Here is a 247,030-nt window from a genome sequence, read left to right as displayed (position 1 = left end):
CTGAAAGGGGGAGACAGAGAACAAACCCAAACATACTAACAAAATAAATAGAATAGATATGTACAAGTAAAATAAATAGAGTAATAAATATGTACAAACATATATACATGTAACATATTTATTGAGCGCTTACTGTGCGCAGAGCACTGTACTAAGCGCTTGGAAAGTACAATTCGGCAACGTATAGAGACAGTCCCTACTCAACAACGGGCTCACAGTCTAGAAGCAGCGTGACTCATTGGGAAGAGCCCGGGCTTTGGAGTCAGAGGTCATGGGTTCAAATCCCAGCTCTGCCACTTGTCAGCCCCGTGACTTTGGGCAAGTCACTTCAATCAATCAATCAATCGCATTTATTGAGCACTTACTGTGTGCAGAGCACTGTACTACGCGCTTGGGAAGTACAAGTTGACAACATATAGAGACGGTCCCTACCCAACAGTGGGCTCACAGTCTAGAAGGGGGAGACAGAGAACAAAACCAAACATACTAACAAAATAAATAGAATAGATATGTACAAGTAAAATAAATAAATAAATAGAGTAATAAATATGTACACACATATATACATATAACATATTTATTGAGCGCTTACTGTGTGCAGAGCACTGTACTAAGCGCTTGGAAAGTACAATTTGGCAACATATAGAGACAGTCCCTACTCAACAACGGGCTCACAGTCTAGAAGCAGCGTGACTCATCGGGAAGAGCCCGGGCTTTGGAGTCAGAGGTCATGGGTTCAAATCCCAGTTCCGCCAACTGTCAGCTGTGTGACTTTGGGCAAGTCACTTCACTTCTCTGGGCCTCAGTTACCTCATCTGTAAAATGGGGATTAAGACTGTGAGCCCCACGTGGGACAACCTGATCACCTGTATCCCTCCAGCACTTAGAACAGTGCTTCGCACATAGTAAGTGCCATCATCATTATTATTATTAGAAGGGGGAGACAGACAGCAAAACAGAACAAGTAGACAGGTGTCAATACCATCAAAATAAATAGAATTATAGATATATACACATCACTCAGGAGAACTGGGTTCTAATCCCAGCTCTGCCTTGGCTCTGTCTTTACCTTGGGGCCTCACTTTTCTCATCTGTAAAGTGGGGATAAGACATCTGCTCTCCCCACTTCCTTGATGGTGAGTGCCAGGTGGTCGGTCAGTCAGTCAATCGTATTTATTGAGCGCTTACTGGGTGCAGAGCACTGTACTAAGCGCTTGGAAGAATACAACACAATGCGACAATAAGCAGACACGTTCCCTGCCCACAGTGAGTTTACAGTCTAGAGGGGGAGGATGTTACAGTCTAGAGGAGGAGGTGGGACAGAGCCTGGGTCCTTGGATTCATTCATTCATTCAATCATATTTATTGAGTGCTTACTGTGTGCAGAGCACTGTACTAAGCACTTGGGAAGTACAAGTCGGCAACATACAGAGACGGTCCCTGCCCAACAACGGGTTCACAGTCTAGAAGGGGGAGACAGACAACAAAACAAAACATGTAGACAGGATCTACTGCAGCACTTAGCACAGTGCTTGTTGTATTGTCAGCGCTCCTTTCCGCTTCTCCCACTCCCTTCTGCATCACCATGACTTGCTCCCTTTATTCATTCCCCCTCCCAGCCCCACATCACTATTATCCATAGCTTTAATTTATTTATATTAATGTCCATCTCCCCTTCTAAACTGTAAGCTCATTGTGGGCAGGGAATATATTCTTTTAGACTGTGAGCCCACTGTTGGGTAGGGACTGTCTCTATATGTTGCCAACTTGTACTTCCCAAGCGCTTAGTACAGTGCTCTGCACACAGTAAGCGCTCAATAAATACGACTGATGATGATGATGATTCAATCGTATTACAATATCGTATAAACAATATATCTGTTTATTGTTGTACTGTACTGTCCCAAGTGCTTAGTACAGTGTCTGCACAAAGTGCTCAATAAATATGAATGAATGAATACCATAATTAAAGAGCCCTGTTTTACAGTGAAGAGGCAGCAGTTATAATAATGATGGCATTTGTTAAGCACTTACTATGTGCCAAGCACTGTTCTAAGCACTGGGAGGGGGATACAAGGTGATCAGGTTGTCCCACGTGGGGCTCACAATCTTAATCCCCATGTTACAGATGAGGGAACTGAGGCTCAGAGAAGTTAAGTGGCTTGCCCAAGGTCACACAGCAGACACGTGGCGGAGCTGGGATTCGAACCCATGACCCCTTGACTCCCAAGCCCGGGCTCTTTCCACTGAGCCACACTGCTTCTATTTATCTTAACCCCATTTGTCAGCTGAGGCTACGGCAGCTCAGGGGAGTAAATGTTGTCAGCTTATTGTGGGCAGGGAACACTTCTGTCAACTCGGTTGTACTGTACTCTCCCAAGCGCTTAGTACAGTGCTCTGCACATAGCAAGTGCTCAATAAATGCCATTGATTGATTGATACAGTGCACACTGTAAATAATAAATACAATTGCTACTATTCCTACTGCTATAACTTAGTACCTTGGGCAATGGGTTGGGAGGGAGAGTTTCTTGCATTTTTTTCATTTTTTTCACGATGATGATGATGGCATTTATTAAGCGCTTACTGTGTGCAAAGCACTGTTCTAAGCGTTGGGGAGGTTACAAGGTAATCAAGTTGTCCCACTGGGGGCTCACAGTTTTAATCCCCATTTTACAGATGAGGTAACCGAGGCACAGAGAAGTGAGGTGACTTGCCCAAGGTCACACAGTTGACAAGTGGTGGAGCCGGAATTTGAACCCATGACCTCTGACTCCAAAGCCCGGGCTCTTTCCACTCAGCCACGCTGCTTCTGTGGCTCAGAAGCCATGGTATTTGATAAGCACTTACTATGTGCTTACAAGCAGTGTGGCTTAGTGGAAAGAGCCTGAGCTTGGGAGTCGGAGGTTGTGGGTTCTAATCCTGACTCTGCCACTTGTCTGCTGTGTGACCTTGAGCAAGTCATTTAACTTCTCTGTGCCTCAGTTCCCTCATCTGTAAAATGGGGATTAAGACTGCGAACCCCACATGGGACAACCTGATTACCTTGTATCTACCCCAGCACTTAGAACAGTATTCTATTTATTTTGTACATGATATGCCTATAGCTATAATTCTATTTGTTCTGGAGATTTTGACACCTGTCTCCAAGTTTTGTTTTGTTGTCTAGACTGTGAGCCCGTTGTTGGGGTGGGACCGTCTCTATATGTTGCCGACTTGTACTTCCCAAGCGCTTAGTCCAGTGCTCTGCACACAGTAAGCGCTCAATAAATATGAATGAATGAATGAACAGTGCCTGGCACATAGTAAGCACTTAACAAATACCATCATTATTATTAGTATCATTATTATCACGTGCTGAGCACTGTACTGAGCTCTGGGGGTAGATACAAGATAATTAGATCAGACACAGTCCCTGTCCCACTTGCGTCTCACAGACATAGGGGGAGGGAGAATGGGTATAGAAACTGATTTGAAACTGAATGTGTATATATGTTTGTACGTATTTATTACTGTATTTATTTTACTTGTACATATTTATTCTATTTATTTTATTTTGTTAATATGTTTTGTTTTGTTGTCTGTCTCCCCCTACTAGACTGTGAGCCCGCTGTTGGGTAGGGACTGTCTCTATATGTTGCCAATTTGTACTTCCCAAGCGCTTAGTACAGTGCTCTGCACATAGTAAGTGCTCAATAAATACGATTGATGATGATGATGATGATGACTGTCTCTATATGTTGCCAACGTGTACTTCCCAAGTGCTTAGTACAGTGCTCTGCACGCAGTAAGCACTCAATAAATATGAATGACTGGTGACCTCCTCCCAAAATCAACTTGGGCTGCTGGACCCCTGGGCACTCTCTAGTCATGTGATCTGTTGTTGTCCCCTCTTCCTGCTCTGCTAACAATAATAATAATAATAATAATAATAATAATGATGATAATAATGATACTAGTAATAATAATTATATTTGTTAAACACTTACTATGTGTCACGCACTGTTCTAAGCAGTGGGGTAGATAGACGCTAATAAGATTGGACATCATCCCTGTCCTACAAGGAAGCACCCTGGCAGAGAAGCAGCGTGGCTCAGTGGAAAGAGCCCGGGCTTTGGAGTCAGAGGTCATGGGTTCAAATCCCGGCTCCGCCACTTGTTTGCTGTGTGACTTTGGGCAAGTCACTTCACTTCTCTGGGCTTCAGTTCTCTCATCTGTAAAATGGGGATGAAGACTGTGAGCCCCCAGTGGGACAACCTGATCACCTTGTAACCTCCCCAGCATTTAGAACAGTGCTTTGCACACAGTAAGTGCTTAATAAATGCAATTATTATTATTATTATTAGTGGATAGAGCCCGGGCCTGGGAGTTAGAAGGTCATAGGTTCTAATCCCAGCTCCACCATTTAAATGCTGTATGACTTTGGGCAAGTCACTTTACTTCTCCGTGCCTCAGTTCCCTCTTCTGTAAAATGGGGATTGGGACTGTGAGCCCCGTGCGGGACAGGGACTGTGTCCAACCCGATTTGATTGTATAAATAATAATAATAATTTTGGTATTTGTTAAGCGCTTACTATGTGCAAAGCACTGTTCTAAGCGCTGGGGAGGATACAGAGTGATCAGGTTGTCCCATGTGGAGCTCACAATCTTAATCCCCATTTTCCAGATGAGGTAACTGAGGCCCAGAGAAGTGAAGTGACTTGCCCAAAGTCACACAGCAGACAAGTGGCAGAGCTGGGATTTGAACCCATGACCTCTGACTCCCAAGCCCATGCTCTTTCCACTGAGCCACGCTGCTCCTCATTCTACCCCAGCACTTAGTCCAGTGCACTTAGTACAGTGCAATCTACCCCAGCACTTAGTACATAGTACATAGTAAGTAGTACATAGTACATATGTACTATGTACATAGTATATACTATGTACATAGTACATAGTAAGTGCTTAACAAATACCATAATTACTATTCTTCTTATTATTAATAATGGTATTAAGTAAGCACCTAACAAACACCATAATTACTGTTGTTATTATTATTAATAATGACGGTATTTGTTAAGAGCTTACTATGTGCCAAGCACTGTTACATGGGTCTCACCGTTTAAGTAGGAAGGAGAACGGATACTTTGTCCCCATTTTACAGATGAGAGGCCCGGAGAAGTTAAGCGATTTGCCCAACTGACTTAGGCAGCAGGCAATTAGCGGAGCCGGGATGAGAATCCAGGCCTGCTTCCTTTTCCAAGGCCCTACCCGCCTCTCTCCCTCCCTCCATTCCCAAAGGAGCTTCCATCTGACTGGGGCCGGGAGCCAAAGAGCTCTGGAGGCCCGTTTACATGAGTGAGCATTTCCATTGCGATGCTCAGTTTCTCCTCTCCGCGGAGAAGCACAGTTCAACTGTGAAAAATCCCTTATTCTCCTTCAGTCTGGGGCATGTTGCTGAGCTGACTCATTGGTAGGTGACTCGAAATAAATATGTCTTTGTTTACCCATCACAGGAAGCAGAGCTTCCTTGGCTTAGGCAGCGAGAGAAGGCCAAGCCAAACAAGGAGGAGGAAGCCCAGAACCCCTTGAGGCTGGAGTGGATGCATTTCTCTCTCCAATCCAGCGCTTAGAACAGTGATTTGCACATAGAAAGCGCTTAACAAGTACTATTATTATTATTATTATTAATAATAATTATTATTATTGGAGCCGTGGGAGAAATTCCCTTTGGATCCCCGAGAGTGGGTCTGGAGCGCCCTCTGGTGGCGACCTTTGACCTCTACGGTTCAGTTAGTCAATCGTATTTATTGAGCGCCTACAGTGTGCAGAGCACTGTACTAAACGCTTGGGAGAGTACAATATAATAATAATAATGATAATAGTAATAATGGCATTTATTCATTCATTTATTCAATCGTATTTATTGAGCGCTTAATGTGTGCAGAGCACTGTATATAATAATAATGATAATAGTAATAATGACATTTATTCATTCATTCATTCAGTCGTATTTATTGAGCCCTTAATGTGTGCAGAGCACTGTATATAATAATAATAATGATAATAGTAATAATGACATTTATTCATTCATTCATTTAATCGTATTTATTGAGCGCTTACTGTGTGCAGAGCACTGTACTAAGCGCTTACGATGTGCAAAGCACTGTTCTAAGAGCTGGGGAGGATACAAGGTCATCAGGTTGTCCCATGGGGGGCTCACAGTCTTCATCCTCATTTTCCAGATGAGGTCACTGAGGCCCAGAGAAGTTGTGACTTGCCCAAAGTCACACAGCAGACAATTGGAGGAGCCGGAATTTGAACCCATGACCTCTGACTCCAAAGCCCGGGCTCTTTCCACTGAGCCACGCTGACATGTATTCTCTGTCCACCATGAGCTTACAGTCTAAAGGGGGAGACAGATCAATCAATCAATCAATCATATTTATTGAGCACTTACTGTGTGCAGACCACTGTACTAAGCACTTGGGAAGTACAAGTTGGCAACATATATTACAGATATTAATATAAATAAAAAAAATACAGGTATGTATGTAAGTCAGAGAAGCAGCATAGCGTAGTGGCTAGAGCTCGGGCCTGGGAGTTGGAAGTTCATGGGTTCTAATCCCGGCTCTGCGTCTTTTCTGCTGTGTGACCTTGGGCAAATTACTTCACCTCTCTGGGTCTCAGTTCCCTCCTCTGTAAAATGGGGATTGAGGGTGTGAGCCCCACATGGGACAGGGACTGTGTCCAACCCAATCTGTTTGTATCCACTCCAGCGCTTAGTACAGTGCCTGGCACATAGTTAAGCGTTTAACAAATACCATTATTATTATAGAGGGGTGTTCCTCTGAATCCACTTAGTCTCTGACTTCTATTGTTAAGTGCTTACTGTGTGCCAAGCACTGCACTAAATGTGGCGGTAGATACAACTCAATCAGATAATAATAACAATAATAATAATTATAATTATGGTATTTGTTTAAGCACTTACTATGTGCCAAGCACTGTTCTAAGCATGGCTTAGTGGAAAAAACACAGGCTTAGGAGTCAGAGGACGTGGGTTCTAATCCCGGCTTCACCACTTGTCTCTGTGACCTTGGTCAAGTCACTTCACTTCTCTGTGCCTCAGTTACCTCATCTGAAAATGGGGATTAAGACTCTGAGTTCCACATGGGACAACCTGATTACCTTGGATCTACCCCAGCTCTTAGAACAGTGCCTGATACATAGTAAGTGCTTAAACAAATACCATCATCATCAGTCACAGTCCCTGTCCCACATGGGGTTCACATTCTAAGAGGAAGGGAGGACAGGTATTTAATCCCCATTTTGCAGTTGAGGAAACTGAGGCACCAAAAAGTTTAGTAACTTGTGCAAGGTCTGTGTATATATGTGCATATTTATAATTATAATTCTATTTATTTTCATTAATGATGTGTATATATCTATAATTCTATTTATTTATAATGACACTACTGATGCCTGTTTACTTGTTTTGATGTCTGTCTCCCCAGTTGTAGACTGTGAGTTGTGGGCAGGGATTGTCTCTATTTGTTGCTGAATTGTACTTCCCAAGTATTTAGTACAGCGCTCTGCACACAGTAAATTCTCAATAAATACGATTAAATAAATGAATGAAAGATCTCATAGCAGGCCTTTGGAGAAGTTGGGATTAAATCCCAGGTCTCCCGATTTTCAGGTCCTTGCTGTTTCCACTTAGACCATGCTCTGAGCTACCCAGGTTTTCTATTCTTCCACTAGATCATTTAATCAGTAGTATTTATGGAGCACTTATCGAATGCAAGTCAATCAATCATATTTTTGAGCATTTGCTATGTGCAGAGCACTAAGTGCTTGGAAGAGTACAGTCCAGAAGAGGTAATAATAATAATAATAATAATAATGATAATAATAATAATAATAATAATAATAATAATAATGGCATTTGTTAAGCGCTTACTATGTGCAGAGCACTGTTCTAAGCGCTGGGAGTGGATACAAGGTGATCAGGTTGTCCCACGTGGGGCTCACAGTCTTCATCCCCATTTGACAGATGAGGTCACTGAGGCTCAGAGAAGTTAAGTGACTTGCCCAAAGTCACACAGCTGACAATTGGAGGAGCCGGAATTTGAACCCATGACCTCTGACTCCAAAGCCCGTGCTCTTTCCACTGAGCCATGCTGCTTCTCACTATCCGTCTAGTGGAGGTGATAGATTTTAAAACGAATTACAGATAGGAGAAGCAGTAGAGGAGAGGTACAGGTATATAATCAATCAATCAATCAATCGTATTTATTGAGCGCTTACTGTGTGCAGAGCACTGTACTAAGCGCTTGGGAAGTACAAGTTGGCAACATATAGAGACGGTCCCTACCCAACAGTGGGCTCACAGTCTAGAAGGAGGAGACAGAGGACAAAACAAAACATATTAACAAAATGAAATAAATAAATATAAGTACTGTAGGGCTGGGGATGGAGTAAGCATCAGAGTGCTTAGAGAAGTGAGCCCACTGTTGGGTAGGGACTGTCTCTATATGTTGCCAATTTGTACTTCCCAAGCGCTTAGTACAGTGCTCTGCACATAGTAAGCGCTCAATAAATACGATTGATGATGATGATGATGATGATAGAGCATGGGTTTAGAAGTCAGAAGAACCTGGGATCTAATTCTGGCTCTCTCACCTCTCTACTGAGTGAACTTGGATGTCACTTAACTTCTCTGTGCCTCATCGGTAAAACAGGATTAAGACCGTGAACCCCATGCAGGACAGAGACTGAGTCCAACCTGATTTGCTTGTGTCCACCCCAGAGCTTAATATAGTGCCGGGCTCATAGTAAGTGTTTAGCAAATACCACTATTATTATTATTAAGGGGTGTACACCCAATCACACCTGGAGCGTTTCAAGTCCTCTACCAGTCTCGACTAAGGGAGGGAGAGTCAAGCAGAGGCCTTTCCACTCCATTCCTAGCTTGGGCAGTGGCTAGCGAGTGGCAGGCAATCTGCTACAAGTCAAAACTCCCCTGTGCTGGGCAGCGGCAGCAAGGGAGAGGGTCGAGGGCGGAGACTCGAGTTGACTGTGTGGAAGGCAGCCATGGCAAACCACTTCGGGATTTTGACCAAAAAAACTCTATGGATCCACTACGAGAACGATTGCAGATGGAAGTAGGGCGTTCTGGGAGAGATGTGTCCGTGGCATCTCTAGGGGTCGGAGACGACTCGACGGCATTAAACAAGACACCCAAGTGAAACTCCTCACCCTCGGCTTCAAGGCTGTCCATCCCCTTGTCCCCTCCTACCTCACCTCCCTTCTCTCCTTCTCCAGCCCAGCCCGCACCCTCCGCTCCTCTGCAACTGCTAACCTCCTCACTGTACCTCATTCTCGCCTGTCCCACCGTCGACCCCCGGCCCATGTCCTTCTCCTGGCCTGGAATGCCCTCCCTCCACACATCTGCCAAGCTAGCTCTCTTCCTCCCTTCAAAGCCCTACCGAGAGCTCACCTCCTCCAAGAAGCCTTCCCAGATTGAGCCCCCTTTTTCCTCTCCTCCTCCCCATCCCCCCCACCCTACCTCCTTCCCCTCCCCACAGCACTTGTATATATATTTGTACAGATTTATTACTTTATTTTACTTGTACATATTTACTATTCTATTTTGTTAATGATGTACATATAGCTTTAATTCTATTTGTTCTGATGATTTTGACACCTGTCTACATGTTTTGTTTTGTTGTCTGTCTCCCCCTTCTAGACTGTGAGCCCGTTGTTGGGTAGGGACCGCCTCTGTATTTTGCCGACTTGTACTTCCCAAGCGCTAAGTACAGTGCTCTGCACATAGTAAGTGCTCAATAAATACGATTGAATGAATGACAGAGAGGGCAAATAAGGTGGGGGAATGAGAGTCAGAGAAGGTTTCATGGAGGAGTTATGATTTAAGGAGGTCTTTGAAGGTATTGAGAGTGCTGGGAAGCGACTCTGGATTGGGCTGGGAAAATGCAGTTTACGCGGGGCTTCATTCATTTATTCAATCGTATTCATTGAGCACTTACTGCGTGCAGGGCACTGTACTAGGCACTTGGGAAAGTACAACACAACAATAAGGCTTTACCGTGAGCCTCTCTGACTCCTCTTACTCAGACTGTTCTGGCCCCTCTGGGCCTGATCCCTTGACACCGTTGGGTAGGGACCGTCTCTCTATGTTGCCAACTTGTCCTTCCCAAGCGCTTAGTACAGTGCTCTGCACACAGTAAGTGCTCAATAAATACGATGGAATGAATGAATGAATGACTAGGCCATCTTACCTCAGCCACCATCAGTCTTTCAGCGGCGGAGGCATCAGGTTCACAGGATTCAATCTACCCAGAAAATCTCTGGCATATAAAACCGAGGAAGCCCTAGGAGGGAGGCGTTTGCCTTTCCTGGGGTATTTGGTCCACTAACCCCAAAGTCAACCCATGCTTAGAGTGACATAATCATAATAGTGGTTTTGGGTGAGCATGCACTATGTGCTGAACACTGCACTGAGCGTTGGGATAGGTACAAGATAATCAGATCAGACACACTCAGAGGACCTGGGTGCTAATCCCATTCATTCAATCGTATTTATTGAGCACTTACTGTGTGCAGAGCACTAGACTAAGAGCTTGGAAAGTACAATTTGGCAACAGGTAGCGACAATCGGGCTCACAGTCTAGAAGGGGAAGACAGACAACAAAACAAAACAAGTAGACTGTGTGCCCGTTGTTGGGTAGGGGCCGTCTCTATATGTTGCCAACTTGTACTTCCCAAGTGCTTAGTACAGTGCTCTGCACGCAGTAAGCGCTCAATAAATACGATTGAATGAATGAAGTAGACAGACATCAATAGCGTCAATAGAAATACATAAAATTATAGACATATACACATTATTAATAAAATTAATAGAATAATAACTATGTACATATATACACAGGTGCTGTGGGGCGGTGAGGGGGTAGAGCAGAGGGAGGAAGTCGGGGTGATGGGGAGGGGAGGAGGAGCAGTGGAAAAGGAGGGCTCAGTCTGAGAAGGCCTCCTGGAGGAGGTGAGTTTTCAGTAGGGCTTTGAAGGGGGGAAGTGTGATTGTTTGGATGTGTGGAGGGAGGGCATTCCAGGCCAGAGGTAGGATGTGGGCCAGGGGTCGATGGCGGGACAGGTGAGAACGAGGCCCAGTGAGGAGGTTAGCAGCAGCAGAGGAGCGGAGGGTGCGGGATGGGCTGTAGAAAGAGAGAAGGGAAGTGAGGTGGGAGGGGGTGAGGTGATGGAGAGCTCTAAAGCCAATAGTGAGGACTTTTTGTTTCAGGAGAAGGTTGATAGGCAACCACTGCAGATTTTTGAGGAGGGGGGTGACATGCCCAAAACGTTTCTTTAGAAAGATAATCTGAGCAGCAGAGTGAAGTGTAGACTGACGTGGGGAGAGACAGGAGTTGGGAGATCAGAAAGGAGGCTGATGCAGTAATCCAGTCTGGATAATATGAGTGATTGTACTAACAAGGTAGCGGTTTCGATGGAGAGGAAAGGGCGGATCTTGGCAATGTTGTGAAGGTGAGACCGGCAGATTTTGGTGACGGATTGGATGCGTGGGGTGAATGAGAGAGCAGATGACACCAAGGTTGTGGGCTTGTGAGATGGGAAGGATGGTAGTGCTGTCCACAGTGACGGGAAAGTCAGGGAGAAGACAAGGTTTGGGAGGGAAGGTAAGGTGCTCAGTCTTGGACATGTTGAGTTTTAGGTGGTGGGGAAACATGCAGGTGGAGATGTCTTGAAGGCAGGAGGAGATGCGAGCCTGGAGGGAGAGAGGGAGAACAGGGGAGGAGATGTAGATTTGGGTAATCTCAACTCTGTCACTTGCCTGCTGTGTGATCTTGGGCAAATCACAACTTCTTTCCTTGTCAGTCTCCTCATCCGAATCTGCATCTGTATCTGCGCCAAACAGAAACTCCTTACTATTGGCTTTAAAACACTCAATCATCTTACCCCTCCTCCCTCACCTTGAAGTTCTCCTACTACAGCCCAGCCTCTACACAGCCTGAAGCACAATGGTCTGCATACAGTAAGCGCTCAGCAAATAGGATTGAATGAATGCACACTTCACCCCGCGAATGCCAACTGTATCTCGATCTCATCTACCTCATTGCCAACCTCTCATTTATGTCCTTCCTCTGGCCTGGAATGCCCCCCTTCTTCATACCTGACAGACAATTACCCTCCCCAACTCCAAAACCCTATCGAAGGCACATCCCCTTCAAGAGGCCTTCCCTGTCTAAACCCTCATTTCTTCTTCTCCTACTCCCTTCGGTCACCCTGATTTGCTCCCTTTATTCACCCCTCTCTCAGCCCCACAGCACTTATGTACATATCCGTTATTTACTTAGTTATATTAATGTCTGTCTCCCCCTCTAGACTGGAAGATTGTTGTAGGCAGGGACTGTGTCTACCAACTCTATTATTTTGCTATATTGTACTCTGTATTGAGAAGGAATGTGACAGTGGCTTGGGAATCAGAGGTCGTGGGTTCTAATCCTATCTCCGCAACTTGTTTGCTGCATGACCTTGGGAAAGTCACTTAACTCCTCTGTACCTCAGTTGCCTCATCTGTAAAATGGGGATTAAGACTGTGAGCCACACGTGGGACAACCTGATTATTTTGTATCTACCCCAGCATCAGTGCTTGGCACATAACAAATACCATCGTTATTATTATTATCATTATTATTACTCTCCCAAGTGCTTAGTACAGTCAGTCAGTCGTATTTATTGAGCGTTTACTGTATGCAGAGCACTGTACTAAGCTCTTCGGAGAGTACAATATAGCAATAAAACAGACACATTTCCTGCCCACAACAAGTTTACAGTACTCTGCACTTGGTAAACTCCCAATAAATATGATTGATTGATTGGTTGATCTGTTAAAAATGGGATTTAATACCTGTTTTTCCACCTACTTGGACTGTAAACCCAAAATACAATGAGCTTACAGTGCTCCACACGTGGTAAACTCTCAATAAATATGACCGATTGGTTGATCTGTAAAAATGGGATTTAATATCTGTTTTCCCACCTACTTGGACTGTAAGCCCCCAAATAACAATCACAGTTGTGGTATTTGTTAAGCACTTACCAAGTACCAAGCACTGTACTGAGCACTGGGGTAGGTAGATACAAGCTAGGGAGGGATGACAAGCATTAAATCCCCATTTTACAAGCAAGGAAACTGAGGCCCAGAAGAGTGAAATAACAATAAAAATAATAGTAATGGTACTTGTTAAGTGCTTACTATGTGGCAAGCGCTGTTCTAAGTCGGGTAGATAGAAGCTAATCAGGTTGGGCACAGTCCCTGTCCCACATGGGGCTCACAATCTTCTCCTCACTTTACAGAAGAGGTAACTGAGGCCCAGAGAAGCGAAGTGACCTGTCCAAGATCACACAGCAGGCAAGTTTAGTGCTTAGAACGGAGCTTGGCACATAGTAAGCGCTTAATAAATGCCATTAAAAAAAAAAAAGTGGTAGGCTCCCAGGCCTGGGCTGTTTCCACGAAGCCTGGCCACAGTGGAGGTCCGGATGGTGGGAGATGCAGGGGGGCTTCCAAGTCGTGGCTCCACCCCAAAAGCGCCAGGGGAAGCCTGGGGCCAGGAACGAACAATAATAATAATAATAATAATAATAATAATGATGGCATTTGTTAAGCGCTTACTATGTACAAAGCACTGTTCTAAGCGCTGGGGGGATATAACATGATCAGGTTGTCCCATGTGGGGCTCACAGTCAATCCCCATTTACAGATGAGGTAACTGAGGCTCAGAGAAGTTAAGTGACTTGCCCACGGTCACACAGCAGACATGTGGCAGAGCTGGGATTCGAACCCATGACCTCTGACTCCAAAGCCCGGGCTCTTCCCACTGAGCCACGCTGCAATGCCCTCTCTGTTGGCATGACCTCCGTCCTCGGGCACGCAGAAGCCAGAGCCGCTAGCCTGGCTAATTAACGAGCCCGGTCCACTTCTCTGCTGCATCGGCAGGCTTCGTCAGGATAAACACCCATTGTAAATAATATTCTCCTGGGGCAGTTCTGTCTTTTCAGTTACAAGATGCCCCTATAAATATCTGATGAACTGTGCCAGCTGAAAGGGATAAACACGTTAACTTGAAAGCTTTAGAACTTGATCAAAGTACATAATATTCCCCACGACCATACTTCAAACGCTGCTTAACTCCAGGGTGGCCAGACGTAAATATCCGCTGAGAAGCCTCCGTTTCCACTCTTCGGTGCATTCAAATTTTTTTATTTATTCATCTCTTGCTTTTCACAGGGGTTCTGCCTCTTTCTTTCCCCTACAAAAATGCTGCAATTCTTTAGAGGGATCCGCTGGGTGACTGAAATCAGGCCGGGGAAAGGAGGAGAATCTAGACTGTAAACTCTTTGGGATTAGATGATTTGTCTATCAGTGAGATTATACTGAACTCTCCCAAGAGCTCATTATAGTGCTCTGCACACAGTAAGAGCTCAATAAATACAACCGCTTTAAGCCACTCATTTTGTCTCCGCCCAAGACAAGATGAGAAGGATTCATCCCAAGGGTGAGGTTTTGCCTACTCCTAAAATTGTGTTTACTAATCAATCAATCGTATTTATTGAGCGCTTACTGTGTGCAGAGCACTGTACTAAGCACTTAAGTGTTTACTAAGTGTCAAGCAGACAGGTGGTGGAGGTGGGATTAGAACCCAGGTCCTCTGACTGCCAGGCTCGGGATCTATCCACTAGTTCACGCTACTTCTCATGGATTTTGGAGCGCTTTTATATAGCAGTAGCTTAGCTCTCGCTACGAGTTGAACACTGTAGTAAACGCTGATGTAGATAGATTATCAGGTAGGACGTAGTTTGTGATGTCCTTTCTGCTTCTTTCCTTCATTATTCCTCAGTGAGGTGGGCTGAGCGGGGGTCACCCCATCCCCCTCTAGATTTAGAACAGTGCTTTGCACATAGTAAGTGCTTAATAAATGCTATTATTATTATTAGACTGTAAGCTAGTCCATTCATTCATTCAGCCGTATTGAGCGCTTACTGTGTGCAGAGCACTGTACTAAACGCTTGGGAAGTACAAGTTGGTTGTGGGCAGGGAATGTGTTTGCTGTATTGTGTTCATTCATTCATTCAATCATATTTATTGAGCACTTACTGTGTGCAGAGCATTGTACTAAGCGCTTGGAAAGTACAATTCGGCAACAAATAAAGACAATCCCTACCCAACACGGGCTCACAGTCAAGAAGGGTGGAGATAGACAACAAAACAAGTAGACAGGCATCAGTAGCATCAATATAAATAAACAGAATTACAGATAGATATATATACTCCTAAGCGCTTAGTACAGTACCCTGCACACCATAAGTGCTCAATAAATACGATTGAATGACCGACCAGCCTTCTGGGTTGCACCATCATGGCAGGTGTGAGGCCTTTAGTTTGGCAGGTGACAGTGACCTAGACGGATTTGGGTCGGAGTCCTACCAACTCTTTTATAGCATACTCTCCCAGGCGCTCGGCCCAGGGCTCTGCACTCAGTAAGCGCTCAGTAAATACCACTGATCCACTGGCTGGGGAAGCCATCATCATCATCAATCGTATTTATTGAGCGCTTACTGTGTGCTCACTGTATTAAGCGCTTGGGAAGTACAAGTTGGCAACATATAGAGACAGGCCCAGACTCTGGCAATGAGAAATCCATCTTGGTCTGTGCTTTGGGAGCTGAGCCCCTGTGCTATCAGCAAGCTATTTCTTCCCCCTTCCCAGCCCCACAGCACATATGTCCACATCTGTAATTTATTTCTTTGTATCGAGGTCTGTCTCCCCCCGTCTAAACTGTAAGCTTGTGGAGTGCAAGGAATGTGTCTGTTTAGCATTGTATTGTATTCTCCCAAGTGCTTAGTACAATGCTTTGCACACAGTAAGCACTCAGTAGAGAAACAGCGTGGCTTAGTGGCAAGAACACGGGCTTAGTAGTCAGGGGGCATGGGTTCTAATCCTGGCTCCATCGCTTGTCAGCTGTGTGACCTTGGGCAAGTCACTTAACTTCTCTGGGCCTCAGTTACCTCATCTGTAAAATGGGAATTAAGACTGTGAGCCCCCCGTGGGACAGCCTGATCACCTTGTAACCTCCCCAGCGCTTAGAACAGTGCTTTGCACATAGTAAGCGCTTAATAAGTGCCATTATTGTTATTATTATTATTCTCTGTGCCTCAGTTACCTCATCTGTAAACTGGGGATGAAGGCTGTGAGCCCCAAGAGGGGCAACCTGTTTACCTTGTATAATAATAATAACAATAATGACATGTGTTTAAACGCTTACTATGTGCGAAGCACTGTTCTAAGTACTGGGGGAGATACAAGGTGATCAGGTTGTCCCATGGGGGGGCTCACAGTCTTTAATCCCCATTTTACAGATGAGGAAACTGAGGCTCAGAGAAGTTAAGTGACTTGCCCAAAGTCGCACAGCTGACAAGTGGCAGAGCCGGCATTAGAACCCATGACCTCTGGCTCCCAAGCTCGTGCTCTTTCCACTGAGCAACACTGTTTCTGTTGTATCTACCTCAGTACTTAGAACAGTGCTTGGCACATGGTAAGTGCTTAACAAACACCACCATTATTATTATTATTCTTATGATTGATTGAATGGATGACGGAGTGCCCATTTCCGGGTCTCATTCACAAAGCAAATGAGATCGTCCACCTCCTTAATAATAATAATGGTATTTGTTAAGTGCTTACTATGTGTAAAGCACTGTTCTAAGCGCTGGGGGAAACAAGGTGATCAGGTTATCTCACATGAGGCTCACAGTCTTAATCCCCATTTTCCAGAAGAGGTAACTGAGGCACAGAGAAGTTAAGTGGCTTGTCCAAGGTCACACAGCTAAGTGGCAGAGCCGGGATTCGAACCCATGACCTCTGACTCCCAAGCCTATGCTCTTTCCACGGAGCCACGCTGCAGCTGAAGAGGGCCGAGCTGGGCTCTGGGCACCGGGCACTGGACGTTGGGAGCCGTGATGGATAGCTTGCCCCCCTGCCTGGAGACGACATCCTACTTTTGATTCAGTAACTCACTTTCCACTCACGGCCGCTAGCTCCAAGCGATCCCTGTGCCAGTCGTGCCAACTCGCAGCTTATGGGGGACACAGAAACCCAGATGAGTCACTAAGCCAGCCACCAAACCAGCAACTACAACAGCCACCAAATAATAATGATAATAATAGTGATGGCATTTAAATGCTTATTATGTGCAAAGCACTGTTCTAAGCGCTGGGGAGGATACAAGGTGATCAGGTTATCCCTCGGGGGGCTCACAGTCTTCATCCCCGTTTTACAGATGAGGGCACTGAGGCACAAAGAAGTTAAGTGACTTGCCCAAAGTCACACAGCTGACAAGTGGCAGAGCCCGGATTAGAACCCATGACCTCTTTCCACTGAGCCACGCTGCTTCGCCTCAAAAATCTCCAGTGGCTACCAATCAATCTACGCATCAGGCAGAAACTCCTCACCCTGGGCTTCAAGGCTGTCCATCCCCTCGCCCCCTCCTACCTCACCTCCCTTCTCTCCTTCTACTGCCCAGCCCGCAACCTCCGCTCCTCCACCGCTAATCTCCTCACTGTACCTCGTTCACGCCTGTCTGACCCCCGGCCCACGTCATCCCCCGGGCCTGGAATGCCCTCCCTCTGCCCCTCCGCCAAGCTAGCTCTCTTCCTCCCTTCAAGGCCCTGCTGAGAGCTCACCTCCTCCAGGAGGCCTTCCCAGACTGAGCCCCTTCCTTTCTCTCCCCCTCGTCCCCCTCTCCATCCCCCCATCTTACCTCCTTCCCTTCCCCACAGCACCTGTATATATGTATATATGGTTGTACATATTTATTACTCTGTTTATTTATTTATTTATTTATTTTACTTGTACATTTCTATCCTATTTATTTTATTTTGTTGGTATGTTTGGTTCTGTTCTCTGTCTCCCCCTTTTAGACTGTGAGCCCACTGTTGGGTAGGGACTGTCTCTATGTGTTGCCAATTTGTACTTCCCAAGCGCTTAGTACAGTGCTCTGCACATAGTAAGCGCTCAATAAATACGATTGATTGATTGATTCTCATCGGACAGAAAACCAGCCATCAAACCCACCGCTAAACCAGTCACCGAGCCAGCCAGCAAACCAGGCACCAAACTAGTGACCAAACCAGACGGCAAAGCCGGTCACTACGGCAGCCGCCAAATCGGACACAAAACCAGTTACGGAAACAGCTGCCCAACGGGGCAAGAAACCAGTGACCAAAGCAGACGGCAAGCCACCCTCTCTGGCAGCCACCAGATCGGACAGAAAAACAGCCACACCAAATCAGACACCAAACTAGCCGCTTCTCCCCCTTTTAGACTGTGAGCCCACTGTTGGGTAGGGACTGTCTCTATATGTTGCCAATTGGTACTTCCCAAGCGCTTAGTACAGTGCTCTGCACATAGTAAGCGCTCAATAAATACGATTGATGATGATGATGATGACTTGGGGCCTTGTTGCTGACAGGCTGGAACTGTCCCTTTGTTTGCTTCTCTGTGGTCACGGTGGGGTGGGAGGGGATTCTGTCCCCCAGCAGAGGGAATATTTAGGAGGGCCAAGGAGGGAGGGTGGAGGTTTTACGCAGCCCCCATTCCCTTCTTTCCCTCCCATCTTCAGCAGCTCGGCTGCCCCTTCTGCCTCCCCGCATCTCAGTCAATCAATCAGTGGTATTGATTGAGCTCTTACAATTCAGTTCAATTTAGTCGTAGTTATTGAGTGCTTCCTCTGTGCAGAGCACTGTACTAAGTGCTGAGGCAGTGCAATTCAGCAACAGAGACAATCCCGGCCCACAGTGGGCTCACAGTCTAGAATGGGGGAGACAGGCATCAAAACAAGTAAACAGGCATCAGTAGCATCATTATAAATAGAATTATAGATATATACACACCATTAATCAAAATATATGGCATTATAATTATCAATATATATACATAGTCACAGGTGCTGTGGGGCAGGAGGGTAGAACAAAGGAAATGGGTTGGGGTGATGGGGAAGGGGGCAGAGGCATCAATATAAATAAATAGAATTATAGGTATATGCACATCAATGCAAGCAAAAAGACATCAATATAAATACATAGAATTATAAATATATACTCGTGCTGTGGGGCGGGGAAATGGAGGGAAATGTTGCGGGGGGAGGGCAAAAAGAGCTAGTCGAGGGGACATGGAAGGGAGGGGGAGCTGAGGAAAAATGGAGCTTAGTTTAGGAAGGCCTCTGGGAGGAGGTGAGCCTTCAATAAGGCTCTGAAGGGGAGAAGAATGAGGGTTTGGTGGATTTGAGGAGGGAGGGTGATCCCTGTCAGAGGTGGGCCAGGGGTCGACGGTGGGACAGGAGAATTTGATAGTGTGCAGGTTAAGCGGCTGGAAGAGTCCAACCTAACAATATACCAGACACATTCTCTGCCCACAGTGAGTTTACATTAATCCATTCAATCAATCGTATTTATTGAGCATTTGCTGTGTGCAGAGCACTGTACTAAGCTCTTGGGAAGTATAGAGATGGTCCCTACCCAACAATGGGCTCACAGTCTAGAAGGGGGGAGACAGGCAACCAAACAAAACATGTGGAAAGGTGTCAAGTCATCAGAACAAATAGAATTAAAGCTAAATGCACATCATTTTTTCTACTTCCCAAGCTCTTATTACAGTGGTCTGCACGCAGTAAGCACTCAATAAATACGATTGAATGAATCATTAACAAAATAAGTAGAATAGTAAATATGTAAAGTAAAATAGAGTAATAAATCTGTACCTCCACCTCCCAAGCTGGGTCACACTGGATCCAAATTCCTAACTGGGACATCTCCCACCTATGCTTGGAGCCAAGGAGTCGGGCAGGTGCTTTGAGGTGGGGAAACTCCTTCTAGCTGCCCTTCATCCTAACTGAGAACCCCCGCCCCTCTCCAAACTGTCTCTCAGGGGCCCGCTCAGGCTGGTAGAAAGCTTCACTCGATTGGGTTTGGCAACTCACCCGGTTTCCCTGAAGCCCCCATTTCAGGGCTTTCGGTCTGGGCCATCACCTGTGAGCCTGTTGTTGGGTAGGGACTGTCTGTATATGTTGCCAACTTGTACTTCCCAAGCGCTTAGTACAGTGCTCTGCACACAGTAAGTGCTCAATAAATACGATTGAATGAATGAATGACTGAAGAGACAGCCTGGACTAGTGGAACCAGCACAGGATTGGCAGTTAGGAGACCTGGATTCTAATCCCACCTCCTCCACTCTCCAGTCAAGCGACCCAGGGCAAGTCACTTGACTTCTCCGGGCCTCAGTTTCCTCCTGTCTCTAATGGGGATTAAAAACTGCTCTCCCTCCCCTTGGGCTGTGAATCGCCTCTGGGACAGGGGCCAATGTCTGAAGGCATTGTATGGACCTCAGCCCTCAGCACAGTGCTTGTTGCCCAGTAAGCCCCTAGCAGATACTCCAATTCATGCTATTATTTAATCCTCACAGAAGGTGACTCCGTTGGCTTGAACTTGGGGGAATGGGACAAGGAACAACAATCTCAACTGTGATGGCTTCCCAAGCGCTTAGTACAGTGCTCTGCACACAGTAAGTGCTCAATAAATATGATTGATTGATTGATTGATGGAGGCTGTGGACAGGATTCATTCATTCATTCAATCATATTTACTGAGTGCTTACTGTGTGCAGAGCACTGTACTGATCGCTTGGGTGGGAAGCAGCATGGCTCAGTGGAAAGAGCCCGGGCTTTGGAGTCAGAGGTCATGGGTTCAAATCCCCATTCAGCCAATTGTCAGCTGTGTGACTTTGGGCAAATCACTTAACTTCTCTGTGCCTCAGTTGCCTCATCTGTAAAATGGGCATGAAGACTGCGAGCCCCCCGCGGGACAACCTGATCACCTTGTAACCTCCCCAGTGCTTAGAACAGTGCTTCACACATATTCATTCATTCATTCATTCATTCATTCGTATTTATTGAGTGCTTACTGTGTGCAGAGCACTGTCCTAAGCGCTTACAAGTTGGCAACATATAGAGACGGTGCCACCCAACAACGGGCTCACAGTCTAGAGAGGGGAGACAGACAACAAAACAAAACATGTGGACGGGTGTCAAGTCGTCGGAACAAATAGAATTAAAGCTAAATGCACATCATTAACAAAATAAATAGAATAGTAAATATGTACAGGTAAAATAGAGTAATAAATCTGTGCAAACATATATACAGATGCTGTGGGGAGGGGAAGGAGGCATTGTATGGACATTGTAAGCGCTTAATAAATGCCATTATTATTATTATTATTGTTATAGTAAGGACTTGGGGGAGTATATTTGCCTGCTAAGTGTGTGGGGGGTGGGTTGGGGGGGATCTTCATTGATAATGTGGGTGGGTGCTCATGGTTTAATGCTCTCGCTGCTTCACGCTTCAGACAGGGGAGCTGTCAGGCAGCTGAAGCTGAGGCAGGATTTAAAGGGACCCAATCCTCCCTCCTGCTCAGCTCTCGGATTCTTCCCACGGGGCTGGCACCCGTCACCTAGGTAACCAGCTGCAGCCAGCCAGCCGGCCCTGCTTCTCTTCACACAGATCCCATCTCCTCAGCCTGCATCCTTCCCAACAGCCGACTCGGCCAGAGCGTAAGTCATTCCCGAATTTCTCCCCTCGCAGGGAGGTGGGCTGTTTGATTGAAGAGAGTGTGGTGGGTGAGGGGCCGCTGGGTGGATCGGGATGGTCGAAGGGATGAGGGAGTCCCTTTCCATGAGGAATCGAGGACGATGGAGAGATGCAGTTGCTTCCTGCACCCTCTCCCTATGCTCCACCTTTCCCTGCGTGTTCAGTCAGAGGTCGGGAGAGAGCGGTTGGGGAGTCCCCACCGCTGCAGTTGGGATTGGGGTCCCCGCATCCCACTCCTAAGGCTCGGGTTCTCAATTGCTCCATGCTGGAGAGGGGATCCTCTCTCCCAGAAATGCTGTGGGAATGGCCAGTTTAGGCTTCTGGAGAGGGAGGAAGCATGCAGGATGGAGACTCAGTGCATTGCTGTGATCTCAGGGCTCCATCAAAATACATTCTCATAGTCCCGAGGGAGGTCATAGGGTGACTTTGCTTCACAGCGACTCCCTATATGAGAGAGATGTGAATGCCTAAAATGATGAACCCATTCAACTTCCTGAGGTGTGTGTGTGTGTATGTGTGTTTCTGAGCCTCCGCCCATGCAGATCTTGGAGACAAAGAGCTAGGGAGGATTGGAAGCTGGCACAGTGTGGGTGAATTTGAGTTCTGCCCAGTGGTATTTCTTGCAATGCAGGTACCCTGTGGGTCTGTTCGGAGAGACAGCTGAGCTTCCATGGCTGTGGGTGCCCCCTGCCTCAGGACAAGGAACAGGGTCTTAGATTCTCCCAATTTTAGCATTAAGATCACATCCCCCTCCCCATTCTTTTTTCGACGGCTCTGGTTCCCAAGACTGCAGAGCACAGGGCAGTGTGGGTCTTCCTCATTGTGTCCGTCCCTCTGGGTGGACGTCAGTCTTCTCTTATGAGGTGTCCAGACAGTGGACTCGGGGTAGGGGCAGGGAGCTTGGGGGGGGGTGTTGGGATGAGGGTTAGGGTCAATCCCATGTGGCCGACGAACTTGCTCAGCTTTATCCGCTCTGAAAAATGAGGAAATGGGTCTCGGCTGTAAAGATGTCAGGTAGTTTCATGGGCTAATGGATTTGCCACCCAGTCTTCCTCGGGCTGTACTGGGGAAATAGCTAAATGAAGTGGAAAAAATCAAAGCACCCTCCGGCTGGCCCAGATCGCTCGCCTCGGTTGCCACTCATTGAGTGAAGTTGGTTCGCTCTCGAGATAAACAAGCTTCCAGTTCTGGAGTGGGGGGAGATGGGAAGAGAGAGGATGGCCAGGTTGGTTTGCGGGGGGGGGGGGGGGGGGGTCTTTGAAGAGCCAGGGAAAAGAAAGGCATTGACAGACTCTTTCTCTCCAGACAGTTCTGCAGGAATTCCGTTGAGCTGTGGTGCGGTATTTTCTGAATATGAATTGTAACCAGCCAAATCTGTCAGCTCCCCGCTGAATTCAACATTCCCTTGCTGCAGTTCTGCCTGTGTTTCTCGGGTGTGTGTGTGTGTGTGTGTGAGAGAGACAGAGAGAGACAGATTCTTACTATATCTGCAATCCACACCCACTTTTCCCCACGGACCATTTGATTTGCACTGGTCTAAACTGGTATGTATATATGGATTCTGCAGGTATGGACTTAGTGTGTCTTTCTCTGCCACGACAGCGGTAAAACTGTCACCACGTTTGGGTTCAGAATCACCTCCCACTTGCCTGCCCCGGTCCAGGGCACAGTAGCTCATCTCTTGACCTTGTAGATCTCGTCTCTCCCTTTTCATGTTCGCAGGGCCCCTTGGAGTAGCCTCCCGGTGCTCGCATGATGCCGTCATCTCTTTGAAAACCCAGCAACTGGAATGATTTCAATGGAAGTCCAGTAGAGCTGAGTTGTCCCTGTTCCCCAGCATGAGCAGAGTCATCTAGCAGATAGAGCCCAGGGTTGGAAGTCAGAAGGACCTGGGTTCTATTCCCAGCTCCGCCACTTGCCTGCTTCATGCCCTTGGGCAGGTCACTTCACTTCCCCGGGCCTCAGTTATCTGGAAAATGGGGATTAAAACTGTGAGCCCCATGTGGGACTTGGACTGTTTCCAACCTGATTAGCTTGCATCTACCCCAGCACTTAGTACAGTACCTGGCATGTAGAAAGCATTTAACAAATACTATATATAAAAAAAAAAATTATGCCATTTCAGAGGCATTGTAATCAAAGTGGTGTTTGTTCCAGAGAAGCAGCGTGGTCTAGTGGATAGAGCAGAGGCCCGGGAACCAGAGGACCTGGGTTTTAATCTCACCTCCACCATTTATCTGCTGTGTGACCTTAGGAAAGTCACATAACTTAGCTTCCTTCATATGCAAAATGGGGGTTCAATACCTGTTCTCTCTCCTAATTAGGCTATGAGTCCCATGTGGGACCTGATTATCTTCAATATACCCTCTAAACTGTGAGCTCATTGTGGGCAGGCAAAGTGTCTGTTGTTGTCATATTGTACTCTCCCAAGCACTTAATACAGTACTCTGCGCACAGTAAGTGCTCAATAAATACAACTGAATGAATGAATACTCCAGGGCTTAATACAGTGCTTAACACATAGTAAATGCTTAACAAATACCACAATCATTATTAAGAAGTTGCTCCCAATAGATGATTTTCCTTCCGGGCTGCATAATCAATCAATCAATCTATCAATGGTATTTATTCAATCACTTATATTTACTGAGTGCTTACTATTTGCAGAGCACTGTATTAAGTGCTTGGGAGACTACAACACAATAGAATTAGCAGACATGTTCCCTGCCTGTAATGAGCTTACAGTCTAGAAGAGGAGACAGACATTAATATGAATAAGTAATTTATAATATATAATTTAAAGATTTGTACATAAGTGCTGTGGGGTTGGGGGTGGGGTGAATATCAAATGTCCAAAGGTCACAGATCCAAGTGCATAGCTGACACAGAAGGGAGAGGGAGACAAGGAAAAGGCCTCTTGGAGAAGATGTGACCTTCATAATGCTTTGGAGGAGAGAGTGGTGGCCCGGCATGTATTGAAGGGGATGGAGTTCTAGGGTGGGAGGAGGGCTTGAGAAAGGGGTCGGCAGTGAGATGGGTGAGATTGGGGCAAAGTGAGTAAGCTGGCACTAGAGGAGCGGAGTAGGAGATTAGTGAGGTGAGGTAGAATGGTGAGAGCTGATTGAGTGCTTTAAAGCCAACGGTAAGGAGTTTCTATTTGATTCAGAGGTGGATGGGCAGTCCTTGGAGGTTCTTGAGAAGTGGGGAAACATGGACTGAACGTTTTTGTTGATAAATGATCCGTGCTGCAAAGTGAAGTGTAGATTGGAATCGGGAGATACAGGAGGCCGGAAGGTCAACTAGGAGCAGGTATGATAGTTAAGACAGAATAGGGTAAGTGCTTGGATCCACATTGTAGCAGTTTGGATGGAGAGGAAAGGGTGGATTTTTAGCAAGGTTATGAAGGTAGAACCAACAAGTGACATTGAATATGTGGATGGAATGAGAGGGATGAGTTGAGGATAACACCCAGGTAATGGGCTTATGAGATACGGAGGATAGTAGTGTTGTCTAGAGTGATGGGAAAGACAGGGGGAGGACAGGGTTTGAGTGGGAAGATGAGGGGTTCAGTTTTGAACTTGTTTAATTTGAGGTGTCTTGCTGACACGCAGGTAGATAAGTCTTGAAGACAGGAGGAAATGTGAGATAGCAGGGAAAGAGAGAGGTCAGGACTAGAGGTGTAAATTTGGGAATTATCTGCATAGAGAAGGTAATCAAAGCCGTGGGAACAGATGAGTTCTTCAAGGGGAGTGGGTGTAGAGGGAGATTAGGAGGGGGCCTAGGACTGAGCTTTGAAGGGCCCTACTTTTAGAGGGTGGGACACAGAGGAGCCAGCAGAAGAGACTGAGAAGGAGGAGAAGAAAGAGAGGAGAACTAAGAGAGGACACTGTCAATGAATCCAAAGTTGTGAGCCCATTGTTGGGTAAGGACTGTCTCTATATATTGCTGATTTGTACTTCTGAAGAGCTTAGTACATAGTAAATGCTCAATAAATACGATTGAATGAATGAAGAAGGAGGTGGCCTGCAGTGTCAAAGGCTACTGAGAGGTCTACGAGGATTAGGATGCACACAGTAAGAGCTCAATAAATGCGATTGAATGAATGAATTAGGATGGAGTAGAGGTCATCGGTTACCTTAAAGAGGACTGTCTCTGTGAAGTGAAGGGGATGGAAGCCAGATTAGAGGAGACTTAGGAGAGAATTGGAGGGTAGGAAGTGAAGACAGGGAGTATAAACAGCTCTCTCAAGATATTTGGAGAGAATTGGTAGGAGTGATAACTGGAGGGAGCTGTGGATTCAGAGGAGGTTTTTTTTAGGTTAGGGGATACATACATATCTTTGAAAGCAGTGGGAAAGAAGCTGTTGGAAAGAGAGCTGCTGAAGATGGCCAGTCAGGTAGGGGAGAAGGGAGGTGGTAAGGGATGGTGTCATTTGGGCAGATGGTGGAGGGGGATTCTGAGAGAAGGTAGGAGATCTCTTTCTGGGAAGGATAGGAGAATTGAAGAAGGGGCAGGAGTTGATGAAGTATGTAGCCAGATCATTAGGGGAAAGAGATGGTGGCATGTGGGGGAAGGTTTTAGGAGGGAGCTAAGTGTCCGGAACAGCTGGTGGAGGCAGTGGGTATTGGAGTGAATAAAGAAGAAGTATTGTTGTCAGGCAGCGGTGAGGGCCAAATTGAAGCAGATAAGAATGAATCTAAGGTGGACGAAGTCAGAGAGATGTCTGGATTTCTTCCAACAGCGCTCCACAGCTCGGGCACAGGAGCGGAGGAAGCAGACCATGGAGGTGATCCAGAGTGGCGGGTTAGTGGTACGAGATCAGCATAGGGATGGAGGAGCAAGGGAGTTCAGTTCAGTGGAGAGGGTGGTGTTGAATGTGTCGATTTGTGTGTCAGGAAAAGGTAGTTTATGTAAGGAGGACGAATGGGATAGGATAGCTGTAGAATTCTGGAGGGGGTAAGAAGAATGGAGGTCTCTGTGAGGGAAAAGAACAGATTGCTGTGTGACCTTGGGCAAGTCACTTAACTTCTCTGAGCCTCAGTTACCTCATGTGTAAAATGAGGATTAAGACTGTGAGCCCCACATGGGACAACTTGATCCCATTGTATCCCCCCAGTGCTTAGAACAGTGCTTTGCACATAGTAAGCGCTTAACAAATGCAATCATTATTATTATTATTATTATTTGTGGGGGGTGGGTGTATGGGAAAGAGAGCAGGAGAGGAGGCTCATTCCTTCTTTCAATTGTACTTATTGAGCACTTACTGTGTGCCAAACACTGTACTGATTGGAAAGTACAATTCAGCAATAAAGAGAGACAATCCCTGCCCACACTGGGCTTACAGTCTAGAAGGGGGAAGACAGACATCAAAAGAAGTACACAGACATTAACATAAATAAAGAGGATTATAGATATATACACATCAAAACAAGTAAACAGACAAAAATATAAATAAATAGAACTATAGTTATATACATATATACATATATACATGTAGACTGATAGGGGAATTTTAGAATTGGTGAGGGTAGAGATTATACAGTTACTGGAGACTGTACGATCAAGTGTGTGCCCAAGTTGGTGAATGTGTGAGGTAGGGGGGACCAGGAGGTCATTCGAAAAGAGAAATGAGAGGAGGTGGACAGTGGAAGGATGATCGGGGACATCCATGTGAATATTGAAGTCCCCGAGGATCAATGTAGGATGGAGAGTGGGAGAAGGAATGTGAGAAAGGGATCAAAATGTTCAGAAAGTTGGAGGTGGGACTTGGGGGTGATGGATAATAATAAGAATAATAATCATGGTATTTGTTAAGTGCTTACTATGTGCCAGGCACAGTACTAAGCCCTGGGGTGGTTACATGGTTACATGCAGTCCCTGTCCCACACAGGGCTCACAGTCTCAATCCCCATTTTCTAAATGAGGTAACTGAGGCCCAGAGAAGTGAAGTGACTTGCCCAAGGTCATACAGCAGACAAGTGGCAGTGTCAAGGATTAGAACCTGTGACCTTCCTACTCCCAGGCCCACGCTCTATCCACCATTCATGCCATGCTGCTCCTCGTTGTAGATGACCGTGACTAGTAAGTGGATTGGGTGATAAAAGTGGAGGATATGGGCTTCAAAGGAAGGGAAAGATTGAGCCCTTACTCTATGCAGAGTAGTATGCTAAATTCATTCATTCAATCAATCATATTCATCGAGCGTTTACTGTGTGCAGACCACTGTACTAAGCACTTGGGATAGTACAATATAACAATAAACAGACACATTCTCTGCCCACGATGAGCTTACAGTCTGGAGGAAGATTGAGGAATAACCCCTAGGTTTCCAAGACATTTCTCAGACTCATGGATTTCATTCCCTTCTTAATAATAACAATAATGATGGCATTTATTAAGCACTTACTATGTGCAAAGCACTGTTCTAAGTGCTGGGGAGGTTACCAGGCGATCAGGTTGTCCCACAGGGGTTCACAGTCTTAATCCCCATTTTACAGATGAGGGAACTGAGGCACAGAGGAGTGAAGTGACTTGCCCAAAGTCACACAGCTGACAATTGGCGGAGCCGGGATTTGAACCCATGACCTCTGACTCCAAAGCCCGGGCTCTTTCCACTGAGCCACGCTGCTTCTCTTAGGGAATCGGGGAAGAGAATGGGTATGTGGCAGCTTTAGTCTTTCCATTCTAGTCCCATATCTTAGGGAAGTTTGAAAATGCAGAATGTGTGTGGCTATCGGTCCTCAGCCCAAGAAAAGCGGTTTGAGACCATCAGTCTCATGTCTTTCTCCCAATCTAGATTTTATTCCTTCATGTGAACTGAATCTGAGTCTTCCCATGGAAACATTGGAGTCGAAGTGATTGTCTTAAGCAGGGTGTCTAGGCCTTGCTGGGGATAAACACACCTGGGAGAGCAACTATAGTGCAATTCTCATCATCGTTAGTATCCTCACTCAGTTTCCTTAATGGTATTTGTTTTTTAATGGTATCTGTAATGTGTGTACTATGTTCCAGGCACAGTATCCAGGGTAGATACTTTGGACACAATCCATGTCCATTTGGGCTCACAGTCTTAATTCCCATTTTACAGCTGAAGCAGCACAGCATAGCGGATAGACCCCGGGCCTGGGAGTTAGAAGGTCATGGATTTTAATCCCGGCTCCCCGACTTGTCTGCTGTGCAACCTTGGGCAACTCACTTCACTTCTCTGGGCCTCAGTTACCTCATTTTACAGATGTGGAGACCGTGATCTCCACGTGGGACAGGGACTGTATCTAACCCGATTTACTTGTGTGCCCCCCGGTGCTTAGTACAGTGCCTGGCACATAGTAAGTGCTTAACAAATATTTATTATTATAATATTATTGTTTATTATATTATTATCATTATTTTACAGATGAGGTAACTGAGGCCCAGGGAAGTGAAGTGACTTGCCCAAGGTCACACTCTTTCCACTGAGCCATTTTGCTTCTCCTGAAGTCGCAGTGCTCAGTACAATCCTTGGCATGCAGCAAGTACTTAACAAATACCGCAGTTTTTATTATAAAGTAGGTTTCCTTCAGTTTATACTTGTGACCATTTTTCAGTGATCAGTTGATTGATGGCTTCATTTTCAGTGCTGATCATCCCATTTTGAATCTCCCTGCATGAACTAGGCACAGTTTTTGGCATCCAAATCTGAATTCAGTATCAATCATTATGATACATGTTAAAGTAATACTATGTGCCCAAGTGCTGGGATAGATACAATATAGGCAGATCAGATACAGTCCCTGTGTTACATGGGGGCTCCCAATCGAAGTAGGAGAGAGAAGAGAAATCTTCTCCCCATTTTACAGATGAAGACACTGAGGCCCACAGAAATTAAGTAACTTGCCCAAAGTCACCCAGCAGGCCAGTGGACAGAGATGGGATTAGAACCCAGGTCTACTGACGCCCAGGCTCTTTCCACTAGACCACACTGCCTCTCCAATTTCATATTCATTTAAATTTTGTAGCTGCGTTGCCTGGCCATAATCCCGGTACGAAATCTATCTAAATCGATTTGAATACCAATGTGACCTACTTGGAAATCATCCCTCCTTTTGGCAAGATGGGAGTAATATGTATTCAAAATGTTAATGACTCTTTTTCCCACCTTCACACGACAGCTAGCTCAATCTGTTCAATGCTACTCTAGGGTGATAAAGACAATGTCTTGTCATTACCACTCTGATGATACGGGTGATGATCACTGGATTTGTATTGGCCTCGTTTATAATAGCAAACGAACAGATGAGAACCAGTGCTGTAAATGCATTTAGTGCCTCAGTTTTATCACTCGCCTCCATGTCAGCTTTTTCAGTTTTCTTCCCACATAAACCAAACGCCTCCTTTAGATTTCTTTAATTGCCATATGGCAAATCCTTCTCAGTCATGGAAAGCGCTTGATATTTACAGACTTCGAACTGCGTTAAGCCTTCAGTCATTTGGTCTGAAGGGGAGCGGGGAGGAGGGGGAGAGGAAGGAGGGGGCTCAGTCTGGGAAGGCCTCCAAATAAATAAATAAATGAATAATAAATAAATAAATAATAAATGAATAAATAGGATTGACTGACAGGATTATAGTGCCTTGGATTTTTCCATTCCAACCATGTCTGGCCTGAAGTTTCTAGGTGATATTTCTCCCTTCAAGGCCCTACTGAGAGCTCACCTCCTCCAGGAGGCCTTCCCAGACTGAGCCCCTTCCTTTCTCTCCCCCTCCTCCCCCTCTCCATCCCCACATCTTACCTCCTTCCCTTCCCCACAGCACCTGTATATATGTATATATGTTTGTACATATTTATTACTCTATTTATTTATCTTACTTGTACATATCTATTCTATTAATTTTATTTTGTTAGTATGTTTGGTTTTGTTCTCTGTCTCCCCCTTCTAGACTGTGAGCCCGCTGTTGGGTAGGGACTGTCTCTATGTGTTGCCGACTTGTACTTCCCAAACGCTTAGTACAGTGCTCTGCACACAGTAAGCGCTCAATAAATATGATTGATTGATTGATTGATATTTAGTAGCAGTGAAACTGGACTTTAGGGTAGGCCTGAAACTTCACAATCAGATTGTTCTTAGAGTGGAAATGGCTGATGGAGAGGTAGTCCCTCTCCTCGTCCCTCCTTAAGAAGCAGCACGGCGTAGTGTAAAGAGCACGGGCCTGACAGTCTGAAGGTCAAGGGTTCTCATCCCGGCTCCGCCACTCATCTGCTGTGTGACCTTGGGCAAGTCACTTCACTTTTCTGGGCCTCAGTTACTTCATCTGTAAAATGGGGATGGTGACTGTGATCCCCACGTGGGACAGGGACTGTGTCTAACCCGATTTGCTCGTATGCCCCCCGGTGCTTAGTACAGTGCCTGGCACATAGTGAGTGCTTAGCAAACGCCATAATGGTCATTATTATTATTATTTAAGTCTTGGGATTATTTAGGTGTCTCCTTAGAGGATTCAGTCCCAAACAGGACCATGGTGAATTAATAAGAAGCACTGTGGCTTAGTGGATAGAGCCTGAGCCTGGGAATCCTGGGTCCTAATCCCAGCTCTGCCACTTGTCTGTTGTGTGACCTTAGGCAAAGCACTCAATAAATACGACTGTTTGATTGATTGATTGATTCCTTGTACCTCAGTTATCTCTTCTGTAGCCTGTTGTTGGGTAGGGACTGTCTCTAAATGTTGCCGATTTGTACTTCCCAAGTGCTTAGTACGGTGCTCTGCACACTGTAAGCGCTCAGTAAATACAACTGAATGACTGAATGAATGAATGTGAAATGGAGATAAAGACTGGGAATCCCACGTGGAACAGGGACTATGTCCAACTTGAAAACTTGTATCTACCCCAGCACTTAATATAGTGCCTGTGGCATAGTAAGCACCTAACAAATACCATGAAAAATATGTATGCCTGATAAAAACTATTCCCTTTTTCTATAAATCAACTTGACTTAAAAGATGTAACACGGTATTATTGCTCGTACGTATCCATCTTCAAAATTTTTATCATGCAGGGCATTGTCACAGTAGGAGTATTTAGACTTTTTATGATTGTCAGAGTAGGCAATCAATATAGCTCATATTTATTTATTCTGCCAGAATGTGAGATCCTAGAGGATAGGGATCGTGTTTACTCTCTCACTTATATTCTGCTAAGTGCTTAGTATAATGTTCTACAGTCCTCTAGACTGTAAGCTAGTTGTGGGCAGGGAATATGTCTGTTATATTGTTATACTAAGCCACCCTTTTCCTCAGCTTCCCCTCCCCTCCCCATTGCCCCAACTCTCTCCCTTTGTTCTCCTCCCCTCCCCGCCCCACAGCACTTGTGTATATATGTCTTGTCTTATGCTGTCGAGTCATTTCCAAACCATAGCGACACCACGGACACATCTCTCCCTGAACGTCCCGCTCTCCATCTGCAATTGTTCTGGTAGTGTAATCATAGAGTCTTCTTGGTAAAAATCCAGAAGTGGTTTAGCATTTCCGCCTTCCGCACAGTAAACTTGAGTCGCCGCCCTCGATTCTCTCCCAGGCCACTGCTGCCCAGTACGGGTGAGTTTTGACTTGTGGCAGATTGCCTTCCACTCGCTAGCCACTGCCCAAGCTAGGAATGGCATGGTTAGGCCTCTGCTTGACTCTCCCTCACGTAGTCGAGACTGGTAGAGGACTGGAAACCCTCCAGGTGTGACCCTGAGAGGGGGTGTTTATAAGTACACATCTATAATTCTATTTATTTATATTGATGCCTGTTTACTTATTTTGATGTGTCTATAATTCCATTTATATTGATACCTGTTTACTTGTTTTGATGCCTACAATTCTATTTATTTATATTTATATTTATTTATATTATATGAATGATTGTCTCCCCTTCTAGACTGTAAGCCTGGTGTGGACAGGGATTGTCTCTATTGCTGAATTGTACTTTCCAAGCACATAGTACAATGTTCTGCACACAGTAAGTGCTCAATGAATGTGATTGATTGAATGAATGAATGAATATACTGAATCAATCAATCAATCAATCATATTTATTGAACGCTTACTGTGTGCAGAGCACTGTACTAAGCGCTTGGGAAGTACAAGTTGGCAACATATAGAGACAGTCTCTACCCAACAGTGGGCTCACAGTCTAAAAGGGGGAGACAGAGAACAAAACCAAACATAGTAACAAAATAAAATAAATAGAATAGATATGTACGAGTAAAATAAATAAATAAATAAATAGAGCAGTGCTCTGCATACAGTAAACGCTCAATAAATACAATTGACTGACTGTTCTGCACACACAGTTCAATGTGCTCAAAAAATATCATGGGCCAATCACTTCATTCATTCAATTGTATTTATTGAGCACTTTACTGTGTGCAGAGCACTGTACCTTAATCAATAGTATGAACTGAACACTTACTTTGTGCCGACACTACTAAAAGCTTGGGAGAGAGCAATAATGCAAAGGAATTGGTAGATATGATCCCTGCTCTCAAGGACCTTACCGTCTAAAGCAGGAGATAAATATCCCAATAATCACTCAATCAGTCAATGGTATTTAGTGAGCACTTACTGTGTGCAGAGCATTGTACTAAGCTCTTGGGAGAGTACAATACCACAGACGTGGTAGACGTTCTCTGCCCACCAAGAGCTTACAGTCTAGAGGGGGAGACAGACATTCATATAAATAATTTTTGGATATGTAAGTGCTGTGGGGCTAAGGTTGGGGTGAACGTTTAGGATTGAGGAAATGACAGAGTGTGAGGACATGTATGTAAGTGCTGTGGGTCTGGGAATAGCGTGTTACAGTGCTTAAAAATGTATAGACAATGCAGAAGGAATAATAATAAAATAATTGTGGTATCTGCTAAGTGCTTACTCTGTGTGCCAAGCACTGTACTAAACTCTGGGATGGATACAAGCAAACTGAGTTGGGCACAATCCCTTTCCCACATGGGACTTACTTTCTTAATACCCATTGTACAGTTGAGGGAACTGAGGTCCAGAGAAGTGAGTGACTTGCCCAAGATCACACAGCAGACAAGTGGCGGAGCCGGCATTAGAACCCAGGTCCTTCTAGACTGTGAGCCCACTGTTGGGTAGGGACTGTCTCTATATGTTGCCAACTTGTACTTCCCAAGCACTTAGTAGAGTGCTCTGCACACAGTAAGTGCTCAATAAATACGATTGATTGATTGATTGACCCCAAGACCCATGCTCTATCCATTAGGCCATGCTGCTTCTCAAAGGAACGGAGATTAGGGTGGGGAAATCAGTATAACGACTTTGTGATTCAAAAACAACATCCATCCTTAGTCGCAATAAGTGTCTTTGATTTCAAGTTTGGCATTGATGCCAATGAGACTGTATCCATGACAATGGCCAACAAGACCCATGGGTCATCAGCCTGGGAGGATCAAAACCTAGCTAGTTCCTGGCTGCCCTAATGCATTTTCAGTCTATTGGTCAATGCTATTTACTGAGCATTTAAACATGAGCTGAGTTCAACAATCAGTGCTATTTCCTGAGCACTTACTGTGTGCTGAGTACTGTACTTAAGCACTTCAGAAAGTCCAGTGTAATAGAATTGGTAGACATGATCCCTGCCCACATGAAGTTTACAGTCTAGAGCGGGAGACAGATGTTCAGATGAGTTACATTTGAAATAGGTATATGCAAACCCACTGTGGGGCTGGGGGTGAATATTTATTCAGTCAATCATATTTATTGAGTGCTTATCATGTACAGAGCACTGTACTAAGCTCTTGGGAGTGTACAGGATAACAACAAGAATATCAAGTGCTGTGTGACCTTGGGCAAGTCACTTAACTTCTCTGTGCCTCAGTTCCCTCATCTGTAAAATGGGGATTAAGACTGTGAGCCCCCCCCATGGGACAACCTGATCACCTTGTAACCTCCCCAGCGCTTAGAACAGTGCTTGGCACATAGTAAGTGCTTAACAAATTCCATTATTATTATTATTATTATTATTAAGTGCTTAAGAGGCACAGATCCAAGTGGGTAGGCGAATAGGGGAAATAAAGGGAAAATGAAAAGTAATGAATTTTTCCCTCCTGTCTCTGTTTCTGAACCTCTCTTAGTATCCTGATCTCCGTGAAACCTTTGCTCAAAGAGAGAGCCATCCTGCACCTGAGACATTAGCTACTAAATGTTAGGCAAACACGTTTTCTATTTATACTCTCCTGGGCTGGCAGTATAGTTATCTTTGGGTCAAAGAAAGCTGTTTTCAGATGTCACTTCTTTTGGCTTCCTCAGCCTGAGTGTTTAGTGAAACATGCAGAAATAGCTCTGTATGCTGCCACGGGCTTCGTGAGCCTCGAGTTTTGAGACAATTTCAGGGCTGATACCTTCCTACGATTAGCCATTTTGTTTGAGGAGCCATCCTCGGTAGAGTGTAAGGCCCTTGTGCGTGGGGAAAACGGTAGTTCTCGATTTTGAACTCTCCCTAGGGTTTAGCTTAGTGCGTTGCACTTTGTAGGTGTTATCTGTTTAATGCTTACTATCTGGCAATCACTGTTTTAAGCACAGGCGGATGATATGAGATAATCAGGTGGGGCACAGAGCTCCCAGTCTAAGTAGGAGGGAGAACACATATTTAATCATCCATTCTTTCATTCATTCAACTGTATTTATTGAGCGCTGTGTGCAGAGCACTGTACTAAGCGCTTGGGAAGTACAAGTTGGCAACATATGGAGACGGTCCCTACCCAACAATGGGCTCACAGTCTAGAAGGGGGAGACAGAGAACAAAACAAAACATGTGGACAGGTGTCAAGTTGTCAGAACAAATAGAATTAAAGTTAAATGCACATCATTAACAAAACAAATAGTAAATATGTACAAGTAAAATAGAATAATAAATCTGTACAAACATATATACAGGTGCTGTGGGGAGGGGAAGGAGGTAGGGCGGGGGGGATGGGGAGGAGGAGAGGAAAAAGGGGGCTCAGTCTGGGAAGGCTTCTTGGAGGAGGTGAGCTCTGAGTAGGGCTTTGAAGGGAGGAAGAGAGCAAGCTTGGCGGATGTGTGGAGGGAGGGCATTCCAGGCCAGGGGGAGGATGTGATCCAGGGGTCAATCATCATCATCAATCGTACTTATTGAGCGCTTACTGTGTGCAGAGCACTGTACTAAGTGCTTGGCGGGACAGGCGAGAACAAGGTACAGTGAGGAGGTTAGAGGCGGCAGAGGAGCGTAGGGTGCAGGCTGGGCTGGAGAAGGACAGAAGGGAGGTGAGGGAGGATGGGGAGAGGGGATGGACAGCCTTGAAGCCCAGGGTGAGAAGTTTTTGCTTGATGTGTAGGTTGACTGGCAGCCACTGGAGATTTTTGAGGAGGGGAGTAACATTCCCAGAGTTCTTTCGGCACAAAGGTGATCTGGACAGCAGCGTGAAGTATAGACTGAAGTGGGGAGAGACAGGAGGATGGAAGATCAGAGAGGAGGCTGATGCAGTAATCCAGTTGGGATAAAATGAGAGATTGAACCAGCAAGGTAGCGGTAATCCCTATTTTACAGATGAGGAAACTAAGGCTCAGAGAAGTTCAATTACTTGCCCAAGGTCACAGAGGCAGAGACAGGATTAGAATTCAAGTCCTCCAACTCCCAGGCCATGCTGCTTCTCTTAGGCCACACGTGCTCAATAAATACTCTTATTACTAGTAATACTAACGCTTTGACTACAACTTCCTGTTTATGTATATTTTCCATCTGTAATTACGTACATATCCATCTGTCTCCCCTTCTAGCTTGTAAACTCCTTGTGAGCAGGGAACGTGTCTCCCAACTCTTGTGTATTGTCCTCTCCCAAGCATTTAGAACAGTGCTCCATACACAGTAAGAGCTCAATAAATGCCAATGATTGATTGATTCAATTGATCGATGGATTGATTCTTATAAGAGACCCAGACTTTCTCTTCGGCTAAATCCACTCCTTCTGTGCTATGGCTTATAGGAGTTTTCTCTCAGAATTCCAGCACATCATCAATCATTGGCACATCCTATTAATAAAAATAAAAATGTACATACATAAATATATACAAATAAATAGAATTATAGATGTATAATGATGTGTATATATCTATAATTCAATTTGTTGATATTGATGCTATTGATGCCTGTCTACTTGTTTTGTGTTGTTTGGTTGTCTGTCTTCCCACTTCTAGACTGTGAACCCGTTGCTGGGTAGGGATTGTCTCTATCTGTTGCCAGATTGTACTTTCCAAGTGATTAGTACAGTGCTCTGCACACAGTAATTGCTCAATAAATGTGATTGATTGATTGATTGAGTGGCAGAACTGGGACTCGAACCTGGATTTTCTAACTCCTGGTTCTGTGCTCTTTTCTCTTGGCCACAGTTTGGAGTTAATTTGCTTATAAATTATTTATGATATTTTTTAAGTGCTTACTATGTGTCAAGCACTGCTTTAAGCACTGGGGTAGATACAGGGTAACCAGGTTGGATGCAGTCCCTGTCCCTTATCGAGCTCAAGGTTTTAATCCCCATTATACTGATGAGGTAACTGAGGCAAAGAGAAGTGAAATGACTTGCCCAAGGTCACACAGCAGATGAGTGGAGGAGCTGGGATTAGAACTCAGCTCCTCTGATTCCTAGGCCTGTGCTCTATCCACTAGGGCATATTCCCGATCCAATTGGTCTCTGTTCATTCATTCAATTGTATTTATTGAGCGCCTATTGTGTGCAGAGCACTGTACTAATCACTTGGGAAGTACAAGTCGGCAACATATAGAGACGGTCCCTGCCCAACAATGGGCTCACAGTCTAGAAGGGGGAGACAGAAAACAAAACAAAACATGTAGACAGGTGTCAAAACCTTCAGAACAAATAGAATTAAAGCTATATGCTCATCGTTAACATAATAAATAGAATAGTAAATATGTACAAGTAAAATAAATAGAGTAATAAATCTGTACAAATATATATACAAGTGCTGTGGGGAGGGGAAGGAGGTAGGGTGGGTGGGCTGGGTTGGAGGAGAGGAAAATGGAGGCTCAGTCTGGGAAGGCCTCTTGGAGGAGGTGAGCTCTCAGTAGAGCTTTGAAGGGAGGAAGAGAGTTAACTTGGTGGATGTGTGGAGGGAGGGCATTCCAGGCCAGGGGGAGGACGTGGGCCGGGGGTCGACGGTGGGACAGGCGAGAACGAGGGACAGTGAGGAGATTAGCGGCAGAGGAGCGGAGAGTGTGGGCTGGGCTGTAGAAGGAGAGAAGGGAGGTGAGGTAGGAGGGGGCGAGGTGATGGACAGCCTTGAAGCCGAGAGTGAGGAGTTTTTGCTTGATTCATAGGTTGACAGGCAGCCACTGGAGATTTTTGAGGAGGGGGGAACATGTCCAGAGCGTTTCTGCACAAAGATGATCCAGGCAGCAGAGTGAAGTATATAGACTGAAGCCGGGAGAGACAGGAGGATGGGAGATCAGACAGGAGGCTGATGCAGTAATCCAGTCAGGATAAGATGAGAGATTGAACCAGCCAAGTAGCAGTTGGGATGGAGAGGAAAGGGTGGATCTTGGCGATGTTGTGGAGGTGAGACCGGCAGGTTTTGGTGACAGATTGGATGCCTGGGGTGAACAAGAGAGCAAAGTCGAGGATGACAACAGGTTTACGGGCTTGTGAGACTGGAAGGATGGTAGTGCCGTCTACAGTGACGGGAAAGTCAGGGAGAGGCCAGGGTTTGGGAGGGAAGATAAGGAGTTTGGTCTTGGACATATTGAATCTTAGATGGCGGGCAGACATCCAGATGGTGTCTCTGTTGGATCGTTTACCGTCATTGAGGAATTGTTTAAGAACCACTGTTCTTGTGGATGAGGCATTTGAGTAGTAAATTGTGTAATGGATGTATTCCAAATGGTGACTCACAATGGCGTTTTAAGGTAAAGTCGGTTATTTAGATAAGACCATTGCAAAAGTCATCATTTTAAAGCTGTGAGTTTTGGGGAATACCATCATTCTGGTGAGTAATAATAATAATAATGATGACATCTGTTAAGCGCTTACTATGTGCAAAGCATTGCTCTAAGCACTGGGGGGGATACAAGGTGATCAAGTTGTCCACGTGGGGCTCACGGTCTTAATCCCCATTTTACAGATGAGGTAACTGAGGCACAGAGAACTGAAGGACTTGCCCAAAGTCACACAGCTGACAAGTGGCGGAGGCAGGATTAGAACCCGTGACCTCTGACTCCCAAGCCCGTGCTCTTTCCACTGAGTAGTTCTGGTGGGTTTTTTACCACCAAACCCAATCATGCCTGCATTAAGCTCTGAAACAACTGCTGATTCTTCTGATTTTCATTCACAATTACAGCTGCTTCTTCCTTTATGTACACTGAGTCCTCACTCAAGGGCATGCATTCATTTCTGCCGCATTAGTCACAGCGGCCTCCTCATCTGCTTTTCTGTTGATTCCTCACCGATATGAGGCCTCTCGCCTCATATTTTGGTTTGAATAAGCAGATTTCTGATGAGTGTGGTCCACCTCCGAACTGCTGCATCTCTTACGGACGTGCTGGCTTTTCCTTCAGGGTCTGGGCCTAGGAGAGTGGTATTCTACCGGCGGTCAGTTCTCTTTCTCCCCAGGCTGTGAAATGAGAATATATTTGACTCTCATTCAATTCTGAAGCCGTTCTGATGGACTTGTCGGTCTTACTGCTCAATTGCTCAACTTCCACGCGACAGTAACGAGATGTTAATCTTTGGAGTGGCCTCTTTTCCAGTGATTCCAGAAAACTGGGTTGGGCTACTTGCTTCACTCGTTCTCCTTTTCCTTGAAGGAATGATTCCAAGCTTCCAGCGCTGAGCATCCCGTGTATTTGAGGGTTTTCAGAACCCCATTAACTGGAGATAGGACCGTTCTTAAGGACGGTGGCTTCTATTTCCCTGAGGACACATGCTCATGGGTTGGGGGAGTAGAGGGGGCAGCCTGATACTGTGAGCTTATAATGATAATAATGATGATGATGGCATTTATTAATCGCTTACTATGTGCAAAGCACTGTTCTAAGCGCTGGGGAGGTTACCAGGTGATCAGGTTGTTCCTCGTGGGACTCACAGTCTTCATCCCCATTTTACAGATGAGGGAACTGAGGCCCAGAGAAGTTAAGTGACTTGCCCAAAGTCACACAGCGGACAAGTGGCAGAGCCGGGATTTGAACCTATGACCTCTGACTCCAAAGCCCGGGCCCTTTCTTACTGAGCCACGCTGCTTCTCTAAGCTTCTCAAGCTTATGGGGGATAAGGGGAAAGATAAGCACTTAGTACAGTGCTCTGCACACAGTAAGCGCTCAGTAAATACGATTGAATGAATGAACGAACGTGTGTGTGTGTGTGTGTGTGTGTGTTTACCTGCCCAGTGCCCATTCTTGTATTATATGACTCGGCCACAGAGACACAGTGTAGTTTAGGGTCATGTACTCAGATGTGGGGCTGAGAATTCAGCTATTATGAAATTTATTCATTCATTCAATCGTATTTATTAAGCACTTACTGCGTGCAGAGCACTTGTGCAGGACACTGTGCTAAGCACTTGGAAGAGTACAGGGAAGCAGCATAGCTAGAGAAGCAGCGTGGCTTAATGGATGGAGCCTAGGCCTGGGAATCAGAAGCACCTGGGTTATAATCCTGGCTCCGCCACGTGTCTGCTGTGTGACCTTGGCCAAGTTACTTCACTTCTCTGGACCTCGGTTCTCTCATCTGTAGAATGAGGGTTAAGAGTGTGAGTCCCACGGGGTACACTGTCTGTGTTCAACCTGATTAACTTCAGCGCTTAGTGCAGTGCCTGCACATAGTAAGCACTTAACAAATGCCATCATTATTACTATTTACTATTACTATTATTACTATTTACTAATTATTACATTATTACTATTACAATATAACAATAAAACATACATATTCCCTGCCCATGGGAGCTGACAGTCTAGAGGGGGAGATAGGCATTACTATAAATAAATAAATGACAGACAGGGACATAAGTGCTGTGCGGCTGGGAGGGGCGATGAAGAAAGCTCTGAACGATTATTATTATTATTATCATTAATAAGAAAAAGGTAGGGATTAGTCATCTAGAATAATAATAATAATAATGATAGCATTTATTAAGCACTTACTATGTGCAAAGCACTGTTCTAAGCGCTGGGGAGGTTACAAGGTGATCAGGTTGTCCCTCAGGGGGCTCACAGTCTTCATCCCCATTTTGCAGATGAGGGAACTAAGGCACAGAGAAGTTAAGTGACTTGCCCAAAGTCACACAGTTGACACTTGGCAGAGCCGGGATTTGAACCCATGACCTCTGACTCCCAAGCCCGAGCTCTTTCCACTGAGCCACACTGCTTCAGAAGGCACGGCATTGGTGCAGAAAATAGGAATAGCACTTAGATTTTCCTAATTTTAAACTTAAGTAGCTGGGCGGTTTGGTCACTTCACTCTTCCTCTCTCTTCTCCTCTAGACTGTAAGCTCACTGTGGGCAGGGAATGTGTCAGTTGTTATATTGTACTCTCCCGAGCAGTTAGTACAGTGCCTGGCACACAGTAAGTGACCAATAAATGTGATCAACTGACTTTTCTGGCAATTCAACTTTTCAATCCTTAAAATGCCCCTCTATCTTGGAGCAAGACTGCAGGAAAGAATAACGTGACCCTGAGAATGCTGTCTGGGCATTTTGAAAGACAGATATTGGATTTCCCCTTTGATGCCCAATTAAATACAAGGTGGCTTTAAATGGAACTGATTTTAATTGGGTCAACTTGTCTCAAATACTTATTGTATTTGGGTCTTTTTTTGCCTTGGAGGTGATTAAGTTAATGCCAGGCTCCAGGTGGAGAGGTGGATGGTTGAAGGGTCAGTTTATTTATATTAATATTAAAATGACCTGTGCTGTCCTTTTGTAGGCAGTCTGTCTTATAGGTGTTGCTCAACTGCTTTGTGGTCACATATAATAATAAGACTAATATAAGTCTAATATAATAATTAGACTGTGAGCCCACTGTTGGGTAGGGACTGTCTCTATATGTTGCCAACTTGTACTTCCCAAGAGCTTAGTACAGTGCTCTGCACACAGTAAGTGCTCAATAAATACGATTGATTGATTGATTGATTAATAATAATGGTATTTATTAAGTGCTTACTATGGGCCAAGCACTGTTCTAAGCGCTGGGGTAGATACAAAGTTATCAGGTTGTCCCTCATGGGGCTCACGGTCTTAATCCCCATTTTACAGGTGAGGTAACTGAGGCCCAGAGAAGTGAAGTGACTTGCCCAAAGTCACACAGCTGATAAGTGGCGGAGCAGGGGTTAGAACCCATGACCTCTGACTCCCAAGCCCGGGTTCTCTCCGCTAAACCACGCTGCTTCTCGTAATTGTTCAGGATTGTAATATGTCACCCTGAGATCTGATTGCCTGCTCCAGTGATGCGAAGTGCAGAACTGGAAACTCCATGGTTAGTTGGTCAGTCCAGCCAATTTATTGAGCACTTACTGTGTGCAGAGCACTGTACTAAGGCTTGGGAGAGTGTAAATATAACTCAGTTGGTAGACACATCAATCATATTAATTGAGCGCTTACTATATGCAGAGCACTGTCCTGAGGCTTGGGACAGCACAAAAGTAACCCAGTCGGTAGACACATCAATCAATCATATTTATTGAGCACTTACTGTATGCAGAGCATTGTCCTAAGCAAATGGGAGAGTATAATACAAGAGAGTTGCTAGACACATTCCCTGCCCACAAGGGGCTTACAGTCTAGAGGGGAGGCAGACATAAATAGAAATGAGTATTATGGATATGGACAGAAATGGTGTGGGGGGTGAGGGGGGACGGGAGTGCCAAATGCCCAGTGTGTGGTAGGATGCATTTCCAAGATGAGGGGGCGTCTGCCAAGCAGGCAGCAGACCCTCAGAAGATCCCAGGCCGCTTGAACTGCGCTAGGCCCGCCCAACTCCCTCACAGCATCCCAGAAACATAAGGGCTGGTAAGGGGGGACTGTGAGACGTCTTTCGACCACACACCTCCCCGCAGAAGGCGGGTTCATCCATTCTTTCCATCATATTTATTGAGCACTTACTGTGTGCAGAGTACTGTGCTACTACTACTACTAATGATAATGGCATTTATTAAGTGCTTACTACGTGCAAAGCACTGTTCTAAGAGCTGGGGAGGATACAAGGTAATCAGGTTGTCCCAGAGGGGACTCACAGTCTTAATCCCCATTTTACAGATGAGGTAACTGAGGCACAGAGAAGGGAAATGACTTGCCCAAACCCTTGGGAAAGTACAATCTCCAGTGGCTACCAATCAATCTGTGCATCAAGCAGAAACTCCTCACCCTCGGCTTCAAGGCTGTCCACCCCCTCGCCCCTCCTACCTCACCTCCCTTCTCTCCTTCTCCAGCCCACCGCGCACCCTCCGCTCCTCTGCCGCTAATCTCCTCACCGTGCCTCGTTCTCGCCTGTCCCACCGTCGACCCCCGGCCCACGTCCTCCCCCTGGCCTGGAATGCCCTCCCTCTGCTCACCTGCCAAACTAGCTCTCGTCCTCCCTTCAAGGCCCTACTGAGTGCTCACCTCCTCCAGGAGGCCTTCCCACACTGAGCCCCTTCCTTCCTCTCCCCCTCGTCCCCCTCTCCATCCCCCCATCTTACCTCCTTCCCTTCCCCACAGCACCTGTATATATGTTTGTACATATTTATTACTCTATTTATTTACTGATTTATTTTACTTGTACGTATCTATTCTATTTATTTTATTTTGTTAGTATGTTTGGTCTTGTTCTGTCTCCCCCTTCTAGACTGTGAGCCACTGTTGGGTAGGGACTGTCTCTATATGTTGCCAACTTGTACTTCCCAAGTGCTTAGTACAGTGCTCTGCACACAGTAAGTGTTCAATATATATGATTGATTGATTGATACAATGCAATAATAAACTGACACATAGAGAAGCAGCATGGAGTAGTGGATAGAGCACAGGCCTGTGAGTTAGAAGGTCATGGGTTCTGATCCCAGCCTTACCACTTGTCTTCTGTGTGACCTTGAGTAAGTCACTTCACTTCTCTGGGCCTCAGTTACGTCATCTGGAAAACGGGGATTGAGATTGTGAGCCCCATTGTTTTGTTTGGTTGTCTGTCTCTCCCTTCTAGACTGTCATCTTGTTGTTGGGTAGGAACCATCTCTATATGTTGCCAACTTGTACTTTCCAAGCGCTTAATACAGTGCTCTGCACACAGTAAGCACTCAATAAATACGATTGAATGAATGTGGGACAGGGACTGTGTCTGGCTAACCCAATTTGCTTGTGTCCACCCCAGTGTTTAGTACAGTACCTGGTACATAGTTAAGTGCTTAACAAATACAATAATAATAATAATAATAATAATAATAATAATAATAATAATAATAATAATTGTTCCCTGCCCACAACAAGCTTAATAATAATAATGTTGGTATTTGTTAAGTGCTTACTACGAGCCAAGCACTGTTCTATGCACTGGGGTAGATCCAAGGTAATCAGGTTGTTCCACGTGGGGCTCAGTCTTCATCCTCACTGTACAGAGGAAATAACTGAGGCACAGAGAAGGTAAGTGACTTCCCCAAGGTCACCCAGCTGACAAGTGGCAGAGCCAGAGTTAGAACCCACAACCTCTGACTCCCAAGCCCGTGCTCTTTCCACTAAGCCACACTGCTTCTCCCTCCTTCTTTAGACAATGAGCCCCATGTGAGGCATGGACCATGTCTGATCTGCACTGAGTACAGTTCCTGGCACATAGCACTGAACAAATACCATTATTGTTATTATTATTATTATTATTATGATTCAATCCCTGCTCTCCCTCCTCTTTAGACAGTGAGCCCTATGTGGCACAGGGACTGTGTCCAATCTGATGATCTCGTATCTCCCGCAGTGTCTGGCACAGAGTAAATGCTTAACAAATAGGATACTAGTAATTCATTCATTCATTCAATTTTATTTATTGAGCGCTTACTGTGTGCAGAGCACTGTACTAAGCACTTGGGAAGTACAAGTTGGCAACATATAGAGACGGTCACTACCCAACAGTGGGCTCACAGTCTAGAAGATAAATATGATAATAGAAGTAGCAGGAGGCAGCAAACTTTGACGTGTGTGTGTGTGTGTGTATGTGTGTGCGTGCACACGTGTAAGCTCATCCTCTCAACTGTAAGCTCATTGTGGACAGGGACTGTGTCTGCTTATTATTGTATTGTACTCTCCCAAGTGCTTAGTACAATGCTGTGCACACAGTAAGTGCTCAATAAGTACCACTGAAGAAACAAAAGTGTGCTGCGTGCCTTCACCTATGCTTGTGAGCATGTATAATAATAATAATGATGGCATTTGTTAAGCGCTTACTACATGTGAAGCACTGTTCTAAGCGCTAAGGGGGATACAAGGTGATCAGGTTGTCCCACTTGGGGCTCACAGTCTTCATCCCCATTTTACAGATGAGGTCACTGAGGCTCAGAGAAGCTAAGTGACTTGCCCAAAGTCACCCAGCTGACAAGTGGCAGAGCCGGGATTAGAACCCATGACCTCTGACTCCTAAGCCGGTGCTATTTCCACTGAGCCACGTTATGTGTATGTACGTATGTGAGCAGGCCTGAATGTGTCTGTGATTAATTCTCAGGGTGGGCGAGAGCCTTCAGGTCTCTGTGTGAACACTATAATGTCAGTATGTCTGTGTGCACACACATGCACACACATGTGCACACACGTGCACACTTGCTCTAGGTGTGCCCACTCACATGTGTGCAAGGTGAATGGGCACTGGAGGGTTGTAAGTGTGGAAGGTCAAACTGACTTTCCACTCAGAAGCAAGATCCTACCATACAAGGACCTGAAGAGGATTTTTGTGTTGTTGCTGTTCCTTCAGTCGTATTAATTGAGGGCTTACTGTTTGTGAAGTGCTGTAATAATAATAATAATAATGGCATTTGTTAAGTGCTTACTATGTGCAAAGCACTGTTCTAAGCACTGGGGGGGATACAAGGTGATCTGGTTGTCCCACGGGGGGCTCACAGTCTTAATCCCCATTTTACAGATGAGGGAACTGAGGCCCAGAGAAGTTAAGTGACTTGCCCAAAGTCACACAGCTGACAAGTGGCGGAGCCGGGATTTGAACCCATGACCTCTGACTCCCAAGCCCTGGCTCTTTCCACTGAGCCATGCTGCTTCTCTACTGAGCACTTGGGAGGCTTTGATATAACAATAAACAGACAAATTCCCTGCCCAAAATGAGTTTATTTCATTTGGATAAGATACTTGGACTCTGAGCCCCCTATGAGACAGGGACTGTGTCTGACCTAATTCATTTTTTTAAATGGTATTTGTTAAGCAATCAATCGTACTTGTTGAGTGCTTACTATGTGCAGGGCACTGTCCTGTGTGGGAGAATACAATATAATAATATAACAGACACATTTCCTGCCCGCGACAAGCTTACAGTCTAGAGGACGAGCTTACAAGCGCTTATTATGTTCCCAGTACTGAATAAAATAATCAGGTAGGCACATAGTCAGCGCTTAACAAATACCATAATTATTAGTTATATCCCTGACCCACATGCAGCTCAGAGTCTCAATCCCCATTTTACCAATGAGGTTAATGAGGCACAGAGAAGTTAAGTGACTTGCCTGAGGTCACATTGCAGACAAAGGGTGGAGCCATGATTAGAATCAATCAATCAATCAATCGTAGTTATTGAGCGCTTACTGTGTGCAGAGGTTCTCGTTTTCTCAGGCCTGTGATCTATCCATTTGCCCATTCTGCTTCTCATATCTAACCCAGTGTTTAGAACAGTGTTTGACACAAAAAAAGCTCAAAACAAATATCATCTTAATCATTATTATTATTACTGTTATAAGAAGCTATTCTTTTTTCCCTGGCAATCATTTGCCTTCCCTGATTTTGTACAGCTTGGTGATCACCTTAAATCCACCGATCTCACATTGGAGATGCCTGTGTTGCTTCTGAGCAGAGGAAGCAGCCTTGGAAAACACTTTTTTTATGGTATTTTTTAAGTGCTCACTATGTGCCAGGCACTGTTCTAAGCGCTGGGGTAATTACAAGGCAATCAGGTTGGACACTCAGGGCTCACAGTCTTCACCCCCATTTTACAGATGAGGTAACTGAGGCACGGAGAAGTTAAGTGACTTGCCCAAGGTCACACAACAGACAAGTGGCGGAGCAGGGATTAGAACTCAGGTTCTTCTGACTCCCAAACCCGGGCTCTAACCACTAGACCATGTAGGTGCTCCGTCTGCAATTGTTATGGCATTTATTAAGCGCTTACTATGTGCAAAGCACTGTTCTAAGCACTGGGGAGGTTGCAAGGTGATCAGGTTGTCCCACGGGGGGCTCACAGTCTTCATCCCCATTTTACAGATGAGGGAACTGAGGCCCAGAGAAGTTAAGTGACTTGCCCAAAGTCACACAGCTGACAAGTGGCGGAGCCGGGATTTGAACCCATGACCTCTGACTCCAAAGCCCGGGCTCTTTTCCACTGAGCCACGTTGCTTCTCAAATTGTTTCCATTTGGCCTTGTAGAGAGAGCGGGGGATTGGGAGTTGGGAGACCTGGATTCTAATCCCAGCTGTGTGACCTTGGACAAGTCACTTAACTTCTCTGGACCTCAAGTTCCTCATCTGTCAAATGGGGATTCAAAGCCTGTTCACAGCGTGGCTTAGGGGAAAGAGCACGGGCTTGGAAGTCAGAGCTTGTGGGCTCTCATCCCGGCTCCGTCATTTCTCAGCTGTGTAACTTTGGGCGACTCACTTAACGTTTCTGTGCCTCAGTAACCTCATCTGTAAAATAGGGATTAAGACTGTGAGCCCCATGTGGGACAACCCAATTATCTTGTATATACCCCAAAGTTTAGAACAGTGCTTGGCACATAGTAAATGCTTAATAAATGCTATTATTATTATTAACAATAATAAGGGAAGCAGCGTGGCTCAGTGGAAAGAGCCCGGGCTTTGGAGTCAGAGGTCATGGGTTCAAATCCCGGCTCCACCAAATGTCAGCTGTGTGACTTTGGGCAGGTCACTTCACTTCTCTGTGCCTCAGTTTCCTTAGCTGTAAAATTGGGATTAAGATTGGGAGCCCCCTGTGGGACAACCTGATTACCTTGTAACCTCCACAGCGCTTAGAACAGTGCTTTGCACATAGTAAACACTTAATAAATGCTATTATTATTATTATTATTATTATTATTATTCTTCCCCCTTTCCCTCTGGGACAGGGAGTCTGGCCACTCTGACTCTCCTGTATCTCACCCAGCGCTTGGCCCCAAGAAGGTACTTAACATATACCAAATTATAATCATTATTATTCCCAGTTAGAAGGCCATGTCTATCAATACATACGATTGAATGAATGAATGAATTGGGTCATCTTCGCATCCCAAGTATGGGGTGGGCAATAAAGACCACTGATGAAGGCCCCCCCGGAACCACGGTCAGTCGTGACACCTTTGAACCCAGGCTGGAGGGGTAGGGAGGTTGGTGGGGGCTACATATCGATACCAATAGGCCTGATTATGGGAGAAGGTTAGACCAAAAATGCAGACAAGAGTTTCATCCATTTTCCCTGGGGAAAACTAAATCAGGGCAGAGAGGGGATTAAGAGCTGGGAATTTACCCAAGGAAAGGCCTCATTTACAGAAGCAATAATACTTACTGACAGGATTTAATAAATGCACATTATGTACAGTGCCCTGGAAAAAAGGTCCCTAAATGAGATATAGACAAGGTTCCTAGCCCCCGAGGGGCTCATAATCAGAGAGAGAGAGAGGATACATAAGGGTCGGTGGCCGAAACGGAGGGAAAAATACAGAAGACGAAGGTGCAGACAAACCTGAAAGGAACAGCAGGATTTGCGGCTCCTCACAGCTCAGAGCAGCGGTCCCAGCAGGCCCAGGGTCATTCATTCAATCGTATTTATTGAGCGCTTACTGTGTGCACAGCACTGTACTAAGCACTTGGGAAGTACGAGTTGGCAACATATAGGGACGGTCCCTACCCAACAACGGGCTCAGCGTACAAGTGGCAGGATTAGAATTCAAGTCTTTGGACTCTCATGCCCTTTGGTTCCACATAGCTTTACAGAAGAGGTGTTCAATCAGTATAATTGATTTATTGATTGATTGCTTGATCAATCACCACTGTTACTTTGCACTTCTCTGTGCAAAGCACTGTCTGGGGGCTTGACAGTATATAATAAATAGAGAAGACACAGACCCAGCCTTTGAGGAGCATACTGTTGAATGGCAGGCTCCCAGTAGAAAGGCTGGATTGCTTTCCAATCTGAACTGGGTTTCTTTGGATCTCTCTTTTTGGTTTTATAGTTTCAAAATTTCATTTTGGAAATATTTTGGGATGTTCCTGAGTTACAGGTCTACGTATTTCTACTTGCTTGCCGGGCTGATTTCTTTTCTGTAACTTCTCTAAAACTGGAACTTTCCAAGTGAGTCAAGGGGGTCCATGGGGCCATGATAACTTCTCCCTTTTGATCTGAAACTAATTTCTGTCTTCTTCCTGAAATATTCCATTCTGTTCTCTCTCTGGAAATAGAGGGACGCAGGGCCAGGAGCGTCAGTTAGTCTAGGAAGCAATAATTGTATTGATTGAGAGTTTACTGCATGGCCTAGTGGATAGAGAATGGGCTTGGGAGTCAGAAGGACCTGGGTTCTAATCCCTCCTCCACCACCTATCTGCTGCGGGACCTTGGGCAAATCACTTCGCTGTGCCTCAGTTACCTCATCTGTAAAATAGGGATTATGACTGTGTGCCCACGTGGGGCAGGGACTGTGTCCAACCTGATTAACTTATATCTACCCCAGCACTTAGTACAGTGTCTGACACATAGTAAGTGCTTAATAAATTCCACAAAAAACCCAGCATGTGGATTGAGCATGGACCTGCGAGTCGAGGGACCTGGGTTCTAACTTTGGATCCGTCACTTTGCTGTGTGACCTTTCAGCAAGTCACTTAACTTCTCTATGACTCAGTTTCCTCATCAATAAAATGGGGATTCAATATCTGTTTTCCCACTTCCTTATCAATCAATCAATCAATCAATCGTATTTATTGAGCACTTACTGTGTGCAGAGCACTGTACTAAGCGCTTGGGAAGTACAAGTTGGCAACATATAGAGACAGTCCCTACCCAACAGTGGGCTCACAGTCTAAAAGGGGGAGACAGAAAAAACCAAACATACTAACAAAATAAAATAAATAGAATCACATCCCATGTTTAGAATTACTTTCCATTCACTCAACAGAAAAGAAAATTTCACCAACACAGTCTTTCTGCTTGACTGGTAAAGCAAAGGCAGAAGCAGCATTGCCTAGTGGGTGGACCTGGGTTCTAATCTCAGCACTGCCCCGTGCCTGCTGGGTGACCTTGGTAAAGTCACTCACCTTCTCCATGCCTCAGTTTCCTCATCTGCAAAATGGGGATTCAATACCAGGTCTCCCTCCCCGTTAAATTGTAAATCCCACATGGGGTAGGGATTGTGTCCAATAGGGTGATCTTGTACCTATGTGGTACAAGATGTGTCCTTATGTGGGACAGGGACTGTGTTTGGACTGATTATCTACTATATACCGCAGTGTTCAGTGCACAGTAAGAGCTTAAAATAATAATTAGTATCATTATTATTATTACAACAATCAATAAATCAATGGCACTTATAGAGTATTTACTATGTGCAGAGCACTGAACTAAGTGCCCACAAGGAGCTTAGGGGAGGTAAGAAGCAGCATGGCCTGGAAACAGCACAGGCCTTGAGTCAGAGGACCAGGGTCCTAATCCTGACTCCTCCACTTACTTGCAGTGTGACCTTAGGCAAGTCACTTAACTTCTCTATAGCTCAGTTTCCTCAGCTGTAAAATGGGAAGTCAGTACCTGTTCATTCATTCAATCGTATTTATTGAGCGCTTACTGTGTGCAGAGCACTGTACTAAGCTCTTGGGAAGTACAAATTCTCCTTCCTGCTTTGACTGTGAGCCCGTATGAGACAGGGACTGTGTCTGAATTGATTAACTTGAATCTACCCCAGCACTGACAACAGTAGAGAAGCAGTGTGGCTCGGTGGAAAGAGCCTGGGCTTTGGAGTCAGAGGTCATGGGTTCAAATCCTGGCAGAGTCACTTGTCAGCTGTGTGACTTAGGGCAAGTCACTTCACTTCTCTGGGCCTCAGTTCCCTCATCTGTAAAATGGGGTTGAAGACTGGGAGCCCCACGTGGGACAACCAGATCACCTTGTAACCTCCCCAATACTTAGAATAGTGCTTGGCACATAGTAAGTGCTTAATAAATGCCATCATTATTATTATTTGACACATAATGCTACTAGCACTTAGTACAGTGCCTGGTTCATAGTAAGCGCTTAACAAATACCATTACTATTATTATTACTAAGAATAATAATGATGATGATGATGGTATCTGTTACTCCCTATGTGTCAAGCACACATAGTAACTGAGGCCCAAAGAAGTGAAGTGACTTACCCAAGGTCACACAGCAGGCAAATGTGAGCTTGACCTCTAGACTGTGAGCTCATTGTAAGCGGGGAATGCAACTGCTTATTTTTGTACTGTACTTTCCCAAGCATTTAGCACAGAGCTCGGCGCCCAGTAAATGCTTAGTAAATATGATTGAACGAATGAATGAAAAGTGGCAGAGCTGGGATTAGAATCTATGTCCTTCTGACTCCCGGGTCTGTGCTCCATCTACTAGACCAGCACTTAACAAATATCATATTTACTCATTTTAGAGTTACTCTGAAATAGATTGTTCTGACTCTTAGAGGTTTGGCTACGTAGCATTACATTGGACAAATGATTAGCTCAGAAAACTGGCTCAGTAGCACCAACTGAAGCAAAATGATGGCAAATCTATCCTCAAAGAGCACCTCCGATGTAGGTCATTTGGGGTTGGATTTCCTCTTCCCAATCATGAGGCCACTATCCTGTGGGGTAAGCTCCAAGGGCAAAACATTTAAGGACTGGTGATATTACCTGACACTCTTCTGGGGCAAATTTAGGAATGTGGATAGCCGGGAGGCATCCTAAAATAGTGGTTCTGGGGCTCTGGAGAACCCTTAGGATTCCAGTTTTAGACCAGAGTGGGGGTGGCGATAGGAACTCTCCCCTCAGCTCTGGTTGCCATGGAAGCTCCTTGGGGGCAGGGAATGTGTCCACCAACTCTGTTATACTGTAATCTCCCAAACGCTCAGTACAGCTTTCAGTAGACAGTAAGCACTTGATAAATATCACTGATTGATTGACTGCTAGAAGCATTGGGACCAGTTGGCTGCTCTTGTCTGCCCTGAAGAAAAGGATGAGCTTCCGAGCAGGCCAGAAGGGTCTTGCGGTGTGGCACGGACAGCTCTGAAATTTGTGACTGAGGTTGTGACAGTTACGGCTTGAGGTTGTGGCCGTTATGGCGGTTGTGGCAGTTGTGACGGTTGTGGGCAGGAGTGGAAGATGCTGAGGTGTCATGGTGAAGGCTGCAGTTGTAAGGCTTGAAGATAATTAAAGCATGGCAATAACAGCCGTGGTGACCGAGGAAGAGATGGTAAGTCTCCCCCTTCACCCCATAAACACCCACTGCCTCCTTGGGTCTTTAATAATAATAATGATGATGATGGCATTTATTAAGCACTTACTATGTGCAATACACTGTTCTAATAATAATAATAATAATAATGGCATTTATTAAGCACTTACTATGTGCAAAGCACTGTTCTAAGCACCGGGGAGGTTACAAGGTGATCAGATTGTCCCACGGGGGGCTCACAGTCTTAATCGCCATTTTACAGATGAGGGAACTGAGGCACACACAAGGTAAGTGACTTGCCCAAAGTCACACAGCTGACAAAGGGCGGAGCCGAGATTTGAACCCATGACCTCTGACTCCACAGCCTGGGCTCTTTCCACTGAACCACGCTGCTTCTCTTGCTGCTTCTCACACTGCTTTCCTGATAACTGAGGTATTAAGTGCTTACTATGAGCCAAGCACTGTTCTAACACTGGGGTAGGTACAAGGTAATCAGGTTGGATGTAGTCCCTGAACAACATGGGGCTCACAGACTTAATCCCCATTTTGCCGATGAGGTAACTGAGGCACAGAGAAGTTAAGTGACTTGCCCAAGGTCATCGTGGCAGAGCTGGGATTAGAACCCATGACCTCTGATTCCCAGGCCCGTGCTCCTTTCACTAGGCCCCTAATGCCTCCCCTTCCTCTTTCTCTGTAGTTGTCCCCTCTCTCCTCTCTTTTTCCCTTTTTTCACCTTGACTACTGCATCAGTTTCCTCACTGAGCTGCCTGCCTCCTGCCTCCCCTCTGCACTCCTTACTTCACTCTGCTGCCCGGATCATTCATTCATTCATTCAATCATACTTATTGAGCACTTACTGTGTGCAGAACACTGTACTAAGCGCTTGGGAAGTACAAGTCGGTAACATATAGAGGAGCAGCGTGGCTCAGTGGAAAAAGCCTGGGCTTTGGAGTCAGAGGTCATGGGTTCAAGTCTCGGCTTCGCCAATTGTCAGCTGGGTGACTTTGGGCAAGTCACTTCACTTCTCTAGGCCTCAGTTCCCTCATCTGTAAAATGGGGATTAAGACTGTGAGCCCACCCATGGGACAACCTGATCACCTTGTAACCTCCCCAGTGCTTAGAACAGTGGTTTGCACATAGTAAGTGCTTAATAAATGCCATCATTATCATTATTATTATATAGAGACGGTCCCTACCGAACAGTGGGCTCATAGTCTAGAAGGGGGAGACAGACAACAGAACAAAACATGATCATGTTTCTAAAAAAGCTCAGTCCATGTCTCCCACTACTCAAGAACCTCCAGGAGATGCCCATCCATCAGTGGATCAAACAGAAACTCCTTACTGCCTGCTTTAAATCACTCGGTCATATCTCCCCCTCCTAGCTTATCTTCCTGGTGTACCTATTACAACGCAGCCTTCACGCTTCACTCCTTCAGTGCTAAACCTACTCACTGCACCTCGATCTCACCTCTCTCTTCACCGTTCCCTTGCCCTCATCCTCCCTCTGGCCTAGGACTCCCTACCCCTTCTGACGGGAAGACCACTCTCCCAATCGTCGAAGTCTTATTGAAATCATATCTCCTCTAAAAGTCCTCCCCCTACTAAGCCCTCATTTCCTCTACTCCCTCTACCTTCTGCAGCCACTTGTCTGCTATGTGACCTTGGGCAAGTCATTTCACTTCTGTGGGCCTCAGTGACCTCATCTGTAAAATCAATCAATCAATCAATTGTATTTATTGAGTGCTTTCTGTGTACGGTAAAATGGGGATTGAGACTGTAAGCCCCACCTGGGACAGAGACTGTGTCCAACCTGATTTGCTTGTATCCACCCCAGTGCTCAGTAGAGTGCCTGGCACAAAGTAAGCGCTTAATAAAAACCATAATAATAATAATAATTATTATTACTTGGATCTGTCCCTTTTAAGAACCTGATATTCACCCCACCCTCAAGCCCCTCAGCTTGAGGGGCATAGCTGTACTTTATTTTAATGTCTGTCTTCCCCTCTAAACTATGACTCCTTGTGAGCAGGGAAGGTGTCTGCTAACTCGAATTTATTGTACTCTCCCAAGTGCTTACTACAGTGCTCTGCACACAGTAAGTGCTAAGTAAATAAAATTATTTGATTGTTATCCCCTTCCCCTATTTCTTTCCCTATTTTCCCTCTCCTCTTTTCCCCCTTCCCCTTTCCTCCGTCTTTCTCTCCCAGACCTCCTCTGTCTTTCAGTCCCAAGGAGAAACTGGTGTGTCTGGGTGGAGGGAGCTACTGAAGTAGCCATTTTTCCATTTATTATGCCAGGGTACTACCTTAAGAAGCCCAGAAGTCCAGTTCCTATTATTTCAGAGCAGGAGTGTTTTCTGTAGTTTTAAGTTTTACTGCATGTCCACTGAGTGCCAAACACTGCCCTCATTTCTTGGGAAGAACAGATGTGACACATTCCCTGCCCACGGGGAGCTGACACTCTGGCTTTAAGAGCGGAACAGAGCTGATGGAAAGAGAGGATTTGAGGATTTGAGGAGAGGATTTGTGAGTCCTCTGGGTCTCCTTTCTGTCCCCTTCTCTGGACTCTGTCATTTCTGTCTCTAAACGAGGCCTTAGATCTCTTACTGTGCCAGGACAGAAATTCCCTGGGAGCCAAATAATGATATGATCATTCCCAGCGTGATTGGGGAAGAGGCGAAATCTGAACAAACAGCATCATGGAATTTGTCCCAACCATTGCCCTTAAATCACTTCCGATCCCAGCCCGTGGCAGCTTTCTAACTAGAAGAGGCCTGAGTTTTCCCTGAGGAGCCGGCTGGTGTGATGCTTTGCGTCCTGGGAGATTGCCGTGACTACTTGCTGCTGGGGTTGGGGACACGGCTGAGAGAAGAGTTGTGGCCTACGGTGGCAAATTAATCCGACATTTCGATTTTTTAAACTGCTGGCCAGCTCACCCAAGCACGGTGCCCAAGGGAGGGGCAGCAGGAGGGACCTGCCTCCATTAAGAAATAATTAAGCCCCCAACTTGGCAAGCAAATGAAGAATTTTCAGACCGTGCCGCGGCCCAGATAAGGACTCTGAATCATTCCCGAGTGGGTCCGCTGGGAGATGATAATTAGGAACAATAAAGATTTTGCATTGCAAATGAGATTGTAAATCCCACTCCCATCCCACTCCCATCCTGCTGCTGCCATCCACCCTTCTGAGGAAGGGAAGGTGGGCATACATTAACCCGGGAGTGGGGGTTGGGAAAGGGGGACTCCAACAATGAGCAGGGGCAGTCCTGAATGGTTGGGAGACGTCCATCATTGGTTGAGTCCTTGGCAATAAATTTTAGGTCTGTGCAGTGCTGAGGCAGATCTCTCAGGCTACCAGGATTCACTGAGCTATTGATCTGAATGATTTCTCAGGCTGTGCTGGACTGGGATTCTCTCCCTCACTGCCTTCTGTTGTTCCGAGGGATACGCCCGGGATCGGTCAACGTCGCGCCGGGAGGAGTGGGGTGAACTGGGGACACAGGTGGATCCCTCGGCCTGGAACGGACAGGTTAGCCCAACTGCAAAACCCCAGGTTCCGCTTGGTTTTGGGCTGTGTGGATGCAGGCAGAGGGAGAACTGTGGGGGCAGCATGAGGAATTTCATGGATGATCGGATCCCAGAGGGTAGGCCTTTTGTGTGGGAGCAGAGACAATCAGAGACGATCGGAGACAAGACTGTATTTTTTCCATCCCTTCTTCGCAGAGCTCTCTGCACTGGTCGCAACACGAACAAACATCGCATTCACTCATTCATTCGATCGTATTTATCGAGCGTTTACTGTGTGCAGAGCATTCATTCAATCGTATTTATTGAGCGCTTACTGTGTGCAGAGCACTGTACTAAGCGCTTGGGAAGTACAAGTTGGCAACATATAGAGACGGTCCCTACCCAACAACGGGCTCACAGTCTAAAAGGGGGAGACGGACAACAAAACAAAACATGTGGACAGGTGTCAAGTCGTCAGAATAAATAGAAATAAAGCTAGATGCACATCATTAACAAAATGAATAGAATAATAGAATAATAATAGATAGAATAACAGAATAGAATAGTATTCTATTTATTCTCACATCTGAAGAGACGGTCCCTGTTTATCTTTGACTCCTAATCAATCGATCGATGGTATTTCTTGAGCACTCCTGCATGCAGAACATTAGAGTTTAGAAGCAGCATATGGCCTAGTGCTGCTTTTAAATCTAGTTGAACACAGTCCCTGTCCCATATGGGGCTCTTGATCTTAATCCCCATTTTACAGGCGAGGGAACTGAGGCACAGAGATGTGAAGTGACTTGCCCAAGGTTACACAGTGGCAGAGGCGGAATTAGAACCCAGTCCCTCTGCCACCCAGTCCCATGTGCTTTCTACCATATCACGCTGCTGAATTTCTTGTCAGTTAGGGACAGTTGTCCCCTATTGTGGGCACAGACCGTAATGACTAACTATGTCCCAAGCACTTAGTACAGTGCTCTATGCTCAGTAAGGGCTTGATAAATGCCACTGATTAATTGATAGTTGTGGGGATAAATGTCAAAGCTGTTTAGAAGCAGAGCTGCACTGGGTCCTTCTCGGCTGTAACCTCCAAGCTCCCTTACTATGCCAGGTGAGCAGCATAAATAGGATGGCAACCCTGGCAAGCATTTTATGGGATGCATTATTTCCGCTTAAGCAATCAGTCAAAACATTGATATTTATTGAGAGTTTACAAAGTGCAGAGCACTATAGTAAGCTATTGGGAGAATAATAATAATAATAATAATAACAATATTGGCTTTTATTAAGTGCTTACTATGTGCAAAACACTGTTCTAAGCACTGGGGGAGGTTACAAAGTGATCAGGTTGTTCCACGGGGGGCTCACAGCCTTAATCTCCATTTTACAGATGAGGGAACTGAGGCCCAGAGAAGTGAAGTGACGTGCCCAAAGTCACACAGCTAATTGGCGGAGTACAATGCAACACAGTTGGTAGGCATATTCCCTGCCCACAAGAAGTTTACATTCTAGAGGGGGAGATGGACATCATTATTATTATAATAGAATCATTATAATATTATAATTATAATCATTATGGTACTTGTTAAGTGCTTACTTTGTGCCAAGCACTATTCTAAGCTCTGGGATTGGTACATTTAATCAGGTTGGACACAGTCTCTGTCCCACATGGGGCTCGCACTCTTAATCCCCATTTTGCAGATGAGGTAACTGAGGCCCAGAGAAGTGAAGTGACTTGCCCAAGGTCACATAGCAGACATGTGGCAGAGCCAGAATGAGAAACCATGACCTTCTGCCTTCCATGCCCATGTTCTATCCATGACACCATGCTGCATTAATACAAATAAATACATTTTGGATATAATAATAATAATGATGATGGCATTTATAAAGCACTTACAATGTGCAAAGCACTGTTCTAAGCACTGAGGAGGTTACAAGGTGATCAGGTTGTCCCACAGGGGGCTCACAGTCTTAATCCCCATTTTACAGATGAGGTAACTGAGGCACAGAGAAGTGAAGTGACTTGCCCAAAGTCACACAGCTGACAATTGGCGGAGCCGGGATTTGAACCCTTGACCTCTGACTCCAAAGCCCGGTCTCTTTCCACTGAGCCACGCTGCTTCTGTACAGCACTGTGCAGAAGTGCTGCGGAGCTGAGGCAGCGGGGTGAATAAAGGGAGCAAATTCAAGTGCAAGGGTGAAGCAGAAGGAAGTGGGAGAAGAGGAAATGAGAGCTTAGTCAGGGAAGACTTCTTGGAGGTGATGTGCCCTCAATAAGGCTTTGAAGGGGGGAGAGTGATTGTCGGATATGAAGAGGGTGGGCGTTCCAGGCCAGAGGCAGGATGAGGGCAAGAGGTTGACAGCAAGATGGACAAGATTGAGGTACAGTGAGTAGTTTGGCATTAGAAGAGTGAAGTGTGCGGCCTGGACCGTAGTAGGAGATCAGTGAGGTGAGGTAGGAGGGGGCCAGGGGATTGAGTGCTCTACTCCTGATGCTCTCACATGCACCTGAGCTTTGTGTTCCTCTCCCAGGCCCTGTGAATATCAGTAAAAACCCAGCATAGCCCTGAACTGCCTGGAATAAACCTGAATTACCCAGTGTGAATCCAGCTTGCCCGGAATAAAACCAGAACAACGTTCCCCCTTCCCTCCATTCTAGCTTGCTGCATTTTAGCCGACAAAATGCCATCCCTGCCCCAGGTGTCTATCGGGGAAATTGGACCAGGGACTAGCTGACACCTCCGAGCCATCTGTATTTCAAAGGCGAAAGCCAGTTTCCAGGAACGTGCTGGCGTGTTTAGTTCAAGTTAATTGAAAAGCGTTCTGGCCCAGGGCTTCCTCTCTCCTTCAGCTGTAGTCAGTTTCCCAGGTAGCCAGCCTTCAGCTCCGACGAGCCCCCGCTCCCCTTTGATGAGGAGGAGGACTGGGAGGTGAGCAGAAAGCCAATGTGCAAGCCATTACCCAGGACCAGAGCCCCTCATGGTTAGAGAGGGCCACCTCCCTCCTCCTTCCCCCACAGGACCATCCCTAATTGGATTTCACCTTTTAATTCCCTCCCCTTTCTTGGTTATTTTCCCCACCTGCAGGCCCAGGGCTGGACAATCAGACCTGGGGTTCCCAGTGCCCAGGTTTCTCCCTGGGCTCCTGGCTGAGACATAGCCAAGCTCAGCCCCATAGCAGGGCACTCAGTACAGTGACAGCTGGCTTAGTGGAAAGAGCATGGGCTTTGGAGTCAGGGGTCGTGGGTTCAAATTCCGACTGTCCATTGTCAGCTGTGTGACTTTGGGCCAGTCACTTAATTTCTCTGTGCCTCAGTTCCCTCATCTGTAAAATGGGGATTAAGACTGTGAGCCCCCAGGGGGACAACCTGATCTCCTTGTAACCTCCCCAGTGCTTAGAACAGTGCTTTGCACATAGTAAGTGCTTAATAAATGCCATCATTATTTATTTATTTATTTTACTTGTACATATCTATTCTATTTATTTTATTTTGTTAGTATGTTTGGTTTTGTTCTCTGTCTCCCCCTTTTAGACTGTGAGCCCACTGTTGGGTAGGGACTGTCTCTATATGTTTCCAATTTGTACTTCCCAAGCGCTTAGTACAGTGCTCTGCACATAGTAAGCGCTCAATAAATACGATTGATGATGATGATTATTATTATTACAGTGCTCTGCACACAGTAAGCACTTAATATGATTGAATGAATGAATGAATGAATGAATGAATGAATGAATGACCCAATTTGGGGCATCCTCCTACAGAGGGGCTCCTCTAGACTCTAAGCTCCTTGTGGGCAGGGAATGTGTCTGTTAGATTGTTCTGTTGTACTCTCCCAACTGCTTAGTACAGTACTCTGTACTGTAGACTAGACTGTGAGCCCATTGTTGGGTAGGGACTGTCTCTATATGTTGCCAACTTGTACTTCCCAAGCGCTTAGTACAGTGCTCTGCACACAATAAGTGCTCAATAAATACGATTGAATGAATGAATACTCTGCACACTGTAAATGCTCGATAAATACGAATGGCCAGCTGACTGAATGGAGGCTGGGTGTGCTCACCGCCAGGCTGTGGGAGGGAACAGAGGGTCGGGAATAATAATGATGCTATTCGTTAAGCGCTTATTATGTACAAAGCACTGGACAGATAATAATGATGGTATTTGTTAAGCACTTACTATGTGCCAAGCACTGTTCTAAGCACTGGGATAGATACAAGGTGATCAGGTTGTCCCCCGTGGGGCTCACAGTCTTAATCCCCATTTTACAGATGAGGTCACTGAGCTACAGAGAAATGAAGTGACTTGCCTAAAGTCACACAGCTGACAAGCGGTGGAGCCGGGATTAGAACCCACAACCTCCGACTCCCAAGCCCGGACTCTTTCCACTAAGCCATGCTGCTTCTCCCTCCTTCCCTTTCATCTGCAGTTGCTTCAGGGTATCCATTACATTGGAAGGCGTGTTTGTGTGTAGGCTTTGTTGGCTGTCAACTTTTTTTGTTTTGTTGTTTGCCTCTCCCTTCTAGACTGTGAGCCCATTGTTGGGTAGGGATTGTCTCTGTCTGTTGCCAAATTATACCTTCCAAGCACTTAGTACAGTGCTCTGCACACAGTAAGCGCTCAGTAAATGCGATTGAATGAATGAATGAATGAATAGGGAATATGTCTGTTATATTGTTCTATCATACTCTCCCAGTAATAATAATAATTATGGTACTTCATTCATTCAATTGTATTTATTGAGCACTTGTGTGCAGAGCACTGTACTAAGTGCTTAGAAAGTACAATACAGCAATAAAGAGAGACAATCCCTGCCCACAATGGGCTTACGGTCTAGAGCCCATGTGTTGCCAACTTGTACTTCCCAAGCGCTTAGTACAGTGCTCTGCACACAGTAAGCACTCAATAAATGTGATTGATTGATTGATAGAGCTGGGGAGACAGACATCAAAAAAAGTAAACAGGCCTCAATATAAATAAATAGAATTGCAGATATATACATATATACATAAGTGCCGTGGGGTGGGGAGACGTAGGGAAGAGCAAAGGGAGCGAGTTGAGGTGATGCGGAAGGGAGGGGGAGCTGAGGAAAATAGAGGCCTTAGTCTGGGAAGGCCCCTTGGAGGAGGTGTGCCTTCAGTAGGGATTTGAAGGGGGGAAGAGTGATTGGCAGATGTGAGGAAGGAGGGCATTCCAGGCCAGAGGTAGACTGTGAGCCCACTTGGGTAGGGACTGTCTCTATATGTTGCCAACTTGTACTTCCCAAGTCCTTAGTACAGTGCTCTGCACACAGTAAGTGCTCAATAAATACGATTGATGACCTGGGCCAGGGATCGACGGCGGAACAGGCGAGAACGAGGCCCAGTGAGGAGGTTAGCGGCGGCAGAGGAGTGGAGGGTGCGGACTGGGCTGGAGAGGGAGAGAAGGGACGTGAGGTAGGAGGGGGTGAGGTGATGGAGAACTTTAAAGCCAATAGTGAGGAGTTTTTGCTTGATACACACTTACTATGTGCCAAGCACTATTCTAAGTGCTTGGGTAGATACAAGTTAGGTTGGACACAGTCCCTGTCCCACATGGGGCTCACACTCTTAACCCCCATTTTTTACAGATGAGCTAACCGGAGGCGAAGAGAAGTTAAGTGACTTGCCCAAGGTCACACAGCAGTCGAGTGGTGGAGCTGGAATTGGAACCCATGACCTTCTGAGTCCCAGGCCCGGGTTCTATCCACTCCACCATGTGGTCAGCATTCATTCATATTTATTGAGTGCTTACTGTGTGCAGAACACAGTACTAAGCGCTTGGGAGAATACACTATAACAATAAACAGACACATTCCCTGCCCACAGCAAGCTTATAGTCTAGAGCGTCTAGAGCGTTGAGCCTACAGTCTAGACTGTGAGCCCGTTGTTGGGTAGGGACTGCCTCTATATGTTGCCAACTTGTACTTCCCAAGCGCTTAGTACAGTGCTCTGCACACAGTAAGCGCTCAATAAATACAATTGAATGAATGAATGAATAGTAAGCGCTCAATAAATACAGTTTATTAAGTGGCTTGGTTATGCTGGGCAACAGCATGGAGAAGCAGCATGGCTAAGCAGATAGAGCATGGGTCTGGGAGCAAGAGGGGCCTGGGTTAATAATAATAATAGCATTTATTAAGCGCTTACTACGTGCAAAGCACTGTTCTAAGCACCGGGGAGGTTACACGGTGATCAGGTTGTCTCACAGGGGGCTCACAGTCTTAATCCCCATTTTACAGATGAAGTAACTGAGGCCCAGAGAAGTTAAGTGACTTGCCCACAGTCACACAGCTGGCAATTGGCAGAGCCGGGATTTGAACCCATGCCCTCTGAATCCAAAGCCCGGGCTCTTTCCACTGAGCCACGCTGGTTCTCTAATGCCGCCTCCACCTCTTGTCTGCTGTGTGACCTTAGGCAAGTTATTTCACTTCTCTGTGCTTTGGTTTCCTCATCTGAAAATGGGGATTAAGACTGTGAGCCCCACGTGGGTCATGGATTGCGTCCAACCTGATTACTTTGCATTCATTCATTCATTCAATCGTACTTATTGAGTGCTTACTGTGTGCAGAGCACGGTACTAAGCGCTTGGGAAGCCCAAGTTGGCAACATATGGAGACGGTCCCTACCCAACAACGGACTCACAGTCTAGAAGGGGGAGACAGACAAGAAAACAAAACATGTGCATCGATGCCAGTGCTTAGAGCAGTGTCTAGCACAGGTAAATGCTTAACCAGTATCACAGGGGGGGGAAAAAGCAGCATGCACAAAGAGCTCTTTCAATGATGTCACCCCGAAGCCAAAGGATGACATCAGAGTCACATTTGTACCTTCCCCCATCTCGTGGAGAAACAGCCAAGAGAGGCCCAAGAGAATGACTGTAGTCCTGAAGACTGGATGGCATTATCATTCTACAGCATTTATAAGTAAATGCTACAATTTATAATTTATAAGTATAATTTATTAATAACACTCCCCTTCACTAGGGTCTTTGTAACTGCTTTTATTTCCTGCTTCTCCCAATGCTTGAGAGGGTTGATGGTAACCTCAGTGGTTCTGAGTAAGTAACCACCGCCAGCAATCATTCACTACCTATAGATATATTCGTATGTATTGATTACTTAAGCGCTATGTGCAAAAAACACTGTCCTAAGCACTAGGGAGGATCCCACCTCCAGCAATCATCTTTTAGACTGTGAGCCCACCGTTGGGTAGGGATTGTCTCTATATGTTGCCAACTTGTACTTCCCAAGCGCTTAGTACAGTGCTCTGCACACAGTAAGCGCTCAGTAAATGCGGTTGATGATGATGATGATGATTCACTACCTGTAGATATGTTTGTACGTATTGATTACTTAAGTGCTATGTGCAAAAAGCACTGCTCTAAGCACTGGGGAGGATCCCCTCCCCATCCCCCGTGCCTTAGCTCCTTCCCCTCCCCACAGCACCTGTATATATGTATATTTGTTTGTATGTATTTATTACTCTATTTTATTTGTACACATTTATTCTATTTATTTTGTTTCATTAATATGTTTTGTTTCGTTGTCTGTCTCTATTCTATCTAGAATCTATTCTATTTATTTTATTTTGTTAGTATGTTTGGTTTTGTTCTCTGTCTCCCCGTTTTAGACTGTGAGCCCACTGTTGGGTAGGATCTGTCTCTATATGTTGCCAACTTGTACTTCCCAAGCGCTTAGTACAGTGCTCTGCACACAGTAAGTGCTCAATAAATAAGATTGATGATGATGATTCACTACCTGGAGATATATTTGTACGTATTGATTACTTAAGCGCTATGTGCAAAAAACACTGTTCTAAGCACTGGGGAGGATCCCACCTCCAGCAATCATCTTTTAGACTGTGAGCCCACTGCTGGGCACCTGTATATATGTATATATGTTTGTACATATTTATTACTCTATTTATTTATTTTACTTGTACATATCTATCCTATTTATTTTATTTTGTTAGTATGTTTGGTTTTGTCTCCCCCTTTTAGACTGTGAGCCCACTGTTGGGTAGGGACTGTCTCTATATGTTGCCAATTTGTACTTCCCAAGCGCTTAGTACAGTGCTGTGCACACAGTAAGCGCTCAATAAATACGATTGATGATGATGATGACTGTCTCTATAACTTGTACTTCCCAAGCGCTTAGTACAGTGCTCTGCACACAGTAAGCGCTCAATAAATACGATTGATGATGGTTCTGGATTACCCATCTATGAACTGGGTCCCAAAGCAGCACGGCCCAGTGGAGTCAGAAGGACCTGGGTTCCAATCCTCACTCCGCCACTTGTCTGCTACGTGACCTCGGGCAAATCACGTCACTTCTCTGGGCTTCAGTAACCACATCTGTAAAATGGGGATTAAGACATGAGTCCTAGCAAGACCGGGACCGTGTCCAACCTGAATAGCTTGTATATACGCCTGTACACTTGTATATATGCTTGTATATATGCTTGTATATGAAAAGCAGCATGGCTCAGTGGAAAGAGCAGGGGCTTTGGAGTCAGAGGTCATGGGTTCAAGTTCCAGCTCCGCCACTTGTCAGCTGTGTGACTTTTTGGGCAAGTCGCTTCACTTCTCTGTGCCTCAGTTACCTCATCTGTAAAATGGGGATTAAGACTGTGAGCCCCCCGTGGGACAACCTGATCAGCTTGTAACCTCCCCAGTGTTTACAACAGTGCTTTGCACATAGTAAATGCTTAATAAATGCCATCATTATTATTATACGCCAGCGCCTCATACGGAGCCTGGCACATAGTAAGCAGCTAACAAATGCCATTTAATAAAAATGTGTCTAAGTTTGGGAAGGATTCAAGCCTGGAACTCTAAATTCCTTGAATTCTTGTTGATCAATCTCCAATCCCGGCCCGCTCTGAGCATCTAGCAGCTACTGCTGGCTAACTTCGGGGAAAGGGAGGTAGTGTGGTCTAGAGGAAAGAGTCCGGGTCTGGGAGTTAGAATTACCTGGGTTCTCATCCGGGCTCCTCCACTTGTCTGCTGGGTGACCTTGGACAGGTAACTTCACTTCTCTGGGCCTCCGTTCCCTCATCTGGAAAATTGGAGATTAAGACTATGAGCTACATGTGGGACAGTGACTGTGTCCAACCCGATTAGCTTGTATCTACCCCAGTGCTTAGAACAGTGCTTGACACATAGTAAGCACGTAACAAATACCATCATTGTAACTATTTGATTTGCTTTTTCCATTGGAGAAATCCAACCTTGCTGTAAGGAGTGTGAGCCCACTGTTGGGTAGGGACCGTCTCTATATGTTGCCAACTTGTACTTCCCAAGCGCTTAGTACAGTGCTCAGCACACAGTAAGCGCTCAATAAATACAATTGAATGAATGAATGAATGAGTGTCCCCACTGGCTCCCCACCCCAGGGCATTCCCTGTTTCCCCTAAGCCCTTTTGCTATGCAATAATAATAATAATATGGATTTTTGTTAAGCACTTACTATGTACCAAGCACCGTATTAAGTGCTGGGGTGCATAAAGAGAAGCAGAGAAGCCACGTGGCTCAGTGGAAAGAGCCCATGCTTTGTAGTCAGAGGTCATGGGTACGAATCCCGATTCTGCCACACGTCTGCAGTGTGACATTGGGCAAGTCACTTAACTTCTCTGAGCCTCAGCTACCTCATCTGTAAAATGGGGATTAAGATTGTGAGCCTCACGTGGGACAACCTAATCACCTTGTATCCCCCCAGCGCTTAGAACAGTACTTTGCACATAGTAAGCACTTAACCAATGCCATTATTATTATTATTACTATAAAAGTTAATCAGGTTGGACACAGTCCCCGTCCCACTTGGAGCTCACAGTCTCAATCCCCATTTTACAGATGAGGTAATTGAGGCACAGAGAAGTGAAGTGACTTGCCCAAGATCATACAGCAGATATTTTATTTTCTTGGTATGTTTGGTTTTGCTCTCTGTCTCCCCCTTTTAGACTGTGAGCCCACTACTGGGTAGGGACTGTCTCTATATGTTGCCAACTTGTACTTCCCAAGCACTTAGTACAGTGCTCTGCACACAGTAGGCGCTCAATAAATACGATTGATGATGATGTGGCAGAGCCAGGATTAAAACCCAGGACGTTCTGCTTCCCTGTTCTGTGCCCTCTCCACTCTGCCATGCTCCGATCACTGTTCGGGCACATTTGAGGGCCTGTATTTCCAAACAAACCAAGCCTCGCCAGAGAGCAGGGCCAAGCTTTCCAGAGGAGTCCAAAAAAGCGGTCCCGCCTCCAGCTGATGACCCGACCCCTGGGGCCGACCTGAAGCTTGGTGCCCTTGGGCGGTCGGGCCAGAAAGCCTGGCTCGGATCCCGTTCCGTTTGTCGCCTACGGGGCCCAGACCTGAAAAATCAAAGTAATATGCTTTTGGACTGGTGGGCCTTTCTCCGTGCGCTGTGCTAAACACCTTCTGCTTGGCATTTCCAGCTAATCTACTGAGGTAATTGGTCAATGAAGTCAAGGCGTGAGCCCCTTTCCCAGGTTGGCTGAGAAAGGCGGCAGTGCGGGAGGGTCCGTCAGGATCCACGCGTCGGGGAGGAAGCTTGTACGGTAGGAAGAAAAACCTCTTTTTCTGGTTTCGCTTCCCTCGCTTACGTACAGATCCGTGTGTCTATTAATGTCTGTCTCCCCCTCTAGACTGTAAACTCACTGTGGGCTCATTGCGTACTAACCTCAGTGCTTAGTACAGTGCTTGGTTTACGCGATAAGCACTTAACAAGTACCAAAGTATTATCCCACTTTCCAAGGAAAAGTCAAAAATAAAGAACTGGCAAAGTAAACAAATAGTAGAAACTGCTACTTAAAAAAAGAAGTACACACCACATGATAAAGATGATGATGATAATAGAACTGCCCAATAGATTGGACTTGACAATTTTTTTTTAATCAGTGGAGCTTATAGATTCATTCGTTCATTCATTCATTCATTCAGTAGTATTTATTGAGTGCTTACTGTGTGCAGAGCACTGAACTAAGCGCTTGGGAAAGGACAAGCCGGCTGTTTATAGAGATGCTCCCTACCCAACAACGGGCTAAAACTTCTCCCAAGAAGAAATAGCCCAGGGACATATGCAGGGAAGACAAAAAATTGGTAGAGGAATGGAAAAAATAGTGGAAGGAGCACAGTCTTTGGAGTCAGAGGTCATGAGTTCAAATCCCGGCTCCTCCAACTGTCAGCTGTGTGACTTTGGGTAGTCACTTCACTTCTCTGTGCCTCAGTTACCTCATCTGTAAAATGGGGATGAAGACTGTGAGCGCCCTGTGGGACAACCTGATCACCTTGTAACCTCCCCAGCACTTAGAACAGTGCTTTGCACATAGTAAGCACTTAAAAAATGCCATCATTATTATTATTATTATAATTATGGTATTGCTAAGCACTTACTATGTGCCAGACACTGTACCAAGCACTGGGGTGGATACAGGCAAATCAGGTTGGACACAGTCCATGTCCCACATAGGGCTCACAGTCTAAATCCCCATTTTACAGATGACATAACTGAGGCACAGGGAAGTGAAATGACTTGCCCAAGGCCATACAGCAGACAAGTGAAAGAGCCAGGATTAGAACCCATGACCTTATGACTCCCAGGGCCGTGATCTATCAACTACACCGTACTGCTTCCCAACAACTGTAGTGACTCCCAAGCGCTTAGTACAGTGCTCTGCACATAGTAAGCGCTCAATAAATACAATTGATGATGATGATGTACTTCCCAAGCGCTTAGTACAGTGCTCTGCACATAGTAAGCGCTCAATAAATACGATTGATGATGATGATAGCAAATTACTTTTTTCATTTTTGAAAGTATTTATTAAATGCTTACCATGTGTCAGGCACTGTACTAAGCACTGGGGTAGATACAAGCAAATCAGGTTAGACACAGTCCATGTCCCACATGGGACTCACAGTCTTAATCCCCATTTTATAGATGAGGAAACTAAGGCACAGAGAAGTTAAGTGTCTGGCCCAAGGTCACACAGCAGACAAGTGGCGGAGCCAGGATTAGAAATCAGGTACTTTTGTCTCCCAGGCCGGTGCTCTATCCATCAGGCCATGCTCTTTCCTTACTTAATTTCCTCCATACACACTAAACACCTAGAACTCATCTCTTTCTCTTCCACTGACTGTATTTACACATTTATCTTCCATCGTATGCTCTCCCCCAGCACTTAGTGCAGTGCTCTGCACACAGTAGGAATCAATAGTACTTGTAATATTTTGTTAAATTCCAGCTTTATGCCAAGTTCTGGGAGTGATACAATAAGATCAGACCTAATCTCTGTCCCATGTGGGGGTCACCATTTAAGGCAACACAGATATTTGATCGCCATTTGCCATCAGTTAATCATTCAGTCCATTAAGGTATCTGAGGCCCAGAGAAGTAAAGTGACTTGCCCAAGGTCACACAGCAGACAAGTGGCGGAGCCAGGATTAGAAATCAGGTACTTTTGTCTCCCAGGCCGGTGCTCTATCCATCAGGCCGTGCTCTTTTCTTACTTAATTTCCTCCACACACACTAAACACCTAGAAGAACTCATCTCTTTCTCTTCCACTGACTGTATTTACACATTTATCTTCCATCGTATGCTCTCCCCCAGCACTTAGTGCAGTGCTCTGCACACAGTAGGAATCAATAGTAATTGTAGTATTTTGTTAAGTCCTGCTTTATGCCAAGTGCTGGGAGTGATACAATAAGATCAGACCAAATCTCTGTCCCATGTGGGGGTCACCATTTAAGGCAACACAGATATTTGATCGCCATTTTATCAGTTAATCATTCAGTCCATTAAGGTATCTGAGGCCCAGAAAAGTGAAGTGACTTGCCCAAGGTCACAAAGCAGACAAGTGGCAGAGCCAGTATTAGAAATCAGGTACTTTTGTCTCCCAGGCCGGTGCTCTATCCATCAGGCCATGCTCTTTCCTTACTTAATTTCCTCCACACACACTAAACACCTAGAACTCATCTCTTTCTCTTCCACTGACTGTATTTACACATTTATCTTCCATCGTATGCTCTCCCCCAGCACTTAGTGCAGTGCTCTGCACACAGTAGGAATCAATAGTACTTGTAATATTTTGTTAAATTCCAGCTTTATGCCAAGTTCTGGGAGTGATACAATAAGATCAGACCTAATCTCTGTCCCATGTGGGGGTCACCATTTAAGGCAACACAGATATTTGATCGCCATTTGCCATCAGTTAATCATTCAGTCCATTAAGGTATCTGAGGCCCAGAGAAGTGAAGTGACTTGCCCAAGGTCACACAGTAGACAAGTGGCAGAGGCTGGATTAGAACCCAGGTCCTTCTGACTGCCAGGCCTGGGCTCGATCCACTAGGCCACGATGCTTCTCTTTTACATTTTACTGTCCCAAGGGCTTAGACTGTAAGCTCCTTGGGGGCAGGAAATGTAACTGTTATATTATTCTTTTGTACTCTCCCAATAATAATAATAATAATAATGGCGTTTGTTAAGCGCTTACTATGTGCAAAGCACTGTTCTAAGCTCTGGGAGGGGTACAAGGTGATCAGGTTTGTCCCACCTGGGGCTCACAGTTATCATCCCCATTTTACAGATGAGGTAACTGAGGCGCCGAAAAGTTAAGTGACTTGCCCGAAGTCACACAGAAGACGTGGCGGAGCCGGGATTCAAACCCATGACCTCTGACTCCAAAGCCCGTGCTCTTTCCACTGAGCCACGCTGCTTCTCTATAATAATGGCATTTATTAAGTGCTTACTATGTGCAAAGCACTGTACTAAGCGCTGGGGAGGTTACAAGGTGATCAGGTTGTCCCATGGGGGGGCTTACAGTCTTCATCCCCATTTTACAGATGAGGGAACTGAGGCCCAGAGAAGTGAAGTGACTTGCCCAGAGTCACACAGCTGACAAGTGGCGGAGCCGGCATTTGAACCCATGACCTCTGACTCCAAAGCTCGGGCTCTTTCCACTGAGCCACGCTGCTTCCCAAATGCTCAGTACAGTGCTCCGCACACAGTAAATGCTCAATAAATACAATCAACTGACTGACTAGTACAGTGCTCTGCGAACGATAAACTCAGTAAATATCATTGATTGATTGAATGAGAGCTTACCCACAGATTCCTGCAAAAGAGCAGTTTCTGAGATCCCAGCTCTGCTTTGCCCAATGCTTTCCTCATGGGAATTTCAGAATGCACGGAAGCCCTCACCTCCCTCCCTCCTCCTCTCTCTAGCAGTGCCAGTACCCCTGGGCATTCCCCTTTGTTTCCCATAATAATAATAGTAAGCACTGTGAAATAATAATAATAATTATTATTATTGTATTTCTTAAGCGCTTACTATGTTTCAGGCACTGTAGTTCACCCTGGGGTGGAAATAGGCAAATCAGGGTGGACACAGTCCCTATCCACATTTCACAGATGAGGTAACTGAGGCACTGAGAATTGAAGTGACTTGAAGTGACAAAGTGAAATGGGGATTACGACTGTGAGAAGCAGTGTGGCTCAGTGGAAAGAGCCCGGGCTTTGGAGTCAGAGGTCATGGGTTCAAATCCCAGCTCCGCCAATTGTTAGCTGTGTGACCTTGGGCAAGTCACTTAGCTTCTCTGTGCCTCCGTTACCTCATCTGTAAAATGGGGATTAAGACTGTGAGCCCCATGTGGGACAATCTGATCACCTGTATCCTCCCCAGCGCTTAAAACAGTGCTTTGCACATAATAAGCGCTTAACAAATGCCATCATTATTATTATTATTATTATGTGGGACATGGACTGTTTCCAACCTGATTAGCTTGTATCTATCCCGGCGCTTAGCATAGTGCCTGGCATATAGTAAGAATTTAACAGATACCCTTAAAAAATGCTCTTGGGAGAATATTGTCTAGAGAGTTGGTAGGCATGATCCCTGTCCTCAAGGAGCAAACAATAATATGAATAATAAATAAGATGGTGTTTGTTAAGCATTTCCTATGGGTCAAGCACTGTTCTAAGTGCAGAGATATATAAGCTAATCAGGTCGGACAGAGTCCATGTCCCACGTGGGGCTCACAGTCTTAATCCCTATTTTACGGATGAGGAAGTTGAGGAACACAGAAGTGAAGTGACGTGCCCAAGGTCACACAGAGATCAAGTAACAGAGCTGGGATTAGAATCAATCAATCAATCAATCAATCGTATTTATTGAGCACTTACTGTGTGCAGAGCACTGTACTAAGCGCTTGGGAAGTACAAGTCGGCAACACATAGAGAGAGTCCCTACCCAACAGCGGGCTCACAGTCTAGAAAGGGGAGACAGAGAACAAAACCAAACATACTAACAAAATAAAATAAATAGAATAGATATGTACAAGTAAGATAAATAAATAGAGTAATAAATATGTACAAATATATATACATATATACAGGTGCTGTGGGGAAGGGAAGGAGGTAAGATGGGGGGATGGAGAGGGGGACGAGGGGGAGAGGAAGGAAGGGGCTCAGTGTGGGAAGGCCTCCTGGAGGAGGTGAGCTCTCAGTAGGGCCTTGAAGGGAGGAAGAGAGCTAGCTCTCCCAAGACTCCCATTGTACTCTCCCAAGTGCTTAGTGCAGTGCTCTGCACACAGTAAGCTCTCAACAAATGCCATCGATGGATTCACAAGTCATTTGGAGTTTGGCCACAGCCACCTGGGATACCTCAGGCCAACAGGGACTTGGGATTTCCTGATTTTTCCAGGCAACTCTCAACTGGCACCGGGAGAATCTCCCGGTAGGCCAGTCTGAGTTTCTAAGCTAGTGAACTGGGGTCCACAAGGTCTCCCCGCTTGGGTAGGACCCCGAATGTCTGCGGAGAGGAGTTTGAGAGAGCCCGCAGGGAGGGAATTTATAGAGCACTGTAGCTGTACATGCAGCTTTGCGGCTGGGGAAACACAGGCAAGTGAAACGCCTCTTCCCCGGAGAGTTTCACTCCTAAGAACTAACTCATCACTGTCAAATCTTAAAATAAGACACTGCCAGCAGCCAGGGAAGATTTTTTTTCCTTCGAGAAGGGAAAAAAAGAGGCGTGATGAACTCAGTATGCAAATGAGTCCATTTTAGGACGAAAATGCTCTTTTTTTGCGAGCCCGCATTGAGCACACTGAAGATGAGAAGTGAATGCCATTCAACACCACGACCAGTCTGCTGAGGGCAGTCAGTCAGTCAATCAATCATATTTATTGAATGCTTACTGTGTGCAGAGCACTGTACTAAGCGCTTGAGAGGGTACAATAGAACAATGATGAGAACAATGATGAGAAGCAGCATGGCCTAGTGGACAGAGCACGGCCCTGGGAGTCAGAAGGTCATGGGTTTTAACCCTGGCTCCACCACTGGTCTGCTGTGTGACCTTGGGGAAGTCACTTCACTTCTCTGTGCCTCAGTTACCTCACTGTAAAATGGGGATTGAGACTGCGAGCCCCACGAGGGAAAGGGACTGTGTCTAACTCGATTTGCTTGTGTCCACCCCAGCTCTTAGAAGAGTGCCTGGTGCATAATAAGTGCTTAATAAATACCATTATTATCATTATTATTATTAATAACAATAAACAGATATAGTCCCTACCCACAAGGGCCTTACATTCTAGAGCCCACTGTTGGGTAGGGACTGTTTCTATATGTTGCCAATTTGTGCTTCCCAAGCGCTTAGTACAGTGCTCTGCACATAGTAAGCGCTCAATAAATACGATTGATTGATTGATTGATAGAGGGGGAGACAGACATAAATATGCGGGCAGCCATGACCACAGCTGGAACCCGCCGCTGCCTGGCCCGGGGGCCTGGGTGGACAATCTCAGTTCTCCTAAGGTTTCTGCTCCGTGCCTCAGAACGTCAAGAAGGGATGGTGGAGTCCTGCAGGGAGTGGGGCCGGAAAGAAAAATGGTGCTCAAGGTGAGCACTGCAGTGGCAGGTTTGCTCAGTGCAGGCCTTGTGAAAACAGGACTCCTGCATTGTAAGAGCCAGGGAGGGGTGAGGATGTCCTTCCTCTCTTACCTTTGAGCAAGGGGCTTCACTGGATCAGCTGTAAGCCCCCACTCCCTAATTGGATGCTGAGCAACAACTCCAGTACTTCCCAACAGGATCTCAAGAGGCGATCACCTACATTTCCTCAAAATTTCTCCCCTCCACCTATGCATCCTAATCCATTCCGCTTCATTTTATCAAAACAATTGTCCCCTCCCTTCTCTCCCTAACTACCATCTTCAACTGTTCACTCTCCAATGGCTTTTTTCCCACTGCTTTCAAACATGCCCATGTCTCCCCTACCCTCTAAAAACCTCTCCCTTAATCTCACGGCTCCCTCCAGTTATCATCCCATCTCCTTCTTGTCTCCAGACTCCTGGAGCAAGTGATCTACACCCACTGTCTCTAGTTCCTCTTCTCCAGTTCTCTCCTTGACCCCCTCCAATTTGCTTTCCATTCCTTTCACTCTACAGAAACCACTTTCTCAAAGGTCACCTATGATCTCCTTCTTGCCAAATATAATGGCTTCTACTCTACCCTAATCCTCCTCACACTCTCAGCTGCCTTCGATATTGTCGACCACCACCTTCTCCTGAAAACATTATCCAACCTCGGCTTCACTGACACTGTCCTCTCCTGATTCTCATATCTTTTTGGCCATTCATTCTCAGTCCATTTCCTGGGCTACTCCTCTGTCCTAATTGAGGTGGGGGTCCCTCAGGGTTCAGTTCTGGGGTCCCTTCTATTCCTCATCTACACCCACTCCCTTGGCAAACACATTCACTCACAAGGCTTCATCTAGAGAAGCAGAGAAGCAGCGTGGCTCAGTGGAAAGAGCCCGGGCTTTGGAGTCAGAGGTCATGGGTTCAAATCCCAGCTCTGCCAATTGTCAGCTGTGTGACTTTGGGCAAGTCGCTTCAGTTCCCTCATCTGTAAAATGGGGATGAAGACTGTGAGCCCCCCGTGGAATAACCTGATCACCTTGTAACCTCCCCAGTGCTTAGAACAGTGCTTTGCTCATAGTAAGCACTTAATAAATGCCTTCATCATCACCATCATCTACCATCTCTATGCAGAGGCTACACAAATCAACAACTCCAGCCCTGTTCTCCCTCCCTCTCTACAGTTTTGCATTTCCTTCTGCCTTCAAGACATCTCTACTTGGATGTCCTCCTGTCACCTCAAACTTAACATGTCTAAAACTGAATTCCCTATCTTCCTACCCAAACCCTGTTCTCCCTCTGACTTTCCCATCCCTGTAGGTGATAACACCATCCTTCCAGTCTCACAGTCACTCAACCTGTAACCTTGGCATTCTCCTTGACTCATCTCTTTCATTCAATCCACATATTCAGTCCACCACTAAATCTTGTTGGTTCGACCTTCTCAACATCTACGAAGTCCACCCTTTCCACTTCTTCTAAACTGCTAAAGCATTAATCCAAGCACTTATCCTATCCCGCCTTAATTAGTGTATCAGCCTCCTTGCTGACCTCCCTGCCTCCTCTCTCTCTCTATGCCAATTCATCCGGGACCATTTTTCTACTATAATGGTCAGTCCTTTTCTCCCCACTGCTCAAGAACCTCCAGTGGTTGCCCAGCCACCTCCCCATCAAACAGAACCTCCTTACCATCAACTTTAAAGCACTCAGTCACCTTCCCCCCTCCTACCTTATCTCGCTCCTTTCCCACTAGAACCCAGCCCACACATTTTTTGTGGACTTTTTAAGACTTTGGACTCACTCGACCTTGTATACCAGTTGTTGTGGGCCATAAGAGCTATCAGCAGTGATGTATTTTAGACACTATCATTTTCTAGTCCCCTAATGGAGTATATTGGAGTATGAGTTTTTCCCCCATAGTTTTTGAGGGGTTTTTTAATGGCATTTATTAAGTGCTTACTATGTGCAAAGCACTGTTCTAAATGCTAGGGAGGTTACAAGATGATCAGGTTGTCCCACGGGGGGCTCATAGTCTTCATCCCCATTTTACAGATGAGGGAACTGAGGCCCAGAGAAGTTAAGTGACTTGCCCAAAGTCACACAGCTGACAATTGGCGGAGCTGAGATTCTAACCCTATTCTATTTATTTTATTTTGTTAGTATGTTTGGTTTTGTTCTCTGTCTCCCCCTTTTAGACTGTGAGCCCACTGTTGGGTAGGGACTGTCTCTATATGTTGCCAATTTGTACTTCCCAAGCGCTTAGTACAGTGCTCTGCACACAGTAAGCGCTCAATAAATATGATTGATGATGATGATGATGACCTCTGACTCCAAAGCCCGGGCTCTTTCCACTGAGCCACACTGCTTCTCCTAAGGTTCTCCTAAGGTTGCCTCTTAGTTGTACATTTCCCCTCAAAAACTCATGGATCATATGTCCAGTAACCTGGAAGTGTTTTAGGTTTCCCCCCCTGCTTTTTCAGTGTCTCTATATGTTGTCGACTTGTACTTTCCAAGAGCTTAGTACGGTGCTCTGCACACAGTAAGCGCTCAATAAATACGATTGAATGAATGAATAAATGGAATGCCTTCCCTTTTCATATCTGACACACAATTACTCTCCCTTTCCCTTCTCCCTCTCCTTTCTGCATCCCCTTGGATTTGTTCCCTTCATTCATCTCCCCATCCCAGCCCCACAGCACTTATGTACACATCTGCAATTTATTTATTTATATTAGTGTCTGTCTCTCCCTATAGACTGTAAGCTCACTTTGAGTAGGGAATGTGTCTGTTATATTGTTGTGTTGTCCTCTCCCAGGCACTTAGTACAGTGCTCTGCACACAGTAAGCACTCAATAAATATGATTGATTGATTGATTGATGGGAGACGGAAGGAAGGGAGGTCAGCAAAGAAGCTGATCAAGTAGGGGATAGAATAAGTGCTTGGGTTAATGTGGTTGCAGTTCGGATAGAGAGGAAAGGGCCGGTTTTAGCGACGTAGTGAAGGTTGAGCTGACAGGATTTCATGGCAGATCGAAAGTGTGGGTTGAATAAGAGAGATGATTCAAGGATAATGTCGAGGTTATGGGCTTGTGAGACAGGGAGGTTGGTGGTGCTGTCTACAGTGATAGCAGTGTCAGGGAGAGGACGGGGTTTGGGTGAGAACATGAGGACTTGTCTTTTGGATGTTTGAAGTTTGAGGTGTTGGCGGGGCATTAAAGTAGAGATGTCCTGAAGGAAGGAGGAAATACGAGACTGCAGTGAAGGAGAGATCTGAGGACTGAAGATGTAGATTTGGGAACCCTCTGGAGCTGAAGCCTTGGAAGTGTATGAGTTCTCCAAGGGAGCGGGTATAGGTGGAGAATAGAAAGGGACCCAGAACTGAACCCTGAGGGGCTCCCTCGGTTAGCGGGTGGGAGGCAGAGTAGAAGCCTGTGAAAGATATTGAGATTGAGTGGCCAGAGGGATAGGAGGAGAATCAGAAGAGGACAGTGTCCTCCCAGGCCTGGAAGTCAGAAGGTCTGGGTTCTAATCCCAGTTCTACAACCAGTCTGCTGTGTGACCCTGGGGAAGTCACTTCACTTCTCTGGGTCTCAATTACCTCATCTGTAAAATGGGGATTAAAATTGTGAGCCCATGTGGAATATAGATTTATGTCCAACCCGATTAGCTTGTATCTACTCCAGTGCTTTGTAAGCACTTGACAAATGTGTAAATATATATAAAAATATACACGCACTTAACAAATATATATATGCACACACATGTATATGTGTGTATATATACATATATGCACACATATATACATATATACACACACACACATATATATACACACATATATACATATACACACACACATATATATGTATATATATACACACATATATACATATACACACACGTATATATATATATATATATATATATATATAAACAACTTGTTCCCTCTCCTTTTTAGACTGTAAATCCCACGTGGAACACGGAATGTGTCTAGCTTGATGAAATGTGTCTAACATGAAATGTGTCTAACTTGATGACCGAATATCTATTTCAGTGCTCAGTAGTGTTTGTGGCATATGATAAGTATTGAACAAATACTGCAACAATTTTTAGGTTCTGACAATAGCTTGACCTCCTCAATGATCATGATAATAATAAGGATATGATGATTGTTATACCACTTATTAAGCACATATTACATGCCAAGAGCCAAGGTACATATAAGATTATGAGATTGGACACAGTCCTTGACCCACTCATGACTCACTAATTATTTTACCCCCTTTTTACACTTGAGGAAACTGAGGCCCTGTGAGATTAAGTGACTTGCCCAAAGTCACACAGGAGTCCGGGGGCAGAGCCAGAATCCAGGTTTCCCAGCTCCCAGGTCTCATGTATTTTCCCTTAGGCCACACTCCCCATTCTTGGATCTGGGGGGATGTCAAGGAAAATGCAGGTAACTCCAGGAAACAAGCCAACGGGTTCCTCTTCAGAGTCGTTGAGGACAGAGTCCAATAGAGAGGTGGGAAATTTTATGAAGGGAATTTGATCTTGGAAATGAACTGGAAAATATTCCAGTCTATTTCCTGCCCTGCAGTATTTAAATGGAACACTTATCAGAGTGTCCAAGTCCACCCGGTGTTGGAGGCTGTATAAACATAGACATCGAGTCGGAAAAGGAAATGAATAATCTTCTCTGAGGCTCCGCCAATGATCACATCAACTGAAGTTAACAGATATTTAGGATGAAAATCTAAAAAGGCTACTTGTCAGAATGGCAGTGTGAAGGGGAACATTGTATATGGGGAGCAGAGTGAACATGTCAAATAGCCCCTGTTTTCTCATAAAAAGGAGAGTATTCTGCTCTAGTGTCTCATACGCATGTGAATCTGTAACACTTTTTAATGACTGTGGTATTTGTTAAAGACTTGCTATGTGTCAAAAGCTGTTCTAAGGACTGGGGGAGATCCAAGATACTCAGCTCGGATGCTGCCCCTGTCCCATGGGGTGCTCACGATCTAAATAGGAGGGAGAACAGGTCTTGCACCCCCATTTTACAGATGAGAATAGAAAGGGACCCAGAACTGAACCCTGAGGGGCTCCCTCGATTAGCTGGTGGGAGGCAATCAATCAATCAATCAATCGTATTTATTGAGCGCTTACTATGTGCAGAGCACTGTACTAAGCGCTTGGGAAGTACAAATTGGCAGAGTAGAAGCCTGTGATAGACGCAGAAATTGAGTGGCCAGAGGGATAGGAGGAGAATCAGAAGAGGACAGTGTCCTCCCAGGCTTGGAAGTCAGAAGGTCTGGGTTCTAATCCCAGCTCTGCAACTAGCCTGCTGTGTGACCCTGGGGAAGTCACTTCACTTCTCTGGGCCTCAGTTACCTCATCTGTAAAATGGGGATTAAAATTGTGAGCCCATGTGGAATATAGATTTATGTCCAACCCGATTAGCTTGTATCTACTCCAGTGCTTCATAAGCACTTGACAAATGTGGCGTGTGGCAGAGTCAGGATTAGAACTCAGGTCCTCTGACTCCCAGCCTTGTTCTCTTTCCACTAGGCCCTGCTGCTCAACCATATAGTATGATGTGAGTAACCTTATACTTTTGTGTAGCAGTCAATCCATCATTTGTATTAACAAATACCATTTTAAAAAACAACTGCTCTCCTTTGACTGTGAGCCCCATATGGGACATGGGATGTGTCCGATCTGATGATCTTGTATCAATCTCAGTGCTTAGTAGAGTGCTTGTGGTCATGAGTTCTAATCCTCACTATGCCACTTGCCTGCTGTGTGGCCTTGGGCAAGTCACTTCACTTCTTCAGGCCTCAGTTACCCCATCTGTATAATAGGGATTTTTTTAATGGTATATATTAAGCACTTACTATGTGCAAAGCACTGTTCCAAGCGCTGGGGAGGTTACAGGGTGATCAGGTTGTCCCATGGGGGGCTCACAGTCTTAATCCCCATTTTACAGATGAGGAAACTGAGGCCAGAGAAGTTAAGTGACTTGCCCAAAGTCACACAGCTGACAGTTGGCGGAGCTGGGATTTGAACCCATGACCTCTGACTCCAAAGCCCGGGCTCTTTCCCACTGAGCCACACTGCTTCTCTTGAGACTGTGAGTTTTGTGTGGGACAGGGACTGTGTCCAACCCAGTTTGCTTGTATCCACTCCAACACTTAGTACAATGCCTGGCACATAGAAAGTGCTTAACACATACCACAATTATTATTATTATTAAGGTACATGGTAACAATTTAGGAAATACTGCAACTATTAATAGGACCTGACAATACCTTGTCCCCCTTAATGATAATGATAATAGTGAAGAGCACGGGCTTGGGACTCAGAGGTCGTGGGTTTTAATCCTGGCTCCCCCACTTGTCTGCTGTTTGACTTTTGGCAAGTCATTTCACTTCACCGTGCCTCAGTTCTCTCATCTCTAAAATGGGGATTAAGACTGTGAGACCCATGAGGGGCAACCTGATTACCTTGTATCTAGCCCAGCACTTAGAACAGTGCTTGGCACGTAGTAAGGGCTTTACAAATACCATCATTATTAATAAAAATGATACTAATAATAATATGTGCAAACAACAGGGCACCAAATTGGTCTTTTCTTGGCCTTTCACTTTACATCTCTCCTCCTTCTTCTGTAGCTCCTCATTTAGCCCCCGAACTGTGGCAGGGAGATGAAGGCAGAAGAAGAAGCATTTCACTTCTCTTTGGTCCTTCCTCAGTGGGCCCCACTAGTGAAAATCAAAGGACAAACGGAGACTAAGTCCATGCCGGTTTCTCCCTCGTGGGCTTCTGGTCGGCCGGACTCCGAAGCACGCTCCCTGTGCATGACAGAAAATCCCGGCTTTCTCAGGTTCATCTACAATCGACCTCTATGATGATCAAATATCATTAAAGCCGGATGTCGTTGGGGTTGTGGGGCGGTGGTTCGGAACTGCCGTTGCTCATCCATTTCCCACTGGAAAGGCTATTAACACCTTGAAAAGGTCACACACCATGGTGGGCTGGAGGAGGGAAATGCAAACAGCGGATGACAGACAGCTTCCAACCACGGACACTGACTAGCTTGTTAAAAGTGTTCCTAACGGGCCTCCGACATTTGCTCCCCATGGCAGGGGGGAAGACGGAGAGGAGGAGGGAGGCTTGTGAGGAAACAATCAATTAGTGGTATCTATTGAGCGCTTACTGTGTGCCGAACCCCGTATTAAGTTTTTGGGAGAGTAAAATACAACAGAGTTGGTAGACCTACACAATGAGCTCACGATGTCCTTATTGTCTAGAGGGAGAGGCAGACATTAACATACAGCGTGGCTCAGTGGAAAGAGTGTGGGCTTGGGAGTCAGAGATCATGGATTCGAATCCCTGCTCCTCCACTTGTCAGCTGTGTGACCTTCGGCAAGTCACTTAACTTCTCTTTGCCTCAGTTGCCTCATCTGTAAAATGGGGATGAAGACTGCGAGCCCCACGTGGGACAACCTGATCACCTTGTATCCCCCCAGTGCTTTGCACATAGTAAGTGCTTAACAAATACCATTATTATTATTATTATAATACAAAAATAATTTAGAAAGTAAATGGAGCAGTTCTCCAAGATGTACTACAGTGGGGGTTAACAGCTCTTTCAAGAGGCCTTCCCTGAATAATTTCTAATTTTCCCTGGCCCCTCAGTGGCCCCTTCAGCTCTTCTGTGCCATAATAATAATAATAATAGTTATGGTATTTGCTAAGCACTTACAATGTGCTAGACACTATACTAAGCGCTGGAGTAGATACATCTGCTCATTTGTATACTCACATCCTCTCCCAAGTGCTTAGTACAGTGCTCTGCACACAGTAAGTGCTCAATAAATACAATTGAATGAATGAATCTTTTGTTCCAATAATAATAATAATTATAGTATTTTTTAAACTCTTACTATGTGTGCCAAGCACTGTTCTAAGAGCTGGGGTAGTTACAAAGTAATCAGGTTGGACATAGTCCCTGTCCTACATGGAGCTCACTCTCTTTACCCCCATTTTAAAGACGAGGTAACTGAGGCCCAGAGAAAGTGAAGTGACTTGCTCAAGGTCACCCGGCAGACAAGTGGCGAAGCTGGGATTAGAACCCATGACCTCTGACTCCCAAACCCGGGCTCTTGCCACTAGGCCATGCTGTTAGCCATGCAAAGGGGAGGGTGGATGAGGGAAAGGAGAGCTTTATCACGGATGGCTACTACCCCCCCTCCAAACTGCCCATATTAAAAATAATAATAATAATTGCATTTACTAAGTGCTTACTATGTGCAAAGCACTGTTCTAAGTGCTGGGGAGGTTACAAGGTGATCAGGTTGTCCCACGGGGGGCTCACAGTCTTAATCCCCATTGTACAGATGAGGTCACTGAGGCCCAGAGAAGTTAAGTGGCTTGCCCAAAGTCACACAGCTGACAGTTGGTGGGGGCGGGATTGAACCCATGACCTCTGACCCCAAAGCCCAGGCTCTTATCTTTGAGTACTTATTATTTATACTTATGTGGTTACCTTTACATACCCTGTCACTCAAAAGCTAAATCATGTAAATATCCCCCTATCTTTCTTCCTCCTATCTGCAAGATATTTTAGGTCTGTCTTTTCCTCTAATAATAATGATGGTATTTGTTAAGCGCTTACTATGTGCAAAGCTCTGTTCTAAGCATTTGGGGGATACAAAGTAGTCAGGTTGTCCCACGTGGGGCTCACATTCTTAATCCTCATTTTCCAGACGAGGGAACTGAGGCCCAGAGAAGTTAAGTGGTTTGCCCAAGGTCACACAGCGGACAAGTGGTGGAGCGGGATTCGAACCCATGACCTCTGACTCCCAAGCCCGTGCTCTTTCCACTGAGCCACACTGCTTCTCTAGATTGTAAATGCCTTGAAGGCAGGGATCACGAGCAGCGCGGCTTAGTGGAAAGAGCCCGGGCTTTGGAGTCAGAGGTCATGGGTTCAAATCCTGGCTCCACCAGTTGTCAGCTGTGTGACTTTGGGCATGTCACTTAACTTCTCTGTGCCTCAGTTACCTCATCTGGAAAATGGGGATTAAGTCTGTGAGCCCCCCGTGGGACAACTTGATTACCTTGTATCTACCCCAGTGCTTAGAACAGTGGTTTGTACATAGTAAGCACTTAATAAATGCCATTGTTATTATTATTATTATTATTATTATTATTATTATTATTATTACTAATTCTTCTGTACATAGGAAGCAGCCTGGCCTAGTGGGAAGAGCATGGGCTGGGAGTCAGAAGGACCTGGCTTCTAATCCCAGTTCCTCCACTTGTAGCCTGCTCTGGGCTACTCCTTAACAGGACAGTTGACTTCTCATCTCCCTAGGAGGCAGAGAGACCTTAGTGTAAAGAAGTTGGATGACTTGCCCAACGTCACGCAGCTGATAATTGGCGGAGTCTGGATTGGAACCCATGACCTCTGACTCCAAAGCCCGGGCCCTTTCCACTGAGCCACACTGTTTCTCTAATGCCTGTTTTGCTGTCTGTCTCCCCCCTTGGAGATTGTGAGCCCGCTGTGGGCAGGGAGGGTCTCTCTTTGTGGCTGAATTGTCCTTCCCAAGCGCTTAGTACAGTGCTCTGCACACAGTAAGCGCTCAATAAATACGATTAAATGAATGAATGATGCCTGTTACATGTTTTGCTGTCTGTCTCCCCCCTTCTAGACTGTGAGCCCACTGTGGGCAGGGAGGGTCTCTGTTGCTGAATTGTCCTTCCCAAGCGCTTAGTACAATGCTCTGCACACAGTAAGTGATCGATAAATACGATAGAATGAATGATGCCCGTTATATGTTTTGCTGTCTGTCTCCCCCCTTCTAGACTGTGAGCCCACTGTGGGCAGGGAGGGTCTCTGTTGCTGAATTGTCCTTCCCAAGCGCTTAGTACAGTGCTCTGCACACAGTAAGCGATCAATAAATACGATAGAATGAATGATGCCTGTTACATGTTTTGCTGTCTGTCTCCCCCCTTCTAGACTGTGAGCCCACTGTGGGCAGGGAGGGTCTCTGTTGCTGAATTGTCCTTCCCAAGCGCTTAGTACAGTGTTCTGCACACAGTAAGCGCTCAATAAATACAATAGAATGAATGAATGAATCCTGGAGCTGAGTGTCAGCACGCCCAGATTCTAAGGCCCCACTCTGTGTTGGCCTGTTATGTGACCTTGTCTAAACCACTTAATCTCTCTGGGCCTCAGGTTCCTCAGATATAAAATGGGAATAAGAAACTTGTTCTCATTCATTCATTCATTCATTCATTCATTCAATCGTATTTATTGAGCGCTTCCTGTGTGCAGAGCACTGTACTAAGCGCTTGGGAAGTACAAGTTTGCAACAGATAGAGACGGTCCCTACCCAACAGTGGGCTCACAGTCTAGAAGGGGGAGACAGAGAACCAAACAAAACATATTAACAAAATAAAATAAATAGAATAAATATGTACAAATAAAATAGAGTAATAAATACGTACAAACATTTATACATCCATACAGGTGCTGTGGGGAGGGGAAGGAGGTAAGGCGGGGTGGGGGGGGTGGGGAGGAAGAGGAGGGCGAGAGGAGTGGGGGGCAAGTTCTCCCTCCTCTTAGACTCTTAATCCCATGTGGGACAGAAGCTGTGCCTAATCGAATTAGCTGGGATCTACCTCAGTGCTTAGCCCAGTGCTTGGAAATTAGCAACCCTTAACGGATACTGGTTTTATGGTTCCATGATGCATTAGCACATTTTGCTCTACAACTCATTAATCAGGCAAAATCCTTGATCAGACACATTTGTAATGCAAGTGGACGCCTCTTATGCAAATCACAACCCAGTTGCTGTCTCCGGGGAGTTGGAAAAATATGGCCCAGATCATCTGGCCTGTATTTCTCCCTCTCCCTCTCCTTCTCCCTCTCCCTCTCCGTCTCCCTCTTTTCCTCTCCCTCTCCCTCTTTTCCTCTCTCCCTCTCTCCCTCCCGCCCCAACTCATCTTACAGATATGGCACTGAGGAACAGACTAGAGTCCTGAGTGGAGATGGAAGATTTCACAGGACAGAAAATATTCAGGAAAACCTAGATGCCTCTCTCTGCTTTCTCTGGGCTCATCTCCGGCTGACGTGATAAATGATAGGGACAATCGTCATCATCATCATCATCATCAATCGTATTTATTGAGCGCTTACTATGTGCAGAGCACTGTACTAAGCGCTTGGGAAGTACAAATTGGCAACATATAGAGACAGTCCCTACCCAACAGTGGGCTCACAGTCTAAAAGGGGGAGACAGAGAACAAAACCAAACATACTAACAAAATAAAATAAATAGAATAGCTATGTACAAGTAAAATAAATAAATAAATAAATAAATAAATAGAGTAATAAATATGTACAAACATATATACATATATACAGGTGCTGTGGGGAAGGGAAGGAGGTAAGATGGGGGGGATGGAGAGGGGGACGAGGGGGATCCCTGGGCCCCCTGGGTAAGGGGTGCAGGCGGGAGCTCACATTCCCTTAAACCCTTAACACTTCCCCCTTTCAGCTATTGGAATGGCTCTGAAGTTCTGGGGAAGAATTCTTATAATAATAATGATAATAATGACAACGATAATAACAATGATAATAATAATAAGCAGTGTGGGCTTATGGATGGATCTTGGGCCCAGGAGTCAGAAATACCTGGATTCTAATTCTGGTTCCGCCACTTGTCTGCTGTGTGACCTTCGGCGAGTCACTTCACTTTTCTGTGCCTCAGTTCCCTCTTAAGTAAATGGGGATTAAGACTGTGAGCCCCATGTGGGACAGGGACAGTATCCACCCTGACTAGCTCGTATAGAACTCAGAGCTTAAAACTGTGCCTGGCACATAGTAAGTGCTTAACAAATATCATAAAAGCAAAAGAAAACAAAAAACAAATAATTATAATACTGGAGCAGTGTTGGGGTTTCTGTTTGCATATGAGACACTTGGTAAGTTGAAGAATGTGCCTAGGCATTTTAACAAATCTACCAATCCCTATTCATTCAGTCATTCATTCAGTCATATTTATTGAGTGCTTACTGTGTGCAGAGCACTGTACTAAGCGCTTGGGAAATACAAGTTGGAAGCATATAGAGACAGTCTCTACCCAACAGTGGGCTCACAGTCTAGAAGGGGGAGACAGAGAACAAAACAAAACATATTAACAAAATGAAATAAATAGAATAAATCTGTACAAATAAAATAAATACATATTTATTTATAATAAATCCCTAGTAGGAGGGGTTGAATTACAACCCAATGTGGCACCAACTTCCTTATTACTGACATTTGCCAGTCATCTTCCTCCCCTCCCCATCGCTCCTATTCCCTCCCTCTGCTCTACCCCCTCTCCACCCCCCAACGCCAGCGCTTAGAACAGTGCTTGGCACATAGTAAGTGCTTAAACAAATGCTAACAGTATTATTATTATTATGTGCATATTTATTATATTTATTTTATTAATGATATATACATATCTATAATTCTATTTATTTATATTGATGCTATTGATGCCTGTCTACTAGTTTTGTTTTGTTGTCTGCCTCCACCGTTCTAGACTGTGAGCCCATTGTTGGGTAGGGGTTGTCTCTATTGCCGAATTGTACTTTCCAAGCACTTAGTACAGTGCTCTGCACACAGTAAGCGCTCAATAAATATGATTGAATGAATGAATGTGATAATAATAATAATAATAATGATGGCATTTGTTAAACACTTGCTATGTGCAAAGCACTGTTCTAAGCACTGGAGCACTGTTCTAAGCGCTAGTAAAGTGACCTAGTAGATAGAGTCTGGGCCTGGGATTCAGAAGGGCCTGAGTTCTAATCCTGGCTCCACCACTTGTCTGCTGTGTAACTTTGGGTAAGTCACTTCACTTCTCTGTGCCTCAGTTCCCTCATCTGTGAAATGGGGATTAAGACTGTGAGCCCCATGTGGGACAGGGGCTGGGTCCAACCCGGTTGTCTCGTATCTATCCCAGTGCTTAGAACGGCGCCTGACATATAGTAAGTACTTAATAATAATAATAATGGTATTAAATGCTTACTATATGCAAAGCACTGTTCTAAGCCCTGGGGAAGTTACAAGGTGATCAGGTTGTCCCACGGGGAGCTCACAATTTTAATCCCCATTTTACAGATGAGGTAACTTAGGCACAGAGAAGTTGAGTGACTTGCCCAAAGTCACACAGCTGACATTTGGAGGAGCCAGGATTTGAACCCATAACCTCTGACTCCAAAGCCTGTGCTCTTTCCACTGAGCCACTCTGCTTCTGTGCTACTTAACACATTCCATTGTTGTTATTGTTATTATTATATGATGCAGTCCGACATCAGCCTGGCACCTGCCCCCTGCCCCTGTCCGGGCAGCTGCGATGGAGGTGTGGGCACAGCCCAGTGCAGGTTCTGGCCTGGGCACGGGGACTGCAAGGCCCCCAGGAGCTGAGGAGTACAAGAATTTTACTTGTACATATCTATTCTATTTATTTTATTTTGTTAATATGTTTGGTTTTGTTCTCTGTCTCCCCCTTCTAGACTGTGAGCCCACTGTTGGGTAGGGACCGTCTCTATATGTTGCCAACTTGTACTTCCCAAGTGCTTAGTACAGTGCTCTGCCCACAGTAAGCGCTCAATAAATACGATTGATTGATTGATTGATAGGTGACCTCTGCAGAGTCAGCTCTGGCCAGATGTGGAGGCTGCTGAGGCCAGCTGGGACAGAGGAACAGGTCTCCCCTCTCTTTCTCTCTCTCTCTGATGGACCAGGCAGTGGATTCAACCCTCCCCTGCCCGGAGGTCTCTCCTGCTTCTGAATGCTGGGGAGAAGGGCAAGACACTTTCCACAGACAGGGCAGCCCCCAAAGCCAGTCAGTCAATTGCATTTATTGAGCACTTCCTGTATGCAAAGCACTGTACTAAGAGCTTGGGAGAATACAATATAACAGAAGTGGTAGAAACATTCCCTGCCCACAGGAGCTTACAGTCTAGGGTGGACCCATTTGGCAATGGGGAAAGAAAAGTCAAAAGTCAAAGACTAAGAACTTGGGAGAGTACAATATACCAATATAACAGACACATTCCCTGCCACTTCTGTGTGATACCAATCACGTCTCTCGTGAACTTCTTCTGATACCTGGTCAAACCCGACACAAAAACGAAACTGAGGAGATAACACAGCATTCGGCGGTTAGTCTCCCTGCCTCCATTCCAGCAGTTTTTGTCTCCTGCGCTCTCAGAGGGGTTGATCTGTTTTTAAAATAAAAAGCAAACAGTTAGGGTGGGCTTCTTGTCTGGTTCCTCATCAGGGCTGACACAGTCCCAGCCCAGTCCCCGCAAGGGAGTGGGTGATTTCTGCTAACGCCCATCCTGGGCTACCCCGGGTCCAGGGTCTGGCCAAGCGACCTCATCATTTCCACCAGGCAGACAGTTCATCAGTCAGGAGCGACTATAAAGGGCCCTGTCTACCGGATGGCCTTGAAGGGTTTCACATGATTAACATGTCATGGCAGAACAAGTGCCAATGACTTGCGGACCCGCTCTCCGGGCCCAAGGGCACATGAGACACGAATTGCTGGAACGGAGCCGAGGAGGCCGACCTCCCATTGCCACCATATCTCCCCATTCATTCATTTATTCATTCAATCAATCGTATTTATTGAGCACTTACTGTGTGCAGAGCACTGTACTAAGCGCTTGGGAAGTACAAGTTGGCAACGTATAGAGACGGTCCCTACCCAACCACGGGCTCACAGTCTAGAAGAGGGAGACAGACAACAAAACAAAACATGTGGACAGGTGTCAAGTCATCAGAATAAATAGAAATAAAGCTAGATGCGCATCATTAACAAAATAAATAGAATAGTAAATATGTACAAGTAAAATAAATAGAGTAATAAATCTGTACAAACGTATATACAGGTGCTGTGGGGAGGGGAAGGAGGTAGGGCGGGGGGGATGGGGAGGAGGAGAGGAAAAAGGGGGCTCAGTGACACTGTTTTGGCTTTGTGTTGGTTTTGATTAGGTATCAGAAAGAGGACACAAGAGGCTTGATTGGAGTTAGAAAGAAATGGTAGGGAATATATCTATTATACAATAATAATAATAATGATGATGGTATTAAGCACTTACTACGTGTTAGGGACTGTACTAAGCACTGGGGGGGATACAAGTAAATCGAGTTGGATACTGTCCCTGTCCGATGTGGGGCTCACAGTCTCAGTCCCCATTTTACAGATGAGGTAACTGAGGCCCAGAGAAGTGAAATGATTTGCCCAAGGTCATGCAGCAGACAAGTGGCAGAGCTGGGATTAGAACCCATGATCATCCAACTGTTGCTTGTACTATGAGAAGCAGCGTGGCTTAGTGGAAAGAGCCTGGGCTTGGGAGTCAGAGGTAGTGGGTTCTAATCCCGGCTCCTCCACTTGTCAGCTGTGTAACTTTGGGCAAGTCACTTAACTTCTCGGTGCCTCAGTTCCCTCATCTGTAAAATGGGGATTAAGACTGTGAGCCCCACGAGGGACAACCTGATTACCTTGTATCTACCCCAGAACTTAGAACAGTGCTTGGCACATAGTAAGTGCTTAACAAATACCATCATTATTATTATTATTTTACTCTCCCAAGTGCTAAGTATGGTGCTCTGCACACAGTAAGAGCTCAATAAATATGATTGATCTGATAGAACTAAACCAAATCCTCAACCCATACCCATAGTCCCATATGGGACAGGAACTGTGTCCAGCCTGATTGACTTGTATCTACCTGAGTGTTTAGAACAGTGCTTGGCACATAGCAAGTGCTTAAGAAGTACCATAATGATGATGATTATTATTGCAGTCAGGTTCTCAGAGGGGAAAGGAAAGCCTGGTCCAGGCTGCTCTGATGGACAGGTTTAGTGACATCGGTGAAAGAGAGAATTTCCTCCAGCTTTGAGGCAGGAGCAGACTGAAATGGAGGAGAGGAGAGTGGAAGGAGAAACTTGGATTAGAAGAATGGAATAAGCGGAAATAATCAATGGTATTCATGGAGGGTTTTCTGCGTGACTTGTCCCAGGTCACACAACAGGCAAGTGACAGAGCCAAGATTAGAATTCATTCATTCATTTAATTGTACTTAGTGAGTGCTTACTGTGTGCAGCGCACTGTACTAAGCACTTGGGAGAGTACAGTACAACAATAAATAGACACATTCCCTGCCCACAATGCAGTATAGAGAGGGAGACAGACATTAATATAAATAAATGAATTATAGATATGTTCGTAAGTGCTGTGGGGCTGGGAGGGGGATGGATAAAGGAAGCAAGTTGGGGTGATGCAGAAGGGAGTGGGAAAAGAGGAAAGGGAGGCTTAGGAAGGGAAGACCGCTTGGAGGAGATGTGCCTCCAATAAGGCGTCAAAACTGGGGAGAGTAATTGTCTGTCGGATGTGAGGAGGGAGGGGGTTCCAGGCCAGAGGCAGGATGCGGGTGAGAGGTCGGCAGTGAGATAGACAATCAATCAATCAATCAATCATATTTATTGAGTGCTTACAGTGTGCAGAGCACTGTACTAAGCGCTTGGGAAGTACAAGTTGGCAACATATAGAGACAGTCCCTACCCAACAGTGGGCTCACAGTCTAAAAGGGGGAGACAGAGAACAAAACCAAACATACTAACAAAATAAAATAAATAGAATAGATATGTACAAGTAAAATAAATGAATAAATAAATAGAGTAATAAATAAGTACAAAGATATATACATATATACAGGTGCTGTGGGGAAGGGAAGGAGGTAAGATGAGGGGGATGGAGAGGGGGACGAGGGGGAGAGGAAGGAAGGGGCTCAGTCTGGGAAGGCCTCCTGGAGGAGGTGAGCTCTCAGTAGGGCCTTGAAGGGAGGAAGAGAGCTAGCTTGGCGGATGGGCAGAGGGAGGGCATTCCAGGCCCGGGGGATGACGTGGGCCGGGGGACAAGATCGAGGTACAGTGAGAAGTTTGGCATCAGGGGAGTGAAGCATGTGGACTTCAATACAGTAGGAGAGGAGCAACGTGAGGCGGGGGGGCAAGGTGACTGAGTGCTTTAAAGCCATTGGTGAAGAGTTTTGTTTGATGCGGAGGTAGATGGGCAACCACTGGAGTTTCTTGAGGAGTGGGGAGACATGGTCTGAACATTTTTGTAGGAAAATGATCCGGGCAGCAGAGGGAAGCATGGAGAGACAAGAGGCAGGGAGATCAGCAAGGAGGCTGATAACATTACTCAAGGTGATGTAGGATAAATGCTTGGATTAATGTGATTGCAGCTTGGAATGAGGGGAAAGGGTGCATTTTAGCAATGTTGTGAAGGTGGAACTGACAGGATTTAGTGATGGATTGAATAGGTGGGTTGAATGAGAGAAATGAATCATTCATTCATCCATTCAATCATATTTATTTAGCATTTACTGTGTGCAGAGCACTGTACTAAGCGCTTGGGAAGTACAAGTTAGCCACATATAGAGATGGTCCCTGCCCAACAGTGGGCTCACAGTCTAGAAGGGGGAGACAGACAACAAAACAAAACATATTAACAAAATAAAATAAGTAGAATAAATATGTACAAGTAAAATAAATAAATAAATAGAGTAATAAATATGTACAAACATATATACATATATACAGGTGCTGTGGGGAGGGGAAGGAGGTAAGGCGGCGGGATGAGGAGGGGGAGGAGGGGAAGAGGAAGGAGGGGGCTCAGTCTGGGAAGGCTTCCTGGAGGAGGTGAGCTCTCAGTAGGGCTTTGAAGGGAGGAAGAGAGCTAGCTTGATGGATGTGCAGAGGGAGGGCATTCAAGTCCAGGGGGAGCACGTGGGCCGGGGGTCGACGGTGGGATGGGCGAGAACGAGGCACAGTGAGGAGGTTGGCGGCAGAGGAGCGGAGGGTGTGGGGTGGGCTGGAGAAGGAGAGAAGGGAGGTGAGGTAGGAGGGGGAGAGGTGATGGACAGCCTTGAAGCTGAGAGTGAATCGAGGATAACGCCAAGGTTACGGGCTTGTGAGACAGGAAGGATGGTGGTGAGCCCGTTGTTAGGTAGGGACCATCTCTATATGTTGCCAACTTGTACTTTCCAAGCGCTTAGTACAGTGCTCTGCACACAGCAAGTGCTCAATAAATACAATAGAATGAATGAATGAATGAATGGTGCCATCGCCAGTGATGGGAAAGTCAGGGGGAGGACACGGTTTTGGGTGGGAAGATAAGGAGTTTTATATATGAAGATATGTGCCAAGCACTATTTTAGATATATTAAGTTCGAGGTGATGGGAGGACATCCAAGTAGAGATGTCTGAAAGGCAGGAGGAAATGCAAGATTGCAGAGAGGGAGAAAGATCAGGGCTGGAGATGTAGATTTGGGGATCATCTGCATAGAGATGGTAATTGCAGCCATGGGAGTGAACGGATTCTCCAAGGGAGTGAGTGTAGATAGAGAATAGCAGGGGACCCGAAATAGAACCTTGAGGGACCCCCACAGTTAGGGGGTAGGAGGCAGAGGAGGAGCCCATGAAAGAGACTGAGAATAAAGGGCCAGAGAGATAAGAGGAGAACCAGGAGAGGACAGAGTCAGTGAAGCCCAGGTTGGATAATGTCTACATTTATTCATTCAATCGTATTTATTGAGCGCTTACTGTGTGCAGAGCACTGTACTAAGCGCTTGGGAAGTGCAAGTTGGCAACACATTGAAACGGTCCCTACCCAACAGTGGGCTCACAGTCTAGAAGGGGGAGATAGAGAACAAAACATATTAACAAAATAAGATGAACAGAATAAATCTGTACAAATAAAATAAATAAATAAATAGAGTAATAAATATGTACAAACATATATACATCTATACAGGTGCTGTGGGGAGGGGAAGGAGGTAAGGCAGGGGGATGGGGAGGGGGAGGAAGGGGAGAGGGGGCTCGGTCTGGGAAGGCCTCCCGGAGGAGGTGAGCTCTCAGTAGGGCCTTGAAGGGAGGAAGGGAGCTAGCTTGGCGGATGTGCAGAGGGAGGGCATTCCAGGCCAGGGGGATGACGTGGGCTGGGGGTTGACGGTGGGATAGGCGAGAATAGGCACGGTGAGGAGATTAGCAGCAGAGGAGTGGAGGGTGCGGGCTGGGTTGGAGAAGGAGAGAAGGGAGGTGAGGTAGGAGGGGGCGAGGGGTTGGACAGCCTTGGAGCCAAGGGTGAGGAGTTTTTGCCTGATGCATAGGTTGATTGGTAGCAACTGGAGATTTTTGAGGAGGGGAGTAACATGCCCAGAGCGTTTCTGGACAAAGACAATTCGGGCAGCGGCGTGAAGTATGGATTGATGTGGGGAGAGACCAGAGGATGGGAGATCGGAGAGGAGGCTGATACAGTAATCCAGATGGGATAGGATGAGAGCTTGAATGAGCAGGGTAGCGGTTTGGATGGAGAGGAAAGGGTGGATCTTGGCAATGTTGAGGAGGTGAGACCGGCAGGTTTTGCTGACGGCTTGGATGTGAGGGGTGAATGATAGAGCGGAGTCGAGGATGACACCAAGGAGAAGGGGGTGGTAGACATTGTCGAAGGAGGATTAAGTTGGAGTAGAAGTTGAATTTGGCAAGGAGGAGATCATTGGTGACCTTTGAAAGCGTGGTTTCTGTGAAGTTTAATAATAGTAATTATTATGGTATTTATTGAGCGCTTACTATGTGCCAGGCACTGTGCTAAGTACTGGGGTGGATACAAGCAAATCTGGCTGGACTGTCCCTGTCCCACATGGGGCTCACAGTCTTACATTTTACAGCTGAGGGAACTGAGGCCCAGAGAAGTGAAGTGACTTGCCCTGGGCCACACAGCAGACAAGAGGTAGAGTCAGGTTTAGAACTCTTTCATTCACTCAATCAATCGTATTTATTGAGCGCTTATGGTGTGCAGAGCACTGTACTAAGCGCTTGCCTTCTGACTCCCAAGTCCAGGCTCTTTCCACCACACCATTCTGCTTCTCATGGTGCAGAGGACGGATGCGTGTTATTTTTCTCAACTAGGTCATGCTGCTATCCTCATCTTTTAATGATGTCAGATTCATTCATTCATTCATTCATTCAATCGTATTTATTGAGCGCTTATGGTGTGCAAAGAACTGTACTAAGCACTCGGGAAGTACAAATCGGCAACATATAGAGACGGTCCCTACCCAACAGCGGGCTCAATGGTATATATTGAGCACTTACTGAATGCTGAGCACCGCACTCAGCACACGGGAGAGTACACTCTAACAATTGAACAGACACATTCCCTGCCCACAGTGAGCTTACTGTCTAGAGGGGGAGACAGGAACAAATAACAGATAAGTACATAGTGCTGTGGGGCTGAGGGAGGGGTGAGTAAAGGGTGCAAATTCATTCATTCAGTCGTATTTATTGGGTGTTTACTGTGTGCAGAGACTGTACTAAGCGCTTGAATCCAAGTGCGAGGGTGACGCAGAAGGGATTGAGAGAAAAGGAAAGGTAAACTGAGTCAGAGAAGGCCTTTTGGAGGAGGAGATATGCCTTCTAGACTGTGAGCCCGCTGTTGGGTAGGGACCGTTTCTATATGTTGCCAACTTGCACTTCCCAAGTGCTTAGTACAGTGCTCTGCACACAGTAAGCGCTCAATAAATACGATTGAATGAATGCATATGCCTTCAGTATGGCTTGGAAGGTGGGGAAAGCGATCGTCTGTTGGATATGAAGAGGGAGGGCACTCTAGGCCAGAGGCAGAATGTGGAGAAGAGGACGTGGGCCAGGGATTAACAGTGAGATAGACAAGGTGGAGGTACAGTGAGAATGCTGGCATTTAGAGGAGTGAAGTAAGCGGGCTGGGTTGGGGTAGGGAATCAGGGAGCTAAGGGAGGGGAGGACCTGGTGACTGAATGCTTCAAAGCCGACAGTAAGGAGTTTTAAGTACAGTACATCAGAGTTGGTAGCCTAGATCCTTGCTCACAAGATGCTTACAACCAGAGTGCTTGCTGCCTACAGAGCTTGCAATCAGATGAACACTGAAGCCAAAGCGTGGTGTTCTCTTCGAACCCATGGAAGTTTTCCGGGGGAAAAAGCTTTGTTTTTTCTAATTTAAGGCAGAATGAGGCTCCCAGTTCATTTCCATATCCAGCAGGAGAGCGCGATGCTATTAGCGTGCTATTTATGGGGCTGCTGCTACTGGAGGAGGAGGGCGAGGAGGAGGAGAAAGAGGAGCAAGAAAAAGAGGGGGAGGAGGAGAAAGAAGAGGAAGAGGAGAAGAAGAAGGAGGAGGAGGAGGAGGATGATATTGTTATTGGTATTTGTTAAGTGCTTACTGTGTGCCAAGCACTGTTCTAAGCACTGAGGAGGAGGAGGAAGGGGAGGAGGAGAAAGAGGAGGAAGAGGAAGAGAAGGAAAGGGGGAGGAAGAGAAGGAAAGGAGGAGGAAGCAGAGCTTTGCAGGTGGCATAAATCATCTCATCTTTTCCTTGATGCCTAGCTGATGTCACCCTTCTGGACTCCCTGTCCACAGGTGCCAGCCAGCCAGACGTTCCCCCTCTTGCAGGCCTGGAAAGCTGGTCTCTCTCCCAAGGGTCCCCAGGGCTCTCCAGTCTCTTATGTCTGCGCCTGCTCTCTTTCTTTGATCCCCTTCTCTTCTGCTTCTCCTCTGCAGGACTTAAATATCCACCCTGCCCTCTTCCACAAAGCACTTGCCCCCTCAGGCTCAGGAATCTACCTGATCCCACCTCCTCCTTGCTGCTTCGAGGGCAGGGATCACGTCTACAAAGTCTTATCATCCTCTCCCAAGCAGGGCTCTCCTAGCTCAATTTCAGATAGAAAAATGCCCACTGCAAATCTCAGGACAACAAATGATTGTATTTATTGAACATCTATTGTGCACTCGCCCGGGTGGAACTAGGTTCTATACGTTTTTTAAATAATTGAATTATGGAATTTTTAAAAAATGATTCACAGCACTTATGTACAGATCTATAAATCATATATCATCAATTATTTATTTATTTGAATGTCTGTCTCCCCCTCTGGACTGTAAACTCATTGTGGGTGGCGAATATGTCTACCAACCAACTCTGTTGTATCTTCTAGACTGTGAGCCCGTTCTTGGGTAAGAATTGTCTCTGTTGCCAAATTGTACTTTCCAAGCGCTTAGTACATCGCTTGGCATACAGTAAGCATTCAATGAATACGATTGAATGAATGAATGAATTTTACTCTCCCTCAGGACTGAGTTCAATCAATCAATCAATTTTTATTGAGTGCTTACTCTATGCAGAACACTGTACTAAGCACTTGGGAGAGTTCAATGGGGATTAAAACTGTGAGCCCCAAGTGGGACAACCTGATTACCTTGTATCAACTCGAGCGCTTAGAACAGTGCTCGACACATAATTTTAATGATGGTATTTGTTAAGTGCTTACTATGTTCCAAGCACTGTTCTAAGTGCTGAAGCGCTTAACAAGTACCATATTAGCAATAATAATAATAATACAATATAACAGACACATTCCCCACCCACGGTGAGCTTCCAGTCCAGATTGTGAGCCCCATGTGGAACTGCTCCTGTTTCCTACCTGTTTATCTTGTGTCTCCTCCAGCGCTTAATACCTAGCACATAGTGTGTGCTTAGGAAGTACCATAAAAGAAAACAAAGTAGGAGACCACAAAGAAATGTTGTTGTCAAAATCATGGCATAACATTGGGGTGTCTTATATGAGTGTTACACAAGCCCTAGTAATAATGATAATGATGGTATTTGTTAAGCGCTTACTCTGTGCCAAGCACTGCTCTAAGTACTGGGGTAAGCAGTGTGGCTTGGGAGTCAGAGGACATGGGTTCTAATCTCGGCTCCGCCGCTTGTCTGATGTGTGACCTTGGGCAAGCCACTTAACTTCTCTGTGCCTCTGTTCCCTCACCTGTAAAATGGGGATTAAGACAGTGAGCCCCCCGTGGGACAACCTGATTACCTTCTATCTACCCCAGCACTTAGAGTAGTGGTTGGCACATAGTAAGCACTTAACAAATACCATTATTATTATTATTATTATTTATAGTATTAAGTAACTCACCCAAAGTCACACAGCTGATAACTGGTGTAGCCGAGATTAGAACCCACAACCTCTGACTCTGAAGCCCAGACTCTTACCACTAAGCCACGCTGATGATTGCCATACTTGTTAAGGGTTTACTTGCACTTGGATCCACGACCTTTGGACATTTGATATTCACCCTATCTCCAGCCCCACCACACTTATGTATATATCTTTAAATTATGTATTATATTATAAACTACTTATTTATTCATATTCATGTATCTCTCTCCCTCTAGACTGTAAGTTTGTTATGGACAGGGAACATGTCTGCTAATTCTGGTGTATTGTACTCTCCCAAGTGCTTAATACAGTGCTCTGCACATAGTACATGCTCAATAAATACCACTGATTGACTTATTATGTTCCAAGATCTGGGGTAGATGTAATACAAACGGATCAGACACAGTCCCTGTCCCACATGACTCTCCCTATCTAAGAAGGGAGAACATGTATCTTACCTCCATTTTACAGATGAGGAAACAGGGGTAAAGAAAGCAAAGTGACTTGCCTAAGGTCACACAGCGGGCCAGTGACAGAGACCGGATTAGAACCCAGATTTTTGACTTCAGGGCCCATGCTCTTTCCACTAGGCCTCACTGCTTCTCTTCAAGGGATCAGGTCCTTTTTACACGGCAGAGGCCTGCTTGCTTGGGAGGCAGTGATTTTGGAAGGATTTAGAAACAGAGAGTTTGGAACAACAGAAAGATCGGTCACTAGGGCCAAAATTTTGAAGGAATGAGTTTGTTTCATCCACAGAGAAGGGGCTCAAGGCTCAGGGCTTATTGACTGACTGTCTGACTCAGGGAGGCTTTGAAGAACATGGCTACCAAACCTCAGGGCAAGAGAGCTTGGGCTTCTATTGCAGTAGGGAAGAAAGACTCTGAGGCTTTTCCTGGGAACAGGACTCCCGCTGAGGAGGCAGAGAAGCGAGCCTTCCGTGTCTCTCGAGACACACGGTGAATTCAGTTTATCTCAACTAATCCGAGAACTTCCTGTGGAGGTGGGGAGGTGTGGAGGAGGCAGCAATTTGGTTTTGCCATTAGAGGTGGCAGAGTGTGATTTCCTTTCCTGGAGGTCTTAAAGAATAGGAAAGATGTCAGCTCCTGCATGGATCCAGAAGGTCATTTTACCCCCCTGATTCTATGACCTTGGTTTTTGTTGTTTTTTTTTTTTTTTGGTATTTGTTAAGCGGTTACTATGTCAGGCACTCTTGGCTCAGCCACTTGTCTGCTGTGTGACCTTGGGTAAGTCAAAAACTCCTCACCCTCGGCTTCAAGGCTCTCCATCACCTTACCCCCTCCTACCTCACATCCCTTCTCTCCTTCTCCAGCCCAGCCCGCACCCTCCGCTCCTCTGCCACTAATCTCCTCACTGTGCCTCGTTCTCACCTGTCCCACCGTCGACCCCCAGCCCACGTCATCCTCCTGGCCTGGAATGCCCTCCCTCCCAACATCGGCCAAGCTAGCTCTCTTCCTCCCTTCAAAGCCCTACTGAGAGCTCACCTCCTCCAGGAGGCCTTCCCAGACTGAGCCCCCTCCTTCCTCTCCTCCTCCTCCCCCTCCCTATCCCCCCGCCTTACCTCCTCCCCTCCCCACCAGCACCTGTATATATGTATATATCTTTGTACGTAGTTATTACTCTATTTATTTTATTTGTACATATTTATTCTATTTATTTTATTTTGTTAATATGTTTTGTTTTGTTGTCTGTCTCCCCGTTCTAGACTGTGAGCCTGCTGTTGGGTAGGGAACGTCTTAATATGTTGCCAACTTGTACTTCCCAAGCACTTAGTACAGTGCTCTGCACACAGTAAGCACTCAATAAATACGATTGAATGAATGAATGAAAAGTCACTTCACTTCTCTGTGCCTCCATTCCATCATCTGGAACATGAGGATTTGGACTGTGAGCCCGATGAGGGACAGGGACTCTGTCCAACCTGATTTGCTTGTATCCACCCCAGCACTTAGTACAGTGCCTAGCTCATAGTAAGGGCTTAACAAATACCATAATTACTATTATTATTATACAAGCTAATCAGGTTGGACACATGGGGCTCAGAGTCTTAATCCCTATTTTTCAGGTGAGGAAGCTGTGAGGCACAGAGAAGTGAAGTGACTTGCCCATGGTCACACAGCAAAGTCGTGGATCTGGGATTAGAATTTAGATCCTTCTGGCTCCCAGGACAGAGCTCTAACCACTAGGTCACAGTACTTCTCCTGGGGGCTGGATAACAACAACAACAATAATAATAATAATAGTAATAATAATAACCATATCTGTACTGCTTACTATGTGCCAAGCACCAGGGTAGATACAATATAAACAGTCCCTGTCCTACCCGGGGTTCACAATCTGAGAGGTAAGAGAGAACAGATAATCATCCCATTTCACAGGAGAGAACACTGAGGCTCAGAGCACCTTCTAGGCCGTAAACTTGTTGTGGATAGGGTGTGTGTCTACCAACTCTGTTGTATTGTATTACTGCACACAATAAGCGCTCAACAAGTATCATTCATTCAATCATATTTATTGAGCGCTTACTGTGTGCAGAGCACTGTATTAAGTGCTTATTGTCAACTATTTGGTTGATGAGCAACTTGCCCCAGTTTCCACAGCAGGCTAACAGTAGAGCTGGGGTTAGAAGTCGGGTCTCCTCATTCATTCAATCGTATTTATTGAGCGCTTACTGTGTGCTCATTTCCTGCCCCAGATTCTTTCCACAAGTCAGCTAGTCTGTCAGAAAATCCTGTTTATTCAGCACTTACTGTGTGCAGAGCACTGTACTAAGTGCCTGGGAGGATACAATAAAGCAATATAACAAACACATTCCCAGCCCACGAGGAGCCTATAGTCTGGAGGGGGAGACCAAAATTAATAGAAATAAATGTATATAAGGGCTGCGGGGCTGGGACGGGGGGATGAAAAAGGGAGCAAGTCCGGGTGATGCCGAAGGGAGTGGGAGAAGAGGAAAGAAGGGCTTAGTCAGGGAAGGCCTCCTGGAGGAGATGGGCCTCCAATAAGGCTTTGAAAGCCCAAGGTGATGCCGCCTCCCTACAGTAATCTACTCCCTGAAGTAATCTGCTCCCTGAAGTAATCTTCCCCTTTCCTTCTCCCCATCTCCTCAGGGTGTTCTGAGGGCACATGAGATAAATATAAATCACCGTGCATGCCTCAGTGAGGAAGGAGCTTCAGAGGAAGTTGGGGTGCTATCGTCACTCTGTCTGACAAAGAGGAATAAGGGGGTCCAACCCATCCCCCTTCCATCAGATCCTTTCTTTGATTGGCTCCTCTAATAATAATAATAATAATGGCATTTATTGAGCACTTACTATGTGCAAAGCACTGTTCTAAGCGCTGGGGAGGTTACAAGGTGATCAGATTGTCCCACGGGGGGCTCACAGTCTTAATCCCCATTTTACAGATGAGGTAACTGAGGCACAGAGAAGTTAAGTGAGTTGCCCAAAGTCACACAGCAGACAATTGGCAGAGCCAGGATTTGAACCCATGACCTCTGACTCCAAAACCCATGCTTTTTCCACTGAGCCATGCTGCTTCTCCTCTGGGAGTGCTGTGGAAACCCCTTCATCTGCTTTGGGGTTGGAATTTAGTTGTTTAATATGATCTCGGAGCCAGTTGGATCACTTTCATTAATGTTAATGGGGAGGTTGTCCACATCACTGAGCAAGGTTTACATTTTGATAAATTCGCTGAAGGGCTTCAGGGAAATCGAGGATTCTGGTTAACCAGCCCGGCAGTGTTCGCTGCTGTCCTCTTTGAGGTAGGCAGTTACTTCACCCGGAGGGGAAAAGTTCAGGGGATCGTCTTCGGGGGTGCGATTTGAATAAGAGGCAGTCGGCTGGTGTAACAAATTTGTCTGGACCTCCTGTCGGTTCTGTCAATCCTGAGTTGCAGGGGTAAATCTCGGCTCCTCCAATTGTCAGCTGTGTGACTTTGGGTAAGTCACTTAACTTCTCTGTGCCTCAGTTACCTCATCCGTAAAATGGGGAGGAAGACTGTGAGCCCCCTGAAGGACAACCTGATCACCTTGTAACCTCCCCAGTGCTTACTTAGAACAGTGCCTTGCACATAGTAAGTGCTTAATAAATGCTACCATTATTATCATTATTAGTAAGCGCTTAATAAATGCCATCATTATTATGAGCCAACATGGCACTGCCTCACCTCTGATGGATATCTGCCAGTCAAATGAAACGATTGATGTGGGCCTGGGGTCCGCCCTTTGTGCATCCACCATGGTGGGGATGAGGGGGCTTTAAAGCCCTCAATAACTGCCCGCTCCTAGCTCACCTTGCTACACTTCTCCTACAACCACACACTTGGCTCCTCTCATGTTAACTTACCCACTATACCTCGATCTCGTCCAACTCACTGCCAACCTCTCGCCCATGTCTTGCCTCTGGCCTGGCACACCCTCCCTCCTCAAATCCAACCAATGAATTGCTCTCTCCCTCTTCAAAGCCTTAGTGAAGGCCCGTCTCCTCCAAGAGGCCTTCCGTGACCAATCCCTGATTTCCTCTTCTCCCAATCCCCTTCTGTGTTGCCCTGACTTGCTCTTTTCATTTCACCACCCCCAGCTCCCGGCCCCTCATCCCTCATGTACATATCTGTAATTTATTTATATCTATTAAATAAATTAATATTTATTTAAAGCAGAGGGAAGCAGTGGGAAGCACCGTGGCTCAGTGGAAAGAGCACGGGCTTGGGTATCAGAGGTCATGTGTTCTAATCCCGGCTCTGCCACCTGTCTGCTGTGTGACCTTGGCCAGGTCACTTAACTTCTCTGGGCCTCAGTTCCCTCATCTGTAAAATGGGGATGAAGGCTGTGAGCCCCACGTGGGACAAACTGATCACCTTTTATCCCCCAGAGCTTAGAACAGTGCTTTGCATATAGTAAGCACTTCACAAATGCCATCATTACTATTATTTATTATTATTACTAATATCTGTCTCCCGCTCCTGACTGTAAGCTTACTGTGGGCAGGGAACGTGTCTGTTACACTGTTTTGTTGTACCCTCCCGGTGCTCTGTACACAGTTAGCGTTCAATAAGTAGGATCGATTGATTGATTGATTGATTGATCGGTGATGGCTGCAATGGCCGTTCTCTGTGTCCGACTGGGAGAGCTCTGGTTCCCAACTAGGTGCTTGTCTTGACTGCTCCCTCTGCAGCTCTGCTCCCCGAGGAGCCGGCACCGAACCGCTTGGCTTTCCCCGCCTCCTGCTTTGTGTTTGGGGTGCTGCGGGGATGGTGACACGGGTTGGCTAGTGGTGGCCGCAGCGGCAGCATCAGCTCTCTGCACTTGGCCAGTAGAGCCCCAACTGCAGTGGTCCAGACAGAGATGGAGGCCAACTCCAGGGTAGCGGTCTTGTAGCAGGGCACACGCCCCCTGATCGGCTCCCCACCCCGCAACCACAAGCACCCCTTGACAGACTCCTTCCCCCCTTCTCCCCGAGGATTTTCCTCAAAAATCTCCAGTGGCTACCGATCAATCTGCGCATCAGGCAGAAACTCCTCACCCTCGGCTTCAAGGCTGTCCATCACCTCGCCCCCTCCTACCTCATCTCCCTTCTCTCCTTCTCCAGCCCAGCCCGCACCCTCCTCTCCTCTGCTGCTAATCTCCTCACCGTGCCTCGTTCTCATCTGTCCTGCCATCGACCCCCGGCCCACGTCCTCCCCCGGGCCTGGAATGCCCTCCCTCTGCCCATCCGCCAAGCCAGCTCTCTTCCTCCCTTCATGGCCCTACTAAGAGCTCACCTCCTCCAGGAGGCCTCCCCAGACTGAGCCCCTTCCTTCTTCTCCCCCTCGTCCCTCTCTCCATCTCCCCCATCTTACCTCCTTCCCTTCCCCACAGCACCTGTATACATGTATATATGTTTGTACATATTTATTACTCTATTTATTTATTTATTTATTTGACTTGTACATATCTTTTCTATTTATTTTATTTTGTTAGTATGTTTGGTTTTGTTCTCTGTCTCCCCCTTTTAGACTGTGAGCCCACTGTTGGGTAGGGACTGTCTCCGTATGTTGCCAACTTGTACTTCCCAGGTGCTTAGTACAGTGCTCTGCACACAGTAAGCGCTCAATAAATACGATTGATTAATTGATTGAGGAAGGGGTCCACCTCCTGAGGAAAGTCCCACCTCCCTCTCAACAGGAGCTGCATCCTGCTTTGAAGGTGGGGAGACTTTGTAATGTTAACTCTGCAGATGGCAAATCAGGAGGAGCTCTTTTGGGGATCATCTGGGAGGATTTCCCCCAGTTACGTGTTTGGTGGAACTGACTCAGGCGACGACGACTGTCTGAACCCCTGCCTGCATATAGGGTCCCAGGCAGCAAGCCTGACCCAGGAAAAACCTGGATTTGGACTGAGGAGAGACCATGGGGTGAACTCTGGGGACCTCCTCTATTGGACTGCCTCCCAGCAGTGTGGCTCAGTTGATAGAACACGGGCTTTGGAGTCAGAGGTCATGGATTCAAATCCTGGATCCGCCACTTGTCAGCTGTGTGACTTTGAGCAAGTCACTTAACTTCTCTACGCCTCAGTTCCCTCATCTGAAAATTGGGATTAAAACTGTGAGCCCCACAGGGGACAACCTGATCACCTTGTATCCTCCCCAGCGCTTAGAACAGTGCTTTGCACATAGTAAGCGCTTAACAAATGCCATCATTATCATTATTATTATTATTGTGTTCAGAGCACCGTACTAAGTGCTTGGAAGAGTGTAATGCAACAGAGATGGTAGATACAAACCCTGCCCACAGAGAAGCATTGTGGCCTAGTGGACAGAGCCCGGGCCTCAGAGTCAGAAGGACCTGGGTTCTAATCCCAGCTCTACCCACCACTTGTCTGCTGTGTGACCTTGGGGAAGTCACTTCACTTCTCTGTGCCTCAGTTACCTTGGTAAAATGGGGATTAAGATTATGAGTCCCGTATAAGACATGGATTGTGCCCAACCTTGTATCTGCCCCAGTGGCTAGTATAGAGGCTGGCACACAGTAAGCGCTTAATAAATAGCACAAAACAAACAGATGAAAAAAGAAATTTACAGGCTGATGGATGCCACCATTTTAGGAGAACTTCGTGCCTTGGTCAGAACGCTCTAGGATGGCAGCTGAAAAATTGGGTGTCAGGCTTCCCATCTTCGGCTGGTCTGACCTCTGTCCAGGTTGGATGCAGCTCTCAATAAATATCATTGATGATGACTTTCAATTCAGTTCAATTCAATCTTATTTATTGAGCACTTACTGTATGCAAAGCACCGCACTAAGCATTTTGGAGAGTACAATACAACAATAAATGGACACATTTCCTGCCCGCAGTGAGCTTACAGTCTAGAGACAAGTTTACATTGGAGAAGCAGCATGGCTCAGTGGAAAGAGCCCGGGCTTTGGAGTCAGAGGTCGGGGGTTCAAATCCCGGCTCCACCAATTGTCAGCTGTGTGACTTTGGGCAAGTCACTTAACTTCTCTGGACCTCAGTTACCTCATCTGTAAAATGGGGATTAAGACTGTGAGCCCCCCCGGTGGGGCAACCTGATCACCTTCTAACCTCCCCAGTGCTTAGAACAGTGCTTTGCACATAGTAAGCACTTAATAAATGCTGTTATTATTATTATTACATTACAGAGACAAGTTTCCAGTCTAGAGACGAGCTTGCAGTCTAGAGAATACCTTGGTTTCCTATAGCGCTTTTATTGCCAAAACGCTGTCATATTAATTAGTTAATTTCAACCCTACCAACAACCCTGTGAGGTAGGGAGGACAGAGCAGGTATTATTATTCCCATTTTACAGATGGGGAAACTGAGGTACAGGGAAGTTAACGGTCACACAGCAGGTTAACAGAACACCTTGGGATCGAACCCAGGTCCTCTGGCTGTTAGGCCAGCGTGCTCGGCTCCTACTGTCAAGTCCCAGCTCGGCAGGAACACCAAGGTGCCGTGGGATCAGGGAGGGGTGAGCAAAGGTGCGCTCCTCCCAGAGAAGCAAGAAAGAATGTGGGCCCGGGAGTCAGGAGACTTGGGTTCTAATCCTGCATCCGCCACACACCAGCTGGGTGACCTTGGGCAAGTCACTTCACTTCTCTGTGCCTCAGTTCCCTCATCTGCAAAATGGGGATTCAATTCCTCTTCACCCTCCTACTTAGACTGTAAGTCAATCAATCAATCAATCAATCGTATTTATTGAGAACTTACTGTGTGCAGAGCACTGTACTAAGTGCTTGGGAAGTACAAGTTGGCAACATATCGAGATGGTCCCTACCCAACAGTGGGCTCACAGTCTAGAAGGGGGAGACGGAGAACAAAACAAAACATATTAACAAAATAAAAAAAAATAAATAGAATAGATATGTACAAGTAAAATAAATAAATAAGTCCCATATGGGACCTGATTATCTTGAATCTACCCCAGTGCTTAACACAATGCTTGGCATACAGTAAGCACTTCTAGACTGTGATCCCGTTGTTGGGTAGGGACCGTCTCTATGTGTTGCCAACTTGTACTTCCCAAGCACTTAGTACAGTGCTCTGCACACAGTAAGTGCTCAATAAATGCAATTGAATGAATGAACTTGACGAGAACCACAATTATTAAAGACTGAGAAGGAAGGGAAGGGGTTAGAGATCACCTCTCCGCTCAAGGATTTTGACTGTGAGGCCCAAGTGGGATGGATACTGTATCCAACCTGATTAACCTGTATCTATTCCAGTGCTTAAAGCAGTGCTTAACACACAGTAAGCGCTTAACAAATGTAATCATAATAATGATAACAATAAAATGCTCAATTTCTTAGTTGTCTTGTGGATCTTTCCACAAAATGACATGTATGCCATTGTGGCATTCCCTACTGAAAGCTCACCTCCTCCAGGAGGCCTTCCCAGACTAAGCCCCCCTTTTCCTCTGCTCCTCCTCCCCTTTCTATCGCCCCAACTCCCTCCCTCTGCTCTACCCCCTTCCGTGCCCCACAGCACTTGTGTATATATGTTCGTATTTATTATTCTGTTGATTTTATTAATGATGTGTATATATCTGTAATTTTATTTATATTGATGCCTTTTTATTTGTTTTGATGTCTGTCTCCCCCCTTCTAGACCGCGAGCCCGTTGGTGGTTAAGGATTGTCTCTATCTGTTGCTGAATTGTACTTTCCAAGTGCTTAGTACAGTGCTTTGCATACAATAACATTCCATAAATATGATTGAATGAATGAATGAAATTTGTTATGTGCCCGGCATAATGCCCACCTCCTTGACTGGTGCCCCATTCATTCATTCATTCATTCAATTGTATTTATTGAGCGCTTACTGTGCGCAGAGCACTGTACTAAGCGCTTGGGAAGTACAAGTCGGCAACATATAGAGACGGTCCCTACCCAACAACGGGCTCACAGTCTAGAAGGGGGAGACAGACAACAAAACAAAGCATGTAGACAGGTGTCAGGTCATCAGAATAAATAGAAGTAAGGCTAGATGCACATCATTAACAAAATAAATAGAATAATAAATGCGTGCAAATAAAATAGAGTAATAAATCTGTACAAACATATATACAAGTGCTGTGGGGAGGGGAAGGAGGTAGGGTGGGGGGGATGGGGAGGAGGAGAGGAAAAAGGGGGCTCAGTCTGGGAAGGCCTCCTGGAGGAGGTGAGCTCTCAGTAGGCCCCAGACTAAGCCCCCCTTTTCCTTAGCTCCCCTTCCCTTCTGCGTCACCTCAACTTTGCTCTCCCCTCCCAACCCCGCTCCACAGTACTTATGTATTCATGTATATATATAAATATACACGAGAAACAGTGTGGCTCAATGGAAAGAGCCCGGGCTTTGGAGTCATGGGTCATGGGTTCGAATCCTGGCTCTGCCAATTGTCAGCTGTGTGACTTTGGGCAAGTCACTTAACTTCTCTGGGCCTCAGTTCCCTCATCTGTAAAATGGGGATTAAGACTGTGAGCCCCCCGTGGGACAACCTGATCTCCTTGTAATCTCCCCAGCGCTTAGTACACTGCTTTGCACATAGTAAGCGCTTAATAAATGCCATTATTATTATTATTATATATCTATAATTCTATTTATTTATATTGATGCCTGTTTACCTGTTTTGATGTGCATGTGTCTATAATTCTATTTATTTATACTGACGCTTCTCTACTTGTTTTGATGTCTGTCTCCCCCCCTCTACACTATAAGCCCAGTGTGGCCAGGGTTTGTCTCCCTTTATTGCTGAATTGTACTTTCCAAGCACTTAGTACAGTGCTCTGCACACAGTAAGCTCCCAGTAAATATGACTGAATAAATGAATGGTGTCTGGGAGGATCATTGGGGTCAACCCTATCGTCAAGGCTCCACGATAATAATAATAATAATAATGGCATTTATTAAGTGCTTACTATGTGCAAAGCACTGTTCTAAGCGCTGGTGATGAGGTCGGGATCTGGAGGAAGGCGAGATTGACCTCTGAGACGGGGGGCAGATGAACCCTAAACCCGCATTTTCTCCTTTGCAGAGTCGTTGGTCCACCATGGTGAAAGTGGGGAGCAATCTGTCCGAGAAACCGGACAAGGAGCAGGGTGGCGGAGATGACGGCTTTGACAACATCCCGTTGATAACACCACTCGATGTCAACCAGCTCCAGCAGCCGTTCCCGGACAAGGTAATGTGATAGACGCCCAACCGGGGGAGACCGCACAGGGAAATAATAATAATAATGATGGTATTTGTTAAGCGCTTACTATGTGCAAAGCACTGTTTTAAGCACTGGGGGGGATACAAGGTGATCAGGTTGTCCCACGTGGGGCTCACAGTCTTAATCCTCATTTTACAAATGCGGGAACTGAGGCTCAGAGAAGTTAAGTGACTTGCCCAAGGTCACACAGCAGACATGTGGTGGAGCTGGGATTCGAACCCGTGACCTCTGACTCCAAAGCCCGAGCTCTTTCCAATGAGCCAAATGCCCTGTGAGGTTGAGGGGTTGACCCCAGCTTCAGCTCTCCTTGAAAGGAAAGGATCGTTTTGAGGTGTGTCACTAAGGCTCTAGACTGTAAGCTTGTTGGGCAGGGAATTTACCCGATTATTGTTATATTGGACTCTTCCAAGCGCTTAGTACAGTGTTTTGCACACAGTAAGCTCTCAATAAATATGATTGAATGAATTAATTAATTATTGAAAAGCATGTACTGTAAAACAGGGCTCTGTGCACACCTCGATAAATATGATTGATGCAGTCAGTTGGTCATTCATTCATTCAATCGTATTTATTGAGCACTTATTGTGTGCAGAGCACTGTACTAAGCGCTTGGGAAGTACAAGTTGGCAACATATAGAGACGGTCCCTACCCAACAACGGGCTGACAGTCTAGAAGGGGGAGACAGACAACTAAACAAAACATGTGGACAGGTGTCAAATCATCAGAATAAATAGAAATAAAAGCTAGATGCACATCATTAACAAAATAAATAGAATAGTAAATATGTACAAGTAAAATAAATAGAGTAGTAAATCTGTACAAACATAGATACAGGTGCTGTGGGGAGGGGAAGGAGGTAGAGAGTGGGGGATGGGGAGGGGGAGAGGAAAAAGGGGGCTCAGTCTGGGAAGGCCTCCTGGAGGAGGTGAGCTCTCAGTAGATCGATAGTATTTATTGAGTGCTCATTGTGTGCAGACCTGTAAGCCCATCGTGGGCAGGGATTGTCTCTATTGCTGAATTGTATTCTCCAAGCGCTTAGTACAGTGTTCTGCACCTAGTAAGCGCTCCATAAATACAATTGAATGAATGAATGAGCACTGAACTAAGTGCTTGGGAGAGTACAATACAACAATATAACAGATACGTTCCCTGCCCACAATGAGCTTACAGTCTAGAGGGGGAGACGAACAGCAATATAAGTAAATAAATGACAGATATGTACGTGAGTGTCATGGGGCTGGGAGTGGGAATTGAATGAAGTGAGCAAGTCAGAGCTATATAGAAGGGAGTGGGAGAAAAGGAAAGGGGGCAGTTAGTCAGGGAAGGCCTCTTGGAGGAGATGGGCTTTCAATAAGGCTTTGAAGCAGGGGAGAGTCATTGTATGTGTGATATGCAGCGTGGCTCAGTGGAAACAGAATGGGCTTTGCAGTCAGAGGTCATGGGTTCAAATCCCAACTCCGCCAATTGTCAGCTGTGTGACTTTGGCTAAGTCACTTAACTTCTCTGGGCCTCAGTCACCTCTTCTGTAAAATGGGGATGAAGGCTGTGAGCCCCCCACCGTGGGACAACCTGATCACCTTGTAATCTCTCCAGTGCTTAGAACAGTGCTTTGCACATAGTAAGCACTTAATAAATGCCATTATTATTATTATTATTATTATATGAAGAGGGAGGGAGTTTCAGGCCTGAGGCAGGATGTGGGCGAGAGGTTAGGGGTGAGACAGATGAGATCGAGGTACAGTGAGAAGTTTGGCATTAGAAGAGTAAAGGATGTAGGCTGGGTTGTAGTAGAAGAGTAGTGAGGTGAGCTAGGATTTTATTTCCAGCAAACAGCGGGGATGGACCAACCATCACCTTCTCTAGGCTTGGGACCCTTTGACTGTTCTGGGCCTCAGGTTCCCCGAGCGGATTCTCTGGATTAAAGAGAAGACAGGCTAATGGCTGAGAAGTCAGAGGCCTCCTTGATCTGGGAGCAGGCATTCCGGTTGTTGCATTGCCAGAAATTCTCCCACTTTTCCACTTTGTCCCCCAATCCCCTAGCATTTAGTAGAGTGCTGGCAGCTAGTAAGCACTTAACTCAGTTAGCACTCAGTAAATATGATTTAAATGAATGAACGAATGAATGAACAAAAGCCACTTTTAAAAAATCACTAAAAAAATGCCCTTAAAATAAACCTGGAATTTTGCTATACTAAGTGCTGTCCCAGGCCCACACAGAGCTGAAAGTCTTTGTCCCGTTTACAGTGAGGTAACTGGGGCCCAGGTAGGTGAAATGACTTGCCCAAGGTCACACAGCAGACAAGAGGCAGACTTGGATCAGAATCCAGGTCCTTGTGGCTTTCAGGCCTGTGTTCTACCCCCTAGGCCACCCTTCTTTTCGAGTTTTCATTTGCTGCTTTTATTGCCAAAGCATTGTTCATTAGTTATATCAGTTTGCTCCCCGCAACACTCCTGTGAAGTAGGGGTCAGGTATTATTAATCCCGCGATGCTGTGATTATTCTGTGATTAGAGCCCCAGAGATTGGGGAACAGAAGTTTCCCCGGCTTCTATTTATTTTATTTTGTTAATATGTTTTGTTTTGTTGTCTGCCTCCCCCTTCTAGACTGTGAGCCCATTGTTGGGTAGGGGCTGTCTCTATATGTTGCCGACTTGTACTTCCCAAGCGCTTAGTACAGTGCTCTGCACACAGTAAGTGCTCAATAGATACGATTGAATGAATGAATGAATGAACCCACAGAACAGAAAGCAGGGGGCCCCGATATGTTGGCTACCATCAACACTGACACAGCCCTCCCCAGGCTCCACGGAAAGACACACTACCCATAGAGAGCCGTGGTTCACAATCGCTAACTGGGATTGCCTTTGTTTTTAGCATTCTAACTCAGACCACACTATTCCTCCTGCATTTGGGGAACATACGGTTTGGCAATTGTTTACCATTTATTGAAATATCAATTTCATGAGAGTTTTTGAACAAAAGCCTTTAATTAGCCATGGCATTGGCCCAGGGGGCTCCTGTTCTAGAGTGACAGAGAAACTGGGGAGGGATGGAAATGTGCTCAGAGGGAAGATCGGAGCTGATATCTAGAAGAATTCATTCTTGAACTTAGGTTGGGTCAGGAGCGTATTCTCCAGAGGAGTGAGGGTTCAGCAGGGATTAATAGGAAAGGAAGGTCTGATTCAAGTACAGGAGTTTTGGGGGTTACTAGGTGAGAAATTTGTTCAGTGTAGATGCCGGGGTGTTTTTCAGTTGGCTGGGTGTAGGGGGAATTGTTTAGGTAGCTAACGGGGGGATTTGTTCCTATATTAAACAGGGGTGTTGTACAAGTAGCTAGAGTGGGGAGCCCCATAGCACTTATGTTTATATTTATAATTCTATTTATTTATATTGATGCCTGTTTACTTGTTTTGATGTCTGTCTCCCCAACCTCTAGACTGTAAGCCCATTGTCGGCAGGGATTGTCTCTCTTTATTGCTGTAATGTACTTTCCAAGCAGTGCTTGGAAAGTACATTACAGCAATAAAGAGAGCCAACATACAGTAAGCGCTCAAAAAATATGACTGAATGAACGAATGAATGAGAGGGAGTTGTTTTGATAGCTAGAGGGGGTGTTGTTTGGGTCCCAAGATGGGAAAGCAGCGTGGCTCAGTGGAAAGAGCCCGGGCTTTGGAGTCGGAGGTCGTGGGTTCAAATCCTGGCTCCGCCAGTTCATTCATTCAATCGTATTTATTGAGCACTTACTGTGTGCAGAGCACTGTACTAAGCGCTTGGGAAGTACAAGTTGGCAACATATACAGGCAGTCCCTACCCAACAGCGGACTCAGTCTAGAAGCAGCGGGCTGATAAATCAAATCCATGGCAGCTCAACTCCACAAGAGGCCCAAAGAGAGATCTCTGCCAGTTATCAGCTGTGTGACTTCGGGCAAGTCACTTAACTTCTCTGTGCCTCAGTGACCTCATCTGTAAAAAGAGGATCAAGACTGAGCCTTCCGTGGGACAACCTGATCACCTTGTAACCTCCCCAGCGCATAGAACAGTGCTTTGCACATAGTAAGTGCTTAATGAATGCCATCATTATATTGTTATTATTATGGGGAAGCTGTTCAGGTAGCAAGAGGTGGGAGTTGTTTAGATAGCTAGAATGGGGAGTTCAGATCAATCAATCAGTCATATTTACTGAGCGCTTACTGTGTACAAAACAATGTACTAAGCGTTTGGGAGAGTACAATATAACAATAAACAGATACATTTCCTGCCCACAGCAAACTCACAGTCTAGAGGCCTTCGACACTGACTGCATCGCACCCATCCCAGTGCTCAGTACAGTACAGAGTAAATGCCAGAAGGCGCGTAGCCTGGTGGATAGAGCACAGCTGTGAGAGTCAGAAGGACCTGGGCCCCAATCCCGGGTCTGCCACCTGTCCGCTGTGTGACCTTGGGTGAACCATTTCACCTCTCTGGGCCTTAGTTCCCTCACCTGCAAAATGGGGATGAAGACTGTGCTCCCCATGTGGGACAGGGATGAACTCAGGAATGATTTCTAGTCCAACCCCATTAGCTTGTATCTACCCCAGAACCAAGTACAGTGCCTGCCACAGAGTAGACGCTTAACAAATACCATGAAAATAAAACAAACCATTCTTTTGATTGTTTGTTTCTAAACCCACTCCCTCCTCAGGTTGGTTATCGCGTTGGTTGATGCTGAGCAGGGTGGGGGTGACACCAAAGGAACCCCAGCTCCCGGCCCTTCCCCTTCACAGAGGCTCCAAACCCACTGACCCATTTAATAATAATAATAATGGTATTTGTTAAGCACTTACTGTGTGCCAAGCACTGTTCTAAGTGCTGGGGTAGATGCAAGGTAATCAGGTGGGACTCACAGTCTTAATCCCCATATTATAGAAGAGGTAACTGAGGCACAGAGAAGTTAAGTGACTTGCCCAAATTCACACAGCTGAAAAGTGGTGAGCTGGGATTAGATCCCACGACCTCTGATTCCCAAGCCTGGGCTCTTTCCACCAAGCCATGCTGCTTCTCTGGGTCAGAACCAGTGGTTTGAGCCCCAGGGGTGGCCCTGTGGTAGCCCAGTTCTAGTCTCTGACAATAGTAATATGAAAAATTATGGTCTATGTTTAGAGTTAACTATTCATTCAATCAATCATTCATTCAATTGTATTTATTGAGCTCTTACTGTGTGCAGAGCTCTGCTCTAAGTGCTTGGGAAAGTACACTACAGCAATAAAGAGAGACAATCCCTGCCCACAATGAGCTCACAGTCTAGAGGGGGGGAGACAGACATCAATAGAAGTAAACAGACATCAATAAAAATAAATAAAATGACAGATATATACCTAAGTGCTGTGAGGTAGGGAGAGGGGGGAAGAGAAAAGGGAGTGAGTCAGGGTGACATGGAAGGGAGTGGGAGATGAGGAAAAGTGGGACTTAATCTGGGAAGACCCCTTGGAGGAGATGGGCCTGCAGTAAGGCTTTGAAGGGAGGGAGGATTTGGGGAGGGAGGGCATTCCAGGCCAGAGATAGGATGTGAGTCAGGAGTCGGCGGCGAGACAGGAGAGATCGAGCCACAGTGAGAAGGTTAGCACCGGAGGAGCATTCATTCATTCAATCGTATTTATTGAGCACTTACTGTGTGGGTTGGGTTGTAGAAGGAGAGCAGGGAAGTGAGTTAGGAGCGCTCAGGCAATATGCCAAGCAGTATTCTAAGCACTGGGGTAGATACAAGCCAATCAGTTTGGACACAGTCCCTGTCCCACATTGGCCCCACACTCTTAATACCCATTTTACGGATGAGGTAATAGTCGTGGGAGGGGGGGTTACTTGGTAAATAGAGGGGTGAATTGTTCAGGTAGCTGGAACAGGGACTTGTTCAAGTAATCAGAGGGGAGAGTGGTTCAAGTGTCCGGAGGGGGAGTTGTATAGGTAGTTGGAGAGAGCAGTTGTTCTAGAAATACCCAACAGTCCACAAGGATGCACAGAGGACTGGGTGGCCATTACAGAGATCCGAGGTAAACTGTTCCCTCTGGTACCAATCAGAGCAGGTTCAATGTTTTTCCATTTCAAAATGTCATGTGATTCTCCCCGAATGCGATTTGGGCATTTCTAATGAGTCAGGTGGTGGAACTTTGATTTGCAAAGGTCAACAGGCCCTGAGCTCTTTCTCCCTCCACAGGTGATTGTCAAGACCAGAACAGAATACCAGCTCCAGCAGAAGAAGAAGAGAAAGTTACACGTTCCGGGAATAAAAAAGTTGAACATAAATCTCTACGATGAAGTATCAGAAAAGGTCAAGGTAAAACCTTTCCCTCCCCCTCCACCTTGTCTTTGAGCTCTGGGTTTAGACAGTCCCCCTGATATGACCATGAAGTCTGCATGTAATCATCAATCAATCAGTGGTGTTTATTGAGCACTTACTATGTATGGAACACCGTATTAAGTGCTTGGAACAGTAGAATCCAGCAGAATGAACAGACACTTTTCCTGTCCATAAGGCTTACAGTCTAGAGGGAGAGACAGACATTAATATGAACAAATAAATCATTTATAACATAGAATTTAAAGATATGTTCGTAAGTACTGTGGGGTTGGGGGTGAGGTGAATATCAAGAGTCCAAAGGTCACAGATAATAATAATGGTGATGGCATTTGTTAAGTGCTTACTATGTGCCAAGCACTGTTCTAAGCACTGGTGTGCACAAGGTAATTAGGTTATCATCATCATCATCATCAATCGTATTTATTGAGCACTTACTATGTGCAGAGCACTGTACTAAGCACTTGGGAAGTACAAATTGGCAACATATAGAGACAGTCCCTACCCAACAGTGGGCTCACGGTCTAAAAGGGAGAGACAGAGAACAAAACCAAACATACTAACAAAATAAAATAAATAGAATAGATATGTACAAGTAAAATAAATAAATAAATAGAGTAATAAATATGTACAAACACATATACATATATACAGGTGCTGTGGGGAAGGGAAGGAGGTAAGATGGGGGGGATGGAGAGGGGGAAGAGGGGGAGAGGAAGGAAGGGACTCAGTCTGGGAAGGCCTCCTGTAGGAGGTGAGCTCTCAGTAGGGCCTTATCCCACGTGGGGCTCACAGTCTTGAATCCCATTTTACAGATGCGGTAAATGAGGCATAGAGAAGATAAACGATGTGCCCAAGGTCACAAAGCAGACAAGTGGTGGAGCTGGGATTAGAATCCCTGACTCCCAAGCCCAGGCTCTTCCCACTAAGCCACGATCGAAGTGCATAGATGATGCAGAAGGGAAGGTGGGCCAGAGAAAGAGTCATTGAGAGAGAATAGGCTCTTAGCCAGAAATCAGGCGGTTTGGGTCTTAGTAGGTGGAAAAGGAGAAAGGAGAGAGAAACAGAAAGGAATCCAAAAGGTAGAATCATTTTCAGATCTTCTACTGCAGAATATGCACAGACCAGTCTCTGGGCACCCTGACCTCCTGTGTCCTTTATTCATCCCCCTTCTTAGCCCCCCTGCACCCATGTCCATATCTGTAATTTATTTATTTCTATTAATGTCTGTCTCCCTTTCTAATGATAATAATAATAATGATTATGGTATTTGTTAAGTGCTTACTATGTGCCAGGCACTGTACTAAGCACTGGGGTGGATACAAGCAAATTGGGTTGGACACAGTCCCTGTCCCATGTGGGGCTCACAGTCTCAATCCCCATTTGACAGATGAGGAAACTGAGGCATACAGAAGTGAATTGAGTTGCCCAAGATTCATTCATTCATTCATTCATATTTATTGAGTGCTTCATGTGTTCAGAGCACTGTACTAAGCGCTTGGGAAGTACAAGTCGGCAACATATAGAGATGGTCCCTACCCAACAATGGGCTCATAGTCTAGAAGAGGGAGACAGACAACAAAACAAAACATGTGGACAGGTGTCAAGTCGTCCGAACAAATAGAATTAAAGCTAAATACATAATGCTGTGCCCACTATGCCACACTACTTCTCTAGACTGTAAGCTCATTGTAGGCAGGGAATGTGTCCGTTTATTGTTATATTGTACTCTCCCAAGCGCTTAGTACAGTGCTCTGCACATAGTAAGTGTTCAATAAATAGGACTGACTGACTGACTGCCCAATAACTCTGACCTCTGTGTGGGATAGGGCCAGTGTCTGAGCTGATACCCACTCCGGTGCTTGGCACAGTGCTCAGCACAAAGTAAGCACTCTGTTAATATTTCCTCAACCACTTCAGACCACACTGGGGGCTCACCCACTCCCCAAGTCACCCTTTATAAAATTGGGGACTATTCTTGGTTTGTCCTCCATCCTTTCCTTCCTTCCTTCCTTCCTTCCTTCCTTCATTCATTCATATTTATTGAGTGCTTACTGTGTGCAGAGCACTGGACTAAGCGCTTGGAAAGTATAATTCAGCAATAAAGAGAGAAAATCCTTGCCACATCAGGCTTACAGTCTAGAAGCGGGGAGAGAGGCAACAAAACAAGTAAACAGGGATTAATATAATAATGATAATAATGATGGCATTTAAGTGCTTACTATGTGTGAAGCACTGTTCTAAGTGCTGGGGAGGATTACAAGGTGATCACGTTGTCCCACGTGGGGCTCACAGTCTTAATCCCCATTTTACAGATGAGGTAACTGAGGCTCAGAGAAGTTAAGTGACTTGCCCAAGGTCACACAAATAGAACTGTAGATATGTACATATAGTCACAAGTTCTGTGGGGTGGGGAGGGGGGGTACAGCCAAGGGAGCAAGTCAGGGTGATGTGGAGGAGAGAGGGAGCTCAGGAAAGGGGGGCACTTAGTCTGGGAAGGCCTCTTGGAGGAGGGGAGCCATCAGTAGGGCTTTGAAGAGGGGAAGTGCGATTGTTTGGCGGACTTGAAGAGGGAGGGCCTTCCAGGCCAGAGGTAGGATGTGGGCTAGGGGTCGATGGTGGGATGGGAGAGAATGAGGCACAGTGAGAAGGTTAGCACCGAAGTCTTTCGAAGACTCCTAAGAAGCCAGAGAAAGCTCAGCTCTCCAGACACAGGACAAGTGGATTTTGAGTTGAGGCCACAAACTTTGTCGGGTGTGATAGGATGGCTTCTGGTCCAGAAGCTCAGTTTGCCCCTATGATTCACCATTTCACCTTCATCATCATTTAAGACATGGATTTGCAAGAAATGCTTGCAGGAAAGTGGAGAGGGAGGTTATATAAACCCAGACAGGAGACCTGGGTTCCAATCCTGGCTCCACCACTTACCTGCTGTGTGACTTTGGGTAAGTCACCTAACTTCTCCATGCCACAGTTTGCTCATCTGTAGAAATGGGGATTTGACATCTGTTTTCTCTCTTCCTCAGATTGCGAGCCTCATACGGGAAAGGGACCGTGCCTGATTTCTATATGCTCTGTAATAGTAATAAAAATGATAATGATAATAATAACTGGTATTTCTGTAGAAGCACATGTTCTAGTGCCAAGAGCATGGGCTTGGGAGCCAGAGGACATGGGTCTAATCCCGGCTCCACCACTTGTCTTCTGTTTGACCTTGGACAAGTCTTTGACTTCTTTGTGCCTCAGTAACCTTATCTGTAAAATAGGGATTAAGACTGTGTTCCCCACTTAGGACAACCTGATTACCTTGTATTTACCCCAGCACTTGGAACAGTCTTGGCACATAGTAAATGCTTAACAAATACCACAGTTATTATTATTATTAATAAGCATTTACTCTGTGTCAATCACTGTACAAAGTGCTGGGGTAGATACAAGATAATTGGGTCCCACATTGGGCTACAGTCTAAGTAGGGAGGAGAACAGGTATTGAATCCCCATTTTGCGGATGAGGAAACTAAGGTACAGATAATTAAGTGACTTGCCCAAGGTCACACAGTAGACAAGTGGTGGAGCCAGGATTAGAATGCAGGTCCTCTGATTCCCAGACCTGTGCTCTTTCCACTAGGCAATGCTCCTTCTCAAATATGTGTTCAAGTTTCAAAATTTCAAAGGAAAACAGTGTGGATCTAGAGGAAACTAAGTAATGGTTCTGAGAACAATACCTTCACCTGTCCCTCCCAGCCCTGTAGCACTTATGATGATGATGGCATTTATTAAGTGCTTACTATGTGCAAAGCACTGTTCTAAGCACTGGGGAGGTTACAAGGTGATCAGGTTGTCTCACGGGGGGCTCACAATCTTAATCACCATTTTACAGAGGAGGGAACTGAGGCCCAGAGAAGTTAAGCGACTTGCCTAAAGTTACAAAGCTGAAAATTGGCGGAGCTGGGATTTGAACCCGTGACCTCTGACTCCAAAGCCTGGGCTCTTTCCACTGAGCCACGCTGCTTCTCATGCAGCACTTATGTCCATAGCTCTGATTTTATTTATTACTATTAATGTCTGTCTTCTCCTCCAGTCTGTAAGCTCACTGTGGGCAGGGAATGTGTCTGTCATATTGTTAGACTGTAGTCTTGCCAGCATTCAGTACAGTGCTCTGCTCATAGTAAGCACTCAATAAATACAATTGACAGACTGTCTGATTGACTGATTGACTCTCCATTCTGTGCTGGACCCAATTAGACATCTAACAAATGCTGCAATTTTATGAGAGCAATTTCTCCATGTGGTCCCTTCTGACTCCACTCTTCTCCCGCAGCCCAAGAGAGCCTCGTGAAAGATCAGAGAGAGTCCAAGAACTGCCATCAGATTTTAACTGATTTCCTGCAGATTTACATCCCTCAGAGGTCTATGACCTCTTGGATCCCTCTGACCTTTTTCCTTCCTCTACCCGGCAGCGTCTGTTATTCTCTAGGGAGAACTCAGTCACTTAGCATCCCTGCCCCTTCCCAAGCCCCACAGTTGGTGAGTTCCACGGGAAGTGCGAGCCCTGGGCTCCCAACTGGACTTCCAGCCGCCCAAGAAGGCCATCAGGCAGACATGCTGCTGGAGGATCCAGGTTGCTGGTAAATTCCGGTTGCCATGGTTTCACGCCAGCTGAAAAATCCCCTTGCCCGATTGCATCTTCAGGGATGTCTCTCATTGGAGCAAACTGTCATTTCGCCTCTGCTGCTCGTAAGCTGATTGTCTCTCTTTATTATACTGAAGCCCTAATTGTCACCAAAGGCTGCTGTGTTCTTCCGGCTCCTGAAACCCTCCCCACCGAAGAAGAAGATGGTGTGCTGTGCACCTTGCGTAGCCACGAGGGACTTTATCGCAGGCATAACTGTTCTCCAAGGTGACGGGAGAGAGAGAGTGAGTGAGCCAGGAGGCAGAAACATTGCAGTAGCTCCGTTGGCAGAATCTGCACAAACCAATCTCTTGGCTCCGTCCCTGAACTGCATAGACTTTGTCTCCTGGAATTTCCATCCCTTTGTTTCTAAGGATTGAGCCGCATCCCTGTATCCCATCTCAGAAATGCCTCTGTTTAGCATGAGAATATCACAGAGCAGCAAGCCTTCTCTGAATTATCCCAATTTGGCTTTTTATCTGAGCAGATATATGGCATGACATCTTTTCATCTTAAACTCAAAAGCCTCTTACAGATGCCTCCATTCCTCTGTTGTCTGCAGAGCCACTGGAGTCGAAGCTATAGGAAATGACCTAGATAAGGGTTTTGTTTCCTTTGGAAGAAGTAGGATCTCAAAGCCGCAGGGATAACTTTCTCTTTGTGTCAGACGATCAGCTCAGGGATCCCATTAGGGCTAAGGAGGGTGGATGGATGTGAAATGTTAGTTGGTCAGTTAGTAACTGGCATTTATTGAGCACTTACTGTGTGCAGAGGATGGTACTAAGTGCTTGGGAGAGTACAATATAACAATAAACGGACACATTCCCTGCTTACGACAAGCTTACAGTCCTGAGGGAGAGACAGACATTAATATAAATGAATAAATTACAGATATAATTGTAATTACAGAGAAGCAGCGTGGCAAAGTGGAAAGAGCACAGGCTTTGGAGTCAGTGGTCATGGGTTCAGATCCCGGCTCTGCCACTTGTCAGCTGTGTGACTTTGGGCAAATCACTTCACTTCTCTGGGCCTCAGTTACCTCATCTGTAAAATGGGGATTAAGACTGTGAGCCCCACGTGGGACAACCTGATCACCTTGTATCCCCCCAGCACTTAGAACAGTGCTTTGCATATAGTACGCGCTTAATAAATGCCATCATTATTATTTATATAATTGAATTACCGCTATAAACTGTTAAAGAAATACGCATTTCATAAAACCTTTTAGTCTAGTGAACCAAATCCAGGCCCTTGAGAACTGAACTGCAAAACAACAAGCATGGGAATCTTCCTCTTGTGTTTCCAGAGGGCTGGAAACCAGTGAGACCCTGGGGAAAAGGAGGATGTCTTCTATTTTTAGCTCCTCCAGAGAAGGGGCCATTTCCTTTTTCTTCGATTCTATGGTCCCAGTCACCTAGTACAGTTGCTTAGGGCACACACAGTTCCTATGTATAGTCATCTTAAGAGAAGCAGCGTGGCTCAATGGAAAGAGCACGGACTTGGGAGTCAGAGGTCATGGGTTCAAATCCTGGCTCCGCCAATAGTCAGCTGTGTGACTTTGGGCAAGTCACGTAACTTCTCTGTGCCTCAGTTCCCTCATCTGTAAAATGGGGATGAAGACTGTGAGCCCCACGTGGGACAATCTGATCACCTTGTATCATCCCCAGCGCTTAGAACAGTGCTTTGCACATAGTAAGTGCTTAACAAATGCTATCATCATCATCAAGTATCTTAAACACCACTATTAGGGAAGGTCTTTGACTGCTTGCATATGGCTGAAAAGGGCTAAGAGGGAACCATAGTTCTGGCCACATTGTATAATCAATCAATGAATCGATCAATGACATTTATTAAAGGCTTTTACTGGGTGCAGAGCACTGTACTAAGCACTTAGGAAAGTACAGTGTAGCAGAGTTGGTAGACATGTTCCCTGACCACAGTGAACTTACAGATTAGAAGGGGAGACACACTTCACTATAAATCAATAAATACGGGTAAGTATTCATTTATTCAATCATATTTACTGAGTGCTTACTGTGTGCGGAGCACTGTACTAAGCACTTGGGAAGTACAAGTTGGCAACATATAGAGACGGTCCCTACCCAACAGCGGGCTCACAGTCTAGAAGGGGGAGACAGACAACAAAACAAAACATATTAACAAAATAAAATAGAATAAATATGTACAAGTAAAATAAATAGAGTAATAAATATGTACAAACAGATATACATATGCAGGTGATAAGTACATAAGTGATGAGCGGCTGAGGGGCGGGTGAATAAAGAGTGCAAATCCATAGGCAAGGGTGATGAAGAAGGGAATGGGAGAAAATATTATGAGGGTTTAGTCAGGGAAGGCCTCTTGAAGAAGGTGCATCTTCTTTAAGCTTTGAAGGTGGGACGATGTCAGATATGAAGAGGGAGGACATTCCCGGCCAGAGGAAGGACATGGGCGATAGGTCGGCGGTGGTTCTTGGTTGTGTTGTCACGCTCAATATTTGTGGTGCCTGGTACTGTTTCCTCTTTTGCCTCTTTTTCACTCATTTCTACGAAGGTTTCCCCAAAGAGAAGCATCCCTTTTTCAATATCAGTGCTCCACACAGGTCTGTCTTCAGTAACAGTTTTCCATTGGGATGCAGTATTTTCTAAGGCTTTGTTGTACCATGTTCTTAAGTTGTTTTCTTGCTTTTTGGTGCCCAATTTTCAGCTCTCTGCCTGGCAGGAATTTGGGTCTCCTGCTGTTGTTCATTCTCCTCACGTATCCCTCCCTGTGTAGCCATGTTGAGGTGAACTGAGCCTTGATGCCAAGAGGCAGGTGACCTCCCAGAACCACGCTGTTCTGCACATAGTGGTTGCTCCACATTGAGATGTAGTATGGCTTAGTGAGAAGCAGTGTAGATAAAGCACGAGCTTGGGAGTCAGAAGGACCTGGGTTCTAATCCTGGTTCTGCCACATGTTTGCTGTGTGACCTTGGGTAAGCCACTTGACTTCTCTGGGCTTCAGTTACCTCATCTATAAAAAAATGGGGATTAATACCCTTAATTACGGATTAAGAGTGCGAGCCCAATGTGGGACAGGGACTGTGTCCAACCTGATTAACTTGTATCTACTCCAGCCTTAGAGCCTTGCTTGGCACATAGTAAGCACTCAACAAGTACCATAATTATTGTTAGTATTACTGAGGATGATGATGATGGCAAGCCAGTTTTCCAAAGACTGGAGCATTTGGTTCGGGGAAGGGGCGGGGGGGCGGGGGAGAGAGAGAGAGAGAGACAGAGACAGAGACAGAGACAGAGACAGAGACAGACGTGGCTGGGGGAGGGATGAACCTTCACCTCTGGCTCATTCATTCATTCATGCATTCAATTGTATTTATTAAGCGCTTACTGTGTGAAGAGCCCTGTACTAAGCACTTGAGAAAGTACAACACAGCAATAAATTGTGACATTCCCTGCCCACAACAGGCTCACCGTGTAGAGCGGGGGAGACAGACATCAATGCAAATAGTTCACTTGTTCCATACTTTCAGACCCTTTCCTGCCAAGAGGTCAACTCACTGCCTTGAATCTAACGGGGGATGGAGGACAGGTACCAAATCCTCATTTTACAGGTGAGGAAACTGAGGCACAGAAAAAGCGATTGACTAGCCCAAGATCACACAGCAGACAAGTGACAGAACCAGGAATAGCCCAGTCCTGGGCTCTTTCCACTAAGCTACGCTTGTTGTCTAGTCACACTGTTTACCTTTCCCAGGTGGGAAGGCCAGACATTCATACATTCATTCATTCATTCAGTCGTATTTATTGAGTGCTTACTGTATGCAGAGCACTGTACTAAGCGCTTGGGAAGTACAAATCGGCAACGTATAGAGACGGTCCCTGCCCACCAACGGGCTCACAGTCTAGAAGGGGGAGACAGACAATAAAACAGAACAAGTAGACAGGTGTCAATACCATCAAAATAAATAGAATTATAGCTATGTACACATCATTAATAAAATAAATAGAGCAATAGATATGTTCAAATATACACAAGTGCTGTGGGGAGGGGAAGGGGGTAGGGCAGAGGGAGGGAGGGGGTGATGGGGAGGGGAGGAAGAGGAGAGGAAAAGGGGGGCTCAGTCTAGGAAGGCCTCCTGGAGGAGGTGAGCTCTCAATAGGGTTTTGAAGAGAGGAAGAGAGCTGGTTTGGCGGATGTGCAGAGGGAGGGCATTCCAGGCCAGAGGTAGGATGTGAGCCAGAGGTCGATGGCGGGACAGGCGAGGACGAGGCACCATGAGGAGGTTAACAGCAGAGGAGCGGAGTGTGTGGACTGGGCTGTAGAGGAAGAAAAGGGAGGTGTGGTAGGGGAGGGTGAGGTGATGGAGAGCTCTGAAGCCTAGAGTGAGGAGTTTGAGCTGAACCTCTGTGGAGTGCTTAGAGCAACGCAAGATGGCTCCTTCCCCATTCTTTTCCTTACAGATCTGGTGTTCCTGTTTGCTTTGGCCTCTCAGTCGGTCTGGCTGTATGAACCAATGATTGGCCCTCATGCTTTCAATGAGCTTCGCCTCTCGGGCCCACACCTCCAGTGTCTGCTTCGGGTGTTGGGGGCAGGGAAGACAGTGGGAGGGGATTGATCTTTGCAGGGTTTGGATTTTCCTCTTCTGCCCGCAATGGATTTGTGGTTATACAATGCATTTGCAATCATAACTAAATCATCTGGGTACTTTCAAAATCATAAATTATTGAAGGCACATCTCCTCCAAGGGGTCTTCCCCAACTTCCTCTTCTCCCACTCCCTTCTTCATCACCCTTGCACTTTGGATTTGCTCCTCTTATTCACCCCATAGCACTGGTGTACGTAGCTAAAATTTATTTATTTCTAGTAATGTATGTCTCCCCATCTAGACTGCAAGCTCACTGTGGACAGGGAATGTGTCTACCAACTTTATGTTGTATTTTTCCAAGCATTTAGTACAGTGCTCTGCATGCAGTATGCACTCCATAAGTATGGTTGATTGATTGATGAAGTTCTATAGTATTCTGGAGACACAGGGTCAAAGGAGCCAAATGGGAGTTTTCGTTCATTCATACATTCAATAGCATTTATTCAATTGTATTCAGTAGAATTTTTGAAAAGCACTGTACTAAGCACTTGGGAGAGTATACAACAGATACATTCCCTATCCACATCAAGCTCACAGTCTAGAGGGGGAGACAGACATTAATATAAATAAATAAATTACAGATTTGTACATATGTGCTGCGGGCTTGGGAGGAAGGATGAATGAAAGGAGCAAGTCAGGGTGATGCAGAAGGGAGTGGGAGAAGAGAAGAGGAGGGCATAGTTAGGGAAGACTTCTTGTAGGAGATGGGCCTTGAAGTCGGGGAAAGCAATTTTCTGTCTGGTATGAGGAGGCTAGAGGCAGGATGTGGATGAGAAGTTGGCGGCAAGATAGACGAGATCGAGGTACAGTGAGTAGATTAGAATTAGAGGAATGAAGTGTGTGGGCTGGGTTTTAATAAGAGAGTATTGAGGTGAGGTAGGAGGGGGCAATGTGATTAAGTGCTTTAAAGTCAATGGTGAGGAATTTTTCTTTGATGCAGAGGTTATGGGAAGACGTCAAGAGTTTTCTGTCCCAATGTTTTCCTTGACAGTACTAGTACCCAAAGAAGGGTGTTAACATTGTGGGAGCTGCTAAAACATTCTCGTCAAAGGAATTCTGAATTGTAAATGGAGACATTTGGAGCAAAGTGGCTTTAACTTTCTGTCCCCTTCTCCCCCTCCCTCGGGGTAGCCCTCCTCCCAGCTGCTCTCTTCTTCTACGGAGGATAAGGCAACATTTCAGGTGGGACACTCCTGGACACTCCAAAGGGAAACAGAAGGGACAAGGCTGCAAACAACTCTTCTTCTAGGATGATGAAGCTCAGCAGCTGCCCAGAGGCAGGAGGATAGACTCAATGACCTCCTGAAGCTCCATCCAGTTGCCGTGCCTTTATGACCTAGCATTGGAGTTCGGCTTGGAACTGCTTCCGGACCAATTTTCCGGAGGGCATCATGGTTCCTAATTTTCATCTCTTCTAGGGTCAGCCCCCCACGGTGCTCAGGGCGATATGACCCCTGGACCTCCCAGCCCCAGCTATGAACCAGCCCCCAGAGGAAGTTCTTAGGAGGGGCCTGCAGCTAAGGCAGACCTTCAGGAAGGCAGACCCTCAGGACAGGTCCTCTTCTTGGTGAGGGATGGAAAAAGTTGCTGGGGACTGATATGAAGCGGCTGGGGCAAACTTAAAACAGAAAGTTACAACCCTAACTAGGGACTGCTTTTAGAAGAGCTGGTGAAGGGTGTACCTTAGTCGTTGACTTTATTAACCTGAATTCACCTATTTTTTTCTTCTTTCTTTCCCTCTGTTCCTTTCCCATCTTCCTTCCCACCCTCCATTCCATCCCCTCCCTCTGCCTTTTTCTCTCCCCCTCCATCTGATTCCCATTTTTCTCCCCTCCTACTTGCTCTTCCCTTCCTTTTTCCCTTCCCTCTTCCTCTCGCTCTTCTCCCTCCCATCCCGCTGGCCTGCCCCTTCTCTTTTCCTCCCTCTTGCCACTTTTCTTTCCCTTCCCTCCCTCTCCCCCTCACCCTCCTTCCCCTCCTTGCAGCTGACGGGACTCATTCTCATCACGATGGCGTTCTTGGCCTGCCTCCTCATGCTGGTCATGTACAAGGCCCTGTGGTATGACCAGCTCAGCTGCCCAGAGGGCTTTGTGTTCAAGGTAAGGTGGACACCAACTCTGCCAACTCCTTCTACTTTAGCATTAGCTCTGGCCCCCGGATCGACTGCCACGCTCCCAACTGGCTCAGAGCAAACCACCGCGTGTCCCCTTCAAGTCACGGAGAATGTGGGTATTCGGCACGTGCTCGCTTGATGCCACGGTGGCCGGGCATTGGGGGCTTCTGGTATTCTGCATGTCCTGCTTCAGAGAATTGTGGAAGAAAAACTGCAAGGACCCTGCTTTGTGTAAAAAAATGGGTATATCAGAGACATACTGCTAGCGTTTCATCAAGTGCTAGTTGGGAGTGGTGGTTAACGGGCAGAGTTTCCTCAACTCAACTTGAAGCAACACAGAGTTTCTTTAGACACGGTTCGTACAGAAGCAGCGTAATAAACAATAATAATAATAAAAATGGTATTTGTTAAGCATTTGCTAAGTGTCCAGCACTGTTCTAAGAGCTGGGGCGGACCCGAGATAATCAGGTCAGATACCTGAAGCAGCACCTGGCTCAGTGGAAAGAGCCCAGGTTTGGGAGTTAGAGGTCATGGGTTTTAATCTTAGCTCTGCCACATGTCTGCTGTGTGACCTTGGGCAAGTCACTTAACTTCTCTGTGCCTCAGTTTCCTCATCTGCAAAATGGGGATTAAAACTGTGAGCCCCCCCTTGGGACAACCTGATCACCTCGTAACCTCCCCAGCACTTAGAACAGTGCTTAGCACATAGTAAGTGCTTAGTAAATGCCATTATTAATATTATTATTATTATTAGAACATCCACACATGATCAGCATGTGAAGCAGCATGGCATAGTGGATAGAGAATGGGCTTGGAAGTCAGAAGGCCATGGGTTCTAATCCTGGCTCCACCACTTGTCTGCTGTGTGACCTTGTGCAAGTCACTTCACTCCTCTGTGCCTCAGTTACCTCATCTGAAAAATGGGGATTAAGACCGGGAGCCCCACATGGGACAACCGGACTACCTTGTCAGAACAGAGCTTGACACATAGTAAGCACTTAACAATTACCATAATTATTATTATGATCAGAAGAGCACAATGCAGGAGACATATTTTAAGACAGGTAACAATAATTCTGATTGGCCTATTTCCTATTCCTATTGCTTTCTTCTTTAAGTGATCAAAACCCACTGATAAGCAAGGCCAGTGTTCCTGGTTAATTATTAATGATGTGTACATATCTATAATTCTATTTATATTGATGTTATTGATGCCTTTTTATTTGTTTTGTTGTCTGTCTCCCCCTTCTAAACTGTGAGCCTGTTGTTGGGTAGGGACCGTCTCTATATGTTGCAGACTTGTACTTCCCAAGCGCTTAGTACAGTGCTCTGCATACAGTAAGCACTCAATAAATATGATTGAATGAATTAATGAATGAATGCACACAGTAAGCACTCAATAAATATGATTGAATGAATTAATAAAGGGAGGAACATATCCAGTACTGAGTAGATAAGTTAATAATAATAATAATTATGGTACTTGCTAAACACTGACTTTGTGCCAAGTACTGTGCTAAGATCTGGGGTAGATACAAGTTAATCAGGTTGGACACAGTCCAGGTCCCACATGGGGCTCACAGTCTCAATCTCAATATTTTACAGATGAGGTAATTGAGGCCCAGAGAAGTGAAGTGACTTATCCAAGGTTACACAGCATACATGTGTCAGGGCTGGGATTAGAACCCACGTCCTTCTGATTCCCAGGCCCGTGCTCTATCCACTAGGCCATGCTGCTTCTCAAAATACAAAATGGCCCACACAGGGATCGAACCTATGACCTTAGTATTATATTAGCACCACACTCTAACCAACTGAGCTAACCGGCTAACAGTTATGTTATTCATTAAGTGCTTACTATGTGCCAGTCACTGTACTAAGCACTGGGGCAGATACAAGCAAATCATGTTGGACACAGTCGCTGTCCCACATGGGTGCACAGTCTCCATCCCCATTTTACAGAGGAGGGAACTGAGGCCCAGAGAAGGGAAGTGACTTTATTCATTCAGTTGTATTTATTGAGTTTTTACTGTGTGCAGAGCACTGTACTAAGGGCTTGGAAAGTACAATTCAGCAACAGAGACAAACCCTGCCCACAGTGGACTCACAGTCTAGAAGGGAGAAGACAGGCATCAAAACAAGTAAACAGGCATTAATATAAATAAACAGAATTATAGATATGTACATAAATACAGAAGTGTTGTGGGGCGGGGGGGGAAGAGCAAAGAGAGTGAGTCGGGGTGCTGGGGAGGGGAAGGAGAGCTGAGAAAAAGGGGGGCTCAGCCTGGGAAGGCCTCCTGGAGGAGGCGAGTCTCCAGTATTCATTCATTTATTCATTCAATCATATTTATTGAGTGCTTACTGTGTGCAGAGCACTGTACTAAGCACTTGGGAAGTACAAGTTGGCAACATATAGAGATGGTCCCTACCCAACAGTAGGCTCACAGTGTAGAAGGGGGAGACAGAGAACAAAACAAAACATATTAACAAAATAAAATAAATAGATTAAATATGTACAAATGAAATAAATAGAGTAATAAATATGTACAAACATATATACATATATACAGGTGCTGTGGGGAGGGGAAGGAGGTAAGGCGGGGGGGATGGGGATGAGGAGGAGGGCGAGAGGAAGGAGGGAGCTCAGTCTGGGAAGGCCTCCTGGAGGAGGTGAGCTCTCAGTAGGGCTTTGAAGGGAGGAAGAGAGCTAGTTTGGCGGATGTGCGGAGGGAGGGCATTCCAGGCCATGGGGAGGACCTGGACCGGGGGTCAGCGGCGAGACAGGCGAGAGCGAGGCACGGTGAGGAGATTAGCGGCAGAGGAGTGGAGGGTGCGGGCTGGGCTGGAGAAGGAGAGAAGGGAGGTGAGGTAGGAGGGGGCGAGGTGATGGGCAGCATTGAAGCCAAGGGTGAGGAGTTTCTGCCTGATGCGTAGGTTGTTTGGTAGCCACTGGAGATTTTTGAGGAGGGGAGTAACATGCCCAGAGCATTTCTGCACACAGATGATCTGGGCAGTGGCGTGAAGTATAGATTGAACTGGGGAGAGACAGGAGGATGGGAGATCAGAGAGGAGGCTGATGCAGTAATTCAGACGGGATTTGAAGGGGGGAAGTGTGATTGTTTGGAGGATTTGAGGAGGGAGGGCATTCCAGACCAGAGGTAGGACGTGGGCCGGGGTCGATGGCATAACAGGCGAGAATGAAGCACAGTGAGAAGGTTAGCGGCCCTAGAGGAGCAGAGTGCACGGGCTGGGCTGGAGAAGGAGAGAAGGGAGGTGAGGTAAGAAGGGGCAAGGGGATGAAGAGCCTTGAAGCCAATAGTGAGGAGTTTTTACTTGATATGAAGGTTGATAAGCAACCACTGGAGATTTTTGTGGAGGGGAGTGACATGCCCAGAGCGTTTCTGTAGAAAGGTAATCTGGGCAGCAGAGTGAAGTATAGACTGAAGCGGGGAGAAACAGGAGGATGGGAGATCAGAGAGGAGGCTGTTGCAGTAATCCATTCGGGATAGGATGAGAGATTGTACTAACAAGGTAGTGGTTTGGATGGAGAGGAAAGGGTGGATCTTGGGGCAGATGGAGCAGCCTTGATTTTTAAAGAATCTAAACCATGGCAATAACCACCCCGGCTGCCTTCCAGTTGTTTGAGACGCCCGGCCTCGTCCTTCCTTTACCACCTGCCTCATTTCCAAAGCAGAAACGTCTCTCTGCTTTCCCAGGCCCCAAGCAGCGAAGCAGCTTTGCCCGTCTGTCATTTTTTTGATGCCCTGGTCAGTCTGGAGCTCCTCCTGCTCAGGAGAATGGAAGGCTCTGGTTGTCACAGTGATAGTATTTGTTAAGCGTTTAATCTGTGTTAAGAGCTATTCTAAGAGTTGGGGTAGATACAAGCTAAGCAGGTTGGACACATTCCCTGCCCACAATGACCTTACAGTCAGAGGACGAGCTTACAGCCTAGCGATTTGCCCAAGGCCAAGTGGCAGAGCTGGGATTAGAACCCAAGTCTTCTGACTCCCAAGCCCGAGCTCCTTCCTCTAGGTTATGCTACTTCCCAAGGTTGAGACTGACAGATTGTCAGCCTCGGATCTCCTTGTTATCCAGTTACTAATAATAATAATAATGGTAATAATCATAATTATGGAATTTGTTAAGTGCCTTCTGTGTGCCAAGCACTGTTCTAAGTGCCGGGGTAGACGCAAGATATTCAGGTCGAACATAGTCCCTGTCCCCACATGGGGCTCATAATTTGAATCCTTATTTTACAACTGAGGTAACTGAAGCCCAGAGAAGTAAAGTGGCTTGCCCAAGGTCACACAGCAGACAAGTCAGGGAGCCAGAATTAGAACCCAGGTCCTTCAACTCCCAGGCCTGTGCTCTATCCACTAGGCTAATAATGATACAATAAAAATAGACTGAACTGTAAAATCACTGTGATCAGGGAACATACTCACTTATTCATTCATTCAATTGTATTTATTGAGTGCTTACTGTGTGCAGAGCACTGTACTATGCGCTTGGGAAGTGCAAGTTGGCAGCATATAGAGATGGTCCCTACCCAACAGTGGGCTCACAGTCTAGAAGGGGGAGATAGAGAACAAAACAAAACATAGTAACAAAATAAAATAAATAGCTACCAACTCTGTTTTATGATACTCTCCCAAGCGCTTAGTATGGTACTCTACACAGAGTAAGCGCTCAATGAATATGATCGATTGATCGAGTAAGAATGATGACAGTAATGATTTGTGGTGTTTGTTATGTCTTATCATGTGCCAAGTCCTGTAATAGGTGCAAGTTATTCAGGTTGGACATAATCCCTGTCCTACATGGCCTTCATATTCTAAAGGGGAGGGTGAGCAAGTGAATCCCCATTTTACAGACGAGGTAACTTGAGGCCCAGAGAAGATAAGTGACTGGCCCAAGGTCACATACCAGGCAAGTGGCAGAGCTGAGATTTGAACGCAGGTCCTCTGATTCCCAGGCTTGGGCTCTATCCACTACGCCACACTGCTTCTTAAGTATGTTTTCAAGGTCCAGAGGCCCCAATGAAATCAGCGTGGATCTAAAGAAAACTAAGTAATGATTTCTCAGAGCAATACCTTCATCTCTCTCTTCTGCTCCTTTAAAGGGGGACACGTTAACAGAGAGTATGGTGCTCAGCACACAGTAAGCACTCAATAAATACGATTGAATGAATGAATGAATGGAGAGATACGGAGAATTCTTTGGGGATACAGAGGGAACTTCTTGAAGGGGGTGACACAATCCTTCCCTCCATGATCCTTGAGAAGCAGTGTGGCTCAGTGGAAAGAGCATGGGCTTTGGAATCAGAGGTCATGGATTCAAATCCTGGCTCTGCCACTTGTCAGCTGTGTGACTTTGGGCAAGTCACTTCACTTCTCTGTGCCTCAGTTACCTCATCTGTAAAATGGGGATTAAGACTGTGAGCCCTCCGTGGGACAACCTGATCATCTTGTAACCTCCCCAGCGATTAGAACAGTGCTTGCACATAATAAGCACTTAATAAATGCCATCATCATCATCATCATCATCATTCCCAAGGAAACGAGACAGAACTGCTTCATTTTCGGAGGAAACCACACACACATGTGTCCCTGCACACAAAGCCCCTCACGCCTGGGTCCCTTACTCCTCACGGACAATCCCACATCCATCCCTCTGTCCCAGCACCATCCCCTGGTTCAAAGATTGGGAGCCTTTATAATAGAGATGATGAAGAAAGCCAATCTCCAGCCACTAGAAACTGCTCGTTTATCATATCATCTTGAAGGATTTTGTCTGGTTAACGTGCAGTAGAGCAAAATGTGCCTATCTGTCATGGAACCTAGCCACATGTTTATCTTACCCTTCTTCCACTCCCCCGTCCTCCCCAGCTCTATCTCAACTGGAGATCTCTCTTGTCGTATTCTGTCGAGTCGTCTTTGAGCAGTAGCGACGCCATGGACACATCTCTCCCAGAATGCCTCACCTCCATCCGCAATCATTCTGGTAGTGTATCCAGAGAGTTTTCTTGGTGCAAATACAGAAGCGGATTACCATTGCCTCCTACCACGCAGTAAACTTGAGTCTCCATCCTTGACTCTCTCCCCATGTGGCTGCTGCCCAGCCCAGGTGAGTTTTGACTTGTAGCAGATTGCCTTCCTTCCAGTCACTAGCCACTGCCCAAGCTAGGAATGGAATGGATAGGCCTCTGCTTGACTCTCCCTCCTGTAGTCGAGGCTGGAAGAGGACTGGAAACTTCTCCAGGTGCGACCCTGAGAGGGGGAAGATCTCCCACTTCCTCTTGAATTCTACGCCCTCCACTTGCACCTTTGCACTTTATTGAAATGCTTGCCCTGTCTCTTCTTCCCTGCTTGACTGACATCTTCAGCTGTTCACTGTCCAATAGCTCATTCCCCACTGCTTTCAAACATGCCCACATCTCCCCTATCATGAAAACCCTCCCTTGACTCCATGGCTCGCTCTAGTTGTCACCCCATCTCCCTCCTATCATTGCTTTCCAAGCTTTTAAAGTGAGTAGTTTACACCTGTGGTATCCCCTTCTTCTCCAATTCTCTTCTTGACCTGCTCAAATATGTCTTCTGCCCCCTTCACTCCATGGAAACCACCTTCTCTAAGGTTACCAGTAATCTCTCTCTGGTCAAATCCAATGGCCTCTACTCCATCCTAATCCTCCTCCACCTCTCAGCTGCCTGCAATACTATAAACTACCCCCTTCCCCTGGAAACATTATCCCACCTGGCTTCCCTGATGCTGTCCTCTTTTGGATCTCCTCCTATCTCTCTGACCTCTCCTTCTTGATCTCTTTCTCAGTCTTCTCCTCGCCTCCCAACCTCTAACTGTGGGGGTCTCTCCAGGCTCAGTTCTGAGTCCCCTTCTATTTGCCATCTCCATCCACTCCCTTGGAGAACTCATTCGCTCCCATGGCTTCGCCTCTATGTGGATGAATCTTAAATCTACCTCACCAGCCCTGATCTCTCCCCTTCTCTGAAGTCTCATGTTTCCTTCTGCCTTCAGGACATCTCTAGTTGGATTTCCACTCTTGTTGGATTTAGGGGAAGCAGCATGGCTTAGTGGAAAGAGCCCGGGCTTGGGCATCAGAGGTCGTGAGTTCTAATCCCGGCTCTGCCACTTGTCAGCTGTGTGACCTCGGGCAAGTCACTTCACTTCTCTGGGCCTCAGCTTCCTCATCTGTAAAATGGGGATGAAGACTGTGAGCCCCACGTGGGGCAACCTGATTACCTTGTATCTATCCTGGTGCTTAGAACAGTGCTTGGCACATAGTAAGTGCTTAACAAATACCATCATCATCATTTCCAATTGTCCCTTCAAACTAAACTCGGCCAAAATAGAACTCCTTATCTTCCCATCCAAATCATGTCCTCCCCATGTCTTTTTCATGACTATAAAAAGCACCACTGTCCCCCCATCTCACAAGCCCATACCCTTGGCTTTAGCCTCAATTCATCTCTCTCAACCTACACATTCAATCTGTCACCAAATCCTGCTGTTCTACCTTTATTAAACCTCTAGAATATGTCCTTTCCTCTCCATCCAAACTGTTACCATGCTGATCCAAGCCCTTATCATATCCCTCCTTTACTCCTGCATCGGCCTCTTTGTTGATCTCCCAGCCTTCTGTCTTGCCCCACCCCAGTCCATAGTTCACTCTGCTTCCCAGATCATTTTCCTAAAAAAAGCTCAGTTCACACCTCCCCACTCCTCAAGAACCTCCAGTGGTTATCTATCCACTTGCACAGCAAAAAGAAACTCCTCACCATTGGCTTTAAAGCCCTCAATCAGCTCTCCCCCTCTTACTTTACCTCACCAATTGCTTACTACAACCCAGCCCACATAATTCGCTCCTCTAACACCAACGTACTCACTGCATCTCAATGTCATCTTTCTCTCATCTGACCCTTTGTTCATCTCCTCTCTTGGGCCAAGGAACCCCATCCCCCTTCATATGTGACAGGCCACCACACTTCCCACCTCCAAAGCCCTACTAAAATCACATTCCCTTCTAGAGGCCTTCTCTAAATAAACCCTCACTTCCCCTGAGTGACCTACTGGAAAGGACACAGGCCTTGGAGTCAGAGGACCTGGGTTCTAGTCCAGACTCCGCTACACATCTGCTGTGTGACCTTGGGCAAGTCCCTTAACTTCTCTGGGCCTCAGTTACTTCATCTGTAAAATGGGGATGAAGACTGTGAGCCCCATGTGGGACATGGACTGGGTCCAACCTGAATAACTTGTATTTACCCCAGCGCTTACTACGGTACCTGGAACATAGTAAGCGCTTAGCAAAAGCCATTTAAAAGCAAGCAAAATCACCCAATGAGACTTGGACGATGGTCAAGAAAGAGCAGCTGGAGGAGGGCAGGGAGGGACAGCGGCACAGGGATTGGGATCGGAGGAAATGCACATCATCAACAACCTGAGTTGGAAGAACGAAGATACTGTTGGAAGGCTGTGGGTGTGTTGACTCATAGCTGAGACCCAGATGAGACTCAGAAGACCTTGAGGGCCAAAACGGAGGCTTGGAATTGTCTCGGAGAAACTCTGGCCAAAGTTTTTGTTTCCAGGGAAAAGCCCTAAAGCTAGTAAAGATGATCTGAAAACAAGACAGATGTTTCCTATCCTTTGATGCTGCGAATAGAGACTAGCTATTTCTTTTCAATCGTGCTTATTACATCAATCAATCGTATTTATTGAGCGCTTACTGTGTGCAGAGCACTTTACTAAGCGCTTGGGAAGTACAAGTTGGCAACATATAGAGACAGTCTCTACCCAACAGTGGGCTCACAGTCTAGAAACAGTGGGCTCACAGGCTCACTATGTGACAAGGACTGTTCTAAACACTGGGGCAGAAACAAGTTAATCTGGAGGGAGTAGTCCCCATCCCCCATGGTGCTCACAGTCTAAGTATGAGGGAGAATGGGATTGAATCCCCATTTAACAGATGGGGAAACTGAGGTACAGAGCAGTTAAATGACTTGCCCAGGATGACACAGAAAGCAAGTGGCAGATCTGGGATTAGAACCCAGGCCCTCTGATTCTCAGACCCAGGCTTTCTCCACTAGGCCACATTGCTTCCCCCTTCCATATTTTTTATTTTCCCAAAGCTTCTAAGCAAACCACAGCACCAACAAGCACTGGGCACCCACTCCTTAAACTGCTTTGAAGCCAGTGGGCCAGAGAAGTTAAGCAACTCACCCAAGGTCACGCAGCGGTCCAAGCAGGCAAGCGGTAATTAAAACTCGGAAATCATTCCCTGGATCTGCTTCCTTTCTGATGAAGCACCTGCTCAGAGAATCTGTTTCACACAGGGGGGATTCCGTATGGCAGAGGGAGTCTGAGGAAGTGACAATTAATGCCTTCCTAGAGACAAATCAATAGTCCCTTCCATGGCTCAGGGTCTGCTTCTGGTGTTACAGAGAGAAAATGAATTCTCAGTGTGAGTTTTGACATAAGCTTGCTGGCAGGAAGCCCTGAACAGTAAATCTCAGGCCAGGTCTCTGCCCGGGCTGTGTTCCTCTTGAATATTCAGTGTCCTTGAGGGGCCAGTTTCCTCTATCAATCAATCGTATTTATTGAGCGCTTACTATGTGCAGAGCACTGTACTAAGCGCTTAGACAGTAGCTGCTGCCCAAATATACTCCTGGAAATAATGGAGTTAGGGGGTAAGCCTGAGGGGATAGAGCATGAGCCTGAGAGTCAGAAGGTCATGGGTTCTAATCCCAGCTCCATCACTTGTCTGCTCTGTGACCTTGGGTAAGTCACTTCACTTTTCTGTGCCTCGGTTACCTCATCTGTACAATGGGGATTAAGACTGTGAGCCACATGTGGGACAGGGACTGTGTCCAACTTGATTTGCTTATATTCTCCCTTCCCCCGCAGCACTTGGTGCAGTGCCCGACACATAGTAAGTGCTTGATAATGATAATAATTATAGTATTTGTTAAGGACTCAATAATAATATGATAAGGATGGTATTTGTTAAGCCCCTACTATGTGCCAAGCACTGTTCTATGCGCTGGCACTGTTACTATGTGCCAATCACTGGATGAGAAGCAGCACGGTATAGTGGATAGAGCATGCGCCTGGGAGTTTGAAGGTCATGGGTTCTAATCCTGGTTCCACCACTTGTTTGCTATGTGACTTTGGGCAAGTCACTTAACTTCTCTGTGCCTCAGTTACTTCAACTGTAAAAAACGGAAATTAAGAGTGTGAGCCCAATGTGGGTCAGGGCCTGGGTCCAACCTGATTAATTTATATAATAATAATAATAATGGCATTTATTAAGCGCTTACTATGTGCAAAGCATTATATTTGCCTCAGAGTTTAGAACAGTGCTTGGCACATAGTAAGTGCTTAACAAGTATTATTATTTTCATTAATGGGCTCAGAGTCCACTTTTTGGGGAAATAGCAGAGAATAAGGGTGTGGAAATAAATGTTGTGGGGCTGGGGAGTTGATCAAAGTGCTTAAGGGGAAGGGGGATAGGGGAAATTAGGGCTTAGTCAGGGAAGACCTCTTGGAGGAGATGTGATTTTAGAAGGGTTTTGAAGGTAGGGAGAAGGGTGGTCTGTCAGAAAGGAAGCGGGAGGGGGTTCCAGGCTCGAGGGACTAGGTGAGCAAGGATTTGGGAGCAGGATAGACAAAATCAAGGTCCAGATATTAGAATAGTGAAGAGTGCGGATTGGGCTATACTAGGAGATCAGCAAAGAGGGAGAGGGGAAAGGCGGGTTCTCCCTCTAGCAGGACACGCTTGAGTTATTTCTGCAGTAGTGGTGATGGTGTACACCGAGCCAACCACACTTTCTCATCCAACTCCCCAGTGTGGATGAGAAGAAGTGGATTTAAGATAGAGTTGTTCTCACTTCTAGCACGGAGTTTGCTGTCAGTTGCTCTCCTCCCAGAAAAAGATTGGGGGGAAGGGGGTGGTCAGAGCAGCCCAGGGAAGATTCAGTTCTTATTAACCCTCTGTCACTTATTTCTAGGCTTGCCCCAGGCCCTTAATTATTTCTCCTGCAGATTATAATCAAGAAGGTGAAGGTTCTGGCCCTCTATCACCACCATGCGCTTTGGCCATTATTTTCCTTTGCTCGCTCATTACCTCCCGCTCCTGCAGAGTCTCGGTGACTTCCCTCAGAAGCTTTCATTTGTGCATTTTCAAGGGACCAGGAAATGCCGAGTCCCTTGGAGGAGAGAACTGCAGTTCCCATGCCAGCACATTCTAGCTCTCCAGCTGCGAGATTCAGTGCACGGAGGATAGGGACTGCTGGGGTCAAGAGCAACTGTGTGAGAGGAGGGAGTCAAGGACATTTTTCTGTAGTTGGGAAGACTAAAATCATCCATTAAAAACAGTTCATCTCAGCATGGTACATTAAAATCTCTTGAAAGGCAGCAGGCATTCCCATATTGTCCTTGTCAACGTTTCAAGACCATCGTCCGATCTGCTTCAAAGCTGTTCCTCATTAATCTTCTCTTTCCCTGACTTGTTCCTCTCCCATACACCCCCTACCCCACATTAGCTCTTCCACATCACCTAAGGGCTAAGGTCACCAGGAAGCTTTGTGTCTGTTAGCACAGTGCTCTGCACACAGTAAGTGCTCAAGAGATACGATTGAATGAATGAATGAGTGAATGACTGATTGGCTTTCCAGGCCTGGCTGGGAGGAGATGAGTGTGGTGGAGAGGCGGGTAACGGGGAAGAAGAAGGATAGTCATTTGGATTTCTTGAACCCTTCTCTCCATCTGTCTCTGGGTCTCTCTCGGTGACATCTTCCAGCTGGCCGGCCAGCCCTCTACCCTCAGTGCAGGCAGCCCTGGGCCCCACTTTCATCTCTGAGGAGCTCCACCGTGTCAGCCCAAACAGAGGTGAAAACAGGGGAGCCCCCAAATGTTGGACCGTTTCTTTCTTACTGTGTGCCTGCCGGGAGATCTAGGCCCGAATCCAATCAATCAGTCATATTTATTGAGCATTTACAGTTTGCAGGGCACTGTACTAAGCACTTGGGAGAGATACTACAACACTACAGACACATTCTCTGCTCACAGGGAGTGGAAGACAGGCATCTATATAAATGAATAAATTATGGATATGTGCATAAGTGCTGTGTAGCTGGGAGCTGTGAAATAAAGGGAGCAAGTCAGGGTGAGGCAGAAGGGAGTGGAAAAAGAGGGAATGAGGGCTTAAGGAAGGCCTCTTGGAGGAGATGGGCCTCCAATAAAGCTTGGAAGGTGGCAATGGTAATTGTCTGTTGGATATAAAAAAGGATGGTATTCCAGGCCAGAGGCAGGATGTGGGTGAGAGGTTTTTGGTGAGATTGAGGCAATTGAGATAGGCGACATTGAGGTAGAGTAAGTAGATTGGCCCTACCTGAGCACCCCAGCCCAGCTGTGTCAGAAGATTGGCAGATGTGCTAGCCAATCAGAGCCTGTCTGCAGGAACTAATCAGAGGACGTGGCCCAGTAAATCAATCCTTCAACTGGTGGGATCCGATCAAAGAGTCACCCAGGGATGCGCGGGTCACACTCATTCACAGTTTAACAAGGGTGCAGCTTTATGGTGTACCCTTGGGAAGTACAGAATAAAGAAGTCACATGTTCCCTGCCCACTAGGAGCTTACACTCTAATGGGGGAGACAAACATAAAAATATGGTCAAGTAGAGTGGTCAAAATTATAATAATTATGGTATTTGTTAAGCGCTGACTGTGTGCTAGGCACTGTACGAAGTGCAAGGGTAGATACAAGGTAATTGAGATGGACACAGTCATTCATTCATTCATTCAATCGTATTTATTGAGCACTTACTGTGTGTAGAACACTGTACTAAGTGCTTGGAAAGTGCAATTCAGACATAAGGCTCTCAGTCTTAATCCCCATATTTTTCAGAGGAGGTAACTGAGGCATACAGAAGCTTGCCCAAATGACTTGCCCAAGGTCAGACAGCAGACAAGTGGCAGAGACAGGATTAGAACCCAGGTTCTCTGACTCTTGGGCCTGTTCTCTATCCACTGGGCACACTGTGCTCAAAATAAATACATTGAGAAAATGTGTATTTTGCCCAGGAAAAATGTCTACCAACTCTGTACTCTCCCAAAGGCTTAGAACTGTGCTCTGCACACAGTAAACATTCAATAAATAGGTCATGGGTTCAAATCCCCACTGTGCCACTTGTCAGCTGTGTGATTTTGGGCAAGTCACTTAACTTCTCTGGGCCTCAGTTCCCTCATCTGTAAAATGGGGATTAAGACTGTGAGCCCGCCGTGGGACAACCTGATCACATTGTAACTTCCCCAGCACTTAGAACAGTGCTTTGCACATAGTAAGTGCTTAATAAATGTTATTATTATTATTAATAATAATAAATATGATTGATTGATTGATATCCTTACATATATATATATATATATATATATATATATATATATAAGGGATGAAGATGGGTATAAATTAATTCATAAGGATTAAAGTCTTCCCAAGAGATATGATTTCAGTCTAAATATATCTATATGTGTGAATATAACAGTGAGCTTGCTGTTTTACAAAATTGTCCATATAGGCACTAGTCAAGTATGTGATAATTAGTGGAGATTAAAAAAATCCCCCTGATGAGTGACCGGTAGTCAGAAGCACTCCCACTCCCTTCGCAACAGAGACCAGAATAGAATATCCTGGTTCCCTTAAACTGGAAGGCTGGTCGGGGTCTGCAAGAACAGAGGTGATAATTGGATTTTCTTGGATTCAGGTGCTCTACCAGATAGCTTTTACTTATCCCCTTTATGAATGTCCTTGCAAAAGTTCTGCTTAAGGGAACAGCCATATTGACAGTGTCCCCTGTTTCATTAAGCTTATCAAACTACCGGGTATCTAGTCAGTTTGGCTGAATTTGTTATTCTGGCTCCGTCATCATATATAGCAGCTATTTTCCAACCCTCTCTTTGGTCCATACTTTTTATCATCGGCATCATTGTGATACAATGTTTAATGCAGTGGCTGTGCTTGTTAACGAGGGCTTTTATAAGAATCCATAACTCAGTGGGGAATTGGCCACAGTCATGGCCCGGGAGGCTCCCATTTTAAGTTTTGTTGTGAGACAAGGTCGTAACCATGGGAATGGAAGGGCACAGCCTGAGGAAAGATGGGAGCTGTGTGATGAGAGGGTTGAAGATGGAAGTTCTGTCTGGGAAACCAAAACCAGCTTCAGGAGCATTTGAAGGAAAGAGAAAGGGGGTGGGAGAAGGGAACCAAAGGGAAGAAGAGAGAGAGAGAGAGAGAGAGAGAGAGAGAGAGAGAGAGAGAGAGAGAGAGAGCGCCAGCCTACCCCTGGAGAGGAGAAACAACGATGTCGGTGGTCAGAAAAGATCAGGCTTCCCTGATTAATTATTTAGGCCTGCCTGTCTCTCTCATTAGATTGTAAGCTCCTTGAAAGCAGGGACTTTATCTTTTCCTTCAAATGCACTCTCCTAAGAGCTCAATACATTATCCACACCCAGTCAATGCTCACGAAATGCTAATGGATCAAATGGATTAGCTAATGCTAATGCTAATGCTAATGGATTATACCTGTCTTCTGCAGGTATAATCAATCGGTCAATCGTTCATTCAATTACATTTATTGAGTGCTTACTGTGTGCAGAGCACTGTACTAAGCACTTGGAAAGTATAAGTTGGCAACATATAGAGACAGTCCCTACCCAACAACGGGCTCACAGTCTAGAAGGGGGAGACAGACAACAAAACAAAGCAGGTGGACAGGTGTCAAGTCATCAGAATAAATAGAAGTAAAGCTAGATGCACATCAATCATATTTATTGAGTGCTTACTATATGCAGCGCACTGTACTAATTGCTTGGGAGAATACTATACAACAGAATTAGCAGGCACATTCCCTGTCCATGACGAGCTTACAGTCTAGAGGTAGTTATAACTAACCAAACTAACCACTGCTACATACGTGGATGTTTCACCCATTCAAGCAGTTATCATGAAGAAGGCCGGTTCTTACTGCAGCTCATCAGGAGGGAATAATTAGCCACTTCAGCATCGTCATCATCATTTCTAAAAATATCCTGCAATCCAGAGTGTTCCATTTCCAGGAAGCCACAGATTCAGCTGTAACAGCTGATGGAGAGAGAAACAAATCTTTCCATACAGTTTCCAGGCAGCAGTACTTCCCAGGTCTGTCTTCCCCATGGACTAGGGAATGAGAAATTGCCTACTGACTCTGAAGGCTCCCCCCCGGGGGAAAACAGATCGAAATCTGTCATCCCTTCCCCAGCCCCACAGCATTTACGTCTACATCCTTATACTCTGACTCTTCCTCTATCTGGCATTCATTTTTAATATGTCTCCCCCATAGACTGTGAGCTCCTTGTGGGCAGGTTTATGAACTCCATTGTATCGTACCCTCCCAAGTACTTAGTACGGTGCTCAGTTTGCAGTAGGTGCTCAGTAAATACCTCAGACAGATTCAAAATGTAAAGATAAGGTTTTGAAAGGCCAGTTGTAGCATCCTTAGATTCGATGAGAAATCTGAGCAGGGTGGTGCTTTGCTTGCAGTGTGGGAGGGATCGAGGCAGGAGAAATAGAGAAATGAGAGAGATAGGGCCACTGTAGGGGGGAGAAGGAGGGGGAGAGAAGGACTGAAAAAGCTGGGGCGAGTGGGAAAGGAGAGATACAGACATGAGAGAGATAGGACCGGCAAGGTGGAGCTGGGGGGAGAGAGAAGGATTGAGAGAGGTGGAGGGAGAGAGGGACAGGAAAAGGGGGAGAGACATGGGGAGAGGGATTATAAGGAAGGAAGATGGAGGTGAGAAGGAAAGAAGGAGGGAGAAGTTACCTGGAAGAAAGGGAGAGAGGGGTGATATTATTTCATTCATTCAATCATATTTTTTGAGTGCTTACTGTGGCAGAGCATCATACTAAGCGCTTGGGGGGATACAAGAGAATGGTAAACAGACACATTCCCTGCCTGCAATGAGCTTTCAGTCTGAAGGAAGGGATTTAAGCATCAGAAAACTCCTTGCAGGCTGGGAACTTCTCTACCAACTGTGCTGTGCTGTGTTGTACTCTTCCAATCAACCAATCAATCACTCATATTTATTGAGCACTTACTTTGTGCAGAGCCCTGTACTAAGCACTTGGGAAAGTGCGATATGACAGAGTTGGTTACACAGGTTCCCTGACCACAAAGAGCTTATAGTCTAGAGAGATTTTGTGCTCTCTACATAGGAAGAACTCAGTGAATACTGCAGATTGGCTGATGGATCGCTAAGCTAATGGCCTCCTTGATTAATTGTGTTGGGACACCTAGGCATCTCAGAACCCTAGTGGAGAAGCAGTGGCCCAAAGTTACCCCTTTGTGGAGCAGAACTCATCACCTCAGCCAGTCTGTCAGTGATATTTATTGAGCGCTTACTGTGTTCAGAGTGCTGTTCTAAGTGCTTGGGGGAGGACAACACAACAATATAGCACATTTCCCCATCCACAGGTCTATTTGGACTGGAGGAGTCGGGGATACCAGTCAGGGGCAGAAAAGCTGAACAGAGATCAGAATCAACCTCACCTATTCCTTGTCTCCCTCCTTTGTCCCACACCCTGGAACTCTGACCCTGGAACTCTGACCAGTGGAATCGGTCTTCTTTCCAAATGGCCTGTTGGGAAATTAAACCCCCACTGGGCAAGTGCCCAGAGCCGTGGACTGAGGGATGCAGAATTGGGGGGATGAAAGAGCCCAGGGGCTCCCTGGTGGGACTGGGTGCCACTGTTCTAATGTGAGAAGACAGCAGAAGTCTGGATGTCAGCGCTCAGTAAATAGCATCGATGGATCCACTGATACCTGTTCTCCCTCCTGCTTAGACCGTGAGTTCTGTGTGGGACAAGGACTCTGTCCATCATCATCATCATCATCATCATCATCATCATCATCATCATCATAATAACAACAACGATAATAAGAATACTTGTGGCATTTGTTAGGCACTTACTGTGTGCCAGGCACTGTACTAAGCACCGGGGTGAACACAAACAAATCGGGTTGGACACAGTCCATGTCCCATGTGGAGCTCACAGTCTCAATCCCCATTTTACAGATGAAGTAACTAAGGTACAGAAAACTGAAGTGACTTACCCAAGGTCACAAGCAGACAAGTGGCAGATCTTTTATTGTATCAGTTCCGGGGCTTAGTGCAGTGCCTGACACAAAGTAAGAACTTAATAAATATTATTATTATTTCTATTATTTTAATTATTATTATCACCTCTCTCCTTGGGACAGGGATCATGTTTACCAACTTTATTGTGCTGTACTCTCCCAAGTACTGAGTACAGTGCTCTGTAATCAATCAATCCACCAATCATATTTATTGAACATTTAGTGTGTGTAAGAGCACTGTACTAAGTGCTTGGAAAGTACAATTCAGCAACAGATAGAGACAATCCCTACCCAACAATGGGCTTGCAGTCTAGAAGTGGGAGACAGACAACAAAACAAAACAAGTAGAAGGGCATCAGTAGCATCAAAATGGATAAATAGAATTATAGACACCTCATTAATAAAATAGAGTAATAAATATTTACAAATATACACAAGTGCTGTGGGGCAGGGAAGGGGGTAGAGCAGAGGGAGGGAGTAGGGGTGATAGGGAGGGGAGGAGGAGCAGAGCAAAAGGGGGGCTCAATCTTGGAAGACCTCCTGGAAGAGGTGAGCTCTCAGTAGGGTTTTGAAGGGAGGAAGAGAGCTAGTTTGGTGGGTGTGTGGAGGGAGGGCATTCCAGGCCAGGGGAAGGACATGGGCCAGGGGTCGACGGCGGGACAGGCGAGAACGAGGCCCAGTGAGGAAGTTAGCGGCAGAGGAGCAGAGTGTGCAGGCTGGGCTGTAAAAAAAGAGAAGAGAGGTGAGGTAGGAGGGGGTGAGGGGATGGAGAGCCCTGAAGCCAATAGTGTGGAGCTTTTTCTTCATGCAAAGGTTAATAGGCAACTGCTGGAGATTTTTGAGGAGGAGAGTGACATGCTCAGAGCATTTCTGTAGCAAGATAATCCAGGCAGTGGAGTGAAGTATAGACTGAAGCCGGGAGAGACAGGAAGATGGGAGATCAGAAAGGAGGCTGATGCAGTCATTCAGTCGGGAGAGGATGAGAGATTGTACCAACAAGGTAGCAGTTTGGATGGAGCGGAAAGGGAGGATCTTGGCGATGTTGTGAAGGTGAGACCGGCAGGTTTTGGTGATAGAATGGATGTGTGGGGTGAATGAGAGAGCAAAGTCAAGGATGAGACCAAGGTTGTGGGCTTGTGATACGGGAAGGATGGTAGTGCCATCTACAGTGACGGGAAAGTCAGGGAGAGGACAGGGTTTGGGAGGGAAGATAAGCTGCTCAGTCTTGGACATGTTGAGTTTTAGATGTCGGGCAGACAACCAGGTGGAGATGTCCTGAAGGCTGGAGGAGATACGAGCCTGGGGGGAGGGAGAGAGAGCAGGGGCAGAGATGTAGATTTGGGTGTCATCTGCACAGAGATGATAGTTAAAGCCATGGGAGCAAATGAGTTCACCAAGGGAGTGGGTGAAGATGGAAACCAGAAGGGGACCAAGAACTGACCCCTGAGGAACCCCTACAGTAAGGGGATGGGAGGGGGAGGAGGAGCCCGAGAAGGAGCCTGAGAATGAACAGCCAGAGAGATAAGAGGAGAACCAGGAGAGGACAGAATATGTGAAGACAAGGTTGAATAATATGTTGAGGAGAAGGGGATGGTCCACAGTGTCAAAGACAGCTGAGAGGTTGAGGAGGATTGGGATAAGGTAGGAGCCTTGGATTTGGCAAGAAGGAGGTCATTGGTGACCTTTGAAAGGGCAGTTTTGATGGAGTGGAGGGGGTGGAAGCCAGATTGGAGGGGGTTGAGGAGAGAGTTGGAGTTGAGGAATTCGAGGCAGTGAGTGTAGACTACTCAATCTAGGAGTTTGGAAAGGAAGGGTAAGAGGGAGATGGGGCAATAATTGGAAGGGGTTGTGGGGTCAAGAGAAGGTTGTTTTAGGATGGGAGAAATGTGGGCATGTTTGAAGGCAGAGGGGAAGAAGCTGTTGGAGAGTGAGCGGGTGAAGATGGAAGCTAAGGAGGAGAGGAGGGAAGGGGTGAGAGGTTTTAAAAGATGAGAGGGAATGGGGTCCAAAGCACAGGTGGAGGGGGTGGCACTTGAGAGGAGGGAGGAGATCTCCTCTGAAGATACTCCCGGGAAGAATGGGAAAGTAGAGGAGGGGGTCGAGAGCCGGGGAGAGGGGAATAGAGAAGGGGGAGGGGTGACTTTGGTGAGGTCAGACCTGATGGTGTTAATTTTACTAATGAAGTAGTTGGCCAGATCGTTGGGGGTGAGAGATGGAGGAGGGGAGGGGGGCCTGAGGAGGGAGTTAAATATCCGGAACAGCTGATGGGGGTGATGGGCATGGGTGTCAGTAAGGGAAGAAAAATAGTTTTGCCTGGCAGAGGTGAGGGCAGAGTTAAGGCAGGAAAGGATAAACTTAAAGTGAACAAGGTTGGCTTGGTGTTTAGACTTTTACCAGCAGCGTTCAGCAGCTCGAGCATAAGAGCGAACGAGGTGGACAGTGGCAGTGATCCAAGGCTGTGGGTTAGTGGTGCGAGAGCGGCAAAGGGAAAGGGGAGTGAGCTAGTTGAGTAGAGAGGGTGGAGTTGAGAGCAGTAATCTGGTCATCAAGAGTGGGTAGAGTGGATATGGAGGCAAGGTGGGGTGTGATGCATTGAGAGAGATGGATGGGGTCAAGAGAGCAGAGGTCTCTGTGGGGGAGTTTTATAGATTTACAGGGGGAAGGAGTGAGAGAAGAGATAGGTGAGAAGGTTATGGTCAGAGAGTGGGATTTCAGAGTTGGTGAGGGTGGATACAGTGCAGTGGTAGGAGATAATGAGGTCGAGGATGTGACCAAGTTGGTGAGTGGGTGAGATGGGGTGGAGCAAGAGGTTGGCAGCGTCAAGGAGAGATAGAAGGCGGGCGGCAGAGGAGTCACGGGGTATATCCATGTGGATGTTGAAGTCTCCGAGGATCAGGGTAGGCATGGAAAAAGAGAGAAGGATGGGGAGAAAGGGGTCAAAATGGTTAACGAAGTTGGAGCTGGGTCCGGGGGACAGTATATGATGGCTTCAAGAATCTGGAGGGGGTGGCAGAGGTGGATAATATGGGCTCAGAGGAAAGGAAGGAAAGGGAAGGGGGAGGAGGGATAGTGCGAAAGCAACATTGGAGTGTGAGAAGGAAGCTGACACCTCCTCCTTTCCCGGTGAGTCTGGGGGCGTGGGAGAAGAAGAGGCCTCCACTGGAGAGAGCAGCAGAAGAGACCGTGTCATCCGGGGTGAGCCAAGTCTCGGTGAGGGCAAGGAGGAGGAGGGAGTGGGAAAGGAACAGGTCAAGGATGAAAGCGAGCTTACCTATAGTGGAGCGGGGGTTCCATAAGCTACACTTGGCAGCAGCTGTGGAGGGAGGGGGAAGGGTATGAGGGGTGGGGAGGGTTTGGATGGGAATGAGTTGGTGGGGCCTGGGGAGGGAGAGGGGGATGAGGGGTGGTGATGAGAAAGGAGAACTTGGATGGGATGGAGATGGGGAGGAGGGGAGGGAAGGGGCTGGAAGGGAGGGATTTGGCAGGGAACTGCTCAAGGAGAACTACTCAAGGGGAGGGGGGAATGAGGGTTGGCGCTGGTAGAGAGAGAATCTAGGGAGGAGGCAGGGAGGAGGGTGGGGGAGGAGCAAGGCGAGGGGCAGAGCTGCGTGGGAGAGGGGAAGGGGATAGTGAGGACTGGGAAAGGTAGGAGCGGGGGAATTGAAAGGTCATAGTGAGGTCAGCAAGGTAAATGACAGCAATGAGAGCAGTTACAGCATGTAATAGCAAGAATAAAATAAGTGGGTGATGCCCAGAGTAGAAGGTTGAATTGTGTACGGTCAATCAAATCAAAAAGGCTAATGGCAAGGAGAGTCCAGGCTCTTGGCTGAATTGTCTCTGAGGTGGTGGAAAAGGGAGTCCTGTGGATGGTAGTTCTGGAGAAGGGTGAAACTATTATAGGGGACATGGGAGAGGAGTAAATAACCAAATAACATGGGTGGGCTGAGTAGGTGTGAATGCAAGTAGTTGCTAAAAGTAACACAGTGAGAACAAGGGCATTGTTACCCGGGAAGGGGAAAGAGGGGGGAGGACGGGGGGGGGGGAGGGGGGAAATAAGTCACATCCCTTGGGAATACAGATATGGAGTGGAGGCTCCCCAAAGAAGGTCGCTTTTGGGGAGAGGGGGGGGGGTGTGGGGATGCAAGGGAAGACAATGTCCCATGGCCTGGTTGGCTACCTGGGCAGACTAGAGGTTGCTATAAGGGGTGATTCTCTTCATTCATTAATTCATTCAGTCGCATTTATTGAGCGCTTACTATGTGCAGAGGATTGTACTACGTGCTTGGGAAGTACAAATCGGCAACATACAGAGACGGTCCCTACCCAATAACGGGCTCAAGGTCTAGAAGTGGGAGACAGACAACAAAACAAAACATGTAGACAGGTGTAAAAATCGTCAGAACAAATGGAATTAAAGCTATATGCACATCATTAACAAAATAAATAGAATAGTAAATATGTACAAGTAAAATTAATAGAGTAATAAATCTGTACAAATATATATACAAGTGCTGTGGGGAGGGGAAAAAGGTAGGGTGGGGGAGGAATGGGGAGGAGGAGAGGAAAAAGGGGGCTCAGCCTGGGAAGGCTTCCCGGAGGAGGTGAGCCCTTAGTAGGGCTTTGAGGGGAGGAAGAGAGCTAACTTGGCAGATGTGTGGAGGGAGGGCATTCCAGGCCAGGGGAAGGATGTGGGCTGTATTCTAGTGATCATGGGAGGGGTCCCAGTCCAGGGGAGTTGGATGGTCATCAGAGAGATCAACTCTTGCAGGTGATCTGGGAGATAAATGAGCTTCTGACCGGCCATGGGTTCTGCGGTGGTGGGGGCAGGCCTCGGTGTACTCGTGGGGGGATGCAGATGTCCGGGAGGAGGACGGCCATGAGCCTGGATGCAGGTCATTGGAGCCCGATAGTGGGCTTCTCAGATAGGGGGATCACGGCCTCCTCAGGAAAGATCCTTCCGGGAACATGAATTACAGATATGGACATAAGTGCGGTGGGGCTGACGGAGAGGTGAATAAAGGTTGCACAGATTAAGAGCTCTATAAATATCATTTATTGACTGATAAGGTCAGTCTGACCCCACCTAAAACCAGGGCCTCGCTCAGGTCAAATCCCCTGAGTTTTACGGTTGGTTTAACTCCCACTCTCACTTTAATAATGATGGCATTTATATTAAGCGCTTACTATGTGCAAAGCACTGTTCTAAGCCCTGGGGAGGTTACAAGGTGATCAGGTTGTCCCACGGAGGGCTCACAGTCTTAATCCCCATTTTACAGATGAGGAAACTGAGGCACAGAGAAGTTAAGTAATAATAATAATAATAATGATGGCATTTATTAAGTGCTTACTATGTGCAAAACACTGTTCTAAGCACTGGGGAGGTTACAAGGTGATCAGGTTGTCCCACGGGGGGCTCACAGTCTTAATCCCCATTTTACAGATGAGGAAACTGAGGCACAGAGAAGTTAAGTAATAATAATAATAATAATAATGATGGCATTTATTAAGCGCTTACTATGTGCAAAGCACTGTTCTAAACGATGGGGAGGTCACAAGGTGATCATTCACCTTTGCTACAGTACTTTGTACTTTGCTACAGTAGACGAGAAGCAATGGAGAAGCAGCGTCACCCAATGAATGCACCCTGGGTCTGAGAGTCAGAAGAACTTGGGCTCTAATCCCCGCTCGTCCTTATGTCTGCTGTGTGACCTTGGACAAGTCATTTCTGTTATCTGGGCTTCAGTTGCCTCATCTGTAAAATGGGGATTAAGACTGTTAGCCCCACATATAGGACAGGGACTGTGTCTAACCTGATTCGCTCGTATCCACCGTGGCGTTTAGTACATTCCCCGGCACTTAGTAAACACTTAACACATACTATGATCGTTATGATATTATGATCATTATTATCGAGGCCCGAGGCCCAAGACCTAGCGCTCTTCCTCTGCCCCAAGCTGACAATGTCCTGTTTCCTCTTCTCTCACTCAGCACAAGCACTGCACCCCCGCTGCTCTGGAGATGTATTATTCCGAGCAGGAAGCAGGATCCCGAGGAAGTCTCTACACGGCAATTAACCACTTAACTCAAGCCAAGAAAACGATCCCCGAACTGCCCTCCCCTTGGCTGCCGGTCATCAACGCCTTGAAGGAAGCCGAGAAAGCCAAAGAGGAGTCACCCGGGCCCCGGCAGTAGCGGACGGAGGAAGGCCGAAGCCAGACGGGCTGCCGCCTCAAGGGTAGACGTAATCACTTAGTCGAAAGGGTTCACCCATCATCCACAATTGCTTCCTAACCAACGACATTACTGGGGGGATAAAGGGGGACAGCAGCACCCTTGTTCCCAAACTTCCTTCCCCTCTCTTTCCCCCACTCGGCCCCAGAGGAAGGGAGAGGAGATTTTGACCATTCTCTGAGGGAGCCAGGCCCAGCCTCATTGGTGAACACGGTTCCCACTGGCTTTTCTCTCCTTCTTTTTGGATTTTTTCTTTTTTTCGTTTATCTGGGGAAAGACACCTTTGGTGTGAGGAGAGAAAACCCAGAATTACGGGTTTCCGAGCCGAATAGGTTATCCCGAAACTAAATTCCCTCTCCTGGGTTCCCCCCACCCCCAATCTTTCTCATGTGGCTAGTTGAGTTAGCATCACCCTTGTCTCCCCAACCCGAGCCCGACTTCTCGGAGGGGAGCGGGTGTGACCATGTGCAACTTGAATCAGTTGTCCCCACTCATATTTGGTGGTGTTTCTTTAAGGATCACTCGACACAGCTGTTGTTTATTGTCCATGGCCTTGTTTATGTGGAGAGGGAAAACCCACATGGCTATGGGGCAGACCCCGCCCCCTCACCCCCACCTCAAAACAACCCCCTTTCTGAGCTAAACACTTCTGCATTGCTGCGTTGCGTTGCTACCGTGCTGTTTGGAGACAAATGTTAACAGGCATTCCACTTTAATTTGGGTAAGCTTTTAAATGTAATTTATGCTCTGCTTATCTTGGTTTGCAATTTGATTGCTAATTACAAGGCTAAATTTGACACCATTTAATTTCCTTGCTGCCGGCTAGGAGCCTTTCGTTGTTTTTTTATTTTTTCCTTTCATTAACACTTCCTTCGAGTCTGTATTCTATGACTAGTGTGAAATCATTGTGACACTCTCCTTTGCACCTTGTGTTTGTACTTCTGCTTCGAGGCATTCTTCCGCTGGCTGCGGAGAAACATCGGCGATTTTACAACCCTTTGTACATTTTTATAGGAATTGTGATCTGTCACATTGCAGCAAAGCACTTCAAGTGTGTCAAGTGCCAAAATGAATGTGGTGATCAGCAGCTTTTCTGTAAGTAAAAATAAATGTCACCCTCAGCTCCTGGACTCACTCATTGCTTCCCCTCTCCCTGGTTGATCTCGAGGCCCTTGGGAATGGTTTCTTGCGAGACCCGTGGAGCGGTAAGATATCATGGGTCAGTCATTCAGTCAGTCAGTCAATCATATTGACTGAGCGCTTACTTGTGTGCAGCTTGGGAGGGTACAATATAGCAATAAACAGACACACATTCCCTGCCTACAGCGAGATTACAGTCTAGAGGGGGAGACAGACATTAAAAGAAATAAATAAATTATAGATATGGGCATAAGTGCTGAGGCCCTGGTTGGGGGGATGAATAAAGGGAGAGAGTCAGGGTGATGCAGAAGGGAGTAGAAGAAAAGGAAAAGAGGGCTTAATTAGGGAAGGCCTCTTGGAGGAGATGTGCCTTCAATAAGGCTTTGAAGAGGGGGAGAGTCATTGCCTGTCAAATATGAAAAGGGAGGGCATTCCAGGCCAGGGGCAAGACACAGGAGAGAAGTCTGGCGGTGAGATAGAAGAGGTCGATGTACAGCTCACCTGTATTTTCCTTCTCCAACAGTCTCCAAGCAGGGGTGTGGCATGGGGGAGCAGAGTTCAGTGGTATTGATCGAGGGACATGGGTGTCAGGAGACTGCTGTGTGACCCCGGGCAAGTCATTTCACCTCTCAGGGCCTCAGGGTCCTCATCTGTAAAATGGGGATATGATATCCGCTCTCCCTGGCTCTTAGTCCATGAGCCTGTGGGGCGGGCAGATATCAAATGTACTCTTATTAGCATGTATCTATCTACCCCAATATCGATCCATTGCAAGTGATTAATAAATGCTGTGATTGCTATTTTCATTATAGGGCATCTACGGTGCAGAACACTGAACTTGGTGTCTGGGGAAGAGTATGATAAGTAAGAACAATAATACTAATGATAATTCTATTTATTGTGGCCTTTAATGGGAAGCAGCATGGCCTAGTGTACAGAGCAAACTCTCCTGAGAGTCAGAGGTCCTGGATTCTAATTCTGCCCTGTTGCTTGTCAGCTGTTTAACCTTTGCCAGGTCACTTAACTTCTCTGTGCCTCAGCTTTCTCATCTGTAAAATGGGGATTAAGTCCTACTCCTACTTAGACTGCGAACGCCAAGTCGACAGGGACTGTGTGCAATCTGATTATCGTGTTTCTACTCACAGGGCTTGGTGTAGTGCTTGGCACATAATAAATGCTTAATAAATAAAATAATAATCATAACAATAACAGTATTGACATATTAATATGATAATTATTAGGTGCTTATTATTTGCCAAGGACTGTGCTAATACCTGGATAGTTACACAATGTGGGCATGGAATATGCCTACCAACTCTGTTATATTGTTATATATATAATATATACTCTGTTTTATTGTACTCTCCCAAGCGCTTAGTACAGTACTCTGCATGCAGTAAGTGCTCAATAAATGCCATTGATTGATTGATTGATTCATTCAATACTATTTATTTAGTGCTTACTGTGTGCAGAGCACCGTACTAAGTGATTGATTCTATAAGAGAGGAAGACCAGAGGTTTTTATCCCCATTTTACAAATGAGAACATCGAGGAACAGAGAAGTGAAGGGATTTGCCCAAAGTCACAAAGCAGGCCAGTGTCAGAACCAGAATTTGAACCCAGGTCACCTGTCTCCCTGCCCAGTGCTTCTTTCACTAGGAAACAAAAAATCTGATCCCTGCCTTCAAAGATCAATCAATCAATTGGTTGTATTTATTGAACACTTACTATGTGGCAAGAACTCTGGTGCTGAGTTCAGCAGAAGCAGAATCTCACTGGCAGACTCCACTTTATATTGGAAAAATATTTCTCCCCCTCATAGATCCCACCACCTACCTCAGTTTCCCTCAGTCTGGCAATGGCGCCTCTTTCTTTTCCCCATATCTGGACAGTGAGGCTTAGTGGATAGATCACGGGCTTGGGAGTCAGAAGGACCAAGTTTCTAATCTCGGCTGGGCCACGCATCTCCTCTGTGACCTTGGGCAAGTCCTTTCTCTTCTCTGGGCCTCAGCTACCCTATCTGTAAAATGGGGATTAAGAGTGGGAGCCCCATGCGGGACAGGGACTGTGTCCAAACTGGTTAAATTTTATCTACCCCATTGCTTAGAACAGTGGCTGGCACGTAGTAAGCGTTTAATAAGTACGACTATCTGGACCCTACAGACACCTCCTCTCCCCCCGCCAGCTCCAAACTCCCTGTCCTGCCCTGTAAACCAAGTCAACTCAGATTGAGATTTCTGCCACTTGTCTGCTCAGTGACCTTGGCAAGTCTTTTAAAATTATCTGTGCTTCAGTTATCTCATCTGTATAATGGGGCTTCATACTGTGAATTCCATGTGGAACAAGGACTGTGTCCATCCTGATGAGCTTACAACTACTTCAGCACTTAGTATAGTGCCTGACACATAGTAAGAGCTTAACATTGCCAGAAAAATTAGTACAGAACTCTGAACAAATAGGCCATCAATAAGACTGTAAGCTCATTGTAGAAAGAAAATGTGTCTATTGTTGTATTGTACTCTCCCAAGAGCTCTACACACGGTAAGCACTCAATAAATACGATTGAATGAATGAATGAATATGAGTCCTCTCCACCTGAAAAAAAAGTCTCCTGACAGAACCATCATTTCCATCTTCCTGCTGCTCTCCCACCTCTGAACCTAGGCACACACAATTCACATGGAGAAGGATATTATTTTGTCAGCATCCTTTGATGTTTGATGGAAAAAAGCAATGGAAAACCACTCTTCCATATCTTTACCAAGAAACCTCTATGGATATGTGTACCAGTTCGACTTCATGGCAGCAGATGGGTCGTTCTGGGGAGACAGACATTCTTAAAGTCATGGCCAGCTTCCGAGATCACAGACCCTTCCATCCCAGAGTCAGCCAATTGTATTTATTGAGCACTTACTGAGTGCAGAGCACTGTACTAAACGCTGAGGAGAGTAAACAATGTCACAGACACATTCCCCTGGGGGAGGGCGGGGTGGGGGGCTTCCACCCACGTCAGCTGGATCTGGCCCCAAGCAGCAGAAGGTCAGAATGCAAGCCTCATCTGCTCAGCCCTCTAGACTGTAAACTCGTTGGCGGGGAAGGGAATGTGTCCCTTTATTGTTGTGTTGTACTCTCCCAAGGACTTAGTGTGGTGCCCTGAGCACAGTGAGTGCTCAGTAAATATGCTTGATCGATTGATTGATTGGGTAGCAACTTTTTCAAGTGAATTTGAAAGAGGACAGGTCTAATCTCTCAACAACTAAGCCCCTGCCACTCCTCAAGAGGAGCAAGCCAAAAATGTTACCGACAAAGCATACCTCAAAATGCAGCAAAACATCAATCTATGGATGCCCGGTCTCTCTGTCTCATGGGAAGGAGGGCAGCAGGCTGGGAGGAAAGGCCTGGGTTCCAGTGCTCCCCGCTTCCTGCTGACTGTGGATCAGTCATTCTATTGCTTCTGCGTGGTCCATCCCGAGCCTAGGGCTACTGGGGTAAATAATAACTATTAATAATAATAATAATAATGGTACCTGTTAAGTGCTTACTATGTGTCAAGCACTGGTCAAAGCGCTGGAGTAGATACAAGTTAATCAGGTTGGACACGGTCCCTATCCCACATGAGGCTCACACTCTTAGTCCTCAATTTTTATTCATTTACTCATTCAATTGTATTTATTGAGCATTTACTGTGCACAAAGCACCGTACTAAGCACTTGGAAAGTACAAGTTAGCAACATATAGAGATGGTCCCTACCCAACAATGGGCTCACAGTCTAGAAGGGGGAGACAGACAACAAAACAAAACATGTGGACAGGTGTCAAGTCGTCAGAACAAATAGAATTAAAGCTAAATGCAGATCATTAACAAACTAAATATAATAATAAATATAATAATAATAATAATAATAATAATGGCATTTGTTAAGTGCTTACTATGTACAAAGCACTGTTCTAAGCACTGGACACTATGTACAAGATACATATTTTTACAGATATTTTTACAGATGAGGTAACTGAGGCACAGAGAAGTTAAGTGATTTGCCCAAGGTCACACAGCAGACACTTTGCAGAGTCAGGATTAGAACTCAGGTCTTTTTGACTCCCGGGCCCATGCTGTAGCCAATAAGCACTACTGCATCTCTAAAGTACTCCAGGCCCCATGCCTAGAGGACCTCCTGATTTTTCGATGCAGGGACTGTGAATGACGTCCACCGCACAGGGCAACAAGGAAGACGGCCACTGTTTGAAGTGTGTGGGACAGAAGCGGGAGCAGCCTCCTTCCGGGGGATGGGACCAGGTGGTATTGGAGGGAGGTGAGGAGGGAACGGGGGGATCGGAGATCCTCTCTGTGGTGGGACTTCTCCTATCAGCACAACAAATGGTCAACCAGAGCTTCAGTTGGATTTGTCCAGGTTGGGGAGGAGAGGGGTGTGAGAGGGAGAGATTTCCTGGCCCTCACCCTAATTTCATGACCCTGAACCAAGAGATATCCCCAGACCCGCCCCCTCCACTCACACCTCCCTAGAGTTGGACTGGCCTCCCTGGGCTTCGACTTCTCTCTCTGGAAAATGGGTGCTAACAAACTCCCCCCACCCAGCAACAGTGCTGGGACAGACCAAGACAACGCAAACGTGTAAAAGCAACCTGGAATCCTGAGAAGAACAGCATTCTATAAATCAAAGGAATAATGGCAGTGCGCTCATATATTCGATTTAATGCATAGAAGATCCATGGTTGCCAGGGTGATTTGGAAGGAGGGCAGAATGTCTTATGAAAAACTCTGAATAGCACTTAGCACAAAGCCCCGAGGACACGAAGCAACACTACATTGTCCATAAATCCTAAAGTTCTTTGATCGTGGGGAAGTCTAGCATGGTGAATGTTGCTTCAGGAGACTCTGCCTTCACTCTAGACTGCAGAAGTGAGTTTTTGTCTAGTGTGGAGATCGCTGGTTAAAGTTAGTTTATGACTAATGATAATAATAATAACAATTGTGGTATTTGTTAAGCACTTACTATGGGCCGGGCACTGCATTAAGAGCAGGGGTAAAAACAAGCGAATTGGGTTGGACATAGTCCCTGTCCCACATGGGGCGCACAGTCCCAATTCCCATTTTACAGGTGAGGGAACTGAGGCCCAGGGAAGTGAAGTGACTTACCCAAGGTCACACAGCAGACTAGTGCTGGACCCGGGATTAGAACCCATGATCTTCTTCTGAATTCCAGGCCCATGCTCTAGCCACTGTGCCATGCTGCTTCCCTGGGTGTCACTGGTTTACATTAGTCTAGGAGCGTGGTTTAGTGGAAAGGGCAGGGGCTTGGGAGTCAGAGGTCACGGGTTCTAATCCCACCTCCACCACTTGACCTGGGGCAGGTCAATTCAGTTCTCTATGCCTCAGTTCCCGCATCTGTAAAATAGGGGTTAAGACTGCGAGCCCCACATGGGACAAACTGATGACCTTGTATCTATGCCAATCAATCAATCAATCAATCATATTTATTGAGCGCTTACTATGTGCAGAGCACTGTACTGTATGCCAGTGCTTAGAACAGTGCTTGGCACATAGTAGGAGCTTAACAAATGCCGTCATTATTATTATTAACCTGGCCTTTGCTCCTAGTGACATCATCACTAGAATTGGCCTCCTATCCAATCCCCTGTGATGGGAGAGGGAGGAGGAAGAGGGGGAAGAGGAAGCTGTGAGAGGGTGCACTGCTGAGACCTGCCTATGCCTCTTCAGCGGACCGGACACATAATCCCTTGGGAGCTGTATGAGAAGCGGTGTGGCCTAGTGGTTAGTCAGACAATCATAATTATTGAGCACTTACCGCGTGCAGAGCTCTGCACGAAGGACTTGGGAGAGTACAGTATGACAACACAACTGACACACTCCAGGCCCTCAACGAGCTCAGAGTCAGAAAGATCTGGGTTCTACTTCTGGCTCCTCCACTTGTCTGCTTTGTGACCTTAAGTTGCTTAACCGCTCCGTGCCTCAGTTACCTTATCTTTAAAATGGGGATGAAAACCGTGAGCCCCATGTGGGACATGGATTGCGTCCAACCTGATTAGCTCGTATCTAGCCCAGCGCTTAACATGATGCCTGGTGCATAGCAAGCGCTTAACAAATACCTTTAATACAAAAAAGATCTGAGTGCAAGGTGGCCACTGTCTGATGACAAATCTGGGACAAATCTGCCCACTAGACCCTTTCTGCTCTGCCAACTGATCTCTTCTCGGCTGGAGGTCGGGGGCTCCCAGATGGCTGCAGCTCCCAACGGGGGAAAAGCCTGAGGAGGGCGGAGGTAATTTTCTGGGGGGAGTTGGGAGAAGCCTGGGGCCTGGTGGGAGGGCTGAGTGGTCCCAGGAGGTGGGAACATGCTGGGGTGGGGAGCCCCCGGAAGCCTCCGTGGGGCCGGGTCCTCGGGGGTACCTCAGAAGGCCAGCCAAGTGGAGGACAGTTACTCCACTGGCTGGCTGGGGGGCCAGTGCCCCCGTGACTGGAGTGAACACAGGCCTATGTCTGGCCGGTCAGGTCCTCGTCTAGGCTGTAAACTCTCTGTGGTCAGGGAATGAGTCTGTTTATTGTTTTATTGTACCCTCCCAAGCACGCAATAAGTACTCAATAAACACGATCAAATGAATGAATGACCGTGATTGTGGCCATGGTCATGGCTGTTGATGCCATCTGTTAAGTCTTTTCTTTGGGTCAAGCACTGCACTAAGTGCTGGGGAAAGGTATAACATCGTCAGGTAGGATGTAGCTCTGTCTCACATGGGGCTCAGAGTCTAAGGAGGATGAAGAATAGATATTGAACCCCATTTCGAAGGCGGAGAGAAATTAAGTGACTCCCACGGCAGGCTCACGGTGGAGCCAGGTTTAATAATAATAATAATAATGGTATTTGTTAAGAGCTTATGTGCAAAGCATTGTTCTAAGCACTGGGGAGGTTACAAGGAGATCAGGTTATTCCACGGGGGGCTCACAGTTTTAATCCCCATTTTACAGATGAGGTAACTGAGGCACAGAGAAGTGAAGTGCCTTGCCTAAAGTCACACAGTTTAGAACCCAGGTCTTTGACTCCTATGCCTGTGACCTTTCCACTAGGCCACATTCCTTCTCTGAACAGCTAGGAGCCCAAAACGTCTCTCCCCTAGCCATTATGCCCTACCCCTCTTCTTTTTCACTACCTTTCTCTTTCATATTGTTTTTGTGCTTCATTCTTTCTTTCTTTCCCATGTTTTTGTCACCTGCCCCTTCTCCTCTCCCTAATTCACAGAACTTGAACTCTTCTTGGGGGCAGAAACCCTGTCTATTTTCATCTGTGTTTCTTTCTAGTTTCTCTCCAGTACAGTGTTAATAACTGTGGAGTTCGTTAAGCACTTACTATGTGTGCTGTTCTAAGCATTGGGACAGATACAAGTTAATCAGATTGGACACAGTCCCTGTCTTACATGGGGCTCACGCTCTTAATCCCTATTTTACAGACAAGGTGACTGAGGCCCAGAGAAGGGAAGTGACTTGCCCAAGGTCCCACAGCAAACGTGGTGGAGCTGGGATTAGAACCCAGGTCCTTCTGACTCCCTTGCTTTATCTACTATGCCACACTTACCATTACTCCTACAACTGCATGTGTTAGTATGGTCGGAAAGAGTAATAATGCTATTTTATTGGGTGCCTGGTCTGTCCCATTGATCTGTCAGAAATGGTTATTCATTAGCAGTGTAGCTTAGTGGATAAAGCACAGACCTATGTGTTGTAGGACCAGGATTCTAATCCCGGTTTTTCCACTGGCCTGCTATGTGATCTTGGGCAAATCACTTAACTTCTCTGTGCTTCAGTTTCCTCATCTGTTAAACGGGGAGTAGCTGTTCTCCCTCTCCTCTAAACCATGATCCCCTTGTGGGACGGGGACTGTGTCAAATCTGCTTATATTGTATCAACACCAGTGTTTAGTATAGTGCTTGGCAGATGATAATAAGTCCTTTACAAATACCATAATTGTTAGTATTACTAGTATTATTCATATTTCCCTAGCATATTACTTTGAAAGAGTCTAAAATGCTTTACAAACCTTAACCAACATAACCCCTTCAGAGCCCTGGGAGATAAATTGCCAGGTTGGGGGGTGCCCGTATTTCAGTCAATTAATCAATCAATGGTATTGACTGCTTATTGTGTGCAGGACACTGTACTCAGCACTTGGGAGAGTACAATACAACAATATAGCAGACACATCCCCTGACAAAAGAGAGCTATTTCTAGTCTCTTTCAGCAAATGGTGATAGTAATGGTACTTGTTGGGCAAACACTGGGTCTGATGTGCTCTACTAAGTGCTTGGGAAAGTGTGATACTAAGAAATAGTAAGTTTCCTTCTCACCCCTACAATGACAATTCTGAAAATAAAGAGGCCTGATTGTGTAGCAATACCACACCAGTTGAAAAACAACCAATCCCAATATAAAACTGGATGAAAAACTACTCCGATCAAATTCAGTTTAAACCCCAAGTGCAGCGGTGAAGGGGAAGAAATATTTTAGAAACTGTAAGAAAGGCAATACATGGGAGAACAACAACACTGAGAAGCAGCATGGCCTAGTACTAGAGCATGGGGCTGGGAGTCAGAAGGACCTGAGTTCTATGCCCGGCTCTGCCACTTGTCAGCTGTGTGATCTTGGGCAAATCACTTCATTTCTCTGTGCCTCAGTTTCCTCATCCATAAAATGGGGATTAAGACTGTCAGCCCCATGTGGGACAGGGACTGTGTCCAACCCAATTTGCCTGTATCCACCACAGCACTTAGAACGGTGCCTGACACACAGTGGTTAAGAAATACCACAATTATTATTATTATAACAAATAGTACAGTGCTCTGCATACAGTAAGCGCTCAATAAATATGATTGAATCAATCAATTAGTCAATCAATCATATTTATTGAGCGCTTACTATGTGCAGAGCACTGTACTAAGCACTTGGGAAGTACAAATTGGCAACATATAGAGACAGTCCCTACCCAACATTGGGCTCACAGTCTAAAAGGGGGAGACATGAGTGAATGAGTGAATACCACCCCCATCAAAGCTCAAAGAGATCACATGTGAAGAGTACATTCACATTCTGAAGTACACAGCCCCCCACCCCTTCTAGTGGAACCCCAACTCTTTGTCCTGGGGCTCAGCAGAATAGCTTCCCTGCTTCAATCAATCAATCAATCAATCAATCAATTGTATTTATTGAGCTCTTACTGTGTGCGGAGCACTGTACTAAGCACTTGGGAAGTACAAGTTGGCAACATATAGAGACAGTCCCTACCCAACAGTGGGCTCACAGTCTAGAAGGAACCCTGCTTCAAAGGAACCCTAAACATTTCTGAAATTTCTGCCTCCAAATACTCAGTTTGCTGCCGTTGGCTTCCCTCGTCACGTACGACAGAACCGTTATGGGAGCAGGAAAGTGAGCGTACGTGTGTGTCTTTTGGCTTTTTTTGACAAAGTGTCCGAGGTGCTGTGAGGAGAAAGCCTTGGTCCCAGACTGCAAATCCTTGTGCCAACTTGGGGAACTGTCTGTTTGGGCAGATCTCACCCTATTCCACGACCTTCTCCACATAATCTTCCTGACCCTTCTGTGAGCTGGGTCTGTTGGGTCCCATTATTGGATGCCGATGGGAAACAGCAAGGCTAGGAGAAAGAGCTGGGACGTGGGAGTCAGAGGCCCTGGGTTCTAATCCCGGCTCTGCCACTTACCAGATGTGTGACCTTGGGAAAGTCACTGAACTATTTTGTGTCTCGGTTCCTCCATCTGCAAAACGGGTATTTGATACCTGTCATCCCTTCTACTTAGACCGAGAACCCCATTTGGGACATGATTATCATTTATCTACCCCCAAGCTTAGTACAGTGTTTCACACTTAGTAAGTGCTTAGCAAATATCACAATTATTATTATTACCTCTATTTATCGTCTCCTCTTCCCCCAACACGTAATTTATTTAGTGTCTGTCTCCCCTTCTAGAATGTAAGCTTCTTGAGGACAGGGATCTTGTCTGCTAATCATCTTGTCCTCTCCCAAGCACTTAGTATAGTGCTCTGCACATATCAAGAACTCAATAAACCCTGCTAGTTGATTGGTTCAATTAATAAATCTGTTTCTTTTAAGAGCTGAGACCAATCACACGTATTTATTGAGTGCTTTGTTTGTGTAGAGCTCTGTATTAAGTGCTTGGGAGAATACACTATAGCAACTGATAGATGTGTTCCCTGCCCATGAGGAGCTTACAGTCTACAGGGGTGCTTGCTTAATAATTATGGTAATGATTATGCATTTACTAAGCTCTTGCTGTGTAATAAGCACTTTTCCAAGTGCTGGGGTAGATCTAAGTTAATCATGTTTGTCAGAATCCCTCCCCTCTCAAGGTCGCAACTGGAGAGTTTCCAGTCCTCTACCAGTCTCGACTATGAGAGAGAAAGTCAAGCAAGGGCCTTTCCACTCCATTCCTAGCTTGGGCAATGGCTAGCGAGTGGCAGGGAATCTGCTACAAGTCAAAACTCTCCTGTGCTGGGCAGCACGGGAGAGAGTTGAGGGTGGAGACTCAAGTTTGCAGTGCGGAAGGAGGCAATGGTAAAACACTTCCTTATTTTCACCAAGAAAACTCGGTGGATCCACTACCAGAATGATTGCAGATAGAGGTGGGGTGTTCTTGGAGAGATGTGTCCGTGGTGTCACTATGGGTCGGAGACAATTCGAAGGCATAAGACAAGATCAGAGCCCCTGACCCAAGTGGAGTTTGTTGTCTAATTGGCAGGGAGAACAGGGATTGAATCCCCATTTTACAGTTAAGGAGACGGGGCACAGAGAAGTGAAGTGACTTGCCCAAGGCCACACAGCAGGCAAATGTCAGAGCCAGGATTAGAATCCAGGTCCTTCTGACTCCGAGGTACATGCTTTTTCCATTAATAATAATTATGGTGTTTGGTAAGTGCTTACTATGTGTTCTAAGCACTGAGCTAGATACCAGGTTATCAGGTTGGACATAATCTCTAACCCAGATGGGCTCACAGTCTTTCAGCGAGGCTTAGAGGAAAGATCACGATCTTGGGAGTTAGAGGAGGTTCTAATTCTGCCTCTGCCACTTGTCTGCTGTGTGACCTTGGGCAAGCCACTTCACTTCTCTGTGCCTCAGTTACCTGATCTGTCAAATGGGGATTAAGACTGTGAGCCCCACTTTGGACAACCTGGTTGCTTCATATCTATCTTAGCGCTTAGAACAGTGCTTGGCACGTAGTAAGTGCTTTACAAATGCCATAATATTATTATGACTCCCCATTTTACAGGTGAGGTAACTGAGGCCCAGAGAAGTGAAGTGAGTTGCCCATGGTCACACAGAAGACAAGTGGTGGAGGCAGGATTAGAATCCATGACCTTCTGATTCCCAGGTCCGTGCTCTATCCGCTATACCATCTCACTTCTCCACTTGACTTGTCATAACTCTGGATTTTCAGAGTTTTTCTCAAATCTGCCTTTTCATCCATGTTCCTTTTTCCCTGTGAATATATTTTGAAAATCTTCCTAATTGTGATAATGACGACATTTATTAAATGCTTTCTTATGTATCAAGTGCTAAGTGCTGGGGTACTAAAAAATAGCTGCATGGCTTAGTGGACAGACCACAGGCCTGGGAGTCAGCAGGACCTGAGTTCTAATCCCGGCTGGGCCATTTGTCTGCTGTTTGGCCTTGGGCAAGTCACTTCACTTCTCTGTGCCTCAGTTGCCTCATCTGTAAAATGGGGGTTAAGGCACTGAGTCCCACTTGGGACATGGATTGTGTCCAATCTGATTGGTTTGTATCTACTCAGTGCTTAGTACAGTGTCTGGCACATAGTAAGTGCTTAAAAATACCATTAAAAAAAAGGATCAGAAGCAGCCCCTGGCCAGCTTGGGGTTCACTTTAAAATGGTGGGATTATCTTTGGGATCCAACAGCATTTAGGTGGTATTAAACTTCTGTAAGTGAAACCTGAGCCCCATTTAGAGGAGTGGAAGAGTTTGTGTCCACTTTCTTTAATTCTCCTTTCTTTCATTCTCTCTCTTCTAGCCTGACTGGCAGGCTTTTTCCCTTTTTCCAGTCCAGACTGTAGATTCAATCTACAGTGTCAAACTGCTTTGCCCCCAGTTTCATTCATCATTTTCATACACTGTGTCATTTTTGTCTTTCCATTCATTCCTTGATGATTGTTCTTCTGATTATTCCAGGGCTTAAGACCAATTCCCCCAGATCTCAGTGGGTCTGGGTAATCATATTTTCCTGTCATGAGACACTCTTCATATTCTCCTTGCTACTTTTTTAAGTTTCAGGCCTCTATGCCTTCTATCAAGCCACTCTGCACTTTTGGCGCTTAGTACAGTGTTTGTTCTGCACACAGTAAGCCCTCACTGTACTAAGTGCTTGAAAGAGTACAATACATCAGAATTAGCAGACACATTCCCTGCCCATAAAAAGCTTACAGTTTCGACGATGAGTTTACTACTTCTACTACTATTATTACTATCATTACCATTACTATTACTACTATGGCTACTACCCTATTACTACTACCATTCATTCATTCAATCGTATTTATTGAGCACTTATTGTGTGTGGAGCACTGTACTAAACACTTGGGAGAGTACAATACAACAATCAACAGAAACATTCCCTGCCCACAAAAGGCTTATAGTCTAGAGGGGGAGAAAGATGTTAATATAAATAAATAAACTACTACTACTACTAATAATTATGGTATTTGTTAAGTGCTTACTATGTGCCAAGCACTATTCTAAACACTGGGGTAGATACAAGGTGATTAGGTTGTCCCACATGCGGTGCACAGTCTCAATCCCCATTTTACAGATGAGGTAACTGAGGCCCAGAGAAGTTAAGTGACTTGTCCAAAGTCACACAGCAGACAAGTGACAGAGGTGGGATTAGAACCCATGACCTCTAACTCCTAAGCCCGTGCTCTTGCCACTAGGCCATGCTGCTTCTCTACTTCTATTAACTACTATGATTACTGTTACTACTAATAGTTATGTTATTTATTGAACACTTATTATGAACTAAATATTGGGATAGACACAATACAATCAGATCAGATGCAGTCTCTGTCCAAAGGTGGGTTCACAGTCTTCCTTTATACAGAGTAAGAAACTGAGGCACAGAGGGGTTGAAAGACTTGCCCAAGGTCACACAGCAATCAACTGAGACTGTTGGGTCTCCAGACCCCCAGTACCATGGGCTTGTCTCTATTTTTATTGTTATTTTTACCAACATTGTTAACAACCTAACTATTATTAGAAGTAGTTGCAGTAGTAATAGGAATAGTAGTAGTAGTATTTCTTTTGGGGTATTTTTTAAGTGCTTACTGTGTGCCAGGTATTTACTAAGATCTGAGATAGCTCTAAGCTAATCAAGTTGGACACAGTCCATAACTCACATGCAGCCACAGTCTTAATCCTCATTTTTCAGATGAGGCAACTGACTCACAGAGAAAATGAAGTGACTTGCCCCAAGTCACACAGCAGAAAAGTGGCAGAGCTGAGATTAGAACCCAGGTCCTTCTGATTCCCAAACTCATGCTCTATTCATTAGTCCATGTTTCTTCTCTTAATATTTAGTATTAATGATTCTGCCCTTTTGCTCATTTTTGCATCCACCATTTCATTCATTCAATTCATTCATTCATTCATTCAATCATATTTATTGAGCACTTACTGTGTGCAGAGCACTGTACTAAGCTTGGGAAGTACAAGTTCCCAAGTTCCCAAGTTCCCACATATAGAGATGGTCCCTACCCAATAACGGGCTCACAGTCTAGAAGGGGAAGACAGACAACAAGACAATATATGTGGAAAGGTGTCAAGTCATCAGAATAAACAGAAATAAAGCTAGATGCATATCATTAACACAATAAATAGAATAGTAAATATGTACAAGTAAAATAAATAGAGTAATAAATCTGTACAAACATATATACAGGTGTTGTGGGGAGGGGAAGGAGGTAGGGCAGGGGGGATGGGGAGGAGGAGAGGAAAAAGGGGGCTCAGTCTGGGAGACTATCTGCCTGTCTCCTCTATTGGATTGGAAGCACAATGGGGAGTGAAGATTGTGTCTTACTTCTTTGTATTCTCCTAAATTCTTAGTACAGTGCTGCACGTGGAAAAAACTCAGAACATGCCATTGATTAATTTATCAATGCATTGAACAAACTGGCTTGAAATCATTCATTTATTCATTCAATCGTATTTACTGACCTCTTATTTTATGCAGAGCACTGTTATAAGCGCTTGGGAGAGGACAATATAACATTCCCTGCCCACAACAAAGCCAGTTTTTTTGGAGTTTTCCTGAGCCTGATTTTTCCCCGCTCTTGGGAATTCTGAGAGTCCTTTTGTAGCCTAATGTTTACAGCAGCTGTTCTCCGTGGCCAGTAGCAGCTGGACAAGGCCCCTCTAGACTGTAAGTTCATTGTGGAAAGGGAATGTGTCTGTTTATTGTTATACTGTACGTTCCCAAGAGCTTAGTACAGTGCTCTGCACACAAGTGCTCAATAAATTAGACTGACTTACTGGAGAAGCTGGGGTTTCTATCCCTGCATCTGTGGATGCTATGTACTAAATCATATATTATAATTTAAGCTATATATTATACGTTATTTACTCATTCGTATTAATGTCCAGCTCTTCCTCTAAGTTATAATCTTGCTATGGGCAGGGAACGTGTCTGCTAATTATGTGGGATTGGACTCTCCCAAGTGCTTAGTATAGTGCTCCATACAAAGTTAGCACTCAATAAACATACTGAATGATTCATTGATGTGGATTTACCCGTCAATCCCGATTTTTCCTGCTGTTGGTTCCACAGAATGCATATGCCATTCAATCCTATTCTCTGGAATTAGAAGGAACTTGTTATGAAGGAAAGGTGACACCACACATTTCTTAGTTATTTAATTAAAGAATATTCACATCATATCAAATGGATGTAGTGAGACTTCTTAAATGCTGATATGGTTCTTTACCAGACCCAAACGCTGAGGAAAACGATAATAATAATAACACTCCCAAAACAACAACAAAAACAATAATCAGGATAATAATAATAGTAATATTTGTCACCTGCTTATTATGGCCTAAGCACTGTGTTAAACACTGGAGTAGATGCAAGATAATCAGGTCAGAAACTTCTCCCTATGTCAGAGAAGTCTGGTGGGGCTTAATCCAGGTCTTTTCACAACTTGTGTCTACCCCAGTGTTTAGAAGAGCGTTTGACACATCGGAAGGGCTTAAAAAATACAATTCTTCAACTACTAAATACAATTTACTCAATACTAAATAGGACTGAATGTACAATTCAATGAATTACTCCTCCTCCTTCTCCTCCTCCTACTATTAATAATGATGACGATAATAATAATAACAACTTGGAAACAAAAGACAAACTGTAACGACTTCTTATCAGCAGGAGTTTGAGAACAGTGATTCCTGCCCTGATGGAAGTAAATAGCTTTGCATTTCTAGTGTTCATCTTGATTACATTGGCCACAAATGACTGTAACTAATTTTTTCCAGTTTTCAGTGGTTCAGTCAGGGCTCCCATTTGGTTTCAATCTTACCGAAGACCTCATGCCATTGTGGGAGCTTTTTCCATTTCTGCTTTTCCACACATGAGAGCATATTGAAGGAGATAGGCAGCATAATAACCCCTGGAGGCTGCTTTTCGAAGCTCATTCAGGTTTCCCTCGAGTGCTTTGTGAGGTTTGACCAACAAACTCCAGGAGAGGCGACCAGAGAAAGTCGATAAAAGAGCAATGACTCTCAGCATGCACCTCATCTCCCATTTGCAGGAGCCTCTGAGAGAGGATAAAAAAAAAAATCCCTCTCACTAAAGCATCTTCTGTCTCCAAACAATCGACACTTTTACTTGATTTGCTGAGAGGCCGTGATGAATGTGATGAATGATTCTGAATAGCTGAAGGGGCCGTGGAGTATTAAGGGTGAAATTCAACTCTCAGACTGCCTTAGATCATCTGCACTGTATCAGTTGGGAAGGAAAGAGATTTCAGTTTCGAAGCTAGGGGCCTTCCAGAGTTTAATGCTAAATATTTTCAGCTTCCATTCTTTCCCAGGAAACCTCGTGAAGATGAAGGCTTTTCTTTCTTCCCTCGTCTCCTCTCAGTCCGGGCATCTAGATAAAGATTTAACTAAAGAATTATGGCAATAAAGGAAGCTTCCTGATATGAAAATTTCCATCATTTCTAGGTTCAGTCAATTATATTTATTGTACATTTACTGTGTGCAGAGCACTGTACTAATTGCTTGGGAGAGTACAATATGACAATAAATAGTCACATTCCCTGACCACAACCCTGGTACTTGGAACAGTGGTAACATATAGTTAGCATTTAACAAATACCATTATTATTATTATTAGAGGGGGCTTACCTCTCATGTGATTATCTTGTATCTACCCCTGCACTTAGTACAGTGCCTTGTACATAGTAACTGCTTAACAAATACCACATTTTTAGGATTGTTATGGTTGTGCAATATCATTTTGAACATTTTCTTTTCATCTCTGCAAACAAAAATGCCCATTTCTTGACTTGAACTTTCTACAGTGAAAAGTTTCAACTTATCATCTATCGCAGAATAACATTCCGCTCAATTTGATCATGAAAGGAGGGGATTAAAGCAGACCATGAAGGTTGAGTTCTGAAAAAATCAGTAGGAAGAGTAGGAAACCACTGATAAGTCAGCCAAATCCAAGCGCTTGTAAACATTTGGAATCTCTGAAATCTCACTTTCTCCCTGGGGAGAGGAGCCAGAAAACACCCATTGCCAATTGTGGCTATTATCGGCTACTTGAGAAGGAGACCAGGGTGGCCCAGATCTATGGCTCCGTTGCAGAGGAGTTTTTGAATTTGTTCTTGGCATGTGTCAGGCCGTGGAGGAAAAGAGTCCAGCTGCAGCCCCCGTCTTCCTTTCCCAGTCTCCCCACCATCTTTTATCCAGGGTCCTCTGGTGCCGGGGGGACCAGGGAGACCGGGGGTCTGGAGGAGGAGGGAGGGTGGTCCCTTGACAACGGCGACTTGTCCTTTGTCGTCCTTTTCAGCTGCTTCCCATTCAGGAGACGTCTTTGCTCCCGTTTAATTGCCTTGTGTTGTCTTTGATCTTTTCAAGGATGTCCATCAGCTCACATTGCTGCCTCTGTCGTCTACGTCATCCGGGTCTCGATATCGCTCTTTCTGGTGCTGTCAAAAGTAATTCGACCTACCCAGTGACCCAAATGATTTTACCAAACCATTTTCCCCTGCCTGGCAGAAGGCAAGAGATGAAGCAAAAGCAGTTTAGGAGTGATAAAGAGGCCCACAACAAGCTTACAGTCTGGAGGGGGAGATAGACAGTATTATTGTTATTAGTAATGATCATAATAGTAATGATAATTATGGTACTTGTTAAGTGCTTACTGTGTGCCAAGCACTGTTCTAACATAGGGCTCACACTCTTAATCCCCATTATATAGATGAGGGACCTGAGGCAGTGAGAAGAGAAATGACTTGCCCAGGGTCACACAGCAGACAGGTGGTGAAGCTGTGATTAGAATTAGATTAGATTGCAAAACCAGGATTAGAACCCAGGTCCTTCTGAGTCCCAGGCCCGTGCTCTATTCACTAAGCCAAGATAAAAAAGTAAATTACAGATATATATATATATATAAGTATTGTGGGGCTGGGAGGAGAGATGAATAAAAGGAACAAGTCAGGGGGATGCAGAGGGAGTGGGAGAAGAAGAAATGTGGGCTTAGTCAGGGAAGGCCTCTTGGAGGAGATGGGCCTTCAATAAGGCTTTGAAGATGGGGAGAGTGATTTTCTGCCAGAGTAATGGTTTTGAGGAATCCTTCACGGTCCAGTCTCGGAGAAGATAATAGTTCCAGGATCCTTTATTGTCTCGAAAACCATCCTGTCAAGTGCTCCCTACTCATAATCCTGTATAGGAATGCTGAGTAGAAGCAGCATGGTCTAGTGGTTAGAGCCCGGGCTGGGAGTCAGAAGGTCCTTAGTTTTAATCCTGGTTTTGCCTCTTATCTGCTGTGTGGCCTTGGGAATGTCAGCGTGACTCAGTGGAAGGAGCCCAGACTTTGGAGCCAGAGGTCATGGGTTGAAATCCCGGCTCCGTCAATTCTCAGCTGTGTGACTTTGGGCAAGTCACTTCACTTCTCGGTTCCTCAGTTACCTCATCTGTAAAATTCGTTCATTCATTCATTCATTCATTCATTCAATTGTATTTATTGAGCACTTACTGTGTGCAGAGCACTGTACTAAGTGCTTGGGAAGTACAAGTTGGCAACATATGGAGACGGTCCCTACCCAACAGTGGGCTCACAGTCTAGAAGGGGGAGACAGACAACAAAACAAAACATATTAACAAAATAAAATAAATAGAATAAATATTTACAAGTAAAATAAATAAATGGAGTAATAAATGCTTGCAAACATATATACATATATACAGGTGCTGTGAGGAGGGGAAGGAAGTAAGGCAGGGGGGATGGAGAGGGGGAGGAGAGGGAAAGGAAGGAGGGGGCTCAGTCTGGGAAGGCTTTCTGGAGGAGGTGAGCTCTCAGTAGGGCTTTGAAAGGAGGAAGAGAGCTAGCTTGGCGGATGTGTGGAGGGAGGGCATTCCAGGCCAGGGGGATGACGTGGGCCGGGGGTCGACAGCGGGACAGGCGAGGACGAGGCACGGTGAGGAGATTAGCAGCAGAGGAGTGGAGGGTGTGGGCTGGGCTGTAGTGTGAGCCCCCCATGGGACAACCTGATCACCTTGTAATTTCCCCAGTGCTTAGAACAGTGCTTTGCACATAGTAAGTGCTTAATAAATGCCAATATTATTGTTATTATTATTATTATGTCACTTCACTTCTCTATACCTCAGTTCTCTCATCTGTAAAATGAAATTAAGACTGTGAGCCCCATGTGGAACATGGACTGTGTCCAACACAATTAGCTTGTATCTTCCCCAGCACCTAGTACAGTGTCTGGCACATACTGAGTGCTTAACAAACACCACAATTATTGTTATTATTGTTATTATTATTATTATTTTCAGGGTGGCCACTGGGTAGCCCCCACGCACATCAAACAAGGAGACACGATAGGAGTCGCAACACAACAGACACACGATGTAGAGAAGCAGTGTGGCTTAGTGGATAGAGCAAGGGCCTGGGAATCAGAAGGAATGGGTTCTAATCCTGACTCTGCCACGTGTACTGTGTGACCTTGGGTAAGTCACTTAACTTCTCTGTGCTTCATTTATCTCATCTGTAAAATGGCGATAAGAGTATGAGCCCCATGTGGGACAGGAACTGTGTTCGACCTGATTTAGATGTATCTACTCCAGTGATTTGAACAGTGCTTGGCACATAGGAAGCCCTTAACAAGTACTATAATAATAATAATAATAATTGTCATTATTATTATTATTAGTATTCCTCTCTCAGGATGGCTCCTGGAGAGTTTCCAGTACTCTACCAGTCTTGGCTAGGCGAGGGAGAGTCAAGCAGAGGCCTACCCAGTCCATTCTTAGCATGGGCAGTGGCTAGTGAGTGGCAGGAAATCTGCAAAAGTCAAAACTCACGTGTACTGGGCAGCAGCGGCATAGGACAGAGTTGAGGGCGGAGGCTCAAGTTTACGGTGCAGAGGAAGGGAATGGTAAACCACTTCTGTATTTTTGCCAAAATACAATAATGGACACACTGCCAGAACAATTGCAGATGGAGAGTGGGGTGTTCTGGGAGAGACGTGCCCATGGAGTCGCTATGGGTCAGAGACGACTCGACAGCATAAGACAAGGTAAGTGGTAGTATTAACGCAATCATGTTGTAAGCACCGCTTTGTGGGGTTAGGAGAGATTTTGTTTGCTCCTGCAACGTTTTTCCAGAGGGGATTTCTGGACCCTCCACTTGGTCCAGAACTTTTAGTTTCTCCTCCCCGGTCAGCAGAAAGTCTGGTGCAATGCCCAAGTCATGGATCTCAGACGGAGGAGCTATGGAGGAGGGACGCTCAGTGCTGAAAATTTAATAATGGACCAAACAGAATCCGGCATCATGTACGAACTTGAGAGAGGCCAGGCCAGACACAGCCTGTTCTCTCTGACTTTATATAGGACACCTGGACAGCTTAACCCTAAAATCGGACAGATGGAGATGCACCGTTCGGTCCTGACAGCATCAGGCTGTGGGATGGGCTGGCGGGGAGGATCCACATTTCCTTCTCCCTGCTTTGAGCCTGGAGCATGGAGGAGCATAGAGCATAGAGAAGCAGTGCAGTGTAGTGGAAAGAGCACAGACATGGGAGTCAGAGGTTGCGGGTTCTAATCCCTGCTCCTCCATTTATCAGCTGTGTGCGTTTGGCAAGTCACTTCACTTCTCTGAGGTTCAGTTACCTCATCTGTAAAATGGCTTAAGACTGTGAGCCCCACATGGGACAATCTGATTACCTTGTATCTACCTCAGTGCTTGGAACAGTGCTTGGAACTTTATAAGCACTTAATAAGTACAATCATCCCTCAAAACCATTATTCTGACAATCACTATGCCCACCTTCAAAACTTTACTGAAGGCCCATCTCCTCCAAGAGGCCTTCCCTGACTAAGCCCTCATTTCCTCTTCTCCCACTCCCTCTACGTCGCCCGAGTTGCTCTCTTTATTCACATTTCCTACTCCCTGCTTCTACTCACTCCTCACAGAAGTGGATGCTAGCCATTTGGAAGAATGATCTCAGATATTTTATGAGACACAAATGTCACAGGAAGGGGAAGAGTGGCATTTTCTCTGTGTGCTTGAGTTGGCAAGTGCCTTCCAGCACATAGCAGCTGCTTGAATCACTGGCGTTTATTTCTGCTTGCTGCTGTGCATGACAGCACTGGAGAGTGAGGTGTGCGATCTGTGCATCTGCAGGAGGCTATTTTTGAGAGCAGAAAGGCTTATCAATTTCCTTTTCCTCAGTCTCTCCCGTTTGCCAAGGAAACCAAATCTTTCTCAGAGAAGCAGCCTGGCCTTAGTGGTGTGAAACCATTGGCTATAAAGCACTCAATCTCCTTGCCCCCTCCCACCTCACTTCCTCATCTTGCTACTCTCCTACTACAAACCAACTCGAACCCTTCGCTCCTCTGACGCCAACCTTCTCACTGCTTCTCGATCTCATAATAATAATAATGACATTTATTAAGTGCTTACTATGTGCAAAGCACTGTTCTAAGCACTGGGAAGGTTACAAGGTGATCAGGTTGTCCCCTGGGGGGGGCTCACAGTCTTAATCCCCATTTTACAGATGAGGTCACTGAGGCCCACAGAAGTGAAATGACTTGCCCAAAGTCACACAGCTAAGTGGCAGAGCAGGATTTGAACCCGTGACCTCTGACTCCAAAGCCTGGGCTCTTTCCACTGAGCCACGCTGCTTCTCCACCTATCTCTCCGATGATTTCTTGCCCCATCCTGCCTCTGGCCTGGAATGTCCTCCTCATGCCTTCCTCACATCCGACAGACAATTACTCACCCCCATCCTTCAAAGCGTTATTGAAGGAATATCTCCTCCAAGAGGCCTGTCCTAACTAAGCCCTCTTTTCCTTTTCTTCAACTCCCTTCCGTGTTGCCCCGACCCGGTCCCTCTATTCATCCCTGCTCCCAGCCCCATAGCGCTTACGTACATATCTGTCATTTATTTATTTATATTAATGTCTATCTGACTGTAAGCTCGTTGTGGGCAGGGAATGTGTCTGTTTATTGTCATATTGTACTCACCCAAGTACTTAGTACAATGCTCTGTACACAGAAAATGCTTATTAAATGCTATTGACTGACTGATTGGAAGTCAGGAGGCCTGGGATCTGTTACTTGCTCAGTTACTCTTCTGCTGTCTGACCGTGGGCAAGTCCCTTCATTTCTGTGGACCTTAGTTTTCTCAACCGTAAAATGGGGATTCAATACCTTTTCTCTCTCCCCCTTTGACTGTGAGCCCTGTGTGGGACGGGGACTGTCTCTGATCTGCTTGTCTTGTATCTAACCCCAATGTTTGGCTCAAGTAAGCACTCAACAAATATCACCACAGATAACTCTCGGACATGCAGACCTCTCTGATGAGCAAAGATGATAAACCTGGAAATGTTTTTGACTTTCCCAATCGGTAGCACTACCTGAGCGCCTATTCTGTGCAGGGCACTGTACTAAGTGCTTGTGAGAGAACGACAGAATGAAGATGCCCGCGCACTCCCTGCCTTCAAGAAGCTGACAGTCTAAAGTGCACCCAGATTTCTTCCCCTAATTTCACATACAATCGTTGGCCATGAAGCAGAGAGGCTAAGGACTCTCTCATATTCCCTTCTTCTCTAGAATATGTGAACTTAGTAGTAGTGTCAGTGCTTAGCACTATGCTTGGCACATGGTAAGCACTTAAATTGATGATGATGATGATAATAATAATAATAATAATAATAATAATGAGAGTAGTAACGGTACTTGTTATGTAGGGTCGGCCCTGAGGTTCAGCTTCAGTGGCAGATATGAGGTACTAAACTCTATGTATGGGAAAACTGGAAGAAATAGGAGAATGAGATGGTACAGGCAGCAGGCAGCCAGTCACTCAGTCAATCGAATTTATTGAGTGCTTATTGCATGCAGAGCACTGTACTAAGCACTTGGGAGAGTACTATATAACAATAGAACAGACATATTCCCTGCCTACAGTGAGCTGCCTGGCAATAAATAGAACACAAAAGGAGGATGGGATGAGGGAAGTTACAACCTGATTAGCTTATATCGAACCCAGCACTTAGTTCAGTACCTGGCACATAGTAAGTGCTTAAAAAAAAACCGCTCCCCTCAAAAAATTAAAAAAAAATCACTAGTGCCCCTGTGGACCTATCTGCATCAGATCAAGACCTCTTTAAGGATGTCCCCCAGATCCCAAGTCCTTCTGGAGCTTAGCATTCACGAGGTTCTTCCAGGGATGAAGAGGCTCCCTGCATCAGCCTCTGTGTCCATAAGGAATGAAACATGAGGGAAAGGGTTTCATTTAGGCAGGAGGGAGTTTGGTTGGATGCAAAGGAAGAGAATGTCTCACCTGAGGGCTGAGGAAGAATTGGAACAGGCCTCCAAATAAGGTTCGAGATCTTTAGATCAGAGAAGCAGTGTGGCTCAGTGGAAAGAGCACAGGCTTGGGAGTCAGAAGTCATGGGTTCTAATCCCGGCTCCACCACTTGTCAGCTGTGTGACTTTGGGCAAGTCACTTCACTTCTCTGTTCCTCAGTTTCCTCATCTGTAAAATGGGGATTAAGACTGTGAGCCCCACGTGGGACAACCTTGATTACCTTGTATCACCCCAGTGCTTAGAACAGTGCTTGGCACATAGTAAGCACCTAAGAAATACCAACCTTATTATTATTATTATTTAGAAGACCACAACTTCTTCGGCCTGGGCACAGGTGGCTTGTCCCAGAGATCTCTAGAGAATCCGCAACCTCCACTCTCATATATATTTTCACCTTTCCTCATCACTAGGATCTATATGCAAAATCAATTGTTGACTCCTCCCTCATTACCAGGGTATACATGCATAATCAATCAATCCATCGTATTTATTGAGCACTTACTGTGTTCGGATCTCTGAAATAAGCACCTGTGAGAGTACAATGTAGCAGCATTGGTTGTCATGGAGCTAACCATTTGGATGAGTTATTTGTTTTGTGATTACTCTGTTTGTAAATCATCAGTCTCCACTAAAGTGGAAGCATCCTGTGGGTAGGGAACATGGCTCCTCCTCTTTGTGTACTTTCCCAAGCATTTAGTAGATTGCATCACACCCAGTGGGTGCTCAGTAAATTCCAGTGATACCAGGATCCTCCCCGAACTGGGATTCTATGCCTCTGCTGGGAGTGTTTCTTTAAAGAAATCTCTTGCCTAATTTTTCCATAGTCTTCACTAGACTATAAGTTCCTTGATGGTAAGGATCTGTCTACCATCTCTATTGTATTGTACTGTGGACTTCTTACACAGTGAGCGCTCAGTAAAAATCAGTCATTCACTGACCAATGACTGTGGGCAGAGATCATGTCTATTAATTCACTGTACTCTCCTAAGGGCTTATTACAGTGCTCTGCACTTATTAAGCACTCAGTAAGTAGGATGGATTGATTGATTTTCTGTCCCTTTGCCAATTGAGGTGATCATCACTCAGTTACGATAAGAGAAGCAGTATGGCATAGTGGCTAGACCCCGGGCCTGGGAGACAGAAAGTCGTGGGTTCTAATCCTGGCTCTGCCACTCATCTGCTGTGCGACCTTGGGCAAGTCACTTGACTTCGCTGGGCCTCTGTTCTCTCATCTGTAAAATGGGGATTGAGGCTGTGAGCCCCATGTGGGACAGGGACTGCGTCCAACCCGATTTGCTTGTAGCCACCCCAGAGCTTAGTTCAGTGCCTAGTGCACAATAAGTGCTTAACTAATACCACAATTTTATTATTATTATTATTATTATTATTTATTATATGAATGGTTAAAGGGGACCTAGTATGTCCTGCCTCCAGCAGGAAATGTGCTTGAATAGAATGTCTGTGTGGATGCAGAATGTGTCACTTCTTTATTCTGTACTTCCCATGTGGGCTTTTGATAAATGCTACTACTGCTATTGGTAATGGTTTCTTTTGGGAAAGAAAACATTCCTTTTCTCAACTTACCAATCAATCACATTTATTGAGCATAATACCAAGAGCTTGGGAGAGTACAATATAACCCAGGTGGAAAACACAATTCCTGCCCACAAGCTTATGTCACCGGGTTATGACCATTCACTTATTTAATTGTATTTATTGAGCACTTACTGTGTGCAGAGCACTGACCTGCAGTGTAGACTTTGAATTTTCTTAGTGACAAGGGCCTGAAGTGGGAGATCTGGGTGGAGAGTTCTGGTGGGGGGATCATGGGTGGGAGTCCAGGGTGGGATTTAGGATGGAAGGGCCTGAGTTGGGGGGCCTGGGTGGGGGTCCAGAGTGGTGGTCCAGCATGGCATTTGTTTTGTTGTTAAGTGCTTACTATGTGCTAGGCACTATACTAAGCGCTGGGATGGATACAAGCTAATTGGGTTGAACACAGTCCCTGTCCCCGGTGGGGCTCACAATCTCAATCTCCATCTTACAGATGAGGGAACTGAGGCCCAGAAAAGTGAAATGACTTGTCCAAGGTCACACAGCAGACATGTGGTAGAGCCGGAATTAGAACCCATGACCTTCTGACTCCCAGGCAGGTGTTCTACCCACTCTCCACTAGGCAACAGTACTTCTCATGGGGGTCTAGCATGGGGTTCTGTGAAGGGGGTACAATATAAGGGTTCAGGGTTGGGGGTCTGGGATGGGTGGCTTAGGGTTGGGTGGGGCCAGGGGTGGGGGCCCAGCATGAACATCCTGGGTTGAGGGGGAATATAATAATTATAATAATAATGACATTTGTTAAGTACTTACTATGTTCCAGGCACTGTACTTAGTGCTGGGGTAGATATAAGCAAATTGGGTTAGACATAGTCCCTGTCCCACATGGGGCTCACAGTCTTAATCCCCATTTTACAGATGAGGGAACTGAGGCCCAGAGAAGTAAAGTGATTTGCCCAAGGTCACACAGTGGATAAGTGGCAGAGCTGAGATTAGAACTCATAACCTTCTGATTCTCAGGCCCATGCGCTATCTACTATGCCATGCTGCTTCTCCTGTAGTAATGGTATTTGCTAAGTGCTTATTGTGTGCCAGGCACTGTACTAAGCACTGAGGTAGAATATGTTGTGGAGAGCTGGGGAGGAAGTCCAGGCTGGGGATCTGGGGTGTGTGGTCTGGGGTTGGGGTTCAGGGGGAAGGACTGGGGTGGGGGCCTTGGTGGTGAGGCTCTGGGTGGGAACTGAGAAAACCCTTGAAAGGTTGGTCTCCTTCTCCAGCCCAGCCCGCACCCTCCGCTCCTCTGCCACTAATCTCTTCACCGTACCTCGCTCTCGCGTGTCCCGCCATCGACCCCTGGCCCACATCATCCCCTGGGCCTGGAATGCCCTCCCTCTGCCCATCCGCCAAGCTAGCTCTCTTCCTCCCTTCAAGGCCCTACTGAGAGCTCACCTCCTCCAGGAGGCCTTCCCACACTGAGCCCCTTCCTTCCTCTCCCCCTCGTCCTCCTCTCCATCACCCCATCTTACCTCCTTCCCTTCTCCACAGCACCTGTATATATGTAAATATGTTTGTACATATTTATTACTCTATTTATTTATTCATTTATTTTACTTGTACATATCTATTCTATTTATTTTATTTTGTTACTATGTTTAGTTTTGTTCTCTGTCTCCCCCTTTTAGACTGTGAGCCCACTGTTGGGTAGGGACTGTCTCTATATGTTGCCAATTTGTACTTCCCAAGCGCTTAGTACAGTGCTCTGCACACAGTAAGTGCTCAATAAATACGATTGATGATGATGATGATGGTGAGCAGAAATTTAGTGAGTCCCACCTGGCTGAGCCTTGGCATTATCCTTCACTCCTCTCTGTCATTCAACCCGTATATTCAATTTGCCACCGAATCCTATCTGTCCCACCGTCACAACATCGCTAAAATCCACCCTTTCCTCTCCATCCATACTGCTACCACCTTATCTGCATACTGCTATCCCACCTGGATTACTGCATCAGCCTCCTTGCTGACCTCCCAGCCTTCTGTCTCTTCCCACTCCAGTCCATACTTCACTCTGCTGCCCAGATCATTTCTCTACATAAACATCCTGGACACATCACCCCACTCCTCAAAAAACTCCAGTGATTGCCCATCCACCTCCTTATAATAATAACAATGATGATATTTGTTAAGCGCTTACTATGTGGAAAGCACTGTTCTAAGTGCTGGGGAGGTTACAAGGTGATCAGGTTGTCCCACTGGGGGCTCACAGGTTTAATCCCCATTTTACAGATGAGGTAACTGAGGCATAGAGAAGTGAAGTGACTTGCCCAAAGTCACACAGCTGACAGTTGGCGGATCTGGGATTTGAATCCGTGACCTCAGACTCCAAAGCCCATGTTCTTTCCACTGAGTCACGCTGCTTCCCTCTTAATAAACAAAAACTCCTCACCATTAGCTTTAAAGCACTGCATCACTTCTCTACCTTATCTCACTTCTCTCCTTCTCCATCCCAGCTCACTACGCTCTGCTCCCCTAGTGCTAACCTTCTCACTGGGCCTCCACTTTACCTGTCTCACTACCAACTTCTAGCCCACATCCTGCCTTTGGCCTGGAATGCCCTCCCTTATCTAATCCAAAGACAACCTCTCTCGTTTCAAAGCTTTACTGAAGGCACATCTCCCCCAACAGGGCTTCCCAGACTAAGCCCTGCTTTTCCTCATCTCCCATTCCCATCTGCATCACCCTGACACGCTCCATTTGTTCTTTTCTCCCGGCCCCCAAACACTTATGTACATGTCTGTAATTTTATTTATTTGTATTGATGTCTGTTTCCCCACCTCTAGACTGTCAGCTTGTCGTGGGCTGGGAATGCCACTGTTTATTCTGTATTGTATTTTACCAACCTCTTCCTCTCCATCTGCCTCTGCCTCTGCCTTTCTGTCCGTGTGAGCAGTAGCAGTAGTGGCAGCGGCGAAGGCGAAGGAGGAGGCAGCGACTACAATCACATTCTTATTCCCATAATTCTATGTCACGTAACTGAGAGACAAGAAAGAAACGATACGAAAAGGGAAACCACAATGGTCTGCCGCTTCTAAGCTCAAGAATTTTTTTTTTTTTATCATGAAATAACACATTTGTACACACAGTTCTGGGATGGGGGGAGTTTGAGAGGAGACATTTTACGGTACCATTGATCTTTAACAAACAGCCATGTGACTGAATGAGAAATGAGAAATCAAAGCCCGGGGGAGAGTTATCCCAGTATGCAGGCAGAATGTTAAGGAGGCACGATGTCTGTTAAATGGCCCTGGGGGAGGTAAATCCTCCTCAGGCCCCCTGTCTCCCCCATCCCTTGACACCAATGACATGGCCACCTACTTTATTAAGAAAATTGCCACCATCAGGCGTGAGCTCCCTAAAATCACCCCTGCCCCTCCTCAGTCCCTCCCCCATCTGGCCCCCTCTTCAACTCTCCCATCCTTCCCAGCAGTATCTCTAGAGGAGCTGTCCTGTCTCCTCTCAAAATCCACCCCCTCTACCTGCGCATCCAACCCCATTCCTTCTCACCTTAACAAAACTCTCACCACCCTCTCTTCTCCCCTCCCTTCTTCCCTCCTTAACAGCCGTTTTCAACTGCTTGCTCTCCAGTGGCTTCTTCCCTACTGCTTTCAAACATGCCCATGTTTACAAACCTAAAAACACCTCCCTTAACCTCAGGGCTCCCTCCAGTTATTTCCCCATCTCCCTCCTACCATTCCTCTCCAGACTCCTTGATTTAGTTTTCTACAGCCACTATCTCAAATTCTTCTTCTCCAATTCTCTCCTTGACCCCCTCCAATCTGGCTTCCGTCCCCTTCTCCCCACAGAAACCGTTCTCTCAAAGGTCACCAATGATCTCTTTCTTGCCTAATCCAAAGGCCTCTATTCCATCCTAATCCTCCTTGACCTCTCAGCTGCCTTCATCACTGTGGACCACCGCTTTCTCCTGGAAACTTTATCCAACCTTGGCTTCACTGACTCTGTCCCCTCCTGGTTCTCCTGTTAACTCTCTGACAGTTCATTCTCAGTGCCCTTTGTGGATTCCACATCTGCCTCCCACCCCCTAACCGTGGGGGTCCCTTAAGTTCAGTTCTGGGTCCCTTACGAGAAGCAGCGTGGCTCAGTGGAAAGAGCACAGGTTTTAGAGTCAGAGTTCATGGGTTCAAATCCCAGCTCTGCCAGTTGTCAGCTGTGTGACTTTGAGCAAGTCACCTAACTTCTCTGGGCCTCAGTTACTTCATCTGTAAAATGGGGATTAAGACTGTGAGCACCCCGTGGGACAACCCAATCACCTTGTAACTTCCCCAGCTCTTAGAACAGTGCTTTGCACATAGTAAGCACTTAATAAATGCCATTATTATTATTATTATTATTTTATACTCCATCTTCACTCCCTCCCCTGGAGAACTCATTCACTCCCATGGCTTCAACTACCACATCTATGGAGGTGATACCCAAATCTTCATCTCCAGGCATGATCTCTCTCCCCCTCTGCAGCCTCACATTTCCTCTTGCCTTTAAGACAGTTCTAACTGAATGTACTCCCGTCACCTCAAGCTTAACATGCCCCAAACAGAACTCCTTATCTTCCCACCCAAACCCGGTCCTCCCCCTGACTTTCCCATCACTGTAGATTACTCACAAGCCTGTAACATTGGCTTTCTCCTTAACTCCTCTCTCTCATTCAACCCACATACTCAATCCATCACTAAATCCCATCGGTCCCACCTTCACAACATCGCTAAAATCCACTCTTTCGATCTATACTGCTACCACATTAATACAATCACTCATCCTATCCCTCCTGGGTGACTGCATCAGTCTCTTTGCTGACCTCCCAGCCTCCTGTCTCTCCCCACTCCAGTCCACACTTCATTGTGCTGCCTGGATCATTTTTCTACAAAAACGTTCAGGACATGTCACCCCCCTCCTCAAAAAACTCCAGTGGTTGCCCATCCATCTCCACATGAAACAAAAATTCCTCACCATTGGCTTTCAAACACTTCACCACCTTACCCCCACCTCACCTTACTACTTCCTTACAACCCAGCCCACACACTTCTTTCCTCTAACGTTCACCTTTTCACTGTGCCTAGATCTCACCTGTCTTGCTGCCAACCCCTCACCCAATTTCTGCTTCTGGCCTGGAATGCCCTCCCTCCTCAAATCTGACAAATTCTCAAATTCTCCTCCTTTCAAAGCCTTTTTGAAGGCACATCTCCTCCCGGAGGCCTTCCCTGACTAAACTAACCCCACCCTTTCCTCTTCTCCTATTCCTTTCTTCATCATCCTGATTGTCTCCCTTTGTTCTTTAATGGTGATGGAGAGCCTTGAAGCCGAGGGTGAGGAGTTTCTGCCTGATGCGTAGGTTGATTGGTAGCCACTGGAGATTTTTGAGGAGGGGAGTAACATGCCCAGAGCATTTCTGGACAAAGACAATCCAGCCAGCGGCGTGAAGTATGGATTGAAGTTGGGAGAGACAGGAGGATGGGAGATCGGAGAGGAGGCTGATACAGTAATCCAGACGGGATAGGATGAGAGCTTGAATGAGCAGGGTAGTGGTTTGGATGGAGAGGAAAGGGTGGATCTTGGCAATGTTGCGGAGGTGAGACCGGCAGGCTTTGGTGACGGCTTGGATGTGAGGGGTGAACGAGAGAGCGGAGTCGAGGATGACACCAAGGTTGCGGGCTTGTGAAACGGGAAGGATGGTAGTGTCGTCAACGGTGATAGGAAAGTCAGGGAGAGGGCAGGATTTGGGAGGGAAGACAAGGAGTTCAGTCTTGGACATGTTGAGTTTTAGGTGGCGGGCAGACATCCAGATGGAGATGTCCTGAAGGCAGGAGGAGATGTAAGCCTGGAGGGAGGGAGAGAGAGCAGGGGCAGAGATGTAGATCTGGGTGTCATCAGTGTAGAGATGGTAGTTGAAGCCGTGGGAGCGAATGAGGTCACCAATGGAGTGAGTGTAGATTGAGAACAGAAGGGGACCAAGAACTGAACCTTGAGGAACCCCTACAATAAGGGGATGGGAGGGGAAGGAGGAGCCTGCAAAAGAGACTGAGAATGAACGACCGGAGAGATAAGAGGAGAACCGGGAGAGGACAGAGTCTGTGAAGCCAAGGTCGAGGAGAAAGGGGTGGTCCACAGTGTCGAAGGCAGCTGAGATGTTGAGGAGGATTAGGATAGAGTAGGAGCCGTTGGATCTGGCAAGCAGGAGGTCATTGGTGACCTTTGAGAGGGCAGTTTCCATGGAATGTAGGGGATGGAAGCCAGACTGGAGGGGGTCGAGGAGAGAGTTGTTATTGAGGAATTCTAGGCAGCGAGTGTAGACAATTCGTTCAAGGAGTTTGGAAAGGAATGGTAGGAGGGAGATGGGGCGATAACTAGAAGGTGAGGTGGGGTCAAGAGAGGGGTTTTTTTAGGATGGGAGAGACATGGGCATGTTTGAAGGCAGAGGGGAAGGAACCAGTGGAGAGTGAGCAGTTGAAGATGGAAGTTAAGGAGCGGAGAAGGGATGGAGCGAGAGATTTCATGAGATGAGAAGGAATGGGGTCAGAAGCATAGGTGGCCAGAGTAGCACTTGAGAGGAGGGAGGTGAGCTCCTCTGAGGTTACTGCTGGGAAGGATGGGAGAGTAGCGGAGAGCGTTGAGAGCCGGGGAGTTGGAGAAGGCAGGGAAGTGACTTTGGGGAGGTCAGACCTGATGGATTTAATTTTATTAATGAAGTAGGAGGCCAGATCGTTGGGGGTGAGGGAAGGAGGAGGGGGAGGAACCGGGGGCCTGAGAAGGGAGTTGAATGTACGGAAGGCTAAAAATACTTAATAATTATAGTACTTGTTAAGCACTTCCTATGTGCCAAGCACTGTTCTATCACTGGGGTAGATACAAATTAATCAGTCCCTATCCCACATGGGGCTCACACTCTTAATCCCCATTTTTTTTTCTGTCCTTTCCCCTGCCTCGTCAACTCCTCTTCTCTCCAAAATGCAACATTCTTTACCTCTTGCACACCAATGTAGCCTAATGGAAAGAACCCAGAACTGAGAGTCAGGAGACTTTGGTTCTTATTCCAGTTCTGCCCCTGGCCCAGTGGGCAGCATTGGACCAGTCACCTAACTTCTCTGGGCCTCAGTTTCTTCAACAGTAAAATGGGGATAGGATATCTGTTCTCTCTGTTAAATTGTGAATTCCTTGCGGGAGAGGGGCTGGGTCCTCTTTGATGGTCTCATTTACTTCAGTGATTAATACAATATTTGGCATTTAGAAAGTGCTTATAAAAACCATCACAGATAACATTAAATTGCTTGGCACTTTGAAAGCATTTAATTAGTATCAGTATGGGATGTTTCAGGGAAGTTGAAGCCTGAGGTGAGAGGTGGCACTATCCAGTGGTTAAATCCAGAACACAGGCTTGGGAGTCAGTGGAGCTGGGTTCTAATCCTGCTTCCTCAACATGTCTGCTGCCTGACCTTGGACAAGTCACTTAGCTTCAATTACCTCAGTTTCCCCATCTGCTAAATGGGGATTCAATTCCTGTTCTCATTCCTATTTGGACTGTTAGCCTCATCTGGGACAGGGACTCTGTTTGACCTGAATATTGCATATCGACCCCAGGGCTCATTTCAAGCACTTCAAAATATTATTATTATTGATATTACGATTATTATTATTACTATAAACTTTAACAGAATCTGCCCTCACTGCAGAGCAACCAGAAGAAGTCAACATAGACCCTAAGAGAGGCTTTGGAACCCTGTCCCTCTAGCCAACAGTAATTCCATGTCCTCTGGCAACTTGCAACAGTGCGTTGGTGTGTGAAAGCTGAATACATGATAATAATAATAACAATAGTAATAATAATGATGGTGATACTTGTTGAGCACTTTCTATGTTCCAAGCACTATTTTAATCTCTGGGGTAGTACACGTTAATCAGGATGGACACTGATTACACTGTACAAGGATGGACACTTGTACATATTTATTCTATTTATTTTATTTTGTTAATCTGTTCTGGTTTGTTCTCTGTCTCCCCCTTCTAGACTGTGAGCCCACTGTTGGGTAGGGACCGTCTCTATATGTTGCCAACTTGTACTTCCCAAGCGCTTAGTACAGTGCTCTGCACACAGTAAGCACTCAATAAATATGATTGAATGAATTAATGAATGAATGACACAGTCCCTGTCCAACGTTGAGCTTACACTCTTAATCCCCATTTTTTACAGATGAGGTAACTGAGGCACAGAGAAGTTAAGCGACTTGCCCAAGGTCACACAGCAAACTTGTTGCAGAGCCGGGATTAGAACCCACGACCTTCTGACTCCCAAGCCCGTGCTCTATCCACTGGGGAGCACAGTATTCAATCAATCAACAATCAGTCATATTAATGAGCATTTACTGTGTGCAGATATCACTGTAAGAGATACAATATTCAGGTCAAACAGAGTTCCTGTCCCACCTGGGGCTCACGGTCTAAAAAGGAGAGAGACCAGGAACTGAATCCCCATTTAACCGATGGGGAAACTGACGAACAGTGAAGCTAAGTGAGTTGCCCAAGGTCAGACAGCAGACAAGTTGGGGAGATAAGATTAGAACTCAGCTCTACCGACTCCCAAGCTCATGTTCTGGATTTAACCATTGAATTGTGCCATTTCTCACCTCAGCTCTCAGCTCCCCTGCATTAATCAAATGCTCTCTAGATGCCAAACTCTATGATAAACACTGGGCCAGAAGTAAGATCATCAAGTTGGGCACAGACCCTGTCACTCATAGGACTCACAAGGAAGGGGAGAATAGGCACACATCCTCATTTTACAGAAAAGGAAACTGGAGCCCAGGGTAGTTAAGTGATTTTGCCAAGGTCACCCGGCAGTTAAGCGGAGGAGCCTGCATTCCAGGCAGATGCTTATTTTGAGATGTTTCACTTTTACAGCCTGATTTATAAATTAGGACACATTCTTTAAGCGAGGGACTATAAATCTGAAGCAGCATGGCCTAATGGAGAGAACCCGGTCTTGGGAGTCAGAGGACCTAAGTTCTAATTCTGTTTCTGCCAGTCTTCTGCTGTGTGACCTTTGGCAAATCACTTAACTTCTCTGTGTCTCAGTTCCCTCATCTGCAAAATCTGGAATAAATTCCTGTTCTCCTCCTTCAGCCTTTAGACTGTAAGCTCACTGTGGGTAGGGAGTGCATCTTTATTGTTAATAATAATAATAATAATTGTTATATTGTATTCTCCCAAGTGTTTAGTACAATGCTCTGCGCACAGTAAACAATAATTATAATTGATTGACTGACTGTGAGCCCCATGCGGCTCTTAGTACTGTGTTTGGCACAGAAGAAGTACTTAACAAACACCACAATTATTGTGTGTCCTTAATAGTAAAGTCTAGAGCCGGATATGGCAAGATGTTTTAGCTTTCGTATGCCCCTGGCTAGACACTTAGCATGCTTTCTTTTTTTCCTTGCAATTAGTTAAGTGGGGGAGAGTGGAGGAGAGAACAAGCAACTGGCACTAAGAGGATTTCAGCCAATTCCAGCTCAGAAAATTCCAACAATTCTTCTCACCAATTATCCCTGCTCGCATTCGAATCACTCATGTGCCCCAGAGGCTCCAGCATTATCGTTATTCTTGTTAACGTTATTATCGTATCCTGCTTCATCAAGCAACAGCTCTTAACGATTGAATTCATGCCTCCCCTCCAGCATTCCTCCTCTTCTCCATACCAACTTTCACCCACTACTCAGTCGATTAATCAATCAATCAATCAATTGTATCTAGATCATCTACGTGCCTTGTCTCTTGCCGTCGAGTTGTTTCCAACCCATAGCGACACCACGGGCACATCTCTCTCAGAACGCTCCGCTCTCCATCTGCAATCATTCTTCTGGACTGTGAGCCCGTTGTTGGGTAGGGACCGAAAGACCGTAAGTCTCTATATGTTGCCGTCTTGTACTTCCTAAGCGCTTAGTACGGTGCTCTGCACACAGTAAGTGTTCAATAAATGCGATTGAATGAATGAATGAATGAATGGTACTGTATCCGTAGAGTTTTCTTGGTAAAAATACAGGAATGGTTTACCATTGCATCCTTCTGCGCAGTAAACTTGAGTCTCCACCCTTGACTCTCTCCTGTGTCACTGCTGCCCAGCAAGTGGGAATTTTGACTTGTAGTAGATTGTCATCCACTCACTAGCCACTGCCCAAGCTAGAAGTGGAACGGACAGGCCTCTGCTTGACTCTCCCTCCCGTAGCTGAGGAATGACTCCTCATTTGTTGTTGCCAACTTGTACTTCCCAAGCGCTTAGTACAGTGCTCTGCACACAGTAAGCGCTCAATAAATATGATTGATTGATTGATTTCCTCTCAGTAGCTCATTTCTCTCAGAAGAGAAGAAATGTTGAGTTAGTATTACAAACAGTCATGTCATTGTGTCAGCAATAAAGCTAAGAATGAGGATAGTATCAGTCTCCATAAATATTTTTGAGAATCTATAATATGCACTGCATTCATCTTAGCTAAGACTGTGAGCCCACTTTCTAGACTGTGAGCCCACTGTTGGGTAGGGACCGTCTCTATATGTTGCCAACTTGTACTTCCCAAGCGCTTAGTACAGTGCTCTGCACACAGTAAGTGCTCAATAAATGCGATTGATTGATTGATTGATTGGTAGAGGACTGGAAACTCTCCAGGTACGACCCTGAGAGGGGCATCTATGTGTAAGAACACTTTATTATTATTATTAGTTTTAGTAGAAGTATTGTATTTATTAATTGTTTACTATGTGCCAGGCACTGTGCTAAGCACTGGGGTGGATGCAAGCAAATAGAATTGGACACAGTCCCCATTCTACATGGAGTTCCCAGTCTTAATCGCCATATTACAGTTGGGGTAACTGAGACCCAGGCCTGTGCTTTATCCACTAGGCCATGCTGCTTTAAAGCACTTTGGGCACCAAGTAGAAAGAAGCAATATGCCCAGAAGGCCTGTGGCTTTAGTACTGGAAGTATTATTTACTAGGTGTCACTGCGCTATGCATTGGGGTAGCCACAGGATAACCATATCAGACTCAGTCCCTGCCCCACGTTAGGCTCACAATCCAAGAGGGCGGAAGAACAGTATTCTATCTCCATTTTACAGAGGAGGAAACTGAGGCACAAAGAGGTTAAGTGATTTGCCCAAAATCCCACAGCAGAGATACAATAGAGCTGGAAGTAAAATCCCAGGGCATCTCAGGTTTTGGCTCTCTCCATTACGCAGAACTTCTTTTGTTCCTTCTGTGTATGAAAAGGCTCTTGGATAATAATAAAAATAATACCAATTATGGTATTTGTTAAGCATTTATTGTGTGCCAGGCATTGTACTAAGCACTGGGGTGAATACAAGCAAATCGGGCTGGACACAGTCTCCGTCCCACATAGGGCTCACGGTCTCAATCCCCATTTTACAGATGAGGTAACTGAGGCTCAGGGAAGTGAAGTGACTTGCCCAAGGTCACCCAGCAGTCAAGTGACAGAGCGGGGATTAGAGCCCATGACCTTTTGATTCCCAGCCCATGCTCTATCCACTACATCATGCTGCTTCTATAGAGCAAGAGTCCTCCCTCTGTGTAGAACAGAAACTTCTGATCCCTGGTTTTAATAATAATGATGGCATTTATTAAGCACCTACTATGTGCCAAGCACTGTTCTAAGTGCCGGGGAGGTTACAAAGTGATCACGGGGGGCTCACAGTCTTCATCCCCATTTTCCAGATGAGGGAACTGAGGCACAGAGAAGTGAAGTGATTTGCCCAGGATCACACAGCTAACACTCTCTCCCCCATCTTAGTGGTTCTGTTCACCCGTTTCCTCCCCATCCAAGTTTCCACTCTGCTCTTTCCGAGCTCACTGCCTCTGTCAATCATTGTTACTGAGCACTGTTTTCAGAGCCCTCTACAAAGTGTTTGGGAGAGAACAATGTGATGGAGTTGGTAGACAATGTCTTTCTCCACCCCCTCTAGACTGTAAGCTCTTGTGAACAGGGAATGTGTCTATTTATTGTTATATTGTACTTTCCCAAGCACTTAGTACTTAGTACACACACTAAGTACTCAATAAATATGATTGACTGGCCTCCCTCTCCACCCTCTCACCCTCAGTCCCTCACCCTGTCCATTCCTAAACCCACCAGGGTACAAGACACCCTGTATCCTGGCTGACATCCCCATCTGCTTAGGGGACCCTTCTCTGATTCCTTATCGGCCCCCAACTCACAGGGAGAAGCAGCGTGGCTCAGTGGAAAGAGCATGGGCTTTGGAGTCAGAGGTCATGGGTTCAAATTCTGACTCCTCCAACTGTCAGCTGTGAGACTTTGGGCAAGTCACTTGACTTCTCTGTGCCTCAGTTCCCTCATCTGAAAAATCGGGATTAAGACTGTGAGACCCCCCGTGGGACAACCTGATCACCTTGTAACCTCCCCAGTGCTTAAAACAGTGCTTTGCATATAGTAAGTGCTTAATAAATGCCATTATTATTATTATTATTATTATTATTATTATATGGGGATTAAGACTTCAAACTGTGTCCCAGGGACTGTGTTCAACTGGATTTACTTGTATCCACCTCAGTGCTTAATACGGTGCCTGACACATAATAAGTGCTTAACAAATGTCACAATTTTTATTCCCTACTGCCCTCTCACTCATAACCTCTCCACGGCTTGGAACTCCCTCACCTCTGGGTATGTGGCAGCCCATGACTCCCCTCCAAGGATAATAAGTACTTCTTTATGTGCCAAGCACTGTACTAAGCACTAAGAGAGATAGAAGACAATCAGGTTGGACCCAGCTCCTGTCCCACCTGGAACTCTCAGCCTCACGGGGAGAATTGAATCCCCATTTTGCAAATGAGGAAACTGAAGCACAGAAAAGTGATTTGCCCAAGGTCACACAGAAGGCAAGTGTCAGAGTCAGAATTAGAACCCAGGTCTTCTGAATTCCAGGCCCTGGCTCTCCCTCTAGGTCTATCTTCTAAGTCTTTTTGAAAGCCCACCTCCTTCAGGTGGGCTTCCCTGCTTAATTTTTAACTTCTTAAACAATCAGTGGTATATATTGAGCACTTACTGTGTGCAGAGCACCATGCTAGCACTTGGGAAAGTGTAATACAGTAGTGATGGTAGAAAAAATCCCTGATTTCCATCTTACAGTCCGTCTATCCTCAACTTCCACATCAGCATTTCCCTGACACTTAAACATTTAAATACTCACAACCTGCTTGCAGCACTTGTGTACCTAGCTTTATATTCTAATAATAATAATAATAATAATAATAATGATATTTGAAAAGCACTTAACTATATGTCAGACACTGTACTAAGCTCTGGGGTGGATCCAAGCAGATCAGGTTAGACCAAGTTCCTGTCTCACGTGGGGCTCACAGTCTCGATCCCCATTTTACAGATGAGGGAACTGAGACCCAGAGAAGTGAAGTGACTTACCCAAGGTCACACAGCTGACAAGTGGCAGAGCCGGAATTAGAACCCATGACCTTCTGACTCCCAGGCCTGTGCTCTATTCACTACATGATGCTGTTTCTCTATTCCCCCCATCTGTACTCTGCTTTAATTAATCTCTCCTCCTTGATTGGAAGCATACTGAAGACAAGGTTTGTGTCTACCACATCAATTCTATCCTCTTAAGTGCTTTAGTACAGTGCTCTGCATACACTGGCATTTAATGATGATGATGATGATGGTGTTTATTAAGTGCTTACTACATGCAAAGCACTGTTCTAAGCACCGGGAGATTACAAGGTGATCAGGTTGTCCCACATGGGACTCACAGTCTTAATCCTCGTTTTACAGATGAGGTAACTGAGGCATAGAGATGTTAAGTGACTTGTCCAAAGTCATACAGCTGACAAGTGGCGGAGCCGTTATTTGAACCCATGACCTCTGACTCCAAAGCCCGGGCTCTTTCCACTGAGCCACGTTCTTAGTACTCTGCTTTGTACCATGGAGGAACTCAATGAATTGCACTGACTGATTGACTAATTGAATCAAAATACCCTTCCACTTAAAAGTTCACCTGGGAGAAGCCAAGTGGTCTATTGGAGAGAACAAAGTGCTGGGAATCACCTCGTTAACCACGCAACCTTAGGCAAGTCACCCAACCACTCTGTACCTCCTGTTTCCTTATCTATGAAATGGAAATTAAATACCTGCTCTCCCTCCCACTACCTCTCAGGGTTGCACCTGGAGGGTTTTCAGTCCTCTACCAGTTTCGACTACAGGAGGGAGAGTCAAGCAGAGGCCTATCCACTCCATCCCTAGGTTGGGCAATCAATCAATCGTATTTATTGAGCGCTTACTATATGCAGAGCACTGTACTAAGCACTTGGGAAGTACAAATTGGCAACATATAGAGACAGTCCCTACCCAACATTGGGCTCACAGTCTAAAAGGGGGAGAAAGAGAACAAAACCAAACATACTAACAAAATAAAATAAATAGAATAGATATGCACAAGTAAAATAAATAAATACATAAATAAATAGAGTAATAAATATGTACAAACATATATACATATATACAGGTGCTGTGGGGAAGGGAAGGAGGTAAGATGGGGGGAATGGGATGGGCAGTGGCTAGCAAGTGGAAGGCAATCTGCTACAAGGTAAAACTCACCCGTGCTGGGCAGCAGCCACATGGGGAGACAGTCGAGGGTGGAGACTCAAGTTTACTGTGCAGAAGGAGGCCATGGTAAACCGCTTTTGTATTTGCACCAAGAAAACTCTCTGGATCCACTACCAGAATGATTGCAGATGGAGGGGGGGCATTCTGGGAGAGATGCGTCCTTGGCGTCTCTATAGGTCAGACACATAAGACCCATAAGACAACATAAGCATATGTTTATGACAGCATAAGACAACAATCACAACTCCCTCCCCCACAGATTGTGAGCCCTGTAAGGGACAGGGACTATGTCTGATCAGATTGTATTTAACTCAGTGCTTGGCACATAATCAATCATATTTGTAATTTATTCATTTATCTATTTATTCATATTAATGTTTATTTTCCCCCACTAGACTGTAGGCTCTTTGCAGGCAGGGAATGTGTCTCTTCATTGTTAAATTGTACTCTCCCAAGTGCTTAGTACAGTGCTTTGCATGCAGTCAGCCCTCGATAAGTGATTGAATGAATGAATGAATCAGTCAGTTAGTGGTATTTATTTGAGTACTTACTGTGTGCAGAACCCTTTACTAATTATCACTTGGGAGAGTACAATACAACAGAGTTGGTAGACCCATTCTCATCCAGCAAGGAAGTCACAGTCTAGAGGGGGAGACAAACATTAAAATTAAGAACCTATATATAGGTTCATGGAGAAGCAGCGTGGCTCAGTGGAAAGAGCCCGGGCTTTGAAGTCAGAGGTCATGGGTTCAAATCCCGGCTCTGCCACTTATCAGCTGTGTGACTTTGGGCAAGTCACTGAATTTTTCTGGGCCTCAGTCCCCTTATCTGTAAAATGGGGATTAAAACTATGAGCCCCACTTGGGACAGCCTGATCACCTTGTAATCTTCCCAGTGCTTAGAACAGTGTTTTGCACGTAGTAAGTGCTTAATAAACGGCATTATTATTATTATTATTGTATATGTACACAAGTGCTGTGGTGCTGAGGATAGGGTGAGACATTAAAATCAAGAACATATGTGTACACAAGTGCTGTGGGGCTGAGAGAAGGGTGAATGTCAAGTTCTTCAGGTGTACAGATCCAAGTGCATTGGCAATGCAAGAGGGATACATTTGTACAGATTTATTACTCTATTTTACTTGTACATATTAACTATTCTATTTCTTTTGTTAATGATGTGCATATAGCTTTAATTCTATTTGTTCTGATGATTTTGACACCTGTCTACATGTTTTGTTTTGTTGTCTGGCTCCCCATTCTAGACTGTGAGCCCATTGTTGGGTAGGGACCGTCTCTATATGTTGCCAACTTGTACTTCCCAAGCGCTTAGAACAGTACTCTGCACACAGTAAGCACTCAATAAATACGATTGAGTGAATGAATGAATGAGAGGGAAAGGGGAAATGGGGAATACTTCTTGGAGGAGATGTAATTTTAACAAAGCTTTGAGGCGGGGAGGGTGGAGGTCTCTCTATTAAGGCACAGGAAGTTCAGGTCAGAAGGAGGATGTGGGCAAGGGGTTGGCAGTAAAATAGATGAGATCAAAGTACAATGAGCAGGTTGGCATTGGAGGAGTGAAGGGAGGACACTGGGCTGTAGTAGGAGATGACTGAGATAAAGTAGTTGGGGATGAGCTGACTGAGTGCTTTAAAACCAGTGATGAGATGGTTCTGTATGATGTGGAGGTGGATGGACAACCACTGGGAATTGTCAGGAGTGGTGAGACATAGACTCGATGCTGTGTTATAGAAAAATGATCCAGGGCAGCAGAGTGAAGTACGGACGGAAGTGGGGAGAGACAGGAGGCAGGGAGGTCAGCGAGGAGGCGGATGCACTAATCAAGGCAGGATTAAGTACATAGCAAATGATTAACTAACACCAGACTTCGTATTGTGTCCGTAATTATGGAGGGCTTGGACAGGGTGTGGAAAATGTCATCTTCTGTCCTGAGCCTGTAACTGTATGGAGGATTGGTAGTGGGAGAAGAGGCACGAGAAGGACCTTCTGACTGAGGAAGCCGCCCATCTCCTGAGAAAACATGTCTCTCTGTCTCTCCTGGAATCACGCCCCGGGGGCCAGAAGCAGTCTGGCCCGGTTTTGGTGGATTTCATTTTGGATCATCTGTCCCAGCCTGGGAACACTGTGAGACATGCCAAAGAGATGTCTGTGAAAATGGGCGTGCATTCCATTTAGAAAGAATTCCAGTTCATCCCAGCTTTGCCACAAGAGGATTGCCATGGGATGGGGGTAGGGAAGAGCCAGTTTGCCCCAACTCTGCCACATGAGGACTACCATGGGTTTGGGCGGTGGTAGGGAAGAGCCAGTTCAGCCCAGGTCTGCCACAAGAGGACTGCCAAGGGGGCTGGGTGGAAGAGTCGAAAGAGCCCGGGCTCGGGAGTCAGAAGTCGTGGGTTCTAATCCCAGTTCCGCCACTTATCATCTTTGTGACTTTGAGCAAGTCACTTACCTTCTCTGTGCCTCAGTTACCTCATGTTTAAAATGGGGATTAAGACTGCGAGCCCCATATGGGGCGACCTGATTACTTTGTATCTACCCCAGTGTTTAGACCAGTGCTTAGCACATAGTAAGAGCTTAACAAATGCCATAATAATAATAATTATAATTATTAGTGGGAAGCAGGAGCCTGTCAGGGCCTCAGTCCTCAGCACAGCCGGGCTGGAGCAGGCCCGGAGCCAAGTCCAAATCCAACCCGCCATCATGGAAAGGTCAGGGGAGCTGGTGGGAGGTGAAGTGATTAATTTTAGTTGCGTGTGAAACTGTTTGCTTGTTTCCTTGCCCTTTTATGTGAAGGCTCATTATGAGGTCTCTGTAGTCAAACAGAGCAAATCCGCGATCTGGGATGTTTTTCACTGCTTGCCTTCATGATTCATCTTATTGATCCCCATGGATGAGGACAATATCCACACCACCCTAATTACAGGGAAAAACAGGTTAACCTCCATTAGAGACTATTTTCTGTCCCCTTGGGGTAAACCTTAAGCTGATCTCCTCCTTGAAATTGAGCATGTCAAGTTCCTGTCCAAAAGCTTTAAGTAAACTCCCCCCCCCACCCCACCCCCACCTCTGTCCTGTCCCAACCCAGAATCCCTTTACACGGATGTCTGTATCCCAGAAAATGCCATAATCCAATGGAGTTAAAGCCAGGGATAAAAGGGACAGGAGAGAATGACCAGTCTGTAGGAGACTCGATCTAAATTGATTTTTTAAAACAGCCTCATTAGAAAAGTCCTAAAGAAGGACCTAGGCCACACAACCTTAAAATGAGTATGACCTTGGCCCCCCCCAACACAGACAGTCCCCACCTCCCTGGTCCCCAGGCAATTTCCACTGAAGGACCTCGTGACTCAGTGGAAAAGAGCCCGGGCTTTGGAGTCAGAGGTCATGGGTTCAAATCCCGACTCCGCCACTTGTCAGCTGTGTGACTTTGGGCAAGTCACTTCACTTCTCTGGGCCTCAGTTCCCTCATCTGTAAAATAGGGATGAAGGCTGTGAGCCCCCCATGGGACAACCTGATCACCTTGTAACCTCCCCAGCGCTTAGAACAGTGCTTTGCACATAGTAAGTGCTTAATAAGTGCCATCATTATTATTATTATTATACTGACTGCTCTTCAATCAATCAATCAATCAATCAATCTATTAATGGTATTAATTGTTCATTCATTCATTCAATCGTATTTATTGAGCTCAAGCGCTTCCTATGTGCCAAACACTGTTCTAAGCACTGGGGTAGATACAAGGTTATCAGGCTGTCCCAAGAGGGGATCACAGTCTTACTACCCATTTTACAGATGAGGTAACTGAGGCACTGAGGCAACTGAAGACCTATCCCAGACTGAGCCCCACTTTACCCCTGCTCCTCCTCCCCTCCCAATCACCCCTACTCTCTCCCTCTGCTCTACTCCCTTCCCCTCCGCACTGCTCTTGTGGGTATATATGTACATATTTATAATTCTATTTATTTTATCAGTGACGTATATATAGCTATAATTCTATTTATCTATTTTGATGCTATTGATACCTGTCTACTTGTTTTGTTTTGTTGTCTGTCTCCCCCTTCTGGACTGTGAGCCTGTTGTTGAGTAGGGATTGTGTCTTTCTGTTGCCGAATTGTACTTTCCAAGCACTTAGTACAGTGCTGTGCACACAATAAGTGCTCAATGAATACAACTGAATGAATGAATGAATGAATGGTATTTATTTAGCATTTATTATGTGCAGAACACTGTACTAAGCATTTGGGAGAGTACAATACAAGCGAATTAACCTGTCCATGATGAATTTATGGGGGATTAGCACTGAATCAGGCCATTAGAGGAGTTTACTGCACCCCAAAAGAAGCAGAGATGGAAAAATCCGTCAATCAAAACAGTTTTCATTGAGTGCTTATTTTGTGCAGAGAAACTGTGCTGAGCTCTTGGAAGAGGACAGTTGGAGCTGCCCACAAGGAGTTTTAATGATAATAATAATAGCAAAATAATAATAAAAATAATAACTTTGTTAAGTGCTTACTATATGCCGGGCACTGTACTGAGTGCTGGGGTTGATACAAGATCATCAGGCCCGACCTGAGGCTCACAGCTTAAATAGGAGGGAGAATGGGAGTTGCATCTCTATCTTACAGATGAGAGATCTGAGGCACAGAGTAATAATAACAATAATGATGGCATTTATTAAGCGCTTACTATGTGCAAAGCACTGTTCTAAGCACTGGGGAGGTTACAAGGTGATCAAGTTGTCCCACAGGGGGCTCACAGTCTTAATCCCCATTTTACAGATGAGGGAACTGAGGCCCAGAGAAGTTAAGTGACTTGCCCAAAGTCACACAGCTGACAGTTGGTGGAGCCGGGAGTTGAACTCATGACCTCTGACTTCAAAGCCCGTGCTCTTTCCACTGAGCCACGCTGCTTCTCCACAGAGTAGTTAAGTGACTTGCCCAAGGTCACACAGCACAGAGGTGGCAGAACCGAAATAGAACCCAAGTCCTCCAGCTCAAGGGCTTGTGGTCTTTCCATTAGGTCAGGCTGCTTTCAGCCTAATGGAGGAGCTTATGCCAGCAGGGACAGATAACAAAGCCATTGCTGGAGAGAAACTGGGGTAACGAAATATAGTCACAAAGAGAGAGATACCCAGTGAAGGCACTTTCAAATGAATCAACCATATGTATTGAGTGTTTACCGCATACAGAGAACTGTACTAAATGCTTGGGAGAGTACAACAGAGTTGGTATTCATTCATTCATTCATTCATTCATTCGATCGTATTTATTGAGCGCTTTCTGTGTGCAGAGTACTGGACTAAGCACTTGGAAAGTACACTTCAGCAATAATGAGAGACAATCCCTGCCCACAATGGGCTTACAGTCTCGGTGGGGAGGGGAACATAGACATCAAAACAGCATGGCTCAGTAGGAAAGAGCCCGGGCTTTGGAGTCGGAGGTCATGGGTTCAAATCCCGGCTCCGCCAATTGTCAGCTGTGTGACTTTGGGCAAGTCACTTAACTTCTCTGGGCCTCAGGTACCTCATCTGTAAAATATGGATTAAAACTGTGAGCCCCACGAGGGACAACCTGATCACCTTGTAACCTCCCCAGAGCTTAGAACAGTGCTGTGCACATAGTAAGCACTTAACAAATGCCATTATTATTATTATTATTATTATTAAACAAGTATGCAGACATCAATATAAATAAATGGAATTATAGACATATACATACACAAATACTGTGGGGCTGGGGGAGAGCAAAGGGAGTGGATTGAGATGATGCAGAAGGGAGGGGGAGCTGAGGAAAAGGGGGGTTAATCTGGGAAGGCCTCTTGGAGGAGGTGCACCTTCAGTAGGTCTTTGAAGGGAGGAAGAGTGATTGTTTGGGGGATTTGAGGAGGGAGGGCATTCCAGGCCAGGAGTAGGATGTGGGCCAGGGGTCGGCGGTGAGACAGGAGAGATGGAGGCCCATTGAGAAGGTTAGCGGCACCAAAGGAGCAGAGTGTGTGGACTGGGATGAAAAAGGAGAGAAGGGAAGTAAGGTAAAAAGGAGCAAGGTGATGGACAACTTTGAGGCCAACAGTGAGGAGGTTTTGTTTGATAAGGAGGTTGATAGGCAACCACTGGAGATTTTTGAGGAGTGGGGTGACATGCCCTGAACGTTTCTGTAGAAAGGTAATCTGGGCAGCTGAGTGAAGTATGGACTGAAGTGGGGAGAGGCAGGAGGTTGGGAGGTCAGAAAGGAGGCTGATGCAGTAATCCAGTCGGGATAGGATGAGAGATTGTACCAACAAGATAGCGGTTTGGATGGAGAGGAAAGGGCAGATCTTGGCAATGTCATGAAGGTGAGACCGGCAGGTTTTGGTGACAGATTGGATGTGTGGGGTGAATGAGAGAGCAGAGTCAAGGGTGACACCACGGTTGTGGGTTTATAATTATAATAATAATAATAATGGCATTTATTAAGTACGTACTATGTGCAAAGCACTGTTCTAAGCGCTGGGGAGGTTACAAGGCGATCAGGTTGTCCCACAGGGGGCTCACAGTCTTCATCCCCATTGTACAGATGAGGAAACTGAGGCACAGAGAAGCTAAGTGACTTGCCCAAAGTCACACAGCTGACAATTGGCAGAGCCAGGATTCAAACCCATGACCTCTGACTCCAAAGCCCGTGCTCTTTCTACTGAGCCACGCTGCTTCTCTAGACAGGAAGGAAGGTTGTGCTGTCTACAGTGATGGGTAAGTTCGGGAGAGGACAGGATTTGGGAGGGAAGATAAGGAGCTCAGTCTTGGACATGTTGAGTTGGCCATGTTGGTAGACACAACGAGCTTACTTTGAATTTTGTACAGATTTCTTGTCATTTCAAAATTGTCAAAGGCCTCCCCGAAGGATATATTCATCATATTGGTGATGTTGTTCAAGGATGAGGGTGAGACTAACCATCTAGACTGTAAACTCCTTGTGGGCAGAGATTCTACAGAGATCATGGGCCTGGGAATCAGCTGTGTGACTTTGGGCAAGTCACTTAACTTCTCTGGGCCTGTTACCTCATCTGTAAAATGGGGATTAAAAGACTGTGAGCCCCTGAGGGACAACCTGATCACCTTGTAACCTCCCCTGCGCTTAGAACAGTGCTTTGCACATAGTAAGCGCTTAATAAATGCCATCATTATAAAATCCAGCTCCTGTTCTCCCAATAGGCTAAATACCTCTGCTTCCTGGGGGACAGAGACAAGAAGAGGAGGATGAGAAGAAGGAGGAGGAAAAGGAGGAGAAGGAGAAGGCAGTAGCAGCGTGAGGCCTTCTGAACGTTTAGAACACTGGAAAGGTTGTGGCTGTGATTAGTGTGACTGTGAGCTAATTAAGGGCAGGGAATGTGTCTGTTAATTCGCTTGTTTTCTCTTCTTTTGTCAGAAGGCCATGGGTTCTAAGCCCAGCTCCAGCCCCTGTCCGCTGTGTGACCAAGGATAAGCCACTGCAGTTCTCTGTGCCTCAGTGGTAAAAAATGGGGATTAAGAGTGTGATCCCAGTCTGGGACAGAGACTGTGTCCAATCTGATTAATTTATATCTACCTCAGAGTTAGGAACAGTGCCAAGGCACATAGTAAGCACTTAAGAAGTACCATAAATATTATTACTATTATTGTATTGTAATAATAATAATAATAATAATAATGGTATTTGTTAAGCACTTCCTCTGTGCAAAGCACTGTTCTAAGCGCTTCTCTATTGTACTCTCCCAAGTGCTTAGAACAAGGCCCTGCACATAGTAAGCTTTCAAGAAACACCAGCCTGCCAGCAGTGTGGCTAAGTGAGAAGCAACATGGCTTAGTGGAAAGACCACGAGAAGCAGCGTGGCTTAATAATAATAATTATAATAATAATGGCATTTATTAAGCACTTACTATGTGCAAAGCACTGTTCTAAGCGCTGGGGAGGTTACAGGGTGATCAGGTTGTCCCACGGGGGGCTCACAGTCCAAATCCCCATTTTCCAGATGAGGGAACTGAGGCCCAGAGAAGTGAAGTGACTTGCCCAAAGTCACCCAGCTGACAATTGGCGGAGCCAGGATTTGAACCCATGACCTCTGACTCCAAAGCCCGGGCTCTTTCCACTGAGCCACGACTTAGTGGAAAGACCACGGGTTTGGGAGTCGGAGGATGTGGGTTCTAATCCTGCCTCTGCCCCTTGTCAGCTCTGTGACCTTGGGCAAGCCACTCAACTTCTCCATGCCTCAGTTACCTCTCCTGCAAAATGGGGATTGCTCTTCTCGGGGTCACACCGGAAGAGTTTCCAGTCAGTACTGTACCAGTCTTGACTTTGGGAGGGAGAGCCAAGCAGAGGTCAACCCATTCCTATCTTGGGCCATGGCTAGCGAGTGGAAGGCAAACCGCTACAAGTCAAAACTCACCCATGCTGGACAGCAGCGGCATGGGAGAGAATCGAGACCGGAGACTCGAGTTGACTGTGTGGAAAGTGGCAATGGTAAACCACTTCTGGATTTTGACCAAGTAAACTCTCTGGACCCATTACCAGAACGATGGCAGTCTTTGTCCAGAAACGCTCTGGGCATATTACTCCCCTCCTCAAAAATCTCCAGTAGCTACCAATCAATCTGCGCATCAGGCAGAAACTCCTCACCCTGGGCTTCAAGGCTGTCCATCCCCTCGCCCCCTCCTACCTCACCTCCCTTCTCTCCTTCTACTGCCCAGCCCGCACCCTCCGCTCCTCCGCCGCTAATCTCCTCACCGTACCTCGTTCTCGCCTGTCCCACCATCGACCCCCGGCCCACGTCATCCCCCGGGCCTGGAATGCCCTCCCTCTGCCCATCCGCCAAGCTAGCTCTCTTCCTCCCTTCAAGGCCCTACTGAGAGCTCACCTCCTCCAGGAGGCCTTCCCAAACTGAGCCCCTTCCTTCCTCTCCCCCTCGTCCCCCTCTCCATCCCCCCCATCTTATCTCCTTCCCTTCCCCACAGCACCTGTATATATGTATATATGTTTGTACATATTTATTACTCTATTTATTTATTTATTTTACTCGTACATATCTATCCTATTTATTTTATTTTGTTAGTATGTTTGGTTTTGTTCTCTGTCCCCCCCTTTTAGACTGTGATCACACTGCTGGGTAGGGACTGTCTCTATATGTTGCCAATTTGTACTTCCCAAGCTCTTAGTACAGTGCTCTGCACATAGTAAGCGCTCAATAAGTACGATTGATGATTGATGATGATGATGATGATGGAGAGAAGGGCGTTCTGGGAGAGATGTGTCCATGCATTGCTATGGGTCAGAGATGACTCCACGACATAAGACAAAAAAATGGAGATTAAGACTATGAGGCCCACATGGGACAACCTGATTACCTTGTATCTACCCCAGTGCTTAGAACAGTGCTTGCCACATAATAAACACTTAACAAATACCATAATTATTAGTATTATCATTCTTGTCAACCAATAACTGCTTAGTAATAATAATAATGATGATGGCATTTATTAAGCACTTACTATGCAAAGCACTGTTCTAAGCGCTGGGGAGGTTATAAGGTGATCAGGTTGTCCCACGGGGGGCTCACAGTCTTCATCCCCATTTTACAGAAGAGGTAACTGAGGCCCAGAGAATCAATCAGTCATATTTATTGAGCGCTTACTGTGTGCAGAGCATTGTACTAAGTGCTTGGGAAGTACAAGTTGGCAACATATAGAGACGGTCCCTACCCAACAGTGGGCTCACAGTCTAGAAGGGGGAGACAGAGAACAAAACAAAACATATTAAGAAAATAATATAAATAGACAAAGTCACACAGCTGACAATTGGCGGAGCCGGGTTTTGAACCTCTGACCTCTAACTCCAAAGCCCGTGCTCTTTCCAATGAGCCACGCGATCAAGTGCATTTATTAAACGCTAACTACGTGCAGAGCATTCATTCACTCAATCATATTTATTGAGCACTTACTGTGTGCAAAGCTCTGTACTAAGCACTTGGGAGAGTACAAAATAATGACAAACCGGTACATTCCCCGACAACAACGAGCTCACAGTCTAGAGTGGGAGACAGACATTAATATACATAAATAAGCAAATAGATAAATAAAAAATTAATATATGTATATATATTCATACATGCCATGGGGATGGGAGGGAGGATTAATGAAGGAGCAAGTAAAAGCGGCGCAGAAGGGAGTGGGAGAAGAGGAGAGGAGGGCTTAGTCAGGGAAGGCCCGTTGGAGGAGATGGGCCTTCAAGAAGGTTTTGAAGTGAGGGAGAGCAATTACCTGTCTGATATGAGGAAGGAGGGCTTTCCACTCCAGAGACAGGTACACAGTAAGCACTTACAAATACCTTACAAAACCAACAAAAATACCTTAACTACACCCCACTATTTAATAATGATCATGATAATGATGGTACTTGTTAAGCGCTTACTATGTGCAAAGCACTGTTCTAAGCGCTGGGGAGGTTACAAGGTGATCAGATTGTCCCACAGGGGACTCACAGATTTAATCCCCGTTTTACGGATGAGGTAACTGAGGCACAGAGAAGTGAAGTGACTCGCCAAAAGTCAAGCAACGGACAGTTGGCGGTGCTGGGATTTGAACCCATGACCTCTGACTCCAAAGCCCATGCTTTTTCCACTGAGCCACGCTGCTTCTCCGAACACCCTGGGCAAAAGGGCATCAGTACCCTGCCCTGGGCCCTGTACTAAGCGTTCTGGAGAGTACAATACAACAGAATTAGGCGATACATTCCCTGCCCAGGACGAGTTTACAGTCTAGAGGGGGAGAGAGATCAATGCCGACCTGAGGCCCAGGTAGGCTGAAACCCCGCTCCTCTCTGCAGAATGTACCACGGCTCTCATTGTATCTGTCACTCTTCTTGTCTTCTATATTATTCTGTGATTTCACTGTTTCATCTTTTCCTCCTGTGTCTGTTGCCAGCTCCTCTCCTTACTTCATTCTAAAATGGGGACTGTAAGCACACTAAGGGCAGGGGACACGTATGCAGTGTGGCCTAATGGATAGAGCCCCCGCCTGGGAGTCAGAAGGACCTGGGTTCTAATCCTCCTCCGCCCTTTGTCTCTTCCATGACCTTAATCAAGTGGCTTCACTTCTCTGACCCTCAGTTACCTCATCTGGAAAATGGAGATTCATTCATTCATTCATTCAATCATATTTATTGAACGCTTACTGTGTGCAGAGCACTGTACTAAGCGCTTGGGAAGTACAAGTTGGCAACATATAGAGACAGTCCCTACCCAACAGCGGGGTCACAGTCTAGGAGATTAAGGGTGTGAGCCCCATGGGGGACAGGGACTGTGTCCAACTCAATTAACTTGAATCTACCCCGATGTTTAGAACAGTGCTGGCATTCATTCATCATTCAGTTGTATTTTTTAAGGACTTACTATGTGCAGAGCACTGTACTAAGCACTTGGGAAAGTACAATACAATAATAAACAGTGACAGCTTCTGCCCACAATGAGCTCACAGCCTGAGGGTGTGGGGGGAGAGACAGATATCAATACACATAATAAGTACATAGAGAAGCAGTGTGGCTCAGTGGAAATAATAATAATAATGATGGCATTTATTAAGTGCTTACTATGTGCAAAGCACTGTTCTAATTGCTGGGGAGGTTACAAGGTGATCAGGTTGTCCCACGGGGGGGCTCACAGTCTTAATCTCCATTTTACAGATGAGGGAACTGAGGCCCAGAGAAGTTAAGTGACTTGCCCAAAGTCACACAGCTGACATGCATCGGTGTCTGGATTTGAACCCATGACCTCTGACTCCACAGACTGTGATCTTTTCACCGAGCCACGCTGCTTCTCCTAAAGAGCCCGGGCTTGGGAGTCGGAGGTCATGGGTTCTAATCCCAGCTTCGCTGCATGTCAGCTGTGTGATTTTGGGCAAGTCACTTAACTTCTCTGGGCTTCAGTTACCTCATATGTAAAATGGGGATTAAGACTGGGAGCCCCATGTGGGACAACCTGATCACCTTATATGCTCCCCAGCGCTTAGAACAGTGCTTTGTACATAGTAAGCACTTAACAAATGCCATCCTTATTATTATTAAAAAGTACCATAATTATTATCTTTCTTAATACTGTTGTATTGTACTCTCCCAAGAGCTTAGTACAGTGCTCTTTGCATAGTCAGTGCTCAATAAATACCATTGATTGATCGATTTGTGAGCCCTGGGGGTCATTTCTAATTCTTATTCGGGTCATTTTTTTCCAAGTGGTTTGCATACAGAAAGTGTTCACTAAAAACTGAAGAATGAATGAATGATGAAAGGAGGTAACTCTATATCAAGGAAGCTCAGCTGCAGGAAACAGATTGAAGGAGCCTTTTTTTGTTTAGGAGAGAATGCAGTTACACAAAATGACACCCAATCAAACTAAGAAGGCTCATCTGGCTTTAATAAAAAGACTCAAATGAAGCGAGATTTTTTTCCAAGAAAATGATAAACAATTTAAAACTCTGGAAGATTTGAATAGACACATCATTTTAACAGCAGCGATCTTCAACTGTAAAACATTTAAGCTCAACTTAGACTTCAAATCATGGGCTTTGGAGGCCCCGAGGCATTCAGTGATTATTATTTAATGACAGAGTAGATCTGCTCTCCATCCTTGCAGGAGGAGGTGGCTGACAGAAGCCACCGGGGAGGCCTCTGGCCTAGGATACCACTGTGGTCGAGGCTGCAAACCTAATTTTATTTAGGGCAGAATGTGCAGAATCTACATGTTTCCGAATGGTCCTAACGGATTCTGCCAGACATAGAGAGGGAGATTTGCTCCTTGTATTTTTTGTCACAATTCAACGTGGAAGGAATGAAGCAGCATGGCTAGAGAAGCAGCATGGCTTAGTGGAAAGAACACGGGCTTGGGAGTCAGAGGTCATGGGTTCTAATTCCACCTCTGCCACTTGGCAGCTGTGTGACTTTGGGCAAGTTACTTAACTTCTCTGTGACTGTTACCTCATCTGTAAAATGGGGATTAAGACTGTGAGCCCCCCGTGGGACAACCTGATCACCTTGTAACCTCCCCAGCGCTTAGAACAGTGCTTTGCACATAGTAAGTGCTTAATAAATGCTATTATTATTATTATTATTATTATTATTATTATTGGCACACAGTAAGCATTTAACAAATACCATCTTTATTATTATCAGCATTATTATTCTCTGTGCCTCAGTTACCTCATCTGTAAAATGGGGGTTAAGACTGTGAGCCCCTTGTGGGGCAAACTTCTTACCTTGTATCTATCCTAGTGCTTAGAACAGTGCTTGGCACATAGTAATCAATCAATTAATCAATCGTATTTATTGAGTGCTTACTGTGTGCAGAGCGCTATACTTGGGAAGTACAAGTTGGCAACATATAGAGACAGTCCCTACCCAACAGTGGGCTCACAGTCTAGAAAGGGGACACAGAGAACAAAACAAAACATATTAACAAAATAAAATAAATAGAATAGATATGTACAAGTAAAATAAATAAGTAGAGTAATAAATACGTACAAACATATATACATGTATACAGGCGCTGTGGGGAAGGGAAGGAGGTAAGGTGGGGGGAATGGAGAGGGGAAGGAGGGGGAGAGGAAAGAGGGGGCTCAGTCTGGGAGCACTTAACAAATATCATCATTGTTATAGTAAGTGCTTAATGAATTCCATTTAAAAAATGAGTTTCATCTTTGAGATCCCTTGATGTTTAAGCGCTTAGTACAGTGCTCTGCACACAGTAAGCACTCAATACATATGACTGAATGAATGAATGAAAAATCATAAATTGGAGGTCACGCAGAGATGGGTTTTTTTTTGTGTGTATACGTGTGTGTTTTCTTTCTTTAGGAGATGATGTTCTCCTGTGAACCCAGGACACAGACCAGTGCACAGCTGGGGCGCTGATGGCTTCAGGATATAACAATAATTAAGGTATCTGTTAAGCGCTTCACTTTGTGCCAAGCACTGTTCTAGGCGCTGGGTGGATACAAGGAAATCAGGTTGTCCCATGTGAGGCTCACAGTCTTAAGCCCCATTTTACAGATGAGGTCACTGAGGCACAGAGAAGTTAACTGACTTGCCCAAGGTCACACAGCAGACAATTGGCAGAGGCAGGATTAGAACCCACATCCTATGACTCTCACTCTGTCCGAAGCAAAGCTCTAAAAATGCCTTTCTTCCTCTCCTGGGTCACAAGAGTGGTGGGAGGCAGTGTGGTGTAGTGGGAAGAGCACGGGGATGTTTATCGATTTATTTGTAATGGTATTTGTTAAGCGCTTACCGTGTGTCAGGCACTGTACTAGGCGCTGGGTAGATACAAGATAATCAGGTTGGACACAGTCCGTGTCCCACGTGGGGTTCACAATCTTAATCCCCATTTTCCAGCTGAGGTGGCTGAGGCACAGAGAAGTGAAGCCACTTGCCAAAGTCCCACAGTAGACAAGTGGCAGATGCGAGATTAGAACCCAGGTCCTTCTGACTGCTGATGCTCTACCCACTAGGCTATGCTGCACCCCCAGCTTTTTAGTTTTAGTTTCAGCTTGGCCATTTGCCTGCTGGGTCATCTTGGGCAAGTTTCTTACCTTCTCTGTGCCTCAATTTCCTCACTGAAGAAATGGGGATAAGGTACCCGTTCTCCCTCCCATTCAGATTTTTGAGCCCTTTAGGTGATGATGTTCAATGTGATTACCTTGTTACTCGTAACAAGGTGAGCAGAGAAGCAACATGGCATAGTGGATAGAGCCTGGGCTTGAGAGTCAGAAGGTCATAGGTTCTAATCCTGACCTGCCACTTGTCTGCTCTGTGACCTAGGGCAAGTCACTTTACTTCTCCGTGCCTCATCTGTAAAATGGGGATTGAGACCGTGAGCCCCACATTGGACTGGGACTGTGTCCAACCCGATTTGCTTGTATCCACCCCAGTGTTTAGTACAGTGCCTGTCACATAATAAGGACTTAACAAATACCATAATAATAGTAATTATTATTATGGAGTCATAATGGTATGTATATATGTTTGTACATATTTATTACTCTTTTTATTTTACTTGTACATATTTATTCTATTTATTTTATTTTGTTAATATGCTTTGTTTTGTTGTCTGTCTCCCCCTTCTCGACTGTGAACCCGCTGTTGGGTAGGGACCGTCTCTAAATGTTGCCAACTTGTACTTCCCAAGCGCTTAGTACAGTGCTCTGCACACTGATTGAATGAATGAATGAATGGTAGCAGTGCTATTTATTGAGCGCTCCAAGTTCAGGCTTGGGCGGTGCTGGGTTGAAGGTGACCAGTCTTGGCCTACAGAGTCTTAATGGTAGCGTTATTGAGCATTCTCTAGGTGTAATGCACTGTAATAATAATGACATTTATTAAGCATTTACTATGTGCAAAGCACGGTTCTAAGTGCTGGGGAGGTTACAAGGTGATCAGGTTGTCCCACCAGGGGCTCACAGTCTTAATCCCCATTTTACAAATGAGGTAACTGAGGCACAGAGAAGTGAAGTGATTTGCCCAAAGTCACACAGCTGACAATTTGAGGAGCCAAATTTGAACCCATGACCTTTGACTCCCAAGCCCGTGCTCTTTCCACTGAGTCACTCTGCTTCTCTACTAAGCACTGTACTAAGCACTTGGGCAGGGAAGGAGTCTAAGAGCAGTCATGCCCAGCTACTGATCATCCACACCAAAGCCTGAGACCTACACTGCTAATTGTTGCTCTCTTCTACTCTCCCAAGTGCTTAGTACAGTGCTCTTCACACAGTAAGCGCTCAATAAATACTATTCCCTGACTAAATATGATTGACTGACTTCCTTCCTTCCCCCATCCGAATCTTCCCAGGTCCCTGCTCCTGATGTGCTTTCTCCGAGCGACACCTCCACAAACTCCAGAATGGCTGGAAGGCTTTGGATTAGTAGAAGCAGCGTGGCTCAGTGGAAAGAGCCCGGGCTTTGGGGTCAGAGGTCATGGGTTCAAATCCTACCTCTGTCAGTTTTTTTTTAATGGCATTTATTAAGCACTTACTATGTGCAAGGCACTGTTCTAAGCGCTGGGGGTATACAGGGTGATCAGGTTGTCCCACAGGGGGCTCACAGTCTTCATCCCCATTTTACAGATGAGGTAACTGAGGCCCAGAGAAGTTAAGTGACTTGCCCAAAGTCACCCAGCTGACAGTTGGCAGAGTTAGGATTCGAACTCATGACCTCTGACTCCAAAGTCCGTGCTCTTTCCAATGAGCCACTTTGCCAGCTGTGTGACTTTGGGCAAGTCACTTCACTTCTCTGTGCCTCAGTTCCCTCATCTGTAAAATGAGGATTAAGACTGTGAACATCCGTGGGACAACCTGATCACCTTGTAACCTCCCCAGTGCTTAGAACAGTGCTTTGCACATAGTGCTTAATAAATTCTATCATTATTATCAGAACACCCTTGTCTCGGGGCTGTTCTTCCTCGGTGGTTCAAAGAATTTGAAAATGGCTCCTTCATCATCATCATCATCAGTCGTATTTATTGAGGGCTTACTGTGTGCAGAGCACTGTACTAAGCGCTTGGGAAGTACAAATTGGCAACATATAGAGACAGTCCCTACCCAACAGTGGGCTCAACCACAACCTTCTTGTGCTTGCATTGTGCTTATTCATTTTCCCTGTGTTTTTGGGGGGTTTGGGGGTTTTTTATGGTATTTGTTAAGTGCTTATTATATGCCAGGAACTATTCTAAGCACTGGGGTAGATACAAAGTAATTAGGTTGAACACACACCATGTCCCCACATGGTGCTCACAATCTTAATCTCCTTATAGATGAGGGAACTGAGGCACATAGAAGTGAGGTGACTTGCCCAAGGTCACACAGCGCATAAGTGCCAGAGCCAGGATTAGAACCCAGGTTAGTCAGTCATATTTATTAAGCCCTACTATGTGCAGAGAACTAAACTAAGCGCTTGGGAGAGTATGATATAACAATATAACAGACATATTCCCTGCCCACAACGCGTTTACAGTCTGGAGACAAGCTTACCAGGCCCACGCTCTGTCCAGTAGGACACACTGCTTTTTTGCTTTTTTGTATCTTCTTGTATTCATTCGTTTATTCAATCGTATTTCTTGAGCGCTTACTTTGCGCTGAGAACACAGTAATAATGGTGCTTGTTAAGGGTTTACTATGTGCCAAGCACTGTTCTAAGCGCTGGGGTAGATACAAGTTAATCATCTGGACACAGTCCGTGACCCACATGGGGCTCACACTCTTATTCACCATTTTTTACAGATGAGGCAACTGAGGCCCAGAGAAGTGAAGTGACTTGCCCAAGGTCACACAGCGGACAAATAGTGGAGCTGGGATGAGAAGGCTGTAAGCCCATTGTGGGCAGGGATTGTCTCTATGGCAGAATTGTACTTTTCAAGTGCTCAGTACAGTGCTCTGCAAAGAGTAAGCGCTCAATAAATATGATTAAATGAATGAATGAATCAACCCAGGACCTTCTGTCTCCCAGGCCTGTGCTGTTTCCACTTCACCATGCCGTTTCTCCTGCTTTCCTCATGTTTCCATTGCCAACTTTCCACCCACTTTAAGATTGTAAGAGCCACCTGAGTGTCAGAAACAAAGCCTTATTTATTCCTTATTGTATCCCTAGCAAATGACACAGTGATTTGCACAGCACAGGCACACAATAAATACCCTTGATTGAGTGAATAATAATGGTAATAATAATCATAGTAATAATATGGTGTTTGTTAAGCACTTCCTATTTACCAGACCCTGCTCTAAACACTGGAATTGATACACTCAATCAAAGAAGCATTCATTCATTCATTCATTCATTCATTCATTCAATCATATTTATTGAGCGCTTACTCTGTGCAGAGCACTGTACTAAGCGCTTGGGAAGTACAAGTTGGCAACATATAGAGACGGTCCTCACCCACCAACGTGTTCACAGTCTAGAAGGGGGAGACAAGACAACAAAACAAAACATATTAACAAAATCAAATAAATAGAATGGTAAATATGTACAAGTAAAATAAATAGAGTAATAAATCTGCACAAACATATATACAGATGCTGTGGGGAGGGGAAGGAGGTAGGGCGGAGGGGATGGGGAGGGGGAGAGGAAGGAGGGGGCTCAGTGTGGGAAGGCCTCTGGAGGAGGTGAGCTCTCAGTAAGGCTTTGAAGGGAAGAAGAGAGCTGGCTTGGTGGATGTGCGGAGGGAGGGCATTCCAGGCCAGGGGGAAGATGTGGGCCGGGGGTTAACGAAGAGACAGGAGAGAATGAGGCCCAGTGAGGAGGTTAGCGGCAGCAGAGGAGACTGCCCAAGGTCACACAGCAGACAAATAGTGGAGCTGGGATGAGAAGGCTGTAAGCCCATTGTGGGCAGGGATTGTCTCTATGGCAGAATTGTACTTTTCAAGTGCTCAGTACAGTGCTCTGCAAAGAGTAAGCGCTCAATAAATATGATTAAATGAATGAATGAATCAACCCAGGACCTTCTGTCTCCCAGGCCTGTGCTGTTTCCACTTCACCATGCCGTTTCTCCTGCTTTCCTCATGTTTCCATTGCCAACTTTCCACCCACTTTAAGATTGTAAGAGCCACCTGAGTGTCAGAAACAAAGCCTTATTTATTCCTTATTGTTTGGTTTTGGGTTTGGGCTGGGCTGGAGAAGGAAAGAAGGGAGGTGAGGTAGAAGCGGGCAAGGTGATGGACAGCCTTGAAGATGAGAGTAAGGAGTTTTTGCCTGATGTGTAGGTTGACTGGGAGTCACTGGAGATTTTTGAGGAGGGGACTAACATGCCCAGAGCATTTCTGAGCAAAGATGATCTGGGCAGCAGCGGGAAGTACAGATTGAAGTGGGGAGAGACAGGAGGATGGGAGATCAAAGAGGAGGCTGATGCAGTAATCCAGTCGGGATAGGATGAGAGATTGAACCAGCAGGGCAGTGGTTTGGCTGGAGAGGGAAGGGCGGATCTTGGCAATGTTGCAGAGGTGAGACCGACAGGTTTTGGTGACAGATTGGATGTGAGGGGTAAACAAGGGAGCGGAGTCGAGGATGGCACCAAGGTTGTGGGCTTGTGAGACAGGAATGATGGTAGTGCCATCAACAGTGATGGGAAAGTCAGGGAGAGGGCAGGGTTTGGGAGGGAAGATAAGGAGTTCAGTCTTGGACATATTGAGGCACAGAGAAGTTAAGTGACTTGTCCGAAGTGAGAGCTTACTGGGGGTAGAGCATTGTACCAAGCGCTTTGGAGAGTATTCATTGAACCATTCAATCACATTTATTGAGCGATTACTGTGTGCAGAGCACTGTACTAAGCGCTTGGGAAGTACAAATCGGCAACATATAGAGCCCGGGCTTGGGAGCCAGAGATCATGGGTTCAAATCCCGGCTCCGCCACTTGTCAGCTGTGTGACTTTAGGCAAATCACTTGACTTCTCTGGGCCTCAGTTACCTTATCTGTAAAATGGGGATGAAGACTGTGAGCCCCATGTGGGACAACCTGATCACCTTGTATTCCCCCCCAGTGCTTAGAAATGTGCTTTGCACATAGTAAGTGCTTAATAATGCCATTATTATTATTATTATTGTTATTGTTATTATTATTATTCCCCATTTTTTACAGATGAGGCAACTGAGGGCCAGAGAAGTGAAGTGACTTGCCCAAGGTCACACAGCAGCATAGCCTAGTGTTAAGAGGATGAGCCTTGGACTCAAATGACCTGGGTTCTAATTCCAGCTTCACCTCTTGTCTTAAGTGACCAAGTCACTTAACTTCTCCTTGACTTATTTTTCTCATTTCTATAAAGATGACTGAATCATCCTCCCACCAATTTAGACCTTGAGCCCTACGTGGGACAGAGATTGTATTCCAACCTAATAAACTTGTTTTTACTCCAGTGTTGAGAACAGTGCTTGACATCTGGTAAACACTTAACAAATACCATTAAAAAAAATCAGTGATATTTATTGAGCACTTACTTTGTGCAGAGCACTGTATTAAGCTGAATTGTACTACCGAATAACGGCTCAATAAATATGATTGAATGAATGAATTAACTCTTAGGAGAGCAGAATTCATAGACCTCTTCCCTGTTCACAAACAGTCTGGATACAGTCTCTGGCAAGTGCTTTGTGCAGTGCTCTGCACAAAGTAAGTGCTCAATAAATACGATTGAATGAATGAATATGAGAAGCAGTATGGTATAGTGGGTAGAAAGAGGAAAGGGCAGATTTTAGTGATGTTGTGAGGGCTGAATCTACAGCATTTGGGGATAGATTGAATACAATAAATACTATTAGTTGATTGATCAGATGGGTGGCGTTGCAATGGTATTATCTGGCCTTAGGTGATTAGAATTTTCAAAGGATGAAACTGGAGTTTAATTGGAGATTTCTAACATTTCTTTAACTTGGAAAGTATTGCCGCTCAGACTCTCAGGTTGCCTACAAAGAGACTTGAGAGATCACTAATTAGATGATTTATTAAGCGACATTGAAGATATGGTATTACATTAAAAAAAACCCCAGAACAGGGGAATTAGTGAGTGTATTTAATAGATACTTAGCTACCTTTCAGAGTACATACTTCAGAGGCTCTCTGCTTATCAACACTGAACTTCTTTGACCTGAACTGAACTGAACTTCTCTGCTTATAACAGAGAAGCAGCAAGGCTCAGTGGAAAGAGCGGGCTTTGGAGTCAGAGGTCATGGGTTCAAATCCCGGCTCCACCCACTGTAAGCTGTGTGACTTTGGGCAAATCACTTCACTTCTCTATGCCTCAGTTCTCTCATCTGTAAAATGGGGATAAGACTGTGAGCCCCTCGTGGGACAACCTGATCACCTTGTAACCTCCCCAGCGCTTAATAAATGCCATTAAAAAACCCAAAATAAAAACATAAAGCAATAGTGCGTGTCACAATTTCCCAAATATCCAGAAGATGGCGGTGAAAGCTCATCACACACTTCCTAACTTGATTTTGCTAGAAGTTTTTTTAGTCGAGTTCAAAAGGAGTAGCGAGGAAAACTTCAGTGGAATTCTTCTCTTGCCTTGAAAAGGCATCCTAAACATTGCATGTATTTCTTAGAAAAACAATATTCAAAAATGTTTCCTAAACAGAATGTTATAAAGCCTGTTTCCAAGTAGCTCCCATCAAAATTCCCCTGAGACTTAGTGCTGAAGAAACCAAGCTCTCCCTTCACCACCTTTTCTTCACTCATCTGATGGGTCAATAAAGGCAAATACATACTTAGCATGAGGAAAGTTTTACTAAGCAAACAGCTCCTTGTGGGAAGAGAACCTGTCTTTACTTGTTTTGATGTCTGTCTCCACACTTCTAGACTACGAGCCCGTTGTGGGCAGGGTTTGCCTCTGTTGCTGAATTGTCCTTTCCAAGTGCTTAGTACAGTGCTCTGCACATAGTAAGTGCTCAAGAAATATCACTGAATGAATGAATGAATGAAAAACAACAACAGAAACAGCCACAGCACAGTACCACTACAGAAAGCCTACTTTCTTCTGGTAATAATAATAACAATAATAATGGCACTTATTAAGTGCTTACTATGTGCAAAGCACTGTTCTGACTGGAGTGCTTCTACCTAATAATAATAATAATAATAATAATAATGGCATTTGTTAAGTGCTTACTATTTGCACAGCACTGTTCTAAGCTCTGGAGTGCTTCTACTTAATAATAATAATAATAATGGCATTTGCTAAGCGCTTACTATGTGCAAAGCACTGTTCTAAGCTCTGGGGAGGATACAAAGGTGATCAGGTTGTCCCACGTGGGGCTCACAGTCTTCATCCCCATTTTACAGATAAGGGAACTGAGGCCCAGAGAAGTGAAGTGACTTGTCCAAGGACACATAGTTGACAATTGGCAGAGCCGGGATTAGAACCCACGACCTCTGACTCCCAAGCCCGGGCTCTTTCCACTGAGCCATGCTGCTTCCTTACTTGCATTTTGTGCATGACTATTTATTCACTATCAATCAATCAATCAATCGTATTTATTGAGCGCTTACTATGTGCAGAGCACTGTACTAAGCGCTTGGGAAGTACAAATTGGCATCACATAGAGACAGTCCCTACCCGATAGTGGGCTCACAGTCTAAAAGGGGGAGACAGAGAACAGAACCAAACATACCAACAAAATAAAATAAGTAGGATAGAAATGTACAAGTAAAATAAATAAATAAATAAATAAACAGAGTAATAAATATGTACAACCATATATACATATATACAGGTGCTGTGGGGAGGGGAAGGCGGTAAGGCGGGGGGATGGAGAGGGGGACGAGGGGGAGAGGAAAGAAGGGGCTCAATCTGGGAAGGCCTCCTGGAGGAGGTGAGCTCTCAGCAGGGCCTTGAAGGGAGGAAGAGAGCTAGCTTGGCGGATGGGCAGAGGGAGGGCATTCCAGGCCCGGGGGATGACGTGGGCCGGGGGTCGATGGCGGGACAGGCGAGAGCGAGGTACAGTGAGGAGATTAGTGGTGGAGGAGCGGAGGGTGCGGGCTGGGCAGTAGAAGGAGAGAAGGGAGGTGAGGTAGGAGGGGGCGAGGTGATGGAGAGCCTTGAAGCCCAGGGTGAGGAGTTTCTGCCTGATGCGCAGATTGATCGGTAGCCATTGGAGGTTTTTGAGGAGGGGAGTGATATGTCCAGAGCGTTTCTGGACAAAGATAATCCGGGCAGCAGCATGAAGTATGGATTGAAGTGGAGAGAGACACGAGGATGGGAGATCAGAGAGAAGGCTAGTGCAGTAGTCCAGACGGGATAGGATGAGAGCTTGAATTAGCAGGGTAGCGGTTTGGATGGAGAGGAAAGGGCGGATCTTGGCAATGTTGCGGAGCTGAGACCGGCAGGTTTTGGTGACGGCTTGGATGTGAGGGGTGAATGAGAGAGCGGAGTCGAGGATGACACCAAGGTTGCGGGCTTGTGAGACGGGAAGGATGGTAGTGCCGTCAACAGAGATGGGAAAGTCAGGGAGAGGACAAGGTTTGGGAGGGCAGACAAGGAGCTCAGTCTTCGACATGTTGAGCTTTAGGTGGCGGGCGGACATCCAGATGGAGATGTCCTGAAGGCAGGAGGAGATGCGAGCCTGGAGGGAGGGGGAGAGAGCAGGGGCAGAGATGTAGATCTGGGTGTCATCAGCGTAGAGGTGATAGTTGAAGCCGTGGGAGCGAATGAGGTCACCAAGGGAGTGAGTGTAGATTGAGAACAGAAGGGGACCAAGCACTGAACCTTGGGGAACTCCCACAGTAAGAGGATGGGAGGGGGAGGAGGAGCCTGCAAAAGAGACTGAGAAAGAACGACCGGAGAGATAAGAGGAGAACCAGGAGAGGACGGAGTCTGTGAAGCCAAGGTCAGATAACGTGTTGAGGAGAAGGGGGTGGTCCACAGTGTCAAAGGCAGCTGAGAGGTCGAGGAGGATTAGGACAGAGTATGAGCCGTTGGATTTGGCAAGCAGGAGGTCATTGGTGACCTTTGAGAGCGCAGTTTCCGTGGAATGAAGGGGACGGAAGCCAGACTGGAGGGGGTCGAGGAGAGAGTTGTTGTTGAGGAATTCTAGGCAGCGCGTGTAGACAACTCGTTCAAGGAGTTTGGAAAGGAATGGTAGGAGGGATATGGGACGATAACTAGAAGGTGAGGTGGGGTCAAGAGAGGGTTTTTTTAGGATGGGAGAGACATGGGCATGTTTGAAGGCAGAGGGGAAGGAACCAGTGGAGAGTGAGCGGTTGAAGATGGAAGTTAAGGAGGGGAGAAGGGATGGAGCGAGAGATTTCATAAGATGAGAGGGAATGGGGTCAGAAGCACAGGTGGCCGGAGTAGCACTTGAGAGGAGGGAGGAGAGTTCCTCTGAGGATACCACTGGGAAGGATGGGAGAGTAGCAGAGAATGTTGAGAGCCGGGGGGTTGGAGAAAGGGGGGAAGAGACTTTGGGGAGGTCGGACCTGATGGATTTAATTTTGTTAATGAAGTAGGAGGCCAGATCGTTGGGGGTGAGGGAAGGAGGAGGGGGAGGAACCGGGGGCCTGAGAAGGGAGTTGAATGTACGGAAGAGCTGGCGGGGGTGATGGGCATGGGTGTCAATAAGGGAGGAGAAATAGTTTTGTCTGGCAGAAGAGAGGGCTGAGTTAAGGCAGGAAAGGATAAACTTGAAGTGAACGAGGTTGGCATGGTGTTTAGACTTTCGCCAGCAGCGTTCGGCAGCTCGAGCATAAGAGCGAAGGAGGCGGACAGTGGCAGTGATCCAGGGCTGTGGGTTAGTGGTGCGAGAGCGGCGAAGGGAAAGGGGAGCGAGCGAGTCTAGCTGAGTAGAAAGGGTAGAGTTGAGAGCAGTAATCTGATCATCAAGACTGGGTAGAGAGGAGAGGGCGGCGAGGTGGGGTGTGAGGCGTTCCGAAAGATGGGTGGGGTCCAGAGAGCGGAGATCTCTGTGAGGGAGTAATACGGATTTACAGGGGAAAGGAGTGTGAGTGAGGAGGCAGGTGAGAAGATTATGATCAGAGAGAGGGATCACAGAGTTGGTGAGGGTGGACACAGTGCAGCGGTAGGAGATGATGAGGTCGAGGGTATGACCAAGTTGGTGAGTGGGTGAGGTGGGGTGGAGGAAGAGGTTGGCAGCGTCAAGGAGAGATAGAAGGCGGGCGGCAGAGGAGTCGTTAGGGATATCCATGTGGATATTGAAGTCTCCAAGGATCAGAGTGGGCATGGAGAAGGAGAGAAGGAATGTGAGGAAGGGGTCAAAGTCGTTAAAGAAGTTGGAAGTGGGGCCCGGAGGGCGGTAGATGACGGCTACAAGAATCTGGAGGGGGTGGTAGAGGCGAATAATGTGGGCTTCAAAGGAGGGGAGGGAAAGGGAAGGGGGAGGAGGGATAGTGCGAAAGCGACATTGGGGGGCGAGAAGGAAACCGACACCTCCTCCTTTTCCAGTGAGTCTGGGGGAGTGGGAGAAGAAGAGGCCTGCACTGCAGAGAGCAGCAGAAGAGACCGTGTCGTCCGACGACAGCCATGTTTCAGTTAGGGCGAGGAGGAGTAGAGAACTGGAAAGGAAAAGGTCCAGGATGAAAGGAATCTTACTTAAAACGGAGCGGGGGTTCCAGAGGCCACACTTGGCATCAGCTGTCGAGGGTGGGGAGGGAGGGGGAAGGGTGCGAGGGGTGGGGAGGGTTTGGATTGGGATGAGTTGGTGGGGGCCTGGGCGGGGAGAGTGGGAAGGGGGGTGGCGATGGGAAAGGAGAACTGGGATGGGGTGGGGGCGGGGAGAAGGGGAGGAGGGGGGTCGGGAGGGAGAAGCAGAGGACCTGCGCTGGTACAGAGGAATCCTTGGTAGGGGTTGAGGGGGAGCGGTCTTGGTGGGTGAGAGGGAGGGAAACAGCTGGGTGGGAGAGGGGAAGGGGAAGGTGAGGAATGGGAATGGCAGTTGGGAGCAAGGGAACTGAAAGTTCATGGTGAGGTCAGCAGGGCGAGTGACAGTACAGTGGGGGGTTAACAATTGAGATGCAGAAGCAATAAAACAGTAGCAATGATAAAAGTAGGCGATGGCATCACAGGGTGTAGTTGAGCAATCAATATGCTATGGCAATAATAGAATTGGCAGACAATGATGCCACAGAGAGCAGATACAAACTATTAAGAGCTGGAGTAGGGTGGGCCAGTTAAGGGGGGTCAGGGAGCAGAGATACCTGGGGAGGGGAGCGAACAGTCAACTAGCATGGGAGGGCTGAGGAGGTGTGAATGAGGTTGTCGTTAATGTAACATGTAACATGGTGCTAACAAGGTGCTAACAAGGGCTTTTTACCTGGGGGCGGGCGGGGGTAGAGTCAGTCAGGACCGGACCGGGAAGGGGGGGGGATGAGGGGCACTTTACGGAAGGCCTCCTAAGTGGGGGGGGTGGAAGCAGGCGGGGCGTCCGTGGGGGCGCTGAGATGGCGGGAGGGTGGGCGGCCGGGCCTCTCGGGAACGGAGTCACGGGCGTCAATGGCGGCGCTCTGAGGAGAGGAGCCTTCCGGGAGCAGCAAGGCCTCGCGGTGTGATGGCGGGCGTGCGGGCCTCTCGGGAACGGAGTCCCGGGCGTCTATGGCGGCGCTCTGAGGAGAGGATCCTTCCGGGAGCAGCAAGGCCTCGCGGTGTGATGGCGGGCGTGCGGGCCTCTCGGGAACGGAGTCCCGGGCGTTTATGGCGGCGCTCAGAGGAGAGGATCCTTCCGGGAGCAGCAAGGCCTCGCGGTGTGATGGCGGGTGGGCCTCCCGGGAACGGAGTCCCGGGCGTCTCGCGGTGTGATGGCGGGCGGGCGGGCCTCTCGGGAACGGAGTCCCGGGCGTCTATGGCGGCGCTCTGAGGAGAGGATCCTTCCGGGAGCAGCAAGGCCTCGCGGTGTGATGGCGGGCGGGCGGGCCTCTCGGGAACGGAGTCCCGGGCGTCTCGCGGTGTGATGGCGGGCGGGCGGGCGGGCCTCTCGGGAACGGAGTCCCGGGCGTCTATGGCGGCGCTCTACCTGAATGACTGCAGATGGAGGTGGGACTTTCTGTGAGAGATGTATCCTTGGAGTGGCTATGGGTCTGAGACGACTCAAAAGCACAAGACAGGACAAGATATAGTCTATTATCTAGCAATAATAATATCCCAAGTGTTGTTGGCCACCTCTTTAACTGAGCTCCTTTAGTGTAGTAGAATAATTCTGCCAGCTACATAAAGTTGGTCTTCCTCTTTCTCTTTGTTCCTCCCCTTTTGTGGTGTCCACTTGATGGTTGGTTTTAACCTGAATAACATAAACCCTTAGGAAGCTATTTTAACAAAACAGGTGTCTGTTTGGAAGATCAGTTTCATTCTCTCCATTATCCCCATCATCTTCATCACCTCCATCAGCCACATCACTTTTCAATCACTCCTTCATTCAATTATATTTATTAAGTGCTTTACTGTTTGCGGAGCTCTGTGCTAAGTGCTTGGCAGAGTACAGTACAACAATAAAAAGACACATTCCTTATCCACAACGAGCTTACAGTCTAGAGAAGAAGACAGACACTACTAGAAATAGATGAATTATAGCTATAGACGTGATTGCTTTGGGGCTGGGCAGGGGGATGAATCATCATCAATCGTATTTATTGAGCGCTTACTGTGTGCAGAGCACTGTACTAAGCGCTTGAATAAAGGGAGAAAGTCAAGGCAACGCAGGAGGGAGTGGGAGAAGAGGAAAGGAGGGCTTAGTCTGGGAAGGTGTGTTTTCAATATGACTTTGAAGAGAGGGGAGAGTAATTGTTTGTCGGATATAAGGAGGGAGGGCATTCCAGGCCAGGGGCCGGCAGCGAGATAGATCAATCAATCATATTTATTGAGTGCTTACTGTGTGCAAAGCACTGTACTAAGCGCTTAGATGAGACTGAGGTACGGTGAGAAGGTTAACATTAGAGGAGTGAAGTGTATAGGGTGGATTTTTTTTTTAATGGCATTTATTAAGCGCTTACTATGTGCAATGCAGTAGTAGGAGACTAGTGAGGAAAGGCAAGAGGGGACAAGGGGATTAAGCCCTTGGAAGCCAGTGGTGAGGAGTTTCTGTTTGATGCAGAGGTGGATGGGGTTCTTGAGGAATGGGGAAATATGGCCTGAACATTTTTGTAGAAAAATGATCCGGGCAGCAGGGTGAAGTATGGGGAGTGGGGAGAGCCAGGAGGCAGGGAGGTCAGCATGGAGGCTGATACAGTAATCAAGGCAGGGGAGGTTAAATGATTGGATTAATGGGGTAGCAGTTTGGATGGAGAGGATCAAGACTAAGACCACCTCAAGGGGAAGCCACATGGCCCAGTGGACAGAGCCCGGGCCTCAGAGTCAAAGGACCTGGGTTCTAATCCTGGCTCCACCTTTTGTTTTCTGTGTAATCTAGGGCAAGTCACTTCACTTCTCTGAGCCTCAGTTCCCTCATCTGCAAAATGGGGATTCAATACCTGTTCTCCCTCCTACTTAGACTGTGAGCCCCATGTAGGGCGTGATTAACTTGTATCTTTCCCAGTGCTTAGTACAGTGCTTAGTACAGCACTTAACAAATATTACTATTATCATTACAATGATGATGATTGTTGTTATTATTATTATCATTTTTGGAAAGAGCATAGGACTGGAAACCACGAGAACTGAGTTCTAAGCCAGACTCTGCCACTTGCCTGCTGTGTGATCTTGGGCAAGTCACTTCACTTTTCTGTGCCTCTGTTTCTTCTTCTGCAAAATGGGGGTTAGAGTCCTGTTCTTCCTCCTACTTAGACCAAGAGCCCTGTTTGAGACTTTAATATCTTAAATCTAACCCAGTGCTAAGTATAGTGTTTGGCACATAGTAAGCACTTTACAAATGTTATTGCTCTTATTGTCTTTATTATTGTTAGAAAGAGTGTAGGAATGGAAACCAAGAGAACTGAGTTCTAGTCCTAACTGTCACTTGCCTGCTGTGTTATCTTGGACAAGTCATTTCACTTCTTTGGGCCTCTGTTTCTTACTTGTACATATCTATTCTATTTATTTTATTTTGTTAGTATGTTTGGTTTTGTTCTCTGTTTCCCCCTTTTAGACTGTGAGCCCACTGTTGGGTAGGGACTGTCTCTATATGTTGCCAACTTGTACTTCCCAAGCGCTTAGTACAGTGCTCTGCACACAGTAAGCGCTCAATAAATGCGATTGATGATGATGATGATGATGAGTGCCCCACGTGGGACAGAGACTGTATCCAAACAGATTGTCCTGAATCTACTCCAATGCTCAGCATTATGCTTGGAACATAGTGGATGGATATGCGGTACTTATCCATCCTTGCAATTATTATTATTACTACTATTATTGTCATCATCATTTTCTTTACATCAGAATGCTTTACACCAGACTATCTTATCCTGGAGCTGGCTGAGAGTTTAAGTGCAGTGAATCACTAGCCATTAAAGCACATATCTGAAAAATCCTGACCCAAGCAATGCACTTAAATGAGCATTAGAGTGTAACTCCTCCTCCCCACCACCCAATGTAAATCTTCTTTGAGTTAGTTGACTGGTTAGTTAGTTAGTTGGGGTACTGATTAAGCACTAACTGTGTGCCCAGCGCTGTGCTTAGTACTTCTGCTAGTTTTCAGACATTTTGAGCAAGGGTCAGACTAAAGCCTTGCAGACAATATATTGGAGATGGTGAGTAATAATGATAATGATAACTGTGGTACTCATTAAGTGCTTACTATGTGCCAAACACTATACTAAGTGCTGGAATAGATAAAAGCTAATCGGGCTGGATGCAGTCCATGTCCAGATAGGGGTATGCAGTCTTAATCCCTCTTTTACAGATGAGATAACTGAGGCCCAAAGAAGTGAAATGACTTGCCCAAGGTCACACAACAGCATGGCATAGTGGAAAGAGCATGGGCCTGGAGTCGGGAGGGTTCTAATGCCGGCTCCAACACTTAATAATAATAACAATAATAATAATAATAATGGTATTTGTTAAACACTTACTCTGTGCCCGGCACTGTACTAAGTGCTGGGGTGGATACAAGCAAATCAGGTTGGACTCAGTTCCTGTCCCACACAGGGCTCATAATTTCAATCCCCATTTTGCAGATGAGGTAACTGAGGCACAGAAAAGTGAAGTCATTTGCCCAAGGGCCCACAGCAACAAGTGGCAGAGCTGGGACTAGAACCCATGACCTTCTAACTCCCAGGCCCAGGCTGTGGGGCCTTGGGCAAGTCACCTCACTTCTCTGGGCCTCAGTTACCTCATTTATAAAATGGGGATGGAAACTGTGAGCCCCATGTGGGACAGGGACTGAATCCATGCTGATTTGCTTGTATCCACCCCAGCGCGTAGTACAGTGCCTGACACATAGTAAGCGTTTAACAAATACCATTATTATTATTATTATGTGATAGAGCTGGGATTAGAACTCATGACCTTCTGTCCCCGAGGCCCGGACTTTATCCACTAGGCCATGCTGCTTCATTTGTCCAGTACAAACAGTGAGCAGCTGCCCTTCTGGCCCAGATCCAGCCAACTCAATCAATCAGCAAAGACTTTTAATGAGCGCTTATTGTGCTCCAGGCCCTGTACTAAGCACTTGGGACAGTACAGTACAATAGAATTTGTAGACACCCTCCTCGTCCTCAAGGAGCTTACAGCCTTCAAGGCCCTCAGTGTCCTGCAAATGTCAACTGGAAAATTCTATGATGATAATAATAATTATGGCATTTGTTAAGTGCTTATTATGTGCGAAGCACTGTTTTAAGCGCTGGGGGTGATATGAGGTGATTAGGTTGTCCCACGGTCTTAATCCCCATTTGACAAATGAGGTAACTGAGACACAGAGAAGTGAAGTGACTTGCCCAAAGTCACACAGCAGACAAGTGAGAAGCAGCGTGGCTCAGTGGAAAAGAGCGCGGGCTTTGGAGTCAGAGGTCATTCATTCATTCATTCATTCAATCGCATTTATTGAGCGCTTACTGTGTGCAGAGCACTGTACTAAGCGCTTGGGAAGTACAATTTGGCAACATATTCATAGGTCATGGGTTCAAATCCCACTCCACCACTTGTCAGCTGGGTGACTTTGGGCAAGTCACTTCACTTCTCGGGGCCTCAGTGACCTCATCTGTAAAATGGGGATTAAAGACTGTGAGCCCCCCCGTGGGACAACCTGATCACCTTGTAATCTCCCCAGCACTTAGAACAGTGCTTTGCACATAGTAAGCACTTAATAAATGTCATTATTATTATTATTAAGTGGCAGAGTCGGGATTAGAACCCATGACCTCTGACTCCCAAGCCCGTGCTCTTTCCACTGAGCCACACTGCTTCTCTATCCAACTCTGACTCTGAGGAGGGCCAACCTCTAATGCTAATAATTCATCCATTCATGCAATCGTATTTATTGAGCGCTTACTGTATGCAGAGCACTGTACTAAGTGCTTGGGAAGTACAGGTCGGCAACATATAGAGACGGTCCCTACCCAACAACAGGCTCACAGTCTAGAAGGGGGAGACAGACAACAAAACAAAACTTAATGGTGACATTTTTTAAGTGCTTACTTTGTGCCAGGCACTGTACTAAGTGCTGGGGTGGATATGAGCAAATCGAGGTGGACACAGTCCCTGGCCCATGTGGGGCCCACAGTCTCAATCCCCATTTTACAGGTGAGGGAATAATAATAATAATGATGGCATTTATTAAGGGCTTACTATGTGCAAAGCACTGTTCTAAGCGCTGGGGAGGTTACAAGGTGATCAGGTTGTCCCACCGGGGGCTCACAGTCTTAATCCCCATTTTACAGATGAGGTAAGTTAGGCTCAGAGAAGTTAAGTGACTTGCCCAAGGTCACACAGCAGATATGTGGTGGAGTCGGGATTCGAACCCATGACCTCTGACTCCAAAGCCTGTGCTCTTTTCACTGAGCCACACTGCTTCTCAGGGAACCGCGCTGCTCGGGGTGCTGCTGCTCAAGGCCCGCACGCGCCAGTTGGTGGAAGAAGAGAACATGCGAGGGGTCATCACCATGAACGAGGAGGTGTCTCCATCCCCCTCCATCCTCTCCATCCCCCCATCTTACCTCCTTCCCTTCCCCACAGCACCTGTATATATGTATATATGTTTGTACATATTTATTACTCTATTTATTTATTTATTTATTTATTTATTTATTTATTTATTTATTTATTTATTTTACGTGTACATATCTATTCTATTTATTTTATTTTGTTAGTATGTTTGGTTTTGTTCTCTGTCTCCACCTTTTAGACTGTGAGCCCGTTGTTGGGTAGGGACCGTCTCTATATGTTGCCAACTTGTACTTCCCAAGTGCTTAGTACAGTGCTCTGCACACAGTAAGCGCTCAATAAATACGATTGATTGATTGATTGATTGATTGAGGAGTATGAGACCCGCTACCTGTGCAACTCCACCCAGGATTGGGAAGCGGTCGGAGGGGAGCAGCTCCGGCTCAGCACGGTGGACCTGACGGGGATCCCGACCCTGGAGAACCTGCAGAAGGGGGTTCAGTTCTTGTTAAAGCAGCGGGCCCGCGGGAACAGCGTCTACGTCCGCTGCAAGGCCGGGCGAACCTGAACTGCCACCATGGTGTCAGCGTATCTCAATCAATCAATCATATTTATTGAGCGCTTACTGTGTGCAGAGCACTGTACTAAGCGCTTGGGAAGTACGAGTTGGCAACATATAGAGACAGTCCTTCCTAGAGGTGTGTGTGGCTTCCTCCACCACAAACTTCCCCTCCCTCCCCCAGCCACTTCACCTATCCCCTTCTTCCCCTCCCCGCACCTAACCTTAACGGAAAGCCACCAGACATCAGGAAAGACCCAGTTTCTAAGCTGCTCTAATCAATCGTATTTATTGAGCGCTTACTGTGTGCAGAGCACTGTACTAAGCACTTTGGAAGTACAAGTTGGCAACATATAGAGACAGTCCCTACCCAACAGTGGGCTCACAGTCTAGAAGGCTCCTTGCTCTAGCAAGGAGAGGGATCTGCGTATCCTAGCAGAAGTAACAGTTGCCAACTTGTACTTCCCAAGTGCTTAGTCCAGTGCTCTGCACACAGTAAGCGCTCAATAAATACGACTGAATGAATGAGTCAGACGTCATGGGTTCAAATTCTGGCTCTGCCAATTGTCAGCTGTGTGACTTTGGGCCAGTCACTTCACTTCTCTGGGCCTCAGTTCCCTCATCTGTAAAATGGGGATGAAGACTGTGAGCCCCACGGGGGACAACCTGATCACCTTGTATCACCCCCAGCGCTTAGAACAGTGCTTTGCACATAGTAAGCGCTTAACAAATACCATCATTATTATTACTATATATGTATATACATATGTACAGATTTATTACTCTATTTATTTTACTTGTACATATTTATTCTATTTATTTTATTTTGTTAATATGCTTTGTTTTGTTGTCTGTCTCCCCCTTCTAGACTGTGAGCCTGCTGTTGGGTAGGGACCGTCCCTATATGTTGCCAACTTGGACTTCCCAAGAGCTCAGTACAGTGCTCTGCACACAGTAAGTGCTCAATAAATATGATTATATGAATGAGTCAGATGTCATGGGTTCAAATCCCAGCTCCACCAATTGTCAGCCATGTGACTTTGGGCCCGTCACTTCAGTTCTCTGGGCCTCAGTTCCCTCATCTGGAACATGGGGATGAAGACTGTGAGCCCCACGGGGGACAACCTGATCACCTTGCATCCCCCCAGCGCTTAGAACAGTGCTCTGCACATAGTAAGCACTTAACAAATACCATTATTATTATTATTATTATTCATTTTATTTGTACATATTTATTCTATTCATCTTATTTTGTTAATATGTTTTGTTTTGTTGTCTGTCTCCCCCTTCTAGACTGTGAGCCCGCTGTTGGGTAGGGACCGTCCTCCATATGTTGCCAACTTGTACTTCCCAAGCACTTAGTACAGTGCTCTGCACACAGTAAGCGCTCAATAAATACGATTGAATGAATGAATGAACAGTCCCGGGCTCTGGAGCCAGTTTTCCCTGGAAACGGGACCGCAAATGCTTCAGAATCTCTATTTTTGTGAGCACTGAAGCCGGCATCTTAGACTGCTACCCTGTTCTTTTGTGGAAAAGGGGTGATGCCTTCTGGATGACCTGCCTAGACTGTGAGCCCGTTGTTGGGTAGGGACCATCTCCATATGTCACCAACTTGTACTTCCCAAGTGCTTAGTACAGTGCTCTGCACACAGTAAGCGCTCAATAAATACGATTGAATGAATGAATGAATGAACTGAGGCACAGAGAAAGGAAGTGACTTGCTCACGGTCACACAGCAGGCAAGAGGCGGAGCCAGCATCTAGTTTGGGGTCTCCGCCATTTGTGCTTGTAGAAAGGCATTGCTTAACCATTCTGGGACTCAGTTTCCCCATCCTCCAAATGGGGCCATTCGTAACAGACACTTGTTGCTCCTCAATCCCTCTGGGTTCATTCATACATTCAGTTGTATTTACTGAGTGCTTATTGTGAGCAGAGCACTGTACTAAGCGCTTGGGAGAGTACAATACAGCAATAAACACACATCCCAGCCCATAATGAGCTTACAATCATTCATTCATTCAACCATATGTATTGAGCGCTTACTGTGTGCTGAGCACTGGACTAAGCGCTTGGGAAGTACACGTTGGCAACAGAGATGGTCCCTCTCCAACAACGGGCTCACAGTCTACAAGGGGGAGACAGACAACAAAACAAAACAAGTGGACGGGTGTCAATACCATCAGAATAAATAGAGTTAAAGCTATATACACATCATTAATAAAATAAATATAGTAAATACGTACAAATAAAATACATAGAGTAATAAATAAGTACAAATATATACAAATGCTGAGGGGAGGGGAAGGGAGTAGGGCAGAGGGAGGGGGAGATGGGGAGGGAAGGAGGAGAAGAGGAAAAAGGGGACGCTCAGTCTGGGAAGGCCTCCTGGAGGAGGTGAGCACTCAGTAGGGCTTTGAAGGGAGGAAGAGAGCTAGCTTGGTGGATGTGCAGAGGGAGGGCATTCCAGGCCAGCGGGAGGACGTGGGTCAGGGGTCGATGGCGGGACAGGCGAGAACGAGGCCCAGTGAGGAGGTTAGCAGTGGCAGAGGAGCGGAGAGTGCGGGCTGGGCTGGAGAAGGAGAGAAGGGAGGTGAGGTAGGAGGGGGTGAGGGGATGGACAACCTTGAAATCAAGAGTGAGGAGTTTTTGCTTGATTCGTAGGTTGACAGGCAACCACTGGAGATTTTTGAGGAGGGGAGTGACATGCCCAGAGCGTTTCTGTACAGAGATAATCTGGGTAGCAGAGTGAAGTACAGACTGAAGCGGGGAGAGACAGGAGGAGGGGAGATCAGAGAGGAGGCTGATCTTCTAGAGGACTGTAAATTCCTGGAGGGTGGGGACCATGTCTAGAATAGAACAATTCTATTTGTTCTGTCGATTTTGACACCTGTCTACGTGTTTTGTTTTGTTGTCTGTCTCCCCCTTCTAGACTGTGAGCTCGTTGTTGGGTAGGGACCGTCTCTATATGTCACCAACTTGTACTTCCCAAGCACTTACTACAGTGCTCTGCACACAGTAAGCACTCAATAAATACGATTGAATGAATGAATGTCTACCAATTCCTGTATATAGGACTCTTCCAAGCACATAGTACAGTGCTCTGTGGAAAGTAAACGCTCAACAAATACAACCAATTGGTTGAACCCAGTGAGTTATTGCTATGGCAGTGGATGAGCTCTTGTCTCACGAGAGCTCTGTAGAATGAAGAGGCTGCAAAGATGTGGGTATTGTCTGAGATGACGGTTGATTTTCCTCAGGGAAATGGCAGGGATGAAGTTAGATAACCCGGCATCAACTTTTCTGAGAACTGAAACACAACGCTACTAAAAGCCTGAAAGAAAGTAAACCGTATAAATAATTACACGACATTTCATTCCTTTCCCATTCAAGGCGATGATGGCTACCCTCTCGTCTGACATTCTGAATTCTGAGAAGGATCAAGAGCCGCCCTGCAATTTTGCTTTGAGACCTGTTGGGAAAAACAATTTGGGCTTTTTCCGAGGCCACATTTGTTACCGCGGGGCCGCAGAACTCCTGAAATATGACCCATCACCAAGCAAGATGAATTCATTACGAGCGGGTCGGTTGAAATGCAAATGAAGGCAGATGCAAGGCCTTCCCAGACTAAGTCCCCCTTTTCCTCAGCTTCCCCTCCCCTCCCCATCGCCCCGACTCATCCGCTTTGCTCTACCCTCCCTCCCCACCCCACAGCACTTCTGTATTTATGTACATATCTATAATTATATTTATTTATATTGATGCTATTGATAGTGTTTTGACATCTGTCTCCCACCTTCTAGACTGGAGGCCCATTGTGGGCAGGGATTGTCTCCCTTTATTGCTGAATTTTACTTTCCAAGCGCTTAGTACAGTGCTCTGCACACCAGACTGAGCCCCCTTTTTCCTCTCCTCCTCCCCATCCCCCCCACCCTACCTCCTTCCCCTCCCCACAGCACCTGTATATATGTTTGTGCAGATTTATTACTCTATTTAACTTGTACCTATTTACTATTCTATTAATTTTGTTAATGATGTGCATTTAGCTTTAATTCTATTTGTTCTGATGACTTGACACCTGTCCACATGTTTTGTTTTGTTGTCTGTCCCCCCTTTCTGGACTGTGAGCCCGTTGTTGGGTAGGGACTGTCTCTATATGTTGCCAACTTGTACTTCCCAAGCCCTTAGTATAGTGCTCTGCACACAGTAAGCGCTCAATAAATACAATTGAATGAATGAATGAATAAATTCGATTGAATGAATGAATGAATGAACCATAGTTCTCCCACATAGGCAGCAAGGACTGGCTGAAGAGAAGTTGTTCGGTGATAAGTCAGAGCTGCCGCTTAGCGATGACGATGCTGATGAAGATGAAATCAATCAATCATATTGATTGAGTGTTTACTGTGTGCAGAGCACTGTGCTAAGCATTGGGGAGAGTACAACATAACAATGTAACAGGCACATTCCCTGCCCATGATGAGCTTACAGTCTAGAGAGAGGGAGACATTAATATGAAGATGCATTACGGATATGGACGTAAGTGCTCAAAAATCTCCAGGGGCTACCAATCAATCTGCGCATCAGGCAGAAACTCCTCACCCTGGGCTTCAAGGCTGTCCATCCCCTCGCCCCCTCCTACCTCACCTCCCTTCTCTCCTTCTCCAGCCCAGCCCGCACCCTCCGCTCCTCCACCGCTAATCTCCTCACCGTACCTCGTTCTCGCCTGTCCCGCCATCGACCCCCAGCCCACGTCATCCCCCGGGCCTGGAATGCCCTCCCTCTGCCCAACCGCCAAGCTAGCTCTCTTCCTCTCTTCAATGCCCTGCTGAGAGCTCACCTCCTCCAGGAGGCCTTCCCAGACTGAACCCCTTCCTTCCTCTCCCCCTCGTCCCCCTCTGCATCCCCCCCATCTTACCTCCTTCCTTTCCCCAAAGCACATGTATATATGTATATATGCTTGTACATATTTATTACTCTATTTATTTATTTATTTATTTTACTTGTACATGTCTATTCTATTTATTTTATTTTGTTAGTATGTTTGGTTTTGTTCTCTGTCTCCCCCTTTTAGACTGTGAGCCCACTGTTGGGTAGGGACTGTCTCTATATGTTGCCAATTTGTACTTCCCAAGTGCTTAGTACAGTGCTCTGCACATAGTAAGCGCTCAATAAATACGATTGATGATGATGATGATGAAGTGCTGTCTCTCCTATGAATCGAGGCCTTATCATGGTAGGGGAGTTTGTGTGATAATAATAATCATCATCATTATGATGTCTAGAAGGGGGAAACAGACAACAAAACGAAACATATGAACAAAATAAAATAAATAGAATAGTAAATATGTACAAGTAAAATCAATAGAGTAACAAATCGGTAGAAACATATATACAGGTGCTGTGGGGAGGGGAAGGAGGTAGGGCGGGGGGGATGGGGGGGGGGAGGAGGGGGAGAGGAAGGAGGGAGCTCAGTCTGGGAAGGCCTCCTGGAGGAGGTGAGTCATTATTCTTATTATGAATAATGACAAGTACCATAATTATTATTATTTATGGCCAGATTGAAGGCAGCTTAATGTTAATGGGAGATGGGAGAGCTGAAGCAGTGTGGCTTGATGGAAAGAGCAGAAGCCTGCGATCAGATTCTCCCTCCCTTAGATTGGGAGCCTTCCTTAGGACAAGGACTGGGTCCAAACTAACTATCTTGTATCTCTCCCAGCTTGGCACATAGTAAATGCTTAATGAATTCTGCCATCATTATTATTATTAATAATTGAGAAGCGGCATGGCTTAGTGGCAAGAACACGGGCTTGGCAGTCAGAGGACGTGGGTTCTTATCCTGGCTCCGCCACTTTGCTGTGTGACCTTGGGCAAGCCACTTAACTTCTCTGGACCTCAGCTCAGTTCCCTCATCTGTAAAATAGGGATCACTTTTTTTGGTGGGGAGGGGATTTCTTAAGCACTTACTTTGTACCAGGTACTTTACTAAGTGCTGGGGCAGATACAAGCTAATCAAGTTGGACACAGTCCCTGTCCGATATGGGGCTCACGGTCTTAATCCTCATTTTACAAATGAGGTAACTAAGGAACAGAAAAGTTAAGTGACTGCCCCAAGGTCACACAGCAGATAAGGGATTAGAACCCAGCTCCTTCTGACTCTCAGGCCCAAGCTGTATTCATGCTGCTTCTCTTAAAAACTAGAAGTCAATCCACACTGCCTCTTCAAAGCACCGGCATATCCTTGGCATTAAAAATGTCAGTTGAAGAGGGTAAAGGGTCATATAGGTGCCTCATTCTCCAGGGGTGGATAATTTAGGGTGAACTAGATGACATTCTAGAATACCGTCCACCCCTCCTCCCTCCCCCAACCTTTGGTCTTATCACTTCTCATCGTAGTAATCAATCATCCGTATTTATTGAACACTTATATAATACTGTACCAAGCACTTGGGAGAGTATTCAAGCAATCAACGGTACTTTGAATGCTTACTCTGTGAAAAGAGTATAAAAAAGAAAAGTGTGGCCTAGTGGAAAGAGCATGGGCCTCGGAGTCAGAGGACTTGGGTTCCAAACCTGACTCTGCCAATTGCTTTCTGGGTGACCTTGGGCAAGGCATTTAACTTCTCCTTGCCTCAGTTTCCCCATTTGTAAAATGGGGATTCGATTCCTGTTCTCCCTCCTACTTAGATTCTGCGTCCTATGTGGGGCAGGGACTGTGTCCAACCTGCTTAACTTGTATCTACCCCAGTGCTTGATGCGAGAAAGAGCTGAACAAAAACCTAATAATAGTACTACTGCTATTATGCTCCTGCTTCCCCGAGGTGGAAAAACAAACCACCACAGTCTGCTTGCCTGAGGTGGAAACACAAGCCACTGTTTGCTTGTTGTATGTCCAAGGACATAAAGTTAACTTCTCCGTGCCTCAGTTTTCTCATCTGCAAAACGGAGTTTCAATATTTGTTCTCCCTCCGCCTTCGACCGCGAGCTGCATGTGGAACGGGAACTGAATCTAACCTGATTATCTTGCATCTACCAGGTGCTTAATACAGTGCTTGGCGCTTATTGAGTGCTCAACAAATACCATAAAAATGAAATAGACTGACAGCAAAGGCCAGCCGGTGCAAGGGAGTAAGGAGCTTGGGGAGGGAGGGGGACACACTGGAAATCCCAGAGTTTGGGATTCTGTCATCCATCCAATGTTTCCTTGAGCCAGGACACCATAGAACAAATCCACACTCAGCTGTTGACCTTAGGGGAGTTCCTTGCACGAAACCCAGGGCCAGATTGGGATGATGGTTAATGACAGGAAATGACTAAATGTTAGTACAAATTACTTGCAGGACAGAAGGATTCTCTTACAGCTTCTAAGCATTTCACTGCTAATTGGGAAGAAATTGGGAAGCAACTGATTGGGGTTTTTTTTGTTTTTTTGTGTTTAACAATGCTGGGTCCAGAGGGTAGTCCCTCTCTGGGTCTCTGAGTTTCAAGGAGACAAATTACTTCATCTGTGCTGGTCTTGAGTCCACACAGAACTGGCAACTTCTGCGCTGGCTTTACCAGGGCTTGGACAGAACTTCAGAGACTTCCAAGGGCTGGACGGGAGAGTTATGATTCCTTAGTCATCATCATCATAATATTATTTATCCAGCACTTTCTGTGTGTCAGATCTGTATCCCATAAAGGCCTTTATGTGTAAGTGTGAGGTCTTTGTGCAGCTGCAGCTGGGGTGGAAGACCAGGTATAGGAAAATTCTATGTCCTTTTGAGAGAGACAGAGAAACAGGAAAAAGTTCAAATTCCAGTCCTGTCACTGGCCTTCTGACTGACCAGGAGCAAGTTGCTCTTTCCGTTCTCTCATCTGTAAAATGAGGATTAAGGCTGTGAGCTCCACATGGGACAGAGACTGTGTGCGTGATTAGAACCATTTGTTTTGATGACTCTGACACCTGCATACATGTTTTGTTGTCTGTCTCCCCCTTCTAGACTGTGAGCCCATTGTTGGGTAGGGACCGTCTCTATATGATGCCAACTTGTACTTCCCAAGTGTTTAGTACAGTGTTCTGCACACAGTAAGCGCTCAATAAATAAGATTGAATGAATGAATCTTGTCTAATGATAATGATGGCATTTGTTAAGCGATTACTATGTGCCAAGCACTGTTCTAAGCGCTGGGGGAGATACAAGGTTATCAGGTTGTCCCAAGTGGGGCTCACAGTCTTAATCCCCATTTTTATAGATTAGGTAACTGAGGCACAGAGAAGTGAAGTGACTTGCCCAAAGTCACACAACTGACAAGTGGCTGGGCCAGGATTAGAACCCACAACCTCTGACACCCAAGCCCAAGCTCTTTCCACTAAGCCATGCTGCTTCTCTACCCCAGTGTTGTATCTCCCCCAAGGATTAGTACAGAGCATGACACTCAGTAAGCACTTAACAAATACTATTAAAAAATAAAAAGACGTTGAGCTACAGAGAAATTAAATGGCTAATTAAGTCATCAATGAGAAGCAGCATGGTTTAGTGAAGAAAACAGGGGCCTGGGAGTTAGAAGCACCTGGGTTCTAATCCCAGCTCTGCCACTTTTCTGCTGTGCGACCTTGGCCAAGTCATTTCACTTCTCTGTGCATCAGTTACTTTGTCTGTAAAATGGGGATTAAAATTGTGAGCCCCATGTGGAAAACGGACTGGTCCAACCTGATTATCTCGTATCTACCCCAGCACTTAGTACAGTGCCTGGCATATAGCAAGTGCTTACCTCCTTCTCCTCCTCCTCCCCTCCCCATTGTCCCCACCACCCTATGCCCTTCCCCTCTTCACAGCACTTGTGTATATTTGTACATATTTATAACACTATTTATTTTATTAATGAAGTGTATATAGCTATAATTCTGTTTATTCTGGCATTGACCCCTTTTTTTTATAATGGCATTTAATAAGTACTTACTATGTGCAAAGCACTGTTCTAAGTGCTGGGGAGGTTACAAGTTGATCATGTTGTCCCATGGGGGGCTCACAGTCTTAACCCCCATTTTACAGATGAGGTAACTGTGGCCCAGAGAAGTTAAGTGACTTGCCCAAAGTCACACACCTGACAAGTGGCAGAGCCTGGATTTGAACCCATGACCTCTGACTCCAAAGCCCGGGCTCTTTCCACTGAGCCATACTGCTTCTCTGTTTACTTTTGTTTTGTTGCCTGTCTCCCCCTTCTAGACTGTGAGCCCGTGGTTGGGTAGGGACCGTTTCTATATATTGCTGATTTGTACTTCCCAAATGCTTGGTACAGTGCTCTGCACACAGTAAGCACTCAATAAATATTATTGAATGAATGAATGAATGAACAAATACTGTAAAAAGGTGACAGAGCAGGGATTAGAACCCAAATTTCCTGACCCCCAGTCCTGTGCTTCTTTCACTAGGCAACATCAAACCACGGTCTTCAAGAGCCTCCAGTCTACCCCACTGACTCCCCAGACCACTTGGTTTGGGACGTGGTGATTTAGCCTTGTGTGGCCACTTTTTTCTCAGTGGACAATGATGACCTCAACATCACCACACTCTCTCCCAACCTCCTGGACACCTCAGACCTCCTTCAGACTACAAACATTCCCCAAGTTGGAGGATATAATGGCATCCTAAGGATCCACAAAGCACTTCTTTGTGGAAATCCACAGATCCCAGCATGTCCCCCCGCCTTCCCACTTCACTCCAGAACCTTTGCATTCACTGGAACACGGGAGCTGTCTTTGAGCCCGCAGAACTTGTCAGCCAACATGGGCCTGGGAATCCGAAGGTCATGGCTTCTAATTCTGGCTCAGCCACTTGTCTGCTCTGTGACCTTGGGCAAGTCACTTCTTCTCTAGACCTCAGTTAACTCACCTATAAAATGGGATTAAGACTGAGAGCCCCATGTGGGACAGGGACTGTCCAACCTGATCTCCTGGTATCCACCACAGCACTTGGTACAGTGCCTGGTACATAGAAAGGGCTTAACAAATACCGCAGTTGTTATTTTCATTACTATTAGATTTTTCAGGGTTCTCTTTAAGGTCACCCCACATTACGTGCCTGCTCTTTTCACCCGCTACTTTCCATCCAAAGCTGATCTTGGAGCTGACCTCACTCTCAGTGCTTCTGCTTCTTCCCCTCGTTCACGTTTTATCCTTGGGGTTTCCCTTCCTTACAATCCAGCGGAACACTGGAATGTGAGCCCCACTTACCCAAGGTCATACGGCAGTCCAGTGGCAGAGCTGGAATTAGAACCCATGACCCTTGGACTCCTAGGCCTTGTGTGCCAAATAAGTACTATTAATATGTATTAAACACTTACTGGTCTCCAAGTCCTGGAGTAGATTTTATTACTACTATTATTATTATATTTGTTAGGCACTTACTCTTTGTCCAGCACTGTTCTAAGCCCTGGGGTAGATACCAGATAATCATGTTGGACAAAGTCCCTGCCCTGCATAGGGCTCACCATCTAAGTAGGAGGGAGAACAGATATTGAATCCCCATTTTGCTGTTGAGGAAACAGAGAAACAGAGAAGTTAAATGTCTTGCCCAAGGTCACACAATGGGCAAGTGGCAGAGCCGGGATTAGAATTCAAGTCCTCTAACTATCAGGCCCAGGCTTTTTCCACTAGGCTAGACACAGTCTGGTACTCAGACCATGGGACGTGGGTTCTAATCTTGGCTCCGCCACTTGTCTGCTGTGTGGCCTTGGGTAAGTCACTTAACTTCTCTGTGCCTCTGTTACTTCATCTGTAAAATGGGGATTAAAAGTGTGAGCCGCCCATAGGGCAACCTGATTCCCTGAATCTATCCCAGAGCTTTGAAGAGTGCATAGCACATAGTAAGCCCTTAACAATTACCAATTATTATTGTTATTACTCAGCACTTATTAAGCACTCAGTAAATAGCATTATTTGATTGATTGATTAATTCCACATGGGGGTCACGACTGATCTTTTCCCCATTTTATGGTGAAGAAACTAAGGCCTACAGAGGTAAAGTAACTTTCCCAAAGTTACATGGTTGTGCAGTGCTGGAGCTGGAATTCATTCTCTGTAGAATTATCTGCTTCTCTGTAGAGAAGCAGCATGGCTCACTGGAAAGAACATGGGCTTGGGAGTCAGAGGTCATGGGTTCTAATCCTGCTCCATCACTTGTCAGCTGTGTGACTTTGGGTAAGTCACTTAACTTCTCTGTGCCTCAGTTCCCTCATCTGTAAAATGGGGATTAAGACTGTGGGCTCCACGTGGGGTATCCACCCCAGTGCTTAGGGTAGTGCTTGGCACATACTAAGTGCTTAACAAATGCCATTATTATTATTATTATTCAATTGTATTTATTGAGCACTTACTATGTGCAGAGCACTGAACTAAGCACTTGGAAAGTACAATTTGGCAACAAAGTCCCTACCCAACAATGGTCTCACAGTCTAGAAGGGGGAAACAGACAACAAAACAAAACAAGTAAAAAGGTGTAAATGTCATCAAAATAGATAAATAGAATTATAGATATATACACATCATTCATAAAATAGAGTAATAAATATGTACAAATAGACAAGTGCTGTGGGGAGGGGAAGGGTGAAGAGCAGAGGGAGGGAGTCGGGGCAGTGGGGAGGGGAGGAAGAGCAGAGGAAAAAGGGGGGTTTCAGTCTGGATTCGAACATGGGCCCCATGATTGCCAGTCCTCTGCTCAATCCACTAGTCTACACTGCCTGCCCAGTCTTTGCTTGCTTATTTCTATTTTTATTTGGATGTTCAATGATTATTTCACCTATTTCATCCTGACTTATAACACTTCTTGCAGTTATTATTATTGTGCTATTTGTTAAGCAGTTACTTTCATTCATTCAATCATATTTATTGAGAGCTTACTCTGTGCAGAGCACTGTGCACTTGGAAAGTTCAATTTGGCAACAGAGACAATCCCTACCCAACAACAGGCTTACAGTCTAGAAGAGGGAGACAGACAATAAAATAAAGCAAGTAGACAGGCATCAATAACATCAAAATAGATAGAATTACAGATATGTACACATCCTTAAGAAAATAAATAAAATAATAAATATGTACAAGTGCTGTGGGGTGGGGAAGGGGGTAAAGCAGAGGGAGGTAGTAGGGGTGATAGGGAGGAGGAGCAAAGGAAAAGCGGGGGCTCAGTCTGGGAAGCCTCCTGGAGGAGGTGAGCTCTCAGTAGGGCCTTGAAGAGGGGAAGAGAGCTAGTGTGGCAGATGCGAGGAGAGAGAGCAGTCCAGGCCAGAGGTAGGATGTGGGCCGGGGGTCGACGGTGGGACAGGCGAGAACGAGGCCCAGTGAGGAGGTTAGCGACACCAGAGAAGCGGAGTTTGTGGGCTGGGATGGAGATGGAGAGAAGGGAGGTGAGGTAGGAGAGGACAAGTTACTATGTGTCAAACACTGCTTTAGTCACTGGGGAAGATGAAAGTCCAACCTGCTTAACTTTCCATTCAATCGTATTTATTGAGTGCTTACTGCGTGCAGAGCACTGTACTAAGTGCTTGGAAAGTACACGTTGGCAACATATAAAGACGGTCCCTACCCAACAATGGGCTCACAGTCTAGAAGGGGGAGACAGACAACAAAACAAAGCATGTGGACAGGTGTCATCAGAATAAATAGAATTAAAGCTAAATGTACATCATTAACACAATAAATAGAATAGTAAAAGAGCTTGGGCAAATCACAACTTCTCTGCACCTCAGTTTCCTCATACGATTTGATACCCGTTCTCCCTGTTAACTTGTCCTTGTCCCATGTGGGGCTCCCAGTCTTAAGGGAGGGAGAATCAGCATTTAAGCCCCATTTCTTACTTCCTGCAGTATCCTTGTTCTTTCTTCTACTTCCACTATTAGTGAACAATGTTGTGTCTGCCTGCCTCCCTCCTCCATTACCCTATAAACTTCTCGAGAACAGTAAACCTAAGTCTTCTTTATGTGCTTGCAAGTACTTAACACTGTGCTTAGCACTCAGTGGGTGCTCAATGAATACCACTGATCAATTGATCGATACCCTGGAGGTAAGTGCAGTCAGCAATTTGTGGGAGTGTAAAACCTTGTATCCTTTTTCATTTTTCAAACCAGGAAGACAGGAAGTGATTGTGTATAAGTCCTATGGCTTTCACTACCCTTCTGAAGCCCAGTACAAAACTCCGCAGGTACTTTGCTCTGAAAACCGTTATACTTCTTTAGTAAAAATGGGAGTCACCGCACAAAATCAGAGCTTTGATAATCATAATAATGGTATTTGTTAAGCACTATGTGCCAAGCCCTGTGCTAAACGGTGGGGTAGATATAGGATTATCAGGTCAGGCATCATTCCTGCCCCACATGGGACGCACAGTCTACAGAGGAGGAAGAGTAGGTATTTAACCCCCATTTTACAAATGAGGAAACTGAGGCAGAGAGCAGTTAAGCGACTTGCCCATGGTCACACAGCTGTCCAGCAATGGAGTGGAGATTAGAGCTCAGGCAGTGGTCCTTAAGTACACTTAACTTCTCTGGTCCTTAGTTTCCTCATCTGTAAAATGGGAATTCAATACCTGTCTTCCCTCCGCCTTAACTGTCTGGGACATGAATAGTGTCCGAGCTGCAGGTACTGAATCTACCTCAGGGCTTAGTATAGTTCTTCAACAAGGTGCTTAATAATTACCACAGTTTTTATGTCCAGTATTTCCAAACACAGTGAGCGCTCAATAAGTACTAATGATTGTTTCATGGAATTGAAAAATGAGGGGGGAAAGTAACTTGCCCAAGACAACATAAGGACCAATTATGATTTAAATTGTTCCTCACCACCAGGCTTAGTTTCCTCAACTCTGCTCAATATACATCAGCTGGGAGCACTATAACCGTGGGAAAATGTAAGCAGATTTCTCCATCTCTGGCTCGCTTCAGATGCCTGGATGAAAACTGCTTGAAACATCCTGTTCTCGTGCCTCACTGCTTCTCTGGGCCTCAGTTTCCTCATCTATCAAATAGGGATTCAAAACCTCTTTTCCCTCCTCCTTAGTCTGCGAGCCTCATGTGGAGCAGGAGTTTAATTGATTATCCTGGTGCTTAGAAAGTCCACAACATATGTCTCATAACAATGAAATTAATAATAATAATAATAATTTATGCATGATAATAATAACACCATCCACTAGACAGTAAACTAGTTGTGAGCAGGAAGTGTGTCTACCAACTCCGCTATACTGTACTCTCTCCCGAACAGTACAGTGCTGTGCACAGAGTAAATAATAAATATGAGTGACTGATTGGGAGATTGAATAATAGTGACCAAATTAGTGACTTGGTACAGAATACTTCTCTCAGATGCGTTTTCGCCCTCCCACTCTCCTTCCTTCTTTGTATGAGAAAGTTTCCTTCTCTCGAACCAATCCCGTCGGAAGAGGGAAAGAATTCAAACAGCTCTGGGGTGTTCTGCTCTATTTAAACACTGCACGGTATAGATTATTGAAATGCCTTTTGTTACCACAATGTAGACGCAAGTAATAAGATGAAACAACTCCCCCTACCCGAGTCACCCGGCTTGTTTCCCTTTGATTTCTTTTTTTCCATTGACTAGACTGCCTGTCTCCTGCCCCCAAATGACTTACATTCCCTCATCAGCTGGGATCCTTATTTAATATCAATGAAAACAGAAGCCTCCCTGAGACCTTTAAGCAGTTAGCTGTGCCCAGAGCCCAGCTCAGCTTTGTTCTTCCCCTCTGAATGTGGGTCAGTTTCAACTGCTCAGCAAATTCTTTCCAAAGAGGCTAATTTGAATGCTCATGGAATGAGCCCCCCCGTTGTAACTGGATTTGTTTTTCTGCTGTTGCTTTCTCGACGGAGGAAAAACTCCCGCTGCCGTTCCTCGTTTAGAGCTCTTTGATGAACGGGCTTCCTGGCCTGGAATGAAGCCCCATGCTCTAATAATAATAATGATGGTGATGGCATTTATTAAGTGCTTATTATGTGCAAAGCACTGGGGAGATTACAAGGTGAACAGGTTGTCTCATGTGGGGCTCACAGTCTTAATCCCCATTTTACAGATGAGGTAACTGAGGCACAGAGAAGTGAAGTGACTCGCCCAAAGTCACACAGCTGACAAGTGGCAGAGCTGGGATTTGAACCCATGACCTCTGACTCCAAAGTCCGTGCTCTTTCCACTGAGCCACGCTGCTTCTCTAGTAGGGTAGACCCTTCTACTTGTAATTCCATGACCCTCTCCCGGCCCCATCCCCGTTGTGGAAACAAGCCAGCTGGGTTTAGTATATCTGAGAAGACTGTAAGCTTGCCATGGGCAAGGAATGTTAATAACAGTAATAATTGTGATATTTAAGTGCTTACTATGTACCGAGCACTGTACTAAGCACTTGAGGATACAAGCAACACGGGTTGGATACAGTCCCTGTCCCATGTGGGGCTCACAGTCTTAATCCTCATTTAATAGATGAGAGAAGTGAGGCCCAAGGTCACACAGCAGAAAAATGGCAAAGCTGGGATTACAACCTTTGGACTCCGAGGCCTGTGCTCTTTGCAGTGTGAACCCCTCATGGGAAGTGATTTGACCTGCAAATATTTATAAATAGGAGGTAAAAATTAATTGAATAAAGGCAGACATGTGCGGGGTGAGGAAGCTTTAAACAAGTTGGTGACTTCTGGAGTTGACTGAAGGGTTGATGTGGCAGACGGTGCTAGGAAATCAATCAGGGAGGGCTTATTGGAGGATGTGTGATTTTAGAAGAGCTTTGAGGGGGGAGTTATGTGGGAGGGAAGGGAGAACGGATGCTTGGGAAGCAGCATGGCCTAGTGGATAGAGCATGGGCCTGGGAATCAAAAGGACCTGGGTTCTAATCCCACCTCCACCACAGTCAATCACTTTTCTAGACTTCATTTCCCTCACCTGTATAATGAGGATTAAGACTGTGAGCCCTATGTGGGACAGAGACCGTGTCCAACTTGAGTATCTCGTACCTACCCCAGGGCTTAGAACAGTGCCTGGCACACAGTAAGTGCTTAACAAATACAGCGTGGTTCACTGGAAAGAGCACAGGCTTTGGAGTCAGAGGTCATGGGTTCAAATCCAGCCTCTGCCAATTGTCAGCTGTGTGACTTTGGGCAAGTCGCTTCACTTCTCTGTGCCTCAGCTCTCTCATCTAAAATGGGGATTAAGACTGTGAACCCCCCATGGGACAACCTGATCACCTTGTAACCTACCCAGCGCTTAGAGCAGTGCTTTGCACGTAGTACGTGCTTAATAAATGTCACTATTATTATTATTAAATACCATTAAAAAAAAGGATGGGGGTGGGAGAATCAAGTGTGGCTCAGTGGAAAGAGGACGGGCTTTGGAGTCAGAGGTCAGGGGTTCAAATCCCGGCTCTGCCAATTGTCAGCTGTGACTTTGGGCAAGTCTGGGCCTCAGTGACCTCATCTGTAAAATGAGGATTAAGACTGTGAGCCCCCTGTGGGACAACCTGATCACCTTGTAACCTCCCCAGCGCTTAAAACAGTGTCTTGCACACAGTAAGTACTTAATAAATGCCATCATCATCATTATTATTATTAGAATTGAGAGTGAGGTGCCTCGATAAGGGTCACTATGGCAGAGCCAAGACAGCGAGTTGTGAAATAGGTGTAGAGAGAAGATCCGGCTTTTAACCCTCTAGTCAGTAAGCTACTTGTAGATGGAGGAAAATGTCTACCAACTATGTTATATTGTCCTTTCTCAGATGCTTAGTACAGTGCTCTGCACACAGTAAGAGCCGAGTGAGTGACGGGACCAGATAGGATAGGGCCAGATATGAGGGAATCTTGGTGAAATCCCCTCCCTTTCTACCTGTAAAATACCGCTCACGGTCCTGTCCTTCCACCCGTCAAATCTCAGCCTGCCCCAGTGGCAAGAGCATCATCCTGGTTGGCAGGCCACCCCGTTCTAATCCAAACTCTGCCACTCATCTACCGGCTGACCCTGGGAGAACTCCTGACACATTCTCCATCTTGTTCTTTTTCCTAGTGCTCAGTAATCAATCAATCCATGGGATTTTTTAAGTGCTTACTGTGTGCAGAGCACTCTACGAACAGCTCTGCCCAGAACCCCGTAACGGAGGCATCTGACAGACAATTACTCCCCCACCCTTTTAAAGCCTTACTGGAGGCCCATCTCCTCCAAGAGGCCTTCCCTGACTAAGCCTTTCTTTTCCTTTCCTTCAACTCCCTTCTGCATTGCCCTGACTTGCTCCTTTTATTCATTCCCTCTCCCAGCTCCACAGCACTTACATCCATATTTGTAATTCATTAATTTTTTAAAAATATCTGCCTCTTCCTCTCGACTGTAAGCTCATTGTACTTTCCCAAGCACTTAGTCTGGTCCACTCCCCACAGCAAGTGCTCAATAAATACAATTGAATGAATGAATAAACATTCCTGTCCCACAAGAAGTTTGCAGTCTAAAGGGAAAGTACAGTGTCATGCGCAGAGTAGATGCTTTAAAAATACTGTTCCTACTCTGTTCCTTAAACTCTCACCCCTTCTCTAAATCTACCCCCTCCACCTGTGATTCTGATCCCATCCCTTCCTACCTTTTTAAAATACTCACCCCCTTCCTTCTTCTCTCCTTATCTGACATCTTCTACTGTTCACTTTCCAACAGCTTCTTCATTACTGCCCTGAAACATGCTTACAGAAACCCTATCCCAAAATAAATCCTCCCTCTAGTTATAGCCCTATCTCCCTCCTACCATTTCTCTCCAAACTTCTTGGGAGAGTTGTTTACATCAGCTGGTTGGTAGTTTACAAACAATCACTCTTCCTACCCACCCCATGCCTTCAAAGCCCTACTGAAAGTGCACCTCCTCTGAGGCCTTCCCAGACTAAGCCCCCTTTTCCTCAGCTCCCCATCCTTGACTCGCTCCCTTTGTTCTCCCCCCGTCCCACAGCACTTATGTAGATATCTATAATTCTATTTATTTTTATTGATGCCTGTTTACTTGTATTGATGTCCGCCTTGGCTTCACAAACTCCATCCTCTCCTGGTTCTCCTCTTTTCTCTCCTGCCATTCATTCTCAGCCCCCTTTGCGGGCTCCTCCTCCCCCTCCCATCCCCTTACTGTAGGGGTTCCTCAAGGGTCAGCTCTTGGTCCCCTTCTGTTCTCTACATTCACTCCCTTGGTGAACTCATTCACTCCCACGGCTTCAACTATCATCTCTGTGCTGATGACACCCAAATCTACATCTCCACCCCTGCTCCCTCTCCCTTCCTGCTGTCTGGATTGTCTCTCTTTCTTGCTGTATTGTACTTTCCAAGCACTTAGAACAGTGCTCTGCACACAGTAAGCGCTCAATAAATATGATTGAAAGAATGAATCCTCTATCTCCACTTCCTCTCCTCCAATTCTCTATCAGATGCCCTCCTATCTGACTTCCGCTTCCTTCACTCCACAGAAACAGCCCTCTCTAAGGTAACCAATGACTTCCCCTCTCCAAATCTGATGATCTCTACTCCATTCTACCCCTCCTAGACCTCTCAGCTGCCTTTGTGATTGTAGTCCACCCTCTTCTCCTGGAAATTTTATCCAACCTTGGCTTCACTGATACTGTCCTCTGGGTAGGGACTGTCTCTGTATGTTGCCAACTTGTACTTCCCAAGCGCTTAGTACAGTGCTCTGCACACAGTAAGCGCTCAATAAATACGATTGATTGATTGATTGATTGTCCTTCTATCTCTCTGACCATTCCTTCTCAGTCTCTTTCGCAGGCTCCTCCTCTGCCTTCCACCCTCTGACGTAGCGGTCCCTCAGGTACTAGTGGTACTAGGTCCCCTTCTATCCTCCATCTACACCCCACCCCCAAACCTCCTTAGAAAACTCATTCACTCCTCTGGCTTCAATTACCATTTCTCTATGCAGATGATTCCCAAATCTCCATCTCCATGTCTGACCTCTCTCCTTCCCTACAATAATAATAATAATGACATTTATTAAGTGCTTACTACATGCAAAGCACTGTTCTAAGTGCTGGGGGAGGTTACAAGCAGTGTGGCTCAATAGATAGAGCACAGGCTTTGGAGTCAGAGGTCATGGGTTCAAATCCCAGCTCCGCCAATTGTCAGCTGTGTGACTTTGGGCAAGTCACTTCACTTCTCTGGGCCTCAGTTACCTCATCTGTAAAATGGGGATTAAGATTGTGAGCCCCCTGTGAGACAACCTGATCACTTTGTAACCTCCCCAGCACTTAGACTAGTGCTTTGCACATAGTAAGCACTTAATAAATGCCATTATTATTATTATTATTATTACAAGGTGATCAGGTTGTCCCACAGGGGGCTCACAGTCTTAATCCCCATTTTACAGATGAGGTAACTGAGGCACAGAGAAGTTAAGTGACTTGCCCAAAGTCACACAGCTGACAATTAGCGGAGCTGGGATTTGAACACATGACCTCTAACTCCAATCTCGCAGCTCCTCCTATCTTCAGGTCATCTCTACCTGGATACCTCCTTCCCTTCCCCACAGCACCTGTATATATGTATATATGTTTGTACGTATTTATTACTCTATTTATTTATTTATTTTACTTGTACATATTTATTCTACTTATTTTATTTTGTTAATATGTTTCGTTTTGTTCTCTGTCTCCCCCTTCTAGACTGTGAGCCCACTTTTGGGTAGGGACCATCTCTATACGTTGCCAACTTGTACTTCCCAAGCGCTTAGTACAGTGCTCTGTACACAGTAAGTGCTCAATAAATATGATTGAACGAATGAATGTCCCACCGACACCTCAAATTAAACATGTCCAAAACTGGACTTTTTACCTTCCCACCCAAACCCCACCTTCCCCCCGTTTTTCCCTTCACTGTAGACAACACCACTATCCTCCCTATCTCACGAGCCCATAACCTTGCCATTGTCCTCAACTCATCTCTCTCATTTCACCCACACATTCAATCTGTCACCAAATCCTGTCAGTTTTACCTTCACAACGCTGCTCAAATCCACCCTTTCCTCTCCATTCAAACTGTTACCATGCTGCTCCAAGTACTTATCTTAAACTGCCTCGACTACTGCATCTGCCATCTCATGGGCTTCCCGGCCTCCTGTATTGTCCCATTCTAATCCATACTCTTCGCGGACCATTTTTCTACAGAAATTCAATCCGTGTCTCTCCACTCCTCGAAAACCTTCAAAGGCTGCCCATCCACCTCCATATCAAGCAGAAACTCCTTATCATTGACTTATAAAACACTAAATCAGCTTACCCTATCCTGTCTCACTTCACCGAACTACTAATATAGCCCAGGCTACACACTTTGCTTCTCTAGTGCCAGCTTGCTTACTGTATCCCAGTCTCATCTATCTTTTTGCTAAATCTTTTCCCACGTCCTCCACCTGGCCTGGAACTCTCACTCCCTTAATGGACCACCACTCTCTCCATCTACAAAGCATTATTAAGGTCTCATTTCCTCCAAGAGGGCTTTCCCAATTAAATTCTCTTTTTCCCCTGCTCCCTCTCTCTTTTGCATTGCCTATGCACTCTGGTCTGTGACCTACAGACATTTGATTTTTTTTTGTCCCACCCCAACCCTACAACACTTAAGTGAATATCTTTAAGTGATATATTGCATATTATGCATTACTTCCTTGTTCATATTAATGTCAGTCTCCCATTCTAGACTGTAAGCTTGTTATGGGCAGGGAATGTTTCTGTTAATTCTGCTGTATTGTACTCTCCCCAAGCACTTAATGCAGTGCTCTGCATAGAGTAAGTGCTCAAGAAGTACTATTGATTGATTGATTAACCTCTCTGTGCCTCAGTTTCCTCATCTGTTATTTGCGGAGAAGATACCCACTCTCCCTCCCTATTAGATTGTGACCGCTAATGCATCAGTGGTGTTTAATGTGTGCAGAACAGTGCAATATAACAGACTAGATAGATGCATTCCTTGCCCACAACAAGCTTAGATTCATGTAGGACAAGTATGGTTTGATCTCTTTATTCTATATCTACCCCAGTGCTCAGCACCCTGCTTAACACAGATCATTGCAAATATCATTAAAATTACTATTTCCAGTCTAGAAAGAACAAGGGAAGACTCACTTCTTCCTTGAATACTTCCCAGGTTGAAGAGACAGGTTGAGAAACAGCATGGCCTAGCTGAAAGAGAACCGGCCTCTAAGTCAGAAAGACCTGGGTTTTAATCCCTGTTCTGTTGCTTGACTGCTGGCTGACCTTGGACAGGTCACTTTACTTCTCTGATCCTCAGTTCCCTCATCTGTACAATGGGGATTAAGACTGTGAGTCCCATATGCGACATGGATTGTGTCCAACCTGATTATCTTGTATCTACCCCAGCACAAAGAACAGTGTCTGGCACATAGTAAACATTAAAAAAAATACCATTAAAGAAGAAAAAAGAGGGATATAACCTCCCCCCTGCCATGCTTCCCTCTGTGGCGGACCACAGTGGATCAGTTCACTGCCCCATTCACTCACACAATGATAAAAATTGTTGAATTTAAGCACTACTATGGGCCAAGCAATGTACTAATTGCTGAGGTAAATGCAAAATAATCAGAATCGAGACAGTCCCTGACCCACCCAGGAGTCTCTGTCTTAAGGGAGAGGGAGAACAAGTACTTAGTCCCTATTTTACAGATGGAGACTGAGGCCAGGAGAAGGTAAGTGATTTGTCTAAAGTCACAGAGCAGTGAAGTGGCACATTTGGGATTTTACTCTATAATCCCACATGTAATTGTACAAGAGTATATGATTTTTTTTAGGTGGAGCTTTCATTTTTATTGCCTTATTTTTTCCATTTTCACTCACCAGTCCTCTTCCCCACTTATTCCAAGACTGTGAACTTCTTGAAGGTTAGAGACCCTGTCCAATTCTCAGCATGTATTCTTTCCCAGAACTGAGTAGTGTCATTTGTTCAGTAAAGTGTTTAATAAATACTATTACTATTACAACTGCCAATAATAATAGTTTTGATACTTGTTAAGCATTTACTATGTGCCAGGCACTGTACTAAGAGCCGGGGTGGATACAAGCAAATAGGGTTGGACACAGTCCCTATGCCTTGTGGGAGTTCACAGTCTCACTCCCCGTTTTACAGATGAGAAAACTGAGGCACATAGAAGTCAAGTGACATGCCCAAGGTCACACAGCAGACAAGTGTTGGAACCAGGATTAGAACCCATGACCTTCTGACTCTCAGGCCTGTGTTCTCTCCATTATGCCGTGCTGCAACTGCCACAAAGTGGCAGATGGCAGAAAATCTCTGGTCAGCTACTGACTCAGACTGGGGAAAGAGAAGTTCTAAATTTTAGTGTTTCAGTAATTACAAAGTTGCTCTTGGAACTGTAGACACTACTATCCTCCCTATCTCACACCCTGACTTGCTCCCTTAATTCATCCCCCCTCCCAGCCCCACAACACTTATAGACATATCTGTCATTTATTTATTTATATTAATGTCTGTCTCCCCTTCTAGACTGTAAGCTGTCTGTGGACAGGGAATGTATCTATTGTTATATTGTCATCTCCCAAATGCTTAGTAAAGTGCTCAATAAATGCAATTGAATGAATGAATAAAAGAAGTCAGTAGCCTTGACATCCTTAATTAATTAATTAAAGATGGTATTTGTTAAGTGCTTACTATGTGCAAAGCACTGTTTTAAGCGCTGGGGGGATACAAGGTGATCAGGTTGCCCCACGTGAGGCTTACAGTCTTAATCCCCATTTTACAGAGGAGGGAACTGGGGCACAGAGAAGTTAAGTGACTTGCCCAAAGTCACACAGCTGACAATTGGGGGAGCAGGATTTGAACCCATAACCTTTGACTCCAAAGCCTGTACTCTTTTCACTGAGCTACACTGCTTCTCAAAGTAATAATAATGGCATTTGTTAAGCACTTACTATGCGCAAAGCACTGTTCTAAGAGCTGGGAGGATACAAGGGGATCACATTGTCCCACGTGGGGCTCACAGTCTTAATCCCCACTTTGCAGATGAGGTAACTGAGACTCAGAGAAGTTAAGTGACTTGCCCAAGGTCACACAGCGGACATGGGGGAGCCGGGATTAGAGCCCATGACCTCTGACTCCCAATCCCGTGCTCTTTCCACTGAGCCACACTGCTTCTCATCCTTGATTCATATCTCTCATTCAGTCTGTCACCAAATATTCACATAGTCTGTCACCAAATCCTTTTGGGTCTTCCTTTATAACAAGTCCTTCCCTTTCCTCTTCATCCAAATTACTACCATGCTGGTTTGGGCACTTACCATATCACACCATGGCTACTTCCTCAGCCTCCTTGATAACCTCCGTGCCTCCTGTGGCTCCCCACTCCAGTCCTTATTTCACTTTGCTGTACAGAGCATTTTTCTAAAAAAAACTTTCTGGCCATGTCTCCCCACTCCTCAAAAACCTCCAGTGGTTGCCTATCCACCCCTATCATCACCAATCGTATTTATTGAGCGCTTACTGTGTGCAGAGCACTGTACTAAGCGCTTGGGAAGTACAAGTTAGCAACATATAGAGACAGTCCCTACCCAACAGTGGGCTCACAGTCTAAACTCACCCCTACATCAAACAGAAAGTGCTTTGGAAAAAATAAGTGCTATGCCAATCAATCGATGGAATTTATTGAGTGCTTATTATGTGCAGAGCAATACCACAGAATTGGTAGACATATTCCCTGACCATGAAGAGTTCGGAGTCTAGAGGAGGAAACAGACATTAAAATAAATTATGGCTCTGTATCTAAGGGCAGTGGAGGCTGAAGTTGAGGTGAATATCAAGTGCTTAAAGGGTGCGGTTCCAGAGCATAGTCACTGTAGAAGGGAGAGGGCTTAGTCAGGGAAGGCCTCTTGGAAGAGGTGTGATCTTCATGAGGTTTTGGAGGTGGGGAGAGTGGTCGTCTGTCATATATAAAGGGGGAGGCAGTTCCAGATTAGATCCATATCCTGTGGGCAAGGAGTCGGTGGCGAGATAGGTGAGATCAAAGTTCAATGAGCAAGTTTATTCATTCATTCAATGGTATTTATTGAACGCTTACTGTGTGCAGAGCAAAGTTGATATTGGAGGAGTGAAGTGTGTGGGCTGGGTTGTAGTGAGGAATCAGCTAGGTAAGGTAGAAGAGGGAGGCTTGATTGAGTGTTTCAAAACCAATGGTAAGGAAGTGCTTTTCAATATTATAATAGTAATGATGATGGTATTTGTTAAGCACTTACTATGTGCCAAGCACTGTTCTAAGCACTGAGGTAGATACAAGGTAACCAGGTTGTCCCACATGCGGCTCACAGTCTTAATCCCCATTTTACAGATGAGGTAACTGAGGCACAGAGAAGTTAAGTAGCTTGCCCAAGGTCACATAGCAGAACAAGTGGCAGAGGCAGGATTAGAACCCATGACCTCTGGATCCCAGGCCTGGGCTCTTTCTGCTAAGCCACACTGCTTTTCATGAATATGAAGATGGATGGACAACCATGGGAGGTTCTTGAGGAGTGGGGAGCCATGGACTGAAGGTTTTATGAGAAAAATGATCCAGGCAACTGAGTAAAGTATGGACTGAAGTGGGGAGCAGAATCATCTCTAATAATAATAATAATGGCATTTGTTAAGTGCTTAATGTGTGCAAAGCACTGTTCTAAGCACTGGGGAGGTTACAAAGTGATCAGGATGTCCCATGTGGGCTCACAATCTTAATCCCCACTTTTCAGATGAGGTAACTGCGGCACAGAGAAGTTGGGTGACTTGCCCAAAGTCACACAGCTGACAAGCGACCCAAGACCTCTGACTCCCAAGCCTGTGGTCTTGCCGCTAATCAACGCTGCTTCTCTAGACTGTCAGCTCGTTGAAGGAAGGGAATGTCATTGTTTATTGTTGTATTGTGCTCTCCCAAGCGCTTAGTACAGTGCTCAATAAATATGATTGATGATGAGGTCAGCAAGGAGGTTGATACAATAGTCGAGATAGGAAAAGTCTTTGGATCAACATGGTAGAAGTTTGGATGGAGAGGAAAGGTTGGGTTTTAGAGATGTCAATGTAAGTGGGACCCTAGGTTTCGCTCCCTCCTTCTCCCCATTTTCTAGTCATCCTGGTGGTCTTTGGCAGTGGGCCAGAGCAGACTGACTCATTAATTAGTTCCTACCCCTCCAGGTATCTAGATGCGTCTTTCCTCTTTCTCCCTACGGTTCCCTGCCACCCCCATCCATTCTCCCCTCTCTCAGTCTTTCCCTGCTTCAACCAATTAGTGGTGTTTATTAAGCGCTTACTATGTGCAGAGCACTATTCTAAGTGTTTGGGAAAATACAATACAATAGAGTTGGTAGATATGCTTCCTACCCAAACAGAACTTACAATATCTAGGGGGAGACGGACGTTGAAATCAATTAAGGATAGGGGAGATAGTAGAATATCCTGTCACCACTTCCCATCTTGAAGGAAAATCTCTCCCTCTCCCCCTCTTTTCCGCTTCTCCCCTTCTTTCCCCCCCTCCTTTCCCTTTCCCCCCAACCTAACTCCATCCTCTTGCCATGATGATGGTATGTGTAAGCATTTACTGTATGACAAGCACTGTTCTAAGCACTGGGGAAGATACAAGCTAATCAGGTTGGACACAGTCCCTGTCCCACACTGGGGCTCACAGTCTTAATCCCCATTTTACAGATGAGGTCCCTGAGGTCCAGAGAAGTGAAGTGACTTGCCCAACGTAACACAGCAGACATGTGGCAGAGCCGGGATTAGAACCCAGGCCCTTCTGACTCCCAAGCTCTATCCACTAGACCATGCTGTCTCTCCCCATTTTGTCTGTCTCCCCCTCTCTCTGCCTCTCTCCTCCCTCTCGACTACAACTTCATTATTCAAAATGTGGACTTATTTTTATTTTTTGTCCAAGGTTATGCAACCATCACAGCCTCCCTACTCGTCACCTCACTTCCTCCAAGACCATTTCCCAGTTCATCCTAACGGCTCGGCACCTCCACTTTGCAAATCCCTCCTCCGATGAGCTCTGCCAGCTAAACTACTTTTCTACATTCTGGTTTAACCTAACTCCCATACTCCACCATGCCTGGAGAAAGCCCGGCATCAGGAGAGAGGTCAGGATCAACAAACTCCAGCCTGAAACTCAGCATACATATAATAATAATAAGGATGGTATTTGTTAAGCGCATCCTCTGTGTCAAACACTGTTCTAAGCACTGGGGTAGATAATAATAATAATATAATAATTGTGGTATTTGTACTATGTGCCAAGCACTGTAGTGGATACAAGACACAGTCCCTGTTCCATGTGAGGTTCACAGTCTCAATCCCCATTTTACAGAGGAGGGAACTGAGGCACAGAGAAGTGACTTGCTGGAAGTCACACAGCAGACAAGTGGTAGAGCCGGATTTAGAACCCAGGTTCTTCTGATTCCAGGCTCTAGCAACTAGGCCTAGGGCTTTCCTTCAAGAACCATTAAATGAACCACCGTCTGTTCTCCCGCGCCCTGCAAGTCTCTCCAAAGGGAACTGTTCTGCTCTCGAGCCTCCCTTCAGCCCCCAGAGCAGATCCTCCCCCTAGGGTGAAGTAGCTGGAGGTGGTTGTCAAAGAACTGGAGCCAAGT

General features: G+C 45.9%; 1 protein-coding gene and 2 non-coding genes across 5 annotated transcripts; 1 reads left to right on the top strand and 2 right to left on the bottom strand.

Annotated features, from left to right (window-relative positions):
• The first annotated feature begins 21,543 nt into the window (after positions 1–21,543).
• Positions 21,544–148,873, top strand: CALY (calcyon neuron specific vesicular protein). Of its 3 annotated transcripts, none has more exons than XM_038743939.1 (5): positions 21,544–21,677; positions 106,398–106,544; positions 112,768–112,887; positions 124,211–124,324; positions 147,508–148,873. In XM_038743939.1, exons 2-5 carry the CDS (start codon positions 106,413–106,415, stop codon positions 147,709–147,711), a joined length of 570 nt encoding a protein of 189 aa, XP_038599867.1. In that variant the 5' UTR covers positions 21,544–21,677; positions 106,398–106,412; the 3' UTR covers positions 147,712–148,873. The 3 variants fall into 3 exon arrangements, with proteins under 3 accessions (XP_038599867.1, XP_038599866.1, XP_038599868.1); XM_038743938.1 differs by lacking the exon at positions 21,544–21,677 and adding an exon at positions 52,127–52,336; XM_038743940.1 differs by lacking the exon at positions 21,544–21,677 and adding an exon at positions 55,773–55,848.
• On the bottom strand, positions 32,291–32,428 carry LOC119926312. The gene has a single exon (XR_005450199.1). It is a non-coding gene; the product is annotated as a small nucleolar RNA SNORA7 (small nucleolar RNA).
• On the bottom strand, positions 130,475–130,617 carry LOC119926290. Its single transcript, XR_005450178.1, has one exon. It is a non-coding gene; the product is annotated as a small nucleolar RNA SNORA7 (small nucleolar RNA).
• Positions 148,874–247,030: the final 98,157 nt, after the last annotated feature.

This window comes from Tachyglossus aculeatus, chromosome 3 (genome assembly GCF_015852505.1).
Source record: "Tachyglossus aculeatus isolate mTacAcu1 chromosome 3, mTacAcu1.pri, whole genome shotgun sequence".
NCBI classification, from domain to species: Eukaryota; Metazoa; Chordata; class Mammalia; order Monotremata; family Tachyglossidae; genus Tachyglossus; species Tachyglossus aculeatus.
This window is presented reverse-complemented; position numbering and strand designations above follow the sequence as displayed.

Bases quoted from the DNA above. Each gene is read 5' to 3' on its own strand.
- CALY (XM_038743938.1), top strand. From the start codon at position 52,301: ATGGCAATAACAGCCGTGGTGACCGAGGAAGAGATG. The intron at 112,888-124,210 runs GTAAAACCTTTC...CCCTCCTTGCAG, and splicing joins AAGTATCAGAAAAGGTCAAG to CTGACGGGACTCATTCTCAT. The intron at 124,325-147,507 runs GTAAGGTGGACA...TCTCTCACTCAG, and splicing joins CAGAGGGCTTTGTGTTCAAG to CACAAGCACTGCACCCCCGC.